At 46.8% G+C, this 288,358-nt stretch overlaps 4 protein-coding genes across 4 annotated transcripts; 1 reads left to right on the forward strand and 3 right to left on the reverse strand.

The window, feature by feature from the left end:
• Nucleotides 1-2,690: 2,690 nt before the first annotated feature.
• Nucleotides 2,691-77,903, reverse strand: CCDC180 (coiled-coil domain containing 180). Its single transcript, XM_032633865.1, is given in 45 exon segments — nt 2,691-3,203; nt 4,399-4,534; nt 6,492-6,597; nt 9,121-9,232; nt 9,727-9,864; nt 10,438-10,598; nt 13,676-13,817; nt 14,589-14,655; nt 17,790-17,867; nt 18,848-18,926; nt 19,037-19,092; nt 19,346-19,518; nt 21,386-21,505; nt 23,506-23,604; nt 24,882-24,998; nt 25,190-25,334; nt 25,991-26,137; nt 26,884-27,064; nt 28,584-28,759; nt 31,855-32,081; nt 33,806-34,221; nt 34,350-34,389; nt 36,020-36,146; nt 37,211-37,326; nt 38,173-38,346; nt 39,465-39,587; nt 41,310-41,398; nt 43,965-44,044; nt 47,628-47,747; nt 49,101-49,264; nt 51,190-51,285; nt 51,405-51,515; nt 51,614-51,742; nt 52,719-52,828; nt 53,871-53,959; nt 56,732-56,922; nt 58,017-58,139; nt 69,099-69,148; nt 69,625-69,750; nt 70,481-70,627; nt 71,348-71,511; nt 74,002-74,042; nt 74,044-74,119; nt 74,580-74,628; nt 77,879-77,903. Coding segments are annotated over 45 exon segments (5,568 nt in total). The 3' UTR covers nt 2,691-3,071.
• LOC116756087 (stimulated by retinoic acid gene 6 protein-like) lies at nt 74,980-130,126 on the reverse strand. Its single transcript, XM_032636335.1, has 14 exons — nt 130,070-130,126; nt 121,215-121,343; nt 104,639-104,714; nt 102,731-102,831; nt 99,897-100,027; nt 95,993-96,113; nt 94,359-94,404; nt 92,042-92,170; nt 88,147-88,217; nt 86,644-86,755; nt 84,146-84,299; nt 78,352-78,427; nt 77,910-77,960; nt 74,980-75,029 (listed from the first exon to the last, which is right to left on the reverse strand). Exons 2-13 carry the CDS (start codon nt 121,232-121,234, stop codon nt 77,954-77,956), a joined length of 1,044 nt encoding a protein of 347 aa, XP_032492226.1. The 5' UTR covers nt 121,235-121,343; nt 130,070-130,126; the 3' UTR covers nt 74,980-75,029; nt 77,910-77,953.
• An 11,350-nt stretch (nt 130,127-141,476) lies between these two features.
• IGFBPL1 (insulin like growth factor binding protein like 1) lies at nt 141,477-152,738 on the forward strand. The gene is made up of 4 exons (XM_032635691.1): nt 141,477-141,924; nt 149,861-149,970; nt 150,613-150,729; nt 152,589-152,738. Exons 1-4 carry the CDS (start codon nt 141,477-141,479, stop codon nt 152,736-152,738), a joined length of 825 nt encoding a protein of 274 aa, XP_032491582.1.
• An 11,352-nt stretch (nt 152,739-164,090) lies between these two features.
• On the reverse strand, nt 164,091-166,307 carry ALDH1B1 (aldehyde dehydrogenase 1 family member B1). Its single transcript, XM_032635381.1, is given in 3 exon segments — nt 164,091-165,564; nt 165,567-166,274; nt 166,277-166,307. Coding segments are annotated over 3 exon segments (1,548 nt in total). The 3' UTR covers nt 164,091-164,755.
• Nucleotides 166,308-288,358: the final 122,051 nt, after the last annotated feature.

Consider the following 288,358-nt stretch of genomic DNA (forward strand, 5'->3'; position numbering starts at 1 on the left):
AAAGAGAAAGAGGGAGAGAGGGAGAGAGAGAGAGAGAGAGAGAGAGAGAGAGAGAGCAGTAGAGAGGTGTGGGGCTGGGAAGAGGCAGTGAGCAGGAGGGAGGGAAGGGAGGGGGAGGGAACACAGGCGACAGCAGCTAAGAGGGGAGGGACAGACTGTCTGTCATTACATCTTGGAAGTGACCTATCCTGTGGGTCACAAGCCAGTCACTAACCACTTAGTAGTTGCACAGAGAGTGGAGCTTCCTGGCTGGACGTGGAACACGGGCTGTGCCCCTGGGGATGCCCCGGGAGGCGTGTTCAGCAGGCTCACCCCAGGACTGGGAAAAGTGGCCACATTTTGGAAATGACTCAATGATGAAAAGTGTAGCCTCCCTCTCATCATTAGAAAAGTAAAAATAAGAAAATGGATTAGATATCATTCCTCATCTGCTGAACCAGCAAAAAAATTTCCCCCAAAGCTCCTGAAACTAGAACACTTGGTGTGGATGAGGGAAATGGGCACTGAATCCTCATTGACTCTTCTCCTGGAGGGTGACTTGTGCCGTGTCCCCAGACGCCCTCTCCCTTGACTCAGGGAATCTACTTCTAGAAACCAGAGGCGATGACTACAGATGTGCAGAGTCCATGTTGGGGGATACCTTGTTTCTAAGAGCCCTGCCTGGATTTTTTTTTTTTTTTTTTTGCGGTTCGCAGGCCTCTCACTGTTGTGGCCTCTCCGGTTGCGGAGCACAGGCTCAGCGGTCATGGCTCACGGGCCCAGCCGCTCCGTGGCATGTGGGATCTTCCTGGACTGGGGCACGAACCCGTGTCCCCTGCATCAGCAGGCAGACTCTCAACCACTGCGCCACCAGGGAAGCCGTGACGCCAGGATTTTTATAGTCTTTGTTTTGCTTATTTGGTCCTTTTTTTTTTTTTTGTCTACAATGAATATTCCTTTTGGAATAATACGGAAATCAATGAAAGGCAGCATACTGAGGGGGAAATAAGAAAAGAATGGGAACTTGCTTTTGCCTTGACCCTTCAACCTTGTGGCCTCAGTGCACAAAGGCTGGCCCAGCTGAGCAAGCTGGGCCTCACTGGGTGCAGCGGGCCAGGAGAGTGGAGTTTGCGTCCCCACTGGACAGGTGACAGAACTGGACTCAGAGGGCCACACAGCACTGAAGGATCGGCCCAGGCCTCTCAGTTCTGCGCTCCTTCGGCTCCCTGGCACTGCCACCGTTTGGAGGCTCTGTCTGGGCTGCGGTGGGCCCCCAATACCTGCCCCAGTCCTTACATCCCCCTCCCAGCTGTCCTGCCACAGCAGGCGTGCTTCCTCCAGCCTTCCCTGCCCACTGGGACGTCACCCAGATGAAGGAGGTGGAGAGTCAGTGACCACAGGCTGTCCTGTGCCCAGGTCTGCGTCCTGTTCTCCGTGCATGTGGCCCAGTGTCCGGGAGGAGTGGGTGGCAGGCGCAGAGACTCTGAGGCCGGCAGAGGAGAGAGGTAGCTTTCCTACGTACAAAGCACCCGGGTGCATTCACTGCAGGCTGAGTTTCAGGGGCAGTCAGAGCGGGCTGGAACCCCGGCTGCAGCACTCTCCCGTGGAGTGACTTCGGAGGTATCTTCATTTCTCTGAGTTTCAGTTTTTTATTTACAACATAGGGGTTACGTGGTGACTGCCACCTGTCCCTGGCAGGACTGAATTAGATGGTGTACCTGCAGAGCATGCCGCAAGCTGGAAGGGGCTATGCCGACGTGACGTGCTGCTTTGGGGAAAGAGGGTGCTGTGGCAGAGTGGTGCAAAGGGGCCTGGCTTTAGGTTTGGGAAACCTGCGGCGGTGACGCTGCTGATGCTGCGCTCATATCCCCTTGGCCCACCTGATTCACCTGCAGCTGGGGAGCTGGTCTCCAGCCAGCATCCCTTGAGACCCCCTGCCTGAGGGCGTGTCTGGCACCACGGGAGGTTCCTGTCCCAAAAACTGGCACAAGGGGCAGTGTGGCAGCACTAATGCCAGGCAATTCTCTACCTGCGCTGACAGAGTCAGGTCAGGTGGGAGGCTGTTTTCCAGCGAGGTGGAGCCTGCTCACCCATAGCAGGGGCCACTCCTCAAAGCCCCCTCAGTAGCTTTTCTCCTTCTAGGCTCCCTTTCCCTATGTCCTCACTCGTGCTTCTTGGAATCATCTCCAAAACAAACGACTTGCCTCCAAGTCCTTGTCCACTGCTGGGGAACCCGAACTCTGCTGAGGTTCTGCATTGCCTGTGTCACTTCGAGCTGGTTGCCTTGACCTCCTGGACTTGAGTTTTTACAACTGTAAAATGCGGGCAATACCTACCTCATCGAGTCGTTAAGAGATAAAGCACGTGGAAACTCAGACTGAGGCTACGTTAACATTCAAACTGTGTAGGAGCAGCAGAAGCTCAGGAAGCGGAGGAAGGAGCCTGAACCGCCTGTGTCCACAGGGCACAGAGAGCTGCTGGCACAGTGAGGCCGTGTTGCAATCAAAGAAGAAGAGAAAGAGGACAAGGAAGACGGCAGGATGCAGGTTTCCAAAGACAGTGATCTGAGTCTCACCGGGCTAAAGAGACGCTTAGTAAAGTTAAAGAGGCCTAGAAGATTTCTGCCAAAGTCTTATAATTGGCCAGATTGCCAGACACCCAGCCAACACTGGATGGAGTCTTTATTGGGTCCAGGAATCAGCGCATAGCTGCCGTTAAAACTCACGTTTTGTTAAATGTGCAACATACTCTTTCCCATAAGTTTTAATTTTCCAAGATGAAGTGCCCAGCGTGCCTTTTGGAAGTTATTTCCTCTGAAGTACTGATCTCTATTTTAAGTTAACCATTCCTCTTATCCGCCGTCCTAGCTGACCGTGTGGAATTCCCCCTTTCACCTCTGTGTTCCTCATTGGAAGTGATCTCCACGTGGGCAGGGACCACAACGTGTCCTGGTCACTGTGAAGGTACAGCGCTGGGCATAGAGCAGAGATGGATGGATGGATGGAAGGATGGATGGATGGAAGGAAGAAGGGTGGGTGGATGGATGAGGAGTCCACACAAAATAGGCCTTTATTGGGAGTGGGTTGAGGGTGTCACAAGTACAGGCCCTGGATGGTGCGCACAGAACGCTTCCAGCTGTCCTTCCAGCGCTGAGCCTCCTTCACCTGCAGTGTGCTGTCGTCCTGGATCTTCTTCAACTCCTCTTCAAATGACGCTAAATATTTCTGGGAGCAAGCAGCAGGAGGAAGCCACGTGAGGAAGGGCTTCTGGGCTCTGTGCCCTAGAGGAACGCTGTAACCTGCTGCCAGTTAGCTTTGAACCTACTCCAGGCACCGGCAAGAGTTCCACAGGTCATTTCTCATTACTTTGCCCAATAACCCATCAGGCAGGCCCGGTTATTTCCCACATTTTACAGATTGGGAAACTGAGGCTCACAACCTTGCCTGGGGTTATTTAGCTAGAAAGAGGCTGAGCAGGGACTAGGACCCTGCTCTACCTGATTCTGCACTCTGCCCTCCTTCCTAATCACCATCCCACACTGTAGCCTCCTTGAAGCTCAGGGGTCCTGGCTTCCTTGAGAGGCTGAGCCCACTAGGCCTGAGCCCTCACTGAACTTGGAAGCAGAGTTGTCCCCTCTGCCTGGGTCTTAGCACGGTGGCCTGGGAACTGAGGGCTCTCCAAATACTGGGGTCAGCATATCTCAGGACAAGGTTTCTCTCTCACCAGGAACAAAGGTCCACACATCTTCAGAGCCGAGAGGTCCTGCAGGAGGCCTCAGGGTGCAGCCTCCTCTTCGGGCAGGCCCCATGGGGTCTAACAGGCACTGGGTTCAAATCTTGGCTCTGCCACTCTGCAGTGCCATAGAGGGGGCACACTTCTTTAAGTCTCAGTGTCCGCAGCAGCAACATGGGGACAATTCTACCTTCTTCATGGGCTTGTTACAAGGATCCAATGAGAAGGCTCACGTCGAGAACAGAAACTGCAGCAGGTGCTCAGGAACTGTCCCTTATTCCACCCATTGTCACCCTCTGCTCCCATGGCCTCCATGCCTCTGACTACTCTGTCCCCTCACTCTGTCTCAACTGTTCCTCGGAAAGCCTTCCTTCACACACACACCCCCACCCAAGTCTGGGTGTGGTGTCTCTCGGCTGGGCTCCTACAGCACTGGGGCTCACACCATCAGACCCGAGCTATCATTGGGACTGGACATGACCTGTGGCTCACGCACTGGTGCTTAAGAACATTGGCTGTTCCCAGTGCTGACACTGTGCCCTGGGGCACCCTGACGTGTGTCATCTGCTCCATGGACCAAATGACAGGGCACCTGGTGATAGCAAGCTCCCTCCTTCCCAAGGCAGCCACACCGAGCTGCCCTGCGTTCCCTGGGGTGCACCTACCCCACCCTGTCTCTCCACTCACCAAATAGATAGCATCTCGAGCTTCCACGGATGCCAGGTGGCCCAGGGTCGTTTTGGTGGTGGTGATTGATGGTGTTTTCTGGAGGAGAATCTTGTGTTGGATGGTGGCTTCGGTGGGTTTGATTCCTGGCCACTTCCTACAAACAAACATGCATGAAAAGTCCTACAGGCTTATCTTCATCATTCACAGTGCACCCTTCATCCCTGGTGAAAAAGGTTAGCATTTAAAAATATATATATCATGCTTTAAACGTCTTAATTAAAAGAAAAACCCTGATAATAAACAAATGGGACCTAATGAAACTTAAAAGCTTTTGCACAGCAAAAGAAACCATAAACAAGAGGAAAAGCCAACCCTCAGAATGGGAGAAGATATTTGCAAACGAAGCAACTGACAAAGGACTAATCTTCAAAATTTACAAGCAACTCATGCAGCTCAATATCAAAAAAACAAACAACCCAATCCAAAAATGGGCAGAAGACCTAAATAGACATTTCTCCAAAGAAGATATACAGATTGCCAACAAACACATGAAAGGATTCTCAACATCACTAATCATTAGAGAAATGCAAATCAAAACTACAATGAGGTATCATCTCACACCAGTCAGAATGGCCATAATCAAAAAATCTACAAACAATAAAAGCTGGAGAGGGTGTGAAGAAAAGGGAACCCTCTTGCACTGTTGGTGGGAATGTAAATTGATACAGCCACTATGGAGAACAGTATGGAGGTTCCTTAAAAAACTAAAACTAGAACTACCATACGACCCAGAAATCCCACTACTGGGCATATACCCTGAGAAAACCATAATTCAAAAATAGTCATGTACCACAATGTTCATTGCAGCACTATTTACAATAGCCAGCACATGGAAGCAACCTAAGTGTCCATGACAGATGAATGGATAAAGAAGATGTGGCACATATATACAATAGAATATTACTCAGCCATAAAAAGAAACGAAATTGAGTTATTTGTAGTGAGGTGGATGGACCTAGAGTCTGTCATACAGAGTGAAGTCAGAAAGAGAAAAACAAATACTGTATGTTAACACATATATATGGAATCTAAAAAAAAAAAAGGTTCTAAAGAACCTAGGGGCAAGACAGGAATAAAGACACAGACGTAGAGAATGGAAGTGAGAGAGTGGCATGGACTTATGTACACTACCAAATGTAAAATAGACAGCTAGTGGGAAGCAGCCGCATAGCAGAGGGAGATCAGCTCGGTGCTTTGTGACCACCTAGAGGGGTGGGATAGGGAGGGTGGGAGGGAGACGCAAGAGGGAGGCGATATGGTGATGTATGTATATGTATAGCTGATTCACTTTGTTATACAGCAGAAACTAACACACCATTGTAAAGCAATTATACTCCAATAAAGATGTTAAAAAAAAGAAAAAGAAAAACCCTACTGAGCATTTAACACTAAGCTTCATCAAGTTCTTTTTTGCATTTTCATACAGTTTAAATCCATGTGTATACACAGTTGGGTTCTGCATGGGGAAGGGGAATCCCACACCTCTAGGTGTTTCCCTTTTCTGGGTCTCAGTTCCCTCATCAATTGGCCAGCGAGGTGGCAGTCATCAGTTCCTGGCCTGCTTTTCCTATTCTGCTATAAAACCACTGCTGACAACTTAGCTGGGCAAACCGCTGCCTTACCTCTTCTTCCAGAGTAACTTCTTGGGTCACAGGGGACAAGCACTTTGGTAGCTCTTGTCATACATGATGGACAGCAGTAGTGGATCACAGTGCCACCAGCAATCTGAGAATGTGCCCCACACTGGGACAGGCCTCCATTTCTTTGGGGGCCCCTTTGTGGGTCCTTATCACGTGAACTAATAGCTGCTGAGCTCTTAGTATGTGCCGGGGCACTCCAAGTACCATCTCATTGAACTTTCTCTTCATAATATCATGTAAGGTAGGCTGCCATGCCCATTTCACAGATGAGGAAGCAGGCTTAGGACACAATGCCTTCACCAAGATTACCAGGTTTGTTTGACGTCAGAGCTCGAGCCCCTAACCATTCCACTGCACCACCCCCAGCAAATACAGCCATTTGTGGTATTACTCCCTGCTCTCGGCTCTCACCTGCTCCCTCGTTCAATCAGGGGCTTCTCACTTTCTTCCTCCAGGGAGAGCCCGTTGAGTTTCCTCCGTATTAGGATTGATGTCTTCTGTTTCGGGGGCTCCATCTCTGGCAGGCAAGAGACAGGTTACTGACAGCGGCCTCACCCACAGCCTGAGATCAAGGGGACCCCCGACCTTACATTTAGAGAAATGAGGGCTCGCTCCCCTCTTCCCCACTTGGAGTCTCAGGCAGGAGGCAGAGGCCCCCTCCCAAACAGAAGCCAAATGCACCAGATTCATAGGTGGGGGCCGAGGAGATGGCGGGGGGTCAAAGCTGGAGGGTGTGAAGTATGGTTTGGGCATGGTTCCCAGCTCCAAAGCCCTCAGAATGATGCTCTGACTTTCTTGCAGCTCCTGTGAGCCCCCGAATATGCTTTGTAGAGCCTTCTTTGCCTTATACTAGCTCAAATGAGTCCTGAACTAAGAATTTCTCCTGGAATGCATACATTCAAGGTTGTCCCTCTCATGTCCGGCTCACTGACCTGCCCTTTGACGTGAAGAGAAAGGGGCTCCGTCCTCGCGGTGAGCAGCCCTCTGCACCCTGGTCTGTGTGGATGGCAGGGCCAGGCTGCTTGGCTCAGAGCAGGAGAGGCTCCTATACACCTGGTGCAGGGGGTCTCCCCGGCCTGGCGGTTCCCTCCAAGTTACCGAGGCTGCCTCCCTGCCGGCTCCTCTCACCTGTTCTCCCTCAAGTCTGAACCCCAGGGTCTCTGCAGGCTCTGCTCTCCCAAACCAGGCTCACATTTGCCAAAGAGAGCCCCAACACTGGAAAGTGACCAACGCCTCGAAATTCATATACATTTTGCCCTAGAAAGTCCACTTCTAGGAACCTGTTGCCCCGAAACAGAGAAATATGGATGCAGACGTTCCCTTCAGCACGATTACAGGAGTGAAAAGCTGGACGTGGCCCGACGTGCACCAGAAGGGAACTAATCAGTAACATACGACGCACAGCAACTGAAAGTGCTCAAGGAGGTGGTGACTGGCTTGCCCAATGTCCGCCCAAGGGGAAATTAGCTTACAAAAGAGCACACACTTGTGATCCACCCTCCCATCCCCCCGCTGATATCCACACAGGTCTGTGCCCAGAGGGAAATAAGGAGGAGGACAGCCAATGTCAAGGGCACTTATTTCTGGGTACAATGACCACGTTCTTCTCTTCCTTTGTAACTCATATTGAATTTCTCATTTTACTGTAAGAAATATTCATTGTCTGTCTAATGAAAACTTAAAAATATAAAAATAATATATTTATTTACTTAATAGACTAGTGATAAATGGACAATATTTAATATATGATTTGAATCTTTGTGTAGTTATAAAAGTAATTGGTGCACATTATAAAAAATTTAAACATCACCTAACGGGGAAAAAGAAAAGATTTTAGAAATCTCTCACAGCCCCACTTACCAGAGATGGTCATCAACAGTCTGGTACCTGTCTCTCAGGCTCTGTCGCTCTCATTCTCTGTCTCTGTCTGTCTCTCACACAGACTCATTTACATATATGCGGGGTACATGTTTATATCACATATGTGTTTTTTTAATAGTATCATAGGTAAGTATAATGGTCACCTTGCTTTTTCCTGTGACAGTGTTCCTTCAGGACCTTCTGGTTGGCACATAGAGACCTACCACACCCACTTGAACAGCTGCACGGTACTCCCTCCTACATCTGGACCATAATTTATTGACCCAATCCTCTATATGTAGATATTAACATTGTTTCCAGTTCTTTGCAATTTCAAGCAGTGTTGTGAAGAATCTGCTTGAAAATATATCTTTGAAAAAGTATGTACGTATTTCTGTTGGATAAATTCCCAGGGTTAGAACGACTAGGTCAAAGGCACACACACTCAGGACTTTGAAGGCACCGACAACAGAGTGTTCTCCAAGGGAGTGGGGTGGACGTACACTTCTCCGAGAGGCTGTGTGGTGCTCAGCCTTCCTGACAGCCTCACCAGTGCTGGCTGTCACTGAACTTAAAAGCCTTGCCAGGTTATTGGCGAGAAATGATATCTTAATAATGTTTATACTGACATTTTTCATCATTGGTGAAGTCAAGCATCTTTTAAATTTATTGGCCTTCTGAATTGCATGTTTGTTCTCTATCTCTTTTTACAAATTTGGCCTATTAGAGTTCCACAGGGAACCTAATACCACAGGGATATTAGGCCATTCTCTGACCTGTTAGTTATTAGGAATATTTTTGCAGTTTGTGGTTCGTCTTTCCATATTTTGACATTTTTCCTTGTTTTTGTTTTGGCCACAGAGAAGTGCCAGCCATTCCTTTATGGCTTCTGGCTCTCATACTTAGGAAAGCTGTCCCTACCCCAAGATTATGAAAATATTTAGCATTAGGATTTCATTTTTTATATATAATCTTTGATTTATTTGGGATTTGCTTTTTTAGTTTAAAAAAAGAGAGTTTTAATTAAAACAAACAAAAATTCATCAGTCCCCTCCATAGAGAATGTATTTTCATTCTGGGGGAGTTGGGGGAAAGCAGACGGCCCCCCCACCCCACCCCAGGCCCATCACCCTGTGTCACACCCCCTGGGGCCAGGGCACAAGGCCGGTAGCACACATACTTGCAACCTGGACATCGTCAATGGTGACCACCTCATCCAACTGCAGCAGGAACTTCTCAGTGAAGGCGGCCAAGCTGGCTATGAAAAACCGGCTGTACTTCCGGGTGAACTCCTGGAGGAAACATGGGGAACACGGTGCTGCAGGGAGAGGAACTTGTCTCCAAAGACAGGCTGAGGGAGGATTTGGGGAGCAGCATGTGAGACAAGACCAGGGCCACGTGTCAACTGTGTCCAAGTTAACAGGCATCTGGTCTTCCCCAGGAGGCCTCTCCCTAGAGGGGACTTGGTTTGAAGATAGGCAATGATTCTGAAATGGCCAAGGGACAGACATAGACAATTTACTAAAGAGGAAATAAAACTTGACATGCATCTTGGAAAAGAAGTTCTCATTAGTAATTAATTAAGTTAGAAATTTAAAAATGCAAGTTACAACAGCCAATAAAGACCATCTCCACCTATGACAACTGCCTGCTTTCATATCCTGCTTTGGCCAGGGTGTCAGCAAAGGGCCGTGCTCAGTGCTGTTGCTGGGCTGTCAGTGGGGGTGACCTCTGGAGGGCAGTGCAGCCCTCAGCATCTAGACATGCAGTGGATGGCACTACTGACCTCCAGTTGCTCCCTGGTCACCGCAATCATGGTGTCCAAATCTTCCTGCCTTTTCTCTTCCACTTGACACAGAGACTCCATTTCTTGGAAATGTGCGGGGTGTCCGAGATTTGGGTGGAGCTTCTGGGCATTTTCATCCTTCAGAAAATCCAGAAATCAGTAGGTTTTTTGACCTGGTCTTGAGGTCAGGACCAAAAAGTCACTGGCCTATGTCCTCTGCCAATTATGGCCACGGCCAGACTGATGTGTGCACTGACCTGGGTGTGTGAAGGGCTGAGGAGCGGCAGAGGAGTGGCTGAGGAGGGAAGACAGGGACATGGCTGGAGCTGACTCCAAGGGTTAAGAAGTGGGAGAGCTGAGCATCTGCCCCAGAACAGTCAGGGTTTCAGTCCAATAAAATCAACAGCATCCATGTCCCATGGCTCGAAGGACCATGTGGACAATTACTGTTGATCTCAATGGCCACAGCCCCATAGAACCAGCTGACCTAAAGGTTAAATCCAACAAGGAGCGTGCTGAAGGCCTTCTATGAAGGAGCTGTTGGCTCAGCTCTCGTCTCTCCAGTGCCTAGTGTCCCTCACCCCCATCCAACAATCCCAAGCCTGGCCCACGTCCTTCCCTGGGACTCAGTTCTGCCGACGGCCCACCTCCATTTCTGAACTCCCAGGGCCTCTGGTCCTGGAGAGGAGGGGCTAGTTCAGGGGGCCCCACCTTCCTTCTCTCCAGCTGTTCCTGATAATTCGAGAACTGTCCCCGGATCTCATTGGTGGAGGTGCAATATTTTTTCCAGTGGTGCTCCTTGAAATTTTCCATCACCAGCCAACACACCTGGGGCAATAGCTCCTCAAATCTCCTCATCTGGGCCCGTAATTCTGTAGGAATTGGGGGTGGGGGACCAGGGGTGAGCACAGAGCAGAGCCAAGTCGCTGTGGCAATCTCTCCAACAAAGGCTCAAAGCAGCTTCCCAAAGAGAAAGCCTTGGTCTACAGTGTGGTAATAGTTATTCCATCAAAAGGGGTCCTGTGGTCAAACCAGCATTAAAAGTCCTGGATTAAACAAGTTCAAAGGACTTCTTTTCTACTCTCTGCAGGACTTTCCAGTGCTTTTAAAATGCACTGCATCTTTCAGCAGTTCTGTCTCATCCATTCTCTCTTCAAATATCGCCTTGACTCTAAGTCTCCTCCTCTCCCTCTAGACCTCTAAATAGCTGCATGCCAGACCTACTCTTTCTTCCATTTCTCTCCACCTCTCTCCCGTATTTCCATTTCTTTGTTTTTCTGTCTGCATTTTGGCTATTTTCTTTGGTATTAAAGCCATTCATAAGTTTAAAATTTCAATGATTTATTTTTCCAATATAGAAGTTTGATTTGGTTCTCGTTCATATTTACTTGGCCATTTTAATAGTCTTTTGCTCCTTACTCAAGTTTCCAATTTCCTCTTTTATTTAACTCTAAATAAATACATTATTTTATATTCTGTGTCTGATACATTCAATATCTGAAGTCTTTACTGGTCTCATTCTGCTGCCTCATGCTCAAGGTGCCTTTTTCTGTGTGTGTGTGTGTGTGTGTGTGTGTGTGTGTGTGTGTGTGTGTGTGTTACGGTGAACTCTTTTTTTTATTTGCGGTACGCGAGCCTCTCACTGTTGTGGCCTCTCCCGTTGTGGAGCACAGGCTCAGCGGCCATGGCTCACGGGCCCAGCCGCTCCGCGGCATGTGGGATCTTCCCGGACTGGGGCACAAACCCGTGTCCTCAGTATCGGCAGGAGGACTCTCAACCACTGCGCCACCAGGGAAGCCCTGTGGTGAACTCTTATTCTGGGCATTTTATTTGTGGGAATCCCTGGAGGCCTGAACTGAAGGTGGGCTTTTCTGGAGAGGATTTGTAGTATCTCTACTAAACAAGCATCTGGGTATGACTAACTCAAAATCATTTTAAGCTAAGGTATCAGCTAGAGGTCTTATGGATGATCCACAAACACAAAGTTGAATTTAGGTTTGTCTAAATGTGACTTCAGGTTTAAACACCACATAAGAGCTGGCTTACAGCTATGGATTTTCAATGGAGTTTTTCTTCTTCTTTATCCAGTGCCACGGCTTATAACAAGACAGTTTCCTTCTAGTCACTGGGGGAGAAGGGGATATGGTTTCTGTCTCATTCTCCTTACTATGCAGATGGAGCCCTGTGGAGACCCAGTTTTCTGTGGCTTGTGCCCTTTCAGACTGCCCACCTTGGGTCGTCGGGTGCTTGGTCTCTGTTCCCAGTGTCCTGGAGGCCATGGAAACAGAGGCTCAAGTGGACCTGGGAGTCAGCAAAGCCCTCATGGCAATAGCCAGAGTCACTGCTCAATTTCTCTCTGATTTCCTATTCTCACTTAATCTTGGAGCCCTGTATGTTTCTTACTTTATAGCTAGCTCATCCATGCATTTAAAAGTTTACCGCAAAAGTGTTATATCCAGGATTTTTACATGTTTTCAGTGGGAGAGTTGGTCAGGATACTGGACTCCCTGAAGGAAATGGAAGTCTTCATTTAATGTGAACTGTCAATCTGCCCGAGAGGGACGTAACCTGCAGCATTTCTCAAACCCATCTGACCAGGGAACCCCTCTTTCGAGGAAGATCACATAGGATGGGCTCCCACAGAGTTCACATGGGGAAACTCTGAGCTAGAGAAACAAAATGCTGCCCGTAGTTTCAGTTCCAGTCATTCTACAGCTACAGTAATGAGAGCCACTGCTGTGATTTCCCCTGCATATGGCAGGGCTGTGAGGGGCTTAATCCTCAAAAAAGCCTTGCATGGTGGGTATTATCCTTGTCTCCATTTACAGGCAAGAGAAGGTGACTCGGTCAAGGTCATATGGCTGGGAGATGGCAGTGCTGGGTCTTGACCCCAGGTCTGGCCGTCCCCTAATCCTCTCCCTCTTCTACCTGTGCTGCCCCTCAACCAACACAGAAGGCCTGTGATGGGCCCTCAGGTTCCCTGCCTTACAAGCAGAAATAATCAGGACTTATGACTGCATAAAACACACATAGCTGTGGACATGGAGAAATAGGAACGGGGGCGGGACCTATGGGTGTGTTTTCACAGCTCCCTTTAGGTCGTTATAATAAACATAAACGGCAAGATGTATCCTGCCTGCCTCTTTTCATGTCCCTATTCTCTAGGAGGCTATGTCTATCAAGTTCATCATAGCCCAAACCCAGCACAGGCCAGGCATTCAGTAGGCACTGTGGAAGGATTTTTCAAATGATTAAATACAGAGGCACCATAAGACCCAGCAGTTCTCCTCCTAGTTATAAACCCAAGAGAAATGAAATCACACGTCCACACACAATATGCACGTGAACGTCTGCAGCAGCAGCATCCATAATTGCCAAAAGGTGGAAACAACCAAATGTCCATCACCGCAAGAATAAATAATACTGCATGACTCCATTCATGTGAAAGCCCAGATAGGAAAATCTATAGAGACAGAAAGTAGATTCGCGGTTGTTTACGGCTGGGGACGTGATGGAGGGACAGTGGGCTCTAAAATTCACAGTGGTGATGGTTGTACAACTCTATGACTATATTAAAAGCCACTGAATGGGTGTAAAGTGTACAATTCAATGTGTTTTAATACATGAAAATTAAATAAAATTAAATGTATTAAATTCATTAAGTGAATGTTTCAATAAAGCTGTAAAAAATATCTATTCAATGAGTGAAACATTTTTAGTGATACAAATCACCATATTTCTCGAGAAAAGTGAATTTTTTTTGGCATTGTTGTTTCTCCCCAGTTAAATCTGATCAAGGTTTTGACCTAATGGTAAGATGTCAGCTTTTCACAGGGAGGCTCCTTTGCCTCCCCAGTGACCTCCAGGTCAGGAAGGCATCATTCAGGCCGTGAGAGGCTCTGTGCCCCCAACCCCACTGGCCTGCAGCCCATCTGCTGGCCACACCCACCTATGAGGCAGGAGTTGTGGTACTCATCAGCCTGGCTGTGGTACACCAGGATCTTCCTGCAGATGTTCTCTGCGCACTGGTCAAAGGTTCCGTACATGCAGTCGGGCCTGGTGATTGAGTGTTTCTCTTTGTGGTAAAACTCCTGCAGGAAAGGGTTGAAAGTGTGGGTGCCAGGCCCCTCCCCAGGGGGCTCTGGCCCGGCATCTTGGCATCCTCCACTGTGCTCTCCTCACCCCCTGGCCTTCTCTACTGCTGTCCTCTCCGCCAGGGTTGCTCCTCCTCCCTGTCTGTCCTTGTCACCACTGTCAGTATCCCAGGGCTGTGCGAGGCATGAGCGAGCCAATGGTATAATTCTAGGTATCTTTCAAGACTAAAATGGGTCTTCCACCCACCAGGCCGAGAGCTTTCTCTGAAGCGCCAAGCTGGGCCACTAATACGGATGACCCAGTCTTTCTCTGAAGACTCACAGCCCAGGGGGAGGCAGACAGGAAGCACAGAGACACCCCCGTGTGGGGTGCGCTGGACCAGGGCCCTGGGTCGCTCCTACTAGAGGTCCCCAGCTCCCACGGCCCCACCCATCCCTCTGTGGTGCCACCATGTCTGTCATCCTCTGCTGGGTGCCGGCCTCTCAGGGACAGAGACGGGGCTTGCTCCTCTTGGCACACCCGGTATCTGACACACAGTAGCCAAGAAATGGTTGGTGGCTGAATAAATGGGTAAATGAATGGATGAGCTTGAATTTCTAGGATGAAAGACAGCACATGAGGTGACAGAAGCTGGGTAGCGTGGTCATGGGGGCTGCAGTCCCCTTTGTTCAGTTTCACCCAAAGGCCATTATCAGCAGAAGGCAGGAGGCAGAGCCCACTGGGGACGTGTGACCAGCGGATGGCAAAGGGGCAGGTAGAGCCCTCACCTCCACCACGGTCATCAGGTGCTCGTTGCTCTCCCAGAGGAGGCTCAGGACGATGCCTTTAAAGTCCCTGCAACACACAGGAGACAGATCCCTGAGAGGCCTTGTCTAATCACACTAAATGGTGTGGACAAAGCCAAAGGGACTGAGCATTCTGAGTACTCAGCAACCCGGCCGGAACTGGAGTTGGACAGCTCGGGATGCCCAAGCATGTCCCCACCTAATATTTCTGTTCATCTAGTTTAATGCCTCTTGCATGTGACAAGCTGAGCTTGGCAGCTTCCAAGTGTCTCTGTTCTCTTTTGTCTTCATCACTTCTTGTAATTACTCATTCCTGCCCCAGGGCCATTGCTCACACTGATTCCTCTCCAGGGAACACCAACTTTCCTCTTGGTCACGTTTGTTCCTGCTCTTCCATAGACCCTGGCTCAGTGGGGATTCCTGACTGCCTTGTTCCAATGCTCTTTGTGGCCCTCAGCTTTACAGCACTCCCCACAGGGGGACTGGGGACTGATCTGTGTGACTGGTCACTAGCCCCATCTCTCCCAGCACCTGGTGAAGTCCACCAGGACACACACTGTGTGTCTGTTTTTGTTCACCACGGAATCCCCTGTCCCATCGCAGTGCCTGCACCTATCAGTGCCTCAGTCTTGGTTGAGGGAAGAACGAATGATTTCTTATAAATATTAGTCGAACGAGCAAGACTGCCTGTAGGACCAAACATCCTCTTTCTGGTACCTCTGGCCTTTGGGTTGACTGTGCGCACACGAGGTCTTTACTGAACAAACCTGCACAGATCCAGTGAATATTCCTGTCGGTTAGGTCAACTGCCTCAACAGTAAGACTGAAATAAGGGGCAGATGTGTTAGAACTGCATGTACCTGTAGGACAGCTATTTTTTCACAGTTTCTATAAAGTGATGCAGTGACTGCTTTACACACACATCAGTTTTGGCATTTTCTAAAATACATGTATATTAGTCATGTGATCTTTCATTTAAAAATTCATTCATCATAATTAAAGAAAGTTAGAAATAAACTGAAAAGCAAGAAGAAAAAAATAAATGCTAACATTTTACTGTATTTCCTTCTGCTGATTTTTAAATTGGTCTGGAGCTAGGTTCATGGGCATTTTACATTCTGCACACTTAAAAGGGTTCCCCCTACATTATGATATCATTTTAAATGGCTGTGTGACACCATCGAGTATGTATGCACCGTGGTTTACAACCCTCCAGTTTTGGACCTTTAGGGTTTTTTTTCCCATTTTTAACTGGGATAAAAAGTATTGCATGGTATATCATGCAAGCGTTTTCTTCTTCATGGATGGTTTCCTTGGTAGAGGGACACACGGACCTGCACAAAAGGCATAAACTTATGGCCTTCACTATACCTTTCCTGACTGCTTTCTGGAAAAGTAATTTGCTGTCTGTTGACCTTGACAAAAACTCTCCCCTCGAGCAAACGTCAGGCTCCTCTGCATGCTTTCACTATACTTTCCCAAATACTTTTCCACTGTGTGGTTCATGACCCTGGCGTGATTTTACTAAGGATAATTTGGAACCTCACTGGCTTCTCGGGGAAACGAGATCTCCCCAAACTGGAGGGGAGACCCCCCCTAAGACCTCTCTCCCCCACCACGCCTATGCTCCTTCTTCCTCCTTTTGCCACCTTCCACCTTCCCTTCAGTTCCCTGGTTTCCTTTGATATGACCCCCTCATAGCCCTACCTCTCCTGTCTGTCTGTCCACCCTGCCAGACCTCTCCTTTCCCACTCCAGCCCTCAACTCCCTACAGTCGCTTGACCTAAATTCAGGCGTCCTGTCCCCATCAGGGCTCTCCAGGGACAGAGGAACTCCTGAAAGCAACTGCCTGAGGCTAAAGAGGAAAAAGGGCTAATTTGAAAGAGGCTGGATGTTTCACCCGCTCATATGCACTCTAGAATTCGGAAACTCTAGAATTCGGAAACTCTTGTTAAATATACTTATTTTATGGCAATATAATTATTTGTGTGAATTCCACAAAAAGCTGTCCTCCTTGTAACAGGACGTAATTGGAAACATTGATGTATAACCAAGGCTTTGACTGAAACGTCATATGGACAACGATGCATAGGATCAGATGTGACCAAACAGTTTCAAGAAACTAAGGTTGACTTCATGGAGACAGTGCTTCAGAGCCCTCTTGGGAAAACCCGCCTGGCACCTGGCTTATGAGGTTCCCAGCCTCACAGGTGAGTAAGGAAGACCTGAAGGTACTGTGGGGACCTCAAGAAGAGAGGCTTTCACCCAAATCTATAGGTACTGCAGGTGAAATCTGACTCGCCTTTTTGGCTTCAAGAGGCTTTTAAGAGTCTAATCTGAGATTCTTTTTGAAAAGTTCCAGCGACGCAAACGTACAAAGTTTAGGTGGTCAGTCACCACGCTTGCTGCACTTACGTAAATAATCAGGCAAAGCTAATGAGACCAGACTTGTTTTGTAAACAAGAATCAAAAAGAAGGGCGACATAAATTTTATGTTTCAGTGGGAAACTACAGCACTCTCTCGTGATTAGTAGATTCTATCCCTATTCATTGGCTTTGAGGTTTTGTGACCTCCCTGGAAACTGGCATGGATCTCGCTGTCATGTACGTTTTGTCAGTTCTTACCAAATCTCAGTTCTCCTAGTCTCCTTCAATATCTGGCTACAACTCTCCACTGAGAGCTGAAACCTGACTATCTAGGTCCCTGTTGGGACTCGAGGTTGTTCTGCAGCTGGCTTTTCCTCCAGGATCCAAAGAAGCCCTGCCAGCTGGAGTGGGGTGATGGGCAACAGGAATGCCAGGAGCTGCTCCCGAGTGGGCCCCTCTGGGTGCTTCAGGCCCAACGTCTAGAAAGCCCCTTGACGGGTTGCCCTACTACCAAGTCTCAGTAGACGGTTCAGCTGGCCCTTAAGGAACAAAAGGTGACTGAATAGAAATGAACTTATTGTTCAAAGGAAAGAAGAATGGCTTCTTGGTGAACGTCTAAACTTGGTGGAAATATCTCTCAATAAATTTAGGTGAGTTAGGCTGAGACAAACCAATCTCGACTCTTACCCATCCCCATGCCGACCTCTCCTGCTCTGCCCCCTACTTCCCATTTCCCTTAGCTGAGTTAGATTTAGCTGCCCCCTGACAAAGATGACAGGTTAAAATGGAGTTAAAGGACATGGCATTGACACTTACTCTGCCGGAGGAGGTGGCTTGTCTCCGAGCACCTGGTACTTTCTATCTAGTCTGTTGGGCTTGGCACACCGTGTGATGCTGTGGGGCAAAGGTGTGTCAGTGCTCTGGAGGCTGGAGATGAACGCAGGCAGGCCTGAGCCCGCGTGAGCCCCCGCTCCGGGCCTGCCTGTGCGGCCCCGCGCTTCGAGACGCTCCCTCCCCCTCGGCAGCTCTGGAGACAGCCTTATCGCGGGGCTGAAGCCCTGACCGCTAAAACCCACACAAGGCTGCCGACAGTGGTTAAGGCACAGAGGTGCTCGGGCCCAGAAATCTGTATCCTTTTCTGTGGTGAGGACCCAAAGAAAACTAGGTTGAGCCACATGTAGGGTTGCCAAATAAAAATACAAGTTAAACTTGAATTTCTTAATACAACACTGTAAATCAACTATACAGCAATAAATTTTAAAAAAGAACTCAAATTTCATATAAGCAATGAGAAATTTTTAGTGAACATCCCATGCGATATTTGGGACACACATATATAATATTAAAAATATGTGTTGTTCATCTGAAACTCAAATTTAACTGGGCATCCTGAATTTTTATCTGGCAGCCCTAGCAACATGTACTTCGTTCGTAACCACTGAGAGACTGAATATGCAAATGGACAACAGCTGGACCATATATAAGTAGAGAACTCTGGCCCATAAGCTGCAACAACCTGCCTAGGACACCAACCCCTTAGCTACAATAAAAAACTCAGGAAGCCGGCTTGTGGAAGTCAGACTTGCAGGAGGACAGATCGCTATTTCTAGCGGCAATCCAGGAAGCCAAACAATACCGTGGAAAACCACCCAACTCCCGGACAGGTTCCCAGGGTGGGAGGCCATGCGAGCCAAGCCACTGGGCGGGGGTGAGCACAGACCAGTCTAAAGCTGGTGTCAAAGCCGGCCCCTTGTGGGGTCCCTTGGAGTGTCAGGGCTGTGAGCACAGGAAGTGCACTCTGAGGACATGGTCTGGTAAAGGGTGGCGGGGTGGGGTCTGAGGCAGGGAGATCGCAGGCAGCCTAGCCTTTCTACCTCGCTGCCAAGGTGGTACTGGCAGTGGACAAGCCCTTCTTCACGGAGTTCTCTGCCCGGCTCCGGAGTCGCTTCAAGCCTTTGGGTGACAAGCACCCAGGACAAGAACAGAGAATCCAAGGTGAGGCGGGGCCGGGTGGCACCACCAGCTGCCCCACCACCGGTGCCCTGAGACCTGTTTGCCTCTACCTGTTTGGGACCGCTCTTTGTCACACTGCTGGGTTGGACATTTGGAGTCAGGAAATCTGAAACCAAAGGAAAGGATGTGAGCTTTTCCCCAGTGACCACGAGCGCGGCTCAGGCCAGGCACTGGGCACTATCCCAGTTAGCCCACGATGCCACGCGAGTCTGCCCAATCGTGAGCCCCACTTCAGAAGAGGAAGCTGAGGCTTTGAGAGGAGAAGCCCCCGCATAAGGTCACAGCTGTCAAGGGTGGGCTCACAAGGGGGCTGGCTCCCGAAGGCTCAGGGCCCCACTGTGCACACCCAGGCCACTCACTGCAGGATCCTCCTGACCACCTCCACAGCTGGGTCTTCAAGCAGGGACTTCCCCATGCGGCTTGGCTGGGTGAAGGACTCGGGGGTGACCACGTCTACCTTGGCCTCTTCTTCATGGGCTTCTGAAGACACCAGGATGTCACTCTCTACCACCAGGTTGGTCAAGATGTTGTCCTAAAGGCCAAAGATCAGGGCCCAATTGTGTGGGTGGCAGGCAGGCAGGCAGGCTGGGTTCCCGTCCCAGCACCACCTTGCCCAGGTGCTGTGGCTGGAGGCCAGCTGCCTGACCTCTTTGAGCCTCCCTTTTCCCTTCCGTGAAGTAGCAGTGATCATATCTACCTTAGAGGACTATTCATTCATTCATTCATTCATTTACACGTGCATGCTTCAAAAATGTTTCTTGAGTGCCTGCTTTCTGCAAGCCTCTACCTGGGTATGGGACACAGGATGAAGAGCCCACATGTGACCCTTACCCTCATGGAGCTTACAGTCTGGTCAGAGAGACAAGACATTTATCTGACCACAAATAAATGGTCAAAAATGGGGCCAGGGCTTCCCTGGTGGCGCAGTGGTTGAGAGTCCACCTGCCGATGCAGGGGACACGGGTTCATGCCCCGGTCTGGGAAGATCCCACATGCCGCGGAGCGGCTGGGCCCGTGAGCCATGGCCGTTGAGCCTGCGCGTCCGGAGCCTGTGCTCCGCAACGGGAGAGGCCACAACAGTGAGAGGCCCACATACCGCGCAAAAAAAAAAAAAAAAAAAAAAAAAAAAAATGGGGCCAGTGTTATGAAGGGGAAGTTCCAGCGTCTTCCCTGAGGCTGAGGGTCATGGACCTGTAAGGCCACCCGTAGATGTGCCCAGTTGGTGTTTCTGACCAACGGACGAGTGAATGAGTACATGGATGAGTGAGTGGCCACCTCCACCTCGAGTTGGACCTTAGAGAAAGGGTGGGAGTGGTGGCCCACCACGAGGGCTTAGGCGAACTGCTCCCCATTTTATCCTGCATCTTGGCTCAGTGCTAGACTGTAAGCACTGTAAGGGAAGGACTCCGGCTGGACCCCTAAGTGTCACCTTGTGGGGCGCAGTACTGATGGTGTGATGGAAGCTTAGCGCTAGGGGCACGGCGGGAAGAGCCTCCCCAAAGAAGGAAGTGCTGGCTCAGAGCGTGGCAGTGTGAGGCAGGGCCTGAGGGTGGCCAGAGCAGAACTTGAGGGGTGTCCGCTTATGCTCCCATCGGCTCTGTCACAGCCCTTCTGGCAGCTGGCTGAGCACCTCTGGTGTTTAAAGCTTGGTGAGAGAGGGTGGGGTGAGGGCGACAGGTTCTGCCCTCTTGGGGCACACCGTCTAGGGGAGACGGCTCCTAAAAGGGAGACCTCACTGCATGGTCTGTGGGCTCATGGGGAAGTGGGACATGCCACCAAAACCAGGGGGTGAGAGAAGGCCTGGGGAAGAGACCTCTTACGGGGGCCAGAGAAATGAAGTGCCCATGGAGGGCAGACCTTGGAGGAGGTTGCTGCGCAGGTCTAGGGAAAAGGTCTGGATTTTGTCCCAAGGGCAGGAGAGTGACACGGGAAGACTGGCCTTGTCCAACATAAGGTCTGGCTGCAGCTCTGGGAATGGATCATGGGGGGAAGTGAGAGGATAAGGGCAGCCACGTGGGCAAGAGACGGGGGGTTGGACAAGGCCATGGGGGTGGGGTGGAGAGAAGCCGGTGGCTGCTCATGGCAGCGGGTGGGAAGGAAGAGGCTGAGAGGTGAAGCTGCCCTGAGAGCTGGTGGGCCCTGATGGCGGGAGGAGGTGCTGCCAGGAGGCGAGGGGTCTCCTAAGAGACCAGTGCAGGGAAGTGACCCATCTGGGATTTGAACCCAGATCTGACTCCACAGCCTGTGGCCTTTCCAAGGCATCCCAGCAGGCCTGACTTCCAGCAGTGGCCTGGGAGATCTTCTTGCCTTGGGCTGTGCTGAGCCCTGCGGGTTTCCTGGGAGCCCGGACCCAACAGTTCAGCCGCTCTTCCCCATGGCCACCCCATCCCGTTCCTTACGGTAAGGACCACTTGAGTCACAGATACCATGTTCAGCTTGCAGTTGAGATACTGAATCCTCTGGCTCAGTTTTTCTTTCCAAGTTCGAACAAGGCCAAGGAGGTCTTCTGTGGTCACTATCTAGTGCGAACATGGAGGAAAAAAGCCACAGGAAGCAGGCTGCGGGCAGGCAGGCTGACTCCATGTGAACTGCAGGAACCGGCTGGCTGGCAAGGACACCTCTTGGCTCCATGGAGGCCCCTCACTTGCAGGGAGGGCCCTGTGGGAGTGGGGAGCCCTGGGCTGGCTCTCTCAGGTGGCCCCACTGCAGCAGTGGATCCTTCCCTGATGGGGCATCGGGAGTTCTATTCCTGGTTCTATGGGTTTGTTCTGGGCAAATGATTTAAGCTTGTTCTACTTAGTCTCCCCATCAGTGTGATGGGGACACAGTATGTTCCTTAGGATCTCTTCTAGTTCTAATGCTCTACGTGTAGAAGGAAATATTTGGCCCAAGATGGCGAGGGCGTGTAGGCGTGAAATGGCCACAGCCTTTCTGGAGGGTGATCTGGCTATCAGACCGGATACGTCAAATACATGACCCCTTAGAGCAACAATCCCACAGACCATACCTTGCAGGGGGCAGGGAAGCACCCGTGAGGATGTTCACCTTCCCCAAGCAGCCCGCACAGCGCTCAGTGGTCCCCACACATTGCTCCCTGAATGGCTCACTGACCTAATGGATGACCCAGGCCAGGTGGCGCCTTGGCCTCTTCCCACTCCCTTCATTTCCAATGCACCCTGAATCCCACCCATTCCCCCGCTGCTCAACCCCGGGATTGGAACATGTCCCTGCTGGAGTCTCGAGTGGTGACACTATTCGGTCTTGGCGCTCTGCTTCATTCCTACCTGCCTCCCTGCCTTTCTGCACCCAGCAGCCAGAAGGTCTTCTTTAACGTGGCACTGAGCACACGGCCCTGGGCACACCCTTCCCTGGTCCCCACTGCCTTCACCGAGCACCTGATGCATTGCTTCCGCCGCCTGATGACCACCCGGCAGGAGAGTCCAACCAGTGTCCTCCGCCAACACAGGACCACCCGCCCACTCAAGCAAATGCTCCCCGCCCCATGCCAGGGTCTGTGCAAGCCCCCTGGTACCCTGCCCACTGCCCTGACACATCAGATAGGAAGTGAGGAAATGTGGGAGAGCAAATGCTTCTGCTCTGAAGAGAGAGAGTTGTCCCTAAAGGGCCTGCTGAAGCGGTCACAGCAGATTAAGCTGGTTTTCCCCTGCTCCCCCCATGTATGTGTAGAAACATCTGCACGAAAGCACAAGAGGTTACACGGGACCTCCACTCTGTGCTTTGCGGATGTTCGGACTTTTTTCACCAAGCACATGTAACTATGCAAGAAAAAGCAGTAAAGATAGAAAAATAAATGTCCTCTCAGTGCTAGTAACAATAAAACCTCAACTTAGTCACTGAAATGGAAGACAGAACCCCTGGCCAGGACATCTGGTTCTCGAGTGCCTGGCTGAACTGTGGAGAAAAGATTACTTGGAGTGGCCAGGGTGCAGGTGGCACAAGCGACAGAGACATGCACTAGAGGCAGAAAAACAAGCAAGTCAACAATGTAAACATGCAGAGACCCGCTACGCTGGTCAGGGCCTGGCAGGCACCTGGAACCTCGCTTCTCCCAGACTTTGCTCCAATTTGGACTTTTCACAGCTTATACACGGAAAATGGAAGTAACCAATTTATGTGCAATGGTCAAAACAAAAGGAAAATCGAACAAAAGGTGGTGGTTGTTCAGAGGGCAGAGTCCTGCCTCTGTTATTCATCCAGGGCTGCGTTCCAATTACAGGGAGGGAGGCCTGGTGACATCAGAGGGGGAGGGAGGCCAGACTCAAGCCCCTGTGCTCACTGGCCTCAAGATGCCTGCCTGGGAGGCGCTAGGGGCCGGGGGCAATGGCTGGTTTCTCTTCTCGTCCTTAATTCCATTGAATAAAACGGGTTAAGTAGGAAGGCTCAGAGGCCCCGCTGGTGGTGGAGAAATCTTGACCACAGATATAAGTTTATTTCCAGTTTACGATTCTGGCCTGATGCATCTTTACTATTCATAACTTAGTATCCACTGAGCACTTACTTTTTCATCTCCCCTTGAGCTTCGGCACATTTGCACCTTGCTTTGAAGCTGTTCCAGAGAAGAATTTAATCCATCTGTTTGCAAATTGGATTTTGCAACCTAGAAAAACCAGAGGTTCTGAGATTTGTTTCTAGAATACTTATTTTGATCAAGAAAATGTTCCGCAAATCATTATCTGAGAGGTGGATTAAGTACTGAAAAAATGAAATCAGGGGGAACAATGCACAGTCATATCAGAAACTCGATCAATGCAAATTTAAAGGACTTTTTTTTACTGTCAAATAGTAAGTTTTAAAAATAAAACTGGTGACCTGCAGTACTGGTTGAGGGCGTTAGGAGGACACACTCATGCCCTATTGGTGAGGGGATGTCTGTACAAGCCACCTGGAAAGTACAAAGAGCCTTAAAACATTCATGCTCTAACCCAGTAATTCCAGCTCTGGGAGGCACCCTATGGACACCATCAGTTTCCAGTGCAAGCATGTCTAACACACCATTTGTGTATATTATAAGTGAAACCCACCAGATGTTCCTCCAAAAAGGAATGGTTAAGTAAAAATGGCAACACATTAGGGAGAGGGAAACCATCAAAGTGATGTTTTTGAAGAAACTTTTCAAGATTATACAGCTTAAAAAATTGTAATAAATAGCACCCTTCCCTTGTCCCCACTGCCCTGACCCTCACTCCAGCACCAGGAGCCCAGCTCACACGGCCCTGCTGACCCGGCCCCTGCTCCAGCCTCATTGCTCCCCACTTTTTCCTGCTCGAGCTCTCTCTCCCCTTGGCTCCAGCTCCCCAGGATTTTTTTCATGATCTCTCCAGGACACTGCTCCCCACCCTCCTGCCTGGCTGGCTCTTCCTTCGCCATCAAGCCTTGGGAAACACCACTTTCCTAGTCCAGGTGAAATCCTCTCCTCTACGTCCCCACGCACCTCACACAGCCCTCATGGCCTCTGTAGCCCAGATGGCCTGGCATGTCTAAGGCCTGAATTTCTGGTGTCAGTCAGACCTGGGTTCACATTTTGGCTCCACCATTTAAGAACTCTGTGTTCTTGCCCTAAGTCACTTAATGACTCTCTGCCTCAGTTTCTTTATCTCTAAAACGGGGATAAGAACGGTACTTGCCTCACACAGCTCTTGTGAGGACTCACACAGTTAATCAAAATAAGCCCACTGGCAGGCTGCATGGTGCATAATAACTCAGTGGATGTTAGAAACTATTACGATTTAATCTCTGACTTCCGGGCTGGAGTGCAAGTCCCATGGGGGCAGAGACCACACCAGTATCCCCAGCACCTGGGACAGTGCCTGGCATGCAGGTGTGTGTGATAAGCATCAAGTCCCATGGGGCAGATGAAGAATGAATCTGTCCTACCTCGCACTTGATTTTCACTTGCAGATTTGTCAGCAACCGCTGGATTTTCTCTATGAAAATAAGGTCCACAGACAGGTTATGGAATTTACTTTCAAACTTGTTGATGACATCATTAGCCTTAAAGAAAGAGAAAAAGTAAAGGAGTGGGGCTTAATTTGGAACTTTTGGACTTTAGAAGCAGAGGGGGACAGGCTCAGCTAATGGTTGGAAAGGGGCCTTGACCAGCCTATCAGGCAGTGAGCAAGGCAACCACCTTGTAAGCGGGTATGACGGGAGCCTGGCTAGAGGTCGTGGTGGGGCCTGCTCACCTGGTCCAGGTACTCGCTCTCCATCTTCTCCATCTTGATCATGATTAAATTTTCAACAAACTCTATCCGGGCAGCTTCCTTCTCCAGTCGATGACACAGTGAGTCAATTTCTTCAGAAGAAAAGTTGCCTCCCTCTGAGAACAATCTGAAAATAATTTGGGAGAAATAAATCCACTGATCAGACCTGAACCTTTCCACCCAGTCCAAATACTGTGGTTGACAAAGCTTTAGATTAAAAGTACAAGACCATGGAAAAACAAATGCAGGTAGCTCAAGGACAGAAGCAGGGAAACAACCCAAATGTCCATCAAGAGATGAATGGATAAACAAAATGTGGTACATCCACACAATGGAATATTACGGAGCCTTAAGAAGGAATGAAATTTTGACAGATGCTGTGACATGGATGAGCATTGAAGACATCATGCTAAGTGAAAAAAACAGACACACAAAAGAACAAATCTCGTGTGATTTCACTTCTACGAGGTCCCTAGAGTAGTCAAATTCATAGAGACCGAAAATAGAATGGTGGTTCCCAGGGGCTGGGGGAGGGCGAAATGGACAGTTAGCGTTTAGATTCAATTTGTGAGGGTGAAAATGTGCTGCAGGTGGACGGTGGCGATGGCAGCACAACAGTGTGGATGTACTTAATGCCAGTGGACTGGACGCCTAGAACGGTTAAAATGGATCATTTTATGTTACGGATATTTTGTCCCTATTAAAAAACGGAGAGGCCAACAAGACCACCTCTCAACAGAGGAAGCCCAGGGGCCCACAGAGGCCCCAGATGCTGGCTCTCACCTGCAGTGCCTGACAAACTCAACGTTGGTGTAGCGAAGCTTGCCCAGGCTCTCCTCCAGGTACTGGCGGAAGCTGCGCAGGGACACCTGGACGACGTCGATGTAGCTGAGCAGTTCCCGGTGCAGAGTGCTGCTGAGAGTGACCAGCCTGGGGGACACGGGAGGGCAGGGTGGTGACCTGGGCTCGGGCGGTCAGCCTGGAAGGTGGCTTGAGCTCCACATGCCATGCCCAGCTGTGGGGTCACCAGAACCACTGCCTGTCTTCTCTGGGTAGAAAAAGAGGCCTTAGAAGGAAATTCACGATGCCAGTGCATGTGGGGCTCTCAGTGAGCTGGACCAGAGGGCAGCCCCTGCCACCAGATTGCTAAGAGAATCCCCAGGTCCTACTGGCTCCGTCCCCTCCTCCCTCCACCCGCTCTAACTCACAGGCACCTCACCTCAAACCCCTGAGGGGCCTCCTGGGACCCCTCACTCTGCCCTGAGAGCAGGGCATCCCCACCTCGAGCCGGGCCAGTGCTCCTCTCCGACGGGGGAACCCTGCCCCCTCCCCACCTTTCTCCATCCCAGGCCCGAGGGCCTCCTGCAGGAAGCTCTTCCTGACTTCCCGATAGGAGCGGTCCTTCCCACCATGGACGTTTCAGGGCACATCATCCGCACCCCTGCACTCTGACCACGGGCACCCTTTTCTCTCTTTGGCTGCTCCCCCCACCCCAGCGCCCAGCCCTCGGCCAGACGCTTCACACAGCTGCACCCTTGCGAAGAGGTGAAAACCCTTCTGGAAACCCTGACCCTTCTATTACCCACAGGGGGTGGGGTAACCACTCCTCTGAGAACATCCACCTGGTGGGGATTCTAGGGCCACGAGGCTGCAGCTGAGACCCCCAGTGCCCTTACTTCTGGCTCTTGGTGGCGTTCAAGAAGATGTGCTCCATGTCGTAAATCTTGCGCTGGAAGTCTTTGCTCCTCATGTTCTGCTCCTCTTGGAACTGGCAGAACATCCTCCTCTCCTTCCTCAGCGTCTCCATCACCCCCGCACAGTGGCTGTCCAGCCGCTCTTGGTGAAGCAAGAGTTCGGCTGGAAAAGGACAAGGGGAGATGAGGCCCTCCAGGATCTCAAGCCAACTCAGGACAGCGCTTTCCTGGACAGTGATGTGCCTCTCCCAGGCCAGCTACAGAGCAGGGACCTTTCAGGCCAAGGTCCCTTATCCTGTCCCTACTGCCCTCCCCAGGGCCTGGCCTGGGAATGGACACAGATCTCAGGGAGGCCAATATGAGACAGCCCTGGGTCTTTAACTGGAGAGGAGGATCTGGCCGGCTGTGATCGGCGAGGTGCCTGCGGTGGAGATACCCTGCCTGCAGCAGAAGGGAACAAAGCTTGGGAGACGGACAGCACCTCCCACCCCAGGAGCAGGTGGGATGGGTGTTGGGGAGGGCAGGGATCTCGATGCGAAGGCCTGGGAGAAAAGAGCCAGCACAAAGCTGGGCAGTTGGCATGTGTCCCTTTATATCAGTGGCTTCTCATTTCCAATGAGCCTCAGTTACAATGGACTTCAAGAGCTCCATCATAGGCCTTTAGAGTTAGCAGAGAGTCCCAGCTCACCTCATCTCACCTCCTACTGCCTGGAGTGGAGGAAGTGCTATGGTCTCAGCTCTGCCAAAAACAAATGGTGGGATTCTGGGGTTTTGCTTCTCCAGCCTCGTTTTTCACATTATGCACTGGGCCAGGAGCCAGGGAAGGGGAAGGAAACCAGCCTTCAGGGAGCATCTTTGTTTATACTTATAATTAATGCACACATTTCCCATATGAGGACAACGAGGTTCCAAAAGTGAAGCTGGTCTCCCAAGGCCACAAGCATTGGGCCTCTGGAGTCCACACTCTTTCGCTGCTCCAGGCAGTAGGAGGTTGGGTGGGCTCACGTGGAGGCTCTCTGGAAGCTTTCAGGGTCAATAATGGAGCTTAAAGTGTGACTCGAGTAAAAACCTGACAGGAGCCGTTGAAGGATCCAAATAAAAGTGCCCTCCCTCCGATGAATGGAGCCCTCTGCCTTAGAGAGAAATGGCACGTCTTTCTAAGTGTTAAAAATTATAAGCTGAGAATAACGGCTACCACTTTTGGAGGTTCTGGCTTATGCCAGATGCTCAGGATTCCTCACTGTACCATTTCAAGGAGAATTAATTACCACCAACAGCATGCCTTCTGCAGGTTAGGAAGGGATCAGAGAGGTCAGGTAACCTGCCCAGAATACCACAGCTAGACAGGTTGAACCTGTTAGCTCTAATTCCTGAGGCTTGCCTCTAGGGTATCTGCCATGCAGGTGTGTGTCTGACAGGTGTGTGAGCATATCTGGGATCCACAAAGCTAAAATAGGACAATACTCTTCATTTCAGCATCTAACACCTTCTTTAAAAAAAACCTTAAATGAGGATTCTGAGTACAACCTTCTCTGCCAACCTGGGAGGTACGAACCCTCACGCACATCTTCCAACGTGTGATGACAACATGCTAAGCATTGCGTGGTACAAGCATGTCTTCTGACTTGAACCTCATCCTCCTCCTCCTCTGCAATGGCACAGACACCGGGGGTCTGCAGTACCTGCCCTGACGTTGTGGATGTCCTTTTCAATGAGCTGGGCTCTTGGCTGGTGTAGGTGCAGACGCAGCTCCAGTTCTGAATCCAGCTCATCAATCTTGGTGGCCACGATGACCCGGGCGTTGAGGGCACATTGGTCAAACCACTTCTCTAAGTGCTCAAAAAAGCCAGCTCGAAGCCTAAGGGAGAGACCAGCGAGGGTCAGCAATTGTGACCAGGGAGATATCTTTCCACACTGATGCTTCAAGTGCTTCCCCCTTCTACTCCTTCTTCCTTATTTTATTTCCCACTACACTGTATCTCTTTGTTTGGGTGGACCATCATTCATTTAGCCAGACCCCCTGTTGAAGGACATTGGGTGGTTTCCAACCATTTGTTCTTACAAAGAAGACTGCAATGAATAACCTCGTACATATGTCAAGTGTAGAACAATTTCCATAGGATTAAATTCCCTGAAAGGGAACTACTGAATCAAAGCCTGAAATACATTTGTGGATCTGGTAGATACAGCCAAACTGCTTCTGTTGCAAGGCAACTTGAACTCCCATCAACAATGAATAAAAGTTCCTATTTATCCATAGCTTCAGAATGTATTGTCAAACTCTTGAATTTGACAATTTTCTCATATTATGACTGAGACTGAGCATATTTTCATGTGTTTAAGACTATTAAATTTCTTTTTCTGTGTACTATCCATTAATATCTTTTGTCCATCATTCTAGTGTGTAGTTGCCTTTTTTCTTATTAATTTCTAGAATCTCTTTATGTATTGGGAACATGAGGTCCTTTGACTGAGATGTGAGTTGCAAATATTCTTCCCAGTTTATTATCTCATCCTGTTAAAATGTAGAGTGATCTTCTTGGCTATATATTGTTAAGATGTTGGTTCTCTCCAAATGTATCTACACATCCAATACAATAACAATTAAAAGCTCGGCAAATGTCTTCTTTCGGAAACTGATGAGCTGATTTCAAACTTATATAGAAATACAAAGGGCCAAGGAGAGTCAAAACAATCTTGGAGGATGTCAAGGTTGGAGGACTTACACCACCAGATAATAAGACTTAATATAAAGCTACAGTAATCAATCAGGGGGAGGTGGTGATGCGAGGCCTGGCAGAGCCGTGGAGAGAGGAGAGTCTTCTCAAATGGCCTGGGGTCAACTGGTTATCCATATGGGAAAGAAATGAATCTGACTTCTACCTCATACATAAACAAAAATCAATTCCAGTTGAATTGTACATCTAACTATGAAAGTTTAAAACTATAACATTTATGGTAGATAACACAGGAGAATATTTTCATGACCTTGAGGCAAGCAAAGATATCTTAGATAAGACAGAAATTACCCTAACCCTAGTGAAAAAAACTGATGACTAGGACCTTATTAAAAGGATTTCTGTTCATCAAAAGATACCTTGAAGAGAGCAAAAAAGGCAAGCACAGTGAGCGGGATGAACATTTGCCATGTATTTAACTAATAAAAAACTCATATCTGAGATCAATAACTCACATAAATTAATAAGAAGTAAGATAGGCAATCCACCAGAAAAAAAATGGGCAAAAAATTTGGCTAGGCATTTCACAGAAAGATTACTAAATGGCCAATAAGTATATGACAAGGTATACAGCATTGTTACTCATCAGGAAAATGCTAATTAAAACCACAATGGAACACCACTACACATACACCAGAATGGTTAAAATAAAAACTACTGACAAACCAAGTGAGGATGTGGAGCAACTGGAACTCTCATACACTGCTGTAAACTGTTAAAACAAACCCACTTTTGAAACCTCTTTGGCAGTATCTTTTGGTTGTATCTCCTCTGAGACAGATGGACACACATATAAGTCAATTTCCCAACAATTCCACTCTTAGTTATATAGCTAACAGAAATGTATACACATGTTCACCAAAAGAAGCCGGATATAAAAGAGTACATTCCATGGGATTCCATTTAAGTAAGTTCAAAAACAAGTAAAACTAATTCAGAAGTTAGAATATTTGTTATCCTTGGGTAAGGGAGGGCAGTGACGTGAGATGGGTACATGAAGGAGGTTGGTAGTGCTGTCTTTCCTGTGGGTACTGATTACTGGGTGTGTTCCCTTTGGGTAATTAATTGAGCTATATGCTCATAATTTCCATACTTTTCGGTATGTATCCTATGCTTCAACATTCAAATCCAATCCGTTGAACACAGAACTATTTTTTTGGTTGGTCCCAAGGCCAGATGGCATAGTGTTTGGTTCAAGACTCTGGAATTACAGGGTCTAGGTTCATATCCTGGGATTTAACTACTTCCTATCTCAGAGATCTTGTCCAAGTTATAAATTCTGAGCTTCAGTTTCTAGAATCACCTGTAAAATGAGCTAATTACAGTACCCCTCTCTTAGTTATTCAGAGTATTAAACTTTCTCAATAAATATTAGCTCCGATGGTGGTCCTTGCTTTTCTTCATTCCCTGGTCTATGGAGAGGGCAGACAATGGCCTGTGACAGAGGGAGGAGGAGGATGAGGTTCAAGTCAGAAGACATTTTCAAGGTGAGATGATGCTGAGGTGAAGGAGAATACAGTCCAAAGGCCTGACTTTACTCCTTTTACTCCCTGCCTCTGGTCTCCTGTCCATGTGTAAACATGGGAGGTAGACTAACCAGGTGATCTCTAGCTGGTTAGTCCTAGCTATGACACTGTAGTATCAGGAGGGCAATGCAAATGCTATCTAAGAGCCAAATGCAAATTTTCACATTTGTTCCAAATTCAAACATAAAGGACCAGAAAGAAAATTGGGAGTTAGGGGCAGTAGATATTCAGTGGTAAAATTATTCTATATTCTTCATTGTACTTTTTTCAATTTTCTACATTAAGTGCGTAACATAACCAGAGCAAAATACCATACTGATATACTCATAACTATGGTCTATATCTATATAATTTTCCTAAAAAAGAAAAGAAAAGGAACTCTAATATTAACAGACATGCCAGGATCTAGAACCCAGAAACACCTTCTAGGGAAAACCCTGTTTCTTCTGTATTGATACAAGGCCCAGGCCAACAAGTCATCCTGGGACAGGCAGAGGGCTCTCTCTCACAGAGGATACCTGTGACTGCGAAAAATCCCTGGACATCTGCTACTTTGTGTTGTGTTTCTCATGTCTACCCTCAGTTACCTACGTGTTTCCTTTTCCAAAACGAGTCCAATCTTCCATTATACTATTTTACCTTGTTAATAAAACTCAAGGAGAATGAGAATAAAAGGGTTTTTTACTCACTGTTTCTTAATTTCTAAAACTAGTCTGGATGGAATGATCACTTGTTCTAGGACCTTGGCACTGGAAGTGTCATTGAAGAGAATGGCAAAAAGGTTGGAATGGGGCCTCTTGCTACTCTCTTCTTGTTCCAGGGGCAGGAAGACAAAGTAAGTGTTCCCACTGGACGTTGTGAAGGACTCCATTTCCTCATGGGAGACCGCTCCCAGACTCTCTTCCTGGGCTCTGACCTAAGCAGAAAACAAGACTTTAGACTTGCCATCATCAAACAGACTTGGTGATCCCTACCACAGGTTCCGTGACATCAGAGGTTGTAAACCTGTGGGACAAATCTTGCCTATGATTGCTTTTTGCCCATACAGTGCCTTTTAAAATTGGGAAATTCCACCTAAAAATCTGGATTTCTGATTTCTTTTTAAAATCAGAAAATCTGGCAATTCTGAGCCTACATTCCCACAGGGCATTGTTGGCTGGAACTGAATAATGGCTGCATGGTTGCCATCGACTGAACGTTGATGTCCCTCCAAAATTCATATCCCCAGTGTGTTGGTAATTGCAGGTGGGCATTGGGAGGTTATTAGGTCATGTAGGCAGAGCCGCCCCTCGTGAATGGGGTTAGTGCCCTTATAAAAGAGATCTCAGAGAGCTCTTGCCCCTTCCACCATGTAAGGACACAGAAAGAAGGCAGCCGCTTGTGAACCAAGGAGTAGGCCCTCACCAGACACTGAAGCTGCCAGCGCCTGGATCTTGAATTCCCAGCCTCCAGAACCGTGAGAAATAAATGTCTGTTGTTTATAAGCCACCCAGTCTGTGGTGTTCTGTTAGCGCAGCCTGAGAGGACTAAGACAGTAGTCTCTCTCATGTGTCACTGTTTTACACTTGGTGTCCAGCGCTCTTTTCTATTGCATGCCTGTGGGCATTTGAGTTTGGGGTCCCTGTTCAAAAAGAGGCCTCATACGCCAATTCTTCCACAGCAATATAGGAAAAGAGTCTTTTGCAATTTCATGATTATGGAATTCAAATTACTGTTCTGTGAGTTTGAATGTGTTTTGAGGACAAGATTTATTTATTTATTTATTTATTTATTATTTTTGTGTGTGTGTGGTATGTGGGCCTCTCACTGTTGTGGCCTCTCCCGTTGCGGAGCACAGGCTCCGGACGCGCAGGCTCAGCGGCCATGGCTCACGGGCCCAGCCGCTCCGCGGCACGTGGGATCTTCCCGGACCGGGGCACGAACCCGTGTCCCCTGCATCAGCAGGTGGACTCTCAACCACTGTGCCACCAGGGAAGCCCGACAAGATTTATTAATATGAGAGTTACTTCCCTGCACTCTAAGGGGAGCTATCTGCCAACTTGGATATGGATCTTTTTTCTTACATAAGCAGAGAATGGGAAGAGAGAAGGAATGGAGGAGCTAAGTTGGTCTACACAATAAAGAGGAGCTGGGAAAGAGGGAGGACCAAGGAGGGATGAGGAAAGTCGAGGGGTGACTTCAGAGTACGTTGCAAGATGAGATGTGAGGAGAGGAAGGTGAATTTTAAAAAGCATTGCTGGGGGCTTCCCTGATGGCGCAGTGGTTGAGAGTCCGCCTGCTGATGCAGGGGACACGGGTTCGTGCCCCGGTCCGGGAAGATCCCACGTGCCGCGGAGCGGCTGGGCCCGTGAGCCATGGCCGCTGAGCCTGCGCGTCCGGAGCCTGTGCTCCGCAACGGGAGAGGCCACAACAGTGAGAGGCCCACGTACCGCAAAAAAAAAAAAAAAAAAAAAAAAAGCATTGCTGTGAGATAAGAATTGGATCCCTGCTGACAAAAATAAAAGGTGTGCATACATTTGTTATTCTCTATATGTACCCCAGTGGAGACTGCGCCACTGGGGACCCCAGCTTGTCTTAGGGACACACGGAGTGAACACAGCACACCTTCCATACCCAAGAGTGAATCCGCTGCTGGCCTACCTCATCCACAGATGAACTCTCACGCTCTTCCTCTTCTTCCTCCTCTTCCTCCCTCTCCTCCACCTTTTCCTTTTTCTCCTCCTCTTCTTCTTCATGAACCATCATGTTTGCCTGGTTCGGGGGTGATTTTAGGGAGCTGTCTCTTTCAATCTGCATTTCTTCTAATCCCGGAATAGAGTCCCCTCTGGACTCATCCATCTCTTTACTCAGTACAGACTTTTCCTGTGGGCTTACTACCACTTCTTGAGTGGTGGGGGACTCGATTTCTTGATCTTTTACTTCTTGTATCTCTTCCACTGGCCTGAGGGAACTCGTTCCCCTACTTAAGCTTTCCTCACCTTTGCTCGTGTCTGCTTTAGGCCTTTGTTTTCCCCTCAGTTTTCTCCTTCTCTCCTGGAATTGCTTTTCATGTGGTTCTGTTGATGACCAAGCCCAAAGCCCAGGAAGAGACAGGTTACCAATGCAGCCTGATTGGGCCTCCCCAGACCCCAGATATACAAGCGTGGAATCGGGGAGACTCAGACTTGAATTGTAAAAGTGTTACCTGGTGCCCTCAGTCGGAAAATGACTTCACCCTCCAGGTTCTACAAAGCAAAAACACGGACAGTGAATGAGCAGAGTGCCACTTCTGAGGGCGTATCTTTTCTTTTAAGGAAAAGGCCCCGCCCCTCCCCTTCTACATCTGATGCAGGCCTTGACCACTTATTTCACAGGGGTAATCAGGGTGTTCCCAATCAGTTTTCCTTAATCCCAAGCAGGCTAGCAAAGCTTTCATCACACAATGGCAATCACAGAATAAAATCTCATTCTGACACATTTTTAGTAGTGATCTGGAGCAAAAAGCAAGAAAGTATAAATGGAGGGATGCAAACAAAGGGGCAGGAATCTGCTACACCCAGTGCTGGATGCAAACATACAGAATGAACATGATTTACAAGATCTGGGAGCCCCCTCATCAACACTACAAATTCCCTCTGTCACAGGCTGTGGGTGAAGTTGTGGATATAGTGTGCCATGGATAAGAGTGGATCTGAATTCCAGCTCCTCACAAGCTGGATGACCTTGGGCAAGTCCCTTAAACCCTACGGGCTCAGTGTCCTCCCTGTGACACGGAGACCACAGTAGCACCTACACTTTAACCCAGGCAACCAGACTGATCTCAAAGCTTGAGTTCCACCTCAAGCCAGGTGCCCCACGAAGCATTCACGAGCAATTGGGACAGGGATCCCTGCTGAGGGGAGGGATTCTCTGAGGAGTCAGGAACCCCACACCTACAGGAAACCCTCACCAAGTTCAGTGTCAGCCACAAGTATCTTCAGCCCTGGCCGTGCAGGACTCTGGGTGCCTGTGTGGGAAAGAGCCAACTCTGGGAGAGTCAGACCAGGACACTCCGGGCATTCGTGCGTTTACCAGGGAGCACTCAGTGTGTCTGAATTATGTGCAGGACACTGCTGAGGGCAGTGGAAGCTGGACGAAAGTTAGGAGGGCACACCTGCCCCTCAGAAAACCCCTTCCAGTAGGATGCCCTGAACTCCTGCATTTGACAGCGACCAACGTACAAGCACGTTCAGGGAAAGGAGAGGTGACGGGGTGAGGAAAGGGAGATGAGGGTCAGAGTGAGTGGGGGGGATCCTGTCACTGGCAGTGGCTGGAAGTATGGGTGGGTTTGGGGTGTGTGGAAACAGAAGGAGCCCAGCAGAGGAGCAGGGTGAGGAAGGGCAGGGGGCAGTGGCAGATGTAGGAAGAGTGAGGAGTTTGCTGAAGCAGGGAGAGCCAGGGCGGGAACCGGATGCAGTGGGGGTGGGGCTCTGAGGTCATCTAGGGACTGTGGGCTGGGTTTGGTAGGGGCTGCAGAGCTGGTGAGGGCCTTTTGAGCAGGAGAGTGGGTACATCAGAGCTGTATTTTAGGAGGGTTATGCAGCAGTGGTGAGTTGGGTGAATGGAACTCAAAGAGTCACATAAATTAGCCTTTTAATTGTAATTCCATTCAAGCCTGAGGTCTGGATTCTGAGCCCTTCAACCTCTTTTAATCTGAGAAGAGATGGTGTCTTTAGGAGACGCTTTTAGCTTCTCACTCCTTGATGTCCTGACACAGATTCTAACTCCCCACAGTCCAGAGAGGCATTCAAAATTGAGGCAAATAAGACCTAGACGTCATCCTCTCCCCATTGCTCCCTGGTGAGCAGCTGGGATTTTTTGTATCCCTTTCCATACCTGTTCAAAGATTTCACGAACACAGAAGTGTCGGCTGAGGGTGGAGCTGTAGGAGTTGAGTTCCTTCAGTATGATCGCTGGGTACTCCATCACTTCCTTTGTCAGGAGGCCATGAGAACTCTCACACCTGGGAGGCAGGGAGGTGAGACCCCTGTCTAAGGGGGGTCAGCTGGGTGTGAGAGACCCCAGCCAAGAGCCATGCCTGGGACCACATGGAGGTGGGCTTGCATCTGGCGTTTAGCTCTGCGCAGAGCTACTGCCTAGGTTTCCTTTTACAATAACAGTCTTTGGTTTGTTTTGCTATTTTTCTGATCATACAAAGAATACATACTCTTTGTAGAACATTTAGGAAACACATGCGAGAGAGTTCTCTGCATGTTGTAACATAGGTTCCCACTTCCTGTCTACTGTACTAACCCTGTCCTTGAACTTTACCTATATCACCCCATCAAGCACTCCAAACCCCCAAGGCCCAGATTCTATCTGTTCCCTGGGGAAGAGGACCAAGGTTCAGGGGGTTACTTATTTGCTTTAAAACGTACTTCTGAATCTAAGTACTGCAGTCAATTGGCAGTGCAGTTCCATTTCTGTGAACAGTCCTTACAGAATTAGCTGTACAAAGGCACCAAGGTACAAGATAGTTCACAGGGAACTGTTTTTCATATTGAGAGATTGGCACCAGTCTTAAAAAGCTAATCAGTTGGAGGATGGCTAATTCATTATGAAGCATCCATATTAATGAATGGATGGTCATTTAAAAATGAAAAAAATCTGCAGTTATAGAACAATTCTTATTTTAAAAACACTGTATGTGTACATACATATCCACATTTATAAATGTCTGTGTTCACAAAAAGGACGAGTTGGGCAGAAGTTAGGAGAATTTCCTACATGTTTGTATTTGTTAACTTTTTTTTTCTTTAACAAAGCATGTATGTTTTAAAAGTTAAGAAGGTGGGGCGAGGGTCCATGCTCTTGACCTTTAAACTCCATGGCATAGAAACCTCCGTCCATAAACTTTTCTGATCCAAGTTCTCCCTGAAACCTTTTGTGTTGGCTGAGGGTAGAGCTGCAAAGAACCACAGTGATCTCTGATGTTGGAGACATCACTGGGTTGGGCTCCTAGGCAGGCACCTTCTGATCCTGAATATGAATTCCAGGCCATCCCCTTCTGGCGTCTGGTCTGCCTACCTGCATTTCATATTCTTCAGAAAATCTTTGGCCTTTTCCAGGTGTAACTTTAGGGTATTCTCACAGCTTTGCTGCCTCAGTTGGTCCAAGAGCTTATCGAGGTGAGCCTCCTGGGCCTGGTAGCCACACCCCAAACAGAAGGAAGCAGATGTGAGTTACCAGAGCTCGACGAGTGTACGTGACACGCAGAGACCCTGCCCCTGGAGCTGAGGTCCAGGTGCCCCGGGCAGGCTCTTTTCTACAAAAGGGGCACCAAATGTACCACCATCCTTACTCTCACTGCTCTGGGCCTTTGGGCTCTTTTCCCTGCCTGGAATGTTCTTCTCTGTCTACGTTATAGCCCTGGAGACCCTGCCTAGATGGGACTCCTCAGGGACATGTCCCTCACCCCCAGCCCGCCCGGGCAGGCCCCCGCTACACCTTCCGGAGGCACCTACTCCCTGCTCTCCTTCTCACCTTTTGTGCTCGACGTCAGATGCTGAGTGCACCCCTCCACCCCTAGACTGTGTGAAGGCAGGTGGGTGGGGGCCAGCTCATGTCCTGTGGGGACAGGATGACTGCCAGAGGTAGATGCTCCGTGCCCCGCAGTCTGTCTGTCTCTCATGCAGACCCCCTCACAGACATGTCTGGATCCGGCACCCATTGCACAACCCGGACCTGACTCGCAGGATTCTTCTGCTCCCATGCAGCCCCGTGACCAAGGTGAGCCTCAGTTTCCTATCTGCTCAAGTTTTATAGCTTGAGGCTTTACATTTGAGTCTAAGATACATTTAGGGTTAATTTTTCCATAAAAATAAAATACATAAAATATAGTGTGAAGTATAGATTGAACTTTTCTTTGCTTTGCATCTGAACACTGGCTGAGTTCACGGGCCACCAAGCAGAGCCGCTGGGTCGCTGACAATCCGGGTGTGGCCCTGCGCTCATGCCTCGTGGGGGCTACCTGGATGCCGGGCCCACACCTGGCTCTCGCAGCTGTGCTTCTGCCGCTGCTGCTCCATCCTCTTCTCGAGCTCCAGCTCCTGCATCAACAGCATGCTCCGATGTACCTCCCACAGCTGCACAGCCTCCTGGAAATAGCTGAAGAGATCTGAGTTCTGCCGCTCTGTCTGCTTCGCCACGGCCTCGAAGGATTTCTGCGGTGGCAGAACCCAGAGAAGGGGCCTTAAGTGCCAATCGGCCCAGGCTGAGGAGAAGACCCCCACTCACGAGGCTCCCTCGCCGGCCAGTGGAGGCCCACCTCACTGGCCGTCACTGCCTGGGCACCATCTCTCAAGGTTTTCTTCTGTGCCACATCGTGGCTTACGGTCCCCTCTCTGTTGGGACAGCATTTCTGGTCTGTCCAAGGCCATGCCCTCGGACTGGTTGACCTGAAGTCCCATCTCTAGACCTGCCCCGTGTCCACTGAAGTCCCTGACAGGAAGAAGATGGAGTTTGGGGCCTACAAAGAAGAAGATGCCACCCTAGAGACCAGCCTCGCATCAGGTGGGCCATACCCACCTTGGCCTGGGGCATCCCTCCTTCTTTGGATTCCCTGACTCAGCACCTGAGCCAAACACCACAGTCTACTGTTAAATCCTCACCTCTCCCTCTTTCATGTGTGTCTTTTATACTCTCCTAGGGCCTGGGGTTGGCAACCTGTGGCCCGTGAGCTAAATATAGCCCCCTGCCTATTTCTGTTTAACCTTGGGAGCTAAGCACAGATTTTACATTTTTTAATGGCTGAATAAAACCTAAAGAAGATATTTAATGATGTAAAAATTATATGAAATTCAAATTTCACTGTCCATAAATAAAGTTTTATTGAAACACAGCCATACCCATTCATTTCTGCATTGCATAGGGCTGCTTCTGTGTGACAGCAGCAGAGCGAGAATTTGTGCCAGAAACCTGACAGCCCACAGAGCCTAAAATATTTACTATCTGGCCCTTCACAGAAAACGTTTGCTGACCCCTGCTCTAGACTCTAAGCATCATGGGATGCAGGCCTGCTGCTCCTCGTGACCTTCAGCACCCAGACTCGGCAAGGGCTCGGGGAGCACTCACTGCCCGAGACTGTTCAATCGGAGTCTGCGGGTGACTGAGGCATCAAGGGGTGAGCCTGGAGCACCCGGCACAGGGGCACTGCTCCGAGGGGCTGCACGCACCAGTGACGGCAAAGTTGTAAGCCCCCGGGCTCCCACTCCTCTCACAGCCCAGCACGCCGGGTGCCCCCCACCCTGCTCCCCAGCTGCACAGGTCCCCAGTTACGCACATCCAAGGCCTCCAGCTCCTCCTCCGCCTTGCTCTGGAGATTTCCCACCATCTGGAAGAAGGACGGGCTCACCAGGCTCTCTGCTTCCTCCTCAGTGAAGGCCTTCCAGTCCAGCAGCTGCTTCTGGAGAGGTACAAGGCAGAGCCTGGCTTAGGGCTGATGGGGGCTTCACCTCAGGGCTGGTGCTGCCCCTGAGATCGCCTCCCAGCCATGCCCGAGAACTCGGCGGAAACTCCCACAGCAGTGGAGACGGTCCAGCTTTATCTGCCCACTGTGTCCAGGTGCTATGTGCTGCCCCTGTTCACTGAATCCCCCAGAGGTGTTCTCATCAGCCCCGTCTGGCAGATAGGAAACCAAAGCTCACAGAAGTGAAGGAACTTGCTGGAGGTCACACACCTGGCAAGTGGTGGAACTGGGATCTGAACTCAGAACTGTCCTACTGCACACCCTACAGGCATCAGCCGCCAGCCTACACGGCCTCAGCGTTGCTGTAAGCCAGACATGGCTCCCATTTCCTGTCTGGAATTACGCCAACTGGAAAGCCAGCTCTCTATATTAATAAAGACTTGATTTATGTGCAAAATCTAGAATAAATCAACCTCCCCCAAACTAAAAACGTGTCTCCAGTGGTATACTTCCAATGCCGCTGCCCAGGAACACCAGGCGCCCCCTGTCAGGCTCAGAGTGCTCTTGGGGTACATGAGGACGTCAGCATTCACCCCCTGCATGCACCCAACCAGGGGCCACGAGCATGGGTACAAGGCGTCAGCACTCAGGGCCACAGGGCCATGGGGCTCTGGGGAGGGCGTGAGTGCCGAGGTGGTGAGCGCTGAGGGTGTGGTCTTGGGGAGGCTCTCCAAGGGCACGAGGTTTCCCTCCAGGCTTTACTCCTAAAGTCTGACGCCCCTAAAGGGCTGACTGAGAGGCACGTGACTGCCCCTAAGGCCACAGAGCAAGTGGGCAGAGCCCTGTGGGCTCGGACAGCCCCTGGGCCTTTTGCAAACTGGTCTTCTCACCTCCAGATGGGGCCAGCGACACCCACTCTGCAGGGCCTTGTAGGATTTGATGAGAGTGGGTGCAGGACTGTGGCACAGCCCCCAGAGACCACAGCGCCCACACCGTGCATCGCACTGGAGAGCGCTCTGCTCCCCTGAACGCTGCTCACCTCAGAGTCTTGGTGGCAGAGCCAAAGCTCGACAGACACACACAGGAGGGGTGGATGGAGGAACAGGCGCTTCCTGGGGCCCACAGGTGAGACCCTCATGGCTTGGGGACTCCTACCACCGCTGGAGCCGGCAGATTACCATCTTCAAAATGATTAGGCTTTTGGGGGTTTTTCATCTAAACAGTTTTCCCAAGGATGCAGGGAGGGGACATTCTGACACAGTATGTCCTTGCACCTCAGAAAACCAGGCATTGTAATTGAAGGGGGTTGTGAGAGGACTCGCTGTCTCACCCTCTAACAGAGGTGGGCGGGTGGAGTGAAGTTGTGTGTGATGCCAGTGGCAACACTATCTACAAAAGGGAAGCATTGGAAATAACTCCCATGACATGACCTCCACTGAATAAATAAAGTGAAGTGATACAGAGGGTCAAGGGTGAAGGCTGAGGTGATCAGAGGGGGAAACTTTGTCCGTGGGGTCAGGGAAGGCTTCCTGGAGGAGGTCATGTTGGGGGCCACTGAGGGGTGGGTGGGAACAGCTGGGGAGAAGAGGGTCCAGGCTGAGGGAACAGCTTCAGAATGCCCAGAGGCCAGCGTGGAGGGAAAGCAGGGGGTGCGGGCTGGAGAGGGGCAGGGGCATGCCCTGTACTCCTCTCCTCAGACGGGCCAGGACGGGCACCCACCTTGCACTTCTGCACTTGGGCCAGGCACTCCTGCCAGGTCTTCTCATACTGCAAGCGGATCCGCATCATGCAGTCCACGTGGTAGGCATCTCCATAGGTGGAAAAAAGACGTCAGCAGCTCTTCCAGAAGAAGAGGGGAGGTTGGCAAGAGGAGTTTCCCCGTCGCTCAGGGCAGAGGCTTCTCCCCAGCCAAGTGCCTCAACAACGGGGATAATTTAGATCAGGGGCTGCTATCTTCCTCGCCTCAAAGTTCCTGACACCCCAAGATAAGGACCTCAAATGAGAAGCCACCTTTTTCTGTTCTGACCCTAATTCTTGACTCAGTTTCCAGGCTGGTGAAATTCTTCTGGGGGAGTTGCACCACGTCACAGAACAGTAACCAGGTGCAAATTAAGGAGCGTTTACAGATCATGTCTGTGGTGAACCCCTTAAGAAGTGAATGGACCAGCGGAACATTCCAAAGCTGATGGATTGATTAATTGATTGATTGATCTTCTCCTCTTCCTCCGCCCTACTGTTTCTGGTTTATAGTCACCTCGGTGTATCTCTTGGTGTCTAAGATAAGGAACTGAAGTTTAATGTTCCTGGCAGTTCTAGAAACTGAAAGATAACACAAAGATTGTGTGGTGGTTGTTCCTTGACAAGGGCTGGGAGTAGGGCAGGCTGGATGGCAGTTAGAACACTGGGGAGGGGAGGGCTTCCCTGGTGGTGCAGTGGTTGAGAGTCCACCTGCCGACGCAGGGGACACGGGTTCGTGCCCTGGTCCGGGAGGATCCCACATGCTGCGGAGCGGCTGGGCCCGTGAGCCATGGCCGCTGAGCCTGCGCGTCCAGAGCCTGTGCTCCGCAACAGGAGAGGCCACGACAGTGAGAGACCCGCGTACCGAAAAAAAAAAAAAAAACACAACACTGGGGAGGGTAGATGTGTAGTGGAACTGGTGAGGAGAGGCCATAAAGCTGGTTTCTCCCATCCCCAGGGCCGCTGCCTAGGCCAGCACACCTCCACCCTTCCTATGAAGTCACTATGATGAAGCTCCGCCCCGGGTCTCTGTGCTTCTGTTCCTGTACTCCTCTGATCCGTTCCCCGCTCTAACCTTATCACTCCCAGCTCAGAACCTTCCACTGGGTTCCCACTACCTTCAGGATAAAGTTCAGCCTTCCGCACATGGCCACGTGGCCAGCACAGTCTGGCCCTCTGGCATCTTCCAGCCTCGCCTGCCACCTTCTCCTTTCCCTGAAGGCCCCAGCTCTGTCTGACCTCTCAGCCTCCCCACATACTAGTCTTCTGGCTTAGAAAGCTCCCCTGACCCCTGGGCCTGGCTACCTTGTACTTGCCTTGCAGGTCTCAACTGGATGATCACTTCCTTGGCAAGGTGTCTTATAACCTTTAACCAGGCTGTGCCCCCAAATACACATTCATGTAGCTGGCCACCTGTCCACTCCCTGCTGTAACATCCTGCGTGGTCTGACTTCCGCTCTGGACTGGAAGCACTCAAGAGAGATCCACCCTGCTGGCTACCAGGGCCCAGCGCCACACTTGCTCCTAGGAGGCGTCCAGTGAATGGCAGCCATTGCTATTATTTACGGTCTCGGGACTCTTATGCTCGGTATTATAATATAATTATAATACCTTTGGAATTATATTATAATACCTTTGGAATTATAAACCCGAGAGGCCTGGGAGCAGTGGTGGGTACTACTAACCAAAGCACCCAGGTCAAGTCTGGCTGTGACACTTCCTTAGCTGTGTGACCTTGGGCAGGACACTTCACCTCTCTGTGCCTCCGAATCCTTCTCTATCACAGAGGGGCAATGACACCACTGACCTCACTGGGTTGCCTCAGAGGAGATTGAAATACTGTATTGAATATATCTTCTAGAGCAAGACTTGGCAAACTCTGCTAGACAGTAATATTTCCAGCTTTGAGAGCCACACAGTCTCTGCTGCAACCACTCATTTCTGCTGTTATAGAGCAGATGCAGCCAGAGACAGTATGTAAACAAATGAGTGGAGCTGTGTCCCAATGACCCCTATTTACTAATGGGCAGTGGCCCGCGGGCTGGAGTTTGAGGACCCTGGTTATAGAGAATTTCTAAACGTTATTATTTATTCTTGAGCGCCGAGTAAGCCAGCCACTGAACTATGACTGGACTGCAGGATTGCACGTGATTCTTACATCAACCCCACAAGGTAGGTACATTTATTATTCCTCTTGAGATTCCTATTTTATGGAGGAGGAATTGGAGGCCAAGAGAGGCCATGACTTCCCCTAGGTCCCAGAGTGGGGACAGTGCACCTCATACATCCAGGGTCTGGCCCCTGAGCCGTCCTCACAGGTGGTCCTTGGAGCCATCCCTCTGGCTCCACGCTGTGGTCAGGGGTCAGAGTGTGGGACCAGCTGGGAAGTAACTTGGGAGGTGGTGGGAGGAGGTGGGGCTCTGCCAGGCAAGGTCTGGGGGTCCGAGATAAACCCTCAGCGCTTACTCTTCTCTCCACACCCCAACCCTTCTTCCCCAAGAGGGACTTGCCACTTACTCCTGAGTTTATAACAGACTCTCACATAAATGACTGGCTGACAGACTGAAGCTGCTACAAAGCTACTACTTGAGCAGAGTTCTGGCGACACTCAAGTGGTTTCCCACAAACGTCACTCACCAAGGTGCTTATTCAGGGAGCTGAGAGTAGAACGCCATTCAGTCAGCTGAGCTTTGCTGTAATTGGGGGGCAGGAGGTCACTGGGGAAGGAAGATGTGACACGTGAGCCATACTTGAATAAAACATTCACTTACCAAAATTGGTAGCATCTTCAAGGAACACGGGTCTAGGGAAGTATCTACGTAAATACCGATGAAATGAGTGACCTGTTGGGGATTTCCTGGTGCTAAAAGCATACCTTGTGAAAAGGTCTAATAACATTATTGAGCATGTTACTTAGAAAATAAAACTGAATTTTCCTAATGGAAAAAAACCAAATGGTTATCACACGACCCAGGAAGCCACTTCGAGGAACCTAATGAGAGATAACAATATAAAATGCATACAGAGTTTATGCATTAAGACCGTTGCTTAACAGTACTGTTTATAAACACTCAAAAAATCAAAAACAACCTTCATTCCAACAATACGGACTTGTCTGAATAAAATACATGAATTCTTTTCTGTAGTCACTAAAAACCATGTAGCAGATTGAAAAATGGTCAGTATCGTTAGGTCCTCCCACCAGCAGGTGGAGTCTATTTTTCCACCCCTGGATCTGGGCTTGGCCATGAGATTTGCTTTGGCCAGTGCGACACTAGCAAACATGACACAGAAAAGGCTTGGGGAAAGGGCTTATGCATTCCACTTGCCCTCTCTTGCTGTAGGGAGCTCTTCTGCCAGCACAGCCACCATGCCTACAAGCCTGGATTAGCCTCCTGGAGGCTGAGGGAGCAAGTGGAGAGAGGCCCCAGCTGCCCCAGCTGAGGCTCCAGACACGGGAGTAAGGCCATCCAGCCCAGCCACAGGGAACTGCTCGGCCAGCTCACAGAATCATGAGAAGCAAAAAATGATTGTTGCTTTAAGCCACTAAGGAAGTTACAGGTGGTGTTTACTGATGTGGAAAAATGCGTATGACATGCTATTTATTGTCCAAACCAGGACATTTTGCCAGTGAAAGGGGGATGAGATTAACAATTACGTCAGACAAGACGTGTAACCCAGGATGGTCTTGGGCAGCCCCCTCATAGTGGGACAGTAAAGAGCAAAAGGTAGCTACAAGAGTGTGCAGGGCATAATCTCAAGTCTAAACATTGTACTAAATGCAATGTGGCACCCTAGACTGGGCCTAGATTGTGGCATCCTAGATTGGGTCCTGGAACAGAAAAAGGACATTAGTGGAAAAACTGGTGAAATCCGAAAAAGTCTGGTGTTTACTTAATGGGAACTCATCAAAGTTAATTTCTTAGTGTTGACAAGTGTCCATGGGCAGTGTAAGATGACAACATTAGGGAAACTGGATTAGGAGTATACAGGAATTCTGTGTGCTACCTTTGTAACTTTTCTGTAAATCTAACATTACTCCAAAATGCAAATTTTATTTTTAAAAACTATTTTTAAATTACATGCACATATACTTACTGGGTCCAGGAAAATCCATGGGGATTCTCCTGGGATTTTGGATAACTCCCTCTTGGGGCCCTGGGAATCTTAATAAGACTCCCCACCCCTCTGCCATCACTGCCCACAAGCCTGCAGAGGGCCTGGCATGCGCCAAAACAAGGATCCTCGCCGGGCATCTGGGGCTATGGGTTTACAGAGGAAGGCCTGGAGCTCTGGGCCGGAATGGGACGTGGGCGATACGTGTGATCCCATATGAGGCAGTTCCATGGAACAGCTCCTCAGGCTTGATTAGAAGGCTCCCCAGCAGCCGCTGACAGGTCAAGGAAACATAGGTGGTGTCTACACAGTGTGCTTTGTGGGAGCTGTCCAGACCTCTTTGCACAAATACCACAAACCCAAACCTTCGCTCGACACTCACTGGAATTCTGTGATCAAGGCTTTGCAACTTTAAGTTGTGTGTTTAAGCATTGTGTTTGCAATGCTTCCAGACAGTGGGATTATGTTCTGACTTCACCTTTTTATATATTCCCACTGCTGGGTCCTATGTCCTATAAATGTGCTCTTGCCTCTGATTTCTTAGAATTGCCCCCACCTTCCTCCAGGCCAAGTCATATCACACACCCAGCTCCATGCTCTGCCTGCAGACACTGCCATTATACAGTGTGTCCCAGCTTTGGCCAGAAGCATCAATGAATGCATTTTTCTCCAGGTCTTTGGCCCTGTCTCTCCCCTCCACTCAGGCAGCCGTCAGCCCCACATTCACAGCCTGTATGAGGGATGTGGTGGGGCATAAAAGACATCAGCCTAAAAATCTTTCTGCATTTTGTCTGCAAAAGTCTAAGTTCTTAGGAGAGTCGAGAACACTGTTGAGGAGAAGGCATTTGTGGGAGTCGGCTGAGAGCCCTGGGGAGGAGGAGGGTGCTGGGGACCAGGACTGTCTCCTCACCCAATAGAAAGGGGCTGGGGGGAGGTGCAGACACAGCAGGATGGCGGGTGCCTGGCAGTGCCAGCCTGGCAGTACCACCAGCCTACTTCCTGGTGGCACCATGGGAGCAGCTGCAAGACCCACATCTCTGGACAGCAACGGTTGCCTGGATGTGAGGACTCAGGGGCTCAGAGCAGCCTCCTCAAGATTCCTGCGTCCAACAGTCTGGAAGCAGCAGCAGTTGCCCAGCCGCATGTGTGTGGACCAAACTCTGATGACCAGACTCCCACCACCAGGCCTGGCTTTGGGTGGGATTCCGTAACTTTCCCTCAGTGGACAGGATCCCCAAGAAAGGCTAAGTTTTGCCCAGCTTTATGAACAGGGACTCAGAGTCAGAAATAAGTGGAGTCAGAGAAAACAACAAAAGCACTTTTCCTTGTGTTGAGATTTTTATCCACGTTAATTTCACACTGCATGAAAATGTGGCTGCACATGGGGCAGGAGATGCCAATCCTGAGGGAGTCCTTCTGGCTCACGTTGTGGGGGTCCTAATAGTCATTTACGTCCCAGGAGAACTTGAGCTCTGTGGTGGGGAGACGGGAAGAACCTGCATCCCAGTGTCCAACGAGGGACCATCCCAGCGTCCAAAGGACCAAGGAGGTGCACGGGTCCCAACACATGAAATGTCTTTGCCTTGCAGGACCACACAGGCTCCATCCTGCTGCTAAGGGTGGATGCTACGGGCTCCCCTGACGGTGGGCTTCCAGGGTCTAGAACAGTCAGTATGCCCCCGCCAAAGAGCTTATCATGGGATCAGAGCTGGACCCAGGTGTGAGGGAAGCATCCACAGCCTCTGACAGGTCCCTGTCAGAGGGAGCAGCCTCCTCACCAGCCTCCAAGCCTTCAGCTTCATTCATACCCCTCTACCCACCCTCCAAACTGCAGATCTGATGGAGTCACTCTGCTCCCCACTGCCCTCAGGAAAAGTCTAGCCCCTGACCTGGCCCCTCCTTCCCCCGCTCCCCTCCGACCTCGCCCCTGTCATTACCCCCTTCCAAGCTCTTCGGCAGAACCACACTAAACTTCTTTCTGCAGCAAATGTGTCACGTGCCCTGCTGCCACTGGGGCTGGGACACCCCAGAACATGGACCCAGGCAACCAGCCCAGGACCATAGAACTGGGAGACGGCCGGGTCTGGAGGACACCTCAGAAGAAAGGTCAACGCTGAGGACTGTGCCTGCCTCCCCCATGGACCCCCGAAAGGTGCCCCTCCCCAGCGGCCCCTCCTTCTGTACCAGATGGTGCAGAGATGGTCCAGCCGCTTTTGCTGCAGGGCGCTCTGGTTCTTAAACATGGTCTCCAGCTCCATCTGCACAGCTGGAGGAGTCTGGATCCTTTCACTGGCCATGAACTCACTGGGCGTCCAGACACGTCAGCACCATGCAGAGGAGGGGAGGGGCAAGGTGGATGGGAGAGAAGGGATGAGACCCACGGTAAGAACGTTCAGAACCCTAGCACCCGGACACCACTCCCAGCCCCTTCCCCTCCATCCGGGCATCTGAGGAAAGGAGGAAAGAAAGAGAGGGAAGGAGAGCGGGGGAGAGAAGAATGGAGGGACCAGCAGGCACAGATCGGGTGTGGGTCCTGACTGCTGCCTCCAGCCCTGTGACCTTGGGCAAGTTGCCCCCGCTGAATCTCAGTTTCCTCTTCTGTGATGGAGCTAATGACAGCACCTTCCTCAAGGAGTACTTGTGAGGACCCAGCAAGATAATGTGAGCAAAGCCCTTAGCACTGTGCCTGGCTCCTGGGAAGTGCCCAGGACGTGTCAGCACCTGCCATCACTGCCGATGATGGTTACTGACATCTTAACAACCTCCCAAGCCCACGCCCAGGCCGAGACCAGGCACTTTCCATGCAGCATCTTGTTGACCATCACTGAAACCCTATCACCAGTTAGGGTGCACCTGCAGAAGGCTCTGTATGTTCAAGCCCTTGACCAAGGTCACAGGGAAAGTACAGGTGCAGCCAGACCTCAATACACTTTTCCTTCCTCCCCAGAGTCAGACTCTGGTGCTCTCCATCTAGAAATGTGGGCGTACAGATGGGCCTCCCATCCCCACGGCTACAGCACAGACAGACACTCTTTGGTGTCCTCAGACATCTTGGTCCCAAGAGTCCCTTTCTTAGCAAAAGAAAGCCTTCCTTATTGGCCAAAAGCTCCAGGACCCTTGTGTCAGTATTAACAAAAGTGCCATCTGGTGGAGGGAGCTTGGAGATGGGCGCTCTCTTCACCCTGCCTCCCATGGGTAAAACCTGCTACCACAGGGTGGGAAGTGTTCCAAGCCTGAGGGATGGCCATTCTCCTTGGCCCAGTAATAGTAGAGTGGACAGTGGGCAGATAATCAGACTAACATTTTCAAACAATTTGTACAGTGCTCAGAAAATGCTTATGAGAAAATGTGTACGAAGAAAATAAGATACAAATCTACATACGCAGTATGTGTCTAAAGAAGCCTGGGAGAAAATATACCAAAATATCAGCCGTGCTTCTCACTGTGGTGAGGAATTAATGGTGATTTTTAATTTCTTCCTTATACTTTTATCTATTTTGACTTTTAAAAAAGAGCACCTATTACTTTTACCACCAGAAAAAGCAAGAGCCTTTTAAAGTAACCACAAAGGGAGGGAGAATGTGGCCCCCTTGCCCACCTATGCTGCCGCCCAGGGGGGCAGGGGGAGAGCCTCGGGTGGTGTGGGCAGCCACCGACCTGAAACCCTGCACCAGGTCCTCCTTCTTGAGAGCCTTCCAGGCATCCACCAGGCCCTGCCAGCGGCGGTGGCCATCGAGCTCCTGCTGCAGCACGGCCTCCATCAGGTTGACAAACAGCTGGGCGAGGGCCCTCCGGTTGCCCAGCAGGGCGTGGTTTATGATCTGCAGTAACAGGTGGGCAGGCTCTAGATAGAGCGGGGGCTCTCCAAGGTCAGAACAAGGCTCAGTTGGAGAGGGGGCTGGTGAGCTGCGGGCCGAGGGCCGAGCAGGGCCGTGGCAGCGTCTGAGGAGTACTATGGGGTCGCTGGGCACTCAAGGAAGCTGCCTGGGGCTCAGCGGCTACGGACATGACAACAGTCTTTCCTGAAGGCTTAACCATGAACCCTGACCACGTGAGTTTCAACCCAGCTCCAAGGCCACCTCAGACTGTTTGTTTAAAAAGGTGATTCTAAGTTCACTGGAGTTAAGCACTTCAGCAGGCTTTCAGTGTTTAACTATTTTTTTAGAAATTTGTTCCAAAAGCAGAGCGCTCATGCTACCGGGGACCAGCCACATATGGCTGTGATGAGAACCAGTACCCAATTACCAAATGAGATCAGAGCTAGGACATTCTTTGGCAGTCCTCCCAGCGGACCTCACCAGGGCACCTTTGGCATGGCAGTCGGGACGATTCTTCACGGTGTGACACTGTTCTACCATTTAGCCTCTCCACCCCCTTAAATGAGAGCAGCCTCTCCCGAGTCCCCGAAGGACTGGGACAGCCAAAAATGCCCCACACATGTCCCCAAGCCCTCTATGCACTGCCCTGGGGCAAGGGTGAGAACCGCCAAGCTCAGCAGGCAGAAATTTCAGTAACAATTTTCACTGAAAACCGAGGTTTGATGCTGGCTGTTCCCAGCTGGGGGGCATTGGCAAGTATCCCCTGAATCTCCAATTCCGTAGCCATAATGTAAAGATAATGCCATTTACAGCACAAGGAAATGCCATTTACAGCACAAGGAATTGGTGAAGTTAAACGAGATGATGCACACAGAGCAAGTAGAAAGTACCAGTTGTTATGCATACAATAAACACAGGAAAGTCAAATGTCGAAACGTAAGTGGGACACTGTTAACTCTGACTCCCCTAATCGATCAAATGGCTCAAAGTTAGGAACTCCTGCTTGTCTCAAAATGAGAGCGGCCACTGCTGCGTTCTCTTATGTCATCCTCCCCCCAAATACTGGTGTTTAAGTATCACTATCCTCATTTTATGGACACGGAGTTCTAGGTGCTGGGGCTGAGTAATTTCAGGAACTTTCATGTCTGGGCAGTGGAGAGGGGGGTCTGTGCTCTCTCTCTGTCTGTGCTTTGTCCAGGACCCCAAGGCACAGACCTGGGCTGGAGCCCATCTGTGATTCTGAACACTGTACCCCTTCTACCCTGCGTGCTGCCAGGAGGCCCATTAACCGGCAAGCCCAGCTTTCTGTACAGGACCTAGAAACCTATGCAAGAGAATGTACCTCTGAGTAGCCGAAAGAAGTGTCCTTTCATGAACAACCTTGATTTTCTTGTATTTTTTTTTATCCCAAAGGAAGCATTTGGAGGAGGCTGAGGGTGTGGACAGAGAAGCAGTGGGGACAGAGCCAGAGGAGCAGGCATGGTTCAGCAATAGACTGACAGCAGGAGGAAAGACAAGAACCACTAGAAAAACTAGACATACAGGGCATGCTGAGGTCACTTATGAGTGCACACACCACCCTGAGACCACAACAGTTGTGAGATCATGCCTCTGTCTTGTAGCACACGTAGCATCGCACATGGTAGCTGAGACACGGCCCCGTAGGTGCTCATAAAATTAGCATTGGTCACACTGATGACACAGTATTAGGTTAACTGGCAGGGAACATGGCAGGGAAGTATAAAATGTACTAGAGAGATTTCTATTGAAAATACTTAACAAAGACTCTAGTTCTGAACTCAAGTAGCCAACCTGAGTTACTTGGAAATGTTATATATGAGAAGCCCATCATTCCTGAGACCCAGGCTCTAGGGCATCCTGGGGTCCTGCTCCCGCGGGCTCATCCCCTGCACGTGAAAACCACTCACCATGGCTTCTTTATCAATCAGCCTGTACACGTCGGGCTGCATGAGGTAGGAAGTTTTCTCTATGATTTCCACATATTTCTTCAACACACTTTTTAGCTAGAAATGACAAGGCACCACAGTGAGTGACTCCCTTCTCCTGGAGAACTAAAAACAGGTGATGACTCATAAATCCCACAAGTGAAAATCACCAAGAGCACATCTGGAGGCCAACTCACTTTATCTGCCCGGGAGAACTCAAGCGAGTGCAGCGTCTTGTCCAGCTCCTTGATCTCCTGCTTCTGGAGCAGGAACTTCTCGGCCACCTGATCCCGCAGCTCCAACAGGGTCTGTGCCAAGAAGTTTGGGTCAGGCTGGGAGAACAGGTGGCAGGGAAGAAAGGAACAGGACGCAGGTAGGGCGGGTTCCGCCACGAGGGGACCCCTACTTGGATGGTGTAGTCTTCAAGGTTGCTGTCGTTTTCCACCTTTTCGAAGAGATTGTTGATGTCTTCGTCAGACTCAGCCAGCTTTTTTAAAAGAAGGGCTCCTGGCTCCACGATGAGAGGTTCCATTTCCTAAAACAGGCCAGGAGGGCGAGGGCTATGGTATCAACACCCCTGGGATGGGAAGGACCCCCCCCAACCCTATAGTAGGGAAGTGCCAGCTGCGGTCCTCTCTCAAAAATAGCAACTCTTACCTAGACCTACAGAGTTCAGATTTACTAATTGTTCACAGCCAGAGCACAAGGGCAGCACTATTCGGGACACATGTCATGTGTGAGGCCTTGTCCTCAGACTCACTTGGTCCTCATCATAGCCGGCAAAGTACGTGCTGACCTTATGCCTGGCCCATGGTTGGAGCTCAACAAATATTCATTAAAGAAGTGGCCAGTGAAATAATTCCAAGAGTGTTTCAGATGAGGAAACTGAGGCTCAGTTCGGTTGTGTGACCAAAGCCACTGAGCTCACGGTGACAGCAGAGCTCAAGTCCAGTTGGGATATATTAGGAAAGTGATAAGCTGGCAGGGAGAGCACCTTCTTGGTGCTTTGGGTCTACGACCAGCTCCCGGAATCCAGGGAGCTCAGGGAGAAAGTGGTGAGTGTGATCCGGGGCCCAGAGAGGACCCGAAAGGGCAATATTCCAGGGATTAGTCTGGTTAGAGGTCTCTGGAGAGGAACAGTGAGCCAGTTGAGGGTAGTGCCTAAGGGTCAGGCCGTTTGGTCCCTTGTTAGTAGGACTGAGCAGGGAGATCAAAGACTGGGCTTTAGCATCAGATCCAGAGTCCAGTTCCCACTTGGCCCTTACGTGCCAAATCAGGCAGGACTTTCTGGGCCTCACCGGTAAACTGGAGGTTATAACAGTACCTGACATATAGAGTTCTGCTCATAATCAGAACTTGTAGCAAGCCATCCAAACATGGCTACTACGATTCTGTCTACACCTGGTGAGCCACTGAGGACCTGGGAAGAGGGGTGGTGGGCGCTGTGCGGAGTCCACCCTCCCCTTGGAATGGCCCAGGAACAGAAGGCAAGCGAGAGGGAGAATTCTCACCATCGCAGTCTGATCGATCTCCTCCTTAAAGCTCGCCAGAGCACTCTCATAGCCCCTCCTCTTGTAATCCCCTCGCCCTTGATGGGTGATGGCGCTGAACCTCTCAGGAACTGGGAGAGAACAACGGAGGTGATGAGGCTGCCCTCAGAGCTCCAAGGTGAGGTCAGAGTACCCAGGAAAAGACAGCAAGGCAGCAAGTGCCTGGGTTCAGGAGATGGCCCCCCAAAGCAGGCCGGCAGTGTCAGAGACTTAAGGACAAAGAAGGTGATCCCTAAGTGCTGTAGGGAATTAAGTCTTGCATATACAGTTAAATGCTCAAAAAAAGTTCCAAATGGTATGTATAGAATAGGAACATTTAGGGTTTTTTAAAAAAGTTTTATAGAAGAAAACACATACACAGATAAGAATTACCAACACTTACCAGCACTTACCACTCACGAGGTATTCTTCTAAATCAGTTACTCCTCAGGATGAAGCCAAGAGGCAGGTTCTATTACCGGCCACTTAATAGGACACTCAGGCATGGGGGTGCAAGACCAAAGGCAGTCAGAGGCTCGGCAGGGGTTGGCATGTGGGCCCTCTGCTCTAGGGCCTGTGAGCTCACCCTGCGCTCTGCGGTCCTCTGAATACAGGTGGGGCACTATCTGGTTTCATGGGCGGTGGGCACTCTTGGGCGGAGAAAGGGGCTATTGTGGAGGCGGAGTTTTCACCTTCTGCTTTATCTCCTTCCTTTTTCTATAGTGAGCATGTATTACTTTTTTAATTACAAAGAAAAAGAGCCTCCATATCCGGATAAAGTCAAACCAGGGTAATGTGATACAGATTGAAAAACCCTCCTGTGAAATCACAGACGAGTGAGCTACATCCTTTACCAAACGGTTTCATCAGGAAATGCTGACTGTGCAGGCAGCCCCTCTTCCCCCCACCAGCTCCCTGGGCTGGGGAGAAGGTTCAGGGGAGATGCTTCAGAGGCAAAGGCCCAGGGGAGAGGGGCGGGGCGGAGAGGTGGGTTCCAGGGAAGGCCCTCTATGATGCTGAGCAGAGGAACAGCTGGGACCTTCAGGTGCTTCTACTTTAGCGCTTCCAGGAGCTCCCCACAGAGCGCTCTCTGGCCCAGGCCACGCCTGCCCTCATGCCTGAACATCGGCTCACCGGGAGCGTCTGGGAGGCCCCGCACTTCTCTGGCAGCAATGCTGTTCTCACTCTCTTGAGCTTTTTCCTTCTTGGCTATTTCCTTTTCCCTGAGGCACAAGCAGAGGAAAACAATAACCAACACCCCCTACCACACCCACCCCTCCCCGCCCCGCACTGCTCCCCTCCAGTGTAGCTCTGGGTCTCCACAGACACCCTGGGAATTGGTAATAGTCCGGGCCCACTGATTCCAAAATGCCCTGAGGATGTGCCCCCAACAAACACTGCCTGGGCATCTGCTGCCAGCAGACACCACAGTCCTCAGGTGAGAAGCTGGGGTCTGCCCCCAGGGATCTTGCTCCATTCTGGCCGCACAACAAGTGTGAGTGGTGGGCAGGAGCCATTTTTCACATGTGGAAACTGAGGGCCACAAGGGGCCTGGCCAACCTGGGAAAGCCAGACTGGGGCTAAGCATTTAGCACGCTCCTCATCTGCTTCTTCAACAACGCATCCTATGAGGCAGCCAGGGTGACCCTGTTGTCCAGGATGGGGGATGAGGGAGGGAAGTCACTGGACAAAGTGGCGCTGGACTTCCCAGATCCCTGCACGTGATGCCGAGGTCCACGGTTCATGGGGTCTGGGTGTGGGAGGAGAGAGCTGGGATCCCAGGACAAACTATCTCAGCAGGGAGGACCAGGTGGGTGAGCACGACCTCAGCTTTGGAATAAAAATCCCTTAATGTGCTGCCCACAGGGCAAGCGCCACAGAAATGCAGCAGTTCTCAGTGACGCCTGCCATTCCTCGGGGCCCTGACATGTGCAGCACTTTCCAGACTTTTTCTTATGTAGTCCTCATGGCACACCTACCACCAAGGAAGACTGCAGGGCCTGGGCAGCAGCTGATGGGGCCCAGGCTGGCCCTCCAGAGGGGGGGGTCTCTCAACCTTGTCAATCAAATGCCCCTGGACTAAGGTGGCCCCACTAGAGCCCGGGTGCCCCGACTATGAGAGCTGCTAACAGCTCTGGCTTCTTGGCCACTTGTCCCAGGAACTTGGGGGCTTGGTTTACACTAGCGGTGATCTACCCGTACCCCACGTTTCTCTTCCACCCACCAGAGGTCCTGTCCTGTGTGAATGAATACACAAGTTGACCGGTTTGGCTGGCCAAACTTTCAAGGAGGGGACAAGGCACCCCAGAGAGGTGCCGATGCTGAGTCAGTGATCCCAGTCCCTTTGAGGGTGGCAGGGCCTGGTAGGTTATAAGCACATCTCTCTTCTTGTGTCCTTGTCTGTCTGTGCCAGGAAGCCAGCACAATGCCAGCGCCCTCCATGAGAAGTGCCTTTCCCCAAACAGTGTCCTGTGGGTGCCAAGAGTGCCTGACTGATGTTATATCCAGTTATGGGGAGGATAGGTGGCTCTAGGCTAAACTCTGGGGAGGAGGGGACCCTCGGGAAGCACAGGGAGATGTCAGGAGTCCGAGTCTGGTAGAAAACAGGTCAGCTGAGAGGGGCCTGGGACCCCTGTAGGAGGCAGAATCACAGCCAGGCTGCACAAGACAATCCTCCCAGGAGGTGGGAGGGAGGGTGGTCAGGTTCCAGCTGTGTGTGCCTCTGGATCCCTGCATGGGGCATCAGGGACAGGGCTGGAGAATGCTGACCTCCAGTCTGTGCCTGGGTGGCCAGTGGGTTTGCCCAGCTGTTCAGGGTGCTGAGTGTCAGAAGCCTCAGGGGACCTTTTCCTGGGAAAACTCAAAGGGCAGGGCAAAGACTTTTACCCAGTCAATCCCTGCTCCAATGGGGGTTAAAAGGAACACAAAGGCAGATACAGCAGGACTGACTTCCTGTCCCAGAGTCCCAGACTCGAGAAGGTTTATGGCTGGTGCAGAGCTTAACGAGCCTAAGGGAAGCCCAGCTCCTGCTACATTCGCCAAAGTGCCCCGTAAGGAAGCACTTTTCCTTTTCCTTTCCATTCCTTTCTCCCTGCTTGAGGAGTCTAAGCTCAGGGAGCTGAAACGGCATATGCTCAGGAATCTCAAGTTCAACTTCTGAACTCGGAGGTTCAGAAGGAACTCCTGATCTCCCTGCGCCAACCCCACTTGCTCCCATCTCAGGCAATGGCACCTCTGCTGTCCACCCAAGCGCTCAGGCCAGAGACCTAGGACTCTCAAGAGCCCTCTCCTCCCACCCAATCTGTCACCTAGTCCCGCGGGTTCTGCCTCCAAAACAAACCTGAAGTGCATTGTGTCCCTCTCACAGCCCCACAGAGCTTGCGTGGACTGTGGTGGCCTCCTCCCTGGCCTCCCTGCCTTTCCTCACAGCCCCCACATTCTACACACCGCACAACCTGAAGGCCTTCAAAATGCAAATCAGCTGTTCACTTCAGTACAGTCCAAAATACGGACTGTGGCCTGCACATCTCTCCTGGCCTCATCTCCCAGCCCTCTCCGCAGGCCCGCTGACTTCTTCAGCCTTCTGAACAGATATGCCGGTACTGTCTCAGAGCCCTGCTCTGTGTTTCCTTTCCTCATCCTCTCATCTCAGCTGAGGCCCCTCCTCAGACAGCTTTCCTGACTCCTGTCCCACCACCCTGTCCTCAGTGTCAGAGCCTTCCCCGCTTTGGGGAGACCTGCTTATTTATGCACTGTTGAAGCCTCAAGTTCCAGGAGGTTGGGATCCGCATACCCAGTGCCCCGGCGAGGGAGAGGGCAGAAGAGAGGGAGAAGTAAACAATCCTGCAAAGTAGGTGTTATTACCGCTCTCTCTCAGGGGAGGTACCTGGGACTTCATTCCTATCTGGTACTCATCTTGTGTGAGCTCTTTTTGAGTTTTTGAAAATTCTAACCACCCCTAGTGTGTGGGATGTGGCCTGGACAGCAGGACCTACCTGTAGAGAACAGGGTTTTCTGTGACCCAGTCATTGGGTAGGCTGTGCGCCCACTTCCGCTGCCGAGGAGACATCATCTCCCCTTCACGAATATCCATCTTCGTCATCAAGAGCTTCCTGCCATCCTTTGGGGCCATGGAACGCTCCATAGCTCGCTTCCTGGTGGATGCCAGGGAGTGGACCAGCTGTACCTAAATCCAGGAAGGTCCAGGTTAGGGGGATCAGAACTGCAGACTTCCCAGCACCCAGGCTGACTGCGCTGTCTTAGGTCAAGTGGGAGCCGGCCAGCAGGAAGGCATTTTGAGGGAGGCCTGCAACCCCAGGGCACGCTCCATGCAGGTGGGCTCTCCCCTCCCCATATCAGTCATTCAGCCATTTCTAGGAGGGTATCTTTTAAGAAATTTTAATGAGGACCAAGATGCTCATCCCCACATTTTTATAATCACAAGGAATTGGAAAAATGGAACTGTCCAACAATAGGAGATTGGTTGAGTAAACCCAGTATGACCCTTCAGGTGAATGTTAGGAATTTATTAAAAATGAGACTTACAAAGGATTTTTTATGACATGAGGAAATGCTCAGGATATGATATACCATAAAATATATCAATTAAGAGCATAAATTACCAAGCCTTCCACAGAGAGCATTATTTAGGGCTCAAAGTAGGAATAAAAATCCCTTTTAAATAAGCAGTACACAACTTCAAAAGAAGGGTTTGAGTCTGTGTGTTTCTTTTAAGATATTGTTTCATCTGTGCAGTTTTTTATAGATGACAAGGCAATGCCAACAACCTATATGGCTGTCAAGAGGGCATTATTACCTTAATAAATTATGGGAAGTCCTAGGTCAAAAACTAAGCAGCCACTAAACATCGTGAAGTTCGTGAATGTGCAGTGACAAGGAAAGGTCTCTGGGATAATTTAACCAGGGAAAAAGTAGGTTTTAAGACACTGCTATAGAATCAAACCCAGTTTTTAAACAGAAGAATAAGAAATGCTTTCATGCTAGGTAAAAGCTCCAGGACACCCAATGGCTAATTCTGGCTATTTCTGAGTAATTTAAATTAAATTTAATTTAATTTAATTTTCTAATTTTCAGAAACAGACATTCTAATTTTGTATCCTTACATTTCAGGAGCCAATAAGAATTATTTTTAATCTAAGCAATTTCAAAGCCCTTATTTCATCAGATTCCAGGCAAGGAAGTCTTCAGAGGGAGGGAAGTTTCCAGGGGGCCGGAGGGAAGTGGGGGGCAGGAAAAGGGGGAACAGAAGGACAGGCTTACCTCAGCCTCGAAGATCTGCTGGTAGACTTTCCCGCCGGGAATTTGGGTCACCTTCCCCACTGAGGACATCTTGGCCTCTGGCTGGACACCCCTGCAGGGAAGCTGTTGCCTGGGGTTTGGTCTCTATTAGACCCGGACGGATACTGACAAACCTCCCCCTACCCCTCCGAGGACAAGTCCTCCCCCGAGGACAAGGCTCCCCAGGCAGACAGGCTGGCCGGGTCCACGGGGGCTGAGACTCCTCTACCCTGGGAGAAAGCATCAGGGGCCCTCTCAGGCCTCAGGGTTCTTACTTTAAAAGAAGAAGAGGGGGAGGGGTGCGAAGAAGCAAAAGGGAAACAAACCTCAGGCAAGAACCTAACTCGAACTCACTGAGAAGGTCGGCTCTCCCAGCCACGCCAGGCGCAAATCCGAGGCTGACGTTGGTGACAAAGAGTAATAGCTATTGCTTGTGCTTCACTCTCTCAAGCTCTTCCGGGAAAAGTCTACGTGCCCAAGGTATCAGCTGGGCTTTCAACCCGGCCTTGAACCCCCAACTGGCGCAGAACGCGGTTCGAGGACTTCCCCCGCACCCCTCCCCCCCTAACAAAGGACACCTGGGTAGGAGGACGTGGAGGGAGGGAGCGGCCTGATTCTGGCCACGCTCATTAGGCACCTACTGAATGCTGAGAAGCCCAGCAGGCTCCTCTCACACCTGCCCCACAAACCCATCAAGGAGGAGGGGCAGTCTCAGGGCAGGCCCTCTAAGCCCCTCCAAGTGGAGGGAGGCCCTGCGCCCAGAGACCCGGCCGCGCCCGCACCTGCACCAGCAGAAAGCACCACTCAAGTCCAACCTCAACTGCAACTAGACACACTTGGTCTCCAAGGCAACGCAGAGGGGCGGGAGCTCCGTCGGCCCCGCCCTCACGCACTTTCCCAGGAGGAGGCGGGTTGCGCTTAGCGACGGGGAGCCCCCCCTCGTGGAGTAGTGAAACTCCTGCCAGTTTCTCTGTGCAGGGGATACCTCAGGGCTGGCAGGAGCATCCAGAGAAGCACATTGACTATTCCGAAAACTAGCAGGAGACAGGAAATGCATCTCTGAGCCATTGTGGTCAAGAAAAACCATCCTATCTTCTTTGTCTTGGTTAAAACCAATCTCTGCTGGGAAGTAGCATAGAGTAGTGCGTGGCTATAAATAAGAAGTGGAAAGCATCTCTAAAAGAGACCATCTCTTTCTCAGACTAAAAGAGAATCCAGGCCTCAGGCTTGAATGGAATTACAATTAAAAGGCTAATTTATGTGACTCTTTGAGTTCCATTCACCCAACTCACCACTGCTGCATAACCCTCCTAAAATACAGCTCTGATGTACCCACTCTCCTGCTCAAAAGGCCCTCACCAGCTCTGCAGCCCCTACCAAACCCAGCCCACAGTCCCTAGATGACCTCAGAGCCCCACCCCCACCGCATCCGGTTCCCGCCCTGACTCTCCCTGCTTCAGCAAACTCCTCACTCTTCCTACATCTGCCACTGCCCCCTGCCCTTCCTCACCCTGCTCCTCTGCTGGGCTCCTTCTGTTTCCACACACCCCAAACCCACCCATACTTCCAGCCACTGCCAGTGACAGGATCCCCCCCACTCACTCTGACCCTCATCTCCCTTTCCTCACCCCGTCACCTCTCCTTTCCCTGAACGTGCTTGTACGTTGGTCGCTGTCAAATGCAGGAGTTCAGGGCATCCTACTGGAAGGGGTTTTCTGAGGGGCAGGTGTGCCCTCCTAACTTTCGTCCAGCTTCCACTGCCCTCAGCAGTGTCCTGCACATAATTCAGACACACTGAGTGCTCCCTGGTAAACGCACGAATGCCCGGAATGTCCTGGTCTGACTCTCCCAGAGTTGGCTCTTTCCCACACACGCACCCAGAGTCCTGCACGGCCAGGGCTGAAGATACTTGTGGCTGACACTGAACTTGGTGAGGGTTTCCTGTAGGTGTGGGGTTCCTGACTCCTCAGAGAATCCCTCCCCTCAGCAGGGATCCCTGTCCCAATTGCTCATAAATGCTCCCTATGTCAACTTCCTTGAATAAGTGATCATTCTGTCCATACTAGTTTCAGAAATTAAGAAACAGTGAGTAGAAACCCTTTTATTCCCCTTCTTTGGTCCCAGGTTTTATTAACAAGGTGAAATATTGTAACAAGTGATTGGACTAATTTTAGCTGGAAGTAGAGAAAGTATATTTAAGTGAGGTTAAGGGTGAAAAACACAATAAAAAATAAGAAATGTCCAGGAATTATTTGCAGTTAGCGAGATCTCTGTCTTGTCTAAGAGGCCCTGTTGGCTTGGCCCTTCTACATCAGAAACTGTGTTTTGCCTGCTCAGATAGATGCTTCCTGGGTTCCGAGTAAGTTTAATACTCTCAATAACTATGAGAGGGGTACTGTAATTAGATGAAGAAACTGAGGCTCAGAGAGTTGGTAACTTGGCCAAGATCTCCAAGATAGGAAGTGATTAAATCCAGGATGTGAACCTCGACCATGTAATTCCAGAGTTTTGAACCAAACACTATGTCATCTGACCTTGGGACTAACCAGAAAAAAAGTTCTGGATCCAACTGATAGGATTTGTGTGTTGAACTATAGCACACATACCGAAAAGTATGGAAATCATAAGTGTATAGCTTAATATATTATCCAGTGGGAATACACCTGGTAACCAGTACCCACAAGAAATAGAACATTACCAGCTCTCCAGGAGCCCCCTTTGTGTACCCATCCCAAGTCACTGCCCTCTCCTCCCCAAGGGTAACAAATATTGTAACTTATGAATTAGTTTTGCTTGTTTTTGAACTTAAATGGAATAATACAGAATGTACCCTTTTATGTCGGACTTCTTTCATTATGTTTGTAAGTTTCAAACATATTTTTGAATGTGGCTGTAGTTCATTTTTATTTCTGATATCCCATTACCAAAAAATATAACCCATCGTATTTATCCTTTCTATTATTGATGCACATTTGGGTGGTTTCCAGTTTAGAGAATTACCAAATAATGCTGCTCTGAACATTCTTTTGCATGGTGAACATATGTAGGCATTTCTATTTTATGTCTATTCATATTTTCATATACTTAAGGCTATTCACATTTCTTTTTCCATGAACTGTGGGTTCATGTCTTTTGCCAATTTTTCTACTGTGTGTCTGTTTTGGGTTTTTTAATTTGTTTGTTTGTTTGTTTTGCTATGTATTGTTAAGACGTTACTTCTCCCCAAATTGATCCATAGATTTATACAATCACAATAAAGTATCTCAGCAGATGTCTGGTGGACACTGACTATTTGATTTCAAAATTTCCATAGAAGTACAAATGGCCAAGAATAGTCAAGACAATCGCAAAGAAGAATAAACTTGAACGGCTTACACGACCAGATATTAAGCCTTAGAATAAAGTTACAATCATCAGGGCAATGTGCTGTAGTAGCGCAAGGATAAACACAAAGAGAAACAGAGAGTCCAACTCAGACCCACACATACAAACATTTATGTTGTATATACTAAAAAGGCCCTGCAGAGCAATGGGGAGAGGATAGTCTTAGTAAACAGCCCAGGGTCGCTAGTTATCCATATGGGAAAGAAATTAATCTTGACTCCTACCTTACACCACGAACAAAAAATCAATTCCAGGTGGATTTAAAATCTAAATGTGGAAGTTTAAAATAATAGCATTTGTATTAGATAACATAGGAGAATATTTTCTTGACCTTGGGGCATAAAGACAAAAATTATTAAACTGGATCTTATTAAAACTAAGAGCTTCACTTCATCAAAAGATGCCTTCAAGAGAGTAAGAAAGAGCAGAAGGAGAATAAATATGTGTCATATATTTATCTGGAAAAAGCCTCACAAAGGATACGTAACTAATTTCTGTGAATTAATAAGAGGAAAGAGACAATCTACCTGAAAAAAGAAATGGGCAAAAGATTTGACTAGGTATTTCACAGAAAGATAACCAAATGGCCCACAGGTACATAAAAAGCTGCCCAATATCATTACTCATCAGGAAAATGCAGATTAAAACCACAATGAAACTACACGTGTACCAGAATGGCTGAAAAATGCTGACAATACCAAGTGTTGGTGAGGACGTGAAGCAACTGGAACTCTCATACACTGCTATGTGTGTAAACTCCTACAACCACTTTCAAAATCTCTTTGATAGTATCTCCTAAAAATGGACTTACACATACTCAATGACCCCAAAATTCCATTCCTGGGTAAATGCCTCAGGCTCAGTCATAATATGACAAAATTATGAACGTTTAAAATTTGACAATACATCCTAAAGCTGGGGGAGAAGTAGAAAAGTGATGCTTCCTCTCCAGACTCTCCAGGCCCATCAGGTCCAGCAGTCTGTAGACCTGCCTGATTGCACTGGGGGTGCCTGCATAGCTCCAGAGAACTTGGAGTACTCTGAGGTGGCATGTTGGTGGGGGGGATGGCAAAAACTCACATCCTGGGCAGAGCCACTGGTCCAGTGAGCAGTATGCTCTGCAAGGCTCAGCTGGAGCAAGCCAGGCTCCAGCTCCCCACCTCATAGCTCATTCTCTTACCTTCCCCAGGAATGCCGAACCTCAGGAACTTCTCCTCACCGCACGCCATCCTCTCTGCTCTGCAGAGCACCTCCACTCACCATCTGAAGAAGACATGGGGAGAAGTTTCCAGGTGTGTAGGCCTCTCTCCATACGAGCACCAGGTGGATGAGGAATCTCCCATAAGGCTGGCATTGCCCCCTCTTTCAACTGTCCAGACCTCCTGGGAGGCAGCGAACCCTGGGGACAGGGACTGGGCTGGTGGATGCGGTCTCTCAGCCTCCCTAGGACTGCTTCAAAAATCCGTTTCCTTAAATATCAGAGACTGGGTTGGGCCAAATCGGAGATGTTCAAGTGTTTCCTTTATAGCAACAAACTATGTCCGTTTGAAACGAAATTTAGTCAAAATAGAACTGCTCAGAAGAAATGGGAGTGGAGGCCCCAGGCAGCCAACACAAGGGCTCCCCCCAGGCCCACGGAGCCCTTAGAGCTCAGAGGAACCAGGTGGAAACCCTCATCTAGACAGTTTGGATCATTTGGGTTCTCAAATAAAAGGGATTTGCACTCACACCCCTCCCATTATTCACAAATTTCTCCTTCCTTCTTTCCTTTTCCCTCCCCTGAGGAAGAGTTCCCCAAATTTTCAACAGCTGGTGGCAAAGATGACTCACAGAGCTGGGAGCTGCTCATCGAGGCAGAGTGGAGTCTGGAAGTCTAGAAAGAGAGAGGGAGAGGGGCACGAGACGCGGTGCCGTTTCATTTCTCACTTAAGGTATCTTTGAAAAATTCCAGTTTTGTCTTGTCTAAATTAACAGGAAAAGGGGTCTGTTTGGTCCGTGGGCAGGTGGGGGACAGTTTGGGGGCAGGAGGCCCTGGTAATGGGATAAAGTGGCAACAGCTGGCTGTTCCAGGTGGGGATGCTGAACCGGCAGAATCAGCAGGTGTCTGGCTTCCATGCTGGTCCATCCCGCTGGCATTTAGCTTCTTCCAGGCTGGTGGGGCGGGTGGGAGTTCCTTTCTTTACTAAACCAGCCTAGCCTGTCCTCAGGAAGCCGGGCCCCTGCTGCTCCTCTGGTCTTCCCTCCATCTCCCAGGAGAGGGCACCCTGCCTTCACCAAGGATGGGCACTGCAGGGGACTCCTACGGGCCAAGTGGACGAACGGGCTGCCTAGCCTTGGGTCCAAATGGCTGGATCAGGGACATAAGACACCCATCCCGGTTTCCTAGATGGCGAAGCAGCAGAGCTGCAGGAGATTTTGGTCTGGAGCTGGAGTCAGCCTTCCCCTCAGATGGTACCATGGAGGAGAAAGAGATGTGGGTTCCTCCAAGTCTCTTCCTGACTGAGGCCTTGGTCTCCCTGTCTGTCATCAGAGAAGACTGGGTTAGAAGGTCCCTGAGTCTCAGCTCCCGTGTCCCCCCAGCTTTGGAGTCCACAGCGTGGCCCAGGTCCAAGTCCTGTTTTCTGGGTGTGCACTGCCCCCTCAAGGGCCTTGGTGGTAGTGCAACATGAAAGGGGCGAGGATGGGGTACTAGTGATGGGCTAGGGGGCTCTTTCTGATGGACTTTAGCCGTCTGCCTCCTAGGGGAATCAGATCAACCTCCCGAAAAGGAATATTCCTCTAGAAAAGGAATAAGGTGAACAGCTGTGGTACTCGCTGTGGGAGAGTGGTAGAGGAGTGGAAATCAGAGACCCTCTGTGCAGGACACTCCCTGCTCCATCCCAAGTCTTACATTTACTGGGAGAATTTGATAATACAGAAGTGGGAGACCCATTGAATTGGTAGATGGGGGAAGGGGGCTGGCATCAAGGACAACTTCCCAGAGGAAGGGCTATTTACACCCATCTCTGAAAACAGGTAGGACCTGGATGGAACTGGAGGGAACGGAGGGTTCCTGTGGGTGCCTCTCAAAGGTTTCAACTGAATGACTGAGACCCACTCACATTTTCAAAGGTAATATCCTCTATAGTCAACTGATTGTAGATGTGTTTGATTAAATAACCGGGAACTATAACCTTGCCAAATTGACATGGAGGACCATCACAGTTCTAATAATCCTTTATGTATACTGAATATTAGATGCTTATCAGGTCTAATATTTTCTTCCATTCCATGGGTTGTTTTTCACTCTCCTGATAGTGTCCTTTGATGCACAAAAGTTTATCATATTTATGAAGGCTTAATAGATTGTCTTATGAACTTATCTATTATTTCTTTTCTTGCTTGTGCTTTGGATGTTATATCTAAGAATCCTTTACCAAATCCCATATCATATTTACCCCTTTAAGAACTTTATAGTTCTAGCTCTTAAATTTAGGTTTGCTCCATTTTGAGTTTTGCATATGGTATAAGGTAAGGATCCAAATTCATTCTTCTGCATGCGGATATTCAGTTTTCCCAGCACCATTTGTTGAAAACACTGTTTTCCACATTCCGTGGTTTTACCATTTGCTGAATTTCAACCATTTGTTGAAAATCGTATGACCATAGATAGAGTTTATTTCTGGACTCTCAGTCTATTCCACTGGTCTATGTCTATCTTTATGCCAATGATGCACTGTTGGATTACTACTGCTTTATAGTAAGACTAAAAATCAGGCAGTGTGTTTTCTAACTTTGTTCACCTTTTCCAACGTTGTTTTGGCTATTCCTTGCAATTCCATATGAATTTTAGGGTCAGCTTTTCCATTTCTGCAAGAAAGATTTGTTGCAGTTTTATAGGGATTGCATTGGACGTACAGATTACTTTAGAGAGTACTGCCATCTTATCATAAGTTTTCCAATCCATTAACATGGCATAGATTTTCATTTATTTATGACTTCTTTAGTTTTTTTTTTCAGAAATGTTTAGTGGTTTTCAGAGTACAAGTCTAGTACCTCCTGGTTAAATATTTTTTAAGTACTTTATTATTTTTAATGCTCTTGCAAATAATTTTCCTCAGGTTGCTCATTTCTATAGAATTATAATAAACTTTCATTTCTACAGTTGTATTGAATGGCAATTGATAGATGAGTGTTAATCTGTATCCTGTAACATTGTTGAACTCATTTATTAGCTCTAACAGTTTCTTTTTGCTTCTATTTTTATTCCTTAAGAGTTTATAAAATCATGATATCAGCAAGTAGAAATATTTTTACTTTGGTTACTATAATCTTGAAGTTCTTGCATCTATTTTCATAAGGGATATTTGTCTGTAGTTCTCTTTGCTTGGGAAGTTTTAGTCTGCTCGCTTATCAGCATTATGCTGGCCTCATAGAATGCGACAGGAAATGTTTCCTCTTCTTCTATTTTTTAGGAAGAGTTTGAGAAGAATGTATTTTAATCTTTTTAAATGTTTTGTAGAATTCACTTGTGAAGCCATCCAGTCTTGGGCATGTCTTTGTTGTAGTTTTGTTTGTTTTTGTTTTTTAAATATTCAATCTCGGGCTTCCCTGGTGGCACAGCAGTTAAGAATCCACCTGCCAATGCAGGGGACACGGGTTCGAGCCCTGGTCCAGGAAGATCCCACATGCCGCAGAGCAACTAAGCCCGTGCGCCACAACTACTGAGCCTGTGCCCTAGAGTCCGTGAGCCTCAACTACTGAGGCCTGCACGCCTAGAGCCCGTGCTCCGCAACAAGAGAAGCCACCGCAATGAGAAAGCCAGCGCACTGCAACAGAGACCCAACTCAGCCAAATTAATTAATTAATTATTTTTTTTAAAAAAGAATTCAATCTCTTTACTTGTTATAGGTCTATTAGGAGTTTCTATTTCTTCTTGAGTCAACTTTGTTAGTTTGTGTCCTTATAGGAATTTGTCCATTTCATCTGGGTTATCCAATTTGTTAGAGTACAAATATTCACAATATACTTTCATAATCATTTTTATTCCTGTAGAGTCAGTAGTATTATCCAACTTTCATTTCTGTTTTTAATAACTTGGTCTATTCTCTTTTTCTTAGTGATTCTAGCTTCAAATTTCATCAGTTTTGTTCATCTTCTCACAGAATCCACTTTTGGTTTGATTCACTGTCTCTGTTGTTTTCCTTTATTATTTTATTTATTTATTTTTTTGGGAATATAATGGCTTTACAATGTTGTGTTAGTTTCTGTTGTAGAACAAAGTGAATCAGCTATATGTATACATATATCCCTTCCCTCTTGAGCCTCCCTCTCAACCCTCCCCGCCATCCAACCCATCTAGGTCAACACAGAACACCAAGCTAAGCTCCCTGTGCTATACAGTAGTTTCTCACTAGCTATCTATTTTACATATGGTAGTGTATATATGTCAAGGCCACTCTCTCAGTTTGTCCCACCCTCCCCTTCCCCCACTGTGTCCACAGGTCCATTCTCTACATCTGCATCTCTTTTCCTGCTCTGCAAATAGGTTCATCAGTACCGTTTTCCTGTTCTTTATTTTATCTATGCTCTCATATTTATTATTACCCTCTTTTTGCTAGCTTCAGGTTTAGTTTACTCTTCCTTTTCTAGTCCTCAAGGTGTCAAGTTAGGTTATTGTTTTGGGATCTTGCTTCTTTTTAATGTAGACGTTTACAACTATAAATTCTCCTGTGAGCACTGCTTTTTCTGCATGTCATAAGTTTTGGTATGTTGTATATTCATTTTCATTTGATTCAAGATATTTCCTAGTATCCCTCATTTTCAACTTTCACCCATTGGGTGTTTAATGTTGTATTTCTTAATTTTCACATATTTGTGATTTTCCCCCAGTTTTCCTCCTGTTACTGATATTTAGTTTGATTCCATTGTGGTCAGAAACGACACTTTTCATGATTTCAATTTTTAAAAATTTACTAAGACTTGTTTGGTGGCCTAACATATGGTCTATCCTGGAGAATGTTCTTTATGCACTTGAGAAGAATATGTATTCTGCCATTGTTGGGTGGAGGGTTAGGTCTAATTGGTTTATGGTGTTGTTCAAATTCTTTATTTCCTTACTGATTTCCGTCTGGTTGTAATATCCATTATTGAAAGGGGAGTACTAATATCTCCACTATTAATGTGGAACTGTCCATTTCTCCCTTCAATTCTGTCAGGTTTTGCTTCATATGTTTTGGGGCCTCTGCTGTTAGATATATATATATATGTTTATAATTATTATACCTTCTTGATGGATTATACCTTTTATCAATATATAATGTCCTCAAGGATGAGAGATACCTGATCCCTGCCCTTGAGCAGCTCACACACCAGTCCAGGGAAGAGGCTGGGAGACAACTGTAGCAAGAGCTGCAAACAGAGGCCTTGCCACATGCTGCAGGCAGAACCTCATCTCCTCAGGTGTCCTGTGTCCCTGGAGTGGTGACTGCACGTAGCAAGTACTTGGTCAGCACTGGCTGGGTGCAAGTGAGGGGCACTGGCTGTGAGGTCTGCACTAGCTTTCATTTAGAGAAACTGAGACTCATTCTAGTGGCAGAGCTGGGACCAAAACCCAGTGCTCCTGACCTTCTGTTTAGCGGCCACTCAACCGTGATGCCAGGGTTGATTTCAGTACTGAGTTCATGGCTGAGATGTTCAGTCATCATGGCCTTATTATTGTATTCATTCCAAGATCCTACTGTGTTACAGCAGATACTTGGTAATGCTGAGTAAAATCTGAGAAGGCCTCTTTCTTTGCAGAGCCGAGAGCATAATGAGAGGTAGGCAGACATTAATCAATCACCACAAAGGGTAACATTACAAACAACGACTGATATTTATTGAGAGTTTAGGATAGGTCAGGCACTAGCTTAGGAGTGTTTGTGTATATTAACTCATTTTATCCTCAAAATAATTTTTGGCGTTGCGGGTATCATTCCCTTTTTATATTAATATGTAGGGGAAAGAAAGCACAGAAAGGTGAGGTAACTTAGCCAATGTCACGCAGCTAGAAAGTGGTGGTGGGGGGATCCCAATACTCTGAGTCCTAGTTTCCTTAGTTTCAAAAAGCAGAATGACAAAGTTTGGTTGCAGACATAAAGTTAAAAGAGATACGTCTGGCAGACACATCTAGCAAAGGACTGGGCTTACAGAAGGTACTCAATAATGATTACTGGATTTCAATGGCTCTGGGATTTGTGAGGTGGATGGGGACTTCCCTCACTCTATGGGTGAGTCCTCCTGGTACTTGCACAGGTTTTGTGAGTGACAGGTCCCCATTTATCAGAGATATTATGCTGGGGAATGAAGAATCTGGGTAAGTACTGGGCCCCCTGCACAAAGAGAAAGGTCCAGGCTTCTCAACCAGGCACCTGGACCCCCTTGGATGGTCTAACCAGCCCCCAGCACCATGCCCTGCATACACCAGAGGGCTCACCCTCCTCAAACCTGCGCCCACACTTTTGCTCCTGTTGTCCCCCACCTTAAATGCCTGCCCATCACATCTCTGCCTCCTCAGACAAGTGGCTTTCTCAGGGAATGCCCTCTTTGTCAGAGAGAATCTGTACATCTGATTTGTGACCAAGGCCCAGGTCAGTTCTGATCCGTTCCCCATCCCAGTGGATGTGGGAGAGAGAGCTCAGTGTGTGTCTGCTCACCCACCAGACTGGAGGCTGGGATCGTGGATTCCTTCTCTCCCACCACCATAAGACCTAGAAAGGAGGAAACAATGAGGACCCTGTTGGATTAAGGCCATACTTTCTCCCAGAGAAAAACTGTGTCAAATGGTTAAACTCTCCTGATATAAAAATTTTTACCACCTTTTTCAGTGACACAAGGTTCTGCCCTGTGGCTAAATTAAGTGTGTCTCAACATGGATCTCCCCAAGGCTGCCTCCTAACCATGGATAGTGGAAATCATTATTGGGCAAAGTTTGTTCAACAGAAATTCTCTTTAGTTCTTGATCTTTTTACCAAGGGAATGAATTAGACCTGAGACTTCATTGTTCAGCCCAAGTGCCACCCTGTGAATTGCTGGCCTGTATGCCATCTGTGTGGACAGCGCCTGTGCATCCCATCACACTGCAGGGGACAGCTGCTGGGTAGCCTGGGCCTTCTCAGGGGCAGATGTCCTGGAACGGCCTTGTCGCAATGTGGGAGGTCAACGTCAGCTCTCCGAGCACATCAACAGAATCTGGGTAAGTCCCGGGAGCCATGACCTGGCCTCGATTTTCTGAGCGTGACCAGTCTGGGGTTGTTGATCAGGGTCTGCAGCAGTAGCCACCTTGTCCTGGACCTCACTGAGGTGCGGGGACCTAGGACAGAACCAGAACCAGTAGACTGGGAGGAGGGGGCAGCTTGTCTCTGTCCTTCTCAGAGGCTGTAGCGAAAGCTGCCCAGAAGGTGTGAGGTGTGGAAGAAGGAGCTGGACTAGGACTCCTGGGGACATGAGGGCGGCTGGAGGGATGTGAGTTTGTCCCACAGATCTGGGTATCTGCAGCATTGGGAATAGCAATGAAAACGATCCAGGTCAGTGTTGAGTATCCACGACAGAACATGGCTAACTGGAGGGCTTCCCAGTGGAAGGCAGAGCAGAATAATAGGGGTGGCAGGGGTGGGAGTAGACAGTATAGAACCTTCAGGGGATAGGAGTCGGTGGCTGGGAGAGCTTGTGGTAAGGAATGGGAAAAATTAAGCAAAACTGCACACCATCTTGGAGGGCACCTGGCTTGCAGCCTGGACTATGGGTAGCATCTCAAACAAATGGTTGAATGAAGGACTCAGCTAGCAGAACTAGAGCTCGTTTCTGGAAACAAGGAGCCCAGTTGGCAGGACAAGGACACAAGGCCTCAGGGGTCCTGTAGCCAGGCTGACTGGGGGCAAAGCCTCCTGATCCCCTGAGTAAGAAGGGCTCCCAGGGCAGGGAGTGTGGAGGAAGAGGGGCAGGGAAGGAGGAACCTGGGACATCTCAGGGATCCCAGGGAAGCCTGAAGGTACGTGTTTCCTGGTGTCCGACCCCAGTGTAGGTTCAAACAGGAGACTTACCTGCTGACTGATTTAGGTACCAGTATTTGATGGCCTGCTGCAGCCTCCTCTCTCTGTGGCCTGTGATCAGGATGTGACAAAAGCTGATGAGCACAGGGTTGGCGTGATAATGATCCACATAGAGCATGCCAATCCACGCACGGAACCCTGAAATCCAGAAGGCAAGTCAGGCCACGCAGTACGTCCCAGGATGGCCCAGCTTGTGCTTTTTATGACACGACTGCAGCATCACTTTGTTCCCAAATGGTGCCTGTGTCTTTGCGGAGAATCTAGAAAATGAGCTATAAGGAGCTGGAAAGATTCTTAGAGACCACACCCTAATCTGTTCATTTTATGGGAATTTGAAGCTCATAGCAGCTAGGAGCCTCTGTGTCTTATATGAAGAAGGCGGCAGCCATTAAATGAATGAATGAGTGAATGAACAGACATGGGCCAGAAATAGGACAAAAACTGTTTTTTCTCCACAGAAAAAGCTTTGATTTGGGTGCATTGAAACTGAACAAGCCATTTTCTTAACTAAGCTTGCAGCTAACAACACCAGTAATTCTGAGATGTGTTTTCTCAAAAATTTCAGAGCCATGCATTCACAAATTACCTTCTAACTGTTCAGACAGAATTCGCTACCTCTTACTGCCCTTCATTCTATCTCAAAGGTCTGTCAAACATGCAAGTATTTAATAGCCTGAATTCCCTTCTGACCATTGGGCTGAATAGTTTTGTTTTGTTTTTCTATTCAGCTTTATAGCCTCCATGGGAAGATAAACTCTAAGCATAAGTGAAGTATGAACTCAGGCCTCTGGTACCCGACTTCCAGGCAGCTTCTGCAAAAGTACAAGACCAGCGCTCCCCAGATGCATGGCCACGTACCCATGTCTGCTCTCTCACAGCCACTCTGCAGAATGGTCCTGTCGATGCGGGCGATCAGCCACGTGCCCAGGATGCAGCTGATGAGAAGCCTGGAGAGGCAGGCGCCCAGGCCCAGCAGCACATTGTAGAAGAACAGAAAGTAGTTGAAGTTGTGGAATGCTCTCCTGCAAACAAAAGCAGGTGGAGGGGCAGCACCTTTCAGTATGAGAAGGTGGCTATGCAGGTGGGCTCAGGGGCCCCCCAGACCTGTGGTCAAAGCCTACGTCTCCCATCTCCTAGCTGTGTGACCTTGTGCTGTTAGCAGGAGCTGACTGTCCCCATTTCGCAGCTGATGTGAGGACTGGCTCAGAAACAGTGTAGAGGGTGCTGAGCCCAGGGCAGGCTGAATGTGAGTGTGGACTATAAACCTCATGTGGCTACAGCCGGGTTTGTGGTTATGGCAGAGGGTGTGGCTTTCCCACTGTCCACTGCAACAGTGACCTGCCCCCAGCTAGAACTGCTCCAAGTCCTCCAGATAAAATTTCTCAAATGACCACCTGATCACGTGATCGGTCTCCTGTTGCCTATGGGATGAAGCCCAAACACTGCATACAAATTCTGGGGTCCTCTCTGAGAGGGGCTTTTCTGGCATTACCACTTTGTACCTCCTTCCTGTCCCTCACCATCTAAGGCCACCGCATGGCCACAATATTGGATTCTCACTCGTCTCCCAACACATCCTGCCCTTTCATGGCTTCCTGCTTGCATCGGTGCAGCAGGGGCTGCAGCCACGCCATCTCCTCATCTCTGCCTGTAGGAATCTTACCATCCCTCCGACCTCAGCTCACACGTCCCGCCTGCAGCTGAAAGAGAACCCCCGCCTCTCCTGCACCCCCCCGCCTCTCCCCCACCCCCCACCCCCGCCTCTCCTCCACCACCCCCCCCTTCTTCGTTACTCATGTTTCTCTTGCAATGCTTTCACACCCTCTGGACTCTACTGTCCCTATATGTCTGTGTCTGTTGGCTCCAGTGCACCGTGAGCACATCACAGGCAGATTGTGTGGGGTATCTCTTTATCCTCAGTGCCCGTGTTGCTTCCTCCATGAGTGAACAGCTTTGAATGAATGAACTAGAAAGGATTACCCATGGGACAGGCACTATTGTTCTAAGTTCATATTTTAATACATTTCAGCCTCAGAACACCTCTCTGATGTATGCACAATTATTTGTAAAATGAGGAAGTGGAGGTTCATAGATGTTTAGTAAGGGCACACAAGGTCACAGAGCTCATAAGGGGCAGAGCCAAGATTTGGCCGCAGGCAGTTAGGCCCCGGTTCTGAACCACTGCCCCTCACCCTCTCAGAGAGTGTAGAGTCCACCCAGGAACCTGCCAAGGGTGAAGAGGAAGGAACGAGACTGCTGAGGCCAAAGCCCTACAATGCCCCGCTCCCTTCTCTGCCCTCACCTGTTGTTGAGAGCCAAGGGCTTCTGCTTGTCAGCTGTTCCCATCTTTGGTTGCAGGAAGAAGCTGGCGGCAATCCATACCTGCAGGACCATGAGGCCCAGGACGATGGATATGGTGAGGCTGAAACACAAGGTGAGACCATCCTGAGGTGGCCTTGTCCACTCTTCCCAAGCCCATCCGAATGCCCCTTGATAGAGAGAAGAGAGATGCTGACTGCCTGCCAGACCAACAGTAGCTTGAGCTCTGCCCTTTATGCCTACAGAGCCTTCTCCTGCCCACTGTGCAGAGGAGAAAACTGAGGCTCACAAAGGGCAGATGACTTTCTTAAAGCTGCATCATCAGGTCTTCTGGCTCCAGACCAGAACTCCAGGATTTAATTATGTCTTTTTGTTGAGGGGTGGCAGCTGGGCTGAGTGGTTTAACAGCATAGGAATCAAAGAAAGGATGGGGTTTTTAGAAGAGCTCATGAAGGCCACGGGAGAGTGGACAGGGCAGGTTCTGCCCCAGACTCATAGGAGGCTCTAGGTGAGTTTGGAACAAAGGAGCTCAGAGCACGGAGGTCCCCAGAGGGCATTACGCCCTGTGTTTGCATTCTCTGAGTGGCAATGTGGGGTGGTAGTTTAAAGAGGCTTTGGTTTCAGATTGCCCAGCTCCCAGTCCTGCCTCCTCCCCTGGGACAAACTGCTCAGCCTCTCTGTGCCTCTGTTTCCTCATCTGAAAAAAGGGAGCTAATGTAAGTCCCAACCTCAAAGAGTTCTTAAGAGAAAAGATGGGTAGTGAATTCTCAATAATGTCAGCATTCACTTTTACTTTCCATATGGGTAAACTGAGGCTCAGAGAGGCACTTACAAGCCACACATCTGATCTAAAACCCAAGCTCAGATTTCCTCTCTCCTTCCACTATACTGTCCTTTCTCTCACTTCACCTCCCTGAACCTCAATCTTTCCACCTATAAAATGGACACATATATATCTCCCACAGACACAATTGTGAGGACACCACTGAACGGTGAGAGTGGAAACATTTTGTAAACTGTGAGGTTCCCATCACAATGAGTTGGTATTTTAGCCCATCCTTGGGTCAGAGCTGGGAGCATGGGTCCAGGGATTGGTGAGAGCCCAGCAGGGAAGGGGTATTTCAAACAGCAGCTGTGAGGGCCCACCAGCTCCCAGGCCCTGGGCAGTGACAGGAAGCCCACCCAGCACTTACATCCCGATGCCCAGTCCTTGGAGCATCTCCAGGGCCTGATTGTGGATGACAGGTAGCACCAGGCTGTACATGATCACTAGGCCACACAGGCTCTGCATCACATGGATGATGAGGTAGCCTGTGGGTCAAGGGAGCCGGTGGTCACTCAAGGCCCTTCAGGATCCAGTCACACAGGTCCCTCCCTGCAGTCTCCCCTCTAGCCTCCTCCCAAGCGAAGGTCCTGGCACTCTTACTTGCACTGTGTCTTCTGCCTGGCATGACCGCTGACCTTCTGCTCACCCTGCCAGGTACAGTTCAAACATCAACTCCACTAGAAAGGCTTCTTGCCCTGTCCTGGGTGTGGACAGTCACTTCCTCCTCTGGGTCACCACCACCCTTAGCATACACACCCCGTGGGCACAGGACAGGTGGTGATGATGACCTACACGAATGTGTGCTTCTCACTCCTTCCGGAAGGTCCCTCAAGGAAGAGCTGGGGCCACTTCTGCCCTACGTCTCTCCTCCCTACCCACAGCCAGGACTCTGCAGGTGCCCAGGGAATGTGTATTGAATTGAATGGGTCATGTGAGGGCACTTACCCCACAGAATATAAGCTATCTGCCAGCCAGAGTACCTTGCAATGGCCACCTGAGATTTAGAAAGAAAAAAGGGTCTGAGAGGGGAGACATGCTGATTACCTCTAACACGTGGGCAGCATCCTTGTCTCATGTGAGGGTCACCCACCAACCCACCAAGGCAGGTGTCACGATTGTCCTCATTTTACAGATGAGGAAACTGAGGGCTGGATGGGGACAGTGGCTGTCCCGAGTCACCCAGCAGCAGAACATACTAGAATTGAGGACTCTGGACCCCCAGCCCAGAGCTCTTCCTCCCCCTTCTCCCTCCGTCTGAGGTGCAGGAGAGCAGGTTTTGGCCTCGGAGCAGAGAGAGGCCTCTGTAGACTTACCACACTCTCTGACGAGGAAGGATTATGGAACTTCAAAGGGAGAAAGTGTTTATCTCCTGCCCACAACCTCTTCATTTGCTTTCTAAAGAAAAAGTGGGCGTTAGTAATGCTCATGACCAGGGCTTAAAAATCATTTTTTAATACTTTTTTTGAAAATTGAGATATAATTGACATATAACATGATATTATTTCAGGTGTACAATATAATAATTCGATATTTGTATATATTGTGAAATGATCACAGTAAGTCTTGTTAATATCTGTCACTGCACACGGTTACAAAAATTTTTTTCTTGTGATGAGAACTTTTAATCTACTCTCTTAGAAACTTTCAAATATTCACTATTTTTTAACTATAGTCGCCATGCTGTACATTACATCCCTATGACTTATTTATTTTATAACTGAAAGTTTGTGCTTTTTGATGCCATTCACCCATTTCACTCCCCCCACCCCACCTCTGGTAACCACCAATCTGTTCTATGAGTTTAGTTTTTGTTTTGTTTTGTTTAGAGTCCATATATGAGTGAAATCATATGGTATTTGTCTTTCTCCATCTGACTTATTTCACTTAGCATAATGTCCTCAAGGTCATAAATGCTGTCACAAATGACAAGATTTCATTCTTTTTTATGGCTGAGTAGTATTCTGGTGTGTGTGTGTGTGTGTGTGTGTGTGTGTGTGTGTGTGTGTGTGTGTGTATTCCACTTCTTCTTTACCCATTCACCCATCCGTGGACACTTAGGTTGCTTCCATATCTTGGCTATTGTAAATAATGCTGCAAAGAACACTGGGGTGCATGTATCTTTTTAAATCACTGTTTCCACTTTTTTGGATATATGCCCAGGAGTGAGATTGCTGGATCATATGGTAGCTCTATTTTTAATTTTTTGAGGAGCCCCCATACTATTTTCATAGTGGCTGTACCAATTTACCTTCCCACCAATAGTGTAGGAGGGGTCCCTTTTCTCCACATCTTTGTCAACACTTATCTCTTGTCTTTCTGGTAATAGCCATTCTGAAAGATGTGAGGTGACATCTCATTGTGGTTTTGATTTGCATTTTCCTGATGACTTAGAAATCTTAAACTTAATATATTTCGTAAAAATAGCATATAGCTACCTAATCTCAATGGTGACTGAATGTGAGAGTTGAGACTGTGTGTGTGTCTTTTAGTTTCTTTAGCTTGCTCTATTTTCTTACTTTCTCTACAATGAATATACATTACCTATATAATATTATTTCAAAACAGGTAAAAAAATTTTAACGATAGCCCCCCACTTATAACAACATAAAATGAAATGAAAAAGAAGCCACAATTCCTCACAATCCCAGCACCCAAAGAAATCACTGAGTGCTTTCCCCATGTGCCCGTCTCAGCCTGGCCTTTTGCCTAAAGATTAGGTTGGCATAGTTTTGTTCACAGTCCACATTCACATCTATATCCTCCTTTTTTCTTAACATCCCATTCCAGCAATTTCCAGGTTATTTTGCAATTTCATCACCACTGAACTGGGAAAACTTAGTATGAAATAAAGAATGTAAGTATCTCATTAATAGTCTGCATATTTATTACATAATGAAATGATGATATTTCAGTTATGCTGGGTTAAATAACATATTATTAAATTATTTTCACCTCTCCTTTAACTTTTTTAAATAGTGTCTATTAGAAAATGTAAAATTGTATCTGTGGCTTTCATTGTGTTTCTGTTTGGCAGTACCAGAGGTGTGTAACCAGGAATACAAACATGCACAGATATATTTGCAGAGAAAATTTCTGGAAGGATGCACAGAAAATGAATAATAGTGCTTAGCTCTTGGGCAACAATCTGGGCCCTGATGGGAAGAAGACTTACTTTACACTAAATATTTTTGTAACTTTGTTTTTAAAACACAATCCTGTAGATAGGTTGGCATAACTATAAGAAAAATAACAATACTGGCACAGTGCTAGTGCTGTCCAAAGGGTGCTTTCTCATCCATTATTTCCTCTGCCCCATGGTCCTGTAAAGGAGGCAGGGCAAGGATTGTCACTCCTGGGTGACAGGTGTGGGAGGGAAGGGCCAGCCTGGACGGGAAGGAGGCCTCCCCACCACAGGGGCCTTCTTGTCCCTGTGCCCTCAGCTACCCTCCACCCACATCCATGCAGCCAGCTCTGCATTGTGGTTGTTCCTGGTTGCGGTCAAATGCCTCAGTGAATATCTCCCAGCCACTTGTAGGCTAGTGAAGGAAGGAGCAGACATATCCCTACAACAGGCAGGGAAAGGGTAAGCAGCAGTGTCCAGTCCACCCACAGAGCCCAGGGAGAAGAAAGCAGAGACAGGGAGCAAGCCAGGGCTGGGATGGAGAACTGGGGCTCTTTGTGCCAGGAGAGTCTTCACTTAGATGTCATCTGCAAGAGACCCAACCTTTGAGTAGCCAGATGGGGAGGATACAAAAGCAGGATGCTCTGCAGGGGTGGGAATTGGCCCTGGGCTTCCTGTGAGTGAGTGGGTGACTGTGAACTAGAGACTGAGACAGAGAGAGAGCGAGAGCGAGAGCGAGAGCGAGAGCGAGAGCGAGAGAGAGAGAGAGAGAGAGAGAGAGAGAGAGAGAGAGAGAGAGAGAGAGAGAGAGAGAGAGAGAGCGAGAGAGAGCGAGAGAGAGCGAGAGAGAGAGAGAGAGAGAGAGAGAGAGAGAGAGAGAGAGAGAGAGAGAGAGAGAGAGAGAGAGAGAGAGAGAGAGAGAGAGAGAGAGAGAGAGAGAGAGAGAGAGAGAGAGAGAGAGAGAGAGGCAGAGACAAAGGCAGAGAAATGGAGAGAAAAGGGAGCAATAGATACCTAAATTCAACTTCCGTCTGCATGCAAATGCCAGCTACATACTGAAGGCCATCCCCTCCTCCTGTGCTGCTGTTCTAGAGACGGATGCCCCTGGTTCCCTTGTCCCAACCTCCTGTGAGGTCCCCTTGAGCCATATTCACCTGCTGGGAGCGCAGTGTGATTAGTCCTGGAGAGCAGGGCGGGTCTAACACCTAGTAGCAATGCAGAAGTGTACAAGAAATGACAAGGTCAGAAGGCGCCAGAAGACGAGATCAGCCGCTAACAGCCTGTGGCTAAAGTTATTGTGTTGAGTCTCGCCTGCTCAGCAGGTGAACATGGAGATGAAAGTACCGCTTGGGGTTTTGCTGAAAACCAAAAGAAGACTCTAATCACAATGTCAAGCTTATAGTGGGAGCTCAAATCAATAGTTTTTTGTCTGTTTGTTTTTGTCTTTTACTACCAATAGGTATGGTTGTCCCTAGACCCTATATATACTGCTGTTCCCAGTTTGGGCACTGCTGGCACTGCCTGGGAACTCTGAGAAAAGTCTGTCAGCTGCTTTCCCGGCTGAAGACACACAAATGACTCCTAGAACCCTCTTACCTGTAACAAGCCAAGATGTGAAACAGGTAGCTCACACACGTGAGGGAGGCAGGCAAGATGGTCACCACCCAGACTCCTGAAACAGAAAAGGTGATGAGAGGCCTCGGAAGATGAACCAGAAACTATTTTTAAAATGCAGAGGGAATTCCCTGATGGTCCAGTGGTTAGGACTCTGCACTTTCACTGCTGAGGGCCTGGGTTCAATCCCTGGTCGGAGAAATAAAATGCAGAAACTCACAACAGAAAGGTTTGGGCAAAATATACTGCACTTCCTTTAACACACCTCTTGTGCAAATAACGTTTTGCTTATTTTCTGTTTCATTTTAGACATACACCCTCGATATCTTTTATTTCCTGTGTATTTATAATCTTTGCCTTTGGTATTAATATTTTCAATCTACAGTGAGTAATAGAAAAAGAAAATTATGGAGCGTACACATTGTAGGTAGCCTCCAGCCTAGTAAAACATCATTAATTCTTGAACTTCCAATCTCCGCTTTTGGAGGGGTGGTTACCCAATAAACAGTCACCTTGTGCAACGGTAACTGGAATCAGGGTCTTGACTATTCATTCATCCATCTTTCAGTATGTTTTTACTATTTTGTACCTAATTTGCTTTCAGAATGATTCTGTGTGCTTGTGAGAGAGGGACGGAGACAGAGGGAAGGAAGTAAAAGCTTCTGTATAAGCCAACTCTCAATAGGTACAGAAAAGGCATTCGAAAGAATCCAACACCTCTTTATAACTCAAATCACTCCATAAACTAGAAATAGAAGGGAATTTCCTCAATTGGATAAAAAGCATCTGCAAAAAACCCACAGCTAACATCATACTTAATTGGTGAAAAACAGACTGCTTTCCCCATCAGTTCAAGAATAAGAAAATCTGGGCTTCCCTGGTGGCGCAGTGGTTGAGAATCTGCCTGCCAATGCAGGGGACACGGGTTCGAGCCCTGGTCTGGGAAGATCCCACATGCCGCCGAGCAACTGGGCCCGTGAGCCACACTACTGAGACTGCACGTCTGGAGCTTGTGCTCCACAACAAGAGAGGCCGCGACAGTGAGAGGCCCGCGCACTGCGATGAGGAGTGGGCCCCCGCTTGACGCAACTAGAGAAAGCCCACGCACAGAAACGAAGACCCAACACAGTCAAAATAAATAAATAATTAAAAAAAAAAAAAAAGAATAAGAAAATCAATGTCTGCTCTTGCCAATTCTATCCAACATTGTACTGGAGGGTCTAGCCAGGGCAGTTAGGCAAGAAAATGCATCCAGACTGCAAGGGAAGAAATAAAACTATCTCTATTCACCAACAACATGTTCCTATATATAGAAAATCCTAAGGAATAAATAAACAAACAAAGTAAAATGAATTAATAAATGAGTTCAGCAAGGTTGTAAGACACAAGACCAATATATAAAAGTCAATTGTATTGCTATACACTACCAACAAGTAATATGAAAGTGAAGTAAGAAACAACTGCATTTGCAACAGTATCATAAAGAATAAAATACTTAAGAATAGGGCTTCTCTGGTGGCGCAGTGGTTGAGAATCCGCCTGCTGATGCAGGGGACGCAGGTTCGTGCCCCGGTCCGGGAAGATCCCACATGCCGCAGAGCGGCTGGGCCCGTAAGCCATGGCCGTTGAGCCTGCGCGTCTGGAGCCTGTGCTCCACAACGGGAGAGGCCACAACAGTGAGAGGCCCGCGTACCGAAAAAAAAAAAACAAAACTACAAAAGCTTGTTTTAAGAAATTAAAGAAGACCTAAATTAATGGAAAAACGTATCACTTTTACGTATTGGTTGTTCTTTGTGAACATGGCAATACTCCCTAAATTGATCTACAGATTCAAATCCCTGTCAAAATTCCAATGTCATTTTTGGATAAATTGACAAGCTAATCCTAAAATTCATATAAAAATGAAGCGACCCTGAATAGGCTATACAACCTTGAAAAAGAAGAACAAAATTACAGGACTCACATTTCTTGAGCTACAGTAATAAGACAGTGTGATATTGCCATAAAGATAGACAAATAGACCAATGGAATAAATTGAGAATCCAGAAGTAAACCCCCATTGTCAATGTATTTTCAACAAGGATGACAAGACAATTCAATGGGGAAGGAATATGCCTATTAACAAATAGTGCAGGGGAAACTGATATTCCCATGTAAAACAATGAAGTTAGAACCTTACCTCATACCGTATACAAAAATTAAATCAAAATGGATCATACACTCAATGTAACAGCTAAAATGATAAAAGTCTCAGAAGAAAATATGAGAGTAAATCTTTGTGACCTTGGGTTAGACAATGGTTTCTTAGACATGCACAAGTGATAAAAGAAAACAAGATATATTAGACCGCATTAGAATTAAAAGCATTTGTGTTTCAAAGGACACCATCAAAAAAGTGAAAAAGCAACCCACAGAATGGAAGAAATTATGTGTAAATTATATATCTCTTGTAAGGGATGTGTATATAGAATATACAAAGAACTCTTACAGCTCAATAACAGACAAATAATCCAATTTTAAAGTGGGCAAAGAATCTCAGTAGTCATTACTCAAAGAAGATGTACAAATGGTCAATAAGTACATGAAAAGATGCTCAACATCATCAGCCATCAGGGAAATGAAAATCAAAACCGCAACGCACCCCCGATGTTCATAGCAGCACTATTTACAATAGCCAAGACATGGAAGCAACCTAAGTGTCCAATAACAGATGAATGGATAAAGAAGATGTGGTATATACATACAATGGAATATTACTTAGCCATAAAAAATAATGAAATAATGCCATTTGCAGCAACATGGATGGACCTAGAGATTATCATACTAAGTGAAGTAAGTCAGAGAAAAACAAATATAACATGATATCACTTATATGTGGAATCTAAAAAAATGATACAAATGAACTTATTTACAAAACAGGAACAGAATCATAGACATAGAAAACAAACTTACGATTACCAAAGGTGGGGGGGAGGAAGAGGGATAAATTATGAATTTGGGATTAACAGATACACACTACTATATATAAGATAGATTAAAAAAAACAAGAGCCTACAGTATAGCACAGGGAACCAGAGTCAATATCTTGTAATAACTTATAATGGAAAAGAATCTGGAAAATAATATATATGTGTGTGTATATATATATATATATATCTGAATCACTTTGCTGTATACCTGAAACATTATAAATCAATTATACTTCAATTTAAAAAAAATACAGTGCGATACCACTTCATACTTACTAGATGGCTATAATAAAAAATAAAGATATTAACAAATGTTGATGAAGATATAGAAGCTGGACCCCTCATACATTGGTGATGGCAATACATAATGAGGAAGCTGCTTTTGCAAACGGTCTGGCAATTCCCCCAAAAGCTTAAACATAATTACCACATGATCCAGAATTCCACTCCTAAGTATATACCCAAGATATATAAAAATATATGAAGAACTTGTAGATGAATGTTCACAGCAGTATTATTCATAATAACCAAAAGTTGAAACAACCCAAATTTGCATCAACAGACAAATACATAAATACAATATTGTATATTCATACAACAGAATAAAATTCAGCAATAAAAAAGAATGAAGCTGAGACACATGCTATGATATAGATGAACCTTATAAATATCTTGCTATGTGAAAGAAGCCAATCAAAAAAGACCACATATTGTATGATTCTATTTATATAAGATGTCCAGAATAGGCAAATCTATAGAGCCAGAAAATAGTGGCCTGGGAGAGTTGAGAAATGGGGAGTGACTGAAAGTGGTCATGATTGCTTTTAGGGTGATGAAAATGTTCTAAATTTGACTGTGGTGATGGGTGCATAAATTTCAAAATACTAAAAGCCACTGAATGGTACACTTTAAATGAGTGAATTGTATGGTATATGAGTTATATCTTCATAAAGCTGTTTTTAAAAAGAAGGAAAAAGAAAGCTGATTTCCATTCCTTTCAAGTTTCAGATGTGTCCTTATCAGCATCACCAGGACTAGGCAATTGCTCTATCCCAAACCTCCACCAACACAAAGGATGTGGGTACATCACCATAAATCTCACCCCAGGGGATGCAGGGGACACATCCTTGGAAGGAGAGGATGGAAGGAGTCTGGCCACAAGAAGAGTGAGTGCAGACTTTTTCCAGCCAGCAGCAAGAACATGACCACACACCTTTAATTTAATGCCTTTATCATCCCAAAGATGAAGCATGTTCAGCCTAAGAGTCTCTCTTGGAAAGAGGGTAGCTGTTTAAAGCTGGAAGAGATTGAGACAGAGTGAAAATGTTATATACTGATTCTTAAAGTGTCTAAACGTGAGAAATATATCAAAGAGGAGATAAAACATGAGTGAATATGGTGATATACTCACTACAATTCACCCAGACCAAGTAACTGAGGTTAGCATTAAGAAGTTGCCCAAAACAGGGGTAGAAATGTGAATTATCTGAAGTATGACTTAAAACAAGTATTATTAAATCAAACATTAGAATATGCTCGCTGAGTGTATAGGAAGGGACTCATCAGGCAGAACACTAAAGATGAATAGAAGTGTTCAAGGGCAACAGAAAAGTATGGTAATATGGAAGAAGTAGTACCCACCTTAGTGTAACCTTCTATGTCATGTATGTATAAGAGAATTTTCCTCAAATAATTCACAGTAGATCTATTCCCCTCTGGTTTTGATATTCTGCTAGCTTGTGAGTCTTAAGTGAAAATATTATTTGCATCACCTGTTTCATGGCTTAAGGAATATATGGTAATTTACAGCCATTAAATGTAACAGAGCTACAAAGGCTTTTGGAAACCATTTGGTATCCTCATCCCAGTCCCATTTTAAAGATGAGGAAACTGAGGCCAAGAGAAGGGACCTGACTTGTCCAATGACAGAGTTTATCCTGACATCTTGTCCAGGTCCTTTCTCAACAAGGAATAGTGAAGAACTTTCCTTCCTTCATGGGCAATGGACATATAATTAGAGTATGTCATTTTCAAAGAAAGCTACTATTTTAAGGTAAAGTGACTGTTATGGACAGAATGTGTGTGTCTCCCACCCCCCACAAAATTCATGTGTTGAAACCCCAATCCCCAATGTGATGGTATTTGGATATGGAGCCTTTGGGAGGTGATTAGATCATGAGGGTGGAGCCCTCATGATGGAATTAGTGCCCTATAAGAAGATACATGAGCGAGTTTGCTTCCTCTCCCTGTTCTCCATGCAGTATGTGAGGACACAAAGAGAGGGTGGCCTTCTGCAAGTCAGGAAACAGACCCTCCCCAGACACCAGGTCTGCTAGCACCTTCAACTTCCCAGTCTCCAGAACTGTGAGAAATAAATGTCTGTTTTTATACCACACAGTCTATGGTAATTTGTTATAGCAACCTGAACTAAACAGAAATTAAATTTGAATGATATAAGTAAACTTTCCATATAATAATAAAGTCATGGACCACTGTTTTATCTTTTCCAAAGTGAAAAAAATATGATGATTTTAGTTGTTTCCACTGGCATCAAACAAAAGAGGCTATTTGAGATTAGAAAATTATCAGGGCATGTTCAATTCAGCCCCAAATAGGTTCTAACAAAATGGCCTGTGTCCTGACCCCTTTTTCCTTTGAGTCAACCGAGGGAGGCATAGAGCAATTGTAACACAGGTAATATCAAGACCAGCAGCAATAATCATTATAGGTGTGCACCTGCCACAGGTCACAAGTCCCTCTCTGTTTCCTACACAGGCAGCAGGAACAAAGGTGGAGGATGGTTTTACCTTTGGTGACGTTAATCAGCTCTTTCACCTGCAGGAGGACTGGGGTCAGGGTACCCGTCTGGTTCATGGAGGCGACGTAGCTCTCCAATTCGCCTTCAAACACGTCTAGCTCATCTCTCACATACACGAACATGCAGAACTCAATGACAATGAACTGGGGACACAGAGCAAATGTTTCAAGGTCTCACCTGAGTCCAGCTCAGTATATGAATAACATATGGGTCTCTCTTTGGTTTTGAGGTCAAAACTCTCTGAAGCTCAAAACTCATCTGCAATAGACTCTGGACACTTGCTCTACTGAGATGAATGGGATTGTGACTTCTTTGGAGACAGGAGTCACCCCAAACTCTGTTCTTCACACAACAGCATGTAAGAGTAGGCACCACAAGGGCTCAAAGAACTCTTCAAACATTAATTAAATCAGAGTGAAATAATTAAAACAGAGTGGACTTTGAATAAGGGGTGACCCTGGGGACAATTCCAAACACTTCTCACTGTTCCCCTTCCTGTATCTTGGCAATGACCAAATTGGAGGAGGTGTTGCTTCCTGTATGCATGTCATGCTTGCTCCCCTCCTATCATCCTGTCATCCTGCCCTCATGCCCCCATCATCATGCCATTGCTTCTAGAGTCCCTGACGCCATTTTACTTCATCAACCGAACTGAATGTGGAGCTCAAATGCTACTATTTTCAGGCAGGTTCTCAATCCAGAGTAATTCACTAAATTTCCAAAGCACTTTTACCTTTTCTTTTTCTCTAGTTAGACGGCAGTACTTCATACCGTATTTTATCTTCTTGTCTTAAACCATGGGCTACTCCCAGGCCAAGACTCTGCTGAATCAGCTCTCTTCTCTCTTCCAGGTCTTAGTATAGTGTTTGGCATAGAGTAGACAACCAATAATGATTTAATAAACACAATAACCCCTAGTGATTTACCCACTGCTGCAGAGAACTCTAGCTAGTTGTCCATTAAAATCTCTTCTCCCCTTTTTTGGGCACAGGCTGGACTACATTTGCCAGCCTCCCTTGAGTTAGATGTGGGTAAATAACAAGGTTCCTGTCAATGGAAGAAGAGTGGAAGGAATGTGTGCTGGGTCCACATAGCCTTTGAAAAACTCTCACAGGCATTTCACCGCCTGCTTTCTCCTTCTGCTGACTGGATGCAGGTGGTGAGGGTGCTCAGGGATGATGAAGGCACACGATGGAGAAACCAGTTATGGAACAAACACGTGGAAGACGGCTACCTCCCAAACCTCAACACTCACTCAACACTGTTAGGTGGGCAAAAATATATTCAGTGTTGTCACTGAAATTTGTGGGTTTATGTGGTACTTCATCATAACCTAATACATCCACTTAAAACTTAATCATAGGATTAGTTTATATAGGTAGTACATTTAAAATGAGCGGAAGACAATTTTTATCCCGCCATTTGACCCTGCTTTTGACTCAGACATTTTATCTCAGATAACAATGACCACGTGAAATGCTTTGATTCTGTACTTTATTGACTTCCTGTTTTCAATTTCATAGGTTTCTGCTCTAATTTTTATTACATCTATTCTTCTGCTTACTTTGCATTTTAATTTGCTCTTTTTTGTTTGTTTGTTTCCTAAGGTGAAAGTTTAGATGATTGATTTAAGATCTTTCTTCAGGTCTAATATGTACATTCAATGCTATAAATTTCCCTCTAAGCACTGCTTTTGCTGCCTCCCACAAATTTTGATAAGTTGTGTTTTCATTTTCATCTGTTCAAAATATTTTTAATTTCCCTTGATGTTTTTCTTTGGCTCATATGTTACTTTAAAGTGTGTTGTTTTCATACTTACTACTTGCAGGTTCTCCGTTATCTTTCTGTTACTGATTTTTAGTTTAATTCCATTTTGATCTGAAAGCAGACATTGTATGATTTCTGTTCTTTTAAATTTATTAAGACATGTTTTATGGTCCAGGATACGGTCTATCTTGTTGAATTTTCCATTTACTCTTGAGAAGAATGTGTATTCTGCTGTTGTTGATGAAGTAGTCTTTGGATTTCCAAAATATCCAGTTGATTGATGGCATCAATTACAGTTCAGATTTTCCTACCTTGGCACTGGTTGCCATGGGGTTTCTGCTCCGTTCTGTGATGATCGTGTCTCTTCAGTTTCAGGGGTAAAGGTTTGCTCCATGACCTCACTGCTCTTAGGGATCTAAGAAGAGTTGTTGATTCTTCAATTCGTTCAGATTTGTATTTGTTGTTAAGATGGATTGGCATCTTGCAAGCTCTTTACATGTGGAATTGTTAACTGGAAGTCTCTGTAAATAACTCGATTATATTTATTAGTAATATTCACCACATGAGTATAAGTGTCCTTGGAGTCAAAATGGTGGGGTCAAAGAATTGTACTTCTTTGATTTACAGATACTCAGTTTTGACCCAGCTTTTGAAGAACAACCCCTATCCTAGACCCACCCCATTTATAAAATAATAAAGGATTTGCTTAGATCTACTTACAAGGTACAGGCAGATGAAAGCCAACACAGTGGTTCCAATCATCCTGCTTGGGAACTGAAAGTAAGGGTCCCACTCATATATCCTGGTTTGGAACCAAGACTTTTCTCTCTCTCTGTGAATGAATAAACATCAAGAGAAGACAGGTTGTGGCTGGTAAACAAATGCCTGATTCTTCTGAAAATAATATCATCTCCTCTTCTTCACCTTAGAGTATAGTGAAGACAAAGAGCACTGGTAGATTCCACAGTTTTCATTCTCCCCTTATTCTTAAGAACAAAGACTCAGTTTTATTCAGTACAGCAATCTACCAAATTAAAGGCTATAGTTCCCGACCTCTCTTACAGCTAAGAGTGACCAAGACTAAACAAGCCAATTAGACGTGACCAGAGATGTGGTGTGGGACTTTGGGGAGGCTGGTCAGGTGGAACTGACACAGCTGGGAGGATTCTCTTTGACTTCATTCTTTTCTCCTGCCTGCCATCTGAAGGGCAGACATGGTAGCTGGCCCAGGCTGGAGCCCCAGCATCTATCTTGGGCCACAGACAGCCTTCATGATGGAAACCACTACATTACTGGAACAGAAAGACAGACAATGGGTAAACTGCATGGTGGGCAGTCCAGGGTTAGTACGGACTGCCTGCCTCCAGAATTCTTTTACATGAGAAAGAAAGAAATCTTTTATTTGTGCCATGATTATTTTGCATTTTCTGCTATATGTAGCCAAATGTAACTCTAACCAAAGAACTAGTTTTGCCACTATGACCTTGGATTAGACATATCCCTTCTCTGGGAATATACCCTTGTGCACAGTGGCAGGGGTAGGGTGACTTGAATGGTCACTGAAGACCAGGTGTTCTTGCCTGGCCAAGAGCTATGTCCTCATTTATTGGTAACAACATCTCAGTTTTTGTCTGGGAATCTACTCTTCACCACCATCAGTCCTGGTGGTTAAGTGAAGCTGAACCACTTCCTAGTTCCCATGGTGAACATGTGACCCTGGTTTAACAATCAGTTTGCTCCAATCACCTACTCACAGTAATTGGTTCTGGGATGCCAAGTGGTCCAACTTGATCCAATGAAACACATTCATGGGAATTTTGTTTGAATTATTTGAAAGAAAACATTCTCTTCTCTATGAGCTTAAGACAGGAGGGTATAAGCTTAGAGATTCTGGGGGCCACCACAGGGAGGAAGCCTACCTAAGAGTTTAACATAGGTAAAAGCAGAGCTGAGAGATGAGGGAAAGAGACCTAGTTCTGATTATATCAATCAAACCCCTGGATCCATCTGTGTCTGAAAACTGGCGACCTCTAGGCTTTTTAATTATGTAAGGCCATAACTTTCCTGTTTCTCTTCAATCCCATTTGAGTCGAGCTGCTGTTATTAGCAAACAAGTGTCCTAAAACAGCGCTCTTCCAGTCATCTCCAGGGCTCTGACACGGTCAGGGCTCATCAATATTGGTGCAAACACCAAGGGGCGTGAACAAATATAACTGTGCTTACTGCAGGGGGCACTTCCTCAGGAGCTGTTTGACGTGCTCTGCCTGGTGAACTTCCAGGAAAGGCTTTTCTTCCTGTGAGAAAAGAGAGAGGTTGATGTTTTGGCTCACAAAGTCTTGTTAGGGCTTTGGTCTCTTTGAGGGGCTATTCCCATAGAGGCCAGGATTTTCGGTAAAACTTGCCATTCCCAGACACCCGTCATTTATTGAAGAGACTGTAGGGTGCCGTCTCCTGTTTCCCAAGCACTTCTTTCATGAAATGCCAGAGGCCTGACCTTCCTTGACTCTTCTGCTTACTGCTTTACACCAGCCTTTGTTTTGTGAAGTCGATCTTTCCCTTTGAGATTTGGTGATTTCTCATCATAGTTCAAAACACTGTTCCAGAAATGAAACACCCAAAATCCTAGTGTTTTTATTTTTTATGAAAAGGAATTTCTCTTGCTCATTTCTTATTTTGAAATGAACTTTAATAGTATGTTTGGAAATGTTTTCTCCAAGTGTAATGAGCTTTCCACAACAGTCATCTGTTTTGCCAATATATTGAACATGTAACTTTTACACACTGTGAGATGAAATCTTATATATTGCAGATGTTGTGCAGAGTAAAAAAGACCTGGTTATAATTCTGACTTGTAAGTGACATCAGCAGGCTGGAGGAACAGGAGGTTCCAGTTCCCATATGCCCTCAGATACACCAACTTTGACAATCCCCCACAGGTGAGAGTACCTTGGTGGGGGCCCAAGTAACTACCTTGGAGGTTATAGCACTCTAGTTAAGCAAAAACTCCAAGAATAGATGCATGAAAGAGAACAAGGAGAACAGTTTCATTTTATCAACATCACTCCTCCTCCAAAGTAGTATAGCTCAGGGCATAGAGAGAAGGCCCTCTTAGCTTGTAATTTCTCCTATGAGGGGAAAATAAAAGTGAAGTGAGAGCCCAGCTTCCCCAGCCTTGGGGGACACTGCCCAACAGATCCATTCCTGTCTCACACTACCCAGAACACTGAGGGGATCAGCATGGTGGAATAGTCTGGGGAAAGCTAAAAGCAGGGAAATGGGGCAGGGGGTCAATGGGGTGGGGGAGTCCTTCCGGAGTCCTCGAAGGAACAGAGAAAGAGAAAAGGGCAGAAAGCTATATAAAGAAATAATGGGGGGACTTCCCTGGTAGTCCAGTGGTAAAGAGTCCACCTTCCAATGCAGGGAATGTGGGTTCGATCCCTGGTCAGGGAACTAAGATCCCACATGCTGCGGCACAACTAAGCCCACATGCCACAACTATTGAGCTTGCGTGCCTCAATGAGAGAGCCCACATGCCACAAACTACAGAGCCCACATGCTCTGGAGCCCACACACTACAACTACTGAGCCCATGTGTCCTGGAGCCTGCACACCACAACTAGAGAGAGAAAACCTGCACGTCACAACTAGAGAGATGCCTGCATGCCGCAACTAGAGAGAAACCCGAGCAGACCACACGCCATAATGAAAAGATCCTGCATGCCTCAACAGAGATCCCATGTGCTGCAACTAAGACCTGACACAGCAAAAAAAATAAATAAGGAAAACAAATAAATAAATATTTTTTAAAAAAAGAAATAGTGGGGACTTTCCTGGTGGTCCAGTGGCTAAGGCTCTGCGCTCCCAATGCAAGGGGTCTGGGTTCCATCCCTGGTCAGGGAACTAGATCCCATATGCCGCAACTAAGAGTTCACATGCCACAACTAAAGATTCTGCATGCTGCAACTAAAAGATCCCACACGCCACAACTAAAGACCCCATAGGCTGCAACAGAGATCTCACATGCCGCAACTAAGATCCGGTGCAGCCAAAGAATAAATAAATAAATAAATTTGGGGGGGGAAAAAGAAATAATGGCAGAAAGTTTCCCTAATCTGGGGAGGAAAATGAACATCCAGATCCACAAAGCCTCAAACAGACTGAATATATAGAGGTCTTCACCAAGACACATTGTAATCAAAATGTCAAAAGTCAATGACAAAGAGAGAATTTTGAAAGTACACATACAAGGGAACCCGTTTAAAGATATCACGGGATTTCTTGGCAGAATTCTTGCAGGCCAGGAGAAAGTGGGATGATATATTCAAAATGCAGAAAGAAAAAACCTGCCAGTCAAGAATACGACTCTTGCCAAAACTGTCCTTTTCCAGGCAAACAAAAACTGAGGGAATTTATTACCACTAGGCCTGCCTACAAAAAATGTTAAAGTGAGCTCTTCAAGTTGAAATAACATGATGCTAATTAGCAACACAAAAACATATGGAAGTATAAAAATCACTAGTAATGGTAAATATGTAGTCAAACTCAGAATACTCTAATACTGTAATGGTGCTGCATAAATCACTTTCAATCCTAGTATAAAAGTTAAAAGACAAAAGTATTAAAAATAACTATAGCTACAATAATTTGTTAATGGTTGAACAGTATAAAAAGTAGTAAACTGTGACATAAATCACATAAAATGTTGAGGAGGAGAAGTAAAAGTATAGAGTTCTATGCAATTGAAGTTTAACTGTTATCAACTTAAAATAGACTATTATAACTATAAAATGTTTTATTTAAGCCTCATGGTAATCACAAAGAAAAACACCTGTATTCTACACACAAAAGATAAAGGAATCAAAGCGTACCTCTACAAAAAAATCATCACATCACAAAGGAAGAAAGGAAGAAGGAATTACAAAACAGAAAACAATTAACAAAATGGCAATTTTAAGTCATTATCTATCAATAATCACTTTAAATGTAAATATATTAAATTCTCCAATCAAAAGACACTGAGTGGCTAAGTGAATTAAAAAAAAAATTCCACATATAGATTATCTGCAAGGGACTCACTTTAGCCTTAAGGACACACATGGGCTGAAAGCAAAAGGATGGAAAAAGATATTTCATAAAAATGGTAACCAAAATAGAGCAGGGGCAGGGGGTGATACTTATGAGACAAAGTGGACTTTAAGTCAAAAACTATCACAAGAGACAAAGAATGTCATTATATAATGATAAAGAGGTCAGTTCATCAAAATGATATAAAAATTGTAAACACATATACATACCTAATATCAGAGCACTTAAATATATAAAATAAATTTTAACAGAACTGAAGGAAGAAATAAACAGCAACATGATAATAGTAGAGGACTTCAACACCACACTTTCAACAATGGATAGATAATCCAGTCAGAAAATCAATAAGGAAACAGCTGACTAGAACAACACTATAGACCAAATGGACCAAACAGACATTTATAGAACATTCCATATAACAGCAGCAGAATACATATTCTTCTCAAGAACATTTTCCAGGATAGAGCATATGTTTGGCCACAAAACAAGTCTTAAACATAAGAAGATTGAAATCATATCAGACATAATTTCTGACCACAAAAAGCTAGACGTTGATAACAGGAGGAAAATTGGAAAATTCACAAACAATACACTCCTGAACAACCAATGGGTCAAAGAAAAAAATCAAAAGGGAAATCAGCAATATCTTGAAGCAGATGAAAATAGAAATACAACATACAGAAATTTATGGGATACAGGAAAAGCAGTTCAGTTCTAAGAGGGCAGTGTATAGCAGTAAATGCCTATATTAAGAAAAAAAGAAAGATCTCATGCAGACAACCTAACTCTTTACTTTGAGGAACTAGAAAAAGAAGCACAATGGGTAAGAGAGAGCCTCAACAACCAAATTCTCTGGGTTCCAGGTCTGGCTCTGCTATAGACTAGCTATGTGAGCTTGGGCGATGCAATTGACACCTCTGGGTCCAAGTTTCCTAATACAGAGTGGGAGAAGTAATAATAGTACCTACCTCACAAGGCTGTTGGGAAAACTTAACCTGTCAGGACACACACGGTGTTTATACTTAGTACTCACCGTCTGGAGCTCCCAGCCCAGGTGGACCCTCAGAGACTTGACAAACATGTACAGGAAGCGGCCCAGAAGGAAGGCCAGGCAGAGCAGTGAGGGCCAGTAGAACACGACAGTCTCATACTTCCCCACAAACTGCAACAGAAGCAGACCATGGGGCGTGGGCTCTAGGTAGGGAAGGGCTAGGCCACTGGTGAGGCTGTGCACAGGAACCTGCCTGCCCCAGCCTGCTCCCACCAGGGCCCACCCTCTCAGAGCTTGGAGGTCAGCAGCCAATCCCCGCTCCCCCAGCCCCACATCATCAGAACAAGCAGTGGACTTGGAGTCCAGCAGCCCTGGACTTGAGTCTTAGCACCCCTATTTAATTTTATACAAAGGGCTTTCATGGCTTTTTTCTCATTAGGTATTAAATATTACTTTTGGAAAATACTCACAAGAGAGAGGAGGGTGAAAGAGAGAGAGAAGAGGGGAGAGAGAGAAGAGGAAGGGGGAGGGGGTGGGCGAGAGGGAGAAGGAGAAGAAGAAAAGGAAGGAAGGAAGGAAGGAAGTTAGGAGGGAGGGAGGGAGGGAGCGGGGGAAGGAGGAAGGAGGGAGGGAGAGCCCATAAGTGTCATTTTGGGAGCAACACAAGCTCCCAAGAGTAACAGGTCTCTCAAGATGGTGCTCATAGTTTTTCTATTTTTAGCTTCATTTTGATAAACAATGTTTTTCACTGTTTTAAGACAAATCATATTGTTATGTATCTTTCACAATTTACTGGTTAGTTTCATTTTTTTTTATGTTTCCAGAGTATTTCTCCCTAAGGAGAAATCAGAGTTTTGATGCAGTGATGTTAGGCTGGGGGACGGACACATTCTGAGACGTGCGGGCCCGTGTCTTCATCCTCCTCTCCAGCATATGCTTATATGTGAGACATAACCACCGTCAGTATTTCAGTGTCTTTCATCTTTATCTATACCCATATAGCTATATATATTATAAGTAGAGATAGTACCAAATATGTAGGTCTGTGTCTAGCATAATCACTTCTCCACATGGTTACAAATTATTTGTGAACATTATTTTTAATGCTGCATAATAGGGCATTATTTAGATGAACCAAACTTTATCTAAACTTTCCCCTAATATTTGACATTTGAGACCCTTTCTAATGTCTCATTTTTATAAATAAAGTTTTCATAAATACATTTGAAAACATGAGGACAAATTTTCATTAATTCCTTAGTCTGGATTTCAGTCCCATGATCTTTAATTAGTAAGTCATGTTAGCCCCTGAACCTTGCTTTCCTACCAGTGAACTGGGAATGGCACTAACACACTGTCTGCAAAGTGTCCTGAGGGTTCTCCGGTTAGTGATTGGAACTGAGCCTAGAACAACGCCTGGCACATAGCAGTTCTTGGTGTTAGTGATTCTGCGCATAGAAGTGAGACCCTGCCAATTAACCACGAATATTTCAAATTTCCAAAGAACCTCTGGAAGACTGAAAGCTCTCCAAGACTCCAAAGAAAATACCTGTGATCCTGAACCTCAGGTACTGTGAGCAGTGGGAAGGAGGGCTTCTTTTGGGGCAGAGTTGTGCCAGAATGCCCTCAATCCCAGTGCAGAGATGCAGAGGGAAGGCCCAGACTACCAGCCTCATTTTCTAGTCCAGCTCCCCCCAGACACTCTTTATCACACCCTTTAATCCTCCATAGTTACTGAAACCCAGGAAAGGCTTTGGCAAGGCTCCTGTGGGCTCCTGGCCCAGATGGCTTCTTCGTACTCCCCTCACACACCTGGTAACCCTTCTAGGTGCAGTGTGACACCCCTCTTTCATCTTGCTCCTTTTCCTGGGGTACAGGGCTAAACAGATGAACCAGCTTCCTCTAATTCTGAGAAAGACGATGCATGGCAAAGTGATAAGGGATTCATCTAGTTCGAGTCTCCCATTTTATAGACAGAGAAACTGAGGCTACATGAAGGAATGGAAAGAAATGAGCTTGAGAGTCAGCCAGACCTCGTCTCAACTCCCAAATCTGCTGCTTCTCAAGAGTTACATAATATACTTGTGCCTCAGTTTCCTCACCTGTAAACAGGTTTGCTAAGAGATTCCCTCCCTTGAGGGGCCGCTATGAGCATCAACTGAGAGAACATCTCCTGTGAATGACACCTGATGAACACAAGATGCTCTACAAATGGAAGCATCATGAATGGCTCCAACTCCCCTTTTGTCCACACGAGGAAGCTGAGGCCCAGAGTGGCAAAGGCTTGTCCCAGGTCACACAGCGAGTTGGCCATGGTGATAGGACTGAATACCCTAAACATAGCTCAGCAGGGACTCACCTGCCCATGGGGACACTGTGTGATGTGAAGGGTGGTGACAGCAAACCTGCAGGACAGAAACCAGGGTTGGGGTCCTGGGGTCCTTCCCAGCACAGCCCCTGTGAAAACAGCTCAGATACCACCTGCCTGGAGTTACCCCCCCTCCGAATCCTTCTTGGGAGGACTGGTTCCCAGTACATCCCACCCACATCAGGCATACAGCTTGTGCCTAGGTACATGCACACTGAATTCATTTAACACATCTTCACTGAGGACATAATCCTGGGATCCACAACGGCAGAGCAGGAAGACACTGAGAGGTCTCCTACTTCCTCCCCTCATCACTCAGGTGGGGAAACTGAAGCCCAGAGAGGGGAAGGGATTTCTCCAGAGTCATACCCAGAGCCAGGACCAAGACCCAGGTGTCCTGACTCTGGGACCGAGGCTCTTTCTGACGGGACATGCCCTGTCTGTAAACACTGCCCTGAGCAATAAGCCTCAACGTTTTCTCCCGGCTGGACACACATTCCTGGTCATACTCCCAAGGTGCCCAAGGTGCCCAAGCTGCTAAGTGGTTCTGACCACCCTCTCCTCTCCTGCTCAGAAAGTCTGGCAGAGGCTGTTAAGATGATATTATTCCACGTCTAACCCTGAATACCCTCTCTTCTAATTTTTAAAAAGCAAGTCACAAACTCTGTAATTGTAGCCATTGGGGTATCATTTGCTTGTGAGCCCCCTGCACTGGTTCACACACTGGGCCTGGGACCCCTGCCCCACAGAAAATGCTGTAGTGGGGAAGCCGACCCAGTAAGGGGGATGCAGGCAATGAGATGAGTTTCAGGGCTGGAGAGTAGAAGTGTTCATGGGATTATTCAGCCAGAAAACATTCCCCAGGGCCAGCTCTGTGCCAGTCCGGTGTCAGCGCTGAGGACACAGCGCTCAAGAGGAGGGTCAGAAAGGTCCCACACCTGAGGGCTCTGATCCACGAAGGATGAGCATGTATCTGTCACTGGGCCAAGTCGGGGAAGACGATCCACACAGGGAATAGCAATATGTAGACAAAGAGGCCAGAACACATGTTCCAGGAGGGTCTGTCCTGTCCTCCAGTGTTCTCCCTGGCTCACAGCGGGATGTCTGCTGAATGAATAAGTGGACGGAGCAAGGAGTATAGGAGTCTTGCGTGACCGGAGGTGTGTGCTAGAGACTGTCAGGCATGGAGAGATGGGGAGAGGCCAGACTGCGACAGCACTGAACGCCCAGCTGAGGCACCTGCACTTTCTCCTGGGCTCCCAGGGAAGCAGCGACAGCAAGGAGAAGCAGAACCCAAACGGGACTCCTGCTTCTAACCACGGGACTCATGGCACTTGACAGAAACGAATTTTTCTACAACCCTGACTTCTGGGAATATTCTAATCGTGGGTGGCCTCCCGTGGAGCAGACGGAATGCAGGCCTGACCTTCTGAAGCCTCAAGTGCAGTTTCCAAGGAAGGGCTTCGGTGGGCCTTGGACCAGTCACTCCGCCCACCCGCCCTGGGGCTCGGTTCTGGGCAAGGTGCCCTCCAAAGAGAGCTCTCAGGTCACCTCCAGCTCCTTGTCCAGAGTCCAGCCATGGCCAAAGGAACTGCAGGAGGCCAGGCAGGCAGAGTCCATCTTACCAGATCAGAGAGTAGCTGAACCCCAGGATGGAGCTGACCAGCCGGAACTCCGACGAGAGGCAAGCAAAGAAGGGGAAGTGGGACAGGCCGACTTCGATGCCTCCGATCAGAAGCACAAAGGCTGGGAGAGACAGGGCCAGAGATGACGTGAGTTCCTCTTTTCACAGGCTCAGGGGAGACCCAGGGCAGTTATGGGGTTTCGTGTGACTTGCAGTCACAGACCTCAGGACTTAAGGAGGTGAGTGGACAAGCCCCAGATTAGTACAAGGAGGAATGCAGGGATGTCTTTCATGCATTCATGCAACGGGCCCTTCCTGGTACCTCTTCCATGCCAGGCACTGGGCTAACTATTGAGATGAAGAAGACTTTGTCCCTGCCCTTGATTAGCTCACAGCATGATGGGCAGAAACATACCACAAAAATGAACAAACAAAAATCACTGAGAGTAAAGCACCATAAAGGGTACCATAGCAACACAGACAGCAGTGACGTACTGTGTTCTAAAACCCCTTGTGCACTTCATCCATAAGGCAATAATAATATTAATGCTGCCACTGACTAGCTCTGAGATGGTCTAACAGGATCCAGTAAAATGTAATTGGGCAAGGTGACCTTTCCTAAGTGTCTACTTTGAACTGGGTTGTGGGTCAGGCACCAAGGACATAGGGGGAATGAACAAAGTTCTTGCTCTGAGATGCTTACAGTCCAAAAGGGAAGACAGGAAGGAAAGTAAACGATGTGATATGTACGGTAATAGAGGCATATTCAACCTGCTGTGTGGACAAGAAGAGGAAGTCATGGACCTCACCTGGGGTCTGGGTATCAGAGAAGGCATCCTGGAGGTGGTGACATTTAGCAAGGCCATGAAATATAAGTGGGAGTTTGTAGGATGGAGAGAAGGAGGGAAAGAAGGACATTTCTCACTCAAAGGAGGGGAGATGGTTGGTGGAGGTGGTCAGTATTTGTGTAAATGTGAATAGTGGGGGACTGGCAGCTAAGGACCATATAAAAGGAATAATTGCTGTGAGGTTAGAAGCTGCAACAGCATAATTTTTTAATTTATCTGAATTTCCCCAACCATGAAAGCAGACAGAGCAGTGAAGATGGCAAAACCAAAATCAAACATCTACAATAAATCTAAGTGACAGGACTCATTTGATATCAACATCTGATTAAGGGGAAGCAGAGGAAAGACAATAGGATCTTTGAAATCCCAAGCACAGAAGAACCCAAAATTGCCAGCAGATATTCGCAGGACATTGAAGCTGAAATAACAGCTGAAACTGGGCACAGGGCTGAAGGCCTTGATTCACAGGTGAGAATCAGCAGACCTTAGTAAGGTGTTAGTAGGTCTGAGGATGCTGGAGCCATCAGGGCCCATGAGCTCATTATACTAAATATCCAAGTCCCCTCCCAGCACAAGCCCCACGTGAAAGAGAAACTGCTGGCAGCGAGAATCCAAAATGAGAAGGTAAGAACATTAGGAACTGGGTAGTAGTGGGTCCAGACAAAAGTGGAAGGAAGAAGCCAACTCAGAAAACATGAGGTTGTCATGAGGGTACATATATATAATCATTCTGTAAAAACAGAAGAGGAGGGGCTTCCCTGGTGGCGCAGTGGTTGAGAGTCCGCCTGCCGATGCAGGGGACACGGGTTCGTGACCCGGTCTGGGAAGATCCCACGTGCCACGGAGCGGCTGGGCCCGTGAGCCATGGCCGCTGAGCCTGCGCGTCCGGAGCCTGTGCTCCACGACGGGAGAGGCCACAACAGTGAGAGGCCCACGTACCGCAAAAAACAAAACAAAACAAAACAAAACAAAACAAAAAAAACAGAAGAGGAACCCTTGAGCCATGAAGCAAGAAACAATATTCTGGTCCAGCCAGATGCTCAACATCAATTAGTCTTCACGGAAACGCAAATCAAGACAACAATCAGGTACTACTTCACACCTACTAAGATGGCTATAATTTTTTTTTAAAAAAATGAAAATAACAAGTGTTGGCTAGGATGTGGAGAAATTGGAACGTTCACATATTGCAGGTCAATGGAACACAATGGACAGTCCAGAAATAGACCCATACATACACATGTGCAGACAACTGATTTTCAACAAAGGTGCAAGGGCAATGCAGTGGGTAAAGGACAGGTGTTTGTAATGACAACAGTGCTGGAACAAATGGATAGCCAAAGGCAAAAAAAAAAAAGAGGAATTCAATCCACACCTCACACTATATATTCAAAAAAATTAACTCAGAATGTACCATAGACCTAAATGCGAAACACTGTGAGACTCTAAAACTTCTAGAAAACACAAAGAAGAAAATCTAAGTGACCTTAGCTTAGGCAAATATTTCTTATATGGCATCATATGCATGATCCATAAAAGAAAATATGAAAAAATTAGATTTCATCAAAATTTAAAATGTCAGCGCTTCAAAAGAAACTGTTGGTAGAATAAAAATACAAGCAACAGACTGGGGAAAAGTATTTGCAATTTATACATCTGATAAAGGACTTATATACAGAGTATATAAAGAACTCTCAAAACTCAATAAGAAGAAAACGAAAAATCCCCAATATTTTAAAATAGGCAAATAATTTGAACAAACGCTTTACCAAAGAAGGTACAGTGATAGCAGATAAGCACATGAAAATATGCTCAACAACAACAGTCATTACAAAACTGCAAACTGAAACCACAGTGAGATACCACAACATGCCTCTTAGAATGGCTAAAATTAAAAAGACTGACCATGTGTTGTCAAGGACACAGAGAAACTTAACTCTCATACACTGAAGGTGGTAATCTACAATCAAACGGAACCATCATTTTGGAAAACAGTCTGACAGTTTCTTTAAAAGTATAATCTACTACATGATCTTAATAATCCAGACATTCCATTCAAAGGTGTTTACTCAAGAAAAATGGAAACATACAAAGACTTATAATGCTTACAGCAGCCTTATTTGTAACAGCCAAAAACTGAAAATAAATCAAATGTCTATCAGTAGGTGAATGGATAAACAAACTGTGGTCTCTCCATACGGTAGAACACTATTCAGAAATGAAAAAGGAATGATTTCTGATACAGTCTAAACATATATGAATCTTAAAACAACTATGCTGTGTGAAAGAAAACAGACCCCCTCCCCCCCCAAAAAAACCCCGATTGCATTCTGTATGATTCCATTTGCATAACTGCCTGGGGATGGGGGTGGTGACTGGATGGGGTGGGAAGGAGAGAGTACAAAGGGGAAAAAGTTAACTTCTGGGGTTCATTATCATGATTGTGGTGATGATTTCATAGATGTAAACATTTGCCAAAGCTTAACTTGTACACTTCTAAGAGATGTATCATTTTGGTTTTAATTTGCATTAAAAACTCCTAAAAACTAAGGAGATGTTGTAGGCATTTGCTCATATAGGCTTGGAACCCAGGAGAGAGAACCAACCTGAACCGGAGATGTTTGGGGGTCATTGGATTAGGGATGGTTGAACCTGCAGGGAGAGCACAGGGCACAGGGAACAAAGAGGCCTCAGATCAATGGCCAGAGAAGTAAACACTGTTCCCTGAGGAAGCGTCTGAGGGCTTACTGGTATCAAGAAGGCAGTCACGGCTATGACTCAGGAGAGATTTCTAGGGTTGGTGACAGTGAACCTATTTTCTGAGACTTTGTTCTACTATGTCTAAAACACCTTTGAATCTAACTGGGAGAAAACTGCCACAAAAACGCTTGAGACTTTGTGGGCTTGGCATTGACCTTGGGCAAGTAACAAGCTAAGAAGAACACTGACAGTTCAACAAAGTTTATCCCCTGATCCCAGAGAACCCCTGCCATGCAGTCTCCAAGAGCAAGAATTTCCACGGCAAAACTCCCAGCAGGTATGAGGCAGCGCACGTACCTTGGGCCCATTGTGGGACTTGCAGGGGCTGGTAGCCTTCCGAGAATAAGAACATGACCTTATTGGCTGTAGCCCCAAAGGCTACTCCATAGGACCATCGGTTACGAAAAGTGCCCACGAAGTCCAGAGGTCTGTGAATAAGAGAAACAGCTCGTGAGGCCAGAAGTGGCTCCTTCCCACAGTTCATTTCTAAAGTATCAACCCCACTCTGGGGAGGGACTATTGAGTAGTAAACTATTTATTTCAACTGACATATCCTGAGGCCCTCTGTGCCAATGTGGGGACTACGCATAGATTCAGGGTACCAAAGTGAGGAAGACAAAATCCTTGCCCTGGAGAAGCTCCAAGTCTGGGGAACATAAGCAAGGACACCAGCAGTCGTGACAACAAGCAAAATGGGATGAATTTCATCTATGAGAGACACAAGCAGTATGACTTGAGAAACCAAAACAAAGAGTACGTGCCAGACAGGTCGGGGGAACCTGCCCTGCACCTGGCCATGGTCTACGAGAGTCCTCCTTTCCAATATCCCTGGGAAGGTTTGGGTATCACTGGCTATGCTAGTTGCATGTGATCACATCTCCTGGCCACAGCTGATTGGACTATGGGTGGTCAGATGGTCACGGGACTTTGGATGGGCCAATCACCGTGCCTGGCCTTGTATTTTGGATTTGTGATTCTGAGGACAGGAGCCAGTCAGCTGTTAAAATTCTGTTCTGGAAAGTCATGCCAAACTGAGTCTTGCCGACGTTTGGGGGAAGCAGAGATCGTTAAGTCCGATGATAAAGTCAGATGGCAGAGAGGAAAATGGCAAAATGGTGCTGAAGGGACCCCAGTGACACAAAGAGGCAAAAGTAGAATCCGTCTCCCAGAGACGCCCATCTCAAGAGCTCTAGTTCCCATGAGGCCAACCTTGCCAGCTTCTGTGAGATCTCTGTAACTTTATAAAAAGTCCTTTCTTTTCCTTTTATGCAAACAAGCTTGAGTGGATATCTGTTTCCTCTAACCAAAAGAGCTTTGTCTACATGAGAGAAAGCAATTGCATTTGAGACAAAGAGAAAAGGCTTTCCCCACTGGAGTGCCGTTTGAAGCGGGCTTAATGAAAACTCAAGGTGGCAGGAAGGGAAGGGTACTGCAGGTACCTGCAGGTGGGGACTTGGGAGTCAGGATCTGGACCCCACCTTCCTGTTCCATTCGGCTGGCTCGTCTTCATCTTCAAGGCACAACTCAGGGAGCACCCCTCTCAGAAACCTCCCTGACAACCCACTCCCAATCAGGCACACCTACTTGCTGCCTTGCTTGGGTCCCCTCAGCGCTAAGTTCATGTCCATGCTTTTCTTATCACTTGTTTAGTGAACCATAAACTCCTCTGGAGTGGGACCTAGCACAGGGCTTTGAAAAGAGTAGCTGCTCACTGCACGTTCGTGGACACGCACTTTGTTGAACTGATTTGAATTCTAGTCAATCCCACCTGTAGTAAGTAAGCGCTATGTGGGACTCAGTCTCCCTATCTTTAAAACAGAGATGATACCCCTGCTCTGCTCATATCACAGAGACACTGGGGATGGCAAATGAAGACCTGCTTTATAAACTGTGGAATGTCATGCACATGCGAAGGATTATTAATGGGTGAAGACGGTGAGCTAAAACTACTCAGGAAAGCAGGGCTTTTCATAAGAAAGTGGCCAGAGAGCAAGAAAACTGTGCCATTATTAATTGAATTCAAAGCAGTTTAACATGATCCATATAGCAGTCTTACTTAAAAAGTCCTACACCAGGCCCTACATGCCAAATGCCCAGGGCAAAGTCTGAAGATCTTCTTTATCCACCAGCCTCAGTCTCTCTCTGTAACTCAGCCAATGTGGCTTAGACCTGGCAGTTTGGGAGGGGCTGACTGCTCTAATGGGTGGTAACCAGAATGTTTGCTACTCTGGGCTGGTATATGGTACATGGACATCGTTGTTGGATTTCTCTCACCGCAATGGTCAGATCACCCTTAGACTCCATCCTGACACCCTGGCTTCCTCTCCCTTCTCCAGAGCCCAAGGCTGAGACCTAAGTGTGTTCACATCCTTGAGTCTTCTCAGGTTATGACACTGGGAGAATCAGAGCCAAAAGCGACCAGAGCTGGGTTAAAGCCCTTGTCACTCGGTAGCTCTGTGGCCTTGGGCAAGTGACTCAACTTCTCTGAGCCTGAGCTAGCTCATCCATTACATGAGGATAACAACCTCCACCACGCTGGGGTCCATCCTAGTAGCGTAGGCAAAGCAGATGGTTCAGTGCCTGGGCCAGAGTCAGTATGCAAGAAATGCTAATTGCATCATCATCATTAGTAGTAATTAGAGGGTGATGAGGCAGAGAGATGAACAATTAGAACTCAAGGAAAAATGTGAGGAGGGGAGCAGAGATTCAGAATGGCAGAGTCGGAAAGGCCCTGAAAGCTCCCTGGTCCAGCGGGCTCTCCTGGGACATGTCTCATGCCTCCATCCCAACAAGGAGGCTTGCTGCCACCGGTGACAGGGAACTCTCTCCCCGCTGCTTCTTGGGGTAGCCATGGTGCTGAGTGTGGGAAGGCCTTTCCCATACTGAGCTGAGCCTCTTCGAGTTGTTTGAAGCACTTCTGGGCAGCCCTGGGTGCTGACGGTGCAGTAGCTTGGAAGCCAATTCTGAACTCTCTGGGCCTTGGGTGGATTGGGGCAGGGAGGGGCAGGGCTGTCCACGGCGGGGTAGAGGTGGGTGGGGAGGTAACTGGTGGTTAGCCTAGTCTCACAAATGGTGTTGGTCCCAAACACAGAGTACCCCAAGCTGTAGTGATGGACCTTGGCTCGACTCACATGATCATTCTGAAGTGGTTCCCCAGGAGGTAAGAGGCGTCATCTCTCTGTCTATGGTGCTCTCGTCTTTGGAGAAGGGACAAGACCAAAATGATGAAAAGCTATAGAAAGAGAAGATGAGTCTGTCAGAGGGAACATTCATCCTCAACCCCTCGGTGCCCTCGCTGAAGGAGAGTGTGTGGGTGAGCCAAGCACTCAGAATGTCTAGGACTCAAACTCCACACTTGGAGAGCTGGCTGCATGCACCGTTGAGCTTCCAGAATGTTTTGTACTGAGCTTTCCTTTGTGTTGCTCTGAACACACATGGGTTCAAATACAGTCTCTCCCACATACTGGCTGGGAGGGAGACTTAACTTCTCTGAACCTCAGTGGCCTCACCCGTAAAAAATGGGTAATAACTTTCAGGTTGCAAGTCCTTCTTTGCTTTTTATTCCTGTGGATTCAGTCATATTCTCCTATACTTGATGCCCCTTTCCTCCCTTTACTAGAAAATTCCTGAGAATTATCTACACTTGCTGTCTCCATTTCCTCACCTCTCACTTGCTCTTCGACCCCCTAACATGGCTTCTACTCCCATACTCCACGGAAGCAGTTCTGGCCAAAGTCACTCATTACCACCTTGTTGCTCAATCCAAATGTAAACATTAAGCCCAAATCTGCCTGACCTCACAGCAGCATTCAGTGTTGACCTCTTCCTCCTCTTAGAAATACTCTCTTCCCTATGCTTCTATCAGCCACATGTTTCTGGTTTTCTTCCAGCAATTCTCAGTCTCCTTTGCTGGATCATTCTTTACCCAACCACCAGATGTGAAGCTCCTCATGGTTCAGTCCAAGGACCACTCATCTTACTCCCTCATCCTCTCTTCCTCGGTGATCCCAAGGACCACTCATCTTACTCCCTCATCCTCTCTTCCTCGGTGATCCCATCCATGTCCACACTTTCAATGGCCACCAAATACACAGAAGACTCACAAACTTGAATCTCCAGCCCAGCTGTGGTCCAGAATCATATGTTCAACTACATAGTTGGCATTTCTTTTTGATGTGTTGAACGCTTCTCAAATTCAGTATGTCTTAAATGGAACTCTTGGTTTTCCTCCCTGCCCTGTTCCTTCATCCACAACAAACTTGGATGCCCTCTAATTTTCTTTAACAAGTGAATGGCAGATACCACCATGCTTCCAGCTGTGCAAATTACAAACCCAAGAGTCATCCTCAACCTCTCCCTCTCCCTCATCTCTCTATCCAACCCATTACCAGGTTCTACTGCTTTTACCCCTTGAACATCTGGAGGTGACCACCATCATCTAGGATGATGTAAAATCACCTCACCTGGACCCCTGCAACCATCTCCTAACTGGCCTTCCTGTCTCCTCTCTTAACTGCCTCCAACCTGATCCCCACTTGCAAACAGAGTGATCATTTCAACACATAAATCTGATTACACCATCCTTGGGCCAGAAACACTCCACTACTTCCCATTGTATTTAGAACAAAGACAAAACTCCTTCATACACGGCCTGGCCCTGCCCACCTCCCCAGACACCTCCACCTCCAATTCCCCACTCCAGCCACACCAGCCTTCTCAGCTCCTCACACTCTCCATGCTCCCGCCCGCCACAGAGCCTTTGCACGTGCTCTCCCCTCTGCCTGAAACGTTCTTCATTACGTCTTCCAACAGACCTCAGCTCCAGCACTGCTTCCTCAGAAAAGCCTTTTTTGACTCCCCTAAAAGTCAGTGCCCCTGACTCTTGGGACCTTCGAAGCCTTCTTCTGCCTGTGTTTTTAGCGCATAATGTAAGAGAGCAAGTCTCTGCTGACCTATTCAGATCCCTTTGGGAGACTGTGTATGGGAGCACCCCAGCTCCCCTTCTCTTCCCTCATCCACCCTCCCCTGCCTTCACTTACTGATGGGATGAGGGAGTAATGGAGGAAGAGCTCCATGTCCACCGAGCTGGCACAAGTGCCATTTAGCTGCCTGGTCCTGAAAAACAACCGAAACACACGTTCACATCGTCAGTCACTGCTGCAGTCATTGACCCTTCAGCCTTGAGCATCACTGTCAGGAATTTGGCTTGTAGCCCACTGAGATCATCTGATCTTTTTTAACTTCCGTTTCTGAGTCAGTGCCACTCACCTGTGATGTGTCTTCCCTAAGTGGATTATCTTCTTTCATATCTCTTTCTCCAGCTTAATTATCTATACAACTGCCCCACTGACTGGATCTAACTCCTTCTTTTCTTGATGACATAGTCATGGACAGATTCAGGTTCCTTGGCACCCAAAGCTTATATTATTTGGATGTCCTTTTCAAATAAAACTACAAAAATATCTCACCTTTTCATATTTTAAGGAAAACATATCACCATGTAAACACTTAACCAAGGTGCCTCCCACCCTCCTAGAGCCTTGGTAGGGTCCTGTGCAAGTGAGGGCCCCTGAGACTTAAGCTTCAGTAACTTCACAGGAAACCAGCCTTTGGACGTGGTTTTTCGTAGCCAGAGGTCAAGAAGCATCTGCTCACTCTGATTCACTGCTGGGCTATTGGGGCAGGACAGTGGTCATCTGGATGACAGACTGTGGACTCTGTCCTCTCCAGACCTCAGAGTCTGCAGGACAAGGCTGCTGGGGTCTCGTGTGTGAAACACATGAGAGCAGTTTCCTGGTCTCTCTTTGAAAGGGACCTGCTCCCTTCTGGGCTCCCGCCACACTTCGCTATCGCTGCTCTGACTTGCACTGCACCACCTCAGCAAACGCTCACCCTCCAGATCCTTGCTCACTCTGTGCCTCACTCCTGCAGCATCCATCTGGCCATCCCTCGGGCTTCCTTCCCGGTCAGCTCCCACTTTTCCCAGAAGTCTCAGGGAAGAGCATTCCTCTGGGAATCCATGAGCATGGCATACTTCCCTGAAAGTTTTTAAAATTCCAGTACTCCACGGTGATGTCTAAACATAGGAATAAGACAACTTAGAAGTGGTGGGGGGAGATGAGGGTGACTCATGCTGTCGGAAATGTGATAGAACTATAAAATTTAGAATTCTGTTTTCAGGAAAGTAAACTGAGCACATACATCAGTCTCCTCGTTCTACAAAAACCCTCAAAATAGCAGAAAAGTTCTTTTTTAAGAAAGAAAAAAAATAGCCATATTTGAAAACAAGGAGGGAATCTATCAGGGACACAGAATCTACTAGAAGATGCTGAATGATGGAGAGCAGTTAGGACTAGATCAAAGAGAAAAAGCATCAGCCAGCACGGCTACAGGCTGTGACCACAGGAAAGTGCTCTACACTTACATGCAAGAGGCTGATGCAGGCGGGGGTTGCTGACAGACCACAGAATGATGAGTTGGGGTCTCACAGAGACCCAAGAGTCCTCCCACCCTGCTGACCGACCAGAGGCAATGGGGTTAACCTCTCTGGGAGTAGTATACATGGGTCACAGAGAGAAAGGCAGTGCTCCAGATCACAGGTGGCACCTGGGAAGGACCGGGTGCTTTGGATGCAGATCAGCTGCTGAGGTACCCCACCGAGCGGTACATCCTACCTCCATCCTGCTGCGCTGAAAGCACGCCTTAGTACTAGCTGTGGCAGCAGCTGCCACCCACCCCCAAACAAATATCCCAGTGGAAGCTCCAGCACAAAGACAAGCACCCAACCCGGAAACACCAAACGTGAGGAAAGATTACACCACCAAAGGGAGCCAAACATTCAACAGATAGAGGAGCCCTAAGGAAATGAAGTTAATACAGAACCTCTCTGAGATAAGGAGTAGAGGAAATTCTCTACAAGAAGAATGAACCTGGGAGGAAGCAGAAGGGTGCAAAAAGCCACAGAAAGTAATTAGCAAAACTTCCCATTACTCCTGAGCACAGGACTTTAAATATAGACACATATATACATACATTTTTAGAAACACAAAGACTCAGAAAGACCTTCATTGAAAGAAATATTGGAGGAAATTCTCAAGTAAATCTAGGAGGAAGGGGAAGAATTTAAGAGGAATAACAAACAGAGAAATTAGGAAAATGTATTGTTAAATATCTAGGTAATTATTGTGAAATAAAATGTTTGAAATGCCAATTTGGAGTTGAAATATCAGATGATACCCCACATGGAAGAAGGGAGAGGTGGGTAGGAATAGGTGTAGATACAAAGGGAAGTGAAATGATGACCAAGTTCTTGTCATGTTTAGAAAGATGACGTAGAAACATGCTTTCTCTTTCTGGGCTTTATAAGTAAAATATAATTCTAAGTAGGTATGTTAAAAATCCACAGTTAGCTACTAGAAGGATATAAACAGAAAGTAAATCAATGTATTAAGAAGTGTATATGAAGGAATGAAAATTCAATCACTCCAGCAAACACAGGAAGAGAAAAAAATGAAATAAAGACTAGAAACACCACAAGAACAAAACTGTCCAAAGAATATTAAGCCACCAACAAAGAAGAAATAAAAATATTCAATACATTTTTAGAACTTCAACTAGTAATAAAAGGAGAAATTAAGATGAAATGCTGTCTTATCTATTAAAGTGGGAGTTATTAACAATACCACCCAGCAGGGGTCCCCAAGCCCCAGGCATGGACCCGTGCTGGTCCACAGCCTGTTACAAACCCCGGGCCGCACAGCAGGTGAGCAGCGGGTGAGCGGGCAAAGCTTCATCTGCCGCTCCACATCGCTCCCCATTGCTCGCATTACCGCCTGAACCATCCCCCGCCTCCCCCCCGCCCCCCCCCCCCGCCCCCACCGCGCCTTCCCGCCCCCCACCCCCCCACCCCCCCGCCACCGCCCCGCTTCCGTGGAAAAACTGTCTTCCATGAAACCGGTTCCTGGTGCCAAAAAAGGTTGGGGACCGCTGCTACCCAGCATTAGCGAAGGTTAAGACAAGTTGGTATTCATTTGCTGGTAATCAGAAGTGTAAGGAGGTATAACCATTCTGAGGATTAACTTTGCAATATACACCAAGAACCTTTAAATACAGCAATTCCATTTCTAGGAATTCTACTTCTAAAAAATATACACTACGGAAATAATCAGAGAGGTGCCTGAATTCAGGTACTAGAATGCTAAGATTCTCAACTCTTCCTGCCTCCCTCCCTCCCTCATATGTGTGTATAACATTTTAAATGCAATATATGTTCATCGTAAAACATTCAAAATACTTACAAATGTATAAAGTAGTAACTAAAAGCCCTTTCTCCTTCCATAATTATGTGTGTTTATAACCTGTAGTTTCAAGCAAAAATGGGATCGGACTAAACTTGATTTCTTCATTCAATCAATAAAGGAAATGGAATTCATTTAATAATGAAAGGCAATTTCTAATGTTAGGATATACAGACCCACAGAACTCTTTCATCAGGGTGACCCTGCCTACACAGATTCACTGCTGAGCCGGTCTTTTGCTTGGAGGGCAGAGCTGAGAGTCAGTCTGGCAGCAGCTAGAAACAGGTGAGCTCAGGGACAGTAGAGAGTGTAGCTCTCTAAATAAGGGGTCCATAGCTATGCTTTCACTCCAGCAGTGAATAGATGAAGCAGGCACTGGAGTCAATCCAAGTTAGAAGGCCACTGAGAGCCCCTTCTTGGTCTCTGAGACTCATACTGCTTTCTAGTGGGTCCAGGGCTTGAGGGGCAGATCTGTCGAGGGGTAAACAGCTTTTGCAGGGCAGCAGCCAAACAGCACCCCCAAGTGTAGAAAATCTGATTTCCACTGATGATAGCTTGGAACTGTGTTTATGATACACTGTTAAGTGAAAAAAAAAATTATAAAACAATATGATCCCAAGTTGTGAAGAGTGGTCATCTCTGGGTTGTAAGATTTGCATTCATTCTACTTTTTTTAATGATTTTCTTGAATTTCCCAAGGGTAGTACACAGATGCATTGCTTGATAGCTGCTTAGAACAGTGCTTGACACAAAATAGACAGTAATAAACACATGTTGAATGAATGAATGGCTTGCTTTTGTAAACAGGGAAAAGACTGGACTTTATGCCAAAGCAATAAAACACCATCTGAAGGGAAGTTGCCCAGGAATCAGCATAAAGTGAAAACATGCAAGATTTGTTCTGTGATAGGGTATAAATTACAAATCTTTCATTATTTAAAAAATATTGAAAATAAAAAGCTATGAGGGTAAAACAAGCAAGGACACACAGCTGGTGCATCTAGAGCAAGGGTCGTCTGCGTTCCCAACTCCTTTCTCCAACACCCCACGCTGATTGCCTGATGGCCTTGGTGGGGTGTCTCTGTGCTCCCGCAGTCCTGATTCCTTTGGTCCTAACATTATCACTCTATAGTCACAAGTTAGGGCTTCCCTGGTGGCGCAGTGGTTAAGAATTCACCTGCCAATGCAGGGGACACGGGTTTGAGCCCTGGTCCGGGAAGATCCCACATGCCGTGGAGCAACTAAGCCCGTGCGCCACAACTACTGAGCCTGCGCTCCAGAGCCCGCGTGCCACAGCTCCTGAAACCCAGGCTCCTAGAACCCGTGCTCTGCAACAAGAGAAACCACCGCAATGAAGAGTAGCCCCCGCTCACTGCAACCAGAGAAAGCCTGCGCACAGCAACGAAGACCCAACTTAGCCAAAAATAAATAAAATAAATAAATTATAGTCATAAGTTAAACATATGATAATAGATTTATTGATTAATGTCACTTTATTGTGTGTCACTATGTCCTAGGAATCCTGCTATTTTATATTACCTTATTTAATCTTTACAAGAATCTTGTGAGGTAGATTGTATTACCTCCTTTTCATAATGAGGAACTGAAGCAAGGAGAGGTTACCTAACTTGCCCAGGGGGAGGTGAGGCTGGGAGCCAGGCACCCCTGCATGTCACCATCCTCCCAGCCCCCGCTGCTGGCTCACGTGGCCCCTTGGAGCTCCCAGCATTCGCTGACCTTCCAGGCTATGGCTGACTCATCTCTGATCCCAAGTCCAGCCCAGCACCTGGCACAGACAGGATAAGGGCATGTCTGTTAAATTCCATGGGAACTTCCCTCAGGAAGCTGAGGCCCAGAGAGGGCCAGTGGGCAGAAAACATCACGAAGCCCAGGACTACTTCAGGTCCAGCTCAAGTGGCTCAGTGAGCGGGACCCTGACCTGGCTCCCACTTCTGAGTGCAGAGAAGGGTTGGGAAGGAGGGAGAGGTATGTGCAGTGTGTGTGTGTGTGTGTGTGTGTGTGTGTGTGTGTGTGTGTGTGCGCGCACATGCCCGCCCATGTGATGCCTCCAGCAATGCAGTAGCCTGTGTGCTGGGGTGTCTGACTCTGGGCCAGCCCTGGCCCGCCTTTGTGAATCCCATCAATCCTCTAACACACAGCCTCCCCACGGTCTTACCTTGGGGTCGGAGGTAGATGTAATAGTGTGCTCAGGCTGGCTTATACGGGCTTGGGACTGTCACATTATCAGGAATTTTGCAAGCCGGTTGTTAAACAACCACCATTGGTAAAAATTAAATTATATAAATGTATAATTAAATAAGTTATTTAAAAGGAAGTTAGTAAAGCCTCAAAACCCATCACTTCCTAATTATTTTGCTACGTTTTGCTATGATTTATTCTCTAGAGGTTATTTACATCTGTTACATCTGCACCATGAAAACTCTGTGTTATGGTCTGTGCCACTACCGTGCCTCTCTTCACATCTCCATGTCAGCAACATCATGTTGTTAGCTTGAAATTAGCCATGCTGAGAGAATTTATACCAGGGAAATGGGTGGACACTACAAATCAGGCTTTGATTTACTGTTCTGCAGACTGTCTAGAAAGTGACAGAGAAAATGTTAACAGGGCAGATTAAATTTAAACATATGTTGTAGGCATTACATTGTGAATGGCAAAAGAAAAAAGAAAAAAAAGAGGAAATATTCTTCTAGAATTTAAAACTCTTATCCCATTCATCCAAAAAATAGTTTCTGGCAACTGACATTGACAAATGAGTGAAGTTCTGACTTATATATACCTTGTCTCCATTGTTTCACATTTGTGTTACTCATTAATGTCAATAAAAATATCAACCAACATTCATGTCGAAAATAACCTCACGTGTCAATGGCAGGTTGGCTACAGACACAAGAATTTGGCAAAAATCAATGAAAGCATTCTTTGAGATTTAATTGGCTCTGTGCAATCTGCAAGAAAGATCATTGTATATTTTATTATTTGTAAATTTCGTGTGATAATCTATTCTAACAGTACAATTTATATTAAACTTATGTACGTATATGCATACTTTTTTCAGGGAGCCAGTTTCTACGCATTTCCTGGCACACCACTGGGCACATGGGACACTGGTTCTGGGAGTGGTCAGGAATAATGAGGATGGCTGAGTTTGGAGACCTATGTCAATATAAACTATGCTTTAGGAGAAAGACAAGTTTAGTAGAGAGAACACAGGAGCGGGCCAGTGCCCCACCCTACCCTCTTCTCCCAAAGCTCTGCAAAATGAGGGGGTTGGACCAGATCAGTGTTTTTAAGTGTTTTGACTACAAGTCAAATATACATTATAGCCATGACCCAGTTCGGACACATGTGTGCAAAACAAATGTTCATAAAACAATACCATTAATATGATCTCTGGTAACTTTAATTCAATTCAATTCTATTCATTTCGTTCTTTTCCATCCCATTTTGTAAAATGCTGGCCGTAAACACGAAATTAGTTGTACAACCCGCTAATGGGTGTCAACCAGCTGTTTAGAAAAAAAAGACTTGACTATGAGGTGACTGCTAGGGTAGGGGCTGTGCACCCCTGAAGGCCTCTGACTCCTGACACCTTCAGCAAGTATTGGTCTTTGCACTGCAGGGTTCCCGAATACCAGGCCTTGTTCTGATGGATAGACAGCAGGTAAGGTCATTTGCAAACTCTTTAGCTCAGGCCCTATCACTTGTCTGGAACTGTTGCACCAGCCTCTTTGTTCATCCCCCTGAGCCGGAGTCACCTGGAAAGGACACTCCACCCTCCCCCAGACTTAGACTGCGGTGCTCTCTGGTGCTCATCAAGTCTGCTTCCTGATACAGGTGCATTTTTCATGCTTAATCTCTCACTTTCAGACTGGGCTCTTCATAAGCAAGAAACATGCTTCATTCCACTTTGAACTCCGACCATCCCCCACCCCGCCCCATCCCCAGCTTCTGACTAGGGACAAGGTACATAACAAATCCAAGCAACTGCTGAATGAATGAGTGAAGAGGGGAGAAGGAAGGGGAGGAAGGTGGGCGGGAGAGAGGGAAACATCTGTGTACTCTGCGTGCTGGGCAAGCACACGGCTGAGAGGCACCCTGTCCACACCCGTGATGTGAGACACTCCGGTCCACCCTTGGCCACGGACTCACAGACTCCTTCCTGGTCACTCAAAGGCTCTGGAACCCAAGGCCATGGGTGGTTTGAATGCCCCAAGGACCTGCCTCCAGCCCCCCACACACGGGCAGTCACGAAGCCTCATCTGGGCACCTCCAGTGGTGGGAATCCTCCAAGTCGCCCCTTCCATCTCACTGAGTAAGGGGGCCCAGAGGGAAAAGTGCTGGACCTGGGAGTGAGCCCCACTCCAGCAATCATTAGCTGTGTGCCCGTAGAGGGGCCCTGCCCCTCTCTGGGCCTTATTCTTCTCATCCTGAAAATGGATCTAATACTCCTTTACAAGCTGCTGTGAGGATTAGATACAATGAGAGTCCAGTGCTCAGTCAGTATTGAACTTTCCCATCCATTCCCTGCTTTTGGACCAAAGAAAAGGATTTTCTTTCATTGGGTTGAAAGGGGACTTTCACTGGCTGCTTCTACCTCCTCAGATGCCAGACCCCATCTGCTCCTCTGTCCCTGGAGCATCTGGGGTCAGCCGTCTCCAGACTGAGCGCCTTCCCAGCCCCAACCCAGTGCATGTCATGGGTAGCTGGCCTGGCATCCCTGGCCTCCTGTTAGGTGAGGGTGTATCCGGGACTCCCCTGCCCTGGGCCCCTGACCACACAGTGGACTGAAGTCCTTCACCTGGTTAACCAGTAGCCAGAGCGCTGCACATACCTGGCCCTGTGACCAGTGTCCTGCTCCACACTGCAGGCAGGGGGGCCCAGAGCACCCTTGCCCAGATTGGCCCTGCTGTCCTCCAGAGCCACCAGCTTCCTCTAAGGCTCTCACATGAAGGTGACTGGCCACGAAAAACCATTTCGAGGCCACCCAGCTCTGCTGCTAAGTGCTGTGGCTCCTTAGGCTCAGGGGGCCCCGTGGTCTCAGTTTGGTCACTTGCAAATTGAGAAGGTTGGACTGCTTGGGACTCAGCCCACAGTCACAGCAGCCAGCCCACTGTATGGAAAAGTCTTTTCATGCGTCTGTGTCCCCCACTGGATGGGGAGATACTAGGGGGCAGGGACCTTCCTCATTCTTCTCATGTGCACAGCTCCTGGCCCAACATGTGGCAACAGCAGGTGCCCACTAACGTTTCCTAAATGGATGGATGGAAAGCTAATGATTCTCAAGGGCCTACTGTGCACCAAGCTATACCTTAAGGGTTATGCTTTTATTAACTAATTTCAGCTTCACAACAGGCCTGTGAGAGGTACTATCATCACCCCATTTCACAGATGAGAAAACTGAGGCTCCAGAAGATGAGGAAACTCATCCAAGCTCACCCAGCCAGTGAGCAGTGGAGCCAGGACTTGAACCCTGGCAACGTAGATGACCACGTAAGTAACTGATAGCTGTCATCCTCCATGACTCTTCAGTGAGTTTTTCTGTTCCTACGGCCAGGGCAGTGTGAGTTCTTTCGGTACAAAGACATGAGAATTGCAGGGGCTTGTGAAGATTTGAGAGTGGATGTGTGTGCAGGTCATTGGTGTACGCACAGCTTTAAGAATGGTGTGGGGGAAAGCAAACTCCCTCTCAAGATGAAATCCATGAGGAAATGATAGGCTGTCTGAGGAGGGGGAGTGGGCAGGGGTGTCCAGGGGACTGCCCACGTGTTGACAATTGTTGGAGCTGGGTGATGGGAATAGGGCGTTCTTTATATTATTCTCTCTCCTCTTGTATAAATATGTACACATCCATAATAAAAAGTTTAAATTTTTAAAATAAAGTCCACGACTATCACAAAACCCACACAGGCTGCCACCTTGCTGACGGTCCCTTCTGTTTTCCTCCCAGCTCCTCCATCCCCCTAGGCTTGCCTCTGACAGCCTTCCCAGAAAGTTCCATGTGTCTTTCTGTGCTTCTCTCTCTTATTGCCTATTGGTTTGTCCCTGTCTGTCACTTTCAGTGACTCTCTCCAGGGGAAGTTCCATAATGAAACACACATTGATACCCCTTTTTGATTCCATTTTTTCCCCAGGGCCTCTGTCTTCTCTGTGTGTCCAAATCTGTTTTCTGCTTCTTTGCCTTGACTACTCCCATCCATTTGGACCTTGCTTTACAGGTAGGAATTCTCGGCTCTGGTTGGTAACCTCACAGTGTGTATAGGTGGGTTTTCATGCCCACGTGGGTCCTCAGATCTGCCCAGAGGAAAAGCCTGGGATTTGGAGTCAGAGACCTTGCGACCTGGGGTGCATCATTTCTCCTCCTGAAGCCTTGGTTGCTTCATCTGTAGAATGGGTGTGACCTACTTCCCTAGATCATTAGAGAATGGGTATGAATGGTGCTCTGTTAACTGGGAAGCACCATGCTTGCTGGTTCTCAGGCCTGCTTCCACCTTCCCTACAACTCCCTCCCACAGACGCTATTCCACGAGGTGGGAGCGGAGGATTCCAAGCAGCAGCTCGGCCCCCAGCAGACCCTGGGGCCCCTCCCGGGGGAGGGGGGGCGGACACTGGCGTCACCGAGAGACACAGGAGCCACAGTACCAAAGAGCTGGACACCCTGGCTGGGTGCCTTGGCTCCACCACCACCTGGTTAACTGACTCAGAGAGACAGAATCAGCTCAGTCAAGTTGGGAACAGAGCTCTCCCCCAGGGCAGAGGGCCTGCGAGATCTCCCCCTGTTCTGAGCAGGGCACTGCGGGAAATAACAGTGCTTTACAGTTTAAAAAGCACTCTCATCCCACGGTCTCACTGGATCATCAGAGAGCACAGGTCAGAGGGAGCCTGTCACTTGTCCACAGTGGGACTCAAATACAAGTGCTAATTTTTTTTTTTTTTATTGCACCACTCGGCATGTGGGATCTCAGTTCCCGGACCAGGGATCCAACCCGCACCCCCTGCATTGGAAGGGTGGAGTCTTAATCACTGGACCACCAGGGAAGTTCCCACGGGTGCTAATTTTAAGATGAGATATTGATTGACCTTTTGTGTCTGGCCTGTCTTTATTCCATCTTCTCCCAGGGCCTCTCTGTTTTCTCTTCTGTGTGTCCAGATCTCTGTTTATTTTCCTTTGCCTTGACCTTGCCCATTCATTTTGAGCTTACTGTACTGAGAGGAATGGTCTGCACCTGGTAGGTACCCTCCTTTCTGAGGGAGTGTATGGGAATGTTTTCAAGCCTATCTGACAACTTCAGACAGAGTTACCATGCAAAAAATTGGTGACTGAAGAAGACAAAAGCTCATTTTCTGCTCCCTACCATTCTTAACTGTCCAGTAAAGCAACATTCATTTTCATTTATTTTCACTTAGTAAAATAATAATAGCTATCGTTCATTGAAGGTTTATCACATGCTGGACATTGGGCTATGTACGGTCTTTACAGTTATTATCTCAGTCCTTTTACAACCTATGCAGCATGGACTATTATTCCAACTTCAAGGATAAAGCTTTAGAGAGGTGAAGTAAACGCAGATCTTCTCAATTACAAAGCCCTTTTACCTCTACTTTCAGAAGATCCTACCAAACTAAGAGAGGAGTTGGAAAGACCAGTGACAATTCACAACCCCACTCAAAGAGACCTAGATTGGCTGTTAAGGGGTATTCTTCCCACGCATGATTATACCGTAGTTAGCAGACAAGCCAGGCGGGCCCCTGGGAAAAAAAAACCCTCACAGAGGAATCAGACAGCCAGAATCTCTCCCAGGCCCTCCTGCAAATGACTTGGAAATGGTTCAATAGAGGCTGATATTCAGAGGCTGACAGAGCAATTGTAGAGGCTTTCCCCCCTAAGGTGAATTGGTCCAAGGTTGAATATGCACTCAGAAATAAGGCCTTTGTTTAAAACACCTTAGACAGGCTTTTTCAGTCTATTAAACCCTGAAGCTCTCTAATGTAGAAATCTTTTGATCTCCATCTCAGTAGGAAATCACCCTTATACAAAGCAGCAAGTTTAGCTGGATGGGTGGGTCAGTCTCTTGATATTCAGGTTACAACCCAATTCTCTGAAATAGAAAACAATTGTCTTTGTCTTGCAAATCTCTACAAAACCAGAAATGTGGCTCTAGAAACAATTCAAAGTCCACCCAGCCTTATCAATCCCCAAATCTCCCCTTTTCATCTTAAAATGCTTGTAGATATTGGGATTTCAGAACACGGTTTCGTGCCCCGGTCTGGGAGGATCCCACATGCCGCGGGGCGGCTGGGCCCGTGGGCCATGGCCGCTGAGCCTGCGCGTCCGGAGCCTGTGCTCCGCCGCGGGAGAGGCCACAGCAGTGAGAGGCCCGCGTACTGCAAAAAAAAAAAAAAAAAAAAAATAGCTACCAAAATCTTTTTGGTAACTTGAAATCTTAAAGTTTTGCTAAGCTAAGTTAAATAATGACTGACTCTTCTTATTACAGAGAAACTAAAGATATTTTGGTTTATTAGTAAATGTGTTTTGTGCCACATTGAAAGATTGTACTATGAAAAAGTGTATGCTTCAAAATTATGAAATGTATTCATAAATTTGCCAGTCTACAGAATTCTGGTGTAACAGTTCACAACTGCTCACTTCTTAGTTTTCACTAGAAGTTAAGGTTGCTAAGGGTTAAGAATTCTAATTAATATATGTAATTAAAGCTACAAGAAATAATATGGGAAACAACTCTATATGCAAGAAAAGTAAGATATATTTTTACCTAAGAAAAGATATGATGTATGGAGACGCATTTCTGTTGAAGGAAATGAAAGTGATTTTGTCCTAAAGTAAAGCTGGTTATTTCAGAATGGGAAGGTGGAAAATAAAGGATAAACTAAATGTATATAGAAAGTTGAAGGGGGAGAGAAAGAGAATTTTACGTTGTATAATCAAGCTGGCTGAAATTGAATTGTTATTATAAGGGTATTTAAAATAAGCCTTAATATCGATAGTGTACTTATATAAAACTGGAACTTGATTTTCTTTCATCTGTTAAAAGGACAAAGTTCTACTGGACTATTGGTCTTCTCCTGATAAGAAGCTGTGAAAGGTTTTTCTTTACCTCTTAAGTAATCTGCCTAGAAAGCAAAGATTTGGTGTTTTATCAAAATAATTTCCTGTGCTTCATGTTGTCTTAATCAGGTCTTTGATTATTTAAGAGAACTGAATCATCTCAGTATTAAAAGAGATAAATTTTGCTCACAACTGTGTAACAATCTCTATTTGCCTTTCAAATCTTTAATTGTCACTTTGGTTAAATAGACAATTATGTATTATTTCATAGTGTGATTCTTAGTCAAGTGTCCAAACTTTTTGATATTTTTGACAAACTTTGCCAAATCAAACTCTAACTAAAGTCTTTTTGACATGGAAGTAATTTGGGGATTTTCCAGAGGGCCCCTGGAACATCCCAAAAGATTTCTTCTCCTTAATGACAGAGAGATAGAGGCTTATTGATATGTTAAATTATATGGGAAGCACTGTCAAGTAAGACATAATACTAAGCCTCCTTTAAGTTGTATTTGTATAGGTATTAAGCATTCCAGAAATTGTATGAAATTCCTAAAATTCTGATATGTCTGGTATAATGTTAATCAGTCATAATTCTAGTAATTACCTTAATAATAACTAGAATGTTGCCTGTTACAGAGATAACCAAATTTCTTTGTCAATCGCATTGTAATGAACTCTAATCAGATCTTTAACCATGGCCACTTTTAAGTCTTTGCCATTTACAGAAGTCACTGTTTTACTCTGATGCTTTTGCAGAAGTGTTTGCAAGTGTGCTTCATCTTCAAGGAGATTCATGGAAAGGACTCTGGCAAGCACAGATTTCTGATAACTTAAAGATCATAAAACTGAACTGAGTAAGAATCTCCAGAACTGATGAAAAAACTGGATTTAAGCAGAACAAGAATTAATAACAGACTGAACGGACTGATGATGATGATTATAATTTTATGACTTTTTGTCTGAAACGTTGGTTCCTTAATGTTTTGTTTTTCCAGATTAAGTTCTTTAATATTAAGGAAACTTTTTCTCTTAAGCTACCTATGACTTAGAGCAATTTGATAAAGTGTACCTTTGTGAATAAGGATGAAACAATTACTTTTTCTCCCTACCTGATCCCTTCAGAATTTGGAAGCTTAGTGAATGTTCTTTATGAAAAAATATTTATTTGCATAAGTTAATAAGAATCTATTCTTCTTGTAACAGGGCACAACTGGAAACATTTGTTATATTATCAAAGCTTTGGTTGGAATGTCAGATTTGAGAAGATTCATAGAATCAGATATGACAAGACAGTTTTAAATAATTAAGGCTGAGTTTATAGAGTCAATAAATTCCCTTGGAAAAACAGCCTGGTACCTTGCTTTCAGGGTTCCTGACAGTCTTACCAGGTTAGTAAGGAAAGTCCCTTCCTGGCAGGTACAGGATACTTGGGGGACCTCAAGAAGAGAGGAATCAACTCAAATCTATAAGCATTAAGGCAAAGTCTGATGGAAAGTCTTTGGCTTGGCTTCCTGACCTCTAGATGCTTTTTTTTTTTTTTTCCCTCTAGATGCTTTTAAAAGTTCAATCTGGGGCTTCCCTGGTGGCACAGTGGTTGAGAGTCCGCCTGCCAATGCAGGGGACACGGGTTCGTGCCCTGGTCCGGGAAGATCCCACATGCCGCGGAGCGGCTGGGCCCATGAGCCATGGCCGCTGGGCCTGCATATCCGGAGCCTGTGCTCCGCAATGGGAGAGGCCACAACAGTGAGAGGCCCGTGTACCACAAAAACAAACAAACAAACAAACAGTTCAATCTGATATTCCTTATGAAAAGCCAGCAAAGAATATTTAAAAGACCCTACATGGTCAATTGCTATTCTTGCTGCGCTTGCACAAATAATCGGGACAAGTTTATTGAAACTAGACCTATTTTGTGAACAAATTAGTCTTCATTTGGCTATCTTTGATAGAAATAAGGGTGATTTTAGAAAAATTATGTTTCAGTAGAAACTATAATACACACTTGTAGATAAGATTCTAGTTCTGTTAATTGTCTCTGAGGTTTTGTTCTCTACCCATAAACTGGACTGGATCCTGAATTCTAGTTTCCTCAAATATCTGGCTACAAATCTCCAAACTAATGTTTCCAATTTTCTCCCACCTTTTTGACTTGGAACCACTAAAAACAAAAGCTGCCCTTTTCCCTGAAACCCTGCAAACTGAATGTGAATGGCTTGATATACACTTCAGAGAAATCACCATAACAGCTCATATTTAGACATCGCTTGTGCCTGTTGCTTTGTGGGCCACTCAGAAAGTGTAACTGAACACCTGATGACATCATCAGAGACACTCAAACTGCAAAAGATGGTTCAACCCTAACACAGAGAAAATCTTCTTGACTGGCTGCCTCCTGGGCTCAGAAAGTGGTTTAGAGTCTTCTCCAACCATTAAGCTTTGGTTTTCTTCCGTTTCCATAGAAATGCCTCTTAATAAATACCTGACCACTGGCACTATCTAGGCCTAACTCTGGGAGCACACCTGCAAGACCACCTCCTGAAATGAGACACAACTGTTTAACTAAGCTGACCTATTCTCACTACTGAGACAGGTTCAATGAGATATGGAGCAATTTGTCAACTCAGCTTCTGGACTGTGAAACTTGTTTGAAGTTTCAAAGGTGGGATGAAGGGGGGAAGAATTTGTCACCCCAAGATATGCCTCTTCAGCATAAGGATTATTTTAACATGGTTATTTTTAAGAAACTGCAGACATAGGGGAAGCTCTAAAAATGGAGCTTTTGTAGGAGACATTTACATGTATGGGGGAAATCTCGTTTGTAAGGCTGTCTTCCTCACTGTACCAGGAATGGTAGATAAGGTAGACAAGGTAAGATGACCTTATCTCTAGAAACTCTTATCAATGTAGAAAACAATTATTTAAATCTGCATAATGACCTTACCCTTGTTTACTGTGCTTTTCCTGATAACCTCCTATAACTAACTCCTCAACCCCAACATTTTCTTTTGCCTTTAGCTGAAGATGGTATTTAGGGTGACAGCTTCAGCCATTTGGGGGAGTTACTCTATTTTCCTGGGTATCTCCCATGTATACAGGAGGCATACATATTATTAAATTTGTTTGTTTTTCTCCTGTTAATCTTTTTATTACAGGGGTGTCTCAGTCAAGAACCTAGAAGGGTTCTTTCCCTAGAAGGGAAAATTATTTTTCCATCCCCACAATAACATCCTTTGACAATCTAAACACAGAACACTATGACACCAGAAAGTGATGGCTCTAATTTTTGTTCTATTTTTGAGCAGCCTTTTTAGTTCTGGGATCATTTAAAATGAAGTGTTTAAGTTTATATGTTTGAGTGAGAATGCTTCTAGATGGGACTGTACAGCTCTCAAAGTCCTTTCACACTCTTTTCTCAGATGATCTTCACAAAGCTGTGGGTTAGGTAGGACAGGGGTTATTACACCTGATTAATAGATGAGGAAACCAAGGCTTTAAGATCTGCTAGAAACTACAGAGCCAGGACTCAAGCCCAGGTCTGCTAACACCGTATCTGCACTCTTCGCTCTCCACTCTGTGGCTCTAAACTGAAGATGAACAGAAATCTATCCACCGACCCATCGTGCCAGCTGCCTACAAATTAGGTAAATCATGCCCTCCTCCTGGTTCCATGAATCACCAGAGCAAAGAAGACAGTTGCCAGGTTTCACAAAAAACTAAAAATAGAACTGCCATGTGACCCAGCAATTCCACTCCTGGGTATACATCAGAAAATAACAAAAACACTTATTTGAAAAGATACATGCACCCTAATGTTCATAGCAGCACTATTCATAATAGCTAAGATACGGAAGCAACCTAAGTGCCCGTCAACAGATGAATGGATAAAGAAGATGTGGAACATATGTACAATAGAATACTATTCAGCCATAAAAAGAACATTTTGCCATTTGCAACAACATGGATGGATTTGGAGGGTATTCATTTAAAAACTGTGAATCATTGTACACCTGTAACTAATACTGTACCTCAACTATACATCAATTAAAATTTTTTTAATTAAAAAAAAGGGGGAACTCCCTGGCGGTACAGTGGTTAGGACTCAGTGCTCTCACTGGCAGGGGCCCAGGTTCAATCCCTGGTCAGGGCATGGCCAAAAAAAAAAGAATACAGTTGCCAGGAACATACAGTTGTCCAGCATGACTTGTCTCAAGCCTGTCCCTGATAACTCACCTTGCGTTTGAGGAAAGCATCTTGGTAGAAAAGCACTGCCTGCAGCTCTGGTGAGCAATCTGCTTCTCTGGACTGTTCTTTGGGCTTCTCTTGCCTCTTGGTGATGACTGCTTCTGATATTCTGACGTTCTGCCCAGAACCCAAAAATAAAACCTCAGCGAAAGGCAAACATCCAGTCAAATATTTACCAGAGTAATGACAGCAAGTGGGTGGCCTCCTTCCTTGTTTGGGAACACTACTGGCTATTCTTCTGCTCTACCGCCCTTCCCATGCTTTCTCCTGCAAAAGCAGGAATTGCCCTCCTAGTTCCTCTCTCCAAGACTCTTGCTGCCTCTCAGTGGCTGTGGGCACTGGCTCCTTGAGCTACTGGAGCTTTGCCCAGGAGTTGAGGCCTCTTCGGCTAGCTGTAAGAATTATTACAGGCAATAAAGTAGGACTCTGCCTCAAGGCAATAAACTAGGAAACTAGCACCACTGGCTTCAAGATTCTCCTTGGAAAAAAGACAATTTGCTGGGAGAAGTGGCTGGAGACAAGTTCAAAACTGAACCCCACCCATGTGGCAGAACCGGGGCTAGCTGTCCACAAGGAATTCCTGCTCCCTCGCCATAAAGTGAAGCTGTTGCTGGCAAGGACCTGCCCAGCCAGGGGGCATACTCCCCAGCCCACCCAGGAGTCTAGGAATAAACACGGGATCAAGGCTACCAATGGGATGTGAGCAGAAGTGATGTGTGGTGCTTCTGGGCTAAGACAGTTAAGAAGCAAGTGTGTTTTTTCTACCCTCTCCTTCCCGCACCTGCTGGTTTAGGACTCAAAGGCCCTAAAGGAATGGGATGGGAAGGAGCCTGAGTCCCTGAATCACCATGTAGAGGAGGTTGTCCTCTACACCAACTGTCCATAAGCAAGAAATAAAGGTCTGTTGTAATAAGCCAGTGAGGTGCCAGCTTATTTGTTACAGCAGCTGGTGTTGCCCTAGCTAACACAGCACAGAATGTGGAGGACTTGTGAGTATCATATGGTCCAAGTTCTTGATTTTAAGGATGAGAAGACGGAGGCTTAAGGAAGGGAAGTACACTCAGAGGACTCGCCTGAGAAAGCCTGCCGTGTCCACAGAGCTGTGCCAAGGGTGTGAGCATCCATGCTGGTGCCATGCAGTTCTGTGCCCCAGAGCGCTGCTCATTGGGCCAAAGCTGAGTGCCTGACCCAAGGGCAGCCAGTCATAAACCATATCAATCCGCCATCTGTGATGGACATTCTGTCCAACAGGTCATCTCTTTCAGGAGTCTGACCTTGAGACACAGAACAAGAACTAAACACTCATCAGTGGGACCGAGAACCAAATAACACCCAGAGAGATGCAGGAAGCTAAGGAACGGTCAAGTCCTGATCAGGGCAGAGCATGACCCTTGCTGCTGAGAAGTGTGTTAAGGTTTCCCAGTTACTAGAATGGCCCATGGATTCTAAATGGCCAGCCTGCTCCCAAATGATCATCCCAAGCCGAATGGGAACTAGACCCCAGGTGTTCTCGTCTGTTGATTCACCGCATCCATCAGCTGCCAGGCCAGTTAGTGGCAAAATCACACTCCTATCACCCATGAGTTGTCTGTGGCTCCTCCCCTTCTCTCGCCTCATTCGTTCTGCCTCCTGGTGGCTCTTATCCATCCCTTGGATGTCAGAGGGCTCATTCCTCTTTTCCCTTCTGCCAGTCTGGAGGTGGTGCCCAGAATGGTGGAGCCACAACATGGAAAGAGCCTGGGTCCCTGAATCAACACTTGAGGAGACTAGGAATAGCCATTTGAGAGTTTACACAAATAAGGAATAATCTTCTTTTATGTAAGAGCCACTATATGCTTTGGAGTTTGTTTGTTAGAGCAGCTGGTCCTTATCCGAATCAATACAACTTCCTTTCCATTCACACTGCTACTGCTGCAGTTGCAGCCCTCACCACCTCCTGCCTGGACCAACACAAGTGCTCTCTAACAGGCCTGCAGCCCCCAGCCTCCATGCTTAGTGCAGACACGCATCTCCCTAAAGCACAGCTCAGACTTGCCAAACGTCCTCCATGGTCTGCTCTCCCAACCCTGGCTTTCCAAACCCTCCAAGAAGTTGCTTCAACCCTCTTTTCCAGCCTCATCTCCACTGGTTTCCATCTATATTTTTTTTAAAGTTGCTTATCCATCCCTAAACATGGCCTTTCATGTTACTCTGGCTCTTTAGGGAACAAGGAATAGAGATCCACTTGAGTTGCCTGGAGTTAGAGGGGTTTCCAATTCCTCCCCTGCAAGGGCTGGGGCCCAACCAGGGAAGGTGTTGGAGACTGAAGCCACTCTTGGGAAAGGTTCCTCCCCTCTGTGGCCAAGTGGTCTTTCTCTTGTCTCTCTCCTTTTTTGGCCTTTTTCTTCAATCTTTCCTCTCTCTGACTCAGCCCCTTTGCTTCCTTAGGGTTTCTGTTCTCTTGGGGTTTTAACTCACCACCATCCTGACTTTAGTTCATAGTATCCTTTCAACCTCTACCCCCAAAGTCCACTGGCTCCTTCCCAGGGTTCCCCAGTTCTAACTGCTAAGAGAAAAGATCTGCCCCAGTTCTTCTTTTTCCCGGGTGGTCACAGCCAGTCTATGCCTTCCTGTCTCTGGCTCAGTCCTACACCCCTCGTATAAGTTTGCTAGGACCCCCATAACAAAATACCATGTACTGGGTGGTTTAAACCAGAACTTTATTTTCTCACAGTTCCAGAAGCTGGAAGTCCAAAATCAAGGTGTCTGCAAGTGTGGTTTCTCCTGAGGCCTCTCCTTGGCTTACAGACGGCTGCCCTCTCGCTGTGTCCTCACGTGGTCTCTCCTCTGTGCACCTGCACCCTAGCATCTCTATGTCCTAATCTCTTCTTATAAGGACACCCGTCAGATTGCATCAGGCTGCCCCAATGGCCTTGTTGTAACTTAATTACCTCTTAAAGGCCCCGTCTCCCAATAAAGTCACATTCTAAGCTACTGGAGGTTAGGGCTTCAACATATGAATTTGGGAGGGGACACAATTCAGTCCATAACACCCCTGGTCTAATCAGCTCTGATGGAGTGGGAGGGGGTCCTGGAGGCAGAGAATAGGCAGCATAACCGACAATTCAGGCCATGTGTGTTTGCTCACCTTGGTCCCTTCACTCCTGCCTAGAAGGTGCCTCCCACCTGCTTATCACTATGGTTTTTCGTTCATTAAGTCCCACCTCAAGCATAATATCCTGATCGCCATGGTGTAATCTTACTTCTCTTCGCTTGGCCTACATCTCTTTTACGGCACATATTGAGGCCTTCTTTATTCGTCCATTTAGCACATATTTGTGGAGAAGCAGCCTGGGGCAGTGGTACAGAGTGTGGACTTTGGGGCCAACTCAACCACTTACCAGCTGTAATTTTGGCCACGTTATGTTGTTAACCCCTCTGATCTGAGACAAGCTACACTTCCTTCGTGACAGATGAGGTTGAAATGAGCTAATATAAAATGCTCAGGAGGGTGCCTGACACACAGCAAGCCCTCAACAAGCAGGAGCAATTAGAGGGCGCCTGCTCTCCACTGAGTGCCAACTGGAAAGTGGAGCAGACAGTCACATCCCAGTTAACTGTGCCCAGGTCCCAGTCCCCCTATTAGATCACGGTAGCCTGGAAGCCAGGACTAGGCCTGATTCGCCATGACGCCTGGGAGACAGGGGAGGCCCCACAAATGCTTGTTTTCAAAATTGAAAATGATGAAAGAAAAACGAAAAAGACAGAGAAATATGAGGATCAGTACAACATAACTCTCTTACTGGACACCTGCAAACAAAGAAACACGGTCAGTGTGTCTCCTCTGAAACCAGGCCCTCTCCTTCCCAGAAGAAGCAGTTCTCGGTACACCCATGCCGCATCATTCAGAGAAAAGAAGTGTAAAGCTCTCCTCCTTCAGGCACATGGAGATGCCATCTCTTCTGTGACTGCTCATCTGCCAGGTGCTTCCTGGCTCCACTGCCCAGGCTTCAAATGGATATTTTAAATTCTTGGATTCTCCTGGTTACTTCCGTCACAATTCTACAACTGCTCTCTTCACACCATTAAGGATGAGTCACTATTGAATTGCCACTGACTGCCCAGGGGAGTTAGGAAGACGGCCATGTTAAAGTGGGAGAAAAGCCAAGACTCTTGTTCTAAAATGCTTCAGTTCAGCACAGTTTCATTCACAGTAATAAGGAACCATTTCTAAGTGGCTACCATGCTCTAGACATGGCCTCTTTGAACCTGGAGACAACCCTGTGTAATCCATTTCAATTTCCCCCTCATGCTTTCTCATTTTACTGTCGAGTCTAAATGCAGAACTTGACATGTGTCTGTAGGACAGTTCAATATTTGATTTCTCTCTGCCATTCTAACCTCTGCAAGCCTTTTTGAATACCGCTTCTTCTATCCAATGTACATTAATTCCTTTTTGAAGTACTCGGGCATTTGAACACTTTCGCTGAGTTCATCCAGGTTATTGATAAAAACATTTAATAGAACAGAGCCCTAAGCACTCCGCTAGAGACCTCTTTCCGGGAGCCATGTAATGGTGCTGCAGTTGGCAGAACGTGAGGAAAGAGATGACTACACGAGAACCCAGGTTAGGAAGCCTTACTCTATTTAAGCCCTGTGTTTATCAGGGTCCAGGGTTCTGGAGACATGACACAAGGAAATTCAGCAGTGCATCACAAAGGCCATGCTTGTTTCCCGAGTGTTGGGAGCTTATCACAGGACAGCCTCTATTTATTCTATAGACATATGGCTTAATTATTTAATTTAGAAAAAAAGAACCAAAATATCTGGAAGATCTAGGGCAGGGCAATTTCTTCCTTAAGTAATATCAATGGGTATGACCCTTGACTAGGGACAATATTTCTCACTTTGAAAAAGAATGAAGCTATCCTATATTCCCATCCTGTCCCTCCTCTGTCACAAACAGGCCTGGCTCCCTCTGCTGGCAGAAGAAAGACAAATGCAAGACAAACTCCTCTGGGAGAATGTTCAGTGGCCTTTGTGACCTGGCCCCAATTTATCTTCCCAGACTAGACTCAGCTCTGGAGAAGTCCACAAGACATCTGACTGACCTCTCAGGTGCCACCCACCTCCCCTTCCCTGACCTCACCCATTCATTCAGGTCACAAAATTTACAAAGTACCTGTGTACTGAGAAGTATGGTAGTCCCTGAGGGTAGATGCCCTGGAGACACCGCTGTCTTCCCAGGTCAGCCAAGACCCTGGCTTAAGTACAGTGTCCTCCCTGGGGAGGGTTTCAGTGCTTTGCAGTTCATCACAGGCGGAGTGCAGAGAACGAGGGAAGCGATTACTGCAGCAATAGGCAGGCTGGACAAACTGCTGGGATGGGGCTGCCCGGGGACAGGGAGGCGCAGCAGATCAGATTCTGCAAAGGCCATTTCTGGCACTGGGAGGGGGACCCATTTTAACTGGAGGCCAACCACGCACAAGAAAAGGGGCCCTGGCCTGGGACACCCACCTGAAGGACTCTGATTTTGAGCGAGTCCCTTCCTACCCTGGGCTGCAGTCTCCCTCTCTGTAAAGTGAGGATGTCAGAGGTGGTCTCTAAAGACCCTTGCTCCCTACCTGACCCAGCTCAGATGTCACCTCTGTGAAGCCTACCCACATCTTCTCACAGACCCCACTGCTTCAGGTAGACTCACACCTCTGAGCATTCGGTGATTGTCTGTATGCATTTTTGTCCTCCCCCCAAACAAAGGGCACCTTATCCCAGCACTTTGGCTCATCTGAATTATTAAGAAATACTACAGTATATTGAACTAAGGAATGAGGAAGTCATATCTAGATCTGTAATCCCTGTATTGTCCACAAGGTGGCAGTCTGCACAGGTGGCTGCTATACCTACCTTGCATTTTGGTGGAAGCCCTGGGAAAAGATGCTGAAGGGAAGAACGGAGAAGTTGGAAGGACTCTCCTCAAAGACTTATCCTCTGGCTCCTCGAAGGGTATGTGCTGTCCCTCTCCCCTCCACCTTTAAAGTGTCAGTCTCAGACAACAATGCAGGCCCTGAGCTACAGGAGCCAAGCCTGGATATTCCACATTTCCAAGCTTCTCAAGCTGGCTGGGCAAGGCTGGTGATCTGGCCCTCACTGCCCTCTCCGGTCTCCTGTGCCTCTGCACCTCCCACCCCCATCCCCATGAGCTCTCTCCTCCCTGCTGACTATGCCTTGTTCTCTCTGGTCTTCATGCCTTTGGACATTCTGTGCTCTCTCTCCACTGTCCTTCCAGGCAGCACCTACTGGCTCTTCAAGACCCAGCTGAGTGTTGGAAGGATGTGGAGAACAGGGAACCCTCATACACTGTTAGTGGGCATGTAAATTGGTGGCAGCCACTTTGGAATACAGTATGGAGTTTTCTCAAAAAAACTAAACATAGAAGTACCGTATGACCCAGCAATTCCACTCCTGTGTATATATATCTAAAAAAAACAAAAACACTAATTCAAAAAGATACGTGCCACCCAGTGTTCACAGCAGCATTATTTACAATTGCCAAGATATGGAAGCAACCTAAGTGTCCATCAACAGATGAATGGATAAAGAAGATGTGGTATCTATACATACAATGGAATACTACTCAGCCATAAAAAAGAATGAAATCTTTGCAGCAACATGGATGGACTTGGAGGGTACTATGCTAAGGGAAATAAGTCGGGCAGAGAAAGACAAATACTGTATGATATCACTTATACGCACTTTTAAAAATACAATAAACTAGTGAATATAACAAAAAAGAGGTAGACACACAGATGTAGAGAACAAACTAGTGGTTACCAGTGGGGAGAGGGGAGGGGGCAGGGACAATACAGAGGTGGGAGAGTAAGAGGTACAAACTATTAGGTTTAAAATACACTACAAGAATATATTGTACAGGGATTTCCCTGGTGGTCCAGTGGTAAAGAATCCACCTTCCAATGCAGGGGATGTTGGTTTGATCCCTGGCCGGGGAACTAAGATCCCACGTGCTGCAGGGCAACTAAGCCCGCATGCCACAACTACTGAGCTCACACGCCTCAAAGAGAGAGCCCGTGCACCACAAATACAGAACCCACGTGCCCTGGAGCCGGTGCACCACAACTAGAGAGAGAAAACCTGCACGCCACAACTAGAGAGAAGCCCACGCCACAGTGAAAGATCCCACACGCCTCAGTGAAGACCCCTAGTGCCACAACTAAAACCCGACACAGCCAAAAAAGTAAAGAAAAGTAAATAAATAATGAAATTTTAAAAGAAGTCTATCTAAAAAAAGAAAAGAAAAAATAATATATTGTACAGCACAGGGAATATCGCAAACATTTTGTAAAAATTGTAAATGGAGTGTAACCTTTAAAAATTGTATTGGGTTGGCCAAAAATTCATTTGGGTTTTTCCGTAAGATATTATTAATATTAAATATTAACATTTTAAAAAAGACCCAGTTGAAGAAGCGTCTTTTCCAGAAAACCTCCTTGACTCCCTTTTCCCCCGAGCACTGTTCTGTAGTAGCGTTTATTGCACTGAAATTGCTTCCTATCTGCCTTGCCTTCTTTTAAGAGCCTGGCTTGCTCTTCTATCCCCGCCCCCTCTGTGCCCTGCACAGGCCTGGCGGGCAGGGGTTAGGCCCTCTGAGAGCTTGCTGAATGAAGAAGGAAGCAATGAATCTACGAATTAGGGATGAGCGGCAGTAAGATCAAGGGAGAAATTCCCCCTCCCCCACAGGGGAGTCATTTGAGAATAAGAAAAAAACTTTATTTTTCTGTTGACCCGGGTTCAGGGAGGGACAAAATGCTCCGTAGCACAATAAAGGCACATTATTACTTTGAAAGGAGCCGGGCCAAATGTTCATTAAAAGAGGCCAGCGCTTCCCTCACATGAGACTAGGCTGTGCTGCTTTCTAAGAATGAATGCTCCCTTTGGCAAGGTGACTCCTCTTTCAATTATTTATACAGAAACTGATGGCAGCTGTTTTACTCTCCTGGCAGAAAAGGTAAGTTCCAGGGGCTTCCTGCCTCTAACGGGAGACCTTACTCCATGTGTCACAGAACTGATGTTGGGATTCTGCCAGTTGCCAGGCGTGTCTAGTCGATTCAGGACCTGGAGAAGCAAGCACAGGTGGGTTCACTGTGATTGGAATATGGGCCCTGACTGCTGTAAGCCCCCACGTTGACTGTGGGCTACAGTGGCCCACTCTAGTAAATGATCACAGGTCCCTCTGGAGGGGGCTTAGATGAAGATTTCTAGCATCTCTACAGAGTTCTTCAAGGGGGCGTGGCCTCCTCTTCCAACAAGGGGCTCTGTGTCTAGATGAAGTCTGAACCTGGTTAAGAGACCATGGCTTGAGATTGGTTCAAGATGGCAGAGTAGAAGGACATGCGCTCACTCCCTCTTTCGAGAACACCGGAATCACAACTAACTGCTGAACAATCATTGACAGGAAGACACTGGAACTCACCAAGAAAGACACACCACATCCAAAGACAAAGGAGAAGCCGCAATGAGCTGGTAGGAGGGGCGCTATCACGATAAAATCAAACCCCATAACTGCTGGGTGGGTGACTCACAAACTGGAGAACACTTATACCACAGAAGTCCTCCCACTGGAGTGAAGGTTCTGAGCCCCACGTCAGGCTTCCGAACCTGGGGGCCCAGCAACGGGAGGAGGAATTCCTAGAGAATCAGACTTTGAAGGCTAGCGGGATTTGATTGCAGGACTTGGACAGGACTAGGGAAAAAGAGACTCCACTCCTGGAGGGCACACACAAAGTAGTGTGCGCATCGGGACCCAGGGGAAGGAGCAGTGACCCCACAGGAGACTGAACCAGACCTACCTGCTAGTGTAGGAGGGTCTCCTGCAGAGGCGGGGGGTGGCTGTGCCTCACCGTGAGGACAAGGACACTGGCAGCAGAAGTTCTGGGAAGTACTCCTTGGCATGAACCCTCCCAGAGTCTGCCATTAGCTGCACCAAAGAGCCCAGGTAGGCTCCAGTGTTGGGTCGCCTCAGGCCAAACAACCAACAGGGAGGGAACCCAGCCCCACCCGTCAGCAGACAAGCGGATTAAAGTTTTACTGAGCTCTGCCCACCAGAGCAACAGCCAGCTCTACCCACCACCAGTCCCTCCCATCAGGAAACTTGCACAAGCCTCTTAGATAGCCTCATCCACCAGAGGGCAGACAACAGAAGCAAGAAGAACTACAATCCTGCAGCCTGTGGAACAAGAACTACATTCACAGAAAGACAGACAAGATGAAAATGCAGAGGGCTATGTACCAGATGAAGGAACAAGATAAAACCCCAGAAAAACATCTAAATGAAATGGAGATAGGCAACCTTCCAGAAAAAGAATTCAGTATAATGATAGTGAAGATGATCCAGGACCTCGGAGAAAGAATGGAGGCAAAGATCGAGAAGATGCAAGAAATGTTTAACAAAGATCTAGAAGAATTAAAGAACAAACAAACAGAGATGAATACAATAACAGAAATGAAAACTACACTAGAAGGAGTCAATAGTAGAATAACTGAGGCAGAAGAACGGATAAATGAACTGGAAGACAGAATGGTGGAATTCACTGCTGTGGAACAGAATAAAGAAAAAAGAATGAAAAGAAATGAAGACAGCCTAAGAGACCTCTGGGACAACATTAAATGCAACAACACTCGCGTTATAGGGGTCCCAGAAGGAGAGGAGAGAGAGAAAGGACCCAAGAAAATATTTGAAGAGATTATAGTTGAAAACTTCCCTAACATGGGAAACGAAATAGCCACCCAAGTCCAGGAAGCACAGAGAGTCTCATACAGGATAAACCCAAGGAGACACAGGTCAAGACACATAGTAATCAAACTGGCAAAAATTAAAGACAAAGAAAAATTATTGAAAGCCGCAAGGGAAAAATGACAAATAACATACAAGGGAACTCCCATAAGGTTAACGGCTGATATCTCAGCAGAAACTCTACAAGCCAGAAGTGAGTGGCATGATATACTTAAAGTGATGAAAGGGAAGAACCTACAACCAAGATTACTCTACCCAGCAAGGATCTCATTCAGATTCAATGGAGAAATCAAAAGCTTTACACCAAGCAAAAGCTAAGATAATTCAGCACCACCAAACCAGCTCTACAACAAATGCTAAAGGAACTTCTCTAAGTGGGAAACACAAGAGAAGAAAAGGACCTACAAAAACAAACCCAAGGGCTTCCCTGGTGGCGCAGCGGTTGAGAGTCCGCCTGCCGATGCAGGGGACACGGGTTCGTGCCCCAGTCCGGGAGGATCCCACATGCCGCGGAGCGGCTGGGCCCGTGAGCCATGGCCACTGATCCTGTGCGTTCAGAGCCTGTGCTCCGCAACGGGAGAGGCCCGCGTACCGCAAAAAAACCCAAAAAACCCAAAAAAAACCCAAAACAATTTAGAGAATGGTCATAGGAACATACATATCGATAATTACCTTAAACGTGAATGGATTAAATGCTCCAACCAAAAGACACAGAGGTGGTCTCTAAAGAGACCATATGAGTAGCAATACTCATATCAGATAAAGCAGACTTTAAAATAAAGAATGTTATAAGAGACAAGGAAGGACACTACATAATGATCAAGGGATCAATCCAAGAAGGAGATATAAAAATTATAAATATATATGCACCCAACATAGGAGCACCTCAATACATAAGGCAACTGCTAACAGCTATAAAAGAGGAAATTGACAGTAACACAATAATAGTGGGGGACTTGAACACCTCACTTACACCAATGGACAGATCATCCAAAATGAAAATAAATAAGGAAACAGAAACTTTAAATGACACAATAGACCAGATAGATTTAATTGATATTTATAGGACATTCCATCCAAAAACAGCAGATTACACTTTCTTCTCAAGTGCGCATGGAACATTCTCCAGGATAGATCACATCTTGGGGCACAAATCAAGCCTCAGTAAATTTAAGAAAATTGAAATCATATCAAGCCATCTTTTCTGACTACAATGCTATGAGATTAGAAATCAATTACAGGGAAAAAAACGTAAAAAACACAAACACATGGAGGCTAAATAATATGTTACTAAATAACCAAGAGATCACTGAAGAAATCAAAGAGGAAATCAAAAAATACCTAGAGACAAATGACAATGAAAACACGATGATCCAAAACCTATGAGATGCAGCAAAAGCAGTTCTAAGAGGGAAGTTTATAGCTATACAAGCCTACCTAAAGAAACAAGAAAACTCTCAAATAAACAATTTAATCTTACACCTAAAGGAACTAGAGAAAGAAGAACAAACAAAACCCAAAGTTTTCCCAGAGGGAAAGAAATCATAAAGATCAGAGCAGAAACAAATAAAATAGAAACAAAGAAAACAACAGCAGAGATCAATACAACTAAAAGCTGGTTCTTTGAGAAGATAAACAAAATTGATAAACCATCAGCCAGACTCATCAAGATAAAGGAGGGAGAGGACTCAAATCAATAAAGTTAGAAATGAAAAAGGAGAATTTACAACAGACACCGCAGAAATACAAAGCATCCTAAGAGATTACTATAAGCAACTCTATTGCAATAAAATGGGCAATCTGGAAGAAATGGAAAAATTCTTAGAAAGGTATAACCTTCCAAGACTGAACCAGCAAGAAATAGAAAATATTTCTTATAATGAATCACAAGTAATGAAATTGAAACTGATTTAAATCACAAGTAATGAAATTGAAACTGTGATTTAAAATCTTCCAACACACAAAAGTCCAGGACCAGATGGCTTCAAAGGTGAATTCTATCAAACATTTAGAGAAGAGCTAACACCCATCCTTCTCAAACTCTCCCAAAAAATTGCAGAGGAAGGAACACTCCCAAACTCATTCTATGAGACCACCATCACCCTGATACCAAAACCAGACAAAGATACTACAAAAAAAGAATATTACAGACCAATATCACTGACGAATATAGATGCAAAAATCCTCAACAAAACACTAGCAAACAGAATCCAACAACACATTAAAAGGATCATACACCATGATCAAGTGGGATTTATCCCAGAGATGCAAGGATTCTTCAACATACGCAAATCAATCAATGTGATACACCATATTAACAAACTGAAGAAGAAAAACCATATGATCATCTCAATAGATGCAGAAAAAGCTTTCAACAAAATTCAACACCCATTTATGATTAAAAACTCTCCAGAAAGTGGGCATAGAGGGAAACTAACTCAACATAATAAAAGCCATATACAACAAACCCACAGCAAACAACATTCTCAATGGTGAAACACTGAACAAGCATTTCCTCTAAGATCAGGAACAAGACAAGGATGTCCACTCTCACCACTATTATTCCACATAGTTTTGGAAGTTCTAGCCATGGCAATCAGAGAAGAAAAAGAAATACAAATTGGAAAAGAAGTAAAACTGTCACTGTTTGCAGATGACATGATACTATACATAGAGAATCCTAAAGATACCACCAGGAAACTACTAGAGCTAATCAATGAATCTGGTAAAGTTGCAGGATACAAAATTAATGCACAGAAATCTCTTGCATTCCTATACACTAACGATGAAAAATCTGAAAGGCAAATTAAGGAAACACTCCCATTTACAATCGCAACAAAAATAATAAAATACCTAGGAATAAACCTACCTAGGGAGACAAAAGACCTGTATGCAGAAAACTGTAAGACACTGATGAAAGAAATTAAAGATGATACCAACAGATGGAGAGATATACCATGTTCTGGGATTGGAAGAATCAATATTGTGAAAATGACTCCATTACCCAAAGCAATCTACAGATTCAATGCAACCCCTATCAAATTACCAATGGCATTTTTTACGGAACTAGAACAAAAAATCTTAAAATTTGTATGGAGACACAAAAGACCCCGAATAGCCAAAGCAGTCTTGAGGGAAAAAAACGGAGCTGGAGGAATCAGACTCCTTGACTTCAGACTATACTACAAAGCTACAGTAATCAAGACAATATGGTACTGGCACAAAAACAGAAACATAGATCAATGGAACAAGATAGTAAGCCCAGAGATAAACCCACACACCTGGTCAACTAATCTATGACAAAGGAAGCAAGGATATACAATGGAGAAAAGACAGTCTCTTCAATAAGTGGTGCTGGGGAAACTGGACAGCTACATGTAAAAGAATGAAGTTAGAACACTCCCTAACACCATACAGAAAAATAAACTCAAAATGGATTCAAGACCTAAATGTAAGACCGGGCACTATAAAACTCTTAGTGGGGTCTTCCCTGGTGGCGCAGTGGTTGAGAGTCCGCCTGCCAATGCAGGGGACATGGGTTCATGACCCGGTCCAGGAAGATCCCACATGCCGCGGAGTGGCTAGTCCCGTGCACCATGGCCACTGAGCCTGTGCATCCGGAGTCTGTGCTCCGCAGCTGGAGAGGCCACAACAGTGAGAGGCCCGCGTACCGCAAAAAAAAAAAACAAAAAAAACCTCTTAGCAGAAAATATAGGAAGAACACTCTTTGACATAAATCACAGCAAGGTATTTTTTGATCCACCTCCTACAGTAATGGAAATAAAAATAAAGAAATGGGACCTAATGAAACTGAAAAGCTTTTGCACAGCAAAGGAAACCATAAACAAGACAAAAAGACAACCCTCAGAATGGGAGAAAATATTTGCAAACAAATCATCGGACAAAGGATTAATCTCCAAAATATATAAACAGCTCATACAGCTCAATATTAAAAAAACAAACACCAATCCAAAAATGGGCATAAGATCTAAATAGACATTTCTCCAAAGAAGACATACAGATGGCCAAGAAGCACATGAAAAGCTGCTCAACATTACTAATTATTAGAGAAATGCAAATCAAAACTACAATGAGGTATCATCTCACACCAGTTAGAATGGGCATCATCAGAAACTCTACAAACAACAAATGCTGGAGAGGGTATGGAGAAAAGGGAACCCTCTTGCACTGTTGGTGAGCATGTAAATTGATACAGCCACTATGGAAAACAGTATGGAGGTTCCTTAAAAAACTGAAAATAGAATTACCCTATGATCCAGCAATCCCACTACTGGGAATATACCCAGAGAAAACCATAATTCAAAAAGACACATGCACCCCAATATTCATTGCAGCACTATTTACAATAGCCAGGTCATGGAAGCAACCTAAATGCCCATTGACAGACGAATGGATAAAGATGTGGTACATATATACAATGGAATATTACTCAGCCATGAAAAAGAATGAAACTGGGTCATTTGTAGAGACGTGGATGCATCTAGAGACTGTCATAGAGTGAAGTAAGTCAGAAAGAGAAAAACAAATATCATATATTAACGCATATATGTGGAACCTAGAAAATGGTACAGATGAACCGGTTTGCAGAGCAGAAATTGAGACACAGAAGTAGAGAAAAAAACGTATGGACACCAAGGAGGGAAAGTGGCGGGGGGTTGGGGTGCGATGAATTGGGAGATTGGGATTGACATGTATAAACTGATGTGTATAAAATGGATGACTAATAAGAACCTGCTGTATAGAAATATACATTAAATTAAATTAAAAAAAAAAAAGAGAGACCATGGCTTTCTTCTACAGTGATTCAGATTGGTTTTTGGACACGAGACCAAGAGTTTTTCCTATTGTAATAGAGCAAGTAACCTTTTAGTAGGAAGCCATCTATTTCATTCCTAGGGACAACTGTGACAATTAGCCAAGGCCAAAGATCCCTGTGGGTCAAATACTGTGATATCCAATTCACCCTGCCATCCATTATGATACCTGCACCCAGCTAAGTCTTTGGCAGTTGGCCTCTGTTCTTCTGGGATCCCATCATCCCCAGTGGATTCAAGGAGCCAATCTCAATGGTGGAATCTCCCATCCTCATATGTGACCGACAGAGGAGAGCCACCACAGGGCTTTTCAAGGATACTACTGCTCCCCCAACTAATGAATTCCCCAATGTTGTAGGGAAAGGAAAGTCCTCTGGGCCCCTCCTTGGGGAATGTAGTGGGTGGGTGGGCATGCAGGTTGTCAATAATAACTCTCTTCCAACATCTCCCATAAGCCTTTTGATTCCTTCCTTCATAACACAATAGGGAAGATGCTCATCGAGTCTCAATTTCACTCAAACAGCTAAGTCATAACCAGCTGTACAAACCAACACATTAAGCCCCTAATCTCAGGTAAGGCACTTGTATCAATAAATTCAACTTTTATTGAATGTATTCAACTGTCCTCCTTGGTCTAACACCCTTAGAATCCATTCCTGTACATAATCCCCAGGATGCTGCAATGTAGTTTAGCAAAATCTTGCCATTCTTTCAGTGGAGAAGCTGTATCTTCCCAGATCACACTCTGTACTTGCCCCATTTGAACATGTGCAGCTCTGATGCCAGTTGTGAGTCTACTGGCCATAAGAGGGGGCGGGTTAAGTCTTGAGGAGAAAAGGTAACCCTTGCAAGATAACTGCTCTGGGTGACCTTATCAAAGTGTCCTTAAGCAAGGGAAAGTGAGTATTCCCACACATAACTTGCAAGCTGCTTCCACTGGCAGGAGAGGCTCAGAATAACCCAGAGGCTCTAAACTTTCAGCTTCATCTGAGCCCACCAGATATCCCCATTTTAACTCTCTTTTTTTGGAGGCACAAATATGACAAATTTTTTATTTCAAAGTCTCAAATTTTGACCAGCAGAGCACCACTGACATGGGCACCCTGATAGAACTTTATGATTTGGTTACCAGAAATGATTATGCCACATAAAATTAAGGCTAACCAGTCAAAATCCAAGTTCCCACTCCTTCCTAATCAATGGCCTAACTTTCACACAAGAGATTGGCAAGGCTGTAAATTCAACTCACTTTGTAATTATGCAAACCACACAATTAAATTTTATGTCATTTTCAGCAATATTTACCCTAATTCACCTTATTTATTTATAAGAAATAAATTTACTATTTTAGTAAATAACTTATATTATTATTGGTGCTTATTTCTAGTTAAGCTCTCTGGTTCTCTGATTGTGACCCATCTTTTAAGGGTTGTTTCTTGAGACCACTCCATTTAGGGTCTAATCAGGTGGAAAAAAAGGAAGTTAACATAAAGAATTGTTAACTAGGTAATTTGGAGGTAGCAACTGCAGGAAGCAGCTACCACTATCAGGACTAGAAAAACAAAGGGAGGGACTTCACTGGTGGTCCAATGGCTAAGACTGCACTCCCAATGCAGGGGGCCCAGGTTCGACCCCTGATCAGGGAACTAGATCTCACGTGCCATAACCAAAAGATCCCACGTGCCGCAACGAAGATCCCATGTACCACAACTAAGATCTGGAGCTGCCAAATAAATAAATAAATATTTTTTTAAAAAAACGGGAAAGGTTGGAATTATTTAAACTTAGTAGTATATGGCATGAGCTCTTAGAGCTGAAACTCACACCTCTGCAGTGGGTAGCTGCTTGCCTGGTGTCTCTGAGCTAGGAGAAAGGGTTCCTGGTGGGCTGGGGCACTCCATTCTGGATGGGCCTGTGTGAGCCCCAGCATCTCCACCCAGCCCTCAGCCCCCCAGCAGCTGCTCTCTGCGGAGCCTCCGGGTCTCACCCTGCACCTGTGTGGTTCAGGATCAGCCAAATGTTGAAGGGGAATTTCTACACCGACTTCCAGGGTTCCCTCTCCGTGGTTCCTCCCTCTTTTGTGGCTGCCTCCCCACAAAACCCAGCTACCCGAGCCCTGAACTCTGATCTCTGCCTCATCTGTCCAGGAGACCTTCTGCCATCTGCTTGGGCTCTACCTCCCCATACTGTGGCCTGGGAAACCTATCTAGGAGGAAGGTCTGGGTAGATGTGGGGCTCACGTTATGTGTGTTCCCTCTCAAGGATCACAGCCCCACGATGGAAAATACTATGCAGTGCCTGCACACAGCTGTTTTCTTTATCTGTCCAGGTTTTATAGTTGTGTATGGCAGGAGAGCAAAGCCCTCTTCCATTTTACTTGGCTGCTCAGCATCTGAGGCCCCATCTTTGCAGAGCTCTACATCTTGTTCCCGCTTACAAACAGCACTGGATTGAAATCTGTGCCCCTAGAACTGCTACCCCTCATTCATGGGCTTCTCTCTGGAAACCCACCTCTCCTTCTACTCTGGAATGGTCCAGCAGAGTCCTGGAGACAGGGCTTTCATATTCCCTCAGCCTGGATGGGGACCTTCTATGCCTGGCCTGTCATACTTGAGATTCAAGGGTATGGCCTGTGGATGGAGGGTCCTCTGCTCACATGAGCCCCTCTCCACTCCTGGAGGGCAAGTTAGATATGAACGGAGCCGTTCATATCTACATTCACAGGAGGAGTGAATCGGTTGGGACGTTCACACCCATGTTAGCAGCTGCTGGGTGTGTGTGCATCCACCCTGAGTGGGGCATTAGCCAGCTTTCCCTGTGTGCTCGCTGGGAGCAGAGGAGGTAGACATTCACGCCATGGGAGCTCATACCTGCCACGTGGCAGAGGTGCCTCAACTCCCTTTCCCGCCGGGAGAATTCATCTCCATTTTTCCCATAATCCTATGGGCCCACAGGTGTTGCCCACAGTGCTAACTGGTGCTCTGGGAACCAGAGTTCGCTGGGCTATGGGCTTGCCGGCAACTTTTAAAAGGAAGTGGATGCCTATCACCTTCAAAGCTTTGGAATGTTTTCTCCGACCAGATACCACAGGCTCAGTGTTGGAAAATGAGTCTTCTGCTTTAATTCTGAGTCATGCTTACAGAATGCTCTTCCTACTACTTAAAAGGCATGTAGATCATTGTAAATGTGCCTCTGTGACTGTGTATCCCAACCGGCAGTAAGCACACATTAACTTCATCATTATAACACCATTCAATTACTGCACTCTCAATGTTTGCATTAAAAGCTGGTAAATCATTCCTGTGTACGTTTATTTGCCAATCACGACCAGCTTTTGTCCAGTCCAGGTCTCAGGGCACTGTACCATGGGAATCGTGGCTCAGTTTGAAGGACTTAGAGATCCTCTCACCCAATCCCTGATGCTTTGATCCCCTCCACACTCCTTGCCATCCTTGAACTCCTCCACTGACAGGGAGCTCACTACCTCTGGAGCAGTCCATTCTCACTTTGGACACCCATGACCATTTGAAAGTTTGAACCCATTAGGAAGGATGTTTCTGAAAACCAGCATGGAGCTTATCTCTTTTGTTTCCAAGCCCTGCTTTGTTCCGTTTAACATTATAAGTGTTTCCTTTACATCATTAAACTATCTTGAATTTCTGCACGTATACAAAACCACATATTTACAAATATGCCTTCATACTAGACATGCAATTTATCATTGCTATTTCACTAAACAATATATTACAAACATCTTTTCATTGCCATTAAGCTACCTCTCCTTCCTCATTTTCAATGCCCAGATAATCCTTTATTGTTGGATATACCATAATTTATTTAATCATTGCCTATCAGTGGGCCTTTAGGTTTTTTCCAAATTTTTGCTGTAGTGACCAACTCCAGAATGAAATCTTCACACATAGTGATATTTCCTTAGGAGAGGCTTATAGAAGGGTGTAGAAGGTCAAGGGGTGTGAGCACTTTTAAAGACCATTCCAGGTAAAGACAGCAGCCTCCTGGTTGCAATCAATTGCTAATAAGTACTGAGAGCCATGTCGAGTGCTATACTGACATTATTATATTTAGTCCTTATCACCATCTACCACCACTCCCATGGTGCTTGCCTGTACCTGTTCTATATATCTACTTGCAAGGGAAGAGCTGCAGCAGGCCAGGCAGCTGGCCCTGCTCTGACCACTACATAAAGTGGCCTCTGCAGGGGCTCCTTTGGGGAATAAGGACATCTCCTGAAAGCTGCAAACTGGAAAGGACCTTGAAAAGCAAAATGGACATCACACAAGAGTACTGTAGCTGGTCTTCCCAGACTCCAAGAGGCTTCCTCCATCTCTTCTCTAGAAATTCAGAAAATAAAGAAAACAGCACAGGGCAAATGAGGGCTAGGGGGTGAAGGCATGAAAAGTCACTCGTAAAGTCTGGTCAACAAGTCTTTCTTTCCATCCAGTGTCTTCATTTGGCCACACATTAAACTCCAGCAATCAAGACTCCCTTGGGTTTCTTGTCTGGGACTCCTGCCAGGACTGGGCCATGGACAGGGTGCAGAGTCTGACTCTGCACAAGCACAGGGGCCACAGGAATAAAAATCTGACTGAAAGAACCTGTTCCACTGTGTCTTCCCAACACGCACACCCCACTATGGCAGAGATACGCTGCCGCTTGTGCTCCAGGACATCAGAGCATTATTTGCGGTAGCAAAAGTACTGAAAACAACTAGTTAAATAACTACGTTTTTGTGCAGTTAAACACTTTGCAAAGTTAAAATGTCCAAGGACAATCCAAAATGTATCACCATCTCATCACAGCCAAAGTCACGGATGACTTTGAGATGCACCATGACTTTATGTAGCATTATGGCGGAAAAAAGCCAGTTAAATTCCACTCCATTGATTGTATTTACAGACGGTCAGTTTCACAGATGGTAAGAGGTGGGGAAACTATGGGAAATACCGTGGGTAGAAAAACCAAGTGCAGAGTAACGTGTAGAGCATGCGTGTGTGTGTGTGTGTGTGTGTGTGTTTAAAGGGAGGGGCCATGCAATCATACGTGGTTTTATAAACATACAAAATTCCTGGAAAGATACCCAAGAACCTGATAAAAGGTGTAGCCTCCTGAAGCTGGGGGGTGGGATACTGGGTCATAGGGTGGAAGGGAAGCCCTCATTTCAGTTACATCCATTTGTAAACTTTGAAATTTTAAACTATATATTCCCTTTTTAAAATAAGACTTAGAAAACTACTAAATGCAAAATAAAATAAAAGAGCGCATCCTTCTGGATTAAGTGGAATAGTACCTGGAGCTAACCTCGGATCCGGAGACCGTACACCCAATCATTGCTCTACCAGAGCGACCTCGGGCAAGTTCCCGCCCCGACTGGGTCTCCAAGAGCCCATTGGCTGTCGGAGAGCAGGTCTCAGAACACCCCTCCAGCTCGGAACCCGGGCCGGGCCAGGAGCCTACCGGGCCGCGCTAGCCCGGGGCCGAGCAGCCGAGTGTGGGAGCCCCGCGGTGCAGGCCCGGCCAATCAGCGACTGCGAGGCGGGCGGGGTGGAGGCGCCGCGCTCGCTGAACGGAGCTCCAGGCAGAGGCGCCACTGCCGTCCCAGAGCAGACCATGCCACGCTCACCCGTGCTCTTCCTGCTGCTCCTTCTGCTGCAGCCGCAGCCGGCACCCGGCCTCGGGCTCCGCGCCGCGGGCGGCCAGAGCCCCGAGTGCGATCCGTGCCGGCCGGAGCGCTGTCCCGAGCCCGCACGCTGCCCCGCGCCCAGCATCGCGGCGCGCGACGAGTGCGGCTGCTGCGCGCGCTGCGTGGGCGCCGAGGGCGCGAGCTGCGGGGGGTGGGCCGGCGCGCGTTGCGGCCCCGGGCTAGTGTGCGCGAGCCGCGCCGCGGGGGCTGGGCCCGAGGGCACTGGGCTCTGCGTGTGCGCGCAGCGCGGCGCCGTCTGCGGCTCCGACGGCCGCTCGTACCCCAGCGTTTGCGCGCTGCGCCTGCGCGCCCGGCAGGTGCCGCGCGCGCACCCCGGCCACCTGCACAAGGCGCGGGACGGACCCTGCGAATTTGGTGAGTCTGGCTTCTGCCCTGCACTGCTGGGGCGGGTAAAGAAAGAGGGACCCCGACCCCCTGGGCTGTGGGGTGAAGGATCACCCCGTGCGCCGCGATGGACAGCACTGCACGGGCCTCAGTTTTCCCTCGGGTCAGTTTTTCCTTACCTGGCCAGTTACTTAAGGAGGCCGGGACAGGAATCCACAACCTGTACCCTTCCTTACCAAACCCATGGAGACACCAGCCACCGAGCTGGTCGTAATTTTGATGAGCCTGCTGTCCCTTTTGGTACTTAAGTAATTGCTGGTACAGTTATTTCCAGGCCTGGCATGTTTGCCTCCAGGAGACTGGGAGTTTGGGGAGCAGGGTGTTCCTACTGGAGATGAAGCAAGAAGGCCCCTGTCCCTGGAAACTTGGAAATAATGTGCTGCCCACTGGGGGGTCTGAGGCAGCCCCCGAAGCACAGGAAAGTCACCGCTGGCTGTTCCTGGTTGGGGCTCCCAGTAGAGGAGAGAGCTGGCTGGTGTTTCCCTGGCTGCAGCCTTGGGCTGGTTCCTTCCAGGGGCTGTATCAGCCCCTGTGGAGCCACTGTAGAGGTTCCTCCACTTCAAACCTTTGTTTCTGCCCTGTGGCATTTAAACAGTCCTGTCTCCTTTCTTCTCGTTCCTGTCACCCGCTTTTACAATCTGCTTTCCTCAGCAGTTAATTCACAGGCAGGTCTCTTTGTTTCCAGACAGGTAACACTTTCACTTCACATGCAGGAGACATGAGAAATGCTGACCAGGTCCCCAGACTCTAACCGCTGCTGATGGTCTCAGATGATTCCTCCCTGGGCTGGTATTCTGTTCCTAAGAGACAGCTGCCTTGAAGGCATTTAGACCAAATCTGCTGTTATGCAGAGGAAACTGAGGCCCATGGGGCAAGGGACTCATCCAGGGTGATCTGTAAAGCCTGGCTAGCTTCTGGGTCCCCAGCACCCTATTCAGTACTGTTTCAGGACAGGACTTGATAGTGTTAAGTCAGGCAGGTGGCGGTTGCCATGGTTACCAGAGTGTGGCCAGATGGCAGATGGAAGCCCCATACCCCTAATTCATTGAAAATTACCAAATGACAAGTAAATGTGACAGCCCCTCCACTCCGATCTGTGGGCTCTGAGCCCACCTCAGGCACAGGCCCTGGGAGTAAAGATGTTCATGGGGCCAAACAGAGGCAATTCAGAAGCTGCTCTTAATGATCCCATTAGTGACAGGCGTCAGGCCTCCCCAGAATTTTGCTCTCCTTCCCTACCAGCGATTGTGTCATCAGCCACTATCCAGACCCCGGCACTGTTTTCCCATCTCGTTTTGTCCTGAAATGTTTGTGTGGCCCCCCTGCCCTTGTGTCCTGGTGAAGCACGAAGGTGTGGACGGGGGATCTTTTCCAGCCACGGAAGGCAGCACCTCATTCTGTGCTGCCCTCAAGCCATCCTTTATCCAGATGACTTGGCAGGAGCACTTTTTAACAATGCCCCTGGGGACCTTGCTTGAAGGGAAACAGACTGTCAGAGCAGCAGCTGTTCTGCTTCAATATTGGTAATAAAATCACCCCTCCTCAGTCCTCACCTGTGCCTTCAAACAAGCAAGCACCTGACTTTAAGGGAATGAGGCCTCTGTAAATATTAGGCTCCCGCAGTGTGGGAAGTGTTCTTACCCATGCCTCTGAGGGGCATTTGGAAACAGTTTTCAGGCTTAAATTCTGACCTTTCCCCCTACTCTCTGAAATGCCCCAAAATGCTCTTAATGAGAGTAATCCTTTGATCAACACACATATATTGAAGACCCACTATGTTCCCACATAAGAATAATTCTTTGCTGTTGGAAATCACTTTTGCATTCCATCTTCTTCCTTGATTTTTACAACTACCCTGGCCAGGTCTCACTCCCATTTAATAGAAGGGCAAACTGAGGCAGACAGAAGAGAATTCCCTGGAGCCACATAACTAGTTCCCAGCTGAGGTGGAGCTCCAGCCTGAGTTTTCCTGGCTGTTTTCAGATGGGGCCATGCACCTCTAGCACTCTGGAAGGTGCTGCAAATTGGCTACCCTTGAATCTTCAGGGCTTCTCAGTCTGAATCCACCTTCCTTTTTTCCCCCAAGGCTTGCTGCTGGTTCCTCTGTTTAGCACCAGGTGATGGCTCCTGAGAGGAACAGGTATAGCTTCACAGAAGGGGAGGCACCTGAGAGGAGCCTTGAAGGATGGGTAGAAAATTCCTGGGTTGAGAAGGGGGGATGGGGAGGCACAGCATGAACGAATACAAGGAGGAAGGAGATCCTGGGGCGAGTGCGAACAGTGGACCCGTGGGCAGTACCCAGTGGGATGGTTGGCAGAGGAGATGATACCCAGAGTAGTCTGGGGCAGGCTTATTGCAGGCCTTGAGTGCCATGCTGCAGGGTGACACTTCATTCTGTACTGAGTTATTAGTTCCATTTCTCAACAGTAAGGTGGCATGGCGTTGTTGTTACTGTTATTATCAGTAACAGTACTGTAATTGTTATCATTACTTTAAAAGGCTGCTTTGGGGGAATTCCCTGGTGGTCCAGTGGTTAGGACTCCAAGCTTCCACTGCAGGGGGCATGGGTTCAATCCCTGTTCGGGGAACTAAGATCCTGCATGCCACGCAGCCAAAAATAAATGAAATAAAATAAAAGGCTGCTTTGTTCCAGGTATGCAACCTGTTTGCTAGCATTGGGAGGAGGTTGGGATCCTGCAGAAAGCAGGTTGAGGTCGTGTTTTGAATGCTGCACTAAATAGGAACGGGGTCCCGTGCCAGTGCCCGTGGGGGCACTGAGCCCCTGAAGCTTCAGTGAGCTCTTGAGATCCAAAATCTTAGAAAATTCGCCTCGGTTGAAATTCCAGCTGCACTTAGAAACCTCAGTCTGTGCAAGGCGTGTGTTACCAGGTAACCAGGAGAGGCAGCGAATACCACTTTGTGAGAGGGACAAAGAAGGGGGGGCCTCATGTTCAAAAGCCTTTCATGCCGAGGGAGGGGGCTTGAGGCATAGGCTGCAGGGAGCCGGATTAAGCTGTTTCTGGTTCCACATCCTCACGTTGACTATTAGCATAAATTATCAGGGCTGTTCAGTGTGTTGATTATTAAAGTCTTTGGTTGTGTGCTTTTTTTCATACGAGCAGATGGGTTCCTGGTGGATGACTTCTGATATTCTTTCCTTCCCGAGCGCCATTAACTTTAAAGAAATCTCAGAGGCATTAAGGAAGATCTTTCATTCCAGCCATCAAAGACACTCAGTTGACAGGGTGGGGGGACAGATCCCCACACACTTAGCAATATCGATCCCTTTCATTTGTATAGATCCACACGGTTAATAACACAGTCACATTCATTCTCTCCCTTCACCCCGGAGGATGTAGGGCCACAGTCATTACCCTCATTTGCAGATAAGGAGGAAATTGTTAGCAGCTTGCCCAATGGTTAGCGACCAGGCCCCCGGGCATTTGAGTTTCCCTTGGTGCTATTTGGCCCACCCCCAGTGCCCACCTGGGTGACTATTCTGTTACCTGATGGGTAGGTTTGTGCCAGCCTAGCATTTCCAGGGCTGTTGCTGACACAAGCAGAAGGAAACGAGTGTTTAGCAAGGAAGAACTAGGGAGACAAAGCTGGCACATTCACAGACCGGGCTGACCAGACACCATCCTCCCTCCTGAAAGCCACATGACTCTTGCCAAAGGCAGGTAGAAAGGAGAGCCCTGGCTCTTCCAGGAGCGTGGCAGCTCGGACAGCAGCAAGGTGAGAGGCTGCGCCCCGGGCTCGCCAGAGTGAGGGCTCTGGGCCACGGCTTCTGGAGCCTTCAGGCGGGGCCCGACCGGTAGGCCCACTCACCAGAGGTCAGTAGAGGGTCCTGAGCAGGCAGGGCATCTTCGAGGAGACCACCCTTTGGGGTGGCACAACCTGCCGAGTCCTCAGGTCCCTCCGTGGAAGCCTTTTACAGTTGGCAAGAGGTCTTTTTACTGTCCTCACAACAGCCTGTGTAGAGGGCACAGCGGAGAGAATGGACTCCTGTGCCCATTTTAAAGAAGAAACTGGAGTGTGGCAGAGACAGGATTGAACCTGCCTGTGGTAGTCATATGTGGAGGACCCCAGCGCCACACTCGAATGAGCCCTTGGGGACAGTAAGACTGGGAATGTCCTGCCAGGGTTAAGGACACATTGCCCATTTAATGGTATCTTCACAAGAGCTGTTCCCTGGGGTGATTATGGAGAGTTTCATTTCTGTGCAGAAAAGAGTAAACATAGCAGGCCTGAGGCTGTTATCCTTAGAAAGCCCTGCTGGCGAGGCTGACCCTTGGCTGGTGTCTGAGAATTTGGATGTGGGGAGGCTTCCCACCGTTTCCAGAACTGATAAGAGTAGCTCACTGTACAAACAGCATGGTTTATGCTGCACACCTGCTTTACTTCTGGGAGTCTGGAATTTTGGTACGTAGGAGGCAGAGGCTGGGGGACTGGACCCCAATAAAAACCCTGGGCACTGAATGTCTAGTGAGCTTCCCTAGTAGAGGGCACGCCACACGTGTTGTCACAAGTCGTTGCTGGGGAATTAGGCACGTCCTGTGTGACTCCACTGGGAGAGGCTCCTCAAAGTGTGCTCCTGGCTTCCCGGGTCTTTGCCCCATGAGCCTCTTTTCCCTCTGCTGAGTTGCTTTGTCTCTGTTTGTTGTAATAAATCCCAGCTGTGAGTAAACTGTGCCGAGTCCTGTGAGTCCTTGTAGCAAATCATTGATCCTGGGACTTATCTTGGGGGCCCCCAACACAATCCCTAAGGAACTCTTTCTTATTCTGGAATGGAGTCCATATGGCTAACAAATGTTTCACTTTAAAAATCCATGTGGGATTAATGGAATCAGCGTGCCTGGGTTTGCATCTTCACTCCTCCAGGTGCTTCACTTTTCTGAGCCTTGGATTTCTCATCTGTAAAGTGGGGCTAAAAGCACCTACTTCACAGGGCTGGTGTGAGGATGAAAGGAGTGGCAGACATGGAACTCCCTGTCATTTCAGGAGAAGGCAGGATGGTGTAGGACAGAGCTCAGAGCTAGACCGCTGGGCTCATAGCCTCACCCAGCTGTTTAAGGCTGGGTAACCCTGGCTAGCTCCCCCATCTGGCAGCTGGGGAGATTGCTGGAAGGATCGAATGGCTTAAGCCTGTAAGCAGAAGGGTGGTATTATTACCATTAATACTATCATGATAATGATGACTGATTGTAAAGAGCTATTATGGATAAAAATATTTTAAATTTAAAATCAGATGTTAAAATTAAAAACAGATTAAGCAACATGAGGACAATTTTCAAGATAACTGAACAATGCTATATCTTGGGTATGGTGGTGGTTACACGGCGTATGCATTTGTCAAAACTTAGAACTGTACGCTAGAGGGAATGAATGTACTGTATGTACATTTAAAAAGAAATCAAAATTTGAACATCACTTTATCACCAAAAGCAGGGGGCTCTTTTGGAAAAGAAGTGCTATTTTCTGCCTTGAAATTAGTGGCAAAGGCAGTATTTCCAAGATGGTCTTTCTTAATTGTAGTTATGGAAAAAGGGGGAAATGCAAAGAGAGAGAAAGATGAAATGTGATTTACTGGCTTATTCATTTAGGCCTGAAAGGGATTGATGAAATCTCATTTAAAATTTATGACTCTACATGAAAGAAAGTAAAGCATGTTGATTGAGTGTCCCTTTGGAATCTACTGAGGGCTTTGGAATAAGATGCAGGTCTGATTGTTCCCACGGCGAGCCATTTGACGACTGGTTTGGGCTCCAAAGGAAGTAATGCTGGCAGGGGGTTGTGAATAAATTAGACTTTCTTTGTCATCCATTGCAGATGGGGCTCCGCCAGAGAGCAGCAGTGCTGTGGTTCTTTGTAGCGGTCAGCAGGTGGCTGGGTCACGTTGGGCAATGTTAGAAGCCTAGAACCTTAGTCCATTCAGGGGACTGGCTACACTCGGGGCTGTGGGTAGCGGTGTGGTGCTTGGAGGGCGTTCAGTTGGTCACAGCTGAAGGAGTGAGCTGATCAGGCTGAGGGGGAAGAAAGCAGCCTGGGGGTAAGGAGGGCAGGGTCTGTATTCAACTCACTGGAAGCCATTTGAGGCACCCAAGGTGCTGTGGGGCTCCTGAGGGCAGCCCTGAGATTAATAGGTGGGAGTTACAGGAGGTGAGTTTTAGCTCCAGGTGAGAACAAGGTTTCTAACCAGCAGAGCCAAGGACGGAAGGACCTGGCTTCATAGGTAGTGAGCTCTCCATCACTGGGGGCATGCAAGTGAAGACTAGATGAGCCCGTCACAGATAGGCACATGCTCTTGGGGAGTTGGGCCCCTCCAGTTTGAGACTCCATAGCTCTAAGACACTTTCCCAGAGATTTTTTTGGCACCAGTTTGACAGGGTCTGCCTCCCAGTCTGTCTGGAGGGGTCAGGCCAGTCTCATTTCTGCGCCCCTTCACTCCTTCCCTCCATGCTCTTGCTCCAGCCTTCTGTCTCTCTCCCTTTGTTCTCCTTTTTCATTGCAGCCCCACCTAGGTGGGCCAGGGCCCTTTCCCTCTCCAAGGCTGGCCTGTGGAGGGCTGCAGGGATGTCCGAGTCCCCAGGTGAAGCCCCAAGAGTCGTGAACTCTGCATTTTGATGGCCCAAGGGTGAATGTGTTTGCTCTTTTGTCACGCCTTTCTTCGCGGAGTCATCTGTTTAACAGGCCTCCCCTGCCCCCCACTTGCATATTGTGTTAACTCAAACCCTCAGTTTCACACTCATCACGTGGTAAGATCAGCTCAACAGCCCTGTGAAGCAGGGGGTATTATCCCCATCTTACAGACAGCAGACCTGAGCAGAGAGCATACTCCTCACCAAGCCTCCACACTGCGCCTCGCCCAAGACCCCATGGGCCCAGCTGCGAGGGTGGGTCTGTGAGACGAGATGAAGCAACTGCACTGCAAGGCAGGCTGGGTTTCAGTCAGTCAAAGCGGGCAGACGCCCTGGTCCTGGACTAGGACACACCCCCAGGCCCTCAGGATGGGGAGCTGGGGGCGCACTCCACGTAGAGGGAAGGCAGGGCAGGGCAGGGCAGGCAGGTACGCTGAGGGCCGGGCGGAGGGCCTGAAAGCTGAGGCAGTTGGACCTGATTCTTTTAGTTCCAGTGTGAGCAGAGCAGATGCCAGGCACAGGGAGAAGGGCAGAGTGTGGAGTATCAGCTAAGAGTGTCTAACTCAAATGCTACATGCTCTCCTGTCCCGCCCAGCGAGCCCACACCCGCCCCGTCCTTCCTGTAGCGTGCTGGCAGCCTAGCACCACATTGCCGGATTCCCTGATTTACCTTTCTCCACGCAGCGCAGCGAGGCTCGGTGTCCGTGCCTGCAGTTTTATCCTCGAGGATGGGGAGGTGTGTGGAGCCTGTGATATGCAAATGAGCATCTTGAACCGCAGCGGGTCTCAGCAGGGGGTGAGGGCAGCTGTTCTGCATGGCGTTATTCTTTGAAATGCCCTCCATGCGGAAGGAGAAAAGCCCATCTGGTAGAAGACTCTGCCTCGGGTGAAGTGACACCAGCCCCTCCCGGAGCCTGGCGCACTGTCAGTGTAGTTGAGCTGTAAGCAGATGGCAGCTGGGGTCCTGGAAGGGATCCTGGGAGGGAGTGTGATGAGACCACAGACAGACATGCTGGGCGACTTTGAGAAGTCGCCTTTCCTCTCTGGATCCCTGTTTTCCTGTTGGTAGAACAAAGGCAATGTAGGAGGAAACAAGTAGGCATCCTTCCAGGTCTAAGAAAACTCTCTTCTACGATTCCTTGCCTATGAGTGTGTCCTTTCTGTGGGGAGCTCTCATCTGCCCCAACATGCTCTCTGCAGGCAGGGTATCTTAGATGTGGGGGGCTTGATCAGGGTCAAGGCTGTCTTCCCTTGTCTTCTTCTCCCAGCTCCTGTGGTCATCACTCCACCCCGGAGTGTTCACAATGTCACCGGGGCACAGGCGTCCCTGTCCTGTGAGGTGAGAGCTGTGCCTGCCCCAGTTGTCACGTGGAGGAAGGTATTTATATCCAAGAACTTCTCTGTGTGTGTGTGTTTGGGGGTGGGGTGGGGTGTATAAATGTTTTTTAAGGGTGTGTGTGTGTTTATATGTGAATTGGAGGATTAAAAAAAAAATTATGTTCCACCCCTCTGCCTCCAGATTTATGCCTCAAAACTTTTACCCCAAACCTCTCCCCAGAGAAGGGGTGTTGCCATTTGCTCCCTCTGCCACTTAGCTGTCCAGGAAGTTCTGCTGTTTATCTAGCCTAGGTCAGCTGAGATGAAGTTAGAGCTTCCTTCACTGGATCTGGGTTTTAGAAAGACTTGGCTGGTGGCAAATGACCCAATCCTATTCCAAAACTAGATCTTTCTGCAGTTCAGTTTTTGAGAGACTGGCATATGTTGTCTCCTTATCTCAACAGCCCTGAGAAAGGCAATGAGATTCTGATAGTGGTGGTGTCTACATCTTCGCTGTCCAGCAGGGGGCACTGTCTGTACATACGTTCAGGCTTAGGAAGAAACTGGCATTTAATAGGAATAAGAGATACTAGGGTCAGCCTTCAAGTCAGCAGGAAGGTGAAGACAACGAGGGTGTCTGTGGGGTGGTCCTTATCCAGAAATGCTTTTTCTAAATCACTCCTGGTTTTTCTGTCCTCTGTAGGTCACACGGTCTCCTGAGGGCACTCAGGTGCTGAAGGACCTGCCTGGGGACCACATCAATATAGCTGTCCAGGTGCAAGGGGGCCCTTCTGACCACGCGGCCACGGCCTGGGTTTTGGTGAGTATCTCATTTGTTTAGGATTATTGGCTATTATTGACTGGCCCTTATAAAGCACCTTTTATATTTCTATAACATGTTACACCTTTCAAATACTCTGATCCATTTCTCCTTGGACCCTACAGTAACTGAGAGGAAAGCAGGGCAGGTAGTATAACCCCTGAGAGCAGAAGTGATCTTCAGAGGTAGGCAGAATTATGGCCCCGGAAAGATGTCTATGTGCTAATCCTTGGAACTGGTGGATATGGTATGTTGTGTGGCAAGAGGGGAAAAAGGATGGAATTAAAGTTGTTAATCAGCTGACTTTAATAAAGTTATCCTGGGTTATCTGGGTGGACCCGATATAATCACAGGAGTCCTTTAAACGTGGAAGAGGGAGGCAGGAGAGAGAGCCAGAGAGATGGCAGTGTCAGAAGACATGAACTACTGTTGCTGGCTTTGAAGATGCAAGAGGGGGCCACAGGCCAAGGACTGCAGGCAGCCTCTAGAATGCTTCTCTTAGGGCTTCTAGAAAGAAGGCAACCCCGCTGATACCTTGGGTTTAGCCCACTGAGACCCATTCGGACTTCTGACCTCAAGAACTGTAGATAATAAATTTGTGTTGTCTTAAGCCATTAAACGTGTGGTCATTTGCAACAGCAGCCATAGGAAGCTAATACACTTGCCTGAGACCACACGGCTGATAAAGACGGAAGGTGGCAGATTCACATCCTCCTACAGGGCTCTTCTATGCCACGTGTGGCAGTTTGGCTGAGAAGAGGGAATGCCCTGTGTTTAAAAGGGCGATGGAGTGACGAGATGGGGGCCCGAGTGGGGCTAGTTACCCTACCTCTCAGAGCTTCAGCGTCCACAACCATAAAAAGAGGGCCGGGCTTTCCTGGTGGCGTAGTGGTTGAGCGTCCGCCTGCCGATGCAGGGGACACGGGTTCGTGCCCCAGTTCCACGAAGAGCCCACGTGCCGCGAAGCGGCTGGGCCTGTGAGCCATGGCCGCTGAGCCTGCGCGTCTGGAGCCTGTGTTCCGCAGCGAGAGGGGCACAACAGTGACAGACCCGCGTGCCGCAAAAAAAAAAAAAAAAAAAAAACAGATAAATAACAAAGAGGGCCTTGGACTAGACCATGTCCAGTGACCCTAACAGTCTGTGACTTACCTGCGAGTCTCCTGTAATGTGAGGGTAACGATGCTCCGCCTTCAGCCACCATGGGATCAAAATGAGACGGGTGCACAAACCCTCTCCAGTCTGTAGTGACTCACAGTTGAGAGAAGCTGTTACGACGAGAGAAAGCAAGAGAGGAGGGAGCTACCGTGGATCTCCTCTGCAGGGGCGTGAGACGGGCCCTTGAGGGTGTCCTCCTCATTCCACCCCCATCTCGGCCAGCGTGGGCAACTTCTCCACCCAGCTCAGAGACTCAGAATGCAGTTGGGTCCACGGCTTTTTCACATCAAGCATATTCCCCTCCTTTTATTACAAGGAGAGGTGGGGGAAGGTTGTCTCTGGTGTTATTTTGAAAAGGCTGCATCCGTTGGGAGCATTTGAGGGCTATTCTGTGGTCAGTAGGGTTTTGTTCTTTTAGTTTGCAGTATTTTCCTTGGAATCTATACCTATCACCTTCAATAAAAGGACCAGGTAGCTCACAGTAAAAGGCAGAAATGCAGAGGAAACATTAAAATGAGAGCCAGGATAGAGAGGGTACTGAGAAGGAAGTTTAACTCTTTCTCGGCAGCCAAGGCAAGAAGAGAAATAGAGGGTGAGCTCTGTCTTATTTTGAAAAGGAGTAAGTGTTCAGAATCATTAAGAACTAAATAAGTAATTTTGCTATGCCATATATGACTGTACAAACTTGCCTGTTTAACTTCTAGATCAACCCTCTGAGGAAGGAAGACGAGGGGGTGTACCAGTGCCATTCAGCCAACGCAGTTGGGGAGGCCCAGTCGCACGGCACAGTCACCGTGGTGGATCGGAGCCAGTACAGAGCCGCCCGCTTCCCAGGTCCAGATGACCACATGTGAGGGGGTAATGTGCATGTTCCAAGTCATCTGCAGTATTTGTACACCTGTGTCACGGGAGATTGAGATGAGTCATAAGATGCATAATAAATAAGAAGAAAAATACATGAATCAAGGAAACCAGAGAAATGCAAACCAAGAGTAGCAACATATTACAAAATTGGCAGGTAGACTCTGTGGTATGTTCTACACACGTATCACACTGGGCTTCCCACTAGGATGCAAAGTCAAGAGCTGTGAGTGTTATGGGTGTCCGTCAGGTGAAAAAGACCACCTATTTTTTTCTATTTCTCCAAGTCCGCCCAGTGAGGGTGCTAAGAGAGCAGACGTGGTCACTATGACAGCACCCAGGTGAAAACACGCCCGCAAAGAAGACAGTCTGAGCTTCCTGGGTCTATTCCCAGGTTCTTCCTTGTCTGTAGCTCTGCAAGTAGTTAGAGCTTCTAGAAACAGGGAGGAAAATGTAAGGTGTAAAATCGTCAAATAGGAATTCAGTGAGGAGATGGCTCTTAAAGTTGCCCTCCTGATACTTAAGTTTTAGTTTTTTATATATGTGTATAGTTATATATATGTATCAAAAAGTCAAGTATCGAGACTTTTTGTCCTGTACACTTGTATGTATACTTCTGTATGTACATATGTGTGTGTATGTATGTTTCATGTTTTAAATATATGTATAATTTATAAGTACATATATTTATATTTTAAAAACAGAAATGATACCAGGGTATGAATATAGTCTACTATAAATGAGTTTTCAAAGGGGTCACAAAGAGCCATGGAATTTTAATACCATTGCCACAGCCCAGTCCGTGAGTTCCCTCTACAACATGCAGAATTGGCCGGCTATTGCTTGCATACCTCCAGGGACACAGAGCTCACTACCACCAAACAACCATCTGTGGATTTTTCCAATAGTTGAAAGTTTTTCCGCACATTAAGCTGGAATCTGCCTCCCATCCATTGGCCTTACATGTATTTCCTAGACCCCCACAGGCGTCTCTGCTCCCACCGGCACCACCCCTGGTTGGGGAGAGATTTAAAGTTAGCGGCATTTCCCCCACCTTCCATCTAACACATAGTTGACTACGACAGAGCAGGCTTTCTTTCTCTAATTCTTTTCCCTCTTTTCTTCTAGGGTCTTAGAAACATTGATTACAGGATGATGGAAAAGTCAAGTCATGGATCTTGTTTGCTTTGTGAAGAATTGGAAGAACTGTGTTTGTAGATAACCACTTTCGTATGTTTTTAAAAATTAGATGCAAACTAGATTCGTATGCAGATGTAGTTTTTAGCAGGGCAAACATTGGGAAAACAGACTGCATGTAGCCTTTTTATACTTCTGAAATGAATAGCTCTGTGAGAATTCTTTTTTTAACTTCTCCCTCCAAGGGAAGGTCACCTTAGGTATATTTGTAATTCTAAAGGGCTGGACCGAGGTGTGTGTCAGCTGTGACTCTTTACCTCATCTGTCTAGGGCTGATTAGTGACTTAGTATGTGTTGTAGGAAGAGGGGGGAGGGTCCTGCTGTCCTCTGCCTGACCTCTCTAACTTTGCTGTGTGAACTGGATAGGTCCCTCCCTCTCTGAGCCTTGTTCTCTTCAGCTGTGAATGTGGTATTTGGACTGGATGTTACCCATGTCCCTTCAAACACTGCCATCCTGGAGTAAGATGGTCCTACAGAAAAAATATGGGAAGTATAGTCTTAGCATTCTTTTAAAAATAATATTCCCTCAAAAACAAATGCCATTGCTTCATATGAAGGTGTGGACAGCTGTTATTCCTGCTGCTTTCCCATTTTAAAGAGACTTAGTCCTAGATGGAACACTTAACCAGACTCAGGGGCCCCTTGGCTGGGCATCTGGGGACCAAGATGTCCACTTATTAACAAGCACAGCATTCTCTAACCAAGCTGGCAGTGGAGACCTGGCTTTTGGACATCAAATTGTAAAAATGGGGTTAACTGCTCTCTCTGGGCTGTGGAATTAGAGTGTAGTAGAATACATTTTACTTAGAGATGTTTTGACCTTAACCAGAAATAAAGCTTTCTTTCTTTTCTTTTAATCAAGAAAGAAAAAAGGAGAATATTTAATATCTGGCCTAAAAAAATAGACCCCCTAGGTGACTAAAATTTTTTAAAATCAGAATTGGGATCTCACATATGGATAGTTGTTAAATTTCACTGTCCTGTCTGTGGTCACTTCCCATCTCTGGGACGGCAGGCAGGATAAGCATTAATGTCCCTCCCCCTTTACAGATGAAGAAAACCAGGCTCTGAGAGTAAAGCGCTTGCCTGAGGCCTGAAAGCCTCTGAGAAGGACAGGAGCTGAGGGCATCTGGTCCTCTTTGGCACCCTTTCCACTCCATGGTGCTGCTTCTCAGAAAAATCTCGTAACTATGGAAAGGAAGATGCTGCCATTTCCACAGGTTTCAGGGATTCTCCTTAAGGTCCATCTCACTCTCAAGCCACTCACACTGGGCGTTGCATTCTGGAGTCCTTTCTGGAATTGCATTTTCTGCCTTTAAGCCTGGCTGTTCCACATCTGAAATGCTGGGGTGGCATCACCCTGACGTACATAGCAGGAGGGTGACCCAGGAATCCAGAAACATGAGGTCCATTTGGGAATTCACCCCTATCTTTCTGGGTGACCCTGAGAAAGTCCCCTTCACTTCTGGACCTCGATTCCTCATTTGAATAAGGGAACGAAACTAGATGGGTGGTTTTCAAACTTTAAAAACGTTGGAACCCCTTCTTCAAATAAAGTCAAAATTGAACCTGATCAAAAGGGAAGCTGTCCTTGTCTGCTGGAGGTTGGGCCTTCCAGGGGATCTGCTCGCGTCCCCGCCCTACTAGGCTCCCCCAAACCCCACGGCAGTGATTTCCGTATCCAAGTCTGCAGTTAATTCCTCTGTGATTTGAGTGGTTGGGAGATGGCTTGGGAAGAGACTTAGTGAAACCATGTCAGAGGAATAGGGAACTGTAGAGAAGGCAGTAGAACATCACGCATCTGCTAATAAGCACATTCAGCGAAATCAGTTGAATCACCTCAAACTTGCCCAGTCAAATCTGGAGAGCTGGATGTGGACCCAACGAGCAGGGTAGGTGGAGCCCCGGGGTGACACGGCTGAGCATCAAGCCTGCAGGAGGCTGGGTGTAGCATCGTAATGATGTACAAAAAATAATAATAATAAATGTTACACTGTCTGAAGTTTTCACCAAAACCAAAAAGGCAGGTTAGCATGATTGTTCCAACCTAAAGACTCTTCACCTGGGAGAGCCCCAAGGCCTCTCAGAGGCTAAGCGAATGTGCGCTGTGGCTTTTATCATTTGGAAACATGATGCCCTCAGAGCCTATGTTTTCTACCCTATTTTCATAGCTGTGATGATGTCACAGGACCCCTGCACTCTGAAAATAAATGTTTTTAGGGACAGTCTTTGTGGTCTCTGTCCTTGGAACGCTGCTGTAGGTGGGTCCAGGTCCTACTGATACTTCTCCATCATCCGTTATGCATCTTGCCCTTCTTTTGCTTGCCCACATCAACTACTGTCATCCGAATTGTCCTTACCTCTCACACCTGAGCTGTGGTTACTGTCGTACCTGGTCACCCTGCTTGCAATTTTTAACCAGCCCTAACTAATCATCTATTGCCAGCCTGATCCTTCTAACTCCCTCTGAACTGGTGTCTCCCACTGTATAGGCATTCTACTATGTAATTCATTCACCTAGATCTGCCCTCTGTTACCCCACATGCACACGGAATAGCATTCTCCAGAGGCCAGAGGGTGCAGACACTGGCAATACGAAGGTATGTGGGACCTGGGCCCTGCACTCAGGTGAGACTTGAGTGGGGATGCGTGGGACAAGGTTGCCATCCTGCCACACAGCACAAGGTGTCTGCTTTGTGATCAGAGTAGGGGGAGATCAAGGAAGACTTCCTGGAAGAAGAGAGCCATCTGAGCTGGGGATTGGAGTGATGTGGGAGATTCCAGGCTAGGGAAGTAGCACGTAAAAGGAGCAGGGGTGGAGAAGTGCAGTGTAGTTTGTGCATGGGGAGTAGTGACCAGTTGTGGCTGAGAGCTCTAGTGGCAGGTAATGGGGTAGTTTTGGGCCACACCCCTAACTGCCATCAGAAGAGGTTGGACCTGATGCTATAAGAGGTGGGCCTGAATCTCAGTCTTCTATTGTCAACTGGGTTATAACTAGGCTTGAGGAAGATAATCCAAAAGCTAGTGTTCAATCCCAAAGGTATCCACTTTCCACCTTAAACAAGAAAGGGTAGTTTTTAGTCAAAATGGATTTTTTCCTTCAAGTGTTAGGGTGAAATTAATCCCATGTCTTTAAAAAACATTGCCCTCTCCGTTCCTCCAGAGGTGGACGATGCAGGCGAGATTAATAAGAAGGAGCAAACCAGTTGACAGTGAACAGCCTCCTCTAATAAATTTCCTCATCCCCAGCCTTCGCCAGAGCCTCCTGAACATGAAATCAGAGAATGATTATTATGTGATCTTTTAATTAATTAAGGGAAACTAAAGTGCCCTGGTGTCTGCAGCCGAATAACGAATTCGGAGCGCAGGGAGCCCATCATCCAGGGCAGACGTGGACACACTTGCCCACGCTCGGCTCAAGCCGACACCTCTCTCCTGGAGCCTGAACTGTTTTACGGTCATGACTGCCTCTGAGTTCAGCACTGACTGCACCCGTGTCTCCTTTCACTATGGCTGTCTCTTTGTTATCCTAAATCTCCCCCATGATATTAGGGAGTGGTTGGATGTCAGGGGAAGAGTAAAAATCATTAATGCTAGGGGATGGGAGGCAGGGAGCAGAAGCTTTTCTCACCTCCACTGGTAAATCCACCCACCACACACATCTACAGAGCACCTACTGGGCGCCAGGCACTGCTCGGTGCTGAGGGATCTACTGTTGCTCACAGCCCCCGGAGTAGCAGCCCTGGAGCTGGACCTGTCTCTGCTACTGAAGGTGCTGCAGTCATCCCTGGGATAGAGTAGGCATTAGATTTGGAGTTGAAAGACCCGGAACCAAGGTCAAACCCTGCCATGGTCTGTGGGTCTGGGGCACTTGCCTCTACTCTAGGAGCCTTCATTTCCTCATCAGTCCAGGCAGGTCAGCATCACTGCCCTGTCCTGCTGCCCTGAGGATCCCATGCATGAACGGACATGCACCGTCCACTCTCTAGGGGATACTGAGGGCTGTGAGCTGAGTGGCAAGGACACAGGGAGTCAGATCAGACATGCTGGGGGTCTGCGGGAAACACAGCCTAGTGGGACAGAAAATCAGACCTGTGATAACGAACAAGAGCTTCCACAAGGCAAGACTAAAGGAAGGGTGGGTGCTATGAGCTCAAAGGGGCCAGAGATGACTTGATGGAGATGGTCAGAGAAAGCGTCCTGGAGGAGGTAGGTCCCCAACAAGGCTCCAAGACAATGGGCTGAATTTGGAGAGGGAAGAAGGAAGGAGAAAGAAACAGCATTGAGTAAGGCTGGAAGGTAGGAGGGAACAGCCCACAAGAGGATTAAGCTTTAAAAGCATCTTTGTAAGACACACTCTAACCATTGTGCACAACTGCAAAGAGGTGCTTCTGTGTGCCAGAGCGAGCTGTCCTCCAAAACTTGAGGACAACATGGAAGTGTCCCCATAACTACGTTTCCGCTTCCTTCTGCACCTCAGTTGGGTCAGATGGTTTTTGCCAACGGCTGGGCATGGAAGCAGTGCATTCCATGCCAATGCCAGGGCCTTAAGAAGTAGCTGTGCCTTTTCTGTGCTTTCTTCCCCATCTAACAGGGGACATGAGGTCTCTAAGGCCCCATGCAGCAGGTTTTCACCCGGGCCTGTGGACTCATAGGAATTCTATAGATGACTGCATGGGGTCTATGAGCCCCTTGAAAGTGTGCCAGATTTTGTGTGGATGTGCATGTGTGTATTCCTGGTGAAAAAAATTAGCTTTCACTAGCGTCTCAGAGGAATACGTAACATAAAAATGGTCAAGAAGTACTGTAGACAGTGGAGCCACAAGATGGAAGGAACCTGTGTTTCTGAATCTCCACACGGAGGACAAGTGCTGATTGAGCACACCTGCATTAGATTATTATCTAATAAGCAAGAAATAAGGCACTGTTGTGTTGAACCCTGAAAACTTGGGGGTTTATTTGTTGTGGCAGCTAATGTTACCCTGATACACGTGGGAAGAACATTTGTTTGGGGGCAAGAGACCTGTAATCCAGGCCCCGCTCTGACCCCACTGAGTTCCTTGGCCTTGGACGGTCACTCAGTCCACTCTAGTTAAGTGAATGGGGAGGCTAGGGGCTCTCAAAGGCCCTCACAATGTGCCTTCCTGCTTTCCTTCCCAGGTCTTCCAATCTAGGATTAATGTACAGATCACTGGGGCTTGGGGGAATTAAGTGGTGCTCTCAACACACAGCAGTCTGGCTTCTGCCCCCACCCATGCACACAACCTGCCCTTACCAAGGTCTCCAGGGAGCCCCATGGCTTCAGCCTCCTCTTACTTGATCTCTTGGAAACACTTGATTCCACCCGTGGCTCCCTCCCGTTCCCACTTTCCTTGGCTTCTTGACTCCTCTCTCCCAGGTTCTCCAGCTTTTCCTTATTGCCTTTCACAGAATTCTCATCCTCCACCCGCCCCTTGTTGTCAGCATCATCAAGATCAAGCTATCCTTGCCCTCCCTGCAATCTGCTGAAAACACAGCAGACCCAGTGATCCTTTTAAAACATGTCAGCTCACATTACAGCCCTGTTCCCCTTCTGGTTCCTTCACGGTTCAGAGTAAAGGCCCCAGTCAGCACAGTGGCCTTCAAAGCTCTCACCATCTGCCCCTCCCCAAGCCCTGCCTTTTCTCTGTCCTTGTCTCTCCCCAGTGCTTGCTCCATCCAGCTCCCTGGACACCTCAGGTGTGCTTCAGCCTCCAGACCTTTGCACCTGCCATTTCCACACCTCTTTCAGTCCTTTGTCATCTCTTCAGTGAGACCTTTGTTAAGTGACGGACCTCTTCAGATGGTCTGTCACTTATTGAAGATAACAATTCCTACCCCACCCCACCCATATTCCCTATTCCCCTTCCCAGACCCTTCTCCCTAATAACCGTAACCATCTGACAGACTAAATATTTCATTTATTTTGCTTATGGTCAGCCTCCCCGTGATGGGGAGGATGTGCAGGACTTCAGTTCCCTGCTGTACCGTCAGCACCAACAGTACTGCCCAGCACAGAGCCAGCACTCAAATACATAAATAAACTCACTACCTTGTCCCCAGACCTGCTCCTCCAGCTAGGCTCCCTTTCCCAGTGGGGGCACGACCACCCACTTTGTTGTCCCAGCAAGGAATTCAGGGTCACCCTTTCACTCTCCTTTTGCAAGCAGTCTGTCACCACACCCCAAAGCCCACCTCTTGGCTCCCAGGATCTCCCACCCATCCTCACACCTGGTTCAGGTCAGCATCCCTGGCATAGGCAGCAGTGTCCCGAGTGGGCTCTCACACCAAGCTGACCCCTCAACCTATCCTGCACATTGAAGCAGAGCCAGCTTTAGGAACCAAAATATGACCCAATCACTTTCCCTTGAAACCCTCGTGGCTGGACAACACACGGCCTTCCTCGCAGGGGTAAGGGCCCTTCCCCATCCAGTCCCTGCCTCCTCCCAGGTCTCTCCCTTCCTCACACCATTCCTTGCACCCTCCGTGCTTTCTCACAGACTCCGTGCCCTTTCCTCTCCCAGGAATACCCTTCCTGCATCCCTGTGCCAGATTACCTCCTTTTCATGCTGCAGAATCCCATGCTCCTGCCGTTGGGCCTTTCCTTTGGGCTGAGCTGGGTGCAGAAGACAGTCAGAAGACCTGAATTTGAGTCCTGGCTCCACTTACTAGCTGAACATGGCTGGGCTTCCATGTTTATTTATCAAGCATGGAAAGATAATAATAAGTGCCTTGAGGGTAATCAGAAGCATTAAATGATATAACAAACATTATTGTAGGTGCCTTACATACATTGTGGGTGCTTAATATTATTTCTTTCTGTGAGCTTACAGTCTCTGTACTTCTACTTATCACAGCACTTTTCACCTTGGTCTGTAATTATCGCCCTGCCAGACCATGAGCCCCTGCAGGACAGGGACGGCCTCATTCAATTCTGTTTCCCTACAACTTGCCTAGAGCCAGCACCTTAGCCTTCAAATTAATTAACAAAGTGGCCACCAGAGGGCAGCCTCACACCCAGAATACAGCCAACCCAAACTGAAGTTCTTAAGTGGCCTGGCATCTGGGTGATGGAGCAGCAGCCTGACGGCTCCAGCAAAGAGGTTGGGTGTTTGGGATTGTTTGGCATTGCTGTGGGCTCTCCAGGCTTCAGGGTTTGACTATATGTGCTCTTAGTTTGCCTCCCCCTCCCCTGTCTCCTGGACCCAATTCCAAAGTGTGTGCTGCTCAGAAGGGGGTTCCCCCATACCAACAAGCAATTCTCAGACACAATCAGGTAGTAGAATTCAACTCAATTCTGACACTACCCAGAGACAGTGTCAAATCCCATTTAGGGGTCAGTCTTACTAGACTGTTGTCGTCCGTCCGTCGTCGTCGTCGTCGTCGTCCCGACACCCCCCCACCCCCGCTTCAGAGGCCAGTCACAAGTCCAAGTTGTTACCTGTGCTTCTGACGGGACAAGGCCCAAAAGTCACTTCATTAACATAACAAAAAACACCTTTATCACTCTCATCACTTAGGAAATTCCAAGGGTTTTAGGAGCTGTGCCAGAAATGCATGAAGACCAAATATATATGTCTCATTATAAATCACAGTATCACACCTTCCTCCTGGCCCATAGTGTAGGCACATGGGAAAATTACTCCAAATGAGCTGCATACGAAACCTCTCAGCTTCTCTTTCCTCCTCTGAAAAAAAGGGTAACCCCACTGCCTCCTTGACAGGATTATTGTGAGACTTCAAAGGCATGTAAGGCATAGAGACTGACAAACTAAGTGCTTGGTATAAGTTTGTCGAATGGGTGGATGCCCCGGAATTGCAACGTCTATGACCAAGTGAAGTCATCATGCAGGCAGTGTCCACACTCAGTAATGATGCCCGGTTCAGCCTCCCTGCTCACACTTCCCCGCATTCAGAGCAATGGTGATGAGAACAGAGGGATTTTGGGGGCTGAGCTGATTGGGAATCTGACCTATTTGACTCCTCAGTCTCAGAATCTTAGGGACTGAAATGAGGGACCTAGAAGATTATCCTTTTCCAGTCCCACCCCATACTGGGACACCCTCTACAAAACTCCTCTTTGGTTTAGAAATTTTTTTAAAAATTTACTTATTTTTTACTTATTTACTTTTGGCTGTGTTGGGTCTTGGTTGCTGTGCGCGGGCTTTCTCTAGTTGTGGCGAGCGGGGGCTACTCTTCATTGCGGCGCACAGGCTTCTCATTGCGGTGGCTTCTCTTGTTGTGGAGCACAGGCTCTAGGCATGCGGACTTCAGTAGTTGTGGCACACAGGCTCAGTAGTTGTGGCTCGCGGGCTCAGTAGTTGCAGCACGCGGGCCCTAGAGCACAGGCTCAGTAGTTGTGGCACACGGGCTCAGCAGTTGTGGCTCGTGGGCTCTAGAGTGTAGGCTCAGTAGCTGTGGTGCACGGGCTTTGTTGCTCCGTGGCATGTGGGATCTTCCTGGACCAGGGCTTGAACCCGTGTCCCTTGCATTGGCAGGCGGATTCTTAACTGCCGCGCCACCAGGGAAGTCCGGTTTAGAAGTATTGAGAAGCAAATGAGGAATGAATTTGTTAAAACATTGAGATGTTGCATGTTAATCATTAGAGGCCCCACTGACACATCCACCCACTCACTCATTTCCCTACTTCACGAGAAACTTTGGCCATGGTGGAAAGTGCCAATAGCCTCCAAGAAAACTAGGTAAAATGTGCACTTTGTGGGGGCAGTCAGGGTCACCCCAGCCTTAGACAAATGGTGTAGAAAGGAGATCCTAGGAAGGCGAGATGAAGGGACCAAACAGACCCTGAGTCCTCAGGAAGCAGTTTCAGGCCAACTCCAAGGTAAGATACTGAACAAAATCGTTTCAATGCCTAGGTGAGATAATGGGGTGTTAAAGAGATGACGGGGTGGGGGGGTGCATTCACAAGGCTGAGTGGACCTAAAAGTATGGTGAGTCACGAGCAGCATGGTCTAGAAAGATGGAAGACAAGGAGAGAGAGGATCAGCATTCTGTTTCTGAATCGGGGTCTGGCTGACCTGGTCGCACTCCCATCAGCTGTGGAATGGAGTTGTGAGACTAACAACAAACGGACTGAACTCTCAGGTTTGAAATTCCCCAAACCCTAGTGTGTCAGGATGGCCCTGACGCTGAGCTTGGCTTGAGGGCTGGTGTGTATTGGTGAGGGTTGGAGGGACAATGCCAGCAGAAGCCTTGAAATGAGAGCTGAAATAAACTGGTTCTAGGCAGGACCTAGCACTTTGCTCTGTGGGTCTTAAAGTTGCACTTTGTCACTCAGGTGAGAGAAAACAAAATCAAAACTAGAAATATTATGGAGGGGACTTCTGACTATTGGGGTCCCTTCCATCCCCAAGACTCTGTAAAATGTTCAGCAGCAAAAGAATATTGATACAAAATTGATTTGTAAACAGAATGTGTGAGTTTAACTGAAATTAATTCACATATCATAAAATTCACCCTTTTAAAGTATGTAATTCAGTGTGTTTTGGTATATTCACAAAGTTGTACAACTATCAACACTAACTCCAGAACATTTCAAAACCTCCCCAAAAGAAATCCTATAGCCATTAGCAGCTATTCCCCATTCCCTCCTCCCCCAGCCCCTGGCAACCACTAGTATACTTTCTGTCTCTATGGACTTGCTTATTCTGGATATTTCATATAAATGGAATCATACAATACGTAGCCTTGTACGTCTGGTTTCTTTCACTTAGCATAATGCTTTCAAGATTCACCCACATTGTAGCATGTGTCAGTACTTCTTTCCTTTTTAAGGCTGAACAGTATAAGAAATATTCCATAGAAACATTTTGTTTATCCACTCATTAGTTGATGGACATTAGAGCTGTTTGAGCTTTTTTATTTTATTTTATTTTTTTAATTAATTAATTTATTTATGGCTGTGTTGGGTCCTCGTTTCTGTGCGAGGGCCTTCTCTAGTTGCGGCAAGCTGGGGCCACTCTTCATCGCAGTGCACAGGCCTCTCACTATTGCGGCCTCTCTTGTTGCGGAGCACAGGCTCCAGACGCGCAGGCTCAGTAGCTGTGGCGCACGGGCTTAGTTGCTCCACAGCATGTGGGATCTTCACAGACCAGGGCTCGAACCCGTGTCCCCTGCATCGGCAGGCAGACTCTCAACCACAGCGCCACCAGGGAAGCCCCTGTTTGAGCTTATTTTAAGTGAATGGTTATATAAATGCATTTTCTGTCTACCCCTTCCCTCAAATTAAGGACAATCAGTAGCAAAATGAAGCAATGCAAGCAGTCAAACCAGTCAGCAACTGGTACTTAGAAAAAGAAAAGCAGCCTTGATTTTTAGGGTACGTCACTGAAGAATGGGGCCAAGATTATGGGGTCTAGCTTAAAACTCCTAATGCCTTCCAATCCCATGTCTGAGATGAGTCTACCCACTAAGACATCAGTTAAATCTACCGGGAAGTCCTTGGATCAGTAAGAAGAACTGAGAGCCATGGTCTGGATCAGTGTTTCTTAATCTGTCTTTCAGAGACTCCTAAGGTTTCATTCAACTCCTAAGGTTTCATGGAAGTAACACAGGGCCACCAAGGGGGCTGGAGTGCTGGTGGGGGCTGAGCCCAGCCCCCATCCCTGCTTTAACTAGAGCAGCTCTCATTTTAATTGCTTTATTTGTTGAGGTTCCCTCTAAGTGTTCATCTGGAACAAATAAAGGGGGTCCGTGGCTAAAAAACTGTTTGGCAACCACTGGTAGGTGGTATTGGCATCCTGGGACTAGAGTTGGTGCTCCCTGGCAGCCGTTCTTACGAGTTCTTCTGAGGAACCTTGAGGGTGACTGTCTTCACCTCTGTGTAGGCCTTAAGCCCATCCTCCCCCAGCTCCCTTCCATTGCCAGATTCCATAAAGCCTCCAAATGGCGTGTGGCAGGTGACAATGTTGTAGGTGTTTACCCACACCGTCCCAGCTTGGAGTGCCTGTGTGAAGTACATGGCTTTGTCCAGGTCCTGGGTGAACACAGCAGCGGCCAAGCCATACCTGGTGTTGTTGGCCCTCTCAATCACCTCCTCCACCTTCCTGAACTTGAACAGAGGCTGCACAGGCCCGAAGATCTCTTCCTTGGCAATCCTCATGTCATCCTGCACACCACCAAAGACCGTGGGCTTGATGAAGAAGCCTCGCTCTCCAAAAGGCTCCCCACCGCACAGAAGTTTTGCCCCCTCCTTCTGGCCAAGCTGGATGTAGCCCAGGATTCGTTCAAACTGTTCCTTGTCCACCTGGGGCCCCTGCTGGGTGTCCAGCTCAAAGGGGTTCCCAACTTTCCTCTGCTTAGCTTTTTCCACAGTTCTCTCGAGAAACTCATCATAGATGGATTCTTCAACGAAGGTCCAGGAACCGGCACAGCAGCACTGACCCATGTTGAAGAACAGGGCTTCATGGCACTGCTCCACGGCGTGGTCCATGTCGGCATCGGCCAACACAATGCTCGGGCTCTTCCCACCCAGCTCCAGGGTGACTCTCTTGAGGTTGGAATCGCCGGCCGCCTTCTGGATCAGGTGGCCCACCTCGGTGGAGCCAGTGAAGGCAACTTTGTCGATATCCATGTGATGGGCATGGCCGCTCCTGCTGTGGGGCCATAGCCTGTGACGATGTTTACCACCCCAGGGGGAAAGCCCGCCTCTTTGACGAGGGAGGCCAAGTACAGGGCAGAAAGGGGGGTCTGCTCTGCCACCTTCATGACCACAGTGTTGCCCGTGGCAAGTGCCGGGGCCAGCTTCCAGCCCTGCATGACCAAGGGGAAGTTCCACGGGATTATCTGGCCACAGACGCCAATAGGCTCGTGCCAAGTGAAGCAGAAATGCTCGCCATCCATGGGGATGGTCTTGCCATGCCACTTGTCAGCCCAGCCCGCAAAGTACCGGTATACCTTGATGACCTCATCCAGGTCCAAGAAATAAGACTCCTGGAAAGGCTTCCCATTGTCCAGGGTCTCCAGTGAGGCCAAGTAGACACGGTCCCGTTCCACTAGGTCAGCCAGGGGGTTCAGCAGCCGGCCCCGCTCTGAGGCATCCATCCGGCGCCATGGAGACCCCAGTTGGAAGGCCTCCCGGGCTGCTTTCACCGCCCGATCCACGTCAGCCTGGTCCCCTTCAGCCACGTGGCCGATGACCTCCCGCATGGCAGGGTTGACTGTTGGGAAGGTCTTCTTGCTGACCGCATCTTGCCACTCATTGTTGATGAACAGCTGGTTGTAGCGGATGTCTGGGTTCGGGATGGGGCTGGGGAGGGCTGCTGCTGAGGAGTACGGGGTGGCCAGACGGCCCAGGCAAAGAGCCGGGGCACCAGGAAGCGCAGCATGCTGAGTGCTCTGGAGAGGGACAGGAGCCAGGGTGAACACGGAGAGGGAAGCAGGGGTCCCCCAAAGGCCCATCAGCTCAGATGTTCCAAGATTCTAGCATAAAGGGGTGTCACCTCTGAAAACATGGATCATAAGGGCTACAGAAGCCCTGAAGAACTCTCTGGTTCAATTCTATCATGTCCGATCTAGCCTCTTGCTCACTCCTTCACCTCTTCTGGGTCTTCGCTCAAATGTCACCTTCTTAGTAAGGCCTTCCCTGAGCACCCTTTATAAAACTGCAACTTTCCTCAGCCCCAGGACTCTCTCTCCCCCATACTGTGCTCTATCTTCCCCCATCTGACATACCAAATAGTAGATGTACATGCTTCTATGTTTATTGTCTGCCTCTCCCCAACAAAATGGGTCCGGTGGGCGGGAGCGATGAGGCCGAGCAACTGGGAAGGTTTCGAGGGTGTGAGTCCACGGGGCGATAAGGCGCCACCCGGGACCCGGGTGCGGAAGGAGGGGTGGGAAGCGTGAAGAGGTTCCTACAGTGCACGCCTCCGGGTCAGAAAGGCCGGCCCCCACGTGGGTAAGCCGAGACCCAGAGAGGAAGCCTCCACTGCAGGAAGGGGAGCTGCGGCCTGCCCGGGGGGCCGAGTGGGAAGGGCGCCAGTTACCTGCAGCAGGCTGGCGCTCGCGCTCCGGTGCAGGTTCGGATTCTCACAGGTCTAGCCTGGCCTCTAACTGGCCGCTTGCCGCAGGCCCCGCCTCCGCGCAGTGGCGGGGCTCAGCCACCAATGAGGCTCCGCCTGCGCCTGGCGCGCCGCCGACTTCCAGCCCCGCTGCTAAGGCAGCTCCTCCCTCCGGGCGCAGGCGTGTTGCGGCTGCTGAGACTGGGGTGATGGGACTGGGGGCGGGGAGCGCCCCACCTTTCCCACGTCCCAGCGCCCCGTACCCCGCGGGGTATCCCGCAACACGCCAGCGCTCTCCTCTCGCATCGCCGCTCAGAGCTGGAGTCCTAAGGCCCGAATGGGTAGGAGTTCACAGGTCACACAGCAATCGGAGACTGGACCCCAATTGTATTTTTCCTTTCTTGCAACACGAGGCGCTTGTTAGGTTACCATCATTTGAACTTCTCCTTAACCCCTTCTGGGTCTCCCCTCTCTCTCAGTTTTTTCCTTGTTTCACTAATTTGACTGTCTTCCACTCTCTCTGCTCTTTTTCCCAGTTGATTTTATATGTGTTTCTAAAAGCTGCATTTTTTTTTAAAGGACATAAAGAGTATATGTGCAATGTAGAAAGCTTGGAAAACACAGAAAAGGATACAAGAAGAAAACATATTACTTTCAATCCTTTCACCCCAAAGTTGCCGTTCATCTTGCTGGTATTTTTTCCTCTGCATTTTTCAAAAATTCTTTTAATAAAAATGAAATCATATGGTGACCTCTATTTTGCTACCTTTTTTTTCTTTAACAGCAATTTATTATGAACATTTTCTCAGGTCACTAATTAAAAGACATCATCCTCTCCGGGGTGGTGTAAAATTCCATGGTAGGGTGGATTGTTGATGGACATTTAGATTGTCTCCATCTTGTTGCTGCCATAAAGGAAGCTAAATCCAGAACCTGCATCTCTCAGTCACTTCACTTACACTGCACCCTCCTTCTGGTTGGAGACGTTGGGAAGCTACAAGCTGTTTCCCAGCCTTGTTTGCAGCTAGAGTTCCAGATGTGAACTCAGTGGTGCCAATTAGCAGTACCCCTGTCACATGTGGAAGGTGGAGGGTATTGTCCTGCCCCCTTGGGTCATCACTAGCATGATGGCAGAAACATGAGGATTTTCTGCATCCTTCTCCAGCTTCCTGGGTGTGGGGTGGCCACTGCAACTGCAGCTCCTTGACTCCAGCTACCTGTTCCCTTGCTCTTTGAATCATGGCTGCAGGGGTGTGTCTTGAGCTAAATAGCTTCAGAGGTGGCCTCAGAGAATAACAACGCTGGTGGGCCACATCCATCTCGTTCTGGGCATCAGTCCTGAAGGTCGAGTCCTCCCTGATTCTCCCTCCCTCTGGCCCTTCCAGCAATTCTGTCAGCACCCAATGTCTGTATTAACTCTTTACCTCTCCACATATTTAGAGTATTCACATTTTCCTGTTGAACCTGACTAATTCACATGATTCTTTCCTTAAGCTACATCTCTATGCAATCTTTTGTTACCATGTCATCCTTAGGATGTTCACAGTCCTTGAGGCAAAATTTAGTTCTTCACTAAAAGCACTACATCTTGTGTCTTGCCACATCTATGTTCATGTTTTCCCAGCAACCATGTGGCCCCTTGCAAAACCCCTTCTGCCTCCCACACAGCACATGGCCAGCCTAGCACCCCTTGGGCACTTGGCATGGCACTCCTTGGTAGATTAACTTAAGGATTATTTGGTCAACTATTAACAGGCCTCATTGATAGAGGCAGTGAGTCTATGACAAAGCAAGTATCAGTCAGTCTTCATATGGTCAGACCACTTGGAAAGCTGTGGCAGGTGTGAGAGGCCAGCAGCAAACAAGAAGTGACTCCCTTGGGAGAGGCTGCGTCCTGTGAGGAGCAGCTGAAGGAACTGGGCGTATCCATCCCTCAGAGCTCAAGGGACAGCATTTCACCCTCCAAATCTCCAAAGGGTAAAAACATAGTCTGTGGGGCCCTAGAAGACAGAGCCAGACCCATGAGGGGAAGTTAACGGGGTCAGAGGAAGAACTTCATGACAAAGCAGAGCTGGCTAAGGATGGGTGGGAGGGGCTGCCTTGAAAGGCAGTGAGTCCCCCATCACTGGAGGAGTACAAGGAGGGATATAAAACCACTTGGCAAAATCCTATAGAGGAGAATACCAGATAAGGACTGAACTAGACCAGTGGTTCCCAAATGTAGCTGTGCATCAGGATTGCCTGGGGAGCATTAAAAAAAAAAAAAAAAGCAAAACTTCATAATCTCCCTGGGCTTACCTTCAGAGATTCTAAATTATTAGATGTTGGTTGTGATCCAGGAATTTTTTAAGTTCCCCATATGCTTCTGATGCACAGCTATATTTGGGAAGCAGCAGCCTAAGTGGTCTTTGGGATTCTATGACTCCATCATGGGTGGTTTTCAGAAAGGGACTTATCAAGTGAATGCTTTGTCTGTATCTAGAGTCCATCCAGAAGACCCACCCTTGACACTTCATAAGCTGTGGCTGGCACCAGAAGGTAGTCCTGTTGCAAGGCATTTGTAAAAGCATCCAAAAATTTTAAAACTTAAAACCGTCCAGAGTGCTTGACATTTATGGTTTGGAGAGACGGGTGAATGTGCCATGGCTCAGGGTAAAATGCACAGATTATTTCCGTAGAAGGAATGTTTTAGATTCAGCTTTTTAATTGGCAAAAAAATGATCCAGGCCTCTAGAATGCAAGTTGGGCCTGGAGCCACTGTGAGTGTTTGGACTGAAAGGATTGAAGGGGAATGATGAGATAACACAAGCCATAGTCAGGTCATTGTCAGCAAAGAATGTCACCCAGGGATGTGTTTACACTGGCCTGGTGGGGAAAGAGAAGCTATATCTATCTTTCAGGGTTTTGAAGCCTTGGATGTCTAGGAAGTTGCTGGAGAAGATTCCAGGCTCTGAGATAATGAATGGATCAGACAGATTCCAAACAAAAAGACATGCCAGCTTCCCTGGGCATTGATTCTACAATGAACATAGCATGTGCCTCCATTCTCTGCATTTGAACAGAAGATGGAAGACACCAAGGGAGGTGCAAGAAATGGAAGTTTAAAAATAAAGATGCATGTAAAAGCAACCCAAAATATACCTCCCCCCCTCTTCTTCTCCTACGTGAACCTCTACACTCTGCTAAATTTACAGTCTGTGAACACGAACTAAGTCTGAATGTTGTCAAACCAAAGCAGCCCTGAGTCTTTACCACAAACTGTTTCTCTCCCACCTGCCTGGCTTCCTTGTTTGTTCCCTCCCTCTGCACCTCAGTTCATGGTTGAGGAAACTGAAATCCAGAAAGGGAGAGGGACTTGCCCAATGTCAGACAGGAGAATGAGTGTCTGAGTTCCGACTAGAATCGAGACTATCACACAAACACACAAATAACACTGGGATGGAAACAGACGTTGTGGCAGCACATGGGCGTCTGCAGTTAAGGATCCTGAAGTAGGGAGATGATCCTGGATCATATGGGTGGGTCCAATGTAATCACAAGGGTCCTCATCAAAGGGAGACAGGAATGTCAACATCAGAGAAGATACGATGATGGAAGCAGAGGTTGGAGTGATGCAGCCACAAGCCAAAGAATGCAAGTGGCTGGGAAAGGCAAGGGAACAATTCTCCTCTAGTGTCTCCAGAAGGAACATGGGTCTCTGTCAACACCTTAGTTTTGCCCAGTGACACTCATTTCAGACTTCCGAGCCCCCAGAACTGCAAGATAAAGTTTGTGTTGTTTTAAGCTACTAAATTTGTGATAATTTGTTACAGCTAACAAATGGAAACTAATACATTGATTCACTCAATCTATAGGCCTTGTAGGCGTTTGGGATTATGGCCTCTGGCCTAGCTGGAGCAGGCCAGGTGGTCAACAGTATTCTGTTGTGTAGACATTCCATAATTATGGTGGACATCATTTCTTTTGTCTGCCCAACATTCCTTTCTTCTAAAAACAGCACCCCCTTCTCCTGCCATCACCCCAATCATATTTTTGAGTCAGAACTACCCATCATAGCTACATTCTACATATTTGGGAGACCTTGTTAAACCCTTTTAACTATAAATGCCTTCTGTTCTGCGTGTCTAAGTTGCCCAGTGATGCCAATGCTGCTAGCGCCAAGCCCACGCTCTGAGTAGCAAGGATAGAGGATGAGATCTGAAAGACAAGTAGGGCCCAACTGAATGAAGAGGCAGGTTAAATTGCAGGTAATAGGGACAGGCATGTGCCCAGGCCTGGAGGTGGGAGGGGTCAAGATGCATTCAAAGAACTGGGAAAAGACAAGTGGGCAGAAGTGGGAAGCGCAAAGGGGTGAATGGTTCTGGAAGAGACTGGAGGCGTGGGCCATGCAGAATTTTGGAGGCCAGTTAAGAACTCTGACCCCTGGCCCAGGCACACATGGTACCACTTGGAGACAGCAGAGAGACTGACCCAAACAAAATGAATGCACTAAACTGCCATATAGGGCTTCCCTGGTGGTGCAGTGGTTAAGAATCTGCCTGCCAGTGCAGGAGACATGGGTTCGAGCCCTGGTCTGGGAAGATCCCACATGCTGCGGAGCAACTTAGCCCGTGCACCACAACTACTGAGCCTGCGCTCTAGAGCCCGTGCTCTGCAACAAGAGAAGCCACCGCAATAAGCCCACGCACCACAACAAAGAGTAGCCCCTGCTCACCGCAACTAAAGAGAGCCTGTGCGCAGCAACGAAGACCCAACACAGCCAAAAAATAAATAAATAAAATAAACAAATTTATAAAAATAAAATAAAATAAAAATAAACTGCCATATACCTCTAATAGAGATTAGCACCCAGCTCTGTAGAAGCACAAAGAGGGAGTCCAGATTTCCTTCCCCTGGGACTTCTTGGGAGAAGATGACCTTTCAGCTGAGCCATGTACCAGAATCAGTTCAGACACATATGATTAAACAGAGGTTCTCAACTGTGTCTGTGTGTTAGCATCACCTGGAAAGCTTTTTAAAATACTGATGCCTGAGAAACACTCCAGACCAACTGAATTGGAATTCCTTCAGTGTTGTACTGCGTTGTCTGGTTTTTATTGTTGTTTCATTTTTTGTTTTGAAGTTCCTCTGTTGATTCTAATATGTGGCTACACTTGTGAACTACTGACGTAAGAGGAAACCCAAAATAAAAGTGGCTTAAAGAAAAGGGAAGTGTATCTTTCCCTCACTTAAAAGAAGTCCAGAGATAGGCTGTCTGGGGCAGCAGGGTGGGAGCCCTGCTCTCTCTTCTTTTCGACAGCAGAGGACCCTATTAGACTTTTGAGGAAGAAGGAGGTCACACGATCCCGTGTGCAATTTGAAAAGATCATACTGGTTGGAGCACGTATCTCTAGTTTCCTGGGGAAAAGTTATGTTACCAAGTTATATTACCAAGAACAGCAGGCGTTGATAAATATTAAGCTGGCTGCTGATGGGCACAGAGGATTCATTATACTCTTTCTTTCTCTCTCTCTCTCTATTTTTGTGTATATTTAAATTTGTTCATAATAAAAGTTTTTAAAAAATAAGAAAAGATTATGTTACCACATCAATAGGATGTATCTTCCTGGTTCAAAGACTCTGTATAATGGATCTGTCCCTTCATGACCCTCATGAATGGCTCCAAGGAGTCCATGTCTTTCTAAATCCACGGTTAATTACTGGACAGCAATCACGGAAGGGGCAAGAGTTGTGCAAAGGGCATGAGGGTTGGAGTGAGAGCCTGGCTCCTGGTCCCTTCGCCAGCCTCTCCCTGTGACCTTGGGCAACTTCTTCTCTCTTGGCCTTGGTCTTCTCCACTATAAAAGGAGGGGATATGAGATGAACGAAAGGGCCATTAGGTGATCAGGGCCCCAGAAAGTTCTAGTAAAGCTGCTAAATAATGTTCATTGTTAGCAGAGTCCTTGGACCACAAACTTTGGACTCCAAATGCATGTTACTTATGAAACCCATTCAACTGACTTTCCCTTCCTGTTATCTTTGCTGGTTCTGGGCCATAACGAGGCAACGGTTGAAGTGCAAAGAGTTGGCAGGGGCCAAGTGTATCTTCACACACTTTCTCATTGAGTGATCCTGAAATGCTGCCCCACCGTTAACGACACATAGTGCAGATCTGCCAACGAATGCACCAGGGTATCTTGGATCCAGCAGTATCCAGCTCCTAGGTGACCAGAGCAGGGCAGCAGGGATGAACAGCTGCTCAGGATGCCCTTGACTTTCACCTCTGTCTCGAGTCAGTTCTCTCTGCTTCAAAGACTATTTCCTCAGCACAGCCCTGACCAGGCCCAGCAGTTTCCACATTGGCAAGCATCTGCCACCCGTTATCCCTCCTCACTCAGCTCCTGTTACTGACAACCCTGTCACAGAGGCCCTGGCAGTGCACAGATGAATCAGACACCATCCCCATCCTCAGGCCACCCATAGACTGGGGAGGCAGACAGACACAGAAACTGGTGTGCGTCTCTCACGCGGTGGAGGAAAGAGAAACAAGAAACGGAGCAAAACAAAGCCTGGGAAGGTCTGGGGAGGCTTCCTGGAGGAGGTGATACTTGGGCTGAATCTTGAAACCTGAAAAGGGCCAGGGGAGAGAGGGCATTTCTGGAAGACAGAGTTGCATGTGCTAAAGGCCAGAGGTGAGTGGTGGCTTGGTGTCGGGGAGCTGTGAGTAGCTCCTGCTGGCCGGTGCCTGCAGTATGATGCACAGGGTGGGGAGCAGTGACAGAGCCAAGGCTGGAGGGGTTAGAGGGGACAAATCACGAAGGGTCTTAAATGTCATGCTAAGGAGTTTCAATGTTATCCTGAGAAGGCACAGAAGGACTTTAAGGCAGGAGGGTGCCTTGGTTAGAGAGAACCTTCTAATTTCATCAGATCCCATGGCAGTGAGTGAGGATAAGGTTTCGCTCTGAGTGACAGAAACTCTTAATAACAGTGGCAAAATGGGAGTTGATTTCTCTAAATAAGTAAAGTAAGCCCAGAGGTAAGTAGTCTAGGAAGGTGATAAATGATCCTCAAGGATATTTGCCCCTTCCAATTCATGATTTGGTCAATCTTAGCAGTAAGCATTGTCTTCATCGTTCGAAATGGTAGCTACCACATCCAGATTTCAGGCGGCAGGATGGAGGAAGGGACGAAGACAAAAAGGCAAAGAATGCATGCCAGCTGCTTAAAGGAAGGGCCCCCAAAGCTGCCCCCAAACACTTATACTTTCATCCCACTGACGAGAACTTAGTCACATGGTACAACTAGCTGCAAAGGAGGCTGGGAAAGTAGTTTTTATTTTGGGTGGTCATTTTGAGGGCTTCCATTTCTGTGACTGTGGAAAGACAAGACATGGGATAACTAGGAGTCTACAGACCCTTCTGCTGTGAAGACAAGTGTTATCAATTTCTTTGACAGCTAAGGACACTGAGGCTGAGAGGAGAAAATGATTCACTAGTAAGTAGTACATCTGGAATTGCAAAGTTTGAATTTGAATGCCACTCTCTTAAGCACCCCACAAGCTACTGGAGGTGACTGAACCAGGTTGAGTCTCTCCTCTCCAAATCTGATTCTAAAGATCCTGCCATGTATCTGCCTCAGTGTGTCATCCAGGAGGAGCAGCCCCTAGCAGAGAGGATTCCCATGACGGCTAATCCTGCCCCTGGCCTTATAAAATCAGGGACAGATCAGGGAACAAGGGGGCTGTTAGAGCTTCAACCTCACCATTGTACAGATGGGGAGACTGAGGCCCAGAGAGGCAAAAGGGCTTCTCCAGGTCCTTCAGGGAATCAATCCATGGGGAGGAGGGGGTTGGACCAGCAACCATAATAAGAACCCACAAGTGCCACAGTCTTATTTACTGTTCACCTGGTGTCAGGTGTGGTATTTAAACAACCTTTTCAGATAGGCTGATTAAGGCATTAGTTGCAGGTTGGTGAAATTGGAATAAGGAAGGTTTTTCCCATTGTACATCTGTTCATATGGATTATGTATAGATCATGGAAGATTCCTTCCCCAGAACAGAGTGATGTGTCTGCACAATGAAGACAATGGAACCACAGAGGAGAGAGGACATGAGATGCAGTGGCATCTCAGGTGGCTGGGGGGGCCAGAGGCCTGCCTCACTATGTGCCCTCTGGGCCTAACGGTCCACACACTGAGGGGAAATTTTATACAAAGGGCCAATGTCAAGCCAGGTAAAGAAGAGTAGCTTGCTAGACCCCCACACCCTGGTGACCCCTGAGGCAGTTCCAGGGTCTCTGTAGCTCTGTGGTCCTTCCCAGCTATGCCCCTGGGTAGAGGGGCCTGGGAATATTCATGAGGAAGGGGCAGTATAAAGTGACTCAGGAGCAGGAACCAGGGAACGTGGCCTCTACCTGGTCTGGTGAGAGTCCTCCATGGGGTTGGAGGACAGCTGGCCTGCTCTGTCCTCTCAAGGCCAACTTTTTGGACCAGATGACCTGCCAGAAAGGAGGGTGGGTAGACAGATCACGGGTCCCTGGCTGGGAGGTGGCTTCATTCCCAGCTGCACTCAGGTTCTTCCACAAGCTGGGCCCCACTCTGGGATGCAAAGGGTGGGAGAGGCTCCTCAGAGAGACAATATCAAGACTGGGAAGTCTTGAGTCCGTGGAGGGGCCCAGGCATGCTATTCAAAATGTTAACTAACAGAACATCCAGCACTGACAATGTACGTGAGCCTGGCTGTAATTTTTCTATGGCCAGTCCTTGGGTCCCCCTCACTCGGCCAGGCATTATTCCTCTAGATGCTGAATCATGGGGAGGTTTGGGGTGGGGCGGGGTCCCAGGGCAGGGGCTGGGAGGTCAGAGTGGAGGTGGGCTCTTGGGGGCTTAGACATCGGCTGTTTACAAAGTGGTAGGTGATTGTTTTATATTAAAGTACCCATACGGCAATACTAGTGCTTTTCAGCTGAAAATGAATCCTGCCTTGTCATTTAGGGCTTGCGCCAAAGGGGTTCATCACTGTGATGGGTTGACTATGAATTCATAGTATTGTCACCCTGATTATATGGGACAGGAGACTGGATCCCAGAGAGGGACAGGGACTTACCCCGAGTCAGGCAAGGAGACCGCAGCAGGCCAGGGCAGGGTAGAGTAGCACCAAGAGGCAGCCTCCACATCCGAAAGCCACTACATCTGTGGCCTTGGAGCTGCAATTAACTGCATGCTGGGGACAGATCAGTGCCTTTAATAGGCATGTTTATTTAACAGGCTTCCTGACTTGTAACACCCAGAGGGGAAAAAAGGATAATTCAATCTTGTTTTCAAGCAAAATCAAAACAAAGAGGAGGGGTAACTAGGGGGCAGAACAATCTTCCAGCTGGAATCTCTGGTTGCCTTCCACCTCAGCCCATCTCAGATCTCAAGCGGGGACAAAGGAACAGCTATACTGGGGCAGGTGGTTTATTCACCAAGCAACGTTTGCAAACCTGTTTAATCATTATCTCTTTATAATCACCATCATCGGTTCTGCGTCCCAGAGCCCCAGGTGTGGCAGAGAGCACCTCACCCCACCCGTAACGTATAGGCCTCAGGCCCCACAAAACCTGGGTCTGCCCTTGCTTGTTCCCTGATTACTGCTCCCAGGGCTTGTAGCCACTGGGTTTCATTCCCAAAGCTCTCTCCAGTTAGGAAACTGTTTCTCCCTCTGCCTGAAGAGCTCTGAGGAGCACAGAAGAAAAGCAATTATTTTTGAAAACTGGAAGCCAACCCTTCGAGGCAGCCCTTGAGTCCATTGTAAATCAAGCTCTTGGTCTTAAAACCTGAAGGATTTTTTAAAACTACTGGTCTGCTTGCCAGACAGGTCCTTTCCATCCAGAATATTTATAAATGGGTCATTTCTTGCAACCTTAAGGCAATGCTGGGAGTGAGACACTCACCTAGGTGACACTGCCCTGTGTGGCACTGGATTCCCACAAAGCCAGAGAGACCTCTGATTAGACCGTGTCTGTGTCTCCCTGGAGTTTGAAATGCTTGGTTTAAGTGTACCTGAAAATGTCACCATGTTAGTGATCTACTGAGCCTTTCTATTTATCCTGAAAATTTTGAAAAGGGACAGAGTAGGGGACACTGAAAGATGATGACGATGAAAGATGATCCACCTGTCTAGATTGAAGTATAATAATAATTACTATTTACTGAGGGCTTACTGTGTGCTGAACACTTAACATGGATTACCTCATTTCGGGCTCCTCACACCCATGTGATATGTACCTAACTATGATTTCTATCTTGGAGGAGGAACAGATTTAGAGAGGGGTTGCTCAGTCTGGCTCTACGTTATAATCACCAGGGGGCTTACAGAAACACTGATACTGGGACTTCCCTGGCGGTCCAGTGGTTAGGACTCTGTGCTTTCACTGCTGAGGGCATGGGTTCAATCTCTGGTTGGGGAACTAAGATCTCACGAGCCGTGTGGCACGGCCAAAAACAATCCATTAAAAGCGAAACAAAACACTGATGCCCAAGCCTCATCCCAGACCACTTAAATCAGAGTCTCTAAGGATAGGGACTGGCCACGGGAATGGTTTGAAATGCTCAGGGTGATTCTAATGTGTAGTCAGAATCAGAAGAAGAGATCGGGTTGCATAATTTGCTCAAGGTCACCCAGCTAATGAGTGGTGGATTCTAACCCAGGATGTCCAACTCACCCAGACTCACTTGAACATTCCGGAAATCAGTGTCCGTCACTGCTCTCTCAGAGGAACTGGGGCTTTGAGGAAGTTCCTTCTCCCCTTAACAACAAAGGCATATGTGAGCCTGAAACCTCCAGCACTTACAGCTCTGGAACCAGAGGTGATATTTATTTCCTGCTCTAAACATTCCTGGTTGTACCAAATGGATATGACACTGTGTATTGGTTTGCTATTGCTGCTGTAACAAGTTACCACAAACTTGTGGTTTGAAACAATGCACATTTACTCTCTTATGATTCTGGAAGTCAGAAGTCTGAAATCAGTTTCATTGATGAAAATCAAGGTGTCAAAAAAAAAAAAGAAAATCAAGGTGTCAGGGCCATACTCCTTCCTGAGCACAGGGCAGGCTCTAAGGGAGAATCCACTTCCTTGCCTTTTTCAGTTTCTAGAATGACTTTTCTTGCATTTCTTGGCTCACGGCCCCTTCCTCCATCTTCAAAGTCAGCAGCATATTATCTGCTTCTCTTTTGTAAGGATACTTGTGATTGATTGCATTTAGGGCCTACCTGGATAATGCAAGATAATCTCCTTATTTTAAGATCTTTAACTTAATCACATCTACAAAGTCCCTTTTCCCATCTAAAATAATACAGATTCCAGGGATTAGGACCTGAATCTGTTTGGGCTCATCCTCCGACATGCCCACTTGAAATTCTGGGGGTGGGGGCTGATCTGGTAGTCTGTGTCCTCCACAAACACCCAAGCACCCCTGGGGAGCCTCGTGAGTACCCTAACCCCTGCTCCAGGCCCACTCCTCTCTGCTGTTGAAGGGGTGTCTCACTCTGCTTGGGCTGCCATAACAAAATACCACAAACTGAATGGCTAAATTAACAGAAATTTATTTTCTCATGTTTCTGGGGGCTAGAGGCCAAGAGTTAGTTTCTGGTGAGAACACTCTTCCTGGCCTCCAGACAGCCACTTCCTGGCTGTGTCCTCACATGGTGGGCAGAGAAAGAAAGCTCTCTTCTTATAAGGATACTAATCCTATTGGATCAGGGTCCAACCCATATGATCTTATTTAACCTTAATTACCTCCTTATAGGCCCTAACTCCACAGGGTCCAACCCATATGATCTTATTTAACCTTAATCACCTCCGTATAGGCCCTATCTCCAAATACAGTCTTACTGGGAGTTAGGGCTTCAACATATGCATTTTGGGTGGACACAATTCAGTCCATAGCAAGGACTGCAGGACACAACTACTAAGGTTTAGAGGACAGAGCTGCTAATCTCCAGGGTGCTCTCCTTCTAAACCAAGCTGGGCTTTGGGGAGATGAGAACGATTTAACTTCTAATGTTTTTGGGTTTTTTTTTTCTGATTATAGAAACAATTCATGTTCATTGTAAAAAAAAAAATGGATTGAACTGAAAATATTGGAGTGAAAAGGATAAAAATCATCCAGTGATAACCACTATTCCCATTTTTGGATGTTTCTATCCAGTTTTGTTTTCTATGAATATACGTGAGACCCCGTGGTTTGGAATATTTTTCACATGAAAGGCACGGTGGTGAAGTGTAGTCGAAAGAACATTGACCCTGAAGCCTGAAGACCTGGGGTCCCACTCTCATTTCCCCACTTCATTTTTTAGGGGTCCCTAAAATTAAAAAATGTACTTTTTCTGAGCCTCAGTTTTCTTGTCTGTAAGTTAGAAATAACTATACTCATTCTGCAGGGCCACGGTAAGGACTAAGAGAACCACGACTGTGGAGTGTGACCAGCACACCAAAGGGCACAACCAAGTCCAGCATTGTGTTGGTCAGTGATCCATTTGAGCAGCAGAGGAGTGAGGAGGGAACAGCCCAAGGACCATTGGGACCAAAGGCCTGGAGGTGGGAAGAGCATGGAGGGGAGGGAGGGTTTGGGAATGGGTGGCTCAGAGTGAGTGAGGGAGCATGAAGCTTGGGTAAGTAAGCTTGTGATGGAACCTGCCCTCTATTCATATGCCGGCTCATCTCCCATCCAGCCTGTGCCCCAAGATCCACTGCCCCTTGCCCAGTGCACTTGGCCTCCCTCCTGGCACTCTCTGCCTTGGACAGAGGCACAAACTGCCCTGGATTCACCTTTGTGTCATTCCTCTTCTCTTCACCGAAGTTTACCCCTCCTTTGTCCCTTTCCCATTTCCCTCTGCTCTCTGCCTGGGTCAGGCTGGATGAAAACAACCCCAGTGACCAATTAGGGTTTGGAGTGGTCAGAGAGCTATATCTGCTAAGGCGTTCTCACCATGTGTCCTTGGACTTTTCTTCTCCTCTCTGGGCATCTGCTGTTCACCTGCAAAGCCCGGGGGCTAGACGAGACCAGCAGTTCCCAGTTAAAGGCTTTTCAGAGTTAAAAAATTCCAGAGGACACTATTGCTTGGATATACGTCCTCTCAGGTGAGTACTTAATAAACTCAGCTTGAGAGGTAGACACAATAGATCCCAGCAAAGAGCCTGAGGGAATGGGTAATGACAGGGGCCTCTGGGGACAAAAAAGGCTGAGGACTTATGGCTGGGAAATCTCCCAAGTCTCATCTAGGCGTTGCAGTCTGAGACTCTCAGATTTCAGGTCAGCTTGAGAAAGAACTTTCCAACCAGAACTGCCCCATAATGGAAAGCACTGCCTTGATAGGGAATGAGTTCCCTGTCATCAGGGTATGCAAACAGAGGCCAGACATTGGCAGGGGTGATTGTAGAGCAAGGGCTGCAAACTGAAATGCATGCAGGGGGCCAGGCAAATGACCTGCCAAGAGTGAAGTAGGTTTGTATATTAAACATGTAGAGGGGGCTTCCCTGGTGGCGCAGTGGTTGAGAGTCCGCCTGCTGATGCAGGGGACACGGGTTCATGCCCCGGTCCGGGAAGATCCCACATGCTGTGGAGCGGCTGGGCCCGTGAGCCATGGCCGCTGAGCCTGCGCGTCCGGAGCCTCTGCTCCGCAACGGGAGAGGCCACGACAGTGAGAGGCCCACATACCAAAGGAAAACAAACAAACAAAAAAAACCATGTAGAGAGCCAAACAAGAATCGTCTCTCTCAATTTTTTTCTGAGATCATGTGGCCCTCTTAGCCTGCTTGCATGCTTGCTTTCCTTCTTTCTCTCTTTCTTTCTTTCCATCTTTCCTTCTGTCTTTCTTTCTGTTCTATTTTTGGTAGATGCAAATACTTCTCTACTCTAAGAAGAATAACGCTGCAACTGGGTTGATATACAGTAACTAGTCCTCTGTCTCAGGACAGGGAACAAAGTGGTGAGGACTGTGGTCAGCAGGCATCCCACACACTCTCACTGGGACAGCCAGGCTGGGTCACAAGCCAGAGTGGTCAGAGTTTCCTACTTTCCAAAGAAGCAGAAAACTTGGGTAGTTATAAACAACCTCCCTCTTTCCCTCCTTTTTTTTTTTTTTTTTAAGCTGTACTGCTTTAAAAAAAAAAAAAAAACCCAACTTTTTATTGAAGGATAATGCACAGACAGAAAAGTGGATACATACCTCACAAGTGTACAGCTTGAGGAATTTGCACAAGATGAATGTACCTGTGAGAGCAGCATCAACATCAAGAAACAAAATATTATGGGTGCCCAGACACCCTCACCCTAGCCAGTGCCCCTTCCAGTGACCCTCCCTAAAGGTAACCATTGTCCTGACTTCTGACACCATAAACCAGTTTATCCTGTTTTTAAACTTTACAAAAATGGAACTCTATTAATGGGAATCATAGGACATTGCATCTAGTGTTTGTCCCTCAACATCATGAGAGATTCAGTCATGTAGCTGTTATTTCATCCTCACTGCTGTATAGTATTCCTTTGTGTGAATGTACCACAACTTATGCATTCACTCTACTCTTGATGGGCTTTTGGGTTGTTTCCAATTTGGGTCAATTACATATTGTGCTACTTTGAACAGGGCCTGTCTTTTGGTGCCCAGATGCAATTGGAAGAGGAATTGCTGGGCCTCTGGGCGTGCATGCATGCAGGTATTCAGCTTTTAGCAGATGAATGTCAAACAGCTTTCCAAAGAGGTTGTTCTCATTTACACCCCAGTAGCTGTGGATGAGAGTTCCAGTTGCCCCACATCTCCCTGTTTTAAAATATTAACTACAAATTTTTAACACCCTTTGCAAGCGAAACAAAATACGGATTTGACTGGTGACCACCTGTTTTCAACGTCTCTGGTGGAGGGAATTCAAGTGACAGAGCAGCTGAGGGTTAGACAGGAGGATTTCCTACATCTCTTTTGCTGGGGAGCCCAGGACTGGCTCCAACAAATGGTTCAAATCTCTCTAAATTCTCTGCTCCCACTCAATACCCACCTCTAAAGTTTGTGAAACAGGCCTCACCTCCCCAGATCACCATGAGGACATACTGATAAACACCTGCAGATCACACAGTGACGAGATAGAGGGCTGTAAATGTACAGTAATCATGGGATAGATCAGCATTACACCCAAGGCCATGACTCCTTACGTCAGCCTTTGCCCCAACACAAATCCTCTGCCATCCAAGAGTTCAGTCCAGGGCTCCTTTCTGTGCCCGTGAGGCCCCTCAACCTCTCCAAGGAGCGCCCTCTGCCCCTGGCCACAGACTTGGCTCTGGCCCGATTCCCCCACTGCCTTCAGTCTTCACTGGCTCCTCTCCTTGCAGCTGCCTTGATGAGTCAGACATTCCCCCACCTCCTCCCAGCCTCTTGGTCCTTTGCCTTCTGCTCAAATCTGTCACAGACTTGCAAGCCTGTCTGGAGCCCACCATGCTCACCATCTGCCTCACCACTCCTGAGGTTCTCCAGGATGACTGAAATTAGAGACCTGACTGAATCCTGACCCTGACCCTCACTAGATGAATAACCTTAGGCACGTCACTTTACCTCTCCGTGTCCCAATTTCCACATCTGTGAAAAGGGAATATCAATAATACTTATCACCTAAGCTAGGCATAAGGAATAAATGAAATAAAGCACTTAGAGACTGTTAACCTCAATGCCAGATGGGAGATTTAAGGCCCAGAGAGGTGAAGGCACGAGTCTATGGTCACACAGCATGTCTGTGGAAGAGGTGGGAACTGAATCTAGGTTTCCTGGGTTCCAGGCCTGGTCTCCGTGCACTGCCTGGGAGGGGTTTCTGCTGGGTTGTGCAGACCAGTGAGAGATTTCAGGTCAGGCCCTAGGAGGAACCAGAGTGAGGAGCGAGTAAAAGGTCCATTTCTAGTCCTAACAAAAGGTAGTTGTTCTCTTTTTCATGAAAGCCAATCATATACTAGGTGTACTACATGCTTTATAGTCATGAACTCTTCCCTCAAAAGGAAGCAATCATTTTACAGAAGAGGACACTGAGGCTCAGAGAAATCCACAAGCCTTGTTAAGTGGTGGAGCAGGGGCTGGAGCCCAGGTAGAGAATACAGACTTTCTAAAATACTAGGCTGTTGCCAGCTATGGGGTTAGATTGCTTGCATCTTTTTTTTTTAAGTAATTAATTAGTTTTATCTTTGGCTGCATTGGGTCTTCGATGCTGCACGGGGGCTTTCTCTAGTGGCAAGTGGGGGCTACTCTTCATTGCAGTGCATGGGCTTCTCATTGAGGTGGCTTCTCTTGTTGCAGAACACAGGCTCTAGGCATGCGGGCTTCAGTAGTTGCGGCATGCGGGCTCCGTAGTTGTGGCTCGCGGGCTTTAGAACGCAGGCTCAGTAGTTGTGGCGCACGGGCTTAGTTGCTCCGTGGCATGTGGGATCTTCCTGGACCAGGGATAGAACCCGTATCCCCTGCATTGGCAGGCAGATTCTTAACCACTGCACCACCAGGGAAGTCTCTGCTTGCATCTTTTTAAACTAGGGTCTTCAGATAAGTGTGTAGGTGCTGGGGGGCGGGGTGGCTGGGCCTCCTTTACTGGGACAGGCAATTATATCCCAGGAGATATGGCCCATTTCAGAAAGACCCTTTCTCTGAAAATCTCCGTCTGGAGATTTCCCACCTCTCCCCCACCACCTTCACCTTTGCTTTTCCTTCACCTTCACCAGGGGACTTTGGTGGGAAGAGCTCACTCTGGTGTTGGGAATCTCCTTTTCTATTCCTGAACTGGGGTCTTGTTCTGCCTGCTTTCCTAACCCAGCTTCTGGGCATTTCTCTTCTTTGCCCTTGACCTCAGTTTCCCAATTTGCCCACTGACTACAGTGAAGGCTGTTAAGTGACCCTGACTCTCTTTTCTTAACATTTCCACCTGCTCCATGCAAGGGAGACTCAGCTGGGGGTCAGGGTCAAAAGGAAAGCAAATGAACACAACATTGTAAATCAACTATACTTCAATAAAATAGATTAAAAAAAAAAAAAAGGAAAGCAAATGGATTGCAGTAATTCACACCAGGGAGTGAATAGCTGGTAGCTCCATAACTACACCCCTGTCCCCATTACTTATATTAGCCTTAAGAGCAAAAACAAAATAAATAAACAAAGGAGTGAATCATTCTAGTGGCGGTTCATGTGAACTGAAGAGAAAAGGGAAATACTCTGGCAATGAGGAAGACAAGAGAGTTTGGGACCAGAAACCTCTTCACAGCCTGGAGCAAGACTTCAGTTTCTGGGATCAGACAGAGCTGGGGTCCAATCAGCCCTGCCACCAATGGGGCCGTGTGGCCTTGGCAAGTTCGTAACCTCTCTGAGCCTCCTTTTCCACATCTGTAAAAGGTGGTCACAGCCCCTGCCTCTGACGTGTAATGAGCTGTGAGCAACCAGTCCAGGTGGGGCAGCCAGCTCCTAGCAGAGCTCCCAGCGGGTGCCCAGGTGTGAGATCTCCTTCCTTCTTTCCTTCTTTCCACTGCTGAATGTAGACCTCCTCCCCCCTCTGCCCCCAGGATCTGGGTGTGTTGGCTGGGAGCGGGGTGGACAAGGAAAGGAAAACCAGGTCTGCCCTGGCTGTCCAGGATGGGAAGATGGTGGGGGACCTCCCTCGAAGAAGCCCCTAGCCCCACATTTCCTGACTGGGTGCAGATTTTGGAAGCTGAGGGTTGGCTGTGGGACAGGCCTGGCTGTGGGCTCTGAGGTGCCAGGTGGGGTGGAGGGGGAAGCAGCTTGCCTCCAGGAAAGTTGGCTCAGCCCACTGCTTTGTTTAGCTTCAAACATTCAACTTCTCGCTTCTATTTGAAAACCTGCATCGGATGTGATGGCCTGGCAGCTGGTGAGAAATGGAAGCTGCATCTGGGCCACTAGAAGACTTGGCTGCTGTGTGTGTGTGACAGCCCAGTCCTCTCTGTGCCTGGGACCTCATTCATTCATTCACTCACTCATTCATTCCCATCAAACATCTACTAGGTGCTTACTCTCTGTGCTAAATGCTGACATCCAGCTGGTGAGAAAGACCAACATGGCCCCTGCCCTCAGAGTATAGGTTCTTATAGGGGAAGGGCCCTTAGTAGGTCTCTAGTCAAACCGCTGGTGTAGAGGTTGAGGTTGCTAAGTGTTCTCAAGAGCTGGAATATGCTACCATCAAAGTGGGTGATGGGCCTTAACCAGGTGGAAGGGGCTGGTGAATTTAAATGTTTCTACTAATCCATTCATCCAACAATTATTTACATCTACTCTGTGCCCAGCATGTACTAAGCCCTCAGTGGAACTGTCACCCTGGGCTCCTTGAGGGCTGTGTGGAAGTATGATTATTTTTCTCTGGACCTTCCATGCTAGACCCAGGCTTGATTGTACAATAGGGACACAGATACTGAGACTGGAATGGGAAGCCATGCAGAAAAGCAGAGAACCCTTCCTGTCTGAATAGGAATTTGGGGAAGGAGGGTCCCCGTTTATGGCTAGTATTACTGTAAACACTGGGCAAGTGAGAGACTCAAGTTCCAGCTCTGGTTCTGCTACTCAAGGGTTGTGTGACTTCAGGCAAGCCCTCTCCCTCTCTGGTCTTCACTTTCCCCTACTGTATAAGAGAGGGGTTGAAGCAGCTCAACTCTATGGTCCAAGCCACAGAGCCCAAGACAACATCTAGGACAGAGTCGGGGCCTGGGAACAACTATGTCATTTGTCATAGGGGGCCAGATGCAGCCAGCATTGGAAATATGAACAGGGCTTATGACAAACAACACTAATTAGTGCCACTAACACTCTCATCTTACCTCCTCAAAATCAGGGTTATTTTGTAATTTGAGTAACACAGCATCACGTGTTTATAGTAATTCTCAGATCACTGGGTGTCCACTTAATTATAATATGGCGATAGGTTCTGGGACACATGAGATAGAATTCTAGATCCTATCTTTGCTTCCGAAGAATAAAGCATGGAAAGGAATAAAACAGTAACTTTCCAGAAGAGACACCTAGCAAACACTACCTCAACCAAGCAACAAGGAGAACCTCACCAGTGATGTCAAGTGTCACCTGGAATGATGTGATGAGAAAGGCACTTCACATCTGTGCTATTCTTTCCATAAACCTCCAATCCCAGTCTAAGCATGAGAAAAACAAGAGATAAACCAGACTGGGGGACATTCCAAAGGATACCCAGCCAGGACTCTCGAGATTGTCAGGATCATGAAAAACAAGGAAAGACTGAGAAACTGTCATAGACCAGAGGAGACCATGAGGAGACACAATAACTCACTGCAACATGGTGTCTGGCATTCGATCATGGAGCAGAAAGAGAACATTAATGGAAAACTGATGAAATCCAAATAAAGTCTGGCATTTACTTAATAGTCATGTACCAATGTCAAATTTCTTTGTTTTGACACATGTACCATGGTAATGTAAGGCGCTAACTACAGGGAGAACTCTCTCCTATCTACACAACTTTGAATCTAAGTTTATTCCAAAATAAAAAGTTTATTTAAAAAAAGTAAACAGCCACATTTTAGGACTAAAATAAAAGCATTTGGCAAAAAAGGAGGGAAGGATGATTAATAGATAAGATACCTTCCTTCTTAGAAAATGCTGTAGAATAATTTGCTTTATCCTAGTTGATGGGGTTAAGAATTTTGATAGTTACAAAATTCCTAAGGAAAAATTTTCAAACTAAACCAAGTTACGAGGATTTATATAATGTGCTGCTGTATAATCTCATGCTTTGGCTCTGTGCTAATATAGAGGGCTGCGCAAGGTGCAGTAAAAGCACAAGAAGAATCACTAACTGTGGAAGGGTTGCAGAAGGATTCCTAGAGGAAGGGGCATTTTCAATAGGATCTTGAAGGATGTATAGGAGTTATCAAGCTCATGAGAAAGATTAAGGCTAGGAATCTCTAGAATTATATTTAATAAATATTCATTACCCACTAAGTTCTAGGCTCTGAGGATATAGCTGTAAATAAAACCAATAAATGTTCTCTGTCCTCATGATGTTTGGTTTCCTGTTACTTTCCACAGTATATACAATTACACAATTGTAGTTATGGAGTATATGTGTATTCCAAAAATAGCAACTACTGGGCCTGCCCTGGCACCCACTCTGACTTCTAAGGAATATCATTCCACATAAAGCCTGTTGCCCAAGCCATCATGCTTTTACCAGGCTGGTTTTCCGGAAAAGCAACCTGTGCAGTTGCACAGGGCATTTGCCATTGTCTTGAAATGCTTAATACGTTTACCTTTGAACTTGTGTTTTGTAAATGAAGTCTAATGAGACAATGGAGCACGCATGTGAGAGGGGAGACATGCCTGGTGGCAGGGCATGCATGCGTGGGCTCAGCCCCATGGGGAGAGGGCAGTGTGCATGTGTGCGTGGGCTCAGCCCCATGGGGAGAGGGCAGTGTGCATGTTAAAATGTTATATAGCAAATTTGGAGGAAATAGAAAAGAAAAAGAAAAGGACCCCACAGACTCAAAACCTTAACCAATAATTATTAACATTTTGGTGTTTTTCTTTCTAGACTTTGCTATGCATATCTTTACATGGTTTAAATGACATCTATTCTATCAAGTGAATATACTCTATTAACTTTGACATTTATGTGGTTTCCAATTTTTTGATAAGACTTTGCGCTACATCTTTCTGCATAATTGTACTTTTTAATACACTGACTCATTTCAAAAAAGCATAAAGTTTTTCATGAATTTCAAATTATTTCCTAACCCAGAATTTCTGTTCTTTGTTTGCTATGGTCTCCTTAAGTAACTCATTCACTCGTGTGTTTGGTTATTTCAATACTTTCTCCTCAGCTTTACAATAATAAATTTAATAACTCAGATGAAATGGACAAATTCCTTCGAAGACACAAACTACCAAAGCTTCACTCAGGAAGAAATAGATAACAAGAATAGCCCTGTATCTGTTAAACAAATTGAATTTATAACCGAAAACCTTCAACAAAGGAAACTCCAGACTCAGATGGCTTCACTGGTGAATTCTAATACCAAGTTATTTAAGGAATAAATAATACCAATTCTACACAAACTCTTACAGAAAGTAGAAGAGGAGGAAACACTTCCCAATCATTTTATAAGGCCATCACTTCCCCGATACCAAAAGCAAAGATATTCTGAAAAAAGAAAAACCTATAGTCCAATATTCTTCATGAATATAAATACAAACAGCTTCAGTAAAATATTATCAAAGCAAATCCAGCAGAACTTACAAAGGATAATTCATAATCGCCACATTGGGAAATAACCTAAATGTCTTTCAACTGGTCAAAGGATAAACAAACTGGTTCATTCTTACAATAGAATACTGCTCAGCAATTAAAAGGAATGAACTACTGATACATGTAACGTGGATAAACCTCAGATGCACTATGGCTAGTGAAAGAAGAAATACTCAAAGGCTACATACTGTATGATTCTATTTATATGACATTCTGGAAAAGACAAACTTATGGGAACGGAAAACAGATCACTGACTGTCAGGGTGGGGAGGAAAGATGACTACAGAAGCACAGCACAGGGGAATTTTGGGGGGTGATAGAATAGTTCTGTGTCTTGACTGTGGCATTGGTTACATGACTGTGGGCATTTTTGTTGAAACTTGTAGAACTCTATACAAAAAAGCATACATTTTACAACACGTATGTAAGACCCCAATAAAAAACAGAATTAAAAGGTCATCTATGTTTCCATTTATGACATTCTGGAAAGGGCAAAAACTGAAGGGACATAAAAATAGGTCAGTGGTTGGAGGGGCTGGGATGGAATGAGGGGTTTGACTATAAAGAGGCATAAGGTAAATTTTGGGCAGGTCACAGAAATATGCTATCTCTGGATTGTGGTGGTGGTTATAAAACGCTATATGTTTGTCAAAATTCATAGAACTGTACACCAAAAACAGGTAAATTTTACTGTATGTAAATTATACCTTAATATACCTGTCTTTTTAAAAAATATTTTTTAATCTTATTTATTTTATTATTTATTTGGTTGCACCAGTTCTTAGTTGCAGCTTGCAGATTCCTTAGTTGCAGCTCACTGGTTCCTTAGTTGTGGCCGGTGAGCTCCTTAGCTGCGGCTCGTGTGCTCTTTAGTTGTGGCATGCAAACTCTTAGTTGCGGCATGCTTGTGGGATCTAGTTCCCTGACCAGGGATCGAACCCAGGCTCCCTGCCCTGGGAGCATGGAGTCAACCACTGAGCCACCAGGGAAGTCCCTACACCTGTCTTTTAAACAATCTTTATGCCCTGGATCACCCATGACTGCTTGGTACCGTAGTCTCTAAAAGGACAGATGTTTACATTTCTCTTAAGGCATTGATTGATGTCAAATGCTCTGCCTCTGGGTTTCAGCTTTCTCTTCTATAAAATGGCAGTTTGACCCTTATGATGTCTTTTAATGGTGAGGAACATGGTTCTGACTCTGAAAAGTTCTGTTTTCAAAATCTGTCCCCATGACTTCCAGCTGTGTGACTTTGGGCCAATTATTTAGCCTTGCTAGGTCTCAGTTATACTATAACAACAGTGCTTACCTCATAGACATGTTGAAAGGATCCAGTGAGATTGTCCATAAAGAGTTCAGTGCAATGTCAGACACAGGGTGAACATTCCACAAATGAATCTAGGTGCTCAAGTCTGTCTGTCCTGACCTACACAGAACTGTACAGGGCGATGAGGGACTCTGGAATAGGTATCAGCAGTAGGCTGAGCAATGGGTCCCCCAAAGATGTTCACATCCTGATATCCAGAACCTGATAATGTTATCCCATGTAGTAAGGAACTTTGGAGATGTGATTAAGAATCTCGAGATGGGAAGTCTCCTGGATTATCCAGGTGGGCCCAATGTAATCACAAGGGTCAAGGAAAGAGGGAGGCAGGAGAGTCAGAGACAGAGATGTGACAACAGAAGTAGATGTCAGAATGATGCGGGGCCATGAGCCAAGGATTGCAGGCAGCCTCCAGAAGCTGAAAAAGGAAAGGAAACAAGATTCTCCCCTAGAGCCCCCAGAAGGAACATAGTCCTGCCCATCTGTTTTAGTCTTCTGACCTCCAGAACTCTAAAATAATACATTTGGGTTGTTTTAAGCCACTAAGTTTGTAGTAATTTGTTACAGCAGCAAGAGGAAGCTCATACAACATCTCAGGTGAAGGGATCCTATTTCCTGGGACGTGGAACTTGGTACATTGGTACATGAAGGGTGTGGAGCTGAACGTGTTCTTATAATTGGGCCTGACTGGGACAATGGAGAAGGCAGGGCCCCAGCAAGTGTGGAAGCTCTGAGTAAGGCTCCTCTGCACCCTGATCTGATGGCATGCAGGTTCCCTTCCTCCTGGCCCACTGACCCCACTAAGTAGAAGCTCAGTGATCTAGCCTCCATACCTGAGGATGAGTCCTTTCATCCCACACTATGAAGCAGCTGCCAGTGGGCTGGACCCTGCAGGGAGTTCCCTGTTGAGTGGAAGCCTTACCCTCCCCTGCCTCTCAAGGACCATCCTGGAAACTTTGCCCTGTATGTAGCCATGGACTAGTGTAGAACTAGAGGTGATTCAGATCCTTCTTTTCTGTGGGGGTTTGGGGGGATGCTTTCTTTTGATGTCCACTAGAGGGTACTGTGTGCATGTATACAGGAGGCTCTGAACGCTAATCTGGGCATCCCCTCCTGCAAACACTCGAGTAGTGAAACCCGGACAAAGACATCCCCACACAAGTGCCTACAATCAGACACATGGGCACACAAACCCACAAATCATCACACACACAACACCCACTCACACACCTGGATAGATGTGTATATACATACAAAGCAGCACACGTACATGAAAACATCTACTCGTGAATATAGTCACATGGCCATAAGACACACAGACACACACAATGCACATATTCACATACATTCAGATCCACGCAGATTCATCTGTACAGACAGACAGACACACACAACACCACCAGCAACAACAAAAACCTAGACATACACATGGCTAATTATACATTGGCAGACAAATATAGTCACGTGTATAGTGTCATAAATACACATTCAGACACACAGACATTAGCATGGAAAAACAGACATGCATACATGTCTAAATACCAACAAGTGTGCACATACATGCACACCTACCCTGGGCCTTTGTTATCTTACTTTTGTGGAAAACGAAGTCCCTTGAGGGATGATTAACACTGTGGTGTTTTCTAAGGAAAACAATGAAAATGTCAACTTTGTACTCCCGATGGAACTGTTTTATTCGTTAAATGTTAATGAAAGGCAGTTCACTGAGTTTTTAAAGACAGAAATAGCCACCCTGCTCTGACAAAGCAGAAAACCTAAGTCACAATTTTGCAAACAATTTATTAACATATGGAGTTCTCTCAGACACCCTAACACAGAAACTGGTTTTTAAAAATACTGAAGAAACTTCAACAGAAAAATCAATAGAAGCCATAACATTATGTAAAGATAAACAATAAGTCCAAACAAGTCCTTTCATCTTAGAAAGGATGATAAAGAAGCATGGGGCCTCTGCAAATGATTATCAGATGGCCAGGCCTGGAAATTTGCCTTCCATGAGACAAAGGCATTAAAATAAAGGAAAAGATAAAAGATGGAGAAAGGGAAAAGGGCCTGTGAAAATAGCTGATTCGATAACAGCATTGTATAGCCGAGAAGAGGTAGCTGTCAGAAATGCACTGCGCTCTGACAGGCAAGCCCTGGCATGAAACAGGTGAGTGTTCCCTGGGCAACAGGCAGAGGATCAAGTGGGGGTGTGAGTGGCACGGACACACACTGTCCATTGCTGTGTTTTCTCCATAGGAGTCCTGTAGGCAGGAAGGCGAGGCTTGGCTTCTGGGTCAGAACATCCAGGTCTAAGTCCCACCTCTGCCATCTTCCTGGCGTGTAGTACTGGCAGGTCCTTGTCCTTCCCTGGGCCTTGGTGTCCCCAGGTGAACAATGAGGAAGTTGCCTTTTCTGATCTCTAAAGTTCCTTCTTTCTCTGATACCTTACCATTACAAACCCCCAACAGCATCTTTCTGAGACCCCCTTGCATCCCATGGCCAGATATCATTGAAAGTAGCTCTGTTTGTGCACTTAACAAAGTGCCCGTTCCAGCCCATCAGCTCGATCCCAGGGAACAATAGCTCAGGAATAGATAAAAGGCATTCATCAGGCAGCCAGGCTCAATTATCATGTCACACTGAATGAATGTATTTTAAAATCTTTTCTGACAAGAAAATGTTCCAAGTAGGTACCTTCAAATTAGCTGGAAAATCCAGAGAATTCGCTATTAGGCTTTCTTTGAAGAATCTTTATTCCCCCCTACTGTTCCAGAGGAATTCCTTGGATATTATTAATTCCTTCTAAGAGTCTGGTCTTGTGCCCCCCGCTGGGACGGAAACACTTTATCTGTCTGCCTGACTCCTGGGAGCCACTGCAGAGATGATACACACCACGGCCCTGACAGAGGATCACCTGTCCATTAATTTCCAATGTCAGGTGGGCTCCCATGGAAATTCAGTTCAATTAAATTCAATTCCGCCCACATTTGCTGAGCATCTTTTCTGTGTCTGAGAGCCCTGGGATAAGAGCTGAGTCTACCCGGCAGTTATTGTTGGAGGGACACTCTGCTAATGGGGACATGCTTATAACAGATCAGTGTCAGCAGCAGGGAGGTCCTGTAGCCCAGTGAGACTACCTTTTGAAGCTTGATTTGGCCACCGGCTGTGTGACCTTAGGCAGGTGACTTCCCCTCTCTGAGCCTTGTTTTCCTTACCTCTAAAATGGGGGAAATGACATCTAACTCCTGAGGCTATGGTTAGGAGGGTCAGTTTCATGGGACACAGATTGTCCCTCCGTCTGACCCACCCGTGGTCAAGGCCTGGCATTCCATCGTTACCTCTGCCTCCCGAGGCTGAGGGGTCATTTTTGACCTCTTCTCCACTCACAACAACACAGCAGTCTTTCTGCTGCTTTATTCTCAGCTCCATGTCGCAGATGGCTCCACCTGGCTATGGTCTGGAAGGAGAGATTTCTCTAGCCTGATTGCATCAAATGCAGAGATACCTGGAACTTGTGGCTCTGATGCCGACATTTGGAAAAGCAACAGCAAGCATTTGGGGGAGAGGAGACTGTTTCGGGGAGTTAGTTTCCAAATGAATATAGAACAATCTGCTTTGGTTTCTTCATATTGTGTGTTCGTGCAGGAGCAGATTGCTCACCGGGGGAGATCTCTCATTGACCCACAGAATTTCAGGGCTAAAGGGGGACTTGGAGGGCACCTTGTTCTTATTTTACAAGTAAGGAAACTGAGGGGAAGAGACTTGTCCCTGGCCTCTGTCCCTCCTTGCATCTCACTCGGTCACAGATCACCACACAGAGGACTGGGAATGGGTGCCTCTGTCCAGCTTCTCTTCCCTGATACTACAGCCCTGGCCCTGGGCCCACCGACTCTGCCCCGCCAGGAGCCTGCAGACCCTCCCCGTTCTTCATCGTGGGGCGTCCAAGGCTCCTGTGTGCAGTCAGTCCTGGCTCCACCAGCCCTCTGCACCTCCAGGCCTCAGGAAGAGTTCAGCTGGCATCTCTTCAGTGGGATTACTCCTGGCTACTCTGAGTGAGACTTTGTGTGATGAGACCTCTCGTTGCTTGAAGGCTGTTTAGGTGGTATCTTTGGTCCCGGGGATAGAACTCAGATGCCACCGGGTGCCTGGGATCTTCTGCTGGGTTTACTTCATTTCACGGTTTACAAAGCACTTCCACCTCCACAAATGGGTGGGTTCATCCATCCCATTTTATATATGGGGTAACTAAGGCTCTGAGAGTACAAGTATCATGACCTAGTGACTGAATCAGAGACTTAAAATTTGAGTCAAAGTAAGACTTCCATGGGACGAAGGAGCGTTGTGTCAACAACAGAGTTTGTTTGTACTTACTTTTGCAGTCACCCTCGTCATGGGGTTGATTCAGCTGTTGTTCCCTGGGAAAAGCAAAGCACCTGCCCGCATTCTCACTAGTTCCTTAACTGACAGCGTGTTGCCTGATACTGTTCTCAAATAGCTCCTTGTGCATTTTACTCTGACCAAGGGAATGTGCAGAGGAAGAATCCAGAACATTCTGCCTCTGGGGCTGCCTCAACACCCAGGGAAGTGGAGCATGCTCAAAGAGGAGGCCAGTCTTCTTGGCCAGGGGGAGGAGGGGTCTTAATGGACAGGAACAAAGGCCTGGGGAAGGGGTGTGCCCGCCAGACGGGACAGACAGCAAGGGCACAGGCCCGCAGGAAAGAAGACACATGTTTGGGAATAAGGACTTTGATCCGGGTTCAGCATGGGGATGCGGGCGTGTTTGAGGAGGAGAGACGAGCTGTAGTAAAGGCCTTGACTGTGAAGATAAGGAGCTCAATACGATCTAGGAGATGGGAAACAGCAGGATGAAGAAGTGTTCTGAGCTCTATGTGAGCTGAGCATTGGATGGAAAAGGGGAGAGATGAGACGAAGTCCATCCATCAAACAACCACTCAGTGGGAAGCAAGTCTAGACCTGGTCCCGGGCCAGGTCTGCTGGCTCCCACCAAGATGGGAGACCAGAAGGAAGAAACCGGCACCTGCGGCCCTAAGCCAGGCTCTGGCTGCTGCCTCTGGATGCCTCCACCTCAGACTGTGTCTTTTGGGGCAACACCTTCATGAGGCAGCCTCAGAGGCCCTTAGCTGCCTCTCTTGTAAAACAGATGTTTTACTCTCTTGTCAAAGGAACTCTCCTACAGGTTGCCTGGGGGAAAACAGAAATTTCAACCCCTTCAGCCTCCTGAAAAAATGTCACTGTGAGGTCTCTGGCTCGAATGCACATTTGTGCAAATCTGTCCTCTGAATGCAGAGAAGAGCCTCCACCTGCTCTAGGCCTCCACTCCTTCCTGTGGTAAAGGCAGGAGCTGGCTAAGAAAGCCTCCTACTTATACGTTTACCTGTCTAGCTCCCCACTAGACTGAAGCCACATTTCACATATGTGGGAATGCCTGGTTTCTGCCACAGCACAGGTCTCAAGAAATGTTTGTGGAATGAATGAATGAATGAGCAGATAACTAGGATTTCAAAGCAATCTGTGAAACACAACTTGAGGATGTGCAGCACCCCATGCACCAGACCAGGGTTTAAGGCTCTTCTCTTTGCCACTGGGTTCAGGGTCGGACGTAGATTTCCCATTAGTCATCTCAGATCAGGGCACAGAAAGGGCTGGGAGTCATTCCCAGAAGACACACATTTCTCAAGGACAATTGGGTCACTCAATTCACACGACAGCTGTTGTCTGGTTAAATGCCCACTTCCCATCACATTCTAAATAATGATCTAGAAGACCCTGTCCCCGGAACCCAACGATGAATGACTGCCAAGGTCAAAGGGTAACTTCAACTTGGCTTCTTTATGGCTGTCTCGGAAAGGCAGCTGGGATGTGGGCATTGAGCTGGATGGACTGGGGTCTCTCTAGCCCTGCTACTCAGTAGCGCTGTGATACCAGCATGTTCCTTGGCCCCTCCAGCTTCCTCTTTGGTAAGACAGGAGAAATAATACCTGGGATCTTGGAACAAACTGTTGGGTCAGACTGCACGATGTGCTCAGGGGAGTTGGTTCCTACCCTTGGGTTCCAGCTCTGCCTCCAGGCTCTGAGCCATCTCCCTCAGCCTCTGCTCCCCACCTGTACAGCAGGCATAATAATATCCACTCATGAGGTTGGCTGGGGTCAGGGTTAAATGAGATCATTTACATGACAAGGCTGGTAAACTGAGAAGTGTTGTGCGAAGCTAGGGTTCTATTTTTAAGAACCCTTCAAACCAGACGACTACATATTCTGTGAAATGTGAAGTGCGCTGGCCTAGATACTGTGGTTTCAGCCCAGCCCTGTGAGGTAGCTTTCTCCTAGCAGGTCAATGGCTGGGGTGCAGTAGGACGTGTGATTGTAGTGGGAGTTGGGGTGGTGATGATTAGGGGTGTGGTGAGAGGAGCTAATGCTAGAACAATAACGAATGGAGATAAATGATTTTAGGCTTTATCCAGTAGGCAATATGGAGCGTGGAAGGTCTTTAAGCAGAATCAGAATGGTAAATTAGAAAGAACATTCTGGTAGCCTGTGTGGAGGATGGCCTGGGGAGGGTGAGGTTGGAGCAGGGAATTGATGCACAGTTGTCCTGAGACCCATGTGAGGGATGGCAAGGCTGGAACAAGGTTGGTGCGACTCCAAGGTCTAGGTCCACGGCCACAGCACTTTGGTGCCTCACTAATTAATTGAAAATACGACGAGAGACATTTTGCTAAGAGCAAGGCTGAAGATAACAGCATTAACCTTTTGTAGGAGGGGTTAAATGTCACAAGCAGGAGGGGAGAATTGGTTGAACATAGCTTCAACCACAGCCTCCCAAATGGCCCATTTTATCTTGGTAACGATTTCTCTGAAGACATTAAACAGGCAAAAAAAAAACAAAAACGTCCTATGAACAGATTTGTACTTTGCTATAGTTGTTTGAGCAGATGTTTTTATCTAGGCCTTTAGAGGCCACTACTTTCCATTTCAGAGGGACAACAATCTAGGTAGTGGGAGTGGTACTCTCCCGCATGAAAATCCTGCAGACCCTTTGCATCTGACAGTCTCGCCGCAGGGTGGTTCAAGTGAGGGAACATATGATGCCCATAAAGGCCAAGACTGACCCAGCCTCGCTTCTGTCAGTGTATTCACTCCGGTGTCCTCAGCCCTGGCGCTGTGATGCCTGCAGTCAATATCTGCTGTAATGTGTTTTGGTCTCATTAACATGGACTGGATTAAGCAGCTGCATGGGCTTTTCAATTAGGAGGAGAAGTTTCTTTTCTGACAGTGTTTACAAAGGGATTAGATCCCTGTTTAGCATGTGATGGGGCTCACCTCTCCTCCCTTCCTTCCTTCTCCTTTCCCCCTTTCCCCTTCCTCCCTCCCTCCCTCACTTCTTCCCTCCTTTTCTCCCTTGCTCTCTCCCTCATTCCTTCCCGCCCTCCTCCTTCTTCTTTCTCTCCTTCTTTCCTTCCCTGTGTTCCGTGAACAAATGAGTTTACCCTGTTTCCGTCTGGGGGATATCTGGCCAGATGTGCTGTTATGAGTAGGCAAGAGATTAGCATCACTTAACCTTCTAAATGGGTGACGTCTCATCCAGCTGCCTACCTGCACTTGACTCCGCCCCAGCTTTTGCTTGCGTACCTCCAGCCCCTGGGAGCTCACTACCTCAGGACCCAGCCCACATCACCATGAGAAGGCTCTGACTACAAGAAGATTCTTCCTGGAGCTGAGCTGCCAGCAGCCCCCAGAAGGAGTTTCCCCTCACACCCCAGGTCAGCTTTTCAGGGCCGTCAAAGCCCGTCTGCTGCTACTGCAGCTACTCTGAGACAACCTTTTGTGGCCTAGAGACAGAACCCTCATGCTGAAGGTAGTCTCCCTTTGTGCCATCTCCCCATTTCTCTCAAGGGGGCTTCTCCTTTCCATAACAGCCGTCCTCCCCTCACATGGGCACATGTGCTTGTAGTGTCAATCATGCTGCTAATAGCCTTTTGTTCTGTTTTTAAATTTAAAATATACCATAAACATGATTCCGCATTGTATGCCCACTCTTCAAAACATTCCCCTTTTAAGCATGTCAGAGTATTTCATGTGGAAGCATCGTGGCTCGATTCACCATCTACTGTGAACGCATGCACACCCTGCTTTTCCACATTTTTCCACAGCATCTTTGTTTACTCAGCTTTTTACTTCTATTAGATTATTTCCTCGGGAGAAACACACATTAGCGAGGCCCCCAGCTCATTCGTTCTGTTGTGACTTTTGGTACACACACACAGTTAGGTCACCTAGTAAAGCATCCATGCCCGCGGAGGTTGCCACCCCAAGAGCTGGGTGTTCCACCCTTACTAGCAACTTCACCTGGATCAGGTTCCTCTTCTGAATAATTTTCCTGTTTTATGGGAATAAAGCCATCTTGAGGCTGTTTCAACTTGATGTCTTTCACTACCTTTTAAAGAAGAAAAGAAAAAGAAGGAGGCTACATTGCTCCTTGTGTCGGATTGCTATTGGCCCTTCTCTGGTGGGAACGGTCTATCTGTACCCTCTGCTCATTTACGTCATTGGGGTATTGGGTATTGATGTTTTCCCAACAAATTCCAATGAGCTCTTACGCTGTACAGATATTGAACCCTCAGTCTGTCCTCAGTCTGACCTTTTCCCACAGCACTTTTCATGTTTATTTTAATCACCTTGTTCTTGTTGTTTTCTGCCTGGGGGAACTCACTACTGGGGACCAGGGGAAATCCCTGGGCACTGACTGCTCAACCCCCCCACAACTGGCAACTTTGAGAACTGAAACAATAATATTAATAAAAGCATTGTACTAGGTGCTCTGACTATATCTTTGCTCCTCAAAGCAGCCCGGGCAGACATCGTGCCTATTTTACAGATGAGGAAACTGGAGGCTCGGAGAGGTAAAGTGGCTCATTCCAGTCCACACAACATGCATGCTGAAGGTAGCAAAGGTAAACATTGTCTCCAGATCTGCTTGCCCTTTTCTACAATACCAGCAGCCTGCAAAGAAGTAAGAAAACATCTGCTGCCAACATCTCCAGGTTTGCGACTTCAAACTCCCCTGGTAGGAGAGAAAATTACCATATTTGGGGGCAATTTACATCAAATTACCATGCACCAGCCAACAGCTGCCGCCTGGAGCGGGAGGCTGGCTGCACGGAGATGATCACATTTGTACACATGATAATGAAAACCCACGCTCGGGCCTCCGCATTCTCCCATAAATATGGTCATTATGATCTTGTTGGCATTGCTTGTTGAATTCCATCTTGCCAACTGCTTCCTGGTTGCCTGGGGGAGCTGACTTGGACTCTTCTCATTCTCCTTTTCTCTAAGATGTGACAGTGCTTCGGCTCGCCCACTCCTCAGACTGCCCTCTGCCTTGAGACTAAGGATTCTCAGGATGGCTTCTACTCAATCTTATGCACATTTGTCAAGTGTCTGCCGTGTGATGGTGTGGGGAGCTGACAGGGCTCCTGGGCGAGGCCCTCTCCTTCACTGTGCAGACAGACAAGTTCTGCCCAGATGGTAAGAAACAGGAATTAAAGCCCAAGATACAAAAAGGACCAAGGAGGGGTGACACATGCACCTCTCCATGGCACCTGGGTGGGGACAAGCAGGCAGTGGAGCTCAGAGTCCTGACACGCTCCGTTTTTAGTAGTTAGGGCTTCCTGACTGTAAATAAGAGAAATCCTCTTCGGCTGGCTGGAGGTTAGGGGATGGGGAGGGAGGGGATTTTGTACCAAGGCAGAGAGAATATTATGAAATCCAAGGGCTAGGTCAGGCCACACCCCAGAGGGATTAGAAACAGGAAGTAGAAAGCTAAGCAGAACCCAGGGCACCCTCTTCTACAGCTCTGGTCTGCTTCTCTCTGCAGAGGCTCTGATCATCTCTGCCTGCGAATGTGCATCCCCTGCTCCTCCCTCTGTGTGGTGGAACACGACACCCAGAGCACATGTTTATGCGTTTTTAGTCCAGCCTTCCAAAGGGTAACTCTCTGGTGTCCCAATTCTAAATTGTCCCAAAGAACTGAGAAGTGGCTCTAATTGGGTCAAGTGCCCATTCCTGGCCCAATCACCTGTAGCCTAGAGGGAAAACTCACCTCACAACACATGGCTGCTAAGAGCCCACCCTGTGGGCTCTTCCCTCTTTCCAGGGAAGAGGCACTCAGAAGATAACCAAACTGGTTTCTGCCACACTTCCGTCTAGCACTTTTTTATTAATTGAAATTTTTGTTGAAATAATTGTAGATTCACATGCAATTGTGAAAAATAATGCAGAGAAAGCTCTTGTGCACTTTGCCCCGTATGCCAAACTATAGTATATCATCACGTCCAGGATACTGGCATTGGTACAACCTACCGATCTTATTCAGACTTCACTAGTTTTTACTTGTACTCAGTGGTGTTTCCTTGAGCGTCAAGTTCTATACAATTTTGTCCCCTGTGCACGTCTGTGTATCCCAACACCACAGGATCCCTGGGTTGCCCTTTGTGGTAGGCTAAAGAATGCCACCACCCCTCTCCCCGAAGGTAGCCTGGAACCTGTGAATGTTATCTTATATGGTAAAAGGGACTTTGCAGATATGATTAAGGATTTTGATATGGGGGAGATTATCCTGGATTATCCAGGTGGGCCCTTAAAGTGATCACAAGAGTTCTTGTAAGGGAGAGGCAAGAAAGTCAAAGAAAGAAGAAGAAAATGATGGATATGAGAGGTTGGTGTGATGCAAGGAAGGGGTCCTGCAGCAAAGCCTCCTGAAGCTTTAGAAAAGGCCAGGAAAACAGACTGTCCCCCAGAGACTCCAGTAGGAATACAGCCCTGTCAACATCTTGACTTTAGCCTAGCGACACTGATTTTGGACTTCTGGTTTCCAGAACTGTGAGTGAATAAATTTGTGTTGTTTTAAGCCACTAAATTTGGTAATTTATTACAGCAGTCACGGGAAATGAATACACGCGTTTATAACTATACCCGCCTCTGTTCCAGCATCTACCACCCTTCCACCAGCAGCAACCAAAAATGTGTCCTCCATTTCTAAAATTTTGTCATTTCAAAAATGTCACATACATGGAACCATGCAGTATGTAACCTTTTGGAATTGGTTCCCCCACCACCACTCTTCCACTCAGCCTAATTCCTTGGAGATGCATCCAAGTTGTTGCATATATCGATAAAAAAAATCCATTCCCTTTTATTACTGAGTAGTATTCCATGGTATGGATTTAAGTCTAGCACTTTTTAGTGCCTGTATATTTTTTCTTTATTATAAGGTTTAATTAGGAATATTCTGACAATAGGCTCTTGGGGCAGGATGCAGGAAGGAAACGTAAAGATCATTTCATTCTCCCTATCATTTCATTCTGGTGTTATCAGACACCAGAGTCCCCTCCGGAGCCTGCCTGCCAAGTGCCCACCAGCCTCTGCTTGCATACCTTCTTTGACCAGCTGCTTGCTACCTCCTGAGGTAGCCTAGTGCATAGTGGTACAGCTCTGCTGGAAGTTCTGGTCTTGAGCTCAGTGAGATGCCTCTCTGGCTTTAATGTTCTAGGAAGGGGATGGTGTCAGACACAGAGAACTCCCCAGAATGGGAGCATGTACAGCTGGAAAGGATCTGAGAGGGAGTCATCTGGGCACTAACCTGGGCCCCATTAGCATGTCCTGGACATCTCCCTGTCCCATACCAGCTCTTCTTCCCCAGGAGCCTTACCCCTCGTGGCCCACAGACAGTCCTCTACTGGGAATCCCCTGCTCCATGAACCCTCCTCCTCCTCATCTGGCTCCATCCTCCCCTGTCTCCTTCCATGGCTCCATGGGCATCATCCTGCCTTCCTCCCAAGCCAATCCAGAGGGACAGTGGCTGTTAGATTACGAAGAGGGCCCCTCTAGTAATCATAACAATAGTTTACAATAGATTTTAGGCCATACCATGTTCTGTGCTGCCACCCTGAGTGAATGATGCCATTTAATCCTCTCTCAACCTCTGGGCTGTTATCTCATTTCACAGATGAGGAAACTGAGGTCGCAGGTCACACAGCTTGAAAGTGACAGAGCTGTCACTAAACTTGGGCTGTCTGGAGGGAAGGATCACTTCAGGATTTGTGGACTGAGGGGATGGTGGGACCACTCCCTGAGATGGGGAACTCAGGAGGAAGAGAAGGTGTGATGGGGAAGACATGTTGTTTGGGACTGTTGAGTTTGAGGTGCCTGAGGGAGGGCCAAGAAGGGCCTCCAGAGCTCAGGAGAGAGAGATTAGGTTGGAGATGCAGGCTTGGGAGCCAGTGGTGTCCTCACGGCTGCAGAAGCCGAGGGGTGGCTGGGCTTGCCCAGGAAGAGAGGAGGAGGGCAGAAGAGAGGGGTGGATAGAGAAGGAAGGATTGCTTGGAAAGGTGGGCTTCACAAGGAAAGACCCGTGGAGTAGACACCACGGGGCTGTGACACTGAGTAAGGAGGACAGGGCACTCCTGATGGTATGTGGCAGTTCCGTGTGCCTGGTCAGCACCGCAGCACCTGTGAGGCAGGTACTGTTCCCTCCATTTTAGGTGAGGACTCTGAGGCTCCTAGTGGTGCAGGGACAGGCCCAGGGCACCTGGGGATAAGGGGTGGAGATGAGATGGAAACCTGGGCTGTCCCTCCGGCTGTGTGGATTGTGTGATAAACTTTACTTCAGAGTCAGGGCGGATAAGTATGAAACAAAATGGATTGGCTCAGACAAGCGGATGGGCTGGGGTGCCCAGGAAGAGGAGGGTGTGGGCTTTGAACCCTGACCCACAGCCCTTGGTGAGGACACCCCTAGGAAAGGGGGGCGGGCAAGGCGAGGGGAGGGGAGCCCGACGTGGGGTGGGGGTGGGCTGTTTGAAGAGAAGGAGCCAGCCCAGAGGGAGAGGCTGGAGGCTCAGGGCAGACAGACAGAATAGCTTGAAGAAGTAATCAGACCCTAAGCAACGGAAGGCACCCATGTCCAGCTATACCCTTTAACAAAAAGGCTCCTTCCAGACTCTTCCCCTTTCTCAGTTCTCCCCTTGAAGGAGGGGGGGCTGGCCCTGCTCCCTCTCTGAGCCATGCCTACCCCTACCGCCTAGCCCAGTGAGGAGCACACTGGGGATTCTGAACAAAGACATCAGGGAACTATAACAAGAGCGGATCACAACCAGCCCCTGTGGCTGCCAAGCCCCCCTCCCCCATCCGCACACCCCTGCGCTCCCGCAAACACTCCTTGGCTCCGGCCCAGCACTGGGCCTTCTGGTGAGAACCCCTCCCGTGGAGCGCAGCCTTCTGGGCCACTTTCTTCTCCCGGACTGAGCTGACAGGAGCCTCCAGGAGATTTCAAGGCAGCTCCCCTCCCCCAAGGGAGGCCTTTGTCTTTGTCTCCAAGCAGGAGGCAGCAGCAGGGCGGGGTTTGGAAGAGAGGGAGCTGAGGTTAGACTTTGCCCCTGGGAGCTCGCAATTGGGGGTGAAAGATGGCAAGAAAAGAAGGCCTTTTATACTCTTAATGCGAAATCTTTGGGACCTCAGAGGGCTGAGAGTTCACTGCCTTCTGGAAGATGGTCACAGAAGGCTTCAAGGAGGAGGCAGTCTTTGTGCTGTCCTGGAAGGACGGTAGGGCTACCTGGGCAGAGATGAAGAAGTGGAGATGGGAAGCACCAGGAGCACTGGGGAACGGGGCGTGGTCCAGTCTGCGGGGCCTTCGAGAGTGTGGGGAGAGATGATGGGGAGATAGGAGATGAGGCCAGAGAAGCCCCAGGGCAGCCAGACTGTGGAGCGCTTGATTGCCAGCAGCATGAGTGCTGTTCCCAGGCAGTGGGGAGCCACGGAGTTTCTGAGCAAGTGAGGGACTTGATACAAATGTTGGCTCCGGCCACTTGAGTGGAGGATAAATGCGTAGGGTGAGGTGGAGGCAGGGAGAGCAACGCGGGGGGAGGGAGGGGATCCTTGGTGGCCTGGACGGGGCAGTGGCAGTCGGGGGGAGAAAAGGGTGCACACGGAAGAGCGCTTTCAATAGAAGGTAGCACTTACGGAACATGGGACTGATTGGAGAATGGAGAAAAGTCGAGGAAGAAGCAGCAGTCACGGGTGACTCCTGGGCGACCCAAGCGGCCCTTGGTCGGGCAACCAAGTCAGGTAGAAAGCAGGAGAGGGTTGGGTGGCATCTTCTGAGCACAACTGTCTATGTCCCTCTGGATATCTGTGACCCCACACGTGTCTGGGAAGGTGGTTTTGCTCTGGGCAAAGAAGATTTTGCCGTCATCTGTTCCCACCCATAGTCTCCCAAACATGTGTGGGAGGCACAGAATAGGTGCTTGGAGCATGTGGCAGGGTCGGGGTGCTGTAACCAGCAGGCCTAACACAGGAGAGTACCCCAGGGAAGAGAGAAGGAGCAAGCTGGGCAGTCACTGACCACACATGGAAGGGGTAAAGGGAGAGCACTATTTGCTCAAAGATAATTTCTTTTTTTTATTATTTATTTATTTATTTATTTATTTTCTGGTACGCGGGCCTCTCACTGCTGTGGCTTCTCCCGTTGCAGAGCACAGGCTCCAGATGCGCAGGCTCAGCGGCCATGGCTCACGGGCCCAGCCGCTCCGCGGCATGTGGGATCTTCCCGGACCGGGGCACGAACCCGTGTCCCCTGCATCGGCAGGCGGACTCTCAACCACTGCGCCACCAGGGAAGCCCAGTTTCTTTTTTTTAAATTGAAGTGTAGTTGACTTACAATATTATATTAGTTTCAAGTGTACAACACAGTGACTCTTTTTATAGATTACACAGCATACAGCATTATTATAAAATACTGACTATATTCCCTGTGCTGTACATTACATCTCTGTGTCCTGTTTATTTTGTAACTGATAGTCTGTACTTCTTAATCCCCTTCACCTATTTCGCCCTTCCCCCTGCTCCCTCCGGTAACCACTAGTTTTTTCTCTGTAGCTGTGAGTCTGTTTCCCTTTTGTTATATTTGTTTGTTTGTTTTGTTTTTTTGGATTCCACATATAAGTGAAAACATACAGTATTTGTCTTTCTCTGTCTGACTTATTTCACTTAGCATAATACCCTCCAGGTCTATCCATGTTGTTGCAACTGGCAAGATTTCATTCTTTTTTATGGCTGAGTAACATTCCATTGTGTATATATACCACATCATCTTTACCCTTTCCTCTGTCAGTGGGCACCTATGTTCCTTCCATATCTTGGCAATTGTAAATAATGCTGCAGTGAAAATACATGGGGTACATGTATCTTTTTGAATTAGTGTTTTCTGACCTTGACTTCTCCCATTTTTCCAACATTGACTGATCAGCTCCCATGAGCCAGGTAGTGGTAGAACCATGGCGGGTTCCCACCCAGCCCTTACCCTTAAAGAAGTCTCAGTCTAATGTGGGGAGGGTGACATGGACATGACAGACTCCAATATTAAGGCTTACAGTGCTCAGTGCCTTGAGACAGGGACAGGTCAGTGAAGGAGTCTTAAAGGAGGTTTCACCTCCAGGTCTTGGAGATAAGGATGATCCCAGGAGAGGAAACAGTCTGAGCAAAGGCATGGAGACAGGAGCCTATTCATGTAGACTGGAGCCCAGAAGGATCTGAGAAGGGAGACAGGACAGGGGAGGACAGCAGAAGCAGCTCTGGAAAGGCAGGCTGAGGCAGATACAGGTGACCTGGGCTCTGGCTGTGGGTAGGAGGCTGCAGCGCGGGCAGTAAGAAGGGACAGTGGGGGTAGGCAGAAGGGAAGGATGGATGATAGAAGAGTTTCATAAAGGGGGAGGCTGTGATGGTTGCTGAGCCTGAAAGGTCACTGGGCCCTGGCCGCCTGCCTCTCCAGGACCTCTCAGTTTACATTATTGTCTGGGTCCTGACTCCTTTATATTACATTTCTGGATCACCCACTCATAAATCCTCATCCTGCCCGGGGCCAGGAGCCCTTGAACAGAGAGTGGCTTTGATTTAAAGACAGGAATGGCAGTAAAGGGGGAGCAAAACTAACTGGAGAAGAGCACAGGCTTCCCTGGGGGCGACAATGTAATTAAAATGGGGCCGGCTCTCTTCCTGGGATGGAGACGTCTGGCCCAGGCTCTGCATGGCCCTAAGAGCCTCCCGAGAGCACAGATGAGGGAAGATTGCCACCTGCCACCGTGCCAGCACATCTCCATGTCCAGGAAGAAGGGCCAGACTCAGAGCTGCACACCCCAGGCTCCAGCCCAGCCCCTTGCTGGGATAAGCAGACTTCTAAGACAGCCTCCAATAATCCCACCTGCTAATAATCATGGCCTTGTGTAATTCCCTCCCCTGGGGTAGGAGTCTGGAGTGGAAGTAGTGACTTGTTTCTGATGGATAGAATGAAGCAAATGTGTGGGATGTCACTTCCATGATTAGGTTACGAGATCATGACCTCCTTGCTTGCAGACTCGATCACCTTCTTGCTTGTACACTTTGATAAAATGAGCTACCATACTGGAAAGGCCCCCACAACAAGGAACTGAGGGTGGTATTTGGTCCACAGCCAGCAAGGAAGTTAGGCCCTCAGTCCAACAACACACAAAGAATTAAATCCTGCTGACAATCACGTGAATGAGATTGGAAGCAGATTCTTGTCAAGTCGAGCCTTCAGATGAGACCACAGACCCTGGGCTGATGCTTTGATTACAGCCTCATGGGAGACCATGAAGCAGAAGATTTAGCTAAGTCATGCCTGGATCCCTGACCACACAAACTGTGAGATAATAAATGTGTACTGTTTTAAGCTGCCAAGTTTGGGGGTTATTTCTTACACACCTGGCAACAGATAAATCACACACCCCCTGATTTAAGCCAGTTGATTCCTTACTCTAAGTCTCAGTGTCCCCATCTGAATAAATGGGCTGATGATACACAGCCCAAGGGGTTACTGCAAAGATCAGAGACAGTGGCAGATGGGAAAGAGCTCCATAGACTATGAAATGCTATATACATGGACTGCATTTTTGTGAATATGACTACCTCAGTGAGAGGTTAGGCGGAACTTGGTTCTCATTTTAGCTTCTCAAGTCAAAGGCCAGGTGACCTTGTATAAATCAGTTAAGCTCTCTGTCCTTAGTTTCCTCATCTGTAAATGTGCTTATTGGGAGGAACAGAGGAAAATTCAGATAAAGCACCCAGCCTGTGCCTAGCATGTAGCAGGCACTCAAAAAAAAAAAAAAAAAAAAAAAAATGACCTTCTGACTCACGTTATTATTATCATCATCGTGACTCCGAATGAGATGAATAGGATGGGCACTGTGAACCCTGGCTCAGCCATCTTCAGAGAGGCCAGCGCCTGTCATCCCCAAGAGCTCTGGACAACCAGCCTGATCTCATCTGTAGGCCAAGTGGGTCTCTCTGGGGGAACCAAGGGCAGAGGGCAGAGTGATCCTGCCCTGAGATTCACCCTCAGCAAGGGTTTATTAAGGCTGCATTATTAAGGAGACAGCTGGCAGAGAAGAATCTGAGATGCAGGATGCAGAAGTGGACCCTGGGCCCATGGCCCATTCTGCAGTGGACGGGCCCCTGTTTAGCCTGGGTGTCTGAAGCCAATCCCAGAGTAACCTGAGGAAACCCTTGAAGTCCTTGATGGGAAAGTCAGGCCTTCCTAGCAGGGATCATGAAGGTGCAGAACAGATTCTGGCAGCATGTATCCTGTCCAGAGGATGCAGAGTGCTAATGGCCGATAAAGGAGACGAGGGAGTCAGAAAGGGCATCCTGGGGACAGTGTGCATCTAGGTTAACCTTCACCCTTTCTCATCTCTATTGGGTGTTAGATTCTGACTGGGTGGCCTCTGACCTTCTCATGGCTTGCAGGTGGGGGGCATTCTATACCTTCCTGGGCTAGAGTCAGCTGGGCAGAGCAGAGTCATTGGCCCAGAGAGAAACAGTGACTTACTTGCTCAGCTGGTGGAGGAGTAGGGAGAAGGAAGGGGTCGGCCTGACCTCAAAGCCCATGAAAAAAAATCAGTCTGTAGAAGCTGAGGTTCTAAGGCTGGACTCATTCCTTTTCCTTGAAAAGAGAGGATAAAGTTGAAAAGTTTAGCACATTTTAATCCTAAAGATTTTGGTCCAAAGAATGACCTTCTTGCAGTGACGGAGCCTGAGTATATCCTGTCCTGCACATGGCAGAGATAATGACATAGATGCTATGAAGTAAAAGAGTTAGGTTCTGGGAGAGAGAGACAAGGATGTGGGAGACCTAATTGGGAGAGATGAGAGGTATCAGAGAAGGCTTCTCTGAAAGGGCTTAGATCTAAGGATGAGTAGGAATCAGCCAGGGGAAAGGTAGAAAAAGAGAGTCACAGGAAGAGGGAATAGCTTGTGCAAAGGCCCTGGGACAGGAAGGCACATGGTGTATTCAGGTGATGGAAAGGAGGCCAGTCTTCTTGGAGTTCAGTGAACATGGGGATAGTATATTGAGGCCAGAGTGTGCAGGACTCTTGGAAGCCTTGGTAAGAAGTTTGGATTTTATTCTAAGTGACCCAATTCTCATTATAAACAGGCCAGGCCTCGGGGTGTGTGGGAGGTAGGGAGTGGTAGTAGGGGTTTGGTTGGAGATGGTGCCATGTCCTGAGATTAGGCAAGCAGTGAGTATGGGTGGTGGATGAGAGATTAATAAGATGTGGGAAATTTGGGGCAAGTTTAAATGCCTATGACCAGGGCAGCCTCAGTTTCCCTGGGCACCTTAGTGTTAGGGAGCTTGCTCCAGGTTTTAAAGGACTAGACTGTAAGAAAAGACATGGGCACAGATAAAGATAACAAAATCGAAGTCGTTCAGCCATCCATGAACTTTCCTAGGTCCTACAGAACTGTATCCCTGGACAGGGTGCTGAAGCTCTGGCACATCTGGTCCAAGCCTGAGTCACCTACTCTGCCAAGTAACCCATTGATGGGGTTTCTGTGCAGAGATCTTCTCTTTGTCCCTGCGGACAGGCCAAAATAATGCCACCAAAGATGTCTATACCCTAATCTCTGGAGCCTGTGAGTATGTTAGATTACATGACAAAGGAGAATGAAGGTTGCAGACGGAATTAAGGTTGAAAATCAGCTGACCTTAAAAGAGGGAGGGAGAGTATCCTGGATTCTGGGTGGGTCCGATGTAATCACAAGGGTCCTTAAGAGTGGAAGGGGGAGACAGAAGAGGACGTCAGAAAGATGCAACCTGAGAAGGACTTGACCAGCCTTCTTTGCTGGTGCTGAAGATGGAGGAAGGGGCCACAAGCCAAGGAATACAAGTGGCCTCTAGAAGGTAGAAAAAAGCAAGAAACAGATTCTCCCTTAGAGCCTCCAAAAAGGAACACAGCCCTGCCAACACCCGGACTTTAGCCCAGGGAGACTTGAGTTAGACTTCCAACCTAAAGAGCTGTAAGATAATCATACATTTGTATAATCTGAGCCACTAAGTGTGTGGTAATTTGTTATAGCAGCAACAAGAAACGAATACAGTCCTCTTTCTCCCCAAAGACAACCCTGAGGCATGTGGGCACCACCTCTGTGTGGGTGGGCAGCTTGTCCTCAAGTAAATAAAGTCACCTTCTGTAAACTGGAGCACAGCCGAAAGAGCACTGGACCTGTACTCTGGGAACCTGGGTTCAGTCACTGTGGCTTTGCCAACTAGGTATCCCTTCCCTTCTCTGGCCTCAGTCTGGAATGGGGCTGATACCCACCCCCTTTTGTCACCTTGCAGAGGGAGAGCACTCTGCGAACTGTAAGGTGGGACACATATGTGAAGGATGTTCATTATGGTGCAGGGATGAGTGGCAAGGAGAGGGAGGTCATAGTCCAAGAAGATCAGACATTTAAATGAGGAGAGAAAAGACACGGGCACAAGTAAAGGTAACAAAGTAGAAATGCCACAGGAAGATGTTACTGGAAGGCACCAAAGCCAAGACTGGAGGCCAGACAGCCCTGAGTGTGTTCAGGGAACTGCAAGTTAACTGGCTGGGCCTAAGCTTGGAGCCTCACAGGGGAGGGATGGACATGAGGCTGGGGATGCAGGCTGGAGCCTGGCCTTGCAGGGTCTGGAATGCATGCCAGGCAGAGCAGCCCAGACTTTATCCTGAAGACAGACCCTGGGGAGCCCTGCTGGGGACTGAGTAACTTGGAAGGCCACACAGGGGCTGGGGCACAGGATCACCTAGGAGACTGATACAAGGATCTCAGCGTTGGACACAGGGGGTGGAGGGGACCCTCGGATGTGTGTGGATGCCCCATTTGTTCTTCCTCACTCACAACTCTGCCCTCATCAGCTGGGAGACCTTGACAAATCACCCTGTAAAATCTCAGTCTTCCCTCCTGTAAAATGGGGCTGATAATGCTAACCCTCTTATAGTGTCATGAGGCTCACAGAAGAAAACACAGGTAAAAAACTTGATATGGACTCTAAACGCTACCCATCTGCCAGGCTCCCTTCTCATCATCCAGTGACGTCCACCCCACTCAAGGGGATATTCTGCAGCCCTTCTCCCCCGTCACTCCCCAGCCCTACCTCCACCACCACCAGCAAAAGCAGCTTTTCTTTTCTGTTGTCTGCTTATCTGTGCAGAACATCCCCACCTTCTTCAATAGACGTGTTTGGAAACAAGAAATTGCTAGAGAGATGATTCAGTCTTTGGCCTCAGATTGCGTCTGGACATAAGCAGGCCCATCTGCAGAGGCTGCACTGCCAAATTCTGTCACTCTTGCTCCATATGGTCTGTGCTCCCCCCGTCTTCCCTCCTAGAGGCTGCAGTCTGTGCCCGTCTCTCACTCCACTTTGGTTGCTACACAGAAAATTCAGTGAGGGGTATCTTGCTTCCAGTGGGTGGGGCATCTCTGCTCCTCTCCTGCCCTGGCTGGGTATGCTACCAGGCCAGATACACAGGGTGGAGTGGGTGGTGGGCTGCTTTGGGCCCTCTCACTTCTTGTCCATGTAGAGCCACAGTGTGGAGTCCTATTGCTGAGAGGGCTGGAGAGAGGCTGTCAGCTCCCACTTGGGCAGCAGAGATCTCTCCTGCAGGAAAGTAACTTCCTGAAATGCTAGCTCAGTTGTTCACCAATCCAATCCCTTTGTCCTAAAACAGAATGATGTTGGATGGTCTCTTTTGACCACATCCTTGTCCACAGGCTGATTGACCTGGCATTGGAAGACCCTAATTCACATCAAGCTGTGTGACCTTAGGCCATCGATTAACCTCTCTGAGTCCCCCTTTCCTCATGTGTGGTCTGTGAGTAGCGATTCCTTCCCTGGTCACACCATAGGTTGGATGTCGGGGTCTAATAAGATAATGACTGTGAGAGAGCTTTGTAAACAGCAGAGTAGCAGATCTCAAAGTACGATCCCTGGGCCATCAGCCATAGCATCACCTGGGAACTTGTTAGGAATGCAAATTCTCTGCCCTGTGGACGACCCACTAACCCAGAAGCTCTGGAGGTGGACCCAGCAAAGTGGACCTTCATAAGCTCTCCCAGTGACAAGCTTGAGGATCACCACTGTGGGAAGACAAGCACATGGACAAGGCTGTCCCCACCACATCATCAGTTTGGCTCAGGGAGTTGCCTTAAGTGTATGAGGGCCTGTGCCATGTAGAGCTCTATAGCTATTTCATTGTAAAGGTCTAAAGTTTAAAGATCTGCATGATTTCTCACCCTGGAAAATCCATTTCAAAATAAATTCATGATGTCCATGGTCAGACTGAAAAAGCAACTTCCCAGGGAGATTTAAGCCGAGATGGCAAACTCAAAGCTTTCAGGAGCTAAGAAGGTGATGAGAATGTGGGAAGAGGCCAGGGTGAGACAGGAAGAGGCAGAACCTGGCTGTGCTGCAGGGTTCAGACCTTACCTAAAGGCATTAAAAAAAAAATAAGCCCCTGTGCTGGCCAAACAAAACACGTATATTAGACAGATCCGGTTCAAGGCCTGCCAGTTTGTAATTGGTATAAATGTTGAGGGAAAAAAAAAGATTTGGTCTTAACCAAGCTATGCATTGGTCATAGTATTAATTGCCCCAGAGAAGAGTTTGGCACACAGTTATAATTCCCAGATTCACATGATTTCATTAATTCACTCATTTATTCATTCCACAAACACTCTTTTCTAGGTCATGTGCTAGATCTTGTGGACCCAAAACTGGATCAGATATTATCTCTGCTCTTCATGGGGCTGGACACGGCTGTGTCCAGGGTTGTGAATGGCTTCATGGCATCGTCTTCCAACATTCCATGGAGTGCTTCTAAATGAGATAACCAGCCTTCCATGAGAAAGGTGGTCCAAGGTTAGTTAAGCAAGGAATGCACCTACTTAAAGTCAAATGTATTACTTCACTGCAGGACCTCTCCAAGCCTTTACTATGCAAATGTACATTGCACATTAAATGACTTTCAAATGCCTGGGTCTGTCTGGGGTTCCTGATAGGTCTGGATGTCCTGACCTGTATTAGGGGCTGATGAGTGAGCAGACGTGGGACTCCCCCCGGAGGTGTGCCTGGGTTAGGGCCCCTTCTGCACTTAGGCCTCGGGGCAGCCTCCTGATGAGGGGTGGGCTGAGGGGATACCCACTCCTCTTAGGGTTCTGCAGTGGAGTGCTGAGGGGATAGTACTCAAGGAGTAGACTTCAATTTCTGTGGCAGCAGGAGAGCCTTGAAGACTGGGGGTCCAGGTCCCATTTGAATTTGAGGAATATGACTCTGCTATGCTGGAGAGGAGAGACTCACACCAGAGAACTCAGTGTCCTTGCACCTGGAATGCTGAAACCTACTCCCATGTGGTTTTGGTTTTTATTACCAAGAAAAGGGGAGAAAGCAATTCCATATATACAAACAGGGCTTGATCTCCCTCTTACAGCATAAGCAGCTGCCCTGCTGATGATTATGAGGAAGCTTCCGACAGAACCTACAGTTACATTAACTGCTGCTTTCCAACCAAGGCTGGCTGTGACTTCTATGAATAAAATTGAGCGGTTCAGGACAGATCTGAAAACCAATCTCCCCCTCTCTCTTCTCAACCCTCCCCACTCATTGTCTGTGGCATTCTCTCTCTCTCTCCCCCTCTCCCTCCCTCCCTCCTTCTGCAATATATGAAGTCACTCCAGTTTGGGACTGGATATCTCTTTGTTCTGGAAATCCCGACAACAAAGGGAGAATGAATTGCACCTGGTCCAGGATAATCTTTCACAGATTTAGGCTGGAAGCACATTCATGGAAAAACATAAAAGAAAACAAAATAAAACCGAGCTCCCCTGAAAACATATTTCATGGAGATAATCTCCAAGAATCAACTTCTCAAACCAATCAAAATTTATTCTAAAATTGACTTCAAAGTGTCCGCTGTGACTCCCTTCACATTCAGTTTCAGGGCTTGTTCCCAAAGTGGAAAAGGCGAGAAAATCCTACTTTTCTAATAGGACCTGTAGGTCCTACTTAAATAGGACCTACAGGTCCTATTTAAGAAAGACTTGGGGGTAGGAAAGCTCACTTCGGAAGAATAAGAAAAAGCTGGAAGCAAGGAAGGGGGGAGATATTTATCTTTATTTTATTTTTGGCTGCCCTGGGTCTTCACTGTTGCACGTGGGCTTTCTCTAGTTGTGGTGAGTGGGGGCTACTCTTTGTTGCAGTGCGCGGGCTTCTCATTGCTGTGGCTCCTCTTGTTGCAGAGCACGGGCTCAGTAGTTGCGGCTCGCGGGCTCTAGAGCGCTTGTGGCACATGCGCTTAGTTGCTCCGCGGCATGTGGGAACTTCTCAGACCATGATCGAGCCCATGTCCCCTGTATCGGCAGGCGGATTCTTAACCACTGTTCCACCAGGGAAGTCCCAGGGGGGAGATATTTAAATACATAAATAAATATATACTTTGTGTGTATGTGTGTGTGTGTGTGTGTGTGTGTGTGTGTGTATAGATATATATCATCTAGAGTGTGCTCAGTACTCCACTGGGCATCTCCAGGTGGCTCTCTCACTCATCGTATCTTCCCAGTGACCCACGTTCTCTGTGCTCCAGGGAGTCTAAGGGACGTTCCCAAGGCCACATGGGCAATAAAGGGCAGCTCATTGGAGTTCAAATCTGTTAGTTTTAAGGTCATTCTATTCTGCGTCTGGGACGGACCTCAAAAGAACTGGTATCTGGTGGGGGTGGCAGGAGACAGGTTTCCATCTGAAGGAACAGCAGGAGGTGCCTGCTGCTGCCTGTCCTTGTGACAGAAGGGAGGGGGATTCTCCCCAGAGACTGGCCTGGGGATTTCTTTCCCTCACTTTGTCCTCGGTCCCTCTCCTTGGCAGCCTCTGGTCTGTCAGTTTGTAGGGGATATGTCAGCCAGCAATCCAGAGTTGTGCTCCCAGACCAGGGAAAACAGAACTGGAAACTTCCTCCCAAACAGTGTGCAGGACAGGTAGCCCAGCCTTCAGCAGACCCGTGGGGATCTGCTTGTGCAGATCCCTCATAAGCAGCAACAGCCTGCTTGGCCGCACGATTCAAGAGCAGGGCTCACATTTCTCAGACAGTTGGAGGAGGTTATACTCCACAGGAGGCTCTGGCTTCAGTCTGGCCAAGACTACAGAGGGCTTCCCTTCCCAGCTTACCGGGACGTCTCTTGCTTTAATTCTCATCCTGTCTCTGGTCTGTGTGTTGAAGGCAGGTTTGCACCTGCAGAGACTCCAGCAAACAGCCTTTCTCTTCTCTGGAGTTTAAATGATTGCTGATCTCACCAAAACCAGACTCAGAGCTGTCTGCAAACTTCTCGTGAAAGAGACAGAGGAAAATGGACTTTGGAACATTGGGTCTAGAACGATAGAAGTCACAGTCCCACTATGGCCACAGCTACGACATCATGATCCAGGTACAACCAGCACAGGTCCTCATGGCTGGTGGGTGACTATATGTATAAACGCAAGTGATGCTGCTAAAACACCTGTTCACCCAAGCAGTTTCCAAGGTCATGGCTACTATTTTTGCTATTACTTATCTAATCAAACATTTCTCAAAGCTTCTTTCCCCACGGGATATTAGTAGGTGTTATGTGGGGAAAAAGGAGGTTTCTGTGATAAAATAACGTTGGGGAAGAGCTGAATTAAAGAAAATTAATTGGGTTTCTTTAACTGAAGAACTTTTCAGAGCCTTTACCATGCTAATGTGCTTTGTGAATCTCTGAGAGGGAGTAGTTGGTAGCATTCCTCGGACAATGACCATGGATCCATTTTCCTCCAAGTACCCCAGGGGATGAGTGTTTCATGGAGCACACTGTTGGAAAGGTGGTTTTCATGGTACACTCTGCTTACTTTTGTAAACGTTGGCATTAACGTGGCATGCAAAAGGAGGACATCACAGAATGAGACTAAAGGGAGCATGAAGAGTGGAGAACCCCAGGCTGCTGAAAAGTTCCTAAAGTCCAAGGCAAGAAGGGAGACACTGGGCTACTCTAACAGCTATTTTTTTATGTTTCCTGAGATGTCTTTTCCCCAGCCCCTTCTTCTGTCAATTGATGTTTTCCCCTCAACCTGAGTTGTATTTCATTTAGGATTAGATTTAGCTGAAATAACCAAGACTCCACAATAGTAGCTTAAACAAGATAGAAGTATATTTTTTTCTCACACATAAAAAGGAAAAGAGGAGGCAGTTAAAGGCTGGCAGGACAGAGACATGGTATCAGGGACCCAGGCTCTATCTATCTTGTTCCTCTGCCATACGTAGCTTCAATGCCCAAAGCCACTTCGTGGTGTAAGATGGCTGCTGGAGCTCTAGCCATTGCATCCACATTCCAAACTATAGAAAGGAGAAAAGAGCAGCCTCTTCCTTTTAAGTTTTCCAGAAATACCTCAGAATACTTCTGCTTACCTCTCATTGATCAGAACTTGGACACATGGCCATGCCTAATTTCAAGGGAGGCTGGGGAATGTATTAACTGATCAGAAATATGCCCAGCTCAAAAATGGAAGTTCCAGCAAGAAGAGGAGAATGGATATTAGGAGAATGTGCTCTGTTGCACATTAAGTATTACTTCCATGACTAAGAAATCTGGTAAATCTGAGTTTAGCTCTCTTAATTTGAAGCTAGCGGGGAAGATTTTTTCCTATGGTTACTGAGCTGATGAGAATCGGAAGGTTTGAAGACCTTGTTCCCAGTACATGGAGAAAGCATGTGCAGACAGAGAGGACAAAGCCAATAAGAGAGGATCACGAAGGTGAGAGAGTGGGGAGGAGACTGAAAGAGGTGTCAATTGATGGATGGATCCCCATTTCCAGCCATCCCTACATCCAGCCTCACCCCTGCCTCTCCTAGTAACATGATCCAATAAACCCCTCTTTTGACTTAAAGTATTTCAACTTGGGTTTCCATCACTTGCCACAAAAGAGTGTTGGCTACTAAAGTTATCATCTCCCATTTCAGAGAGCAGGGACCATGTGGATCACTCTTTAGGCAAAGACAGTTTTTTTCTGGGAACTAAATCACAGGACTTTATTACTTGATTTCCTACTAAAAGACATCAAGTACATAATTATACTCTTGCAGGTCTGTGCAGCTCTTTACAGTTTACAAAATTCTTTTAAATCCATTAGATCATCTGAGTCTCACAGGTTCTGTGAGATGTTAGTTTTATTATCTCCAATCTAAAGATGAGGACGCTGAGACTGCATGAGATTATCTGGTTCATTTACATGATTGGTCAACAGTGGTACTAGCTATTCAAGCAGCACTCATGGGCAAGCTCTGTAAAGATGGAGACAGAATAACTCTGCCATAGCTTGGAGGGGAACACATTTTGTAGGGTGGATGAGCTAAGAAAACCTGGCCCACATACTTAATACAGGGGCAGACCTCAGAGTAGAGGACTAGAGCATGGGCCTGACCATTGGACTGTCTCAGATACCCGTGGCCTGCATGAAGTCTCAGGCAGGTACAGTTCTGCAATTGCTTCATGACTCATGCCTGGAAGTCTCTGCAACAAGGTTCTCACAAGGGCTTGTAGTCCAGGCCTTCCATGCAGTTGGTTACAGGGACAGCTCTCGTTGCCGGCACTGGTCTGAGAATTATGTCTCTGGATTTATGAGAATTTCAGAAGTCAGTTTACATTCTCATCCAGAGAGAAGGAAAACTGCCTTCAGTGGGGTGCCTGTGTCCTTCACAAAAACATTTAGATCACTGAGGAACTTGCGGTTCTGCCTCATGTAGCATGAGAGAGACAGCGTGCGTTGAGCAAAGGCGTATAGCAAGAGTAACTAACTTGGTCAGGGTTACCAGTTGCAAGCAAAATAAACTGAGTCTTTAGCAAACATTTTAAAAAAGAATCTACTGGAAGGATATTGGAAGGTTTATAAAATCAATGGGAAGGGCTTCCCTAGTGGCGCAGTGGTTGAGAGTCTGCCTGCTAATGCAGGGGACACGGGTTCGTGCCCCGGTCTGGGAAGATCCCACATGCCGCGGAGCAACTAGGCCCGTGAGCCACAACTACTGAGCCTGCGCGTCTGGAGCCTGTGCTCCGCAACAAGAGAGGCCGCGATAGTGAGAGGCCCACGCACCGCGATGAAGAGTGGCCCCCGTTTGCCACAACTAGAGAAAGCCCTCGCACAGAAACGAAGACCCAACACAGCCAAAAGTAAATAAATAAATAAAGTTAAAAAGTAACTGTACCATTAAAAAAAAAAAAAAATCAATGGGAAGCTGGAGGATCAGGCTTGGAAAATGGGCAGAAATCATATTTCAGTCTAGTCAGGAATGACTGTCCCACCAATGGACACTGCTTCCACAAACCAGTTCTAAATTGCTTCATTTTTACATCGCCCACTCTTACAAATCAGATCCCCAGGTGGGGTCCTTACTTAGCCAAGTGCCCTGCGGGCCGGAAGCCGGGGAGCTCCGTTCCCTTCATCTCTGCAGAGGAGGGGCATACTGGGCACCTCCCCAAACAGCGGTCTACTCTGATTACTGATTGCTGCTTCCTTAACTTAAAAAGCCATCCAGGTGGCTCCTGTGGGATATTGCTTTTAAGATCTGAAGAGAGAAAATAAGCGGACAGAAACTGACATGTTTCCAGTTTTGCCCTAGCCTCCCAGCTCTTCAGAGCCAAACTCAGTGGGTTTACCAGTGTCACAAGGCCACTGTGGCTATCTTCCTGCCTGCCCTGCTGTCATACTGAGTTTTAAGGCATATAGATGTCTCTATCCTGCTCATGGCCTTCACATGGAGAACAAACATCTCATCATGGTACTCAAGACCTTTGCGATTCGACTACAGACCATCTTTCCCCATCATCCCCCACCTCCACTTCCATGATCTGCTCTCCCACCACTGAATTGTTTAAAATCTTCAAACACACTCTCTCAAACATGGGTTCTAGTCTCCCCTCTTCCTCTTCCATCTGGGGAACCCCTGTACTATCCCCTTCACCAGTCCTATGGTCTTTGATTCACTTTCTTCGTGGGCTGGAATACTTACTGAGGTCAGCAGGATAATCCCCCCACCCCACAAAAAATGTCCACATTCTAATCCCCAGAATTTGGGAATATGTTACCTTATTTTGGCAAAAAGGACTTTGCAGAGGTGATTAAGGTCAGGTCATTAACATAGGAAGTATATCCTGGATAATCCAGGTTCAATGTAAGCACAGAAATCTTTAGAAACAGAGAACCTACTGGCTGTGATCAGAGACAGACGTAACTACAGAAGCAGGTCAGAGAGAGGGCAGCATGAGAAGGACCTGACCCACTGCTTTTGGCTTTGAATACGGAAGAAACCATGAGCCAAGAAATCCAGGTGGCCATTAGAAGCTGGAAAAGGCAAGGAAAAGGATTCTCCCATAGAGCCTCCAGATGGAACCTAGTTCTGCTGACACCTTAATTTTTGCCAGTGAGACCCATGTTGGACTTCTGACATCTGTAGCTGTAAGATAATACATTCCTGTTGTCTTAAACTATGAAATTTGTGGTAATTTGTTACAGCTGTAATAGAAAACTAATACTCTTGCTCAAGTAATTTTTTTAGGAAGGGTATGAAGTGTTACTTTGCATATCTGAGAATGTCTGTCTATTGCCATGGCTCATAAACAACAATTCAGCTGAGTTTAAAACTATTGGGTCATACACAAAGCAATCTACAGATTTAACATAATCACTATTAAAATGCCCATGACATTTTTTCACAGAACTAGAACAAATAATCCTAAAATTTATATGAAACTACAAAAGACCCCAAATTGCCAAAGCAATCTTGAGAAAAAATGAACAAAGCTGGAGGTATAACCCTCCCAGATTTCAGACTATACTACAAAGCTACAGTAATCTCAACAGTATGGTACTGGCACAAAAACAGACACATAGATCAATGGAACAGAATAGAGAGCCCAGAAATAAACTCACACACCTAGTCACACCTGGTCAATTAATCTATGATAATAGAGGCAAAAATATACAATGGAGAAAAGATAGTCTTTTCAATAAGTGGTGTTAGGAAAACTGGACAGCTACATGTAAAAAAACAATGAGTTAGAACATTCCCTCACACCATATACAGAAAAAAAAACCTCAAAAATGTTTTAAAGACCTAAATGTAAGACCCAACACCATAAAACTCCTAGAAAAGAACATAGGCAGAACACTCTTTGACATAAATTGTAGCAATATTTTTTTGGACCTGTCTCCTAAGACAAAAGAAATAAAAGCAAAAATAAGCAAATGAGAACTAATTAAACTTAAAAGCTTTTGCATAGAAAAGGAAACCATCAACAAAATGAAAAGACAACCTATGGAATGGGAGAAAATATTTGCAAATAATGTGACCGACAAGGGGTTAATATCCAAGATATGTAAACATCTCATATAACTCGATATCAAAAAAAACAAACAATGTGATTTAAAAAAAAAGGTCAGAAGGCCTGAATAGACATTTTTCCAAAGATGACATACAGCTGGGTAACAGGCACATGAAAAGATGCTCAACATCACTAATTATTAGAGAAATGCAAACTGAAACAACAATGAGATATTACCTCATACCTGTCAGAATGGCTATCATCAAAAAGTCTGCAAATAATAAATGTTGGAGAGGATGTAGAGAAAAGGGAACCATAGTATACTGTTAGTGGAAATGTAAATTGGTGCAGCCACTATGGAAAACGTTATGGAAGTTTCTCAAAAAACTAAAAACAGAACTACCATATGACCCAGAAATTCTACTCCTGGGTATATATCTAGAAAAAATGAAGACACTAATTCAAAAAGATACCTGCATCCCAATGTTCATAGCAGCACTATTTACAACAGCCAAGACATGAAAGCAACCCAAGTACCCATCAACTGATGAATGGATAAAGAAGATGTGGTATATATAACGGAATATCACTCAGCCACAAAAGGAATGAAATTCTGCTTTGCAGCAATGTGGATGGACCTAGAGAATATTATGTTAGTGAAATAAATCAGACAGAGAAAGACAAATATTGTATGATATTACTTATATATGGAATCTAAAAAAATAATACAAATGAATGTATATGCAAAACAGAAATAGTCTCACAGCTATAGGAAACAAACTTGTGGTTTTCAAAGGGGAGATGGAAGGTGGGAGGGACAAATTAGCGGTATGGGATTAACAGGTACAAACTACTATGTATAAAATTGATAAGCAACAAGAATATGTATTGTATAGTACAGGGGATTACAGCCATTTTCTTGTAATAACTTGTAATGGAGTATAATCTGCAAAAATACTGACATTATGCTGTACACTTAAAACTAATATAATATTGTAAATCAACTATACTTCAATTAAAAACAACTATTGGGTCATATTTTAAACTAAAAATATGCATGTGCTATCTCATTGTTGTGCAGAAAAGAGTTAATGGAGTAGACCTGAGACTGTTATCCTTCGAAAGGTCTGCTAGCAAGGTTGACCCTTGGCTGGTGTCTGGGAACTTGGATTTGGGAAGGGTTCCCAAAGTTTCCAGAACTCATAAGGGTGAATCATTGTGTCTAAATTGTACAAACAACGTGGTTTATACTGCATAACTGCTTTCCTTCTAGGAGTCTGGAATCTTGGTATGTAGTAGGCAGAGGGTGCCTAGGGGACCAGCCCCCGAAAAAACTATCAGGCACTGAGTGTCTAGTGAGCTTCCATGGTAGATGGCATGTCACACGTGTTGTCAGAATTCATTGCTGGGGAAGAAACGCGTCCTGTGTGACTCCACTGGGAGAGGCTCCTGAAAGTGTGCTCCTGGTTTCCCTGGTCTTCATTCCGTGCATTTCTTTTCCCTTTGTTGATTTGCTTTGTCTCCTTTCTCTGTAATGAATCACAGCCATGACTATAACTAAATGCTGAGTCCTGTGGTCCTCCTAGTGCATCAAACCCAGCAGAGTGTTGGGATTCCCAGCACAATTGCCTAGTAGCATTTAGTGTTTCAGAGGAGAAATTTGATGCCTATAACTCCATCTGCCACCTTACAGATATCTTTTTTTATTTTTCTGTTTGGATATTTATAAAATTTTTTCCTTATTAAAAAAAAAAATCCCCAGGGCTTCCCTGGTGGTGCAGTGGTTGAGAGTCCGCCTGCTGATGCAGAGGACGCGGGGATGCGTGCCCCGGTCCGGGAGGATCCCACATGCCGCGGAGTGGCTGGCCCCGTGAGCCATGGCCGCTGAGCCTGTGCGTCTGGAGCGTGTGCTCCGCAACGGGAGAGGCCACAGCAGTGAGAGGCCCGCGTACTGCAAAAAAAAAAAAAAAAAAATCCCCAAAGTAGGTCTAGGTGTGCATCTCCTTTCATTGCTTTTCTCTGATGGCCAATGAACCTTTTTATCAAAAGATGCAATTCTTTAGCACAGGGAGGTTTTCATCTAGTATAGTAGGTATCACTGTCAAAATTAAACTACTTTTTTTCTCTCTAATCTAAGAGAGAAATGCCGTGAAGTCACCTTTGTCACCCTCAGAAGGTTGACTTCTCTCTAAGGCAGGGAATTCCTTTGTGCAAAAGTCCCCCTCCTACCACCACTGAGACCATTATATGTATCATACAGGTGGGTGGGCACCAGGCCTTTGTGTCTGAAGGCAGGAAGGTCATCAGGATTTGAGCCCCTCCTGACCCGGGTTGCAGCCCCCTGTTGTTGGTGCAAATGAACGTGGAAAGTGGAGAGGCATGTATGGCCTGCATCGTGCAGTAGCCAGAACAGAGGACTCAGCCCATTCACATCTCAGGGTACTCACCAAGGTAGCTGATTCCCAATTATCATAGCTCAACCCACTGCCCTCAGTGCTGTATAGTCACTGTATGGGTTAGAGACAGGACCGGTTTTATACTCCAAAGATGATGCTTGATAATCCCCTCTGGCTACTGTATGAATCACAGGTGAGTCAGGTGTCCCCTGTGTTTCTGAGATGACCCACTAAAGCCAAGCCACCAAGTCAGTGCTACCCTCACCCCACTGGCCACAGCCAGGGATGCCTCATAATAACATCTCTGGGCATTTTGTGAATTAGGGACCAGAAGTGAGCTCTTCATTCTGGTGATGCACTGGTGAATGCTAGAGAAGCTTCAGTTGGGGGAAAAGGGGACTCTGGACACTCTTATGATTCTTTCTTTTTATTTTTTTAAACTTGAAGTATAGTTGATTTATATTATATTAGTTTCAGGCATACAACATAGTGATTCAATATTTTTATAGATTGTACTCCATTTAAAGTTATCATGATAATTTTCTTCATTATTCTTCTTCTGTTTCCATTGCATAACAGACCACCCCCAAGACTCAGTGGCTTAAAGCACTCATGATTTATTATTGCTTACAGTTCTGTGGATTAGCAACCTGAAGGATTCTTCTGCTGCTCTTTTCATCTCTAAACCTATGTATCTCTTCAAAAATGTTTTTAATCACTTGCTTGTGTGGCTGTAATCATCTGACAGCTCAGGTGAGGCTGGAGGGTCCAAGATGAACTCACTCACATGCTTGGCAGTTGGTGATGGTTGTCTTCCACGTGGTCTGTCACCCTTCCATAGGCTTCAGTGGACTGAGTTTCTTTACTACATGATGGTCTTGGGAGTTAAAGTGGAAGCTACAAGGCTTGGGCTCAGAAGTCACCGAACGCACTTCTGCTGCATTCACGTGGTCAAAGCAAATCGCAAGGCCAGCCTGGATTCAACGAGTGGGGAAACAGACTCCATCTTTTGATAGGAGTGTCAAGGTCGCATTGCAGAGGGGTATGGACACAGGGAGGCAAGACTCATTGGGGACCATTTTTAATAATCTATCACACTCTCCTCTGAGAATTTCTATGATCTATAGAAGTACAATAGACCCTATGTCTTTCTTCCACAATTCTCATCTTTTTACTATGCTTTACTCTGTCTTTATTTGCTTTCTCTGGGTTCTCGGAGAATGTATCAAGCACATATTATTTATATATATATATATATATATATATATACATACACACACACATATATATATATATATATATATATATATATATATATATATCTCATTTGATTTTCTACAGTGTCCAATCTGACTTTCATGGAATCTGTAACATTTTAATTTAGCAATTATGCTTTCCATTTGAAAACAAGTCTGTATTATTTCAGACCAATCCTTTTCATAAGTGCAATGTCTTCCTGAATGGAACTGAAAATGCAAATTAGATTTTTATCTAAGTTTCCTTCTATTTCTTGCAGTAAGTCTGATCTGAGGGAGCCATTTTCTCTTAATTCCTCAGATATAGTCTCTTTCTTTTGAACTATTGAACCTCTTTTTATATCTGATGAGTTTTCTCTATTTGCTCATCCTAACAGATAGGGAAGCTAAGTTTTGTTCAGAATCGGGAGCTGAGCTGAGTTTGATCAGAGATTGTGCGAATATTTGGTTAAATTTTTCAGTTTCAGATGAATTAGAAAGGAAAAAGATTAGATTTGCTGTGTTTTTACCATTCCAGGATATAATTTCCATGGGATTTGAGAGAAACAGTCAAAAGGAGCCCCATAGCAACACATTTTTTTTGATTTGCTGTGGCAGCCTGAAGCAAATACACAACAATTTGCACAACAGCCCTCATGAGAGGCTATTTACCAGGGTGCACCCACCTTGCTTGTTGAGCCAGCTGGGCCAACTGTAGGCTGAGAGCATGCCATGGACCACCATCTAAAGTCCTGGCCCTTCCAGAAGTACTAGCAGGACTGAGATATCAACTCCTCCCCTTCCCTTTTCTCTTCTTGGGAAGTTATCACACTAACTTTGAGGGGGTCAGTGAAACACTCACAGGGCCCTTACTCCTCAGATGCGATTTGGGGTTTCACACATGATTTCCACTCCAGTTAGCCTTGCCTTGCTGCACTTTATTTCACGTAAATGTCTCAAATGTCTGGCAAGTGCCAGCCTTTGTTGGTATTCATCCCTCATACAGGTTGTTCTCTATTTTGTATTCCTTTGGTCAATTTAATGGGAATTTGGAGGATGGGGATGGGGAGGTTCAACCATGGGCTCAGGTTGAACTCTATTGTTCCACTAGGAGACAGGAAATAATGGTTTGATCCCAGATGTGGTAGAAAGTTAGAGCTGTATCTTCCCACTTCCCACCCAGTAAGCTTAGGACACAAAGGGACAAACCCTTGATGAAAAGTGGACAAGAAGGGACTTCCCTGGTAGTCCGGTGGTTAAGAATCCGCCTTCCAATGCAGGGGACACGGGTTCAATCCCTGGTTGGGGAACTAATTTCCCACATGCCACCATGCAACTAGGCCTGCATACCACAACTAGAGAGCCCGTGTGCCACAGCTACAGAGACCACACTCTCTGTAGCCCACGTGCCACAACTACTAAGCCCGCGCACTGCAATTACTTAGCCCGTATGCTCTGGAGCCCACGTACCGAAACTAGAGAGAAGCCCATGAAACTAGAGAGAAGCCCGTGCACTACAACGAAAGATCCTGCGTGCCGCAATCGAGATCTGATGCAGCAAAATAATTAATTAATTAATTAATTAATTTTTAAAAAGTGGACAAGAAAAAATTCACTCACTCTTTGTCTTGGCCTGTGCCTTTGATTCTCACAGATGAAGCCTGCAGATGAGCTTATAGTGCAAATTACCAAAAAAAAAAAAAGATTAAAAATCCTCAGTAAGTGAGAGTCAGGCAAGACAACAAAAAGTAAGAATTAGATCAGCAAGTACTTAAGACAGCTGAAAATCTGACAGCTAATATAAAATAATATTTTATAATAATAATAAACATTTTTAATGGATACTGAAGACAAGGAAAACAAGGCAATATTGTCAAGGCATATTTTTTTTTTTTTTTTTGCGGTATGCGGGCCTCTCACTGCTGTGGCCTCTCCCGTTGCAGAGCACAGGTTCCGGACGCGCAGGCTCAGCGGCCATGGTTCATGGGCCCAGCTGCTCCACGGTACGTGGGATCTTCCTGGACCGGGGCACGAACCTGCGTCCCCTGCATCGGCAGGCGGACTCTCAGCCACTGCGCCACCAGGGAAGCCCAAGGCATATTTTTTAAAGAATCAAATGGAACTTTTAGACATGAAAATACAATTGTTGAAAATAAAAACTCAGTGAATGGACTATTAGACACAACTGAAGAGAACTAGTGAAATGGAAGGTAAGTTTGAGGCCTAGAATGCAATACTGTGCATTAAAGAGACTGAAAATGTGAAATAGAAATTGAGAAGATAGAACGAGTAGTTCATTCTATGAAGGATAGAATGAGTAGCTCCAACATACATTTATGTTACTTCATGAGGTTAGAAATGAGAGGAAGTGGAGAGGCTCTATTAGGATGGCTGAGAATATTTGATGAAATCTCAAAATAATCGCTGAGAATATTCCAGAATTGATGAAAACAAGAATTTTCAGATTCAGTAAGTGCCACAAGTATCAAACAAGATTTTTTTTAAATCCTAAATATATCAGAGTGAAACTACGGAAGATCAAAGACAAAGAGAAGATCTTTAAAGCAAACAGAGAGACTGATTAGAAATGACAGAGGACAGCAGACTTCTCAACAGTAATAACCACATCCATAAGACAATGGAAAATAACTAGCACCCTAGAATTCTATAACTCACTCCTCCACTCAAAAAAAAGTTAAACTAAAATTATTAAGCTTTAAGAAAGGTTAAAATAAAATGATTTTTAGATAAATACTGAGGCAGTTTATCACCAATAGATCCTTTCTGAAAGAATTATGCAAGGATATACTTTAGGGAAAAGAAAATCAGATTCAGAAAGGAGGAATAGAATGTAAGAATCTATGTGGAGGAAAAAGATGGTGAACATTTGGTTAAATCTAAATAATAACAGTATTTTAATGTATAAAATATTAATAATAATCTGGAAAATATAAAAATAAGGTGTGACTAAAATACTGAACAATAATAAGACAGGAGGGGTATGATGAAATCCAAGTTATGCTAAGGGCCTCATATTGTCTGGGAAGAAGGAATAGGTAGTGATTAACTTGATACTATCCAATATGCATATTAAAAAATCAAGGGTAGCCAATAAAAGTAGAAACAGTATGTATCATTTCTTAATGTGTGGAAGGGAAATCATATAATAAAAGATGATTCAATTACACTGATAGAAGGCAAAAAAAATAAAAAAGCATGGGGCTTCTCTGGTGGCGCAGTGGTTGAGAGTCCGCCTGCCAATGCAGGGGAAACGGGTTCGTGCCCCGGTCCGGGAGGATCCCACATGCCGCGGAGTGGCTGAGCCCGTGAGCCATGGCCACTGAGCCTGCGTGTCTGGAGCCTGTGCTCCTCAACAGGAGAGGCCACAACAGTGAGAGGCCCACGTACCTCAAAAAAAAAAAAAAAAAAAAGCATGATAAATATAAAGCTTTAAATAAGATGGCAGAAATAAATCTAGGGACTTCCCTGGTGGCACAGTGGTTAAGAATCCGCCTGCCAATGCAGGAGACACTGGTTCGATCCCTGGTCTAGGAAGATCCCACATGCCGTGGAGCAACTAAGCCTGTGCGCCACAACTACTGAGCCTGCACTCCAGAGCCCGCGAGCCACAACTACTGAGCCCATGTGCAGCAACTACTGATGCCCACGTGCCTAGAGCCCATGCTCCGCAACAAGAGAAGTCACCACAGTGAGAAGCCCGTGCACCTCAATGAAGAGTAGCCCCCACTCTCTGTAACTAGAGAAAAGCCTGCTCGCAGCAACAAAGACCTAACGCAGCCAAACAAAAATTTTTTTAATTAAAAAAAAGAAATAAACCTAAGAAAATTGATAGTAGCAACATATGTAAGTAGACTAAAGTCTTTGATGAAAGAATAGAAATTCTCAGATTGAAATTCTTGTAAAAAGCCCTAGGCATGAAACTAACACAACATTATAAATCAATTACACTTCAATTTTAAAAAAGCCTTGTGGGGACTTCCCTGGTGGGGCAATGGTTAAGAATCCGCCTGCCAATGCAGCGGACACGGGTTCGAGCCCCGGTCCGGGAAGATCCCACATGCCGCGGAGTGGCTGGACCCGTGAGCCATGGCCGCTGAGCCTGTGCGTCCGGAGCCTGTGCTCCGCAACGGGAGAGGCCACAACAGTGAGAGGCCCGTATACAGCAAAAACAAAAACAAAATATATAGGTATATATATATATATATATATATATATTTATGTTTTAGATTTTTATACAATTGTGAATATATTATATATACCGTCCAGTTTCTTGCTTTCTTCACTCAATTTATATTATGTCTTTTCCTATGAATTCTTTTTTTAACATGTGCATAGTATTACATTTTATGACTATACCTTAATTCATTTAACGAATCTCCTGATGGACATATAAGACATTTGAAATTTCACAGTTGTACAAGCAGCTGCAGTGAACAACTTCGGATGTGTATCTCTGTGCATTTGAGTGAGGAAATCTGCAGAATAAATTTTTAGAAGTGGAATGTCTGGGTCAATAGATATTCACATTTTAATCTGTGATGGATTCTGCCAAATTGATTTTAAAATACTCTCTCAATTTACCCCCGTCCCAAATGGGTATGTCTTTTTCTACCACTTTGCTAGCACTAAGCATGATCAATGTTTTTAAGTGTTTTGTCAACCTGACAGGTAAGAAAATATTTTTGTTGTTTTAATCTGTATTTCTTTGTTTGTATATCTTTGAGCACCGTGTTTCTCTATTTCTCTTTAAGAGAATTTCTAGTCCAAGTCTTCTTCACGTTTACTATTGGGTTGTTTTTCTTTTTTTATCGGGTTGTGAAAAGTTCTTTATACATTAACACCGTTAACCTTTAGTATATAATAAGTGTTGAAAATGTTTTTACTTGATTTGTCATTTGTACTTTAGTTTTATTTACGATGTCATTTGCCTTACAGACATTTAAAATATTTATGTAGTTATGTCATTTGCCTTACAGATTTAACTGTCATGATTTCTGGCCTGATTTTCATTTTACTACCTTGTTTTTAATGATCTGTTAATGATTTTACTCTCTCGTTAATCATAAGTTCCTTGAGGGCAGTGGCTACCTCTTATTCATATCTGTAGACCCCTACTCCAGAAATCACTCACCCCCAGCCTTTACTGTGATGCGTGCTCAATAAATAAACACATTTTTAAATGTTATTGAATTGACAGAGCTCAGTGTGCTATAAAATAAGCAAGCATAGAAAATTTAATTCTAAGACTGAGGTTGAGGGAAAACCTCCAAGGCGAGTTAGCCTCCAAACCAAAATACATGGTGAGTTAGAAAGTGTAATTTCAATCAATATGTGCAATAAGATCAGGGTTAAATTAAGCTGGAAAATTAAATTATTAAAAGGATCACAATAAATATGTTCTGTATTTGTTTCATTTTAAAAGCTGGTTTTGTCACTGAGTTATCTGCTCTCAGAATCAGAGTTTAATATGAAAGAGTCATAGTTTAATATAAAAATAGTCAGTTTAATATAAAATGTCAGAATTTAATATAAAAATTTTAAAATGGGGAGTTCAGATGATAATCTGGACCCTGTGTAAACCACGTGCCTGATGAACCACTTTAACCGTGTTAACTACCTGGTGTACAGTAACCTCGGGACACATGGGGAAGAGAGCAAAAGGCAGAATCTTAAGTACAGGAACCATGCACCTGAAGCTATAAGATGCTGTAGTTGTTTACATTCTTTTTTTTTTTTTTTTTTTTTTGCGGTACGCGGGCCTCTCACTGTTGTGGCCTCTCCCATTGCGGAGCACAGGCTCCGGACGCGCAGGCTCAGCGGCCATGGTTCACTGGCCTAGCCGCTCCGCGGCATGTGGGATCTTCCCGGACCGGGGCACGAACCTGTGTCCCCTGCATCGGCAGGCGGACTCTCAACCACTGCGCCACCAGGGAAGCCCGCTGTTTACATTCTTAATGCTGTTTCATCAAAACTTGGGAAAGCCGTGTGACTTTGGGGAAATCCCTTGCCCTTGGTTTGGCTATTTTAAAAATAAAGGAGTCACTGGGTGTTCTTGGCAGCTCCTTCTAAAACGGATGTCCTGGGAGTCAGTCAGTATCTTTCTATAAAATGGTTTCCAGGGCCCTGCCTCCCTGGGATTCCCTTGCGATTCAATGATTCAATTGGAGGTGTGAAGGCAAACCCATCACAGCTGTTACCAGCTGTTCTGTGCGGCTTCTCTGGGAGCCCCCAAGAGTGTCAACACTGATGTCTGTATGAGTTAAATTAAATTCCAGGGGCTGGTGTGAAGCTGGAATAGGCCTTGATGTTTTTATCTGTCTGCTGCTGTGTTCCTTTGGGGCCTATGGCTTCAACTGAGAAAACCTGAGGGAAGGGAATGGAGTGGAAGGGGCAGTCTTCTCTCTGTAATTTATTTATGGTTCATAATCATTTTATTATATAAATGATACCCTGGTCACTTCCTAAGAAGACTCAAGATGATTCATTAATTCACTGGAATAATAGGTAGTCTGTGCCGGCTCTGTGCCAGACCCAACACTGGGGGCTGGAGGAGATGGAAACAGATGAAAAAAACTAATACTGTCTCTTCCACAGCATCATAGAGGCACTGGATGTATAAGGGCTATGAGGACACAGAGGAAGAGTAAGCAATTTTGATAGTCCAGAGGTGAGCATGGGGGAAGGAGACAGAAGAAAGGGAAACAATTTCCTGAGTACCTTCTAGGAGGCACTATGTCATAATGACTAAGAGCCTGTGCTTTTGAGACAGATAAGACTGGGTTCAACCTCTCTAAACCTCAGTTTCCTTATCTGCAAAATGGAATAATAGAATTTCCTTTATTGGGTTGTTCGGGAGAACAAATGAAAAATGCATTTAAAGCAACTGCCATAAAGTCCAGCACATGGCAAGCATGGAATACATGGTCACTGTTCTTATTATTCTGTGATCAGTCACTAAGATGGGCTTTATCATCAAAGATTACACTGTGCTCATTCTACAGATAAAGCAAAAGCTCAGAGAGCTATATAGTTTTACCAAGGCCACACAGCTTGGAAGGGACAGAAGCAAAATTCTAACTAAATTCAAAGCCCATTTTCTTTCCACTGCTGCGATGCCTCTGAAGGAAGTTTTCCCAGAAGACCTGATGTTTGAGTTGAGTGTTAAAAATTGAAAGGAAGTTCCTTTGCGGAGTTTAGGGAGAAGGAGGAAATGCCAGGCAAAGGGAACAGCATATGCTAAAGCACAGAGGCAACGATGGAATGAGCTGTCAGGAGTTGGCACCGGGGGAGAAGCTTGTGATGCTCTGTGTTTCTGAAGTTTCCTCCAGTAGAGGAGGATGTGGTGGAGGCCATGAAGGTACCAGATGGAACTCTCAGTGATTCTGTCTTGTTCTCTGCCTTCTCTGAAGTTGAAACTTCACAGCAAATAGGAATCAGAACCATCCCTGTTCCATCTTCTGGGGACATGGTCTATGGCCCTTGTGAGTCCCTTGTTCCCGTTTGACAATACTACGGTTAATGCTGGAGCCTCTCTACATCCTTTCTCCACTGTACCCTACTCCCAGACCCAAGAGCTTTTTGTGTGTTAGAGGGTATTTGATTTTTAAATCAACAAAAGGGAGAATCAAGATAGGGAAGAAAATCTCTCACACCCTGACCCCAAACCACTCACCAGGACTTGCTTTATGGGCTGCAGATTAGGTAAGATCTGGGTAGGACTAGATTCTAGTTTGGGAGGAGTTCCCTGTCTGGTCAGGGAGACAGCCAAATTCAACATCACTGGCAAGCTGACCATAAAGTGGGTCAGGGTTTGGGTCCGTGGTAATCCCAAGGGATGCCCTAGAGAGAAGTGTTTTAGCCCCCTCATAATCTCTACTAGCCCCCTCCCATTCTTTAATGGACTTTCATTTTTTGTAAATTGTGTTCATGTATTTTTTGTTAGGTAAAATCATCTGTGATGGCCAGAATTCTAAAACGACCCTCAATGATGCTCAGCCTTGTATAATCCCCTCCCCTCTGAGTGTGAGTGAGATCTGTAAATAAGATATCACCCTTGGAACTATGTTTTGTTATATGGCAAAAGAGAGATTATTCTGGGTGGTCTTGACTTCATCAGAGCATTTTAAAAGCAGAGCATTTTTTTTCCGGGTGGTCACAGAGGAAAAAAACAGTGAGACATGCTACTGCTGGCCTGGAAGAAGGCAAACTGCTATGCTGTGATCTCCCCATGGAGAGAAGTGATCTCCAGTTGCTGACAGCGGCCCCCAGATGACAGCCAGAGAGAAAACAGGGGTCTCAGTCTTACAACCTCAGAGAGTCGAATTTGGCCAAAAACCTGAATGTGCTCAGAAGTGGATTCTTCCCCCAGAGGCTCCAGAAAGGAACGCAGCCTGGCTGACACTTGGATTCCAGCAGACCCTGAGCAGAGAATCCAGCCATGCTGTGCTGGTTCCTCTGACCTACAGAACTGTGAGCCCATAAATGTGCGCTACATTAAGCTGATAAATCTGTGGTGATTCGTTATGCAGCAATAGACAACCAATACAACGATTCTCATACAGATAGAAAAACAACATGAGTCAAATACTTTAACTCATTAATTAATGAGGGACTCCGTAAGCTGTTACAACATGTTCAAAGGAGGATTCACAGAACTGTGCATGTAGGCAATCAGGAATGTTGAAACAGATACAAAAGTAGTCATTACCCATAGAGCAATCATCATTGCAATGCCAGTGGACAAAATTCACTTGCATCTCTATGGATGGGAATCATGTGTTACTATCAGTTTTCTATAATTTATAAAGTTGTAAGAGAGCTCAAAAACAATGAAAGAGCAGATAGCCTGAAAGAGTATCTAGAAGTTACTAGAAGGACATCCAGTCTTCACTGCCCAGTTTAAAACACTTTCCCAGTTTTTCCTTGTAAGTGGTATAGAAATGCAGCTTCAAAATAGGCCACCACTGCCACACCCTTCCCTCCCCACCACTAAATCCTGTCACAGAGATGGCAGAGTGGTCACTAGCTAGGATTCAGTGAGGCCAAGGGTGGAGGGGCTCAGCCCAGCCTTGACTGTTTATAAGTCCTTTCATATCTGTTACCTGGCTTGTGATTCTATCTTCTCACAAGACTCCTATGGGTAAGGTGGAACAGGTAACAGTTACCCCATCATGTTGCTAAGGAAACTGAGGCCCAGAGAGGATGGGGAACATGCCCAGGGTCACTCAGGGAGCCAGTGACAGGTGTGAGGTTGGACCCCTTCCTTATTCTGGGCTTGTCTCCTCCACCCCCACCCCCTTATCCTCAGGTGGGTGAACTTTCTGTCCCTCATCCCCTGCCCTCGTTTGTGTTGGGCCAGACTCCCCTCCACACTGCAGGGCCTGCACTTGACCTGGAGGTTGGTTATGGCCCCAGATGCCCCATGTCCAGTCTGCAGACGCAGTCCCAGGCCTCTGGGGAGACTGCCTGACCCAGCACCGCACTCCTGAGCACGCTCCTGCCTAGGTTCCCTGATTTAGCTCCAGCAGCCTGACAGCCCCCAGAACAGCGCCAGTCCTGCTGTGCCAGGGCCCCCTGCTCTGCTCCCAGGCTGCCCACCCCGGTCACCGCCTCTGTTGGTTTCCCACTGGCACGTGTGGGAGGCCAGGCACATCAGTCTGCCAGAACTTCTTCCCAAACCCTCCTCCTAACCGGTGCCAGGCGCCCGTGCAGGACAAACCACTGATGCCAGGTCGGGCGGCAGGTGGCTGGCAAACTGGCCACCTGCTTGGCCTACAGAGCGTAAAGTTTTTGTTTCGCTTTGCCTTTTTTTTTTTTTATAAATTGGATTTCTCTTTCTTTTTTCTGGTGATACTACTCTAATTTCTCTTTTTGATCTTCAGCTTTGTATTGTTTTTTTAACATCCTTATTGGAGCACGACTGCTTTACAATGCTGTGTTATTTTCTGCGTTACAACAATTGCTTTGCCTTTTGAATCCTGTTGCTGAGAAGTTCTGGAGAGCTTCTGAGCTGTTAGACGCAGTCACTGAAGCCCAGAGAGGAGTCAGGCTCTGTGAGGGCTGTGCTCATTGGCTGGGAGCATGGGGGTTGGCACTGGATCTGCCAGGTCCGGTGAGGGTTTAGTACTGACCCGCTCTAATGGTCTGCTCTTCGGGGGGCCCTGTGGGTCCAGATCACAGGGGAGTGAGGTGCAGGTTGATCAGTACTTTGGGATTTGCTAAAGAGGCAGAATGGCTGGTGAGTCCAAGTTGTGGAACTGACTATCAGCTCAGCTGTGTGACATCAGTGTCCCTCATCCCCTTCCCTGTCCCTGCGCCTCATGCTCCAGTCCCAGGAGGGAGCCACATGCCAGACATACAACGATGCTCCTCAGCAACACTGAGTCTTCCCTTGTGTTCCTGCTGCCTGAGCTACCCTTTCCAACCCCTGCTTGTTTCAAGATTCAGGCCAAGCTCCGTGTGGCTCTCGGTGCCCCTCCTCCCTGCTTCACTCCTGCTCCTTGACAGTGGAATTCACCTGCCTGTGCCCTCCCTCACCCTCACCCGTTTTTTTGTGTTTTTTTTTTAACATCTTTATTGGAGTATAATTGCTTTACAATGGTGTGTTAGTTTCTGCTTTATAACAAAGTGAATCAGTTATACATATACATATGTTCCCATATCTCTTCCCTCTTGCGGCTCCCTCTCTCCCACCCTCCCTATCCCACCCCTCCAGGCGGTCACAAAGCACCGAGCTGATTTCCCTGTTCTATGCGGCTGCTTCCCACTAGCTATCTACCTTATATTTGGTAGTGTATATATGTCCATGCCTCTCTCTTGCTTTGTCACAGCTTACCCTTCCCCCTCCCCATATCCTCAAGTCCATTCTCTAGTAGGTCTGTGTCTTTATTCCTGTCTTACCCCTAGGTTCTTCATGACATTTTTTTCCCTTAAATTCCATATATATGTGTTAGCATACGGTATTTGTCTTTCTCTTTCTGACTTACTTCACTCTGTATGACAGACTCTAGGTCCATCCACCTCACTACAAATAACTCAATTTCTTTTCTTTTTTATGGATGAGTAATATTCCATTGTATATATGTGCCACATCTTCTTTATCCATTCATCTGTTGATGGACACTTAGGTTGCTTCCATGTCCTGGCTATTGTAAATAGAGCTGCAATGAACATTGTGGCACATGACTCTTTTTGAATTATGGTTTTCTCAGGGTATATGCCCAGTAGTGGGATTGCTGGGTTGTATGGTAGTTCTGTTTGTAGTTTTTTAAGGAACATCCATACTGTTCTCCATAGTGGCTGTATCAATTTACATTCCCACCAACAGTGCAAGAGTCACCCTCACCCTCTTTACAGCACCTGGGATACCTGCTGCCTCCCATTATTCACGTGCGCATGTACCGTTTAAGCTTGTGAACCTCCCAGAGGTGGTGGCTGAACCTTATTCACCTCCACACATGCACACCTGTACAAGGTCGGGCGCGATCAGTGTTTGCGAAATGTTTGCTGAGTATGGGCTACACTCAGAAAACAAAAAGGGACAAATATTTTTAGTGATATCTATTATACTAAGGCTTTATATATATATATATTTATTTATTTTTGTCTGCTCCACGCGGCATGCAGGATCTTACTTCTTCGACCAGGGATTGACCCCGTGCCCCCTGCAGAGGAAGCGCGGAGTCCTAACCACTGGACCGCCAGGGAGTTCCTCTCCTAAGGCTTTAGAAAGCATCAAGTGTATGTAATTATGGAGAACCATGTGGAAATAATACTATTAAACTTAGAAATTAAACTTGGTTAAAAGTATAATATAGAAATGATCTGAAAAGCTATTAATGAGTTACTGATCTTAACAAAATGAAACCTCATTTTAAATATTGTAAAATACATTCTACTTATTGCAATTGTAATAACTTTCTTAAAGGTCCAGATGTCTTGGGCAATTCTTGATCATGAATATTCTTGAAATGTGTTAAACAATTTTTTTCTCAGAGAGGAAGAAAGAAGGAAAGAGAAAAAAGGAAGGATGGAAGGAGGGGAGGGAGGAAGGAAGGAGGAGAAGAAGGGGGAGGGAAGGAAGGAACAGGTTGTCAGAAACAGCCCTTCAATGGGTCATCATACTCAGTATACCATTAGGGCAAATGATATCATCTCTCTGGGTCTTAGCTCCTCCGTCGAAAGCTAGAACTAGTTGCTACAGAGAGAGAAGTGCTGGGTATTGGCAGAGGGTCATTGCACTATTTTTCAATTTCCCTGGGCCCAGCAATGGAGAGAAGCTTTCTCTTTTAAGGAGGACCACAAATTTACTAGCAATGAGAGAAATCTAGGACAAGGAGCATGTCCTAGAGGGCTTTTGATATGAGGATGGTCTAAAGTCAGGAAGCCTTTGGGTCCTAACATTTAAAACAAAGGCTCTTCCTTCTCTGAGCTTCAGTTGCCAAAATGAAGGAATTGGACCCATGAGTCTAAACTCACTTCCCACTTCCACAATCTGTGGACCCACCTCTGGCACGCTGATGGTGAAAAAACAAAAGATCTTGTCAGGGCCAGAGAAAGTTTCAGGGCCCAGGCTTTACAGGACACATATCCCCATTCCTCACAGTTCCCCTAAAGCTTCAGAGCCAGATAGCTCAGCCAGCTGCTGGGACCTCCGATTATCCTCTCCACATTTTGGATCCTTTTTGTTCTTTTGCGCCTGGAAATCATTCAGCTCATCTTTGACCTCTCGGCATTTCCTCATATGTCAAGACAGCTGTTGGAAAGTGAAGTGGTTGGATCTAAGCAGCTGGGGAAGAGTTGTTTGTTTTAGTGCTGGAGACTCAAGAAATGCACATGCTTCTTTTGTGGGTTATATTAAAGCATATCTGCAGGTCTTTTTTATCATTCTAATTACAAACTGGCTTAGCAGTGTCTCTGAAGCAAAGGGTGGGAATGATAGCCAGAAGTCCTGAATTCATGCTGTAGCACAGCTGGAAAAGGACAGGATGCTTCTGCATGAGCACGTGAATGTTCACATTGATGGCTGAGGAGCCAGGATTTACGGACCAGAGCCTTGGGAATGGTTGTGGGTGCCACCCCCTCTCACTGCATCGACAACCCCAGGCTGGGGGTCACATCCCTCAGGCTTTTCACATGGGCTTCTGCTCAACTACATCTCCCCTGTCCTGTGGGTTAGGTTTTTGTAAGATGGTTTAGACCAAGCATGTTAAGTGGGACCATGACAGTGAAGTGCAGGCCACGCTAAGAGGAGCTCTCACAAGACTACCATTTCGGTCAGCTTGGTAGGTAAGTATAAGCAGGACTCCTGAGGACTCAGGTGGGTTTTCTCTTTATTAGTGCCCAGGAGGCGAGGGGACCAAATACTTCAGAGTCTGGTGTTTGAGATCTGAAACCTCTCGGGTGGCAGAGGGGAAACTGAGGCACGAGCAGCTACTTGCCTCAGGTCCCACAGCAAGTGGGAGGGAAGGCGAGGGTGGCAGCCCAGAGTCTAGCCTGGCCTGCTCCTCTCCCTGTCCCACCATGCGGCCTCCTGGGGCTCCCTCTTCAAGCCTCAAGCAGACCAGGGCTGGCAAGAGCACAGAGACCATGAAGCAGGGGGAGTGTGTTGTTATCCACAGAGGCCTAGAATTGTGGCCCTTCAGGAGGAGCTAAATGATAAGGAAATTCCTTGGGCCAAGAAACAGACCAAGCAAACACTTCTCTGTGGGTGGGTGGGGATGCCACATGTCTTGGATCAAAGGCACATTTCATGTGATCTCTGTAGGCTACTGGTTGGCAAACCGTGCAGGGCCAGGCAGAGTAGCAAGTTCTGGCCTGGGAGTTGGGGGACATGGCTGCCTGGTGTGGGTCTCTCTCTGCCTCAGCCTCTGCCCGTTCAATATGACTACTTACTCTATGCCGAGGGCTTTCACACATTTTGTCTCATTATATCCCAGTGTCGTGTGCTCCATGCTCCATCGCCAGCCCTCCTGTGGGCCCAGGGTGTGGACACACACAATGGAATGCTCCTTAAAGCCCCTCTCATCATAGCCACAAGCCGCCCTGCCAGCGAGGAGCTGGCTACCTACTTTGAGATTAGGCAACTGAGGACCAGAGGATGCAACCACACGTATTCCAAGTGTAGCCAGAATTTGAACCCAGGTCTGTCTGACTCTTCTTGATCTGTGCCCTTTAACCCCAGCACTCTGCCTCTCAAGGAGAAAGCACCAGAAGGCCAGACCTCTTCTTACTGTCCACTCTGTCTCTGAGAGTACTCAACAACATCTGTGGCTCTTACGACCTGAGGCTGAGAGGGTCAGACACCAGATCGGAGCTGTCCCTGAGGACCCCAAGACTGGTGGGGCATGGGCAGTAGGGAGAGGATGCCCAGAGAAACCCCTCAGGGTGCCAGGGGCAGAAGCAGGGCTCTTCCTCCTCTCAGGCTGCCTGTACTGAGGGTGCTGAGTAAGGTACAGCAGGAGTGGGTGAGGTCACATTGCCCTGTGCATATCTGCCAACAGTGTTAGCGAGTCAACCCAACTGTAAGTCAATGCGCTGCCACGGTAGCTGCTAAGACTAGAATGCCAAGCTGCAAGAAGGAATAGAGTGAGTGCAAGACTCTGGGCATCCAGAGAAGCGGACAGAGGATCCCTCTGCCCAGCTCCCCCCAGGGCTCCACCCTCTGATGGAACAACTCATTCTCAGCCCCATGTGGGACCTCTCCTGGAGCCATATCCCACAGACAACATGGCTACTCCCTCACTCCCACCAGAGGTGGCAAGCTGCCCAGATCCTGGCCCAGCACCACAAAGGAGGAAGAAACTTTGGCAAACAGGAGCTAGAGAGGAGCTGCCAGGGGGCAGTCCTGAGGGGGGTTGAGCAGAGACTCCTGGGCGGGCTGCCCAGAATGGGGGCTGCTGTATCCCCCAGAAAGGCTCAGCCTGCTCACAGGAGCTGGGGACTCTCACACAATGCTGATGGGAGGAGGAAAACAGGAGGGTGTTAGAACTAGAACCAGCCGTGGGAACCCAGGTGGCCACGTGGAGGCGGCTTCAGGTGGGTATGATTCCTCATCTTGAAGTTGATCTCTGACATCCAAGGTTCTGGAGCCTGGAGATCGACAAGGTCCCAGGTAAGGTTCTTCTGAAAAGCCCCAGGGTCCTGGTGGGTGCCTGACCACACCATCTATTCTGTGGCAGGAGTTGGGGTGGTGGTAGCACAAAGGAGAGGTGTGACTCATCAGGAACCCACAGGTTGGTGGAGCAGATCACAGAAACCCCACACGACCAGAACTTGTGCCTCTGGACATGGTGAGCCGTGGTGGGGATGCGTTCAGCCAAGGAAGGGCCGTGCCAAAGCTGGGTGAGAGTGTTACTAATTACTAAGTGTCTTCCAAAGTAGCTTCTGCTTGCTCAGGGGACTTGTTACTAAGCTTTCCACTTGTGACAGGTAAAGCCAAGGGCATAATTTGGAATGAAAAATTTGAGACTAAGGGAAAAAACTTCTCCACATAAGAAAGCAGTGGGAATTTCCAATGTACTGAGAGTGTGGAGAGGAGGGAAGGACTCAGGAAGGAGATGTGCATCTCATCGACAAGGCAATGGATAGATGCAAAGGAGAGAGATGGCTGGAAAGGGCCTCCCTGTGGCAGGAATAATCAATGAACTTCAGCACCAGTAACATCTGGCAGGCAATTTTAAGTTGTTTCTTGTTCTATGATGTCTCCTCAGCTTTTGTGCTACTGGTGCTGTGGGGAATGAGCAAGATGGGGTACCGGGGACTGGAGTTGTCCAAAGAGTGAGATGGATACATGGTGTGATGGTTAACTTTATGTCACCTTGGGTGAGTCACAATAATTAGATCAAACACGTTGCTGTGTAGGTACTATTTAGAGGAGGTTAATATTTAAATCAATAGACTTGAAGGAGATTATCCTCCATGGTATGGATGGGCCTCATCTAATCAGCTGAAGACTAAAGATGCACCTCCCCTGAGAGGAGAGGGAATTCTGCCATCAGACTACCTCCTGATTTAAACTAGAATTCATCTCTGGATCTTCAGCCTGCCGGCCTACCTTTGCAGATTATGGACTTGCTAGCACGCACAACTGTGTGAGCCAATTCCTTAAGATAAACCTCTCTCTCTCTACAGGCCCCCCCACCCCCTGGCCATCACCACACATATATGTACATATCCTACTGGTTCTGTTTCTCCAGAGAACCCTGACTAATGTATATAGTTAAGAGATAACCAGAGGGGGCCAAGTGGAAGGTATTATGGAAGTTTGAAACCAGAGGTGGCAGGTTAAGGCAAGGATATGTAAATCCCCCACCCTGCAGACAAAAGTCTTGAGAAATATTCAGCAGGAGACCAAATTTCTTATCAAAGGCAGGCTAGAGGTGCGTGAAGCACGTTCAGCAAGGGGAACACAAACCACTCTAGGCATCCTAGGCGGGAAGGGATTGGATCAGAGCAGGGGGACCTGATGCAGTCACTGGGAGGGTTATAGTGGTGGGCTCCAGGCCGGCCTCCAGGAAGAATCGTCAGGATGACACAGACCTGATCCCCGGGGTTACTATACACTACCTGGCTCTGCTTAAATAGAAAAGTCAAGGTGCCACTGCTGCCACCACCGCCGTGGGAGGCCCTGTGTACTAAAGAACTGGAGAACAGACAGGGTGCGCAGCTGCAGGGAGACCATGGGTTTCCCTGACCTCACTGCCGCCGGCTGGAGGAGCAGCAAGCAGGGGCAGGGAAATGGAGCTTCCTCACTCTGACTTCCAAAACTCACATGGATGCACCTAACAGATGGCACCTACTTCACATCCACAACTCTTACTACAAGAGGGTCTGGGGGAATGTGGTCGTAAGGTGCCCAGACCCTCCAACTAGAAGGGCTGGGTGGAAGTTAAGCGAGCCACCCGGTGGGACTCTCCAGGGCACGGCTCTGGGGATGTGGAGGCTCTGGGAGTGCACACACAGGGAAGTGAGGTCCACACAGACTCTGCTATCCAAAGAGCACATGGAAATTCAAGACAGGGTGAATAAGCCGGGACTCAGCCACACCGGCCTTCCTAGGTGCAGGGCACGACGGAGCACAACTGCTTGGAGCGAGAAAACGAAATGCAGTTGAGATCATATCTTGGCTTTGTTCCCCACGAATGCACAGTTATTTGTATTTCAGCATCCTAGCTCCCAGGACCTGGTTAACAAAGGCAGCAAGATGCATTCCCCCAGAGGCCAGCCAGATGGAAAGCCCAATGGAATCTCACTTTGAAGTGTTCTGTGTTATCTGACTCATTTGCAAAAGAAATGAGCTTTATGGGATGTTCAAATGTTTCCAGAAAAACCAGTTGCCCCCAAGTGAGAATAAAGTTATAATCTCTCCTTCACCTTGTATGCTGATGTACACAGGCTGTTAGAATCAAAATATGTCTCCTCTTCAGGCTCTGCAGGGTGTGGGTGGGAGGAGGAATCAAAATAAAAACACCTGGGATCAAGAAATGATGGACTTGTTTTCCCCCCACTTTGACAGTGGAATCAGAACGGCTGTATGGCTGGTCCAATGAATTACACCCTCATTTGTCATTAGGATAATGCAAAATAGTTGACTAGATATGCTGGGTCATACAGCCTCTAAAGCTCTGTGGTGACTGGGATGAGCTCAGCTAGATTTGGGATCAAATCTCAGCCTTGCTAATTACCAGGTGTCTGACCCTAGAGAAGTAGCTACTGCCCTCTGAACCTCAGTTTCCTTTCCTGTAAAATAAGCATTGAAATGTTGATGTCACAGCGTGGTTCTGAGGGTGTTAAGGGGATTCAGAAACCACAAAGGCCTGCAGATGCCTTAAGATCCCTCCCTCTACACACCTAGTGATCCTATCGCCCAACCCACCTTGCCTTCCCTGAATACTAGGAGTAACATCCCTCTTCGTGCTTTTGCTCGTGCTGTGCCCTCTGATCAGAATGCCTTCTCCTGCCTATCCTTGCCAACATCCACTCTTACCCTTTTTTGGAGGTGGAAACAGAGTAGACATTGCCCATTACTGATTAGGGAGGTGGAAAATGGTGTGGAGGCTTGGCTCTGTTCACTTCTCAGTAGCCCAGCATCTCAGGGCACCCAGAAGATTAGAGCTGAAAAAGCCCCAGGGATCATCCAGTCCAACTTCTCACAGATGACACAGCAAGATGGAGGCCCTGAGAGGCCAAGGTATATACCCCACCTGTGCAGGGTGGGTGAAGGAGGCCTGTGGTACCAGGCCACTTGGCAGTGCCTGCACTGGCAAAGTTCCTGGGCCTCTTCTGTTTCCTCATCATATTAGTCAGGGTTCTCCAAGAAGCAGGTTCTCCAAGCCAAGCCCAAAATCTGCAGAGCCGGATGTCCCAGTTTGAATCCCAAGGCCAGCACACTGCTATAGAACCAGTTCGAAGGCCCTCTGGCACAAGTCTCTCTTACTCAGGGGAGGGTCAGCCTTTTTATCATTCAGGCCTTCAACTGAATGGATGAGGTCCACCATGTTAGAAAGGGCAACCTGCCTGATTCAGTCTAGTGATTCAAATGTTAACCTCATCGAAACACACCGTCTCAGAAACACTCAGAATAATGTTTGACCAAATGTCTGGTCACTCCATGGCCCAGTCAAGTTGATGTACAAAATTAACCATCATACTCAGGAAAGTTGAAAATCTTTCACGAGTTAAGCCAGCAGGGTGTGTCTATGAGATGGATATTTAAAACTCTAAGTAATTTGGAGAGGAGTGGTTTGGACTTTTTAAAAATTTAAATATTTCTAAGTAAGAATTCTGGTTAAAAATGGCACTTGGGTGGTATTCCCCCTCCCTACCCCACCCCTATATTGTCACTAATACAATGATGAAAACAGAGCATTCCTCACAATACCAGGTATGACAAGGTGGACAGAAAACTTACTTCCCAAATCTGAGAGAACACTCAACTAATGATAAGACATGTATAGCAGATGGAGAAAACCTTCTCGGGCTCATCTCAGGAAATGCAGAATTACTTAAAATAGACAGGAAGCCCCTTCAAACCTCCGCCACCATCTGACCCTTGAAAAACCTATAGTCACACAAGTACAGTGAGGGCTGCTTTTTGGGGTGGCCACAACTTCAGTGCCCACCCAACAAACACCATCTTCCTGCTCAATTTGTGCCCAGAATCTCAAAGAAAACAGCCTTGTAAATCTCAGGGGATATTAAAGCAACAATGAGATGCCATTCACACTCACCAGATTATGGGGAAAAACCTGACAATATCAAGTATTGGGAGGGTATAACCTTATCAATAACCTTCACACCTCAAAGGCTAGTGGTAAATTCTCTGTCATCTTCCACGACTTATCAAAAGTACTTGACACGAAGGGAGGGATAGATTAGGAGTTTGGGATTGACATGTACACAGTGCTATATTTAACATAGATAACCAACAAGGACCTACTGTATAGCACAGGGAACTCTGTCAATATTCTGTAATAACCTAAATAGGAAAAGAATTTTAAAAAGAATAGATAACGTGTACATGTGCAACTGAATCACTCTGCTGTACACCTAAAACTAACACAACATTGTAAATCAACTATACTCCAATATAAAGTAAAAATTGAAAAAAAAAGAATAAAAATAAAGACTACAAGGGTCAGGGCAAAAGAACTCAGGAAGCCAACTTGAAGAGGCTTCCACTAGCCTAAGATGGGACAATTTGAGTATCAAAAAAATGACTGTCGTGGATTGGTAAACTTATTGGCAAACTTATGGTTACCAAAGGGGAAGATGGAAGGGAGGGGTAAATTAGGAGTTTGGGATTGACATATACACAGTACTGTATATAAAACAGATAACCAACAAGGACCTACTGCATAGCACAGGGAACTCTACTCAATATTCTATAATAACCTACATGGGAAAAGAATCTGAAAAAGAATGGTTATATGTATATGTATAACTGAATCACTTTGCTGTACACCTGAATCTAACACAACATTGTACATCAACTATACTCCAATAAAAAAACAAAACAAAAAACTTGACACAGTTGACTGGTCCCTCTTCTTGCAAAGACTTTCTTCATCTGGCTTCCTGGAAACCACACTCTCCAGGTGTCCCCCTGCTGGATGCTTCCCTCTCAGTCTTCTTTTCTGGTTCTTCTTCCCCCATTTGTTACCACTGATGTGGCCCAGGGCCCGGTCCTTGCACATTTTCTCTTCACTATCCACACTGAGATGATCTTCCCGGTCTCACAGATTTAATAGCATCTAGTTGCTAACAACTGCCAAATTTAAATCCACACCCAAAGTTTCTCCCAACCCCCAGGCTTGGATTACCAAAAGCCAACTCAACATCTGAACTTGGATATCTAAGAGTTGTCTCAAATGTCTAATGTCCAATACTGATGTCCCAGTCATCCCCCAAAGTGTGCTACACACAGCCCTCCCTCTCTCAGTAAATGGCAACTCCATCTTCCAACGACTCAGGCCAGAGACCTTGGACTCAACCCGGACTCCTCGTAGCAAATCCTGTTGGCTCTCCTTTCCACATGGATCCCAGATCTAATTTCTTCTCATTACCTTCATTACTACCACCCTAGTCCAAGCTACCATCTTTTCTTGCTTAGAACATCGCCACAGCCTATGATCTAGTCTCCCTCCCTCTACCCTAGTCTTCCTACAGCCTGTTATCCACAGACACCCAATGATCCTCTTAAAGCATAAATCAGATCATGGTACTTTTTTGCTCAAGACCATCCATGCTTGTCATTTCACTCAAAGTAAAAGTGAAGGTCTTTATAATCACTTTTGAGGTCACTGCAACTGGCTCTGTTACCTCTTTAATTATACCTCTACTTCACTCCCTCACTCCACTCTAACACAGGCATTCCTGCTGTACTGTGAACCCTCCAGGCACTCTCATCTCAGGACCTTTACCCCTGCAGGGCCCCAGATATCCACATGGCACACTCCCTCACCTCCTTCAAGCCTTTGCTCAACATCACCATCTCAGTGGGGCCCTGACCACCGGACCTCAGCTCCCCACTTTCCTTACTCTGCCTTATTTCTCTTTACAGCATTTCTCACTTTCAACTGTACTATGTAATTTATTTATTTATCATGTTTATTGTCTGTCTCCCCCTACTGACATTGTCAGGGAGAATTGCAATCATCTTTCAAAAACTGACAAGGAAAAGCAAGACCAAGCAGCAGCCAGGAATTCAGCCACATACCAGCCTGGGTGAGGCCCCATGGTCACCACGATTGAAGCCCAGATGTGCTATTTGTGCCATTGGCGGCTGCTGCTGGCCCTGCTGGCCCTGGAAACTCAGTGCTGCCTCCATTCATGTCCAGAAGTGGACTTTCAAGGCTCCTACTTCTTTACCTCAACAAACCCTGTCCAATGCAGCTGAACAACTTGGCTGAACAGAGAGAGGCTGGGAAAGCAGGTGTTAGGCACACTCAATGCCAAACATAGAAAGGGGATTCAGACACTGAGCAACCAAAGAAAAATGTCTACCACACTGGGGTATATTAGGCCATGAAGAAAGCCTCCAAATTTCTGGAAAGTTGGAATTGTACGGGCTATCTTCTCTTATCACAATCTAATAAACCATAGCTGTTTGGTTGAACAGGTCAAATTCAATAATATATAAGTAGAAGTTTATTTTTTCTCCCTGCTATCTTTTCAGATTGGTTCTAGGTTGTTTACTTCTTCTCCAAACCTTGGATGAAACCTCAGGACGTGTGTCCCACATTTCCAGTCAACCTTGGATAAAACAAACCAAAAGCCTCCACCTTTAGTCACAAAAATTGCTCTTTTTCAGTAATTAAAATGTGCCCCTTATTTCAGTTAAAGCTCCTCCCCTCCCTTGCTCAGTCGGAGCTGGGAAGCCTGTAGTGGGGGAGGTGGCATGGGTACCTCGGTCACACTTCCCCTCCTTACTCTGCTCCCCCCAGCTTCCCGGCCTGTGGCTCCTGACCCCTCAGGTGAGGCCCAGAGGCAGCAGGTGCCAGGGGAGGTTGCACAGCCTGATGTGGCTGCTGTTGTGTGGGTCAGTGTCGGTGTTCTCTGGGCCTGGTGGCACCTGTTGGGTTTCACAGAGATCTCCCCAGCTGGGACCCTGCCATTACAATCTCCAGGACAGGATAAAGCCTGTCTCTGGCTGGTAGCTTACATCTCCAACTGACTTCAACCCTGAGCCCTGGGCTATCCAGTGGTCCATTTCCCCCACGCTTTCTTTGTTGGGTCAGTCGACCCTCTAAGGGGACTTTTGGGGCAAAGTCCCTATTAAGATGGCCCCAGGTCAAGTCTCCCCCTTGTAACCCAGAGCAGGTCCATGAGAAAACGTGTGCATCCTTGCCCCTTTCTGTTGGCAGAAATGCACTTGTTCTCTGTGCAGTCCTTTTTCTTTCGGCTCCCTCAGGTGGGCAGCCTCCGCCTCAGGGCTTTGCATCTTCCAGGAGCCAGTCATTCCCAGTCCACTGCCCCAGGCTCTAGGGGACACATATGGAGATGAGGGGAACTGTTCCTAGGCTCCCCCAGGTGAGGAAAGGGTAAGTAAATACTTCCAAGAACTTTCTCAGAGAAATGTCCTCTCCCAGACTCTTCACACTCAACCCTTTTATACGGTTGAGGTGGATGTTGGGCTAAGGTGGCCAAACTTGGTTTCCAGATGCTTCCTTTGCGAGAGCTGTAGAGATGGTCTAGCTTCTCACTTCAGCATGTGGGGGTTTTATTCCCAGGCTTTTAGGCTTCAGCCAAACTGAGAGGGAGCCCCTATTACAAAGGATTTATTTTAGCAATAAATAGGAAATAATATGGAAATGAAAATATATTCCATACAAGGAAATAAGAAAAATGAAAATATTATATATTAAAGCTTAGAGTCGATGTTGTCCTCAGAGAAAATTTCATAGTACATTTTTTAAAGAAACAATAAAAATTAGTCACCTAAGTATTTAACTCAAGAAGTCAGAAAAAACAACAACAAAATAAAAACAAAAACCTAGTAGACTGATAAAACCAAGAATAGTTTCTTCAAAAAGTCCAATAAATTATACATACTGAAGGAAAAAGTAATAACGATAAAAAGGGGAAAACAGAAAATACAGCATCACAACATGAGGGGTGACAAAACTAAAGATACTGGTGAGATTTTATAGTTACAAGAGGATGCTATGTATTTAATATATCTCTATGCTAGATGTCTTTAAGACTTGGGGAGATTGATAATCTTGTGAGAAAATATAAACTGGCAAAATTAACTAAAGAAAGAAAATGAGGAACTATGGAAGAAAACAACACAATTATTGAAGAACCACTACCAAATAAGGCTAAGAGCTCACACTGTTTTATGAGCAAATTTCTCTAAACCTTCAAGAAACAAATAATTCCCATGCTATTTAAACAGTTCCAGACCAAAGAAAAATATGGAAATCTTCCCAGCTCCTTCTATAAACCCAACATATCACTGATTCCCAGCTCAACAGAAATGTCACAACAGAGCATGCTTGCCTGAAGATTTTTTTAAATCCCAAATAAAGCAATAGCAAATAAAACATAGAAGTATATTAAAATGATAATATGCCAAGCTGAAGAAGGTTTATTTCAAAAAGGCAAGAATGGTTTGATATAAATCTGTTGATATAATCCATTACACTAACAGGTCAAGTGAGAAATATCACATGATTATCTTGAAAATGAACAAAAGAACATAATTCAAACTCTATTCCAAATTTTAAATACTTGTAGTAAATTTGTAATAGAAAGATATTTCCTTAACTGAAATGAATATCTATCTCCTACCCAGAGACAACATCACACCCAAAGTGAAATGCCCCATTGTGGGCAGGAACAAGACGTGAATGCCTGCGATTACCACCCTCATTTAACAGAGGACAGCTGATTGATTCTTAAACAAAGAGTATGAATAGCACAAAGAAGGAATCAAAGATGTTATTTGCAGATGATATAATTTTCTAGCTTGAAAATCCAAAGGCATCAACTAAAAACCTATGCTAGAATGAATGAGAGTATTCAGGAAAGTGGTCAGTTACCCCCCGCAAAAAAAAAAAAAAAGTCATTCTCAATACACTAGCAATAAACAAGGGAGAAAATCCAAAGGATAAAAAGAGCACATTCATAATAGTAGCAAAAATATGAATGACCCAGAAATTATTATAACAAGAAATGTACAGGATTTATATAACAAAAGATGTAATGCTTTACTGAGAGATATAAAGACAACCTGAATAAATGAAAAGATATATCTTCAGCCCTTGTCTATTGCCACGCAGGCTGAACACTTCATGACTCTAATGTAATGGAGCTCCCTGGAGTTGTGCAATGTGATGGTCTTGGACATATCATATTCCTGGGTAGAAAGATTTAGTAATATGAAGGTACCCATTTTCCCCAAATTTGTAAATTTAATAAAATACCAGTTGAAATCCAGCAGAATATTTGAGAACTTGGCAAAATGATTTTGAAGTTCACAAATGTGCAAGGATAGCCAAAAACATTTTGAAAATAAATAGTAAATGAGGAGACTAATATTACCAGGTATGAAAACTTATTATAAAGTTGCAATAAAGAAAACATGGAGATACTTGTAAAAAAAAATTTGGTACATTCAGCTCAATGGAACAGAGTAGAGTCCATATATAGATACAAATTTATATGCAAATTTAGTATATGATAAAGGTAACTTTTTAAACATGTATGTTGGGACTTGGGGGAAATGGATTACATTATAAGTGGTGTCAGTACTATTAGCTAACCATTTCGGAAAAAAACCCTTTTTTTTTAATAGCATAGACCAAAAATATTTCATTTGTAGACAAGGTCTAAATGGAAAACATGAAGTGACAAGAAAATATGGGTGGATATTTATATTTTCCTGGGGTAGTTTAGGACTTTCATTTAAGACAATATCTTTATTATTTTAGGGATGGACAAATCATCATTCTTGCCACATGTTAAGAAAAAACATACAAAACTCTTAATTTATAATTATTCATACAAGTGGAGCAAAAGTCCCATTGAAGCTCTCATGAAAGAGCAGGTTATAAACAGAAATATAGCTTTGTTTTAGAGGGTCATATAGAACTTTTTAAAAATTGGCTTCATTGAAGAATAATTTGCATATAATAAACTTTAGCAATTTTACTTGTACAATGAGTTTTTTTAACTTTAAAAAATTTATACAATTTTTAAAGGTTACTTTCCATTTACACTTATTACCAAATATTGGCTATATTCCCTATGTTGTACAATATATGCTTGAGCCTAGTACCTCCCACTTTACCACATCTATACTGCCCCTCCCCCTCTCCACTGATAATCACTAGTTTGCTCTCTATATCTGTGTGTCTGCTTCTTTTTTTATTATACTCACTAGTTTGTTGTATTTCTTAGATTCCACGTATAAATGATATCATACAGTATTTGTCTTTCTCTGACTTATTTCACTTAGCATAATTCCCTCCAGGTCCATCCATGTACAATGAGTTTTTAATTGAAATTTTATTGACATAATCATAGATTCATGTGTAATTGTAAGAAATACTACAGCAAGATCCCATGTAGCCTCTCCCCAGTTTCCTCCAATGGTAACATTTTGTAGTACTACAGTTAATATCATAAGTCATATTGACATTGATAACATCCACGGTTCTTATACAGATTTCCCCGTTTTACTTGTACTCATTTGTATATGTGTTCTTAGTTCTATACAATATTATCCCACGTGTAGATTGGTGTATCCACCGCCACAGTCAAGACACTGAGCAGTTCCATCACCATGAAGATCCTTCAAGTTGCCTTTAGATAACTATACCTATCTTCCCCCACCCCATGCGCACACAATATAATAAGTTTTGGCAAACATATTCAGTCATGTAATCATCTCCACAATTATGATAGAAAACATTTCCATCACCCCCAAAAGTTCTCTCATGTCTCTTTGAGGTCAATTCCCTCCCTTCATTCCTCACCCTAGGCAACCACTGATCTGTTTTCTATTACTGTAGTTTTACCTTTTCTAGAATATCATATAAACGTAATCAGCATCATGTTTTTGAAATTTATCCATGTTATTGCAGGTAGCAATAGTTAATTCTTTTTATTGCCGAGTATTATATTTCATTCCAATGAATAGATATATCACATTATGTTTATCACTTCATCAGTCTATAGACAGTTGGGTTGTTTCCAGTTCTTTATTATGAACAAAACTGAATATTCAAGTCGTCGTGTGAGTATGTTTTCATTTCTCTTGGGTAGATGCTTAAGAGTGTGACTGCTGGATCATATGGTAAGCATAGGTTTCATTTTGGATAGTTTCTAAACCTATAGCTTCAAATTCACTGATCTTTCCTTCTTCAAAGTCTAACCTGGTATTAATAACATCCTGTGTGTTTTCATTTTAGATATTATATTTCTCATTTCTAGAATTTCTATTTGGATCTAAAACTTTAAAAACTTCCATTTCTCTCCTCATCTTTGTCACTTTTCCCCTACTTTCTCAAATATATGGATCATAATAGCTATCTTAATGTTCTTTGCTAAATCCACCATCTCTATCATTTCTTGGTTTGTTTATAATAATTAGTTTTCTATCTGGTTATAGACCATATTTTCCTGCTTCTTGCCTGCCTGGAAATTTTTTATTGGATGCTGGACGTTGTCAATTTTACACTGTTGATTGCTGGCTTTTGTTGTATTCCTTTTTTTTTTTTTTGCTGTACGCGGGCCTCTCACTGTTGTGGCCTCTCCCGTTGCGGAGCACAGGCTCCGGATGCGCAGGCTCAGCGGCCATGGCTCACGGGCCCAGCCGCTCCGCGGCATGTGGGATCTTCCCGGACCGGGGCACGAACCCGCGTGCCCTGCATTGGCAGGCAGACTCTCAACCACTGCGCCACCAGGGAAGCCCTGTTGTATTCCTTTAAATACCATTGGATTTTGCTCTGGAGCCCAAATCAGTTGGATCTTTTCAAGCCTTGCAGCACAGCCTTTAGTCTAGAGTTAATTTGGCCTCACTATTAAGGTAATACCTTTCTGAGGACCCTACTCAATGCCTCGTGTGTAAGAAGGTCTTTCCACTCTGGTTGGCGGGAACATAAAGAATTCCTAGCCCCACATGAGCTCCAGGAACTATTCTGCCTACTCCTTGTTTGGAAACAGACATCTTTGCTTAGGTCTTTAAAGCATAACATTAAAAGCAGAAATTGTAAAGGAAAAGAGTGATAGATTTGACAACAGAAAAATTTAAAGCCTCTCTCTTTGTTTTTCTCTTAAATTCATTTCAATTCAGCTGCTGTTTCTCATTGATTTGCATGCCATTTGGTAGAGGGTGAACATCAGTGGGCCCTGGGTCTGGAGCCAGCTCTGCCTATCACTGTGCAACCAGAGGGGAAATTCTCCTCTCTGGGCCTAGGTCTTCTGATCTGGAACAGAGGGGGCTGGATAAAGTGTCCCCTGAGACACTTTCAGCCCTAACACCCTATGCCCTGGCCCAGTAGTACCAGTTTCTTGGTCATCTCTTTGCCACTGTGATAACATATTCTCGGGATCCCACATCCACCTCAAAGCAGCCTTCTTATTCCTATTCCCCTTTTTAAATATAATTTAGTTTTTATTTGATTTATGGACTCAGTCCCAGTCACTGAACTTCATTTGGCTTGGACGGCTTATTGATTTTCAATAACAGTGGAGCAGAAAAATAAAGAGATGACAGCAGCACTTGGCTGCCCACCCAGGGTCCACTGAGAGAGGCAGGAATTAATCATCTCTGGTGTGATCACTCAGGCTGTCCCTGAAAGGACAGTGACCCAGGGAGCTCGGCCAGCCTGGAACAGCCCAACGAACCACACAAGGATTGTCTGCCTCTGATAACATGAGCTCACCAGACTGCCCTGCCTGGGTTCTCATTCCAGCATCACCTGATGTAAGTCAGTTACCCATCCAGCTTCCTCACCTCTAAAGAGGGGGCTTTGACAGAGTTCCCAAGGCTAGCTAGAGGGAGACTGCACAATTTGGATCAACAGGGAGGATGTGATTATGTATAAAGGTGCCAACATTAAGTAAGTGAATGCAAAGATAGATGATTAAAGGTGAAGAGGATGCAGATGTGCTGAGTACGCAGGTTGATTTCAGTGTGGCTTCTCTTGGCTGCCTGCAGCAGCCAAAAACAGCAAGGCTGATCTATTTTTACTTCCCTAAAGAAATGCATCAAGCTTTCTTTTGCCTCTGGACCTTTGCATATGCTGTTCTCTGCACAATGTTCCAGCTTTCTCTTTGCCTGGCCAACTCCTGCTTCTCCTTCAGGGCTCAGCTTAGTTGCTGCCTCCTCTGGGAAGCCTTTCTTGATTCCCCCCACCCCATGCTCCCCCAGATTTCTGTGCTGACCCTGGAAGGATATTCATCACACTGTATTATGAAAATTACATCAAGAATATAATAGTTCTTTGTTACAGCAATAACTGTGGTCTGTTTTCTTAACTGTATCTCCTACTTAACTCCCAGCTCTGAGGGCAGAGACTGTGCCTGCTTTGTTCATCCAGCATCCTGGTATATAAGAGATAATAAATATTTGCTGAATGAATGAAAGATAGCTGAAAAGAATGATTTTCAAAGTTACTCAGTGATGCAAAGAATATTTATTAACAATCAATTACATACTATCTTTGTAGGTAGGTGGTGAAGTCCATTAATTACTTTATTTAATCCTCTCTACGCCCTTTAATTGCATGTATAGAAAAACACTCAGAGAGGTGAGGCGACTAGCCCAAGGTCACACAGCCACGATCTGACCAGGAATCTGGGTCTCCTAATTCCTAACTCCAGTTCTGCCCCTTTCTCACTAGGGGAACTCAACTGGTCCCTTCTCCTACAAGGACTCCATAGTTTTCTCCTCTGCATGCTGAGTGGGGTGAACCAGACCAGTGGTTCTTAATCTTTGAGAATTGATGAAAGCTACTGATGAAAGCTATGATGAAAGCTATGTAACCCCAGGGAAATGCACATATGCACTGAAAAATTACATACAATTTCATGGGTTCATAGACCCCCATAAAACCTAGCCACAGCCCAGAGCTCACCAATCATGGAGGCCTTGCCAGCTCTCATAGTCCCTGCACAATCTATTGTTCTTTATTTTGTTTTTCGTTTTTTGTTTTGCAGTACGCGGGCGTCTCACTGTTGTGGCCTCTCCCGTTGCGGAGCACAGGCTCATGATGCGCAGGCTCAGTGGCCATGGCTCACAGGCCCAGCCGCTCTGTGGCACGTGGGATCCTCCCGGACCGGGGCACGAACCCGTGTCCCCTGTATCGGCAGGTGGACTCTCAACCCCTGTGCCACCAGGGAAGCCCCCCTGCACGATCTATGATTCACCCACTGACATCGGTTTTAGGAAGTGGCAAAATTTTTCCATTCATTTTTCAATGTCTCAACATTACCTCTCTTCCCCAGCCTGGCTGGCAGTAGTTCCTCCCTGCTTTGAGACCCCATTAGCCCCCAAACCCCAGGGTCTGCCAGACCGTGGCTGTCACACTGAGTCCTGCTCCTGATTTATTCTCCATGGTGTCTCTCTGGATGAGAAGTTGCGCATAACAGCAGGACTCAGCCCCTGGTAGAAGAAATGGCCAAGTTCAATCATTAACAAATAAAACCACTACCCTTCAGTAATTCCCACGGTTCATGAAAAATGTGATTTCCTTGCTGCATCAAATGTGGAGGGCAGGAGATGTAAAGACAGTCCCACTTTGGTCTATGGAAGAAACCGTAACAATATAAATCATTGAGATAGATAACCTTCTCCTCTATTCATTATCTGGGCAGGCCACAACTAATGTGTTTGTTTTTGTAAATCCTCTGTTATCAGCCACTTTCCCCCTCAAGGATGGCTGCACTTGTCTGAAATCCACCAGGAACACTGCAGCAAAGAAACAGAACTTTCAGTTTTTGAAGATAACACAATTCTCTAGGATCTTAAATGCCAGGCCAAGAATTTTACACTACAGGCCAGTGAGTCTTACCTAGGGACATCCAGAATGGGGCAGACCCCTGGTGAAGGTGCTGGTGAAGGTGATTTGACCAGAGGATCATGTTAGAAAGATCATTCTGACTGTGGATGAGGATCCATCAGAAGGACAGAGAGAAATGAGAGTGCAGGTTAGGGGTTGTGGGGAGAAGCCTGATTCCGTCAGGGTAGAGGTCTGGGAGAGGTCTCTTCTTGTTCCTTATTGTTCCCACAATGGGAATGGCAGCATGCCAACTAAAACTATATACAGATAGGACACTCTGCCACCCTACATATCCTGGAGCATTCAAGGAGATGTAAGTGGAAGCTGCTGGTGGACTTTCTTGGAAGCCCCTTTGCCATTCTCCATGTCTTTGTTCCTGTGTAGAATGCACTTGGGATGGCTGGCGCTATAGCTGTCTTCATGCAAACATAAGGAAAAGGTCAAGAGAACCACAAAAGCCTCAGTTCTGAAATGCTTGAATGGCTGAGTCAATATCAAACACTGCCTGTTTCTGGACTCATTTTTTGAGAAAAATCCACGTGGGGCATCAAAAGGAGAAGTTACGTAGACAGGCAGATGGATAAGTCTGGAGCTCTGGAGATTCATGGGCACATACGTGGGGGTGATGGAAGCTGTGGAGTTGGGTGCAATGACTCAGGGTGTAGACAGATGATAGATAGATAACTAGATAGATAGATAGGCAACAAGAAGATGGTTCTGGAGAGCACCAACCTTCAAGGAACAGGCTGGGAGAAAGGTAACTGCAGATGCAGAGAGGGAGCTGCCAGAGAGGGGACACCTGGACACTGTGGGATCCTGGGGACCAAGGAAGGACAGGGACTGAGGAAGTGGTCAATAGTACACATGACAGAGGGCCAGAGGCCAACACCAGAGAAGAGGACTTGGTGGCGATCCTGATGAGAGCTGAAGAGACAGCACTGATGAACCCCTCCTGAAACGTCAATGCCAGTCTGCCAGAGGACTCCACTGTGCCCCCAGAACCCCCCTGTAGGACTGTGGCCATCTCATAGCCTTGTAGCTCCCAGGAATCCACATAGAGAAGACGATAATGGAAAGGGAATACTTCCTTACCTGACACCTTGACCAGGAGCTATTTTGAACATGACTACTACACACATGCTTTCTCCCTGTTCCCAGCCTGTATTCAGATGAGCATGTTGATCTTGTTGGATTTGATTCTTTGTTCAAAGGGAACACGGCTGGGTGTTCAACACTCGCTCTGCCTCATGCTCTGTGGGCCTCAGGCAACTCTCTTGACAAGCTGAAGGTAAAGCAGAGGCTAGAGCCCAGGCCTCCCGATTCCAAATCCATCAGGCCTCGAAACCCATGCCTGCAACATTTCCTAGGTCTGGCTTTTAACAAACGTGTTGGAGGTTGGCATACTGCCGATGTTTTGTTGGCTCGGGCTGGGTACCAGGTTACTTTTTGCAAATTGGGTACTCTATCATGTAGAAAAACACTTTTTAGGGAGTAAAACATCTGGAGTTACACAGCATGAAAAAAGACTAAAGGTTACACACTCAACACACAGCTCTCAGGTTTTAATGACGCTCAAAGCCTCAGAATGTTCAACAAATCTGTTTCTTGTTGCTCTGACTTTCAATGTTTCCACTGGGGAGCCACCACTTATTTTTTTCTGTCTTGTTTAACCCAGTAAGATTCCTAGGGAAAGATGTATCTCCAAGAGCTTGAACAAGCTCCCCAGGAAAGCCCCCAGATCTCACAGATTCTAAGTCACAAAAATATGCTTCTAAAAATAGAGTTTGCCTGGCAAGAACACAGGTCTTGGCCCACTCAACCCAGCCCCACAGACAGCCTTTGTCTTGATTATCAGGCCTGAAGATCACTGGAAAAAGCAGCCCATATTGAAGAGTGTTTGGGGACTTCTGCTTAAGGGCATAACAGCAGTCAGGAAGTCCAGCGATGGACACAGAACAGGGACCTGATAACGGGGGAGCTTTACAAGGCTCTGAAAGCTTGGGCAGAGTTTGCCCAGAGATTTACAAAGTGCCAGTCTTGGAGTCAGAAACCCAAACTCCAGTTCCAATTCACTACTGATTGTCTGGATGCCCTTAGCGAGCCTCCTTCCCTCTTTGGGATTCAGTTTTCACATCTATAGAATAAGGATGGTAAATTCCAAAGCCCTACGTGCTCCCAGAGATGTTGCTGAAAGCTGTATAGATATGAGAAAGAACCGATCCTCTGGTGAGGGGGCTCTAGCTAAACACGTCCAGACAGCCTGAGGGGCTCTGTGGGCAGCTACAGAAGGCTATTCTGAGCAGAAGCACGTGTTTTCCTCTGGAAAGGACGCTTTTTATTGAGGCTGTTCCGTTTAAATGCGTGCTCATGAAGACTGTGGTGGGTTACTTCTCAGCGCCTGGGGGTCAGCTGGGAACCAGCCGCTCCTCATCTCATCACCACAGGACTGAGCCTCAGAAACCCAAGTGTGGAAGAGAGATACCTGACTTTCTTTGGCTGCAGGGACTACAATTGATGGCCTGTGTTTGATGTGATTAAATATGGCAAAAAGAGAAGAGATGTGGTGGGGGGCTTGTGTCCAGAATTACAGAAATTGGCCTCATCTTCAGTCATCCAGTCAAGTCATCTCTCGTGCTTCTACATGCAGGGGACACACAAGTCTTTTGTGTTAAGAAAACATCTTGTCCCTTGAGAACTTCTGAACCTTGTGAGTGTGTGTACCTGTGTGTGCATGAGTATGCATCTCTGGGGTGTGCATTACAGGTATATGTGTATGCTATATGGGTGTGTATGTGTATGCATGTGCATTTATGTGTATGTGTATTTGTGTGTCCAGGCACATGTGTGCACTTGCATGTACGTGTGTATATATGTGTATATATATACACCCTGTCTCACGAGGAAGGAGGTTTACTCAATTGCATCAGGGCCAGGGGATGATTTAATAATCCCTGGATCTTCTTGTCATATGTACATGGAAATGGCAAAGCCTTTCCAAACCCAAAAGATTGATTAGTTCATTTTCAGGTTTTGCCGTGAATTGGTAGTTCCTGGAATGGCTAAATGGCTCAGAGAGGCAGCATTTGCATCCAGCAATGCTAGAGTGGCTTTGGGAGTGGTGGCTAGGGGATGATTTAGGATAGCTATTTGGAAACATCTACCATTTTCCAATAATGCTTGAGAAATTGCCTCTCCTGAGAAATTTCAGGAGGGCCCTGGAACAGTGATGGAGGAGGCCGAGGAAAATGCAGATTCCTCTTGTCTGAGCAGCATGGCTGCAGGCATTCAGAAAACCCAGTATTCCAAATACCTTCAGGCAGGTCAGCTGCATCGACTGTGCTGTTGCCCACCCCGATCTGTGCACATGCTCATCTCTCTGCACGTCCCCCAGGTCACCCCCCTACATCTATCTGATGAAATTAGTACTTGAAATGCAGTAAAGTGATTAGTTTACTTGACTGTGACAAACATATTTAATCTTGACCGATCGATAGTGTCAGAAAACCAGCACCATTAGTTAAATTATCCCCTGGACTCAGAGAAGCAAACAGCCTAATTGAAGAAGGCAAACTCCCAAGGCCTCCTCTCAGCCCAGGCACTTCCCACCTTGTGGGTTTGGAGGGCTCTGATTTGAACTTAAGCTGTAACTTGCTTTCTCTTGAGCCACCACTGCCTGCATGTCAGTTTCCCCATCCATCAGTATACTGCAAAGAAGAGGAGAGACTCTGGAACTAGACTCAATTTAAATCAGCACCACCCACTAGTCGATCATGGGCGAGTAACCTAACTTCTCTGTGCCTCCATTTCTTCATCTGTAAAATGGGGGTATCAATACTAGTATCTGGGTCCTCAGGAGGGGTGGATGAAAGAGGCATGGGCTGGATTCTCCTCCTGGCCCTACAGGACTACAATTTGACCACTTCAGCTCCTTCCCTCTCTGAGCCTCAGTCACCCCATCTATAAATGAGGAGATGAGATGAGTCAATTGTAGAGGCTCCTATAGCCCTGATGTTCCATGAGCCTCAGAGCCTAACAACCTTGTTGATGTACATGGGAGTTACTAGAAGTGAGCTGGGGCCAGGAAGGCTAAGTGATCTCATAGCCCAAGGGAGGATGTCTTTGAGGCAACGTAACTTATCTTTATGGACATGGCAGGGTGGGGAATAGGGAACCATGCTTTCTGGGTATGAAAGGAAATCAATTCCATTTCATTTCAGCCCAAGAACTCTCAAACGCCTGATATCCACAGTGGGTCTGCTGGTACCAGGGGAAGGAAGTATCTCACTCACCCACTCACTCACTCATTCATTCAACCCATGTTTGCTAAGCATCATCGCTGTGGCAGACCTTGTACTGGGAGTTAGAGACAGACGGAAGGACCAGCCTCATCCTTTGTCCTTTGTCCTTTGTATCCAGGGACTCACAGACACATGAACAATCACCTCTAGTACAATGCTGTACTAGTTTCCAATGGCTGCTGTCACAAATCACTACAAACTTAGTGACTGAAAGCAATACGAATACATTATCTTATAGTTCTAGAGGTCAGAAACCCAATATGGGTCTCAATGGACTAAAATCAAAATATTAGGAGGACTGTGGTCCTTTCTGGAGGCTGTAGGGGAGAATTCAATTATCTGCCTTTTCTAGCTTCTAGAGGCTGCCTGCATTCCTTGGCCATGGCCCCACATCACTTGACCTCTGCATCCACTGTCACATTCCTTTTCTGTCTTTCACACTTCTGCCTCCTTCTTATAAAAACCATGAGCAGGGCTTCCCTGGTGGTGCAGTGGTTAAGAATCCGCCTGCCAATGCAGGGGACACAGGTTCGAACCCTGATCCAGGAAGATCCCACATGTCGCACAGCAAGTAAGCCCATGTGCCACAACTACTGAGCCTCTGCTCTAGAGCCTGCGAGCCACAACTACAGAAGCCCACACACCTAGAGCCCGTGCTCCACAACAAGAGAAGCCACTGAAGTGAGAAGCCTGCACACCGCAACAAAGAGTAGCCCCCACTCGCCACAACTAGAGAAAGCCTGCAACGCAGGCTGCAACAAAGACCCAACGCAGCCAAAAATAAAATAAATAAAAAATATATTTTTTTAAAAGTCCTTAAAAAAAAAAAAAAACTATGAGTAATTGGACCCACCTAGATAATCCAGGATATTCTTCCCACCTCAATAGCCTTAACTAAATCACATCTGCAAAGTCCCTTTTGCCATGTAAGGTAATAATATGCACAAATTTCAGGGATTGGGACCTGGACATCTTGTGGCAAGCATGGAGGTGGGGGGGGGGGGGGTCATTATTCTACCCACTACAGACATAAAAGTCTCAAGGCTGGAATAAAAAGAAGACTAGGAGTCACTTTTCCCAGGAAGACTTAAGGGTTCCATTAGAAGCGGTTCTTGGGAACCCTCGTACACTGTTGGTGAGAATACAAATTAGTGCAGCCACTATGACAAACAGTATGAAGTTTCCTTTAGAGACTAAAAATAGAACTACCATACAATGCAGCAATTCCACTCCTGGGTACATATCCAGAAAAAAAAGAAAACTCTAATTTGAAAAGATACATGCACCCCAATGTTCATAGCAGCACTATTTACAGTAGCTAAGAAAGACATGGAAACAACCCAAGTGCCTGTCAACAGACAATTGGCTTAAAAAGATGTGGTATCAAAAATAAACTCAAAATGGATTAAAGACCTAAATGTAAGGCCAGAAACTATAAAACCCTTAGAGGAAAACATAGGCAGAACATTCTATGACATAAGTCACAGCAAGATCCTTTCTGACCCACCTCCTAGAGAAATGGAAATAAAAACAAAAATAAACAAATGGGACCTAATGAAACTTAAAAGCTTTTGCACAGCAAAGGAAACCATAAATAAGACGAAAAGACAGCCCTCAGAATGGGAGAAAATATTTGCAAACGAAGCAGCTGACAAAGGATTAATCTCCAAAATTTACAAGCAGCTCATGCAGCTCAATATCAAAAAACAAACAACCCAATCCAAAAATGGGCAGAAGACATAAATAGACATTTCTCCAAAAAAGATATACAGATTGCCAACAAACACATGAAAGGATGCTCAACATCACTAATCATTAGAGAAATGCAAATCAAAACTACAATGAGATATCATCTCACACCAGTCAGAATGGCCATCATCAAAAAATCTACAAACAATAAATGCTGGAGAGGGTGTGGAGAAAAGGGAACCCTCTTGCACTGTTGGTGGGAATGTAAGTTGATACAGCCACTATGGAGAACAGTATGGAGGTTCCTTAAAAAACTACAAATAGAACTACCATACCACCCAGCAATCCCACTACTCGGCATATACCCTGAGAAAACCGTAATTCAAAGAAGAGTCATGTACCACAATGTTCATTGCAGCTCTATTTACAATAGCCAGGACGTGGAAGCAACCTAAGTGTCCATCAACAGATGAATGGATAAAGAAAATGTGGCACATATATACAATGGAATATTACTCAGCCATAAAAAGAAACTAAATTGAGTTATCTGTAGTGAGGTGGATGGACCTAGAGTCTGTCATGCAGAGTGAAGTAAGTCAGAAAGAGACAAACAAATACCGTATGCTAACACATATATATGGAATCTAAAAAAAAAAAATGAAAAAATGGTTCTGAAGAACCAAGGGCAGGACAGGAATAAAGATGCAGATGCAGAGAATGCACTTGAGGACACGGGGAGGGGGAAGGGTAAGCTGGGACGAAGTGAGAGTGTGGCATGGACATATATACACTACCAAATGTAAAACCGATAGCTAGTGAGAAGCAGCCGCATAGCACAGGGAGATCAGCTCAGTGCTCTGTGACCACCTAGAGGGGTGGGATAGGGAGAGTAGGAGCGAGACGCAAGAGGGAGGAGATATGGGGATATATGTATATGTATAGCTGATTCACTTTGTTATACAGCAGAAACTAACACACCACTGTAAAGCAATTATACTCCAATGAAGATGTTAATAAATAAATAAACCAAAAAAACCCATAATATTAAAAATGATGGGAAAAAAAATATGGTATATATACAATGGACTATTACTCAGCCATAAAAAAGAATGAATATGCATACAATGGATAACTAATAAGAACCTGCTGTATAAAAAAATAAATAAAATTCAAAAAATGAATGAAATATTGCCATTTGTAGCAACATGGATGGACCTAGAGAATATTATGCTTAGTGAAATAAGTGAGACAGTGAGACAAAGACTGTATGATATCACTTATACATGGAATTTAAAGAATAATACAAACAAATGTATATACAAAACAGAAACAGACTCAAAATACATAGAAAACAAATTTATGGGGAGAGAGAGGAGAGGAGGGACAAATCAGGAGCATGGGATTAAAAGATACAAACTACCGGGCTTCCCTGGTGGCGCAGTGGTTGAGAGTCCGCCTGCCGATGCAGGGGACACGGGTTTGTGCCCCGGTCTGGGAGGATCCCACATGCCACGGAGCGGCTGGGCCCGTGAGCCATGGCCGCTGAGCCTGCGCGTCCGGAGCCTGTGCTCCTCAACAGGAGAGGCCACAGCAGTGACAGGCCCGTGTACCGCAAAAAAAAAAAATAAATAAATAAAAATAAAAATAAAAGATACAAACTACCATACAAAAAACAGATAAGTAACAAGGATTTACTGTATAGCACTGGGAATTACACACAATATCTTGTGTATAAGAATAATGTGTAATAACCTATAATGGAATATAATCTGCAAAAAAAAAAAAAAAAAAAACCCAAGCTGAATTACTATGCTGTACACCTGAAACTTACACAATGTTGTAAATCAACTATACTTCAATTTAAAAAAAAAAAGAAGAAGAAGAAGGCGTGGTCCTTGAAGCATGAGTAGGATGTGGACTTCTGGCGCAAGGCGAAGAATACTCCAGGTAATAAGAACAACAGTAGCAAAGGCCTGGAGGTGGGAGATGGTGTAGTGTGTCTGGAGAACACCACGTTTGGAAATAATCAGCTGAGACAGGAGAGAGGCAGAGGCCACAATAAGGAAGGCCTCATATGCCATGCTTCGGTGACACAAAACCACAGAAGGGTTTTAGACTAGGGAGCAGACAGATCAGACTTGAATTTCATAAAGATTATTCTGGCTACAAGGTAGGTGACCAAGAGGAGGGGGTAAACCAAGGTCAGAGACATGAGCAAGAAAGCTGCTATGGAGATCCTGATGAGATGAGCAGGCCTGAATACAATATTGGCAGGGACAGGGCTCATGGGGCAGAGGACGTGAAGGAAAGGAGAAGTTTTAGACGACTCCTAGGACTCCGGCTTGGGTGACTGGGTGGAGGGCAGAGCCGGTGCCCCTAACTAAGAGAGGTGTCTTATCTCTAAGTCCTTTCTTCAGGATGGCCACGGTCTGGGTCTGAGAGTCACCTGAGCTAGATCTCTCCCTCCAAATGGTTCCATTCAACAAGAAACAGGACACCAAAGTGCTTGAGCCACAAGCTTTGGGCTCTGGCAGCTCTGGTTTCTAAATCCCTGCTCTGCTCTCACAGCCCTGGTCTCCAAGTCCCAGCTCTGCCTCTCACCAGCTAGTGGAGCTCAGAAGGTTCTTAGGACTGGCCATGAACTTTACCCTCTTTGCAGTAACATAAGGAAGTGCTAACACTTTGCCCTTTGCATCCTCCAGGCCTCTCCTGGACATCCCATAGCTCTAAAACTCCCTTCTTAATAAGGATCTACCTAGGGGAGGGGAAAGAGCAATTAACACCTTTCTATTCCCTCGGGACTGGCCCTGTCCCCTGCCAACTACTGCATCAGGACCCACCTGCTCTTGAAGGGGGTGACCAATTATCAGGAATAAGTGTGAAATAGAGTCTGCTGCCCGGATACTCATTACCTGCCTCTTCATCAGCCTGCAGGGGAGGGGGGCCCAGTCTCTGCTTCCCCACAGCCGGGGAAGATCAAAAAAAGATGATGGATTTCCTGAGTGTTCACCCAGCCTTGGGAAGGAAAGGGGCTCACTCTGCATTGTCACTGGAATTAGGCAGAGGCTTGTGATTTTATTTTTTTTAATTATATATGCGTGTTTCTGGCAGATAATACATTTAGATATTTGTATATCTGTACTTCCTCTAACTGTATTTTCCCTCCCGGTTCCAAGAAGGAACTAGCTGCTCTTCGTTGACTCTGGAGGAGCTGCTGGCAGGCATCAGTTCTTTCTTGGCCTTTGCTTTCCAAAAACCTGAGCTGCTTGAGGGGTTCCTGAAAGGGAAGAAAGGAGAGAGGAGCTGGCCTATGAGAAGGAAGATTCCCCAGAAGGCCAGTGAGAAGCCAGGGTCAGACCCAGTTCCCTGCAGTGCCAGGGGAGGTGACAGGCTTCGGAGAGGAATGGCTGAGCACCACCAAAAAGGCTGGAACTGTGCCTCATCAGCATCCAGGCTCAGTGGCCACAGGGCGTCTGGCAGTGACCACAAGTGGGCCAGGAGGCTCACAGACTGGGCTAAGAGCTGTTCTCTCCTTCTTGAAGACAGAGCTGTGCCAGACAGTGTTCTAGATACTAGGCACACAACAGTGAAGAGGATAGAAACATTCTCTGCTCTTACAGTGTTTCATTTTTCAAAGATAAATATATAATTTAGTAAAAGCTAGTAATAAGTGCTAACCAGCAATAACAAACAAAACAAAAACCACAAAACCAAACAGGGTGAGGGCACAGACAATGATGGTGGATGTCAAGATAGGTTTCTCAGAAGAGAGCAGGTTTGAGCTGACATCTAATGGAAAGAGGAAGTGAGTCAGTTAAACTGTAGGGGAGAAAGCATTCCAGAAAGAGGGGACAGTAAGTGCAAAGGCCCTGGGGTAGGAGTGCTAGCATGTTCTAGGAACATTGAGATGGTTAGGTGGCTAAGGAGGAGTGACAAGGGTGAGTTTGGTAGGAGATGAGGTTGGACTGGGGGAGACAGAAGTGTCCTCCCTTCCAGGCCAGACAAATCTGCATTTATAACCCAAGGCCTGTCACTTTCCATTTACAAACTTGAATTTCCTCACCCTCAGCATAAGGCCGGTGACACCTTCCCTGGTGCCAATGATGTCCTGCACTTGACAGTGGCTACTGTAATTACCATGCGGTTATTACTGTTTAATCTAGGTGCTTCTCCTCACCATGCTCCCATTCCTACACTACGAGAATTGGATGCTGTTGCTGCAACGACTTTGTGTGCAGGGCACCAGTGGGGTGGAGGGTTGAGGCTCTTTATCGGTAATTACTGCTCCCGGGAAGCCCTCTTGGCTCTGCTCCACACCCAGCATGGCGAGGACGACAGCCACTTGTCAGAAGCCTCCCAGAGAGACCACCTGGAAATGAGAGCAGCCCTGACAGGGAGCTGTGCTGAAGGGGGAAGGGCATACGGGCCCCTTTGTCATTAGGCAGCCAGAGCTGGAGGGATCGCTGCGGTTTAAATTAAGGATTTAATGAGATGAGGCCAAATTAGATGCAATTAAAAAGACACTTTAGAGCTGGCAGACGACCAAGAGAGGCAGTAATGACTTTCCTAGAAGGGAATCCCACAGGCTGGGGGTTGGGGGAGACCAGGAGGGCTTGGTTTTCTACTCCTGGAAACATCTGGGGTCAGGTGATGGGAGGATAAAATAGAATCAATCATTGGTAACACCGGTGCCCAGCAAGGGCTGGATGACCCTCAGATGTCCACCCACGAGATCCCTGAGACACTGCCTAGACTTATAGTTTCCAAACTGGAATTTGGGGAACCCAGTGGGATCCCAAGAAGACCGATAGTAACTTCCCCAAGCATTGTCTAAATATATATTTTTAATTATTTTAAATCTTAAAGCAAAAATGCTGTGTAGGCATCCAACGTTTAGCCCACAAAGGCCGCCAACATGCTGCACAGTGCGATTCCCTGGGGACCTCGGGATAAAGATTCTGTAGCCTGGGCCTCCCTGCGGATTCTGAGGAGAAGCTCCGTTGCTTGCAAAGGCTGCTCACCTGCCTCACCTGCACTGCCGCCCCCCGCCTGGTAATTCGGGCCTGGACATGAGCTCTCAAGTCCTGCGAGCCCACTCCTAGGTGACTCAGGTGAAGCACTCAATTAAATACCAGCTCAGTTAGTGGCCTGCTCCTGACACCACAGAAGGACTTGGTGCTAACTGGGGAATGGGTAAAAGTGCCAGAAGTCTTGATACTATCGTATGGGGAAAACTCTTTTAGTGCTCAGAGTAAGTTTGGGCACTTCTTGTATGACTTCCATTAACTTCAATGGGCTCAGTTTGGCAATGTAGGGTCCCACGGTTACTCTGATTACAATTCTGGATAACGTGTTTAGCATAAAGTTGCATCCTGAAGTTTGGACTTCACATACAAAACAAAGTAAATTTGACTGTTCAGAAAGTTTGAGTGTAGAGCTGTCAGAGACGGGCACTGAGGCATGAGATTTTCTTAAATGACAACACTGAACATCCTTCAAGCTACATCTGAAAAGTATTTTTCTGCCAAACAATGAATATTTAAACTAACAAACCTACTCATCATCTCCCTCCAAATGTAATACAGCTTAAGCAATGAGAGTTGCACTTAGGTATTATTAATAATTCAATCCTGAAACAAAATAATTGCCTATTAATCCTCTTGAAGTTCCTGGACCAGCTTAACTGGAGAATGTTTTGAGAATGGAAAGTAAAGTATTTTGAAAATCTGTTAGCATATGCAACTGTTTTTTGGGCTGGATCAGGATTTTAATAATACAGTGAAACCAAATCTAAATACTGAAATAAATTGGATATTGATGCTGATACCAATCGCAACTATTATTTATAATGTCCAACTTCAATTGTTTAAGTTATTGAAATAGCTTCATTATCCTCATTGTTGATTTTATAATAAGTAGTGCTTGTACGTTTGAACTTAAACATATGTTTATAATAGTCACTCCTGTCAGCTTATGTAATGGACTTCCACAGGACCAATGTGTTTGAATATTAGTGCTACAATGGTAGGAAACCACTGACCTAGTCCAAGCCCGCCATGATACAACTGGGAAACACAACCCAGAGAGGTGCAGAGGCTTGTTCATTCAGGACCAGAGTCAGCAGTGGCTGGCTTAGAAGCAGGATCCCCTGACCTTCAGCTGTAAAGAGGCCATCAGGACTCTGCCCCAGCTCTGTCTCTTGCCTCCACCTGGTCCAGACCTCCTCCCTCTCCCATCCTTCTCTCTCCACGCAGTGCTAAGCTGTGATTAAGTCCCTCCTTCCAAACCCCGGGGGGGGGGTAGATCAGAACAATGGGTTCAACCTCTTCTCCCTGGAGCCACTGTGTCATGTGAGGGAACCTGGTGGCCCACTGTGGGGATAAGGGGAGACTGAGCAAGCAGAGCACCAGCACCCAGCCCCACCTCAAACAAAGATGGTGAGTCCAGAGCACAGAGGGCTCTGACACTGGGGTGTCTGGGTTCAAAGCCTACTCCCCCCCTCTCACCAGACCAAAACTAGGTATGGCAAATACTGCCTGCCAAGGAGGGATGCTGTGAGAATTTAGGGAATCAATCTACGTAAGGCACATAGAAAGTAGTCGATAAATCTTAGCCATTATTATTCATTTTATAAAGGAGAGATTGATGTAAGATGTCCTTTTTTCAGAAGGATTTCGCTGCTAAGGAATGCAGGGCAAAAAACTGGCTTAGAACATATAAATTTTAAAAGGTCTTACCCTGGCATTTGAGGTCTTCAGCCTTTTCCACCCCTCTTCATATGCCCCACGTGCCAGCCACACTGGTCTTCTCACTGCCCCCAAAGTGCCCTACCTGCTCTGGCCTCCATGCATTTGCACATGCCGTTCCCTATGTCTGAAGACTCCTGCTCACCTCTCAGGGCCTACTCCTTATGTCACCTCTTCCCAGAAGCCATCCATTATCCCTCATAGCAGAGACTCCAGAATTTCTATAGGAAAGTTCCAGGGCAGCGTTGTATTTGGTGGTGGGGTGGCGGGGGGACTAGGAAATTTGTCTAAAAGCTCTGCACAACTTATTCACTGCCTTTACCTAGACTGTGTGTTTATTTGGGTTAGCTCTGTGGAGCTGATGGAGATCATGGGGAGCTGAAGCATCTCCTCACCCCGTTAGAATGAAGTTCTGCTTCTCCTGGGTGCTCTCAGCACCGGGCTTGTCCTCATCTTGTGATGGAGCTGGCATTTGGGCTCCACATGCTCCTACTTGTGTTCCTTCCCTGCCCTCTGCCCTCTACTCCGGGCTCTGCTCCTGCCAGCCACAAGGCATGACTAGCCTTAAGTCCCCCGAGAACATCCACCAGCACCCAGAAACACTGGAGCTCAAGCACTCCAACTCCCTGGCTCATCTCACAAGGTGAAATAACTGAGGCCAATAAAGGATAAGGGCTTTGCCTGGACCATACATTAGGTGCTCAAAAACACCTTACGTTTGGAGCAAGGCAGAGGGGTGTGCTGTGGGACCAGAAGTCAATAACAGGTGGACCAGTAAATCAAGCAGTAGATGGTGAAATAAAACAAACTCCAGAATTCATTGAACGAATCAGTAACACCCGATTGCCTGTTACAACCTGCAAATGCCAAATACTGATTGCCAAACCCTCAAGCCAATAGACAATTGTCACCTAATGCAATGGTTTCAAACTCTACCAAGCATCAGAATCACCTGGAGGGCTTGTGTAAACTCAGGTATCTGGGCTCCACTCCAGAATGTCCTGATCCAGTAGGTCTGAGGAGGGGGCCTGAGAATTTTCATTTATAATAAGCCCCAGGTGATGATGATACTGCTGGACTGGGGGGGGGTCACCCTCTGAGAACCACTGATCTAATGTTTTATCTCCTCCACCCTAAAGCCTACTGGGTGGCTCAGGTGGACCTCAGGATGTCATGTGGAAACCAGAGTGTGATGGTCCCCTCAACCTCACATCCCCATCACCAATAGTCCTCACTTAAAACAGGTCAAGCCAGCCCTCCTTTCACCCCAGATCCCAGCCCTGACTGCATTATATTGAAATGGACCACTGATGGTCTGTCTCCCTCTTGGTCAAGGAGTCCCTCCCAGGTAGGGATCCTGCCTTGTTCCTCTTGGGATTCCCAGGGCCTGAGACCCAGGACTCATTGAGCATTTGTGGACTGAGATTTGAGGCTCGTTGAGGAGCAGGAATGTGCCCAAGCTCACACGGGTGAGAACGCCTGACCCCGCCTCTGAGCCCAAGCTCCAGGTGCCCCCAGGTCTGGTCCACTCTGTTATTTCTTCCTCTTTAGAAACACTGAGAAGAGGCTTCCTGGCCAAGCAGCTTCTATCTAGGCCTCTTCCAGATGCCTCTCTGCCTCTGCCTTTCACTGTTCTCAGTTAGAATGGTCAAAGTTCTCTCTTAAGGGTGACCACCCAGCCTCACTATAGCCTCTGCTCTTCAGGGAGCACAGCCAAATTTCCCTCTGCAAACATCCTTCCCTCCTGGGTTCTCTCCCTCCACCATTCTGGACCAAAGTTCTCTTCCATTTTACAGCCTGGACCGAATGTCATCTCCCCCTCCCCCAGGCCATCTAAAGCAGAACCAGTCCCTCCCTTTTCTGGGCACTTTCAGCCCTTTGCCCATACTGTTCTGTTTCTGGGTCTTTCTCCCCAAGGTACTTGGTGCAGCCAAGAACCTGTTCTGATTCATACCCTTCCCCAGCCCCCTCCACGAAGCCTAATGTGAGTGAATGCTGTTGCATCGATGATCCTCATCCTAAGGATGAGTTAAGAGGGTCACTGCGGAGCTACCCTTCAGCCTCCTAACCTGCCCTTTGCCACCATTCATCAGCTTGTCCTATCCTCCTAGCCAGTAGGCTCCAAAGTCTACCCCGCAGTAACCACTACCCCGCCCCCACCAGGGGAGAGTTGGGAGGCAGTGAAGTTGTGGAAGCAGCATCTTCCTGGTCTGAAACAGAGCAGGCAGGGCCAGGGAAAAGGACACAAACCTGGCAGGTCCCTCTATGCTGGGCTCCACAGTTGTCCCTACCACCTATGTCACTAAGCCACTAAAAACTCTGGGTCAGAAAAAATTTTTAAATGAAGTATTTTGGTTATCTATTGTAAAATAACCCAAAATGTATTAGCATAAAAAACATTTCTCATGATTCTGTGGTTTGGCTGAGCTCAGCTGGGTAGTTCTTCTACCACCCATGGCATCAGCTGAGGTCACCCACTGGGCTGTGCTTATCTGATGGCTAGGTGGAGCTGCAAATTCCAGGAAGACTCACTCAGGTGTCTGGTACTTTGGTGGTCCTCTGGGTAATCTCTCTAAGGTGTAGCTTGGGCTTCCTCACTGCATGGTGGCATCAAGGTAATTGGACTTCTTATGTGGCAACTGCATTCCAAGAGGAAGAGAGTGGAAGCTTCTGGTCCTCTTAAGGCCTGGGTTCAGAAGTCTCAAAACATCACTTTTACCATATTCATTTGGTGAAAGAAAATCACAAGGACCTGTCCAGAATCAAGGGGAAGGGAAACAGCCTACTTCCCAGCGGTTGAAGTGGCATACACATACAGGGAGGGAATAGATCGATGACAGCCTTCTTTGGAGACAATCAGCTTCACTAGGGAAACTGTTAGAGGTCTTCTTTCAGTCCAGAAAGTCCCCAGGTATATGTGTGCACATTCAGCTATGGAAACTTCCCAACTATGTAACCCTATAGGTCTGGGTGGTCCATTCCTTGAGAGGCGTTGAAGGCCAGCTACAACAACAATTTGAGTGCAGAATGAAACGGCCCTAGCCTGGGAGGTAGGCAGTCTGGGTTCTTCCACAGCCTTGCCCCCCATTTGATGTAAGAAACTGAGCAAGACCCTGTCCCACTCTGAGCCACTCAAATCAGATCTACCTTGCCCATGGGGCATTTATCTATAACCGTCCATCAGAGCTGAGGTCCTTTTGTCTTTTGCTATTTTCTAGGCTCCTTAAGAAGGACAAGGGCTCTCCTCTTCTCTAGTTTTAACAACTTGATAACAGCCCCTTGCCCCTGTATTTATAACCAGAAACGCTGGTATTGATGAATTTAGCTCAGTGCTGGACTGTTTTAAAAAGGGGGCTCTTCAGAATCACAGCTCAAATACAGAACAGAGCACTGGAACTGAATGCCAGAGAAATGTCCCCAAAGTGTTCTTGGTTCATGCCCCAGTTATACGGATTGGTATACTGAGGCAGCCCTGGGGTAATGTGAGAAGGGCAGGGATATAAAGAATTAATTTAGGGACTTCCCTGGTGGCGCAGTGGTTAAGAATCCGCCTGCCAATGCAGGGTACATGGGTTCGATTCCTGGTCCGGAAAGATCCCACACGCCGCGGAGCAGCTAAGCCCGTGCGCCACAACTACTAAGCCTGAGCCCTAGAGCCCGTGAGCCACAACTACTGAAACCCACGTGCCTAGAGCCCGTGCTCCGCAACAAGAGAAGCCACCGCAATGAGAAGCCCACTCACCACAACGAAGAGTAGCCCCCGCTCACCGCAACTACAGAAAGCCCGCGCGCAGCAACAAAGACCCAACGCGGCCATAAATAAATAAATAAGTAAGAATTCATTTAGCCAAACTCCCTTTCTCTGTTGGGAGTCCCCGCCAGTCTTCCCCCAAGTCCCACTTGCTAGACTCAGGATTAGTTGAGAGGTCTCTAGGTGCTCAGAAATTCCAACCCCCTGTGAGTGCCCAGAGCCTTCTCATTCAGCACCAGCGACAAACCTGGGGAGAAACTTGGAAGCAGGAAGCCTCCAAGAGTGGAGGCTGTAAGACCTAACACTTGTCTGTGGGGACACTGGACAGGCAGGAGGAGGCCCCCCACCTGCATATGCCACCCTTCCCAGTCTCTGGTCCCCATCATCACTGTTTAGCTACTATGATAATAGATATTTGGAATGTCCCATCAGACTTCAGTTATTAAGAGTCTGTGATCATTCACTCTTCTCTGCTGCTCAAACATAGTCTATACTCTCCAGCTTCTTGGCCTTGACTCATGCAGTTCCCTCCGCCAGGAATGCCATCGTCCCATCCGACCACCCCTTATCGTTCATCCTACCAGTCCCAGCTCAAGTGCTCCCTCCTCCAGGAAGCCCTATACCCTCCTCTGCACATTGGCAGAGATTTCTCCTTTCTTTAAACCTTCACTGCCCTTGGTCTTCACCTCCCAAGGCTCTGGACACTTTCTGCCTTAGTTCTAACTGGATTGCTGGAGAGAGGCCACTCAGCAGTGGGGACACCCCCTGACCTGGGGGTCAGTGAACTGGATTCTAACTCAGGCTCAGCCTCTGCCTCCCTTGAGACCTTGGCAAAGGGCCTTCACTCTGGCCTCAGTCTCTTCATGTCCAGGATGAGGAGTTGGGCTTTGTCTCTAGGGTAATTTCCATAGCTTCCTTTGTTTGCTACACCCCACAGTAACTGAATCCCTTCCCCACAGCAGGCCCTGTCCTGGGTATTGGGGATGTAGAAGGAGTCCCTGAGACAAGGATTCATGTACAAGTGATTTATTAAGAAGGTGCTCTAAGGAAAACCAGTAAGGAAGTGGGAAGCAGGAGAAGGAAGGGAGGTAACTGGGAAGGGAGTGATTTCTAGCCAAGTCTCACAGAGGGTGGCTTCAGCCTGATTCCCCAGGTTGCTCTGGAGTATAAGCCACGTCTCAGGGTTGTCCTGTCCCAAGACCAGGGAGCTCGGCTCCACACTCCCACCCCTGCAAGTCATTAGCTAAGGAGAAGCTTAATTCCCAGGCACTTCAATCTGTCTGCCATTGTTGGAAGTTTCCAGTAGCCTGGGGCAGGCTGCTGAAGGAGAGTCACAGGTGTGGGCCACTGAAAGCAGAACACAGGAGGCAGGGGAGGAGAGGAGCACAGAACCAGCAAAAAGCCTCTGGGGAGCATTGGGTGTAGGCCCTCCACCATCCACCTCACTGTTAGCACCGTCCCTATATTCAAGGAGCTCACGGAGGGGGGGTGGGGGAGGAAGAAATGTATTTGCCAAAAGGGAAATTCATATTCACAGGTGACCTGGGGTAATTAATTTTCTCCACTTTTCTGAAGATCACCTGCAAAACAAGGAGTTATAAACTAGGAACTGAAGCTCGCACGGGAGGGACGGAGGGAGGGAGGGAGGGACGGAGGGAGGGAGGGAGGGAGGGAGGGAGGGAGGGAGGGAGGGACGGAGGCATGGAGCTTGCATTATCAAGCCTGATTTGCATCTCCCACTCCTCACCCCCTAATCGGGCTGCTGTCTGCCTTTTGCCAGCAGGATGGTTAAGACAACTCAGGAATCACAGGGCTCTGACTCCCCACAGACTAATTGCAAGCCCAGGATATCAAATGGACTGATTTCCCTAGGGACACAGACATGTTTTCATAGTTCTGACAGTCTCCTTTCATCCTACGTCTCTAACAGAGCCAGGACATTAATCAAGTCTTTTCCTCTGCAAACCCATGCTCCCACCTTTGGTTTGGGGGCAGAGGGGTGGGGGGTGGGGGAAGAACAGAGGCTATGGTCCTGAGAGGGCTATCTCTAGGTGACATAATTGCGAATCTGTGAACAGGGACTCTGTATTCCCAGATGATCTGGGCACCCAATCCTAATACTTGTGAAAAGCTTGAAGACTATCAGAGCTGAGGGGCCTTTAGTCCCCAGGTCATGGCTTCCAAACTGCTCTTCCAAACCCAGCTTTTCAAGAAGGGACTACCAAGGTCCCCAGGGAAAAAGGGGTAAGCAACTCTGTCCAGTGTCCAGAGCATGGCCTTCCACATAGAGGCCACCTGAAGAGGCTTCTGCAACTGAAAAAGAGTCCCAGATGCACTGGAGGCCATTCCTGTTAGGTTGCAGAGCCAAGTGGGACATGGAGAGTGGAGGGCAGAGGAGGCCCCATTAAGTTGATGTGTAGCCTGGCCTAGACCAGAGCTCCTGGCTCCTGATTTAACTTCCTCTCCTTTACTATCCTCCGCCTCTGCCCTCCTCCCCCAAATCTGAAATTCAAAGCATTAGGCCTGAAAGGGACCTACAGGTGATGCAGTACAAACCTCCTCCTGCCATCACATGCCTGGATGCACTCGGTCCCCCTGCCTTACCTTGGACCCACCCAGCCATGGCCAGCTCATGGCCTCTCCTCTCGCGGAAGCCCCTCCAGACTTTGTACAGCTCTCTTACAAAAGTCTTTCTCCTATTGTTCCCCAAACTGTCTGCCACTAAACTTTCTCACTCTGCCTCTGGGGACCCACAGAGCACAGCTATTCCAGAGCCCCTCTTCTGGAACAGAGCCCTTTAGACGGCAGCAATAGTAATGATGACCATCATAGCACCTTACTCCTGAGAAAAGATTTCTGTTAGTCCTTCCCATTCAACTGCCACCTTATGGACCCTTACTAACAGCCCAAATTCTTCACTGCAGCACTATTCACAGAGTATTTGTACCTTCCTTTTGCCCCTTGTTCCTCATGAGAACACTGTCCAATATGCACAGTAAGGATCCTATCAGTCCATTTAACAGCAGCGGCCAACAGAAGGGCTGGGATTTCCTTAAGATCCCATAGCACAGCTGGACCCCAGAGTTTTCCATTTTCCTTAGAAAAACACTTGGGTCCTGGGTCTCTGAGGCTGTGGGACCCTCATTTTCTCATTTAGCAGGCATCCCTGTTGCTTCCCTCAGGTCCCATCCAACCCTGCAGGCACCCTAATTGGGGTGACATTGAAATGTGTGTCTGACTCTTGTGGCTGTGATATTTAAATCGTCTGAGCCCCACACGGGGCGGCGGCAGGGTGGGGGGGGGGGCGGGTGGCTGCACAGCTCTGAGTACTTGGAATCCGGAGTCTGTGAATATCCATTCGCCCTCTCCTTAGTCTGGCTGCCTACAGCCATGTGGGCCCCAGTGGTTAAATTCCACATGCAGAGCTAGGGCTCTGATGTCTGACCTTCAAAGATAGGGCAGGTCTGGCCAGCGGGAGGCAGCTGGGAGCCACTTACTCATAATGCCAGCTGACTCATTTTTTCATCCTCTCAGCCAACTGGTGGGTGAATTAATTAAGTGATGCAGCCAGAATAAGCAGCTATAGGCTTCACTCTGCCGGCCTTAGCATCCTCCTGTTTTGAGCTCCTTTAGATGGATGAAGAGGGTGAGGTGAGCACTGGGTTGGAACTTAGGCGAACTGGGCTCGACTCCCGGTTTAGCTACAGCAGCTTGCCTGCGTTGCTTTGGACAAGTCCCTTCTCTGACCCGGACCTCAGTTTGCTGGTCTTTACAATGAAGGGATTGGACGCAAGGAGTGTAAGGAGGCACTTTTCAGGATGTTACTCTTTATAGCCTCATGCATGAATGATCTGGACAAATGGAAAGGACAGACACAGAGATTATAAGCTGATGGCCTGAGAGTTGCATCTGTTTCATGAATGTGTTTTATTTAACAAATATACTGCTGTATGGGGATACATTTTTATTTTGAATGTATTTCAATGGGAAGTACATGTTTCTGTTTGGCTCAGTCCCCATCACTCCCTGTTTTCCTACACCTGGTCCTTTTGGGGATCAGTCTGGCCTCTGCAGACATTTGACTTTGCGACCCCCGTGCCAGTCGAATCATTTTCTATGGACAAGATAGTAAGAGTAAAGACGTAACAGCCACATTTGTTTTATGCTTCCAGTTTAACCAAACCATTTTCCATCCATTGAAATATTTGGCTTGGTGCTAGAGTCTCTACGCAATTTCACAAAGTCTAAATTTCCTTATTTTTCCATCCACAGAAAATTGTGGTGAGGATCAGCTTGGTCATGCACGGTAGAGATTAAATTTATTCTAAAATCTGCTTGCCAGAATCTTTGCATTTCAGAGATGAAAGCTAAATTCACCTTAGTGGATGATTGTTTTGTCTGGGAAAACATGTTATTGGACCTTTGTTACCTAAATACAAGGCCCAGGACTTGGTTTTGGAAAGTGGGGGATGGTGGTGGAGGTTGTGATGGATGAATGGAAACAAAACCCTAATACATAATACACATAATACAGTAAAATTAGGTCATACTTGGGTAGAGAGTTTATGAAGTTAACTGATTCCAGATTTTTTAAGATCTCAAAAGCAAGATTTGGGGGGACCTTAAGACATGGGAAAGAAGACACAAGAAAAGGCTTTTGTCCCCAAGCAGGGTAAACCTGAGACACAGTAAGTTAGTGACTCTCCAAAAAGTTACAGCTTCTTTGATGGTAATACTAATTTCTAAAAATTAACAATGTGAAATTGACAAATGTTAACACACTAGAACAAGAGTCACCAAATTACAGCCCCAGGGTCAAATCCAGCCCACTGCTTATTTTTGTTCTGCCTGTGAGCTAAATATGGTTTTTATATTTTTAAATAGTTGGAAAAATCAAGAGTATTTTATGACATGTGAAAATGATATAAAATTCAAATTTCAGTGTCTATAAATAAGGTTTGCTGGTTTGTTGGCCACTCATTTGTTTATGTATTGCCTACAGCTGCTTGTGCAATACAGTGACAGACATGCGTACTTGCCACAGGCTATGTGTGTGCTCCCCAATTTACAGTCACCTGAGTAAATGGGCATAGAGCCCTTGAAGGAGTAGTCATCACTGTGTAAACTCACTGTGGTGTTTGGGGATCATTCCTCCTAGGGACTAGCCTCCCTGTCAGAAAGGAAAAATAGGAAAAGAACAGGGAATTCAATTAGTATTGAACAAAGTGATTTGTTGGATGAAATTAGATGCAACATGGTTGGCAGGGTGGGGTGGGGTGATGTTCACAGACTCAAATCAGATAAATAATTAAGGTAACGGTGTAACTTGCACCTAGGGGGCCTGGGTTATGAATCCAGCTCCATTTGAACAATATGGACTCGGAATCCCCCGATGTCACATGAAAAAGTACCTGAAAGGTATCACCCAGGATGATTATGGTTCTAAGTCTCCTGCGGCAGCCACATCTCTGAGCAACCAGCAGAGATTGTCCTCTGAGATTATAACTAGAGCATGGCTATGAATGAATGACCAGGAACGTCAGCTCACTTGAAATGAGAGTGGTATTCCTGGAGTGGTGACCTCAATTCTCTTGAGATGAGAAAGCTCTTCCCCTAGTGAAAAGGGGTCTTAAAAAAAAAAAGAAAAGGGGTCTTTTTTTACCCCTGGAAGGTATAAATTGAATACAAAAATAACAAAGTCAACAAAACCCATAATATTAATACATTTGTGTTAAGTTTAGGAATGGCCTGTACATACTTGGTATTTGCAGGGGTTGTGATAAGTAAGAGGATTTGGCATATCTGAGATTTCATTGTAAATATGTAATTGAGCAATTGATTTTAGACATGATTTTAAATTAAAGGTTGTAAGAGAATTTGATTAGTTTTGTAAACAGTACTGGGATGTTTATGAGAACTTAAGAATCACCATATTTAGGACTTTGATTTATTAAATTTACAAGAGTAGTTTAAGTGCTTGGAAAGGTTTTCTTGTTAGGTCAGGCATGCAAAGCTCTCTGGATGAAAACAGGATGCATCAAATTTATAAATGTACTTCAAAATGCTTATAGTAACCTAATGAAATGAATTGTAAATGAGACCTTTTAAGGGAATTTGGATTTATGATTAGGATAGTAAAATTTGAATTTAAACTTAAAGACTCAGCGAAAAATGGTTTTTTTAAATTTGTTACTTTTTTCTGCATCCAAAAAAAATTATCCTCAGTCATGAAGAACCCCCTCTGACACTCATTAAGTCTAAAAAGGAATCATCATTGTTCTCCAATCCAAACATTGGTTCCAGAAGCTGAACAGCAATACCATGCACTCAGGTCAGGTGTCCAGGTGAGGGTCCTGGGGGCACATTGCCTCCCACTTTTCACCTCTCTACATCTAAATAGCTCCCTGTTACTTACGCCTCCTTCACATCATGGGACCTGCCCTCCTGCCTGCCCCTCAGGCTAGCCCCCCTCTCACCCATGTTACTCATCCATCTATGGGGGTCTCCCTGCCTCTGGTCTTCTCTCCTCTCCTCTTTCTTTTCTTCCTTCATGACAATCGCAAAGACACTAAGAGGAGAGAGAAGCCCTCGCCTGCCTGGCTCTGGCTGCCTTTGTACATCTGCAGCTCCCCTAGTAGCTCCAGAAGTCTGTAGAGAGACAGTCTCTGAGTGCCATACCCCTGGGTAGCAGATGGTCCTTCCAGATCAGAGTTGCAGCTTCCTGCCTAGAACAGCAGTATCATCTCCATGAGCCCAGTTATGGAGACTTACTGTTGGTGGTCACTGGCCAGGGCGTGGGTACAGCCTCCTCTCTCTGCCCATCTGCTTCTCCTGTTGCACCTCTGATCTGATTTGGAGGCCCTGCCGAGGTTGAGGGTGACAACAGCCACCTTCTCCCAACCTTCCCCCTGCTGATCACTTTCCTCCAAGGATCCTGTCACCCAACCTAACTCTGAACTGTTAGATGGCAGAGCCCTATCTCTGCCATTTCTGTCTCCTTCAAGGCCAAGAAAGCAAGGAAAGGACTCTACCTTTTGTCACAAAAGCATGGGAGCAAGAGCCCAGGTTCAGCTCCACTATGGGCTTTCTGTGTGAGCTGGAGTAAATTATCACCCTCTCTGGGCCTGGTTTCCCCTTGCCCCTTATAAAGTGTTGGAGATCCTTTCACCCAGCAAAGCTACTTCTAGGTAGTTTTGTGCACAAAGACACAATTAAGGATGGCAGTCTTGCTAGCAACAGTGAACAATGTCAGTCTAAGTATCAACAAATAGAAGAATCTGTGAATAAATTACTGTACATACATAGATCGTGTCAGTCAGGGTCCAGTCAAGAAATAAAATTTGCACCAGTTATTTTCCCCTATGACATTCTGTTACGAAGAATTTCAAATACATAGGAAAATTGCAAAGTGAATACCCATTTACCCACACTTGGACTTACTTGCTTTATCATATATCTATCCATCTTATTTTTTGGATGCATTTCAAAATAAGGTGCAGACAGCAATATGCTTTACCCAGAAACACTTCAACATGTATATCATTAACTAGAGTTCCATATTTGTTTACAGTTTTTTTTAAGGTAAATTTTCATATAATCAAATATAAATTTTAAGTCTACTATTTAATAGACTTTGTCAAATTCATCCACCTGTATAATCTAAAAACCACCATCAAAATATAGAACAGTCCTTTCGTACCAGAAACTTCCCTCATTACCTTTCCCTGCCTCTACCTCCACCTGCCAACACTGTTCTGAATTTTTCCCACCAGAACTTAGTTTAGTCTGTTCTAGAACATCATCTAAATTGAATCATACTGTGTAAGGCCTCTTTCAGTCAGCCCAGTGTTTTTAAGATCTACCTAAGTTATTACATATATCAGTAGCTTGTTTCTTCTTTTTGCTAAGTCATATTCTTTTATATGGATATACCACCATTTGCTCGTCTATTCTCCTGTTGATGGACATTTGGGATGTTTCCAGTTTTTATCTATTAGTGAATAAAGCTACTATGAATTATTTTTAAACAATTCTTTTTGAGATCTTATGTTTTTGTTTGTCTTAGGTAAATCCCTAAGACTGGATTTGCTGGTCCACAGAGTAGGTAATTGTTTAGATTTCTAAGAAAGACCCAGTAGTGCCCACACCCAGACCCTACCAGGACCTGGTCCATGTACCCTCCCATCCTCTGCCCCAGTGAGATGCCAGCCTGCAAGTGCCATCACTCTCCCTTCAGGGTGAATTGTCTCTCTGGGCCCTCCTCCCCATTCAGTCTTGTCTTCTGGCCTTGGTCAGGGCCTCTCCAGGCCACCAGGCATCTTTGGTAACTGCAACAGTCATGGGGAAGGGCTGGGAGTCTCCACTGCTTTCGTTCTAGGAGGCCCTGCTTCCTTGCAAATGGTCCTCTCTCTCCCCCAGGAACCTCCAGGCTCCCCACACCAACTGATGGGATAGAAACCAGGCAATAACACTGGCTTCTAAGCCGATTCCAGACCCTGAGTGAATCTAAATGTTCCATGAGTAGATCTGACTGCCCATGGCCCCCAGTCTGCGTTCTTCTCTTGCCCATTCAGAGTGGCTGGGGCAGGAGTTTTGAGGCAGGGGCAGAGAGCTGGACTCTTTGGGGCCTGGTCCAAGGCTGCAGGCCCAGATCCAAACCCCTGGCCTGTCCAGGCTTAACAACTCCCATCTCCCCATGATGTTTGCAAGGGGCCACCAAGGGGTCACCAGTGCCCTCAGCCTTCTTATAGCACAGAGGTTAAGAATGCAGACACTGAACACAGATGCCTGGGTTCCAGCCCTGACTCTGTCCTTCTCTAGGCATTTCTTATTGCTTCTATGATGAGGAAATTTCAAATATATCGTAAAATAGAGAAGAGCCTTTGCTGGCTCTGGCCACTTCCATGCATCTGCTGGACTCCTTCTCCCCTAGACAACTTGAGCTTCATGCCCCAGGTGAGATACTTACCTCTGAACCTCAGGTCCCTCGTCTGTAAAGACTCACACAAATGGCAGGTGGTGGTGCTATTACCACTGACCTATGAGCTTGGGCAAGCCAGGTGAGCCCAAGTAAATGGAAACCCCTCCCATCACCTAGCACGGCCCCCTCAACCTTGAGTTCACTCCCCATTCTCAGCGTCACCCACGTAATCCTCACCATGACCTTGGAAGAGAGGGTGGCTTCACAGGAATTACCAGCCCCCTTTACAGAGGTGGAAATTGAGGCCAAAAGCAGGAAATCAGCCTGTCACATCCCCAGGTGGGGAGCCTGGGTTTCTGACCTGTTCTTGTCTAGCTGTTTAACATATTAATTCATGGTGAAGTCTCACCTATGGAGCAGGAGGTGTTCAGCCCTGTGGCTAAAAGCCCAGGTTCAAGACCCAGATTGCCTAGGTTCTGATCCTGACTCTGCACCTAATAGGGCAAGATATCTAACCTCTTTGTGCCTTTGTTTCTTCATCTTTTTTTTTTTTTTTGCACGGTATGCAGGCCTCTCACTGTTGTGGCCTCACCCGTTGCGGAGCACAGGCTCCGGACGCGCAGGCCCAGCGGCCATGGCTCACGGGCCCAGCCGCTCCGCGGCATGTGGGATCTTCCCGGACCGGGGCACGAACCCGTGTCCCCTGCATCGGCAGGCGGACTCTCAACCACTGCGCCACCAGGGGAGCCCTGTTTCTTCATCTTTAAGTGAGTATTCTGAGAGGACCTATGTTGTTAATAATATGGTATTATTATTATAATGCACTGTGAGAACGAAATGTGTGAACACAGGTAAAACAAGATGCTTAGAGCAAAACAGATGTTCCATAAACATTAGCTATCGTCATGAGGTCTCCCTCATGGTCTAGGGGGTAGAGCCCTTGTCCCTGTTTCCAATTCCTCTCTGTAACCCCCATCTCCTGGCCCTTCACAGTGGATCCAAGGCTGCAAAGTGCTCAGGAGCATCTGCTGAACGAGTGAATGCATTTAGGTCATGGGAAGCCTTGTCTTCCATGGACACAGGACTTGAGAGAAGGTGAGTCTGTGACACACTGGAGCTACCTCTGCCTGCAGCCAAGTGCATGCGCACTGCTCAAACCCCTTCCTGCTCGCCCTGACCCCTGGCAGGGTGAGATGTAGCCTGGCCTCTGTGGAGCTGAGATTTCTCACAGCTCACGGTGCCTCTCCTTCTGCCAGCCCCGAACTCCCTCTCTTTGTTAAGACTCTGTTTCTGAAGGCAACTCTTCTCAGCCAGGACTCTCTTCAGCTAATAATGTCTATGGAGAGAGTGGAGGCTGCAATACACAGCCTTGCCCCAGGGGTCAGCCCCGGGGAGAGCAGTTTGCCAGGGGCACTGTGGCCCTGGAGTGGAGCAAAGTTTACAACCACAACTGCAGTCCTGAGAGTCAGGGCTGGAGGAGTCTTTGCCAATGTCTCTGCCAAGCTATCTCCTCCTTGTCTGGGAGAGGGCAGAGCCAGGCCTGGAATCTAGGGCTGCTGACCACACCATGACCACTGCCCTGCAGCCACACACTGGGTCTCACACTTGAACAGGCATCAGAATCACCTGGAAGCCTCGTTCAGTCAACTGACGGCCCCACCCCCAGTCTGATTCCGTAGGTCTGGAGTGAGGCCTGAGAGTTTGCATTTTAGCAAGTTCCCAGATGATGCTGTTGCTGCTGGTTGAGGACCACACTTTGAAACTGTTGTTTTAGGAAACTGCCTCATGCCTAGGAATCGGGAACGAAACCCAAGAACACGGTGCTGAAGAGGCAGGGATAACGACTGCCATCTGGAAGGAAGGAAGAAGGACCCAGCTGAAAAAACTCGAAGGTTCAACGATGTGCCAGCCTCAGGGGGAAGGCAGGGGTGGGGGAGGCAGTTCAGACTAGTGTGAGGCAGGGTGCCTATGCAGCGAAACTTAAGGAGATGTCCCTCTCAGGCTCTTGCAAGTGCAGGGTGGGCACCTGCAGGAACCAGAGAGGAGCGTCTCTTTAAATGTGCCCTAGAGCCTGGCTTCCTTCCCCCAGTCCCCAGCTCTGCCTCTGGGGGACTGACAATAACCACCGCACCCCGAGTATGGTAGATCAGCAGTGCAGCTAGTGTTTTCACGAGCAGTCACCTTCTGTGGGGCTCAGTGCCCATGGGAAATTCCTCTTGGTTTGAAGGATGGTATTTAAAATCCTAGGCCAGGAAGGAGTGGCATATGTGTGTGTGTGTGTGTGTGTGTTTGTGTGTGTGTGTGTGTGTGTGTGTATTTCTGTCTGTCTGTGTGCCTATGTATGTCTGAAAGAGAGACTAAACCAGAAAAGGTGTCAGAGAAAGGGTTCTGCAGGGACATACAGCACTGTGTAAACTTCTTGCTAATTAAAGTGTGCCTCCGGGACCAGCAGCATCAGCATCACCTGGAGATGATGATTAAAAATTTCTGACGCCCAGGCGACTTCCCTGGTGGCGCAGTGGTTAAGAATCTGCCTGCCAATGCAGGGGACACAGGTTCAAGCCCTGGTCCGGCAAGATCCCACATGCCGCGGAGCAACTAAGCCCAGGCGCCACAACTACTGAGCCTGCGCTCTAGAACCCGCGAGCCACAACTACTGAGCCCACGTGTCACAACTACTGAAGCCCGTGCACCCAGAGCCTGTACTCCACAAGAGAAGCCACCGCAATGAGAAGCCCACACACCACAACGAAGAGTGGCCCCCACTCACCGCAACTAGGAAATGCCCACGCACAGCAACAAAGACCCAACACAGCCAAAATAAATTAATTAAATTAAATTAAGTTAAATATTAAAAAAGAATTATGAAGCCCAAAGTTTCTCAACATCACTAATTATTACAGAAATACAAATCAAAACATCAGTGAAGTACCACCTCACTCTGGTCAGAATGGCCATCATTAAAAGTCTATAAATAACAAATGCTGGAAAGGGTGTGGAGAAAAGGGAACCCTCCTACACTGTTGGTGGGAATGTAAGTTGGTAGCCACTACGGAGAACAGTAAGGAGGTTCCTCAAAAAACTAAAAACAGAGTTGCCATATGATCCAGCAATACCACTCCTGGGCATATATCCATACAAAACTATAATTGAAAAAGATACGTGCACCCCTATGTTCATAGCAGCTCAGTTCCCAATAGCCAAGACATGGAAACAACCTAAATGTCCATCGACAGGTGAATGGATAAAGGAGATGTGGTACGTATACACAACAGAATACTACTCAACCATAATAAATGAAATAATGCCATTTGTAGCAACATGGATGGACTTAGAGATTATCATACTAAGTGAAGTAAGTCAGAAAGAGAAAGACAAATACCATATGACATCACTCACATGTGGAATGTAAAATATGAAACAAATGAACCTGTTTATGAAACAGAAACAGACTCACAGACATAGAGAACAGACTTGTGGTTGCCAAGGGGGAGGGGGGGTGGAGAGGGATGGATTGGGAGTTTGGGGTTAGCAGATGCAAACTATTATATATAGAGAATGGATAAACAAGAAGGTCCTACTGTATAGCACAGGGAACTATATTCAATATCTTGTGATAAACCATAATGAAAAAGAACATGAAAAAAAGAATATATATATGTATAAATGAATCATTTTGCTGTACAGCAGAAATTAACACAACATTGTAAATCAACTAAAAAAAAATTCTGAAGTCCAGGTTACACTCTAGAGTCTGCACTTTAACAAGCTCCCCAAGTGACATAGGCACAGGGACACTGCGATCACCTGAAGAGTTTTTTTGTTTTGTTTTTAATACCGAAGTCTGCGTCCCAGCCCCAGAGATTCTGATAGAATTCTCCTGGATTGGATACAAACTTAATGCACAGAAATCTCTTGCATTCCTATACACTAACAACAAAAGATCAGAAAGAGAAATTAAGGAAACAATCCCATTCACCATTGCAACAAAAAGAATAAAATACCTAGGAACAAACCTACCTTAGGAGGTAAAAGACCTGTAGCCAGAAAACTATAAGACACTGATCAAAGAAATCAAAGATGACATAAACAGATGGAGAGATATACCATGTTCTTGGATTGGAAGAATCAATATTGTGAAAATGACTATACTACCCAAAGCAATCTACAAATTCAATGCAATCCCTATCAAACTACCAATGGCATTTTTTACAGAACTAGAACAAAAAAATCTTAAAATTTGTATGGAGACACAAAAGACCCCAAATAGCCAAAGCAATCTTGAGGGAAAAAAACGGAGGTGGAGGAATCAGACTCCCTGACTTCGGACTATACTACAAAGTTACAGTAGTCAAGACAATATGGTACTGGCACAAAAACAGAAATATATATCAATGGAACAGGATAGAAAGCCCAGAGATAAAGCCACGCACCTACAGTCAACTAATCTATGACAAAGGAGGCAAGGATATACAATGGAGAAAAGACAGTCTCTTCAATAAGTGGTGCTGGGGGCTTCCCCGGTGGCACAGTGGTTGAGAGTCCGCCTGCTGATGCAGGGGACACGGGTTCGTGCCCCGGTCCAGGAAGATCCCACATGCCACGGAGCAGCTGGGCCTGTGAGCCATGGCCGCTGAGCCTGCCTGTCCGGAGCCTGTGCTCCGCAGTGGGAGAGGCCACAACAGTGAGAGGCCCACGTACAGCAAAAAAAAAAAAAAAAAAAAAAAAATAAGTGGTGCTGGGAAAACTGGATAGCTACATGTAAAAGAATAAAATTAGGACACTCCCTAACACCATACACAAAAATAAACTCAAAATGGATTAGAGACCTAAATGTAAGACTGAATGCTAAAAAACTTTTAGAGGAAAACATAGGAAGCACACTCTCTGACATAAATCACAGCAAGATCTTTTTTGATCCACCTCCTAGAGTAATGGAGATAAAAACAAAAATAAACAAAAGGCACCTAATGAAACTTAAAAGCTTTTGCAAAGCAAAGGAAACTACAAACAAGACGAAAAGACAACCCTCAGAATGGGAGAAAATACTTGCAAATGACTCAACGGATAAAGGACTAATCTCCAAAATATATAAACAGCTCATGCAGCTCAATATTCAAAAAACAAACAACCCAATCCAAAAAAGGGCAGAAGACCTAAATAGACATTTCTCCAAAGAAGACATACAGATGGCCAAAAAGCACATGAAAAGCTGCTCAACATCACTAATTATTAGAGAAATGTAAATCAAAACTACCATGAGGTATCACCTCACACTGGTTAGAATGGGCATCATCAGAAAATCTACAAACAGCAAATGCTGGAGAGGGTGTGGAGAAAAGGGAACCCTCTTGCACTGCTGGTGGGGGAATGTAAATTGATACAGCCACTACAGAGAACAGTATGCAGGTTCCTTAAAAAACTGAAAATAGAATTACCATATGACCAAGCAATCCTACTTCTGGGCATTTACCCAGAGAAAACCATAATTCAAAAAGACACATGGGGCTTCCCTAGTGGCGCAGTGGTTGAGAGTCCGCCTGCTGATGCAGGGGACACAGGTTTGTGCCCCGGTCTGGGAAGATCCCACGTGCCGCGGAGCGGCTGGGCCCGTGAGCCATGGCCGCTGAGGCTGCGCGTCCGGAGCCTGTGCTCCGCAACGGGAGAGGCCACAACAGTGAGAGGCCCGCGTACCGCAAAAAAAAAAAAAAAAAACAAGACACATGCACCCCAATGTTCACTGCAGCACTATTTACAATAGCCAGGTCATGGAAGCAACCTAAATGCCCATCAACAGACAAATGGATAAAGAAGATGTGGTACATATAAACAATGGAATATTACTCAGCCACAAAAAGGAATAAAACAGTGCCATTTGCGGAGACGTGGATGGACCCAGAGATTGTCATACAGAGTGAAGTAAGTCAGAAAGAGAAAAACAAATATCATATACTAACGCATATATGTGGAATCTAGAAAAATGGTACAGATGAACTGGTTTGCAAGGCAGAAATAGAGACACGGATGTAGAGAACCAACATATGGACACCAAGCGCGGAAAGCCAGGTTGGGTGGGTGGTGGGATGAACTGGGAGATTGGGATTGACCTATATACAATAATATGTATAAAAATAGATAACTAATAAGAACCTGCTGTATAAAAAAATAAATAGGGGCTTCCCTGGTGGAGCAGGGGTTAAGAATCTGCCAGCCAATGCAGGGTGCATGGGTTCAAGCCCTGGTCCGGGAAGATCCCACATGCCGCGGAGCAACTAAGCCGGTGTACCACAACTACTGAGCATGTGCTCTAGAGCCCGTGAGCCACAACTACTGAGCCCGTGTACCACAACTACTGAAGCCTGTGCGCCTAGAACCCGTTCTCTGCAACAAGAGAAGCCACTGCAGTGAGAAGCCTGCGCACCGCAACAAAGGGTAGCCCCCACTCACTGCAACCAGAGAAAAGCCCACGTGTAGCAAAGAAGACCCAACGCAGTCAAAAATAAAATTTTAAAAATTATTAAAAAATAAATAAAATAAAATTCAGAAAAAAAACCAAATTATGTGACTGAAAGGAGGTTGAAAATATTGCCCTCATCCACACATTGAGCAGTCTTTATCATGAGAAATCATCAAAGGTGGTAAAAGTAATCTTAGAAATAAAAAAAAAAAAAAGAATCCTCCTGGATCCTGCATGGGCATAGGGTTTTTAAACCGTACCTACATGGCTCTAATGGGCTGCAAATCCCAGGACCATTAGTGTAGACAGCTTCATAGGTCTTCAGAATCAGTGCTGGAGACAACATGACACAGTAGAACTCACATGGCATTTTAGAATCTAGGGCACGATTTCTAAACCTGACTGCCACTGACAAGCTATGTGGTCCTGGTTCACTTTCTCAATTTCCTCAAAGTAAAATGGGAATATTAACAACTCCTCAAGACGAAAATATTTGTGATTATTAGAGTTCTAAGAGATCTTAGTTAACATTTAGGTCGCATATTCTCCATTTTACCCTTGAGAAAAGCTTAAGACCTTTCTAGGCCTTGGTTCTCCACTTATAAAATTGGAGATTGGACCACTAAGGGCCCTTCTCCAATGCGCTGCTCCTGTTCCTGCCTTTGTACACTGATTCTCTGTTCAGTGCTTCCAACATCTCTACCCAGGCATGGCTCAGGGTTGTACTTCCTCTCTGCAAGCCCCAACTCCCATCTCCTTTAGGTTTCAGGTCAGAGTTTACTTCCTACAAGGAGCCTTCCCTGACCACCCCCTCCCCAGCCAAGGTGAGGGGCCCTATGGTCACTTGAACTTCCCTGCCCGCTCCTGCCCTTTACACGGGACATTATAATTGGCTAAATTCTTGTCTGATGCCCAACCATGTTGTGATAAGCCCTGCAGGCAATCTCCTCTCCATCTCTACCTCGGATCCCCAGTAGGTGTTCACCAAATATATGCCTGAAAGTTGAACAAGGGACAGTGGGAGGTTGTGATCAACTGACTTCACAACTACTCTTGCTCCAAACTTGTGGCCTTTACCAATTTGATTCAACTCAATGTTTAAAAAGGTAACTGAAGCCCAAAGGAAGGCTTCCTGCATTACCTCAATTATCTGTTGGAGGACACACAGTTTTCTGGATGGCTAAAGATCAACTGAGTACAAGCCCGGCTGAATCTTGACCACAGCCTTTCACAGGCACACCACAGCTTACAAAGCACTCTTGCACTGCTGTCTCCTCACCAGGAGGATGGCAAGGCAGGAATTATGGCCATAACACTGAATATGAACTGCTTGAGATCAGGCATATTGTCTGTTTTGTTTACTGAGGTTTCCTCCACACATCACAGGGTGCTCAATAAATATTTGTACAATGAAGGAATCTCTTATCTGATAAAGGAAAAGGATGGGCTGGGTGGTTCACCCAAGTTCACAAAGCTGGAGCTTCAGAACTGAGGGGTCCGACCTCCAGCGCAAGGCTCTTTCCACTGCCCTGGGTATGCACTGCCTAACCTGGTGCAGAATTTATACTCCCAAGTGTGCCAACTTTGTATGACCTCTGCTCATACTCAGCACATCTTTTCAAGGGCTTGGGTGATGCGACCTAACATCCATGTCTGCCACAAGCCTTAGGAGCATGTTTCCCACAGCCCAGCATCTTCTCTACCATTGGCCTCTGTGGGTTGGCCAATCTGCAGGCCTGACCCTAGTGTGCCCAGTGACAGTTCACTTTCCTCTATCTCTGGACAGAGTCCTAACTGCCCATCCACTGTAGGCACCAAGCAAACGGCCTCCCTCCCCATTCCACTCCAGCCCTCACCTCAGCATCCGACAGTGGATACTGAAGGCTCAAAGAGAAGAGCAAGGAGAGTCTAAACCAGGCATTTCACGTCTGCTTCTAAGTTGGGCAGACAGATGGTGGCTGCAACATGGCAATGGCTGGAGCGCTGGGTCAGGGTGAGAACCATGCCCCTATTATCCTCCAGCAGCAAATGAAACCACAACACCTGCACAGAGAAGACCAACAACAGCTTCTGACTTCATTTTATAGTTTCTTTTAATACTTGCTGTAACAGGACAGTTAACAGCCCATAAATAGAGAAGGATTTGAATTTTAGTCTTAGCTCCACCACTGACTTCCATGTGCTTTGAGTAAGTCAGTCCCTACAATACAGAACATTCAGGAAGACCTGCCTTAAAGGAATGGCAATGCACAAGAGCAGTAATTTATCATTCATTAGTACTTTTCTGTAGCACTTGGACACACATCCTTCCATTTAGTCATCAGAGTTGGTCTGTGTGCCCAATTCACAGATGAACAAGTAGACAGATGGGTTAAGGACTTGTCTTTGGTCATCACCACAGGCATTATGAGGCAGGGCAGGGATTTGAATCCACGTTTTTTAACTGAACCCCTCATTTTTCTCTCTTCATTTCCAAGTCCAATTGACTTCAATAAGCATTTTCTGATCACATACTGCACACGAGTCCCAATGAACAAGCCAACAAATGAAGACGCCATGGTCTCTGCCCTCTAGAAGCCCAGAGTCCAGTGGCAGAGTCAGACACATACTTCACAAACAACCCTATGGGGAAGAAGAGGCAGGTGGCCCTGTCAGAGTGGGATGGATAAGTCTTAATGAAGTGGTGGCATTTAACTCACCAGGAAGGATGAGTAGGGGCTTAGCAGGAAAGAGAGAGGGTGGAGGAGGAAGAGACATGTAGCACCAAATGCCCAGACTGTGCAGAGGGTCTCAAATGTCCAGACAAAGATGCAAAGAAGACTTTCCTGAGGCTGAGTATAGAGCCCAGGTCAGCAGACTAAAGAGTTCCAGTTTTTTTCTACATGTGGCTGACGAATTTCGAAAGACTTTAAACACTGTCAACCAGCTCAGATTTACTTTAAAAACTATTTTAAAAATTATTTTCTTACACTACCATGTGTAAAATAGATAGCTAGTGGAAACCTGCTGTATAGCACAGGGAGCTCAGCTTGGTGCTCTGTGAAGACCTAGCTGGGTAGGACGGGGGGAGGGAGGTCCAAAAGGGAGGGGATATATGTATACACATAGCTGATTCACTTCTCTGTACAGCAGAAACTAACACAACATTGTAAAGCGATTATACTCAATAAAAAAATTTTTGAATTCATTTTTCTTGCTATAAATATTCCTTGTAAAAAATGGAGATAAGCAAAGAAAATAAAAGTCACATTTAATCACATTTCCTAGAGATAACCAATATTTCCTAAGAATATATATACATTTTTCCAAAATGTCATTGTATAGTTAATATTCCTTTTTACCTCTTTTCTGTTTATTATTTTGTAAACAGCTTCCATGTTATTCAATATTCTTCCATTCTTCTTAACCGTGGTTCTGACTTTTGGAGGTGTCACGGACCCCCAGAAGATCTGACGGAGGCATAGAAAACACACATTCCCCAAATACACACTAGTTGTGTCACCAGGCAAAAATGCAGGCCCAG

This window comes from Phocoena sinus, chromosome 6 (genome assembly GCF_008692025.1).
Source record: "Phocoena sinus isolate mPhoSin1 chromosome 6, mPhoSin1.pri, whole genome shotgun sequence".
Classification (NCBI taxonomy): domain Eukaryota; kingdom Metazoa; phylum Chordata; class Mammalia; order Artiodactyla; family Phocoenidae; genus Phocoena; species Phocoena sinus.

What these genes read in the sequence shown, in the direction of transcription:
- LOC116756087 (XM_032636335.1), bottom strand. Translation starts at nt 121,234, where the DNA reads ATGCTTTCCTCAAACGCAAG. An exon ending in ATTACTCCCTCATCCCATCA is followed by an intron (nt 102,832 to 104,638) that starts GTAAGTGAAGGC and finishes CTCTTTCTATAG; the next exon opens with CTTTTCATCATTTTGGTCTT. An exon ending in GCTGATTAACGTCACCAAAG is followed by an intron (nt 78,428 to 84,145) that starts GTAAAACCATCC and finishes TTTCTGTTTCAG; the next exon opens with GAGTCTGGGTGGTGACCATC.
- IGFBPL1 (XM_032635691.1), top strand. Translation starts at nt 141,477, where the DNA reads ATGCCACGCTCACCCGTGCTCTTCCTGCTGCTCCTTCTGCTGCAGCCG. An exon ending in CAGTTGTCACGTGGAGGAAG is followed by an intron (nt 149,971 to 150,612) that starts GTATTTATATCC and finishes TGTCCTCTGTAG; the next exon opens with GTCACACGGTCTCCTGAGGG. An exon ending in CGGCCACGGCCTGGGTTTTG is followed by an intron (nt 150,730 to 152,588) that starts GTGAGTATCTCA and finishes TTTAACTTCTAG; the next exon opens with ATCAACCCTCTGAGGAAGGA.